Source organism: Corvus hawaiiensis, chromosome 10 (assembly GCF_020740725.1).
Source record: "Corvus hawaiiensis isolate bCorHaw1 chromosome 10, bCorHaw1.pri.cur, whole genome shotgun sequence".
NCBI classification, from domain to species: domain Eukaryota; kingdom Metazoa; phylum Chordata; class Aves; order Passeriformes; family Corvidae; genus Corvus; species Corvus hawaiiensis.
In genome coordinates this window covers 5,153,423-5,433,480 of record NC_063222.1, presented here as the reverse complement: position 1 = coordinate 5,433,480, position 280,058 = coordinate 5,153,423, and the positions used below count along the sequence as shown (strand labels likewise).

Genomic DNA, 280,058 nt, shown 5'->3' with positions numbered 1-280,058 from the left:
GAATGGCCAGGGAGGGTAATTCATATCAAACCCATAAAACCTTTATTAGCGTCCTAGGGGAGAAATCCGGATGTGGCTGCTTATTTATTTTGGATTTCAATCCTTTTTTTTTTTTTTTTCTCCTTTTCTTTTAACATTTTCTTCCAAGAGATTTTTAAAGTGACAGGGTCACCTCTCTGGGATCGGCAGTAGGGCTCAGACAGGGCTGCCTGCCTGGGGGACATGTGGTCCTGGACCGCTGGTGCTGGCTGAGGTTTACTGGCATCCCAGGAGTCAGGCTAATCTTGGGGTCCAGCTCTGGGACCACTATGAGGGGGAGCAGGTGTTGGAGTTGCCAGGGGCTTGGGGGTGCCGTGCTGCTCCAGAGCCCCCACAGCGTGCCCCTGGCTGCTGCATCCCTGCTTCCCACTTTCTGCCCTCCATCTTTCACCCCATGCCTTTGTGTCCCCCACTACAGAAATATGACACTCCCCACACCAGCAGGGCATGGGCAAGGATTTTGGGAGCATCCTCATGCTGATGGCAGAGCGGGGGCCCCAGGTGAGATAGACTTTCCATGGTTTTGTCCATGGCTTGTCCTCACTTAATCCTGCTGTTGTTCACTCTTTACAGAATTTGTTCCTTGGCCCCTTTTCAGATGTACCCCACAATCCTGACAGCAGAGGATATTTATACAATGGGGGTATGAATAACGTGGAAAACCTCTGGAGCTGGGAATAGATTCCCACATTGTCGCAGCACCAGTGGCAGGCTGGGGCTGGTCAAGGTTCTCCCTCACATTGCCTCTGGCACCTCAGATGCTCCTGCCATGGGACAAGTTGGGTACCAGGAGGTGAGAGAGGGCCCTGAGCCCCCCCAGTACAGCAGGATCCCTCACCCCTGCATCTGCCCATGGTGGTGCAGGCAGCACCCATCAGGAGCTGATAATTAATCAGGACCATTGGTGCTTTTAGTGGGGCTTAGGGGACTTTCCTGGGAGCTCAGCCCCTCCCAGTAAAACCATTTCCCGATAATAAATGTAGGGTGGGTGTGTTTGTTTTGCTTCGGGTTTTTTTTGCTCCAGTAAAGACAAAGAAGCCCTTGAGCCTGGAGCGTAACCTAAAACACGGCATTCCTGAAAAGAATTTCCTGATAATATTTTTAGCACCTGAAAAAAAAAAAAAAAGGGGGGGGGGGGCGGGGATGGGGAGCAAAAAAAGAAAAATAGCCAAAAAAAAACAGGAAAGAAAAAGGAAATGACACAGGTTTTTCTCTCATCCAGTCCTCTGCTTTAAGGGAGCGGAGGAGCCCGCTGAGCCCCGCTGGGGAGAGCGGCTGGGCACGGAGGGGGCTCGGTGGCCACGCGTGGGCTCGCCCGGGAGAGCGGGGGGGGGGCTCCGTGCGCGCGGGGGACCCCCCACCGCTCGCGCTCCTCCCGCGCGCCCCGCCCCCGGCGCGCCGCGCGCCCATTGGCTGGCCACACCCGGAATATGCAAATGAGCGGCGGGGGCGCGGCCGGCAGGGTGCGGGCGCGCGGCGGCGGCGGAGCTGAGGGGCCTCTGCTTCGCTCCGGGCGTTCGGCCCCAGCGCTCGGCTCCGGGCAGCAGCCCCGTGCCCCTCAGCGGGCGTCCTGCCCTGCCCCGCCTCGCCCCGCCTCGCCCTGCCCTGCCCCGCCCCGCCCCCGCCATGCTTCCGTGGCTGGTGCCCCCGTGAGAGGCGAGCGGCGTTGCCGGCGGCCATGCGGGTCCTGGCAGGCTGGGCCGTGCTGGTGGCACTGGGCGAGTGGCTGTGGGCCGGTGGCGAGGTGCCGCTGGGGGACTTCTACCCCTTCGGGCCGGCCCAGGGCGACGCCGCCACGCGGAAGCAGGACGACGGTGGCTCCGAGCTCCGGCCCCTCTCCATCCCCTTCCCCTTCTTTGGTGCGGGGCACACCGGCCTCTACGTGAGTAATTTCCGCTTATTTGTGCTTATTTGCTCCTATTCGCTCCCTCTTATTTCCTCTTTTTCCCTCCCTCTTATTCCCTGTTTTCTGTTTCTTTCCTCTTCTTCCCTTCCTCTTATTGCCACTTTCCTGTCCTGCTTGGATGAATCTGAGTTTCCTTGGGGGCCGTCAGGTGGTCCCCACTTAACTGGAAATGTCAGAGGAATAGCAGTGTGCTGAGGATGGTGCAGTGGGCCCCAGGCCTGGGAAGCATGTTGGACCCGTGGCTCGGTGTGGGGGTCACCAGCGAGGATCCTGACCCCACTGCCTTGGGAATGCTGGGTGAAGTGCTCACCCACGGTGGGGAGCCTGGACTTAGCCCTGGCTGGAGCCTGCAGTAGCTGCATACCCACACCTTGTGGGACTGGCCTGGTGACATGCTGGGGGATCCCAGCAGCAGGCAGTTGGATAAATCTGGTGGGCAAGAGCTCAGCGTCGGTGCTGCAGCCCTAGCATGGTGGCCTCTGGCTGGTGGCCCTTGCTGCAGGGAGCGGGGTGTTGGTGGGGCTCTGAGTGTGATGCAGAATAAAGACAGCTGCACTTTAGGCTGCCCACTCAGCACATCCGATTCACTTGCCTTTCCCTGCACCCACTGTGCTGCTGGGACTACTGGTAACACACTCCCTTGCAACCCCTAAGCCACTGGGAGGGGACTGTGGCCAGAGAAATCGGGTCATGCCTGGCCATCATGTCCCCGGTAGCTGTGGCCAAAGGGGCAACCCCGAGCGCCTGGTTGTCCATGGAGTCTTTTGGGTGGTGCTGTCTTGCATCCAGGAGTGAGATTTGGGCCCCCCGTGCCGGTTTCCACCTGGCACAGTGAATCCTTCAGCTTCCTGATCCCTTCTCCCTGGTTTGCTCTGGACGTAGTGATGACCCAGACCCAGCTGGTGGAGGAGAGGGCTGAGCATGCCACCCCGGAGCTGGGCTCATGTACCATTCCACTGCCTTGGCTCAGGGCAGAGGGTCCTTGGTCCTACCTGGTCGTGTTTTTCCCCTGATCAAAGCTCCAGCCCTGCCATTGGGTGGGAGGGATCTGGACTTGGGGCTTGAGCCACCGTGGAAGGATAGAAGAGGCTGGGAGAAGCCAGGTAATCGTCCCATAGAGGATCCACAGTGTAGCTCTAGGTCTTGGGGAGGCTGCAGGGATCAGAGGACAGTACATCCCCCTTCCCTGAGCTGAGACCCCACAGCTCTGCAGTTTGCCTGCCCCCAGCACAGAAGTCCATGTGGCAGGGGCCCTCTTCCCCAGGGAGCTGCTGTCCAGGGGGACTGGCACAGGGCTGGGTTCACCTGGAAACCTCTATTCTCAAGGGCTGCCTCCAACCACCCCCCTCCTCCTTCACAAAAACCAGCAACAACAAAAAAAGCCCTTCTTGGCTCTGGTTCTCTCCCATCTTGCTTTAATCAAGGGAAGAATGTTCCTCTGCGGACACAGTGGGGTTACGGAGGCTTTGGGAAAACAGAATCCTCTTTCCCTTAGTCACAGTAGGGACTGCCCTGTGCTCAAATGGAGGGGCTATGAACCCTCCTCAGGGACTGGGGACCTCCCCCAGGGACTGCACAAGGCCATCACAGCTCAGCCCCCATGCCTGGCTGTACTCGCAGCTGGGGTGAAGGCATTCTGGCTTCCACATGGCTCCTGGGGATGCTGGCTCCCAGCTCCTTTTTGGCACACGAGTGTGACACCACGGCCTGCCTGCGTGCCAGAGCTGCTCTCTCTAGTTGAGAGCCTCTTGCCTGCACCAGGCCCCCTTTTCCATCCTGCAGCCCAGGGGCTTGCCAGAGGGAGACATTGCACACTGGAGAGCTTGGCTGGAGGCTGTGTGTTCCTGGCTGTCCCACTGTTGCTTGTGGGCTGGGGAACAGAATGGCTTGGAGCTGACTGGACTGCCAGCTGTGGCAGTGTGGCAGACTGCTGGCAGGGTGTTCTCCTGGAAATCTGGGAGCTCAGGATGAGAACATTTCCGTTTGATCCCTGCCTCATCCAGCCTGTTCAGGCAGGCAGGGGGTTTCTTCACCTTCCTCATTCCCACTGCTTTCCCAAGTCGGGAGGCAGCATGCCAGGCAGCAATATCCACTATTTCCAGTTTCCTTCCCTGGGCTGTGGCTGCCTCTGCCATGCATCCATGAGCCAGGCATCCCAGAACCCTAATTGCCCCAATTAGTTAGTGCTGAGGAACAGCTTGAAGTATCTCACCCTGGGGGTCTGGTGTCTCCCCCCTTTAATGAGAACAGCCTGCTGAAGCACCGGGGCTTTGCATGGGGTGGTGGCACTTGGTCATCTGAGGATCAAGAGCCCGTTGGCTCACTCGGAGTGCTGTGCATGCCGGTGGATGGATTGCTGCCCAGCAAGGCTCCTCCCACCCTGGGCCAGTGCCCACATGGGCCAGTGCCCACAGCCCCCTGCCAGGAGGGTCCAGCCCCATGGGCTGCCTGTAAGCCATGAGACTAGGGAGCGAGCTCAGGCCCTCACCCCTGCCAAGAGCAGTGCCGTGAGCTGGCCCCACACACCGGGCACTGTTTGTTTTATGCGCAGGGCTCCTGCAGTTTTTGCAGCTGTTCCCCTTCCCCTGGCCCGGAGAACAGGGCTGGGTTTGTTCGGGCAGTTGCCCGCAGCCGCGCTCCAGTGAGCAGGCGGCTGGGGCAGGGGGCTGTGGGTGTTGTGGGTGCTGAGGCACGTCTCTGCTTCTAAGGACAGGAAGGGGAAGCGCTCCAATATTTGTGGAAAGGAGAGGGGGAGAGAAAGATGAAATGGAAAGCGCCTCTAAAACATGGATTCCTGCTGGCAGCAGGAGTCAACTGTGGCCACCCGTTTCTTTCCCTTCCTCTCTGCAGGTAAACAACAATGGGATCATCTCATTCCTGAAGGAGGTCTCCCAGTTCACGCCAGTGGCCTTCCCCATCTCCAAGGACCGGCGTGTGGTTGCTGCTTTCTGGGCAGATGTGGATAATCGGCGGGCGGGCGATATATATTACCGGGAGAGCACCGAGCAGCCCATCCTGGAGAGAGCAAGCAGGGACATTGCCCAGTATTTCCCTGAGTTCCCAGGGTTTTCTGCACAGTGGGTCTTCATTGCAACCTGGTACCGAGTCACCTTCTTTGGAGGCAGCTCATTTTCACCAGTGAGTAGCTGAGGCAAAGCAGCCACCCCACCTGTGTGCCTTCAGTGTGGTGCCAGACCTGCCACCTGTGGCACGGAGCTGTCAGCAGGGCTAAGTGGACCATGACAGCTCCATCACGATACCTCGCTGTGACAGAGCAGTAGTGGGCTGGCAATACCAAACCCTCCTTTTTGTGCCATGTGGAGGCTTTACATCGTCAGCCTTCTTGGGCAAAAGTGAGGCACCTTTTGCCTTCCAGATGCTCAATATCCATATTTTCCCCCATTTTTCCCATTCCTCTGGGATGAGAAGCGAGCTGTTCTAGCTCAGGATCACAACAAGTTAAGATTAAAAATAATTAAACTCTAATGCCCTTGGTCTCGGAGGAGGACTGGGGTTCAAGGAAACACCCCTTTGCTAATGTAGTTTCTGTCACTTCATTTTATGACTGGTTCATCATCCCTCACTGCTTTCCTCCCCTCCCCTGCTACAGGTGAACACTTTCCAGATTGTCCTCATCACGGATGGCAAGCTTTCCTTCACCATCTTTAACTATGAGTCCATCACCTGGACCACGGGTATGCACGCCAGCAGTGGGGGGGACTTTGCTGGGCTTGGTGGCATCGCAGCACAGGTAAGTGGTGAATGTGGCCCCTGGGGTGCCTGGGTAGCACATCCCCCTTGTCAGATCATTGCTCCTGTTTGGGTTTCTTGGAGGTGGAAAACTTCCCCCTGCTTGTTTTTTTTTTTTTCTTCTTCAGAGTTCTTAAATATCTGTGTGCGCTCTGGCTCCCAAAGCTGAGACCATACAGGGGGCTTTGTTATCCTGAAACCACAGGTCTTTGCCTTGGCTGCTGCTTCATAGTCCCTTTTCCTTCCTAACCTCAGCCTTTAAGAGCAGCTGCCACAGCTAGCACAGCTTTTGCTTGTAGTTTTATTTCATCCCTGTGTGTGTTGTTGTGTTAAAGGGAAGAAAAGCCAACACCCACACCCACAAAAACCCCAGTACCCACTCAGATGTGTGAATTTACTGACAGTTGATCCATGCTTGGCTCCCTGCTTGCCAGCCTGCAGCAGGCAGGATGCTGCAGGTGGAGAGGAAGTGAATGGGATTTGAATTCTCAGGAAGGGACTGAGCAGGCCAAGCGTCCACTTCACCCTGTTGTCCTGTCATGTGGACAGGGCCAAGCGCTGGCCTGTGGCATGTGGAAGGGGAAAGTTGGTCTGAGCGGTGCCACCAGTGGTACCACGTGACAGGAGAGATGAGTACAGATGCTCCAGCTGCCTTCCTCCATGGACTGGTGACGTCTCTGTACTCTCTGCCTTTGTCCTTCCAGGCAGGTTTTAACGCTGGTGATGGAAAGCGCTACTTCAACATTCCCGGATCCCGCACTGATGACATCGCTGACGTGGAGATGACGACAAATGTGGGTATCCCCGGGCGCTGGGTGTTCAGAATCGATGATGCCCAGGTGCAAGTGGGGGGCTGCAGCAATACAAGTAAGAGGACAGCAGTTAGGTTTACTTAACTCCCAACCCAACCCCACACTGTTCTCCAGCCCCATCTTTCCCTGCCTCAACCCCCACCTCCGCGGGGTGGAAGAGATATCTGGAAGGGCTTTGGGGAGGGAGGGGAGGCAGCTATGCGGGGACTGTCTTCAGCACCGGCTGTGGTTGGGGATGGCACCCCTGGTTGCCCTGGGGCTGGGAATGGGCTGGGAGAGCAAATGGGAAGGGGAGGAAGAGTTCTTAGTTTAAAGGAGCCTGCGGGGAGTGATGAGGGAGGCTGGGGAGGAGGTGATGTGCACAGTTGGGACCCTGCCAGCCCACTGCCAAGCAGGGCATAAAGGACCAGCACCCTTGAGGGGTGCATATGTCTGTCAGTCCCACCACATTGGGCTGAGCCATGTGGAGAGCTGCTGAGTGCCAGCCTGCCGTGTGGGGCTAGGTTGCCAGGGCTTGGTCCATGCTCCCTACTCCAGGGGTCCTGGCACATCCCCCACAGAGCTGTTCCTCATCCCCACTTCCCCCTGGCCATGTTTTCCCACTCGTGATCTGTGTGTCTTGCGTTATCGGTGGATTTTCTGTACATGGGCTCTCCTGTCTCCTTTCCCTCTGCCCTGAATGATAAGTGAGGGCACGTCCATGTCCCCCCAGCCAGTGGAGCAGACCTTCTCCCTGCAGCCAGGCTGCAGACCTGTGCAGCCTCTCCCCCTTGCACGGGAGGAGTAAAACTGCCCCCTGTCCCAGGGGAGCCTGCAAGGAGCAGACCCTGCCCCACCATCAGGCAGGCAGCCCCGTGGGCTCCCCAAGCACCCCAGGGAGCCGGGCGGGTGCAGGGAAAGACCCTAGCACTGGTGTGGCTGGAAGGTGGCAGGTGAGCCCTGCCAGGGTGGGGGCTGACAGGGGCCACTGCCTGTTCCCACAGCCTCTGTCTGCCTGACGCTGCGGCCCTGCCTGAATGGGGGGAAGTGTATCGAGGACTGCATCACAGGGAACCCCTCCTACACCTGTTCCTGCCTGGCTGGTTTTACCGGGAAGAGGTGCCATGTTGGTGAGCGCTTTGCTGCAGGGAGCAGGTCTCGCTCCCAGTGTCACTGCTGCGTGCTGGCAGTCTGTCTGTCCCTGCCCTGAGCTCCTGTCCCCACCCGGGGCTCTGTTTCAGATGTGGACGAGTGCCTCTCCCACCCGTGTCAGAACGGAGCCACCTGCCTCAACGGTGCCGGCAGCTTCACCTGCAGGTGTCCGCCAGGCTTCAGAGGCAACAACTGTGAAAGCGGTGAGCAGTACAGCACTTGAAAAGCAGAGACCCCAGGCTTGGGGGGCACTTCTGCTCTTGGGAGGGCTCTCCAGACCAGGGCTCCTGCGGTAGCTGCTGGGCTCTAGCAGTTTGTGACAGCCAACTTGGATTTCAGCTTGCTTCAGGCAAAAGAAGCTTTTCTCTGGCCATGAGCCTTTCCTGCTGCTGACTCTTCTGAGGGCTTTGCTCAGCATTGCTGCCAGCACTCTTCCACCACCACTCCCTTAGCCAGAAAAGCTGGCAGCCAGTGCTCAAACAAGCCTTGCAGGCCCTGCTTTTGCAGGTGATGCTCTGGTCCCAAGCTCTTCAAAGCCAGGGGAGACCCTCCCAGTCCCTGGCAGGGGCCATGGTTACAGGTTTCCCCCGCTTCTGGCCTCTGCCTGCCAGTGGAAGTGCCGCCAAAGCGTTTGGCTCCCAGCAAGCTGCCGCGCCAGTGGAAAAGGCGAGAAGGGAGTTGACTCGGGGGGGAGGAAGGAAGGGAAGGAGAAATGCCCAGCACAGCACACTGACATCCAGGAGGCGCAGGGGGATGAAAGAGCTGAGCTGCCTAAGGACAGGTTTTGGGCACAGTCATGACTGGGGACATGGCCACTGTCTCCTTACAGAAGGTGCATGGGTGGCTCCCATCTGTGCTCTGCCTAGGCCTGGTATCACCACGTGTAGAGGGTGCCATGTGCTGGTCCTGCACCTAGGCTGACACCCCTTCCCCTCTTTTTTTTGATATTCTTCTGCAGCAGAATCACCATGTGAGAGCAGGGTGTGCCAGAATGGTGGGAGTTGCCAGGTGGAGAACAGGACAGCGGCATGCTTGTGCCAGTCGGGGTACACGGGGGTGGACTGCCAAACAGGTGGGTGACAGAAACAGGTGTGGGGTGGAGATGGTGACATTTCATACCTTGGCAAGCTTCCTTCCCCGTCAGCTTCATTCCTGCATGTAGTTTTGGGAGGGAAATGCTTGGAATTGCCAGTGGAACCTATTTTTTCTGTCTGTCGCCTTCACCCTCCTGAGCATCATCCAGGCTGGGAGGCACCAGGTGAGCTGGCTGTGCCCACACATGACCTGACCACCTTTCCTGGCCTCCCCTTGCAGAGGTGAACGAATGTGAGTCCAGCCCGTGCCTGAATGGCGGGCACTGCATTGACCTGGTCGATAACTACACCTGTGTGTGCCTGGAGCCCTTTGTGGGACAGCGCTGCGAGACAGGTGCCTGTGCCCCAGGATGACCCACGCCAGGGACTGTGTCCCCCGTGTTCTGCTGGCCATCGTGGCCTCTCTCCCAGGCCCAGGTTTTCCTCATGCTCACTTCCTTGCTTTCCCCTTACCAGATTCATCTTCCTGCGAGGATCGGAGTTGCCAGAACCGGCAGACGTGCAATTACATCCGCCCTGGCCGCTATATCTGCACCTGCTCCCCGGGTTATTACGGCAACAACTGCCAGTATGGTGCGTGAGGTTGTGCCTTGACCAGCCTGGCATGGGAACTGCAGTCAGGGGCACTGGGCAGGATTGGGCAAATGGCTGGAAAGGGGCTGTGTCAGTCATAGACACTGCTGAAACTGGTGGGCAGCATGTGTGGAGGGGCCATGGTGCTGCCAGGAGGGAAAACCTTCCTATGGGGCTGCTTGACCGTGCTGGGACCTCCAGCAGAATCCCGAGGACAGAGGATGTTCCAGCCCCAGACTGACCCCTCCCGCTCAGGCTCCCTATTCCCCACAGGAGGGCCCCGCATGCCTGGTGCTTGCCTTTCCCACCCATGCCAGAATGCAGGCAGCTGTCTGGAGACGGAGCGGGGCTATGTCTGTGAGTGCCAGGAGGGCTACACTGGACAGGACTGTCGAGACCGTGAGTACCAACCCAGGGGACTCGCTAGTGGGGTGCAGCACCTCAAGGGGAGCATTCATGCTCATGACAGGGAGAAGCAGCAGCCCCAGAGAGCCTGTTCAGGGCTCTGAGATTGAACAGAGGGTCTGTCCTGCTGAAGGAGGCTGTGTCTGTGTGTCTGAGGGCCTCAGGGCTGCTGCCCACCTGAGCTTCCCCTGTGAGTGGCATCTGGCAAGGCTGCCTGTCTGTCCCAGCCCACAAGCAGGAAAGGTCCTGAGAAGCTCCTGTTTCCTCTCTTGCAGAGCTCTCTGAGGGCTGTGAGTGTCGTAATGGGGGCAGTTGTCTGGAGGGGAACGTCACTGTCTGCCAGTGCCTTCCTGGCTTTTTTGGTCTCCTCTGTGAATTTGGTAGGTGAAAGCTTCTTGCCTACTGTGTTCATTCCCTCTGGGGTGCTTGAGTCAGGCAGTCTGTGGGCCAGCAAGGAGACACTGCCAGTGCCTGAGGCTAGCACAATGCCAGGGGCACACACTGAATTTGAGCCTGGAAATATTGTCACCTGGCGAGATGGCAATGCTTCCATCTCCATCACGCCCCCTTTGAGCTGTGCCTATCCCAGCCTCTGCCTCAGCCCAGCTCCCATGGGTGGGGAGGGAGTAGCAGCCTTTGTGCGTTCCCTTGCTGAAGCTCACTGAGCATCCAGGCTGGGCATTGCCATTTGCACTGTCTGTGCCAGAGGGTCTGTCCTGTCTCATTGGACCCTGCAAAGTTAGGAGACTGCTGTTTCCATGTGGGTGTCCTCCTGCCGCTGGCTGAGGGACCCGGCACTGGCCGTGTGTTTGCAGAAGTCACCACGACACCGTGCAACATGAACACGCAGTGCCCGGACGGTGGGTACTGCATGGAGTATGGTGGGAGCTACCTCTGTGTCTGCCACACCAACTATGGCACCAACCACAGTAAGACTCCACGGGGATGTGGGAACAGCTCTAGGGTGGGGATGAGCAGGGGGGCACCCTCACCAGCAGGGAAGCTGCCCTTGTGCCCCTGGCCATATGTCCTCGGTGATGCCCTGTGTTTGGCTCTGCAGCGATGCCATCCCCCTGCGACTCAGAGCCCTGCTTGAATGGGGGGTCCTGCAAGGTTCATGATGACTCGTACATCTGCGAGTGTCCTCAAGACTTCCTTGGCATGCACTGCGAGAAAGGTACCTCCACAGTGCTCCCCAGCACCTGTGGCCCCAGCACCTGGCAGAGGTTGGGAGAAGGGCTTGGACCTTTTGGGGAGATGAACAGTTACTCGCAGAGCTGGAAGTTGGTGCAGGTTTTCCCATCCCATCCTACAGGGTAAAGTGAGGGATTGCATGACTCCCTTCATGACACCCACCCTGCAGCAGCAGATCCAGTTGTTTCCCGTACAACACCATCAGTGTTGGTGTTTTTTCTTTACATGCCACAGCTTCTGCCCTTGGGAGTAGCCAGCTTCCTCCCAGCATCACGCACCTGTGGGCCCCCAAGGCCCCAGCACACATCTTCAGTGTAATTTTTGTGGTGTTGCTGTGCCCAGGATGCAGTCAGCCTTCCTGCAGTGAGGGGTTTGGTGGGGTGCTGGTGGGAGGCAGCAGCTCTGGGTGACCCCGCTCTGGGCGCTCTCTCTGCAGCCAAGCCTCGGCTCTGCAGCACGGGGCCCTGCCGCAACGGGGGCACCTGCAGGGAGGCGGATGGCGAGTACCACTGCACCTGCCCCTACCGCTTCACCGGCAAGCACTGCGAGATCGGTACAGCCCCCGCCCCCACAGGGAGGACAGGTGGCAGCTGCCCCACCAGGCTCACGCCCGCCTTGTGCCCCCAGGTAAGCCGGACCCTTGTGCATCGGGGCCCTGCCAGAATGGAGGCACCTGTTTCCACTACATCGGCAAGTACAAGTGTGACTGTCCCCCAGGCTACACCGGCCGGCACTGCGAGATCGGTAGGTTTGAGGAGGGCTTACCTGGGGGATGATGGGCCTGGCTGTCAAGAGCTCGATGCTTGCTTTGAGCCCCTTTCCCTGCAACTCTTCTTGTGCCCTGCTGGAAGGGGAAAGGGGGCTGGCTCTGGTTTCATTCTTTGCTCTGCTCTTCTTCCAGTGCCCTCCCCTTGCTTTCTTAGCCCCTGCGAGAATGGGGCTACCTGCGAGGACCTCAGCGGGGGCTATGCTTGCACCTGCTCCGTGGGCTATGTGGGGAAGCATTGCCAGTTTGGTAAGGGCCTTGTGCTTCCTCTTCCAGCTGGGGACTTGGGCGCCTCTGTGGGTCCCATTCATTCCCTGTCTCTCCCCAGAGGTCGATTGTGGCATCCCCAGTGAGGTGAAGCATGCCCAGGCTTCTTTCAACTCCACCAAGGTGGGCTCACTGGCTGAATACCAGTGTGAGCTGGGCTACATCCTCAGCCAGCACAACCATCCCCGTGTCTGCCGTGTGCCAGGTGTCTGGAGCGACCCCCCCGAATGTGATGGTGAGGAGGGCTGGGGAGTGGACAAGCCCTGAGACACCATCCCGGTGGGCTGTAGTCAACGAGCATGGTTTGGTGACCCCGGGATATGTACTCCAGTTGTCTGCTGCCTTCCCCCCTGGGATCCCTGTCCCGTGCTCATGTCTCTCACTTCGTCTCTCCCTTGCTCAAATGCCTTTAGAGATCGACGAGTGCCAGTCCCAGCCCTGCCTGAACGGTGGCCAGTGCAAGGATCGTGTCTCTGCGTTCCTGTGCTTGTGTGAGCCAGGTTACACCGGCTACCACTGCGAGTTGGGTAAGAGACCATGCCAGGCATGCTCCAGGACTGTCACAATCCCTTCGTCACACTCCAGCCTTTGGAAAAGCCCAGTGGGTTGTGAACTCCATGGCCAGGAGCTAGGTTACCAGGAGTTGTGTGTGCTTGGATCAGCCTGAGGCAAGGGCTTCTCTTCTAGGACTCCCAGCCAGCTGTAGGATTTTCCAGCAGGGAGACACTGCTCCTGGCTGGGGACAATGGGCAGTGTGGGAGGTGGTGGGACTCTGGCAGGTGGCTCCAGTCCAGTTCCCTGGGATCTGGCAGAGGACAGTGGTAGGAGAAGGTGGGCTGTTGGAAGTTAGAGGAGGGGACATGACACAGGCACCCTAAGGGATGGATCGCTTGGCACAGCCCTGCACTGCCAGTTGTCCCCAGGTGTCCCTGAAGGAATGTCCCCATGTCACGTGCTTCAGGGGCAGGCATGAGGCAGTGGGCATCCAGGAGCAGGGATGTTCCTTGCCACTGGGCTTGGGGAAGCAAGTGACATGGGAGAGGGTCCGTGCCCTGTGGGAGAAGCGCTGCCTGTCCAAGCCCCTGTCCCTAGCCACCAGCTGTCTCTGTGCTGAGCTGGCGCCTTTCTTCCCGCCGGACCCCAGATGTTGACGAGTGCCAGTCGGAGCCCTGCAAGAACAGCGGGACCTGCCAGGACCTCCCTGGGTCCTTTGCTTGCTACTGTCCCGAGGGCTTCCTGGGGACCCAGTGCGAGACAGGTAGGGGCTCTCTCTTCCTGGGTCAGTGGGAAGCTGGACTGTGGGCACCAGGACACTGCCAGGGCTGGCACCATGCCAGGTGGCTGGTCACTGTCTTGGATACCTTGACCCCAAGCCATCACCTGGCTGCTCACTGTTGCACCTCCTTGCCTGTAGTTTTGGGGGCAGAGCTGAAACTGCTCTGATGGGGAGGGAACAAGGAATGAGGTGTCCAACAGTGATGGACTCCCTTTCCAAGTTGTCCACCCCTTCGAGGGGATTTGGGCACCATGGTGCACGGTGGGGGACTCAGTGTCCAGCCCAGCTGTGCCAAACCCTGGGCTACACATCTGCCCTGCTGCCCCCTCAGGGGTCTGTCACTGTCACTCGCTCATGGGAGCTGGCTGTTGGCATGCTCACCACCGGCCTTCTCCCACCTTCAGAAGTGGATGCCTGTGAGTCAGACCCTTGCCGAAACGGAGGGGAGTGTGAGAGCTACGGGGGCTCCTACCTCTGTGTGTGCCCAGAGGGCTTCTTCGGCTACCACTGTGAGACAGGTGAGGCAGGCAGGGCAGGGCAGGGTGGCCCCGGGGTCAGCGGCACTGCTGACACTGCCAAACCTGGCACCTCTCCCACAGCCAGTGACCCGTGCTTCTCCAGCCCCTGTGGGAGCAGAGGCTACTGCCTGCCCAGCAATGGCACCCACAGCTGCACCTGCAAAGTCAGCTACACAGGCAAGAACTGCGAAAAAGGTAAAGGCCCTCAGCAGCGGCACCAGGACATGATGTGGGGCTTGACACCTGCCTGGCAGTGCCCACCACCCACGAGGGGCTCAACACCATCCGGGACCAGCGGCACTCCTTGAGGCGGGCAGGGCTGGGGGCTCGCCTTGGGGGTGGCAGCCCATGCCCCACCAATGCCATGGGTGGGTGCTAGCATGCTGAGTCGCTGCCGCAGGTGCCGAGCTTGGCACCAGGACATGGGGGACTGATTTCCCCTGCAGCAATGGCAATCCCTCGGATGCCCTCAGGAGGGGAGGCAGAGGCGTCTGAGGGAAGCCTCTTGGCACTGGCCTCCCCAGGAGCCCTCGCCCCATCCCGCAGTGGCAAGTGCTTGGCCACCAGTGATACCAGGGAATGCTCCTGGCACCTTGGCTCCTCCTGTGCCCACTGAGCCAGGGTGGCTTACACCCACAGAGCCCCTGCCAGGTGTGCCAAGTGAGACAAGCGAGGACCTTGTCCTCTTATCGCCGCTGTTCTGCCGCTTGCTGACGGGGTCTGTTCTCTAAAGATTCATGGCATTACCTCTCCCCTTTGCTTTTGCACACACCCTGAAGAATTGCTGCCACCAACCTCATTAAAGGTGGAAAGGGTGGAGGACACTGGTGTGTTGATTTCTTGGCACCCACCTGAGGACGCAGCTGCCAGGCAACTCATTGACGGCTACGCCGTGACGTACGTATCCCTCGACGGCTCTTACCGCAGGACAGATTTTGTGGACCGAAGTCGTTCTGCCCACCAATTGCGGGCACTAACCTCCGGCAGAGCCTACAATATTTCTGTCTTTTCAGTCAAACGCAACGTGAACAACAAGAATGATATCAGCAGGCCCGTCATGCTTACCACGCGCACTAGTGAGTAGCGTCCCCAGGGGGATCACGGTCGTGAGCGTGCGCGGCCCCTGCAGGTGCCAGGGTTTGTGCTGCCACCTCCAGCCTGCCACCAGCTCCAGCATGGTGTCAAACCTGGCAGGTTTGCTGGTGCAGGTCCTAAAATCCAGCTGGGGGCCTCTGGAAAGTGCTTGAGAATCAGAGAATCGCTGTTTTCTTTGCTGTGAGTAAAAGGCTTGACACCCTGTGGCTCACCCTGTGCAGGGGCTGTAAGGGAGATTGCAGCGGGGACTGCTCCTGAATCCTGTTCATTGGGGCCACGCTGTTCTGCTCCTTGTCACTGTGCCCAGGAGAGTATGAGGAGCCCCCATGCAAGGCAGGCAGCGGGGCTTCTGCAATCCCATGGGCCGGTCACCCTGCCATACTGCTGGGCTTGGTGTGGGAACATGCCAGCAAGGACAGAGGCTGTCAGGCACCTCTGCTCCATGGGTGGAGGAAGGGGCACAGTGATGCCTCTGGGGCATGGACAGGCAGAGCAGCTGTGATCCCACTTTCTAGGGCAGGCAGGTGTGGAAATCAAATGCAAACAGGATGGAGGGAATTGGACATAGGAAAGAAGATGGCCTCTGAGGAGAGGAGAATGGTGGTGGTAAAGCCCATGAGCCACATCTCCCACAGTTGGCTGAGACCAAGTGAAGCCCAGGGGAGGAGATGGCAGCACAGTGCTGGGCACAGCATCTCATGGCCCCTCAAGCCATGGCTGGATGCTGGGGTCAGTATGGCCACCTGAAGTGTGTCATGGACTTAGCAGTCACTAGTGGGGATCCCCAGGGCTCAGTTTGGGGCCAGTCCTGTTAAATGTATTTACTGATGATTTGGACCCAGGGATTTTGTGTATCCTCAGTAAATTTGTAGACAATACCAAGTTGGATGGGAGTGTTGATCTGTTTGAGGGTAGAAAGGCTCTGCAGAGGGACCTTGGCACACTCAATCAAAGGGCCAAGGACAACAGCATGATGTTCAATAAGGCCAGGTGTTGGGTCCTGCACTTGGGTCACAGCAACCCCCCTGTAGCTCCAGGCTGGAGGAGGAGTGGCTTAAGAGCTCTTCAACAGAAAGAGCCTAGGGGATGCTGTTTGACAGCTGGCTGAACATGAGCCAACAGCATGCCCAAATGGCTAAGAAGGCCAATGGCATCTTGACCTGTATCAAGAGCAGTGTGGCCAGCAGGACTAGGGAAGTGATCATCCCTCTGCACTCGGCATTGTTGAGGCTGCACTGCATTCAGTTCTGGGCTCCTCACTTTAAAAAGGACATGGAGGCGTTGGAGCATGTCCAGAGAAGGGCAACAAGGCTTGTGAAGGGTCTAGAAAACATATCTTATGAGGAACAGCTGAGGGAGCTGGGTTTGTTTAGCCTTGAGAAGGCTCAGGGTCCTCATTGCTCTCCAAAACTCCCCAACAGGAGGTTGTAGTGTGGTGGAGGCTGGTTTCTTCTGTCATGCCTGCAGAGAGAGGACAAGAGGAAATGGCCTAAAGCCAAGACCGGGGAGATTCACATTAGATAGTAGTAAAAAATTTTTCTCTCTTCGGGTGGTCAAGCATTGGAATAGGATGTCCAGGGAGGTGGTAGAGTCACCATCCGTGGAGGTGTTCAGGAGGCATCTGGATCTGGTGCTGGGTGGTGTGGTTTAGGGGTTATAGTGACAGTGCTGGGAGGATGGTTGGACTGGATGATCTTCTAGGTCTCTTCCAACCTTGATGATTCTGTGGTTAGGGCCAGGCCTGGGCACTACAGCCCCTTTGGAGCTGTGGTGGGGGGCTGGAGCAGAGGGAACAGCCTCGGGGGTGCACAAGGCCCTGTGGGTGAGCAGATGGACGTGCCTCCTGCCTGCCTGGAGGCTGAGAGGACAGGAGAGCATGAGTTCAGTGGGAGAGGCGGCACTGAGCTGTTCCACTGGGGAAGGTGATCCAGAGATGCCTGCAGGACCCCCCTTGGGGGCGCATGGGGAAGGAATGGCATGACTCACAATGACCGTGGTCCTCTCTGCTTGCTCCGGCCAGGACCGCGTCCGGTGGAAGGCTTTGAGATCACGAATGTGACTGCCAGTGCCATCACGGTGCAGTGGGCTCTCCACCGACTCCAGCATTCCAGTGTCAGTAGGGTGAGGGTCTCCATCCGCCAGATGGGGGACCTGGCAGGCCGCACCGTGGAGCTGAACAGCAGTGTGGCCAAGTACACCTTCCTGTGAGTGGGGTGGTGGTGGCTGCCAGGGCACTGGCTCCCTCAGGTTGCCCCGCTTACCCCTTCCCACCCTATCTTTTCCCTCCACAGGGACCTGCAGCCAGGAGAGAGATACATCATCCATGTCACGACACTGAGCGGCCTGGGAGTGGAAGACCACCCCTCAGAGAGCCTGGCCACAGCCCCTTTTCATGTGTGGACAAGTGAGTGAGGTTGCCTTTGCCATCCCAGCTTGGCAGGTGCAGGGGCTTGGCACGAAAGCTGTGGGGAGGGAGCGGTGTGGGAGCTGCCAGACTGTCTGGCCAGCACAGCAAGTAGGAGGTGTGCAGGCAGGCCCGGGGAGGCCAGGAAAGAGACACTGGCATGTCCTCCCCTGCCAAATGTTGTTCAGTCTCTGAGACCAGCATGAGCCCAGCCCCATGCATGGGCCCAATTCATCCCCTGCTATCTGGCCGTCAGAAGGCGAGGGCTGACCTGGGTGCCAGGGTGCAGTGAGGCTTTGTCTGTCTTGGCAAGGACCTATTACTGAGCATCCCCTCGCAGTACATCTCACGGCTGGAGCAGGCTCAGGGCTGGCCTGGGCAGTGCCAGGCAAGCTGGGGCCCTGGCCCTGGCACACTTATAAGGTGGTGTGAGCAAGTAGGGCAGTGGCCATTCAAGGACACCAGCTCTGACCACTTTCCTCCCCATCCCCTGCCTGCCACAGGGCCTCTCCCCCCACAAAACCTCACCGCCTCCCACGTCACCGCCACCTCTGTGTCCATGGTGTGGGAGCAGCCACCCTTTGGCACCATGGACGGGTACATCATCAATGTCACCACTGCTCAGAGCATCAAGAGCCGCTACGTGCCTAACGGGAAACTCGTGTCCTACACGGTGCGGGATCTGCTGCCTGGGCAGCGGTACCACCTATCCTTGACAGCTGTGCAGAACACGGAGCAGGGCCAGGTGCACAGCGAGCCCATCCACCTCTACGTCAACACCTGTGAGTGCTCACGGGGCTCTGCTGCATTGCTGCAGCACAAGGGAGGCAATGGGATGACAGGGAAGCGGGGCAGGGGGCGGAAACCAGTTGGCCAACAGAGTGAGGAGCCCTTGCTGCCCCAGCACTGGGTGTCTGCAGCAGGCTGTGGGGACAAGATGCAGGTCCACTGGAAGGGGAGGTGGGGTTTGTAGGGTCAGCGAAGGGCGGATGCAGAGCTCCAGCTTGGTGATGGGCACTTACATGCCCGGTGTGTGAAGAGTGTCCTCGTGTCACCTGGCAGCCTGGGGATGATGGGACGGGATGATGGGACTGGCTGGGAGGTGGGTTACTGGCTCACACTGCCTCCCACTAAGCCTCATCCTTTGGTCTGCAGTGCCAAGGGATGGGGCTCCAGACAGGCGGTGGAGCCAAGCTGGGCACCCCCGGGTTCTGCGGAACAGGCTGCCCCCAGCTTTCCTGCCTGAGCTCCGCCTGCTAGCAGATCACGACACAGCTGAGGAGCCCTCGCCAGCCCCCAGGTAGGCACTGCTTCAGCACTCCTGGCTCTTCCACTAGCACTTGGCCCAAGCACTAGGCTGAGCCAGCCCCTTTTCCCAGTTTCCATGTCCAGGTGTGTGCAGGGTCAAGCCGTGCTCCTGCTGGGGTGCAGCCTCTTGCCCATCCACTGGGGTTCTCAGCCGGGCAGGCCCCTTACCCTGTGAGCAGGTCCCCCATGGGACTTGCACAGAGCCTGATGCCACCAGTGAATGCTTTATGCAGCTGCCATAAGCCCCAGCACACAGGGCCTGGGGAACCCGCAGTGCCCCATACCCTTATGGTTCTCCTGTCCCAGGTTCACGGAGCTGGTGGATGGCAGAGGGCGGATCAGCGCCAGGTTTGGCACTGCGCTGGGAAAAGCCATCACTGTGAAGACGCGTAAGTGCTCTTCTGCCCTCGTGTCCTGCTCCTGTCATCCAGTGCCATCTCCTGCACCTCCCTGCAAGTTGAGGTGGCAGCCCGGCAGGCTGCTGTAGGACTGGGGGAGCCACAGAGGAGGGTGGAGCCCTCTCACCTGGCCCTGGGCAGGCAAACATCTGCTCTGCTTGTTAGACCCCTGCCCGAGGAGAGGAGTGACTGGCTGGGGGAGCCCAGAGAAGGACCCTTGCTGATGGGAGGCAATGCTGACTGTGGCACTGCTGCCCTTCTTCCCTCCCAGCAGCAGCAGGAGCCTGAGCAGTGGCTCCATAACCCTCCAGTGTAGTCCCTGCCTGCCCAGCAGCCTCAGCCCCCACTGTCAAGAACAGCCTCACACCTGACGAGGGTGCCTGGGTGAGAAACCCTTCACTAGTCCAGACCTAGCCCCCATTTTCCATCCTCAGAAGACCGGGAGTACAAGTGCCAGCCCAAGATACCCTAGACCACCTGGGAACCCCACACCATGGGGTGGGGAAGGGACCTGGCACACCTGAGGGCAGTCCTTGGCCTCACTGCACATCCTGGTTCTGCCCCTGCCTCCCCAGGACTCTGTGTCCCAGACCCTTCCAGGAGGAGTGAGAGTGTCACCCCAATTCTAGGGATGCCAACTGGGAAGGGCTAAAGCCCTCCCTCAGGCCTGACCAGTGCCCCAAAGCCCTGGGCAGGCTGGATTCCCTTGGAGGGGCTGCCTTTGGGTCTGGCTCTGGCCTGGAAGGTGACATTTAATCCTCTCATTGTCCAGAGCCAGAGGCTCCAGTGAAGCTGGAGAACACAGAGGTGTCCAGCTGGGACAGTCTGGCACTGCAGCTGCGTGAGGCAAAGAGCAAGAGTAAGTCCCAGGGGAGACCCACAGCAGCAGGAGCCCAGCCCTGGCCCCACAGGCAACGTGCTCAGCACCAGCCTGCCCTCCTTGGAGGCATGGCAGGCACCCCTGCCCACCTGCTCTTCCTGGGAGCACCCTGGCAATGCCAGGGGCTTGGCAGGGCTGTGCTGTGGCCCCGGGCTCTGATGGTCGAGCGTGTTTTGCAGGAGAGGGGCAGAACTGCTCCAAGAATCCCTGCAGGAATGGAGGCACCTGTACCAGAGATGACGAGTCCTACCACTGTGCCTGCCGCCCAGGGTTCAAGGGCCGGGTCTGCCAGCTGGGTGAGTGCCAGGCTGTTCCAGAGGGCCAGACTGCCTCCTGCAGTGCCAGGCTGGTGGCTGTCCCTGTCACAGGTCCCCCAGGATGTAGGTCACCCAGCACACCCTGCCAGCACCCAGGGGCTCCCACGATGCCAGGCTTTGCTAGAGATCTGTGTCACGCCGGCAGCTGAGAGAGGGGCTGGGCTCTGCTCTTAATTTGAGGAGATATGAGTGCAGGTCTGGTCCCTGCTCCTGACTGAGCTCTCTGCCTCTGCCTGGCAAGCCAGGCCCCTGCCTTACCCAGAGAGTTACATAGGCACTGTGAAGCTGGAGGCTCTGCTTCTACTGGTGGGTCAGCTTTGTTGAGGCCAGCCCTCCAGCACGGCCAAGAAGCCAGGGGGGCCTCATCAGACCCTTGCCACAAGGCACAGGCAGGCAGGGCCAGGGATGGGCTCAGTGATAGCTCCCCTCTCCTATTCCCCAAGCAGCCTGCAAGAAGGTGCCACACTCGTGCACGCGGCTGTACTCGGAAACCAGGTCATTCCCAGTGTGGGAAGGAGGCACCTGCCACTATCTGTGAGTACTGCCTGCAGGTTATGCTTCCCCCTTCCCCCTGTGCTCTGAGCCGGGGATGTCTCCCTGCAGCTCGGCTTTGGGGAAGGGAGAGCAAGCACAAGGCCGTCTCCAACCCCAGCTGGCAGTTTCCCCCTCCCCAGCGCAGGCTGAGCAGCCTGGCATGCCCCTGTGGGTACCCCCCAGCTGTGCGTCAGGGCAGGGTGTTGCTGAAGTGACAGCTCCATACTGGTGTTGCCCACCGACGTGGCAGCAAGGTTGGATTTGGTGTGTGTGAGCCCCAGACAGCAGCAGATCCCATCCAGCTCCTGGCTGCCTCTCCATCTGCGAGCAGAGGGCTGGGGGAGCTCTGGTGCAGCGCCAGGGCATGGGGCTTTCTGCTCTGCCCCCGGCCTCCCTGCGATGGAGGCACAAAGGCCTGGCTGGGATCAGTCCTCTGGCACAGCAGGCTGTGAGCCCCATTCCTGCCAAGGCTGGCTACTGCAGCCTGGAAGGAAATAGGGGAAACACCCAGACTTCCCCTTCACACTCACCAAAGCACATCTCTCCCTTTTGTTCCCTACACTCACGTCTCCACTGTGTGTGTAGGTCCAGGAGAATCTACAAGGTACACCAGGATATCTGCTACAAGGAGAGCTGTGAGAGCACCAGTTCGGAGAGGACAAGCAGCAGGTACAGCCAGCAGCAGCACACTGCGTGTGCCAGCCTTCCTGTGACCCTGGACAGGAGCATGTGCCTGGCTGGTGTTCCCCAACATGCACGGGGACACTGAGGTGGGGGGTGGACTGGTAGAGGGGTACAGATATGACCAAGGCTTGGATCCCAGTGCCGTGTGCTTGCCTGTGAGTAATGGCCAAGGGGCTGATGGTGCTGTCCTCCTTTCTCTTCCAGAAAGCCAAGCAACAGTCACACACTGAAGAAGCCATAGAAGTAAGTACCTGCTCCACCTTGCTCAGCTGCAGGCAGGGGCAGTTCCCATGCAGGGAGTCGGGGAGATGGGTGCAGGCCAGGGTACAACCCTGGCTTACACTGCCGTGTTGAGAGGGTGTGAGGGCTTATGGCTGAGGGCTCCTGGTTGTGGCTGGGGTGGAGAAGCAGGAGGCAATGCTCTGCTTCCCCCTGCCTCTGCAGTTCCATGAACAAGAGATTCCTGCACAGAAAGGGCCAGGCAAAGGCTGGAGTCCTGGAGACAGTAGGTCCCCTTCTCTCAGCCCAAGACTAGTGCACAGGGTGGGAAGAGGCCAGCTGCGGGACATCCGACAGACTGTGTACACCAGCTCATTTTCCTCCTGCTCCTCCACAGGGTTTAAAGCAGTAGAAGCTTCGTCTTTCCACATCTTAAGGGCTTTTCGAACACCAGGAAGATCAGATCTGCTCACTGGGTTGAACACAGCAGGGGAGCCTTCCTGCCTGGTGTCAACCTCTCCCTCTCCTCCAGCCCATTAGGGACACGCAGCTGGATCAGCACACTGAGTAGTGCTCCCTTTCCCCCCCGCTGGCCCAGCACTGCCTTTGCTGGCCCTCTCTCTGCCCCTGAGGAGCTGAGCACCAGTGCCCCTTGACGGGGCCAGCCCTGCTCAGCACCCCCAGCCACCCTGCACAAGCGACGGGCTCCCCGCTTCACTCAGGGATCAGCCCAGCTCCTTGCCAACAGCATCTGCACCAATCCGTTTTCGTAATCCAAGGTTCTAAATTACCTATAACCCTCAAATAAAACAGTTTAATGCAGACCAAAAAGCCTTAGCCATCACCTGAAATCTGGCCCCCCAAAATATGCTCTGAGGAGCAGCCTCTGTAGATGAGTTAGAAATGGTGAGCAGCTCCGAGTGGTGAGGCGAGCATGGGCAGTGGAGGAGCATTCCTGTTTCCTCTGCTCTAGCAGGGGAAACTGAGGCAGCTTCTACTGCCTGCTTTTTTTCTTTGCTTTGTAAACAAGCCCTGGTTTTAACCAAATTTCCAACTCAGAAACCAATAGAGCACCTAAAAAGAATTTTAAACGTGATCTGTAGGGTGAAGTCAGTCAGCTGAGGCATTCCGGTACCACCACACTTGTAGCTGCCTCCACACCAGTGCAGGGCACAGCAGAGGCTTGGTGGGGAAGCCAGCCCCACATGCCATCCCCTTGCACTGCACCCAGAGTGTGCCTTCCCTGTGGCACCAGTGCTGCAGGGTACGTGGAGGAGAGGACCAGCACACAGCACTGCAGCAGGGCAGGCAAGGAAAGAAAAAGTGTAGCTTAGAAACGTTCCTAGTTTTTGTGAGTTTGTATGACAACACTAGTTAAACATAGATTTGTGTATTAACGTACACGGTGTATATTATAAATTAACACATACCAGAGATATATCGCAGTTATGGTATAGAGCCTCACGTCCCCAGCAGATGGGATTATTCTGGTGGGGAGGCCCTCCCCTCCTGCCAAGCATCACAGAGTTCTGTTGCTCAGCCACATCTCAAGCAGCAGCTTGGAAGATGCTCTCAGAGCAGGACAAGCCCAGGAGTTTCAGCGCTCCTGCCACCACCCCCTTCCCCCTGGGAGCAGTGTAATAGTGCTCAGCCTGGAGGCACAGCTGCAGAGGCAAGTGGCAGGGACAATGTGAAGCCACGACCAGCTGGCCAGCGTGCTGCTCCCCTCCTGCACCACCTCTAGCTTTGCCTTGTTTTCCTCCAAGGCTGCCGGGTCCTGTTCCAGCTGCCTGGCAAGCACAGCAGCCCTGCCTTCCCAGGGCAGGAGAAGAAGCCAGCCCCCACTATCAGGAAGAGCAGGGCAAGGGGAAACCCAGACAGGAGGGCTTGGAGCTGTGGTCTGAGAGTATTTGCACCCCTGCTCTGTCAGACACGAGATCAGCGCTGACATGGGCTGTGGAGGTGGAGGTGGCCCCGCCATGGGACAGTTCTGTTTCCACAGGACCTGTCCCCACAGCAGCAGGAAGCCTGGTCCCACTGCCAGCTGGCAGAGCAGCCCACCGCCTCCTGTCCCACAGCCGGCACAGTATGTAATGCAGCCGGAAGGTTTTAACCTAGACTTGGAAATAAATTAGGGGGTTTTGTTTAATTTTTTTTTTTTTAATAAAAACACTTTATGGAAACTGAGGGTTTTTTTTTTTTAAGTAGTTGATCAAAGAGGAGAAATGAGTGTTGTTGTATTTGACAGATGGGATTTATTTGTGCCCCACCCATGGGGCCCTGCACCCACCCTGGCGGGTGCTGGTGTGGGGTGGGAGCCCAAAGCACCCAGAGAGTGCACAAACAGGGGAGGGCTCGGGCACCTCGGAGCCTCACCTCCTCACTCCCGGGCTGTTTTACTTTCATCACTGTCCAGATCCTCACTGTCCTCTGTGTGTAGTGCATCCACATCCTCCTCTTCCTTCTCCTCGTCCTCTCGAGCCAGCAGCTTTTTGAAGACCTCATACTCCTCTGGGGTAGAGTGTGCCAGACTGGCCAGGAAGTCTTTCTCCGGGAGCTGAAGGATGTCCTTCAGTTTTGGGTTACTGGTTTGGGTCTGCCCTTTGTGTGGGGTCTCGTAGAGCCCCCGGCGCTCCAAGAAGACGTGCCGATTCCGGAGCTCAGCAAAGGGCATTTGGAAGAGCCGAGCCTTCACCATCTCCTTCTGCTGGACCCCCATTCTGAAGTAGGCGTACTGCAGGGCGGGACGGGGGGTGTCAGGCACAGCCCTACTCCCGCAGCCGGTTCTGGCAGGAAGGCGGGTCCCGGTCCTCACCTGGAACTGGTGATGGAGGGTGCGCGGCTCCTCCAGCAGGACGGTGGGGCAGGTTCCTAGCACTTCCCGCAGCTGCTCCGCCGTGAAAAGGCAGCGCTCCCGCAGCAGCCGCACCGCCGCCTCCAGCCTCTTCCGGGGCACGTGGAAGAGCTGGGGGCAGCGGCTCACCGCCCGCAGCAGCCGGCCTGCGGGCAGCACGTCAGCGGCAGGGCCCCGGTGTCCCCCCCGCACCCCCGCACGCTGCCCTACCTCCGTCCAGCCCCAGGCGCCGCAGCTCCTCGGCGCGCTCCCGGAGTCGCTCCGTGGGCAGCCGCAGCAGCGCCGGGCTCCGCTCCAGCAGCGCCAGGGCGGCCTCGGTGCTCAGCCCGAGCAGCAGCAGCTGCGCCGCCGCCGCCTCCCGGTGCTCAGGGCCGAGCCGGGGCTGCAGCGCCAGGAGCCGCCGGGCCTGCTCCTGGCTGAAGCCCATGGCCCGCAGCGCCGCCACCTCCCCGCAGCCGCGACGAGGGCACGGCCCGGGGGCGGCGGGGAGCGCCCGGCCCGGCAGCAGCGCCCTCCCCAGCCAGCCCGCCATGGCCGCGAGCTGGGCCCGGGACAGCCCCGCCGGGACAGCCCCGCCGCGCTCCGCCCCCGCCGCGGCCCGGCCCGAGCGGCCGCGATCCCGCCCCGGGCAGCGCCGGAGGACCGAAAGGAGGGGCGGGGTGCGAGCCAGGCCCGGCCCGATCCCTTCGGGCGCGTAGGGCGGGCTCGCTCGGGGCAGAAGCGGCCCGGTACGCGGGGGAGAGGGCGCGCAGAGCGCCTTGCTCGCTCCCATCCCCGCAGAGCCGAGCCGAGAGCGGCGCGGGCCGCGGGGCATCATCCCCACCGGGGCCAGAGCCGGGGCGCGGTGCCACCGCCGCGCTACAGAAGGCAGGTGAGGGCCGGTTGTTATGTGTTCGGATGGAGATAGCAGAGTCCAAAGTGGATTGAAAGCTAATCTTTAGTAATCAAGCCGAGTTCTGTTGCTTGTCTGCAGAGCTGGTGTCAGAAAGCAGCAGCAGCAGCCGGCAGAACCGGTGCCTTTTCCCAGCACTTCCTCCCAAGCAGCCTGACCTCGGCTGTGCTGTACCCCAAAATGTTCCTGTTACCCATGTCTCAACCGAATTCTCTTTACTGAATCTATTTTTTCTTCCCAATATGTTTGTCTCATCAAAATCGAGGAGTTTTCCTGGATACAGACAGGACTCTGATATTAAAAAAAAAGACACCACCAACCCACCCCTCCCACCCAAATCCTGCAATTACATGTCTAGTTTTGAGGCTCCTTTGTGCACGCATACTCCAGAAAACCAAAAGACATGTTATCATTCATTTATTCACTCACTTTTCAGAAAGATATATGAACTACATATAAAAAGTAAAATGAGCCAATAAAAATATATTCCAAGCTATGAACAATTTAAACAACATTAAAATCTTTGCTTCACATCTTTGAAACATGTCCTGGGTAAGAACAATAATAAACTGAGTATATGTGGGGATCAGCAGGTGACCTTCCAATGGGAACTATCCTGCTAACACAGCTCAGACTCCTCGAAGTCATCCCTGGATGAAGCTGCTGGCTCAGCAAACACCTCTTCCCAGGTATAATCAGCCAGGTTCACAGGCTGTCGCAGCCAAGGATGCTCTGCTAGCATAGCAAGAGTCATGCGCTGCTCTGGATCGGGGTGCAGGAGCCCGGCCATGAGATCCATGAGACCTGGGCAGAGACAGCAGAGGGATGGCTCAGGATGGACTTTAGGCAGGTTAGGAATGAGAGATATGGTCTATGTTCAAAGAACGACGAATCCCCCAAACTCTGCTGCATTGAGCAGCTTGTCAAATCATCACAGAACATAGTGGGGAGCACTTTTTCAGTCTTCCCCTTTATTTCTGGTGAAAAAACGCTGCTTATACTTTCCCAAGAGATCTGTTCCTTTTGAAAAGCAAATGGGAAGAGCTCACCTTCTGACACAGGGCGAGGAGGACACAGGACAGCTGCCAAGGCCTCCTCCAGCTCACAGAAAGGGTTCTCCCCAAGGACCAGGGTGTAAAGGGTGATGCCAAGCGACCACATCTCCAGCTCAGGGCCATGGTACCTGTGCAGAGATAAGCTTGCCTAAAATCAGATTGCCAGTACATATCTATATGCTAAAGGAAGTAAAAAGGGCATTGACAGCCCTTGTTTCCAATTTTTGTTTTAACATAGGAAGTTTGTGAGAATTCTAAGAAGGTTCTCATGTGCTTGAGGAGTCTGCATTGTTCTTCTCCAGAAAATAAAACCAACCAGAGAATAGCCAACCAGTTTCTGTTGATGAGTGTGTGTAACATGCACCCAACTTCCATATATGTAAGCTGCTGACAAGGACTTGCCCCTCCACCTTCTTCATCATCAGCCAAAACTATCAAGTAAACATTTAACTGGAAGAGCAAACACATCCTCCCAGCCCTTTCAAAACAAAAGTTTTTTGGAAATAACTATTAACTATCTCAATTCCATCTGAGAAAACATGCCAGTTCCTTCACACAGTACAAGGTGGAACTCCCAGGGCAGAGCTGCTTGCTTCACCTTTCATCTCATTCCCAGCAGGAATTTCCTCTCCTCCTTGCATTGCTTCTTCCCCCCACTCCATTACAAGGAGCTGCCTGAAGGACCCATGGAAACAGCTGTGAAGCAGGAGCAAGATACATCCAGGCACATAGCATTACAGCACGTGCCACCCCTGTGATGGGCAGGCTTCCTTGTGGAGCAGGTATGAGAGCACTGGCTGCCAGGTACAGAGCACTTGGAGAGGGAAAGAAGAGGGAAGAGAGCCAAGATTCAGGTAGCACAATCAAAACAGCAGCAAGAGATGCTGCAAGGGAAGAATCCTTGAGTCCCAAGGAGTACAAAAATCAGTGGGGAGATGAACAAAGATCAAACTGCAAAAATTCAAATAGAGGGAAGCATGTAGAAAAGAGGAGGACAGAGAGGATAAGAGTGGGAGGTTACAAAGCACAGACATGAAAGGAGAAGGTGCTATCAACAGCAATACTTGCTTACTCCACCTCTCTGAAGGAGCAGCTTTTGCTAGAGAAAGCCTGACAACAGATTTAGAAACAACTTTGTACATATTCAAGCTTTCACAACTTGATTTCTGTCACTACACTGCCCTACTTTGCATGCACTCAAACCTTCACAGTGACTTCTGCCACTGCAGTGCCTTAAATCTAGCTGCAGTTTCCCTGTGGTTAGATACTCTAGCAGTGTTCCAATGACACAGCAGCTTGGCTTCTCTGTTCCAGCCCTGCAAACGTGGGTTTTTTGGTGTGATGGCACAAAAATGACTTTTCAGAGGGTGACATACGGTTTGCCAGACAGCACTTCTGGTGAGCAGTATTCAATTGTCCCACAGAAGGTATAAAACAATTTCCCAGGTTCCAGGTAGGCAGCCGAACCAAAGTCCACTAATTTAATAGTGAAATCTTCAGCAATGACAATATTTTCATCCTTGATATCTCTGTGAAGGATGTTCCTACAGTGGAGATACCCAACGGCTGATACAAGCTGGAAGAGATGGAAAGAAGTTGGTGTTACTACACAGAGTGCCCTGGATAATTGATGTGGCATCACAGCTTTCCCAGAGTCACATTTTGGCTTGTTTTGACACTATCTAAACAAGATATACATCCTAATTATGGTAACTGGAAATGGCCTCAGGCCTGCCTGTCAGCATTGCTGCAGTGCTCTTGGAAGAGACACTTTAAAGAGCCTTTGCTGCTTCCCTCTCACAAATGTGCAGGAGGAGGGGATGCTGCAGTCATGATGTGATTGTGAGCATTGGAGCTCATTGCTACAATCCAGGAAGTTACTCTATTTTTACCCCAGCTTCATTTGGAGGGTTCTTTGGTTTCTCCAGGAGGATATTACTGTGTGCCTTCCATACTGCAGGATGACAAGGCATTTAAGAGCAAAGTTTGGTATTAATAATAGAATCATTCCTAAATTCCATTCTTCTTCCTGCACGACTCAGGCTTCAGTGCCATAATTAAGGATAGCATGAGAGTGATATCACCTTGGAGACGATCGTGACTCCTACCATGTTTTTAACAAGAGAAGCAGATGGCTGAGGGAGAAAAGTTTCTATTTATAATACAAATCTGCCTCTGCAGAGAAATGCAGTTCAGATCTGAGGGAACAAGACAGCCTTACCAACCTCAGGCTGAGTTAAGGAAAGGACCCATCACAAGGTTAAAGGGACACCTTTGGCTTCCATCTTCCATCAGCACCCCAGGTGAGGGCAGTGTGGGCACAGCAAGGGTGGGGGGGGGGGTTACCACGTGCACAGCAATTCCTGCATACCCTAGAGCAAGGAATTTACTCCAAAACTCATGAGGGGGAATTACTTAGGGACTGCTGCTGTGGTTAACTCACTAAACAAAGGGCAATTCAGCTCTCAGGCAAGCCCCTGACTCATGGGCAACTACCCTGAGTTCCTTTGCTTACGCCACGTTAAAATCCAAGATAATTTCTTGATTTAAAGAGCAGAGCTCTTTACTCCTGTAACCAATCTAAACTAAGCACTGAACTAAGTGAAAATGTGGCTTTTTGTAGGCTTAGGGCAGCTTCTGTGAGTTTTCCTCCTCCCTCAGAGGAAATGTGACTGCTACATGAACGGTGTCTGGGTGACAGGGGCTGTGTGCTGTCCTGATAACAGCTGAGGGGCCATGGCTCCACGGGAAACCCTCACAGGCAGTAAGGTCCTGGAAAGGCTTCTTTGTTGTTTCTAAGTAAACCTTAACAAGGTTTCTGCAGGTAGCATTTCAATCAGCCCTACAGAACAGCGAGGAAAGGTTCTGCAAGTATTGAGCACAACTCCAGTTCAGCACACCAGTTGATCAGCCAGTATTAAGTGAAACAGAGTCCTGGTTCTTACATTAACCAAGTCTTACCTGCATGCAGCAATTCTGCTCTCACCTGTCTGAATATATAACTTGCTAATGGCTCATCCAAGTTGGGCTGATTATCAATAAATGTAAAGAGGTCCAGACCAGATCCATGCTTCTCCATCACCAGTTGGAAGAAGCATTCATTTTCAAATACATCCAGCACCTATAAATAAAAGACCTGTTTAATCATGTGCTTCATCCTCAAAAACTGCCTTTTTTTTCTTTTTTTTAACGAACACTGCTCTCCTCTTGGAGATTTAACTGGCATATATTATAATCTTTAAAGTCTCATTTCACTGAGCACAAATGTTTCTTGAAAAGAGTACAGAATTAAAACTGGGAGCAGAATTAAATCCAAGAGGAATTCTCTTTCTGAAGAAAAAGAAAAAACAACTCCAAAATCAAAACCAACAACCTCAAAACAAAGAGGATGAAACAAGTGTCCAGATTATTTACTGAGCTAGTTCAGATGTGACATCACACTTCCAAGATATGCCTCTTATCTTGAAACAGCTTTTTTTCTGTTAAGAGTCACATCTTCAGAACAGTTTTGGGTAAAAGTGTGGAAGCAAGCAATAGTGTGCTGTGACACACCCTCCAAAACAAGGCAGGATAAACAGGTTATTTTCTTTCCTGAAAAGACAGACTCAATACAGGACACTTCACTCCTGAAGAGGAGCACAAGACACCCAGTATTCCAACAAACCACCTGATGCAGTGCAAACTGCACTAATTCCGAGTCACTGTACCTTAATGATATTGGGGTGCTGCAGCTTCAGCAGGATTGCAATTTCTTGAGTGACCCTTCCCAGATCAGGATCATCTACCCAGCAGTCCTCCAGCACCCTCTCCTTCCAGATGAACTTTACAACAACCTACACAGACAACAGGATTCAGCATCACCTGCCAAAGCATGGCTTTGAGTGTCAGGTAAGTGAATTTCTAGGAAATCTGTTAATGCCTCATATTACTAGAGGGATGGAAGTAACCCAGTGTGAATAGCTTATAGTATCTTCAAATGTGTTTAAACTAATTTAGTCCTAGAAGCCAAATGACACATAAATTGAATGTTTTCATTGCTGCTCTGAATTCCAAAGGCTTTGACAGGCCAGCTCTCTTATCAACCAGTTACAGCAATGGTGGCTTCTGGCACATGGGTGCAGTGGAGGGAAATGAGCACTTAACATCCATGCAAGAGAAAACACCAGAGCTTGTCTCTCAGCACCCAAAATACTTCTCCTGATAAAGAGGAGTTGCCATAATCTCAACATGTCTACTCCCCATTCCTGAGTCATGGCACAACAAAGATTTTGAGGTCTGCCATTCTCTTTCATAGAGACAGAAGACTAAAAGCTATAATTCTGTTAAGATTAATGTCTACTTCTTTCAACAGGTTCAATTAGCTACATTCATTAGTGCATTAGCTCGTTCTGCACCTGCTGTCTCAGGTAACATCCCTACACTACATCAGTGCAAATGTTCTGCTATCCTGTTTCTATTACAGATGTCTGTTTAAACAAAGCAAAACCCCAAACTACCAAAGACAAGCTTTTGACAAGTGTAGTGTTGACAGAATATGAATGCTCTAACCTTTCAGTTTTCATCCTAAATTGTTATTGCAATAGAGCTAGAAGAAATACTTCACCTCCTGGTGATCTTTCTTGCCCCTGGCACTCCAGACAAAGCCGAAAGAGCCTTTGCCAATAAGACTGAGAGTGCTGTAATTTTTTGCATATTCTCCCTCACATGCTTTCAATCCTTCAAGATCTTCAGCTCTTCGGGAATTGTTGAAAAGTGAAGCTGATCTGATGGCCTAAGTACGTATATATCAGTTACAATAGCAGGAAAAAATGAGCAAGCCACAGAATGACATTCATAAAATGAGTAAATACTGAAAAGAACATACACATCTGCAAGAACAGATAAAAGGAGAAATCTTTGGTTCTCATAGTGAGAACTGTACTCCTTGAGTATCCTGCAGTTTGGAACTGCATTGTTCAGACTGGAAAGGAACTACAGAACTACTATTTTGTAACCAGAAGTGTTACAAAATAGCAATTGAGATTTTGTTTTAATATCTATTAAAAAAGTAGGGAAACAAAGAAACAGCAACATCCACCCCACCAACTCATGTCATTAATTTGAAAAACATCTTGACTTTAGCTTCAGCTTAACAGTCAAACAAGGAGAGAAATGCTCAATATTCAAAGGTAGGATGTCTTACTTCTCCAAGACTTTTAGTAGAAAGATCAGCAACAGATTGGGCAGAGTTTGCTAGGCTGGCAAGCAAATTCTGAGTCTCTTCTACTGCTTCCTTTTGGCTCTGTGAAATGTCTTTCACCACCCAGACACAGAAAAGTACAGTGGGATCCTGCAGTTCTGCACATTTCACCTCGAAGAGGATGCCTGCAGAAACAGGTGAGGAAATTAAAATGGTAGAATGTAACTTTAGTGTTGAATAAGACCGCAGACATTTTAGGACAAAATTCTGAGCTCTTGACAAAAAGTTCAGAATTTGGGGAACACTTGCTCAGTAAAGAATCATCAGAGGGGCTGACAGCAGCACAGCTATTCTAGAGGTACCTATCAGCTACCTCCAGAGCTCCCACCTCCAGCAGAGACTTGTCAGTGTCCAACTGTGATTATTCATTTCACACTGTTATTCTAGATTACATAAAAATGGGGATTTTATTCTACAAGCCACTGAATGCAGATGAAGGAGTGAATGAAACAAATTCCATTATACAATTCTAATGCAATTTACAGTTTTACAGTGGAGTTTGTATTTTCTGTTCAGAAAAGGTTATCAGGTTCAAACTTTTTAATCATGTTTTGACAGTATTTCTGACTTTTCAGTAGGGATTAATTTCTTATCAAATTCGTATTTTATACCACCTCCTTTTCTAATATCCTCTGGGTACACTTAAATACCATTTTTTCTTCTAGATGTTTCTTCCTTCCTCTCCACTGTCAGCTTTTAACCAGAACCATCTGCATTCTGCAAAACTGTGGGTGAAAAGGAGCACCCCAATAAGAGTTTGGGAAGGGGACAAGGTTTCACTTACTGAATTGTGAACCATCTCTGTGACAGCAGTTCCCAATGTAGCTGCCTTCCAGAATCTCCCAGGTCAAAGGAGCTGCTGGGTTTAGCCTGCCTTCTTGTTTCACTGGGGTTGATGTTACTTTTATCTCCATATTTTGCTGCCTGAGCACCTGGCAGTGTTCTTCAGGCCTACGTTTGCTTTTCAGGGGATTTCTGTTGGAGTTGTCCCCCACAGTTTCTGCAAGGGTTTCAGGTTTCTCAGGAAATGCTTTGGAGGATTCCTCAGAGTTTTGTAAATGCCTTCTGGAGGCCAGCCACCCAGAATCAGCTTCTGTGGCAACACCACTCAGCTGCTGCTTTCCTTGATGAGTGCAAAAGGCACCGTTTGGCTCAATTAGCAGATTGGAGTCCACCGCATCACAGCAACACGCTCCTGCAAGAGCTGCAGGAACACCTAAAGAATTGTCTGAGTTCCCCTTGACACCATTATTCAGACCCAGTACCTCAAGACCAGAGCAAATACAGTTCAGTTCAGATTCTTGGGCACCTTCAGAGGTTGTGGCAGCTCCTGGTGCAGAAGCACTGTGACCTGTTTTATTTCCTGAGCAAACATCACAGACAGTGTTTCTTTCATGCGCAAAGAAGGTCGAAGCATCATTTAGCAGGCAGTTGTCAACAACAATGTGCTGGCGGCTGGAATGTTTTGCATCACACATCAAGTTTGTTTTTGACACCTGCCCTGGAACCATGCGGCTTTTAAGGTCTTGTCTGCAGTTCAGTGCTGTCCCAGGCCATGGCTCATCCACTGTTGGTGTTCCAGGTGAGTTACAAGTAACTTCAGAAGGCAGCTTCACTGGGTCACAGGATGATGCATTTAGATTGTCTTCTGGTCTGGAACAAACAGGCAACCAGGCAACAGTTACTGCAGGAGATACTGCACTGTGACTGCTTCTTCCTGGAGTCTCCGTGTTCTGACCTAAATCCCACTGTTCTGAGTCAGATGATGTGAGAGAGCCTTGCAGAGAGCATCTTGTGAGAATTATTTGATCCTGAAGTTTCCACTGTTCTATACTGTTCCACTGCTCTGATGGTGTCAAGCCAGCTTTTGGGATAAGGCTCTCTGGTGGGCTGACAGCCCACTGGTAGCAAGGCTGTCCTCACTGCAAAGACTCAGAGCTATCAGTGACATCATGATTACAAAAGAGTAAGAAAACTGTCCTACCCTATAATACCCACTTAAATATGGTCACTAGTTAAAACCTGGACCAATAGTTTTATTTCAAGTTCAAAAGCAAAAGGCAGAAAGCTGTTTGCACAGGCATCCAAAATCCTAACAAATTCACCAAAGAAGAGCAGGTACACTCGGATGGCACTCTTCCCCTATGGATAATTTCCTACTTTAGCCTAATTTCTGAATATAGATCATAAACCATTTACCACCACAAAAAAAACTAATACACATGGCAGGTGTTTTCCCAGTTGATGGGGGTGACTGAATGGCCACAGACACCAATGGAAAGAATGGTCTTATTTTACTGTTAATGTTGAGGCAAAACAGAGGTAAAAGGATACATCTGATAGAACAATAAGCTTATTACTTGCTCAGCTTTATCAACAAGCAAAAATAAGCAAGGTGATGCATCTAATCATTACTGCATGAGAGAGAATAAGAACAGTGACTGAGAAAGATCCATCACCAATTGCTTAAATACTTTACCATCACCCAGAGTCTGCAATTGCTGGGGAGCCCCTTTTTTCAGTGAGGACCTGGAGAAGTCTTCCCAGCAACTGGGAAAATCCTATGCTGTGTGTCCACTTTTAGGTGAGGTCCCCAAGTTTGCCCAAAAAAGGGGTCCAGCTTTTATAGGCCCAAATCAAACAGTCCAAATGACTTGTTTACCTTTTTGTGCAGAAAACATCTGGTTCTGACAGCCCACTTTCCAACCAGCCAGGGCCAGGGCCAGGGCTGGGAGGGTTTTTCCTAAAATATTCTACTAACAAGCCCCTGGGGATATCAGTTGGGAGGATTTCTGAATGTATCTTACACAAGGTTATACAAACGGCTCTACAGCAGCAGGTTTGGCATTAAGAACAACTAATAGAAATGTTTTGATCATCTATTTTTAACAAAAGAACCTTGATGGTATCGACAGCATCATGCTCAAGATACATCTTGTAAGTCAATTTGGTGCTTAGGCCTGCTGTTCAGGCCTTAACATATCAGCAGGGCACTTCCAGTCCTGAAAACAGAAGATCCCTGGTGTGTCCACAGGAGATGGATGTCTCCATCAATCAGGGTTTACTGAAGCCCATAGCACAAGGTATTTTGCAAACATTTCCATTAGTAAAAATGCAGCATAGAGAAACAATGAAGCAGAGCACTTACAATCCAAGTATGATATGAGAGATGTAAATCAGGAGAGTACAAAAAATGACATTATCAGCCACTAAAAAATGCAGCAAAAACTGTGCTGTAATAGTCTATACCTTAAAATGGATAGTAAATTTAGTAGTAAAGCTTACTGAAGGTTAGAATTGTTAACGTGGAAGGGTTAAAATTTGACTTCAGGTAGGCTGTGAGCATCATATATGTACTTCTACAGAATTTCTAACCTTGTAACAGGAAAAAGACCTGGAAATGTGCAAGAAAAAATGGCTGGGCTTCAGTAACCCAGTAGCCTGTTTTAATGGATGACCTGACAGTTGCACCAAGCACCAGAAGGAATAACACTTAGAATTCCCTCCAGGTACCCTGACTTCAGTGCAACACCAGCTGGAAGGAAATAAACATCCACTATTTATGATTAGTGAAGACAGAGCCTAATTACCTTTCCTAGTCTGGATGAAACATTTGGTTCCCTTTAGAGCTGGAATTGCTGTAACTTTACAATGGTAGGTTGTGCAGATCTAAATAAAAATCTAAGGTAGGTCCAGCTCAGCCTCTCTTGCACTCAGATTCTAAAGACAGCAAACATGGAAGGCCCTTGCTACACCTTCCCACAGACATCACACAGGTGAAAAAATCAGCTTTTGCTGGTGATTGCCAGCACAGCTCTTCATTTTCCCAAGTGAATATGCAGTCTATGAAATGCCTACCTATTAGTGGGGGTGGATGCTGCTTCAGGAGGTGAGGGAGGAGAAAAGAAACCGGTCCCATTCTTTTGCTCATTCTCATCATGTATTAATTTGTCACCTTCGTGTTGTTGTTCCAATTTCTGCTCTTCATCTCTTGACAGAAGGTGTGCTAAAGATGCAGCCAAGAAGCTGCTCTCTGTACCAAATAGGAAACAAAACCACACCAACTTAAATGTTTATGTTTAGGCTTCAGAGGCTACAGTGATTAAAAATAAACTTGGAACTGCCTTGGTCTGTCTTTTCCCTAAGGAACTGAGTATAAAAGGCTTGATTGAGGCAAAACAGTCAAAATATGAGCATTCCACTCTACTTTGAGAAATCACCACATGCAGGAATCTACATGTTTTAGGGCTGCCAAAATTTGCTTTTCTATCAAAGTTCTTTGGCAGATATTGGTATCATTCCTTAGCTACTTGAATTGAAGTTCAGAGACCTAGAAAAGTGCCAGTAATGTAAAGAGACTGAAATTAAAATGATCATACAGCAGCAGCAGCATTAAAAAAAAAAAAAGCCCAAACCACATGTATCCAGCCCATTCCAAACCTATATAATGAAAAGGTTTGGACTGGATTTATGTAACTCACTGAAGCTGTATGATAAAAAAAGAGTCTAAATGTGTTTGAAAGAAGAGGAGATGAAGTTCTGTCCTTTCCCAGTGACAAAAGATCAGAAGAAAAACATGAGTTTGGAAGATGAAGTAATCCAAGTATTGTTGCTGCAGAAGAAGATAACAAAAGAACAAATTTAGATTTGAATCTAGAACAATCCTTTAATCAGTAATGGCAGAGTGCCAACAATGCTTCCTCACAGAAGAACTGAACTACTCCTAGATTAGGGGCATCATTTCATCAAAGAATTACCTAAGAAATTGTACACTACTAACTCTTCTTTGTTCCAGTAGGGTGCATTGGTTTCAGCACAGACGTGCATTTCTAAGCAAAGACAAAAAGAAAATAGGGGGAAAAAAACAGAGACAAAACCAGCATAAAAGGTCTCTTGTGATATGGACAAAAGCATGAACTTGCTGGTGTTCTCTCTGTTGGGCAGAGCTAGCTGGAAAAGACAGATATGGAAACACGAGGCTTCTTTGCTTCTGTTTATTCATGCTGTGTTCAGAGAAGTAAAATTTTGATAAATTCTGATGCAAACTGCATCAGAAGAATGTGACGCTTCCCTGATTGAAACACAGCAACCATAACATTGAATATTAGCCAGCAGCACAAGCCTATTCAGAATATTAGATTTTTCCCTTAAAATATTAATCCTAAGTAGCTACAGCTCCACTGCAATACAGTCACAAAAGCTGTGTTTTATACATTTTAAAATACCACAGGGTCCTAGCAGGGGAGGGAGGGAGGGAGGGGAAGTGCTTGTTAAGTACAAAGCATTCTCTATTCTCACTGTAATTTCCAAATTGGATATTCGGTTCTATCTTCTTGGCAACAAAAGAGAGAAACTCAATCTTAGGTGAACGATTCTCTTTACCTGAGGTTGTAGTGGAAACCCAATTTAAAAACTGCATGGAGGGACATTGCTTTTATGAAGAATGTTTGTAGGTGAACCTCTTGTCTCTGCTCATTTCCCCTTGGTTACAGCAGCCAGAGCCAGCTGTATGGCAGGCACTGACACCTCCAAAAAGGCACTCACCTTCTGTCCCTGTGGAATTATCCAGAGGAGGTAAAGGCAAAGAACAGCCACTGCTTCTTTCCATGTTGTTATAGAAACCAGGGATCAGGAATGTAATGTTCTAAAACAAAGAACAAAACCTTATAAAGCTAAGCCAAGTCTCACAGGATGGGGGCAAATGCTAACAATCTGTGTCTGTGAACCTGATTCTCACAGATAGCCAGGAAAAAGTGATCCACATGACCAGTGGAGAACACAGAACTGTGCAGCTTGCTTTGGGCTACTTGAAATCCATAGTAGCTCCTCAGCACTGCAAGTCTTAGCAATTACAGCACGGGAATTCACGTGTCATCCTACACCTCACGCACAGAACGTGTGGAACACAGGGGTTCTGTGATGGCAAGGAGTGTAAAAGACAACTTCACAATTCCAGTGGATATGCTGCCACATGTATCAGTCTTCTGTGAGGATTTAAACTTCTTATCTTACCTTTCCCAACAGATCTTTCTTCTCATAGCCAAAGAGCATTAAAGCAAAACTATCCGAGATGCCGCAGATGATTCCATCTGACTGGACAGTAATGAGACCACTGATGGTGGAGAAAACCACAACTGTAGCAGAGTACTGATAGCGTGGGAGAGAGCCTTCTGCCTGTGGAATCTCATCTTTCTGCACTGCTGCTTGCTCCTCCTCCAGATGGCTGACTTCCAGCTTTAAACTGAGAGGAAACATGTTACCCTCTCTGGATTGGCCTGCAGCTCGCTGGATCCTGAGGTTCTAAATTAAAGCAAAACAACCAACTCAAACAGAAAACCTCTAACCAAACGTCTTGGGTTTATTTCATTATTCATATAAAATTACACAGGAATTCTCAGGAAAAGGAGCAGGAAAAGAAAAAGGAACCAATCTTGTGAATATCAAAATGAACAACATCTGGATTTTTAAGGATTTGGAATCCAGTGTTGAACCACTATATAAATATCCTGAAGATGAAGACCAGTCCATGCTGCAGCTTTTCAACAAATTAGGCATTCATAGAAGGCCTCCTTCAACTCCCTATCTGCCCATTTTCATGGCATTTGCAAGACCTGGGTATTCTTTCACTCCTCAGACAGACATAACTGAAATGAATTCTAAGAATCAAAGAATTAAAAGGAATCCTAAAGAGCTGACAGAGAGAGCATGGTGTCTTACAAAGCTAGGATTGGAGAAAATTGTCTTTCATCAGGACAGATTCCAGTGAGAGGTCAGGGCATGGTCTCATCCCTAGTTGGGAACTCTTCAGACAGCAGCTCCACAAGAAAGCAGCATACTCTTTTCCAGGGGAACCAGGCTTTCCTCTGAAATGCTTTCTTCTGTTATGTAAGGAGGGAAAACAGCATGCACATGTACTCCAAATGGGAAGGCTATGGAAGAATGAGGTTGGTGCTTACACTATACCTTTGGGATTTTTTTGCCTAGAGGAGGGATCTGCACAGAAGGAATCAGGTCCTTTATGTGGAGTCCAACTACTGTTTCCAATGTTGGGTAGCCATGGAGATGGGCATAAAGGAGATCACACGATGTAATTTTTCCCTGGGGAGGAAAATTTACAAGATTGTTAAAATTTTAACATTTTAGCCACAGTCCACTCAATACTTTGACAGTGGTTTCTGCACTTATCTAAGCAACGGCAGGAAATTTCATTCTGCAGTCCTCTGGTGGACACAACTCACTCAGTGAAAGCAGACACAACATAAACCAATATTCCCATATCACTGTGCAGGGAGCCTGCCCTTTGCCCAGGAGAGAGGCAGAGGTGTCCAGCACTCCTCACAGAACTGCTCCTCAGCAAGACGATCCTTTCACAAGGGCATCCATAACCCAGATTATCAACCCCCTGCCAAACAGACACTGTTGAAGTGTAAGATGTCCCCTGAGGAGAAAGAGTGTATTTTTATGTGGGTTGTCAAACATGTCAAGGTGAGCCCCACCAGAAATCCACGCACAGGTCCTGCATGCACAGCCCTGGTTTCAGGCCCTGCCATGGACACACTCCATGTTCACAACCAGTGACCTGTGCCTGCTGCCTTTCAGACACCTTCCACTCACACACAAACTCTCACAAACTGCAGTCTCGTCTGATTGTTAGGAAAACACTTACGTCAACAGTGAAGGAAACAGAAGCTGAAAGTCTTTCCACTGGTTCCAGCACAACCACACAACGCTGGGTGTCCTTGCTTCTTATCTGCCTCAGCCAGACTGAGACAGGGATCTTCTCGTTGAGGTGGCCAATAACATCCACCTTTCCACCAGATTCAGAAATGGAGACATGACTTACTGAGACTGTGGTTACTCCGCAAGAATTTCAAACGGGTAAAATTCTGAGCCAAGATAGCTCCCTATCATTATTAGAAAAACTTAATTTCTTGACTACTTACTAGTATTTTATGGGAAGAAACACAGTTTTAATACAGAGATGAAAAGGTCTGAAAATAAATTACTGATCATACACAAAATGTTGTTACTTTTGTATCATCTCTCCCTGCCTCTGGAAGTCTAAAGGCACAGACTTCAGAATAATAAATGTGCCACTCTAACAGCTTGCATTCAGTGAGAAGTGCCTCTCAGGGATGCCTTATTTAAGGGATGTCCCATGGTGCTAATGAACACTCCCCATTAGTAACACAGTTCTCACTTTCAGCTGCAAAGCCAGCAGTTTAATTTCTTATGGGAGGAGATTATTCTCTGATCAGAAAATGTTTCTTTATCTTACTGCCTGCAAGGCTCATATCAAGCCTTTCATGATTTTTATATGATCTTGACAGAATGGGTTTATGACTTACACAGTGACTCCTATAAAGTATATAAGTGCCTCTGTCTGACGTTTAATTTTAATCTCTGGTTTCACTGAATCAAACTTGGCCCCATCCCATATCCAGCTGAGGATTCGGGAAGATAAGGCTCTGAGATACCAACAATTTCAGTTCAAAAATAACACACCAGAAAGAATATGAGCTCGTTTTCCAAGGATTCTCTAGAGAAAACTCACAACAGCAGCAAAAGAAAATAATATGGAGATTTTGTCACACAGTTCTCTTATAAACAACCCCATTCTAGGCAAAATATCAATTCCACTCTTTTGCACCAGCTATGGTGTTTTGGCACAGACATTGCACAGTATTTCACTGGCTTGTACCTTTATAATATGCACAATCCAAATTAAGATAATTTAAAATATATTCTTAAGGACCAGACAACTGGGAACTCTTCCACAATAGAATTTTTTCCATCTTAAGCAGTTTTTAAAAATTCTAATGTCTTTTAAGTTCTGATTTCATCAAGTCACGGTGACTGTGTGTGTTGACAGCTGCGAGGTTCTCATGGGTGTCCCCTTAAATCATCTTTTGCCCACATCTGCAAACTTTTAAACCAAACAGTTCTGCAAATGACATAACTGCCAAATGCCCACAAAATTAAATATATCAGGAAATTATAGAGAAAATGTTAAAAAAAAATACATCCCAAACCAAAGCCTACAAAAGCACTTTATGTGGTGGGGAATATTTCCTTGAACATTTCACATACCACAGTTCCTGAAACCACTGATGAACACTCAGAGGTTTCCAGGTACTCCTCACCCACTGCTTCCCATGCCTCTTGACCAGATCTGGATATCAAGTGGGACAGCTTTTGACCAATGAGTTCCTGACTACTGCACCCAAGCAACTTGCAAGCTCGGTCATTGGCCACTAGGATCTAGAAAAGAACAGAAAAAACCAAACCTAAACAAAGAATAAAAGCTGGACATTTTTTAAAGAGCTCATTATCTCCTCAGGTTGTTGCTTTAATGTCTTATAATATCCCTTCCACTTGGTGGAAACGAAATGGTTCTTTAGAATTCTGAGTTCATTATAGATTCTTATTCTAGGACTTATCCCTTGCCCACACATCTTTGTGTGCTTTTGAGACATTGCTTTCCTTTTAGGTTTCCTGCTTTAACTGTAAACAATGACATCCATGGAGGCAAGACTACAAAGCTGTATTTGCAAGCAAAGCCCAGGCAAGCCACAAAACTGTATCCAAACTCAAAGGTGTGCAGGGATCACACCAGTCATTGGTAGACTGGAGGCTGTGCAATGGAGCAAGTTGGGACTCAGAGTCTTTAAAGTAGGCAAACCCGAGCTGTCAGTTCAAGCTAAAAAATGGCACAGCTCTTCAAAGTTTTCAGGACCCAATTTTAGATTCCTCTCAGGACAGAAGCAGAGAAATTCTTTCCCTCCCAATGCAAATGAAATATTTACTGGGGCAGATAACTCTTGTGCCACCACAAACACATTTCAGGGTTGGTACTTTACAGAGAGAAGGCTTGAAGCACATTCTGCTCTTCCTTTCTTCTCTCATGTCACTTCAGAGCTGTATTCTTACAGAATCATTGAATCACAGAATGGTTTAGGTTGGACAGGACCTTAACCACCATCCACTTCCACCCCCCTGCCATGGCCAGGGACACCTTCCACTAGACCAGGTTGCTCCAAGCCTTATCCAGCCTGGCCTAGAACATTTCCAGGAATGGGGAGTCCACAACCTCCCTGGCCTGTTTGAAAAAAGACTCGATACACCCTTGCTTCTGCTATTGTATTTTTTGCCAACTACTCATAAATCAACTCATCAATCTTTAGAAGACTACTGAGCTGGAGCAGACTACAAAATCCCTTCATGATACCCTGATTACCTGCAGATACACGAAAGAAAACCAGTCCTTTTAGCCTGCTATCACACAACCTGTACCAGTTATGGGGAGCTTAGTGCTGCAGGTTCTGCTGTGAATACCTCTGTTGTGCTGGCATCCACGGTGAAGATGGCTTGGTTTGGGTTGCGTGCAGCAGCCGGGAGGTGCTGGCTGGATTCCTCCACAGCTGGGGTGTGTAAAAAGGAGCAAGAAGCAGAACTTCCAATGGAAGAAGAGAGAGAGGCAGAATCCCACTGAGCCCATAAGTTACCAATTTTGTTGCTACAAATGTTACGAGCTGTCAGAGAAGACGAACAGTAAGAGCTCCCCTTCTCCCCTGTGGAAAGATAAAGGTCAGCAATGTTGCTGTAACAGTCTACTACAGGAGTATCAGAGGAACGAATTTAAAAAAAAAAGCTGTCATCTGAAGCAACTGTCAAGTAATTCCAAAATGCATGTTTCTAGATTTTTTAAGAAACTGCAAGAAAATAAAATCAGTGAAACTAAAGAATACAGAAACTATTCTAATAAATGTATCTTTCTGAATCACAGCCACTGGAACACATAAACTCAGTCCATAGGCTAAAACGACTTGCCAACATCCATAAGTTTTAACCAGACCAGTTAACTTCTATTTTTTTACTTAGCAGTTTTTAAAATGTTTTGAAATCTCTCAAATTAAAAATGCAATAGTCATTAAATAATTGCAGTAAGTGCTCAAGCCCTTATTAACAACTGCATTAGTTGGAAGCCACTTAATCAACTCTTCACAGTGTGTGACATTGAATTACCTGTGTCCACACCAGTTTTAAGCTATGCAGTGCCAAGTGATTGTACTAAAATTTTCAAAGGTTCTGCCTGTAAAAAACATTCCTCTGAGAAGAAGTGGTATCTGCAGCCCAATGCCATTGGCCCACTCCCAAATCAGTAAGCAGCTTTGAAGGTTTAGGAATACTGGAAGAAGCATTATGAACAACTCATCACAAGGACATTTATGCACTGTATGCAGCATGAATGTGCTCACCACGGGGAGACACTTATCTGGACACACTGTAAACTGCAAAGTTCTTCCCATCCTGACAGAATCCAACACAACAACATCTTTCTCCTCACTTGGAAATTTTTTGTGCTTTAGATAATTATACAAGATGGGAGAATGGTCCGGTGGCAGCCAATATAGGTTGCCCAAGGACAAGTATAAATGCAGAGCACCTATCCAGTAATGTTTTCCCTATAGGCTCTCCCAGCCTGCAGTAATCCAGGGCTCAGGTGCTTACTGAACAAGTGCATCCTGGCTGATACTTATTGCTGCTACCTCTACGTATGAGGAAGGGGAAGAGGAATATCTGAAACTGCCCAAAAGCTTCATCGGAACTCAGTCTCACAATACTGTGCTCACCAGGCAGTGATGCTCCAAGCTGACAGAGCCCAGAGAGACGATTTTTCCTGCTTTTGTTGCCCCAGGGGAAGGATCTACTTAGCTTATCAGAGTCACTCAAGCAAGTAAGGACTAAGCCTGCTGATGAAGACAGAAGGCCCCCTTCAGAGGGGCTATAAGCCTTAGCTGCCATGATCGCGCTCTGGTTGCCACGCCACACCTAGGGAGCCACCATCTGCAACAGAAACAAAGGACACTGAGTCAGACCCACAGCAGGGACTGATGCTGGCAGGTAACGATGCCTTCGAACCCAAGCCACAGCCCTGTAAGCTACGGCAAAATGCTCCTTCTTGAGCGCCCTGCTCTATGTTTGGTCTGTGTGGTTATTACCCAAAGGTGACTACTGACTTAGCATCCTGCACGGGTGAGGGCTCGAGCCCGCTACGGGATTCACTTAAGAGATGGATTCGATGATCCTTCTGGGTCCCTTCCAACTCAGACAAGTCTGCAGGACACGTGTGACCGACAGGACGCCGCCACCACATTTCTTTCTGTCAGAGCTGCTGAGCACCCGGCCAGCACCCTCTCCCCCCGCCCGCACCCCCGCCACCAGTGGCCCCCACCAGGACAGGGGGGCCGGTCCGCTCACAGCCACGGCCGCGGCTCCTCACGGCGGCCCGCCACAGCCGGAGGGCGCGAGGAAACGGCAGGCGGGACTCAGCAGCCGCGGCACCCAATAAGCAAAGGCGTTGTGAGAGCGGCACGGAGAGGAGCAAATGGGACGCCAGCGCGGGAGCAGGCAAAACAGACCGAGCGCCCGGGAATTCGTTGCTCCCGCCAGCCTCCCCTTCCCCGCCGCCGCCACACGCGGTGCCCCGCGCTCCGGGCCGTCGGCCCGAGGCAGCGCGGCCGACCTGCTCCGGGGGCGGAAGGCTGCAGGTAGAAGGCCCTTCCGCAGGACGATAGTTATCCTCCGAAGGATTTGTAGGCGGAAGGACGAGGCCGAAAGCAGCGCGTAACGCGTCCGGCCCGAGGCGCTGGTGGAGGGGGAGCAGGTCCCGGCCTCCTCGGCCCCCTCCTGCAAAGAACTACAACTCCCAGGAGGCCGCGGGGCACAGCCGGCACGCGTGCGGGCGGGGCGCTGCCCCTCCCCCTGGGCGCGCCGCCTGCGGGCGATTGGCTGCGGCGCGGCGGCACCGCTGGGCTCTGATTGGCTGCGGCGCGGCGGCAGCGCTGGGCTCTGATTGGCTGCGGCGGCGGCGGAGGCAGTTTCCGGAAGGGGCGGTGGGAGGAGGAGCGATATGGCGGCGGAGAGCGGAGCGGGGCCGCAGGAGATGATGGAGGGTGAGAGCCCGCCGGGGCTGCTGCCGAAGCTGCGGGGGTCGGGGCGGCGCGGCGGGGCCGGCTGCTCGAGCGCCGCCGCCGCCGCCGCCGCCGGGCGGTGCGGCTGCCAGCTGCGCGCCGGGGGGGGGCTCGTGGGCCGTCCGCGGTCGTGCAGCCCCCGTGTGTCCAGCCCCAGGGCCACTGCCCAGAGGGCCAGGCCCTGTCGTGTGTGTTATCGCGGCATGGCGTGATGTCCCGGGGCTCCATGTGCTAGCGGGAGAAGGAGTGGGGTTGTGGAGATGGCCGTGACGTAAAAAGTAAAGATAATAAGAAAGAAACCACCTGGATGGCGCTGGTTTTCCTTAGTCCCCTGGTGAAACGAGAGCAAATATTGAGGGGGGGCTAGCGTGGAGCTTTTTTTGGTCCAGGCCCAGGGTGGCCACCGGAGCTGTGGCTCGGTAAACGTGAAGGGACCTGGCAGGTTGTTCTGGGGAGCCGGTTGCTTTATTCTGCGAGGATTTTTTTATTGATGCCTTCACTTCTTCGTGTCATTGGTACTATTGTACATGATACTGGGGTTTTTTTCCCTAAAAGCTCTTAAAATGTAATAGTTCTAACTCCATCTCCGTAATCTTTGGAATTGCACTTCATTGATCTAAGAAATTTCCTTTTTCCTCCAGTCTTCTTCCCAGATTGTTGGTTTTAGGAAGATGTGATGGGAGGAAAAAGTGCATCCAAAATCAAAGTAGAAACAAGGGGTAAGAGGCCTTTTATTTAAGACTAAACCTTTCATTTAGTTAACTTAGGATTTCTACTAACTGCGTAGTCGTTTATGTGACTCCTGGTTATTATATCTGCTTGCTACTCCTCCCCTCTGCCCCGCTGCTGGAAATAGCCTAATTCTGCTGTTCTGTGTCTTGTGCAGTTGATAAGCGGATCGAGTCGGAGGAGTCGGGAGACGAGGAGGGGAGGAAGCAGGCGGTTCGCTTGGTGACAGAGCTCAGCCAGCAGAGCCTGAGGGATGAGCAGAACGGCGAGAACTCCGCAGGTACCGTGTCAGCCTCAACCACCACCTCCAGGAGTCCCTCGTGTGCACAGCCTGCATCAGTCCCTTGTGCTCCTTGTGGCTGCATGCTAGTTATCCACGGGAATCTGCCCCACAGCAATCTTCTTGAAGTTTCAATAAATTGTAGTGGTATTGCTGGAATAAAGTTGGCTGCTTTTTATGGAACCACTAATATTAGACCTTTGATTTTTTTTTTTTTTTTTTTTTTTTTTTTTTTTCTTATTTGTTTACCCGTCCATGTTTCCATTTGGAATATTTAATGTCAAAATGCAAACCATCTTTATTCATATTTTTCTTTTAGGGAAATTTAGAAACTTTATGTGGAAAGATGCTGGAAATTTTCATTAGAAGTAATCACGAGGAGCTTTTCGTAATTCTACCTTAGTTTATGTAGCTTTTTGCCTAAAGAATTGCCAGGTTCCTTTGGAAAGCAACAAAAACTGTTTCTAGATGGATTGAAGGAATCTGTCCATTTTATTTTTTTAAATTTAAATGTTCTAAGACGTATCAAAATTATGTCTTTGAATCCTCTCGGCTTTAAACTTTTCCTACTGATCTTACTGTTTGTATTAGGACATGGGGTAGAAGTACTGACAGACTTTTTTAAGCCTGTGAATATTTGATGGAAGGGCTTTCAGTGGCTTGCATGGAACTTGTCAGAGCAGATCCATTTCTGCAGACCCTGTGTGGTGATTTGACCCGAGCTTTTGGTGCAATCTAAAGTGTAACATCATTCTTCTGACAGAGATGTCCATGTGACTGTTATTGTTCTGGTACTGGAAGGGAAAGAATGAAACAAATTTTAGTTCTTTTTGTTGATGCATCTGTGGTGGATCCCTCCTCATCTTAACCTTGCCCATTGGGATTTGTCAAAGTATTTTTCAAACTAGTAAATTGTTACTAGAATTTCAAATCTCATCACTAAATGCGATCTATCTAGGTCTAATTTGTTGCTGATAACTGAAACTCCCTAAATATTCATAAAGAAATGCTCTTCCATAGGCAGGTCATGGCTGTGCATCCCAAGCACTATATAATTGATAAAACCATGCAGATCAGACAGAGCTTTCCTTTGCATGCCTGGAATCCTGAGTGTTTGCTCAGCTGGCGTGATCTAGCTGTGTGTTGGAGGTTATATTTTGCACATTGTTCCCCTGGGAATTCTATGAAAGGAAGTACAGAAGTGATGTACTTTTACTCAAGTGGGAGCAAGAAAAACGCATTCAGATTCGTTTGCTGAATTACATTTGTGTACTGTTTAATATAATGACTGTATTGTTACTTTTTCCAAACTGTAAGCATTCAGAAAACTAGGGCAGGAACCAAGCAGAGGAATAATTTTCGAACATTTGAGATAGCTTCCGCAGCCAGCTTTGAGTTTCTCAGCTGAAAGGAAAATGAAGAGTTTTCCACATAAGATCTTAAGTAGAAAGAGCTTGAGCAGCTGAAATTTCCAATTCATCATTTAGCTAATTCTCTGAGGAATAGAGCCTCTGGTTAGAAAGCTTATAACTGAGCTATTTATAATATTCTTCATGCATATGCACTTAAAAAGTGTAGTTAGGCTTTTTGTTGATTGAAATGCTTGTGGTACTGGGAACTTACGTAACTCGGTAATGACTGTTCCTGCTGTGGAATTTGGGTTTTCTGAATGGTGGAATTTTTTTTTTCTACCTCTGCAAAGGCATGTGGCTTGCAAGGCATAGGTTACACAAAAATTCAATTATGAAACTTCACTGCCATGGTGATGGTTTTTTCCCCTTGGGAAACATGCAGTGTTGAGAAGTGTGGAGTAAAGCAATTTGTAAGGGAAATTGCAGTCCTGGCTGTAAAGTGCTGGTAGGAGGGTCAGTTTAGAGTTTTTATATCCAGTCAGTTCATAAATAAAATTATATATAAATGCCTGTAAATTTACTAGAACTATTTTTCTCTTATTTTTCTTTTCTTTTTCTGTTCTTTGAGAAAAAATATATTTTAACATTTTCATATCGATACTGATTTACAGCTGATAGCGGATACACATCTCACTCAGGCTTCTATGTGCTTTATACACAGCACATAGACTTCATGACAGTTGGCTTTATTACACAACAGCAGTGCTTGTGTGTTCAGTTTTAAATTTCTTTTATTTTAGTGAATTTGATATGTATCCTGTGGGATTTGGTTTTGCACTGTTGGATTTGAGTGCTGTTATCCACGCTGGCTATCATGAGTGGTCTTTCAAAGCCATGTGTCAGAATTAAGAGGAGCTACCCTTTGACAGGCCCCAGAACAGAGTATTTAACACATTACCTAAATCAAATGTTTATAAATTCAAATACTCAACCTTGCTAGTCAAACAAAGAATTTTTTTTACTTGAATGGGTTTTTTTATTGAAGATTTTTTTTTTTACTAAGTGTATGATTGGCTTTCTGTTGGACAACTTTAAAATCTCAAAGAACTTGAAACTCAAAAAGTTCCTTTACTGTGAACACTAAATCACTGCCAGTATGACTCAATGCAAGGGGCATAATGCGGATTTTTTTCATGTGATGTCTCAAATAACTGTTGTTCCAAACTTGGGCACTGTTCCTGTGGGCTGTAAATTCAGCAAGACTGCTTGTTTGGCTTGGAGCACTTCCCACTGACAGTCTTTGCACCCAAGAAACAGGTCAAAGAGGTGCAGCCTTGATAGCAGCAGGGTAGGGTATCCCACTCCCTTGCTGAAGTGCATAGCTCCTGGTCTGGAACTAAAATAAGAAAATACAAGCATTGCCCACTGCTAATTGCTGACAGGCACATGTATGTGTGTCAGTTTTGGTGGCATTTCTGTTTTCTCAAGCCTACGAGCTCATTTTGCATTCCTAAAATATAATTTGTTTCCTGCTAATTTGTGCTATTTAAAAAAAAAAAAAATTAAAATATGAGATTGCTGTTTCCGTCTTAATTTCTGTGAATCAGTTTAGTGAGTCTCTTTCCTGTTTAAATGCCCAGGCAAGAGCAACAGCCCAAATGCAGGAAGGTCAGTGATGATTTGTGGACCACCAAACCCTTGGAGTTGGATGGTAGCATTAAAAATGGTGATGCTGGTACTGTTTGTGCCTATGCTACTGCTTACAAGGCCAAGCATTAGTAGGAGAAGCACTCATTAAATAGGAATACTTGGCATTTTACAGGGATGTTGTAACCTTGCTGTGCTGTGGAAATAGTCACTGCTGCTGGGTTAAGGGAGTGAGCTTGCATACATGCAGGAGTTAGTGCAAAGCCTTTGGGATGTGACTGTAATTAAAGTTGCTTGGATTTTTGGTAGTACATTCAGAAGCTCTGCACATGAAGTAAAAAAAGCTTGCATGTTGTACGTCAATTTTGCAAAGCTGAATTAGACTTTGTTTTCTTTCAGAAATTGATGCAACCAGCACACCATCTCCAACAAACGGGAATTGGCATGAATTATTCAGCATGAATTCTCCAGTAAATTTCCCTCCCTCATGTACTGTGGTAGAAGCACAGCAAATGCTGGGGTGTCTTCCAGAGCTATAAAAGCATTTCCCAAGAAAATTCATGCAGTGGGATAAGCAGTGTTGTCTGGCATAGCAGAGAGTTCAGCCAAACAAAGGAAGGGAGATCCATGCAGAAGTGTTCACATAAGGTGGCAGTGCTGATAAAAAAAAGCCTGAAGGCTGGGATTGTTGAGATGCTTGGTCATCCCTGGTCATCTCACTAGACAGTTAAGATTCCTTCTTGGCAGGGTTTTATTATGTTGTCAGAGGAGCACAGACACTTTGGATGATGTGTCTTCAGAGGGATGATGGCCCTAGGTGTGAAGGAAAGGCATCCCACCCAGTCTTGAGCCAACAGTTTTCAGCAACCACACAGGCAGGTCAGGCAAGGTGCTGGTCTGTGTGTCTTTTGCATCTGAGCATGAAATTCTGCTTTAAGAAAGTTTTTTTTTTCCGTAACTGGCTGTCACATTGAAAACCAAGTAGGTGAAGTGTGGTTTTAATGAAGCAGAATGTCTGAACTGTGCATCTCATGTGTTTCTTCTCCTGAGGAGCATTTGCTCTCCTGGTCTCCCTGGATGCCAGCTGTTACCTTGCCTTTAGCTACGTGGTACAGAAGTTCATAATGGATTTGCTTCTCCTGCAGGAGAAGCGGAGACACCAGTGGACATGGAGACTATTAGCCTGGACCCAGAAGCTGAGGTAAAGGCAGATTTTTGTCCTTACGGGCTTTATACGGCAGGAAGCAAAGGTAGGCAAAGGCAAGTATTGAAACCTGGTTAAAAGATCTAATTCTTCTGAAGGTGCTGGCTGCTGTGATCCTCCCCAGAACTGATTCAGAGCTTTTAGACTAGAAGTAGAGGTGTTTTATTCTTGATCACTAGCTGAAACATTTTGTTAGTACTTTAGAATTTTAAATCAAGCGTCGAGGCGCTGAAAGTGTGTCTGTGCTGCAAGAGGTATTGCTACAAGCTTCAGAGAGTATGTTCAATGAGCTGTTTGCTGCTGTGAGCCCTGTGATTTGGAACAGGCACGGTGACTTACCCAGCCCAGAGCCTTGGCATTGGCAACCTCATGAGCCCCTAAGGGGCACAGTGTTTGAGCTGGATGGGGAAGTGCTCTGTTTCTCTTTGACTTGCAAAACTGGAGCATCTGGGGCTGAACAGCACAGATGGGAAGTGCCTCAGCTGATTGCCAGTGCAGAATTAACGTTCACAGAACCACTGGTTGTTCAAACTGTCAGTGGTTCCTGCTCATCTGAGGCCTGGAACTGGCAACTGGTGTTCCAGTTAAGCCCTAGCAAAGTAGGTAAGAGAATTTTATGCAAAACTTTATTTATGCAAGAATTTTTCCATCTTAATACATTTCTGAAGATTTCTAATTTTGGCAATGCTCAGAGACTTGGGAAAGGGCTGTTGCCTTTTCACAGGTACTGCATTTGCAGTTGACAAGCTTAGGCCGTGTGCCTCACCTGTGGTGGTAAAATCATGTGCCAAACCTATTTTGCAAATGCTCTTTGAAGGGAAGTTTTAATGAGCTACACATTTTGTAAGACTATAATTTCCTTAGAACAAAGTACCAGTTTGATCTTTAAAGACCAAATTTGTTTTGAAACAACTGCTAAATCCCTCCATTTCTCTTTAAGGATGTTGACTTGAATCATTTCCGAATTGGGAAGATTGAAGGATTTGAGGTGCTCAAGAAAGTGAAGGTAACAGTTCTAGGGAATAGAGAATGCCTCTTGGAACTAAGGGTTTTGTGGATCTAACCTATAAGAGGACAGATACAGAGCCCCTTTTTGGCTGAGATTTAGTGAGTTCACTTCCTTTTTAGCTGAAGAAGGTAGTGTTCACCTATTTGTCAAATAGTAATAAAAATCCTGGGATTTTGCAGGTTTGTTTTGGAAATGGATGAGAGACAAAGCATCAGGGCACATCCTGAGGGACATCCTGGACTAACATAGCAGACTGAACATAGAATAATGTGGATGGGAAAGGATCTCTGGAGGTGTCCAGTAAAACCCTCAAAGCAGGCCCAGTTAGAACATGTTGCTTAAGGCCGCCTCAGTTAAGCTTTTGAGTATTTCCAAGGACAGAGATTATGTACCCTCTCTGGGCTGCTGTTAGTGTCTGACTATTGTGGTTGAAAGATTTCCTTCTGTAGAATTGGAGTAAACCAAGAAAAGATTGTATTAAAAAAAAAAAACAGACCAAAAAAACCCCAACAAACCACCAACAACCAAACAAATTCCCAGTAAAACTTCATGGGGAAACTCTCACACACACACACCTCTTTGTCTGGAAGCCAAAAGGCATTACATGCAATCCTTCATATCCATTTTCCTGTTTCTTTTTAAACTTTTCCTCAACAATTAGACCCTATGTCTTCGTCAGAATTTGATCAAGCGCATTGAAAACCTGGAGCAATTGCAGACCTTGCGGGAGCTGGATCTCTATGACAATCAAATTCGGAAGATTGAGAACTTGGAGTCTCTGGCAGAACTTGAGTGAGTCCAGGGGAATCACCAGGATTAGGTTGGGGGTGGTTTGCTACTCACTGTGTTACTCATGCTGCACTTATTCCAGTGTTTATCACCCAAGCCTCTCTCAGAATTTGTTTTGGTGCTCTGTGAAGGATAATAATGTCTATTCTCTATTGATATTTAACCTGTGCAGTAAACTGGTTTCATTATCCATAAGCTGCCCAGGAACAGGCAGCTGGAAATGAAACCTGTGCTGTGTAAGGCACTGAGAATGGCAGGTGGTTGCAGCTTGTGTGGGAGCTCTGAGGCCCCCTTTGCTGTTGCAGCCAGAGCTCTGTGTAACAGGTTTTTATTCCTGCAAAAATGACAAGAGATTTCAGGTAAGGTTATGATTTTTTTTTTAAGAGTGTTATGGAAGGAGTAAGTACCCTTCCAAGTTTCTGAGTTTCTGGCATTTGCCTGGGATCACTCTGGAGATGCATTACAAAACTGTTCCCATTGGGGCGAGGACTGGCCTACTTCCCACAATCACAACTGCTTCCTGCCCAGGGGAGGCCTTGACATGGTCCTGTCAAAAGGAGATCTTGCAGGCAAGTACCTTCAACAAGGTAAATGCAGATTGGCTTCCTCCCACAGTGGCAGTTCCATGGCTGGGCAAAATAATGCCTGTCTTCTGCATGTGGCAGATGATTTTTTTTTTTTTTTTTTTTTTTTGCTAACACACTACAGAAGTACTTTGAAAGTTGTATTTGTTGTATTTTCTGATAAAAAGACATGACACTCATGACTTTAGCTTCAAGGCCTAGCAAAGGCTTGATCTCTGCAGACAGTGAGATTCCCCACCAATTTACAAGTGCCCTTTTCAGAATCATCCATGCCTGGTGGACTGATGACACCTCTGGTTTGTTTTACCTCAGGATCCTGGACATCTCCTTTAATGTTCTGCGACACATTGAAGGACTAGATCGGCTTACCCAACTTAAAAAACTCTTCCTTGTCAACAACAAAATCAGCAAAATTGAGAATTTGAGCAACTTGCAGATGCTACAGATGTTAGAGTTGGGATCCAACCGAATTCGGGTAGGTTTGCTCTTTGAGATGTTAGCTGGAGAGTTTTGAGCTCTTTGGCGTGAGATTGGCATTTTCTGAAAGTGCCCTGCATTGATTTGATTTGCAGTTTTGTTGGTTTTTTACTGTTCCAGTCACTCACTGTGCTTATTGCTGTGCATGCTGGAGCCTTTCATTATGCATTAGTGTCTGGCTACTAAATCACCGTTTGTGAACTTCTGTCTTGAATGAACTCGTGGATCCCTTGTGTGTTTCCTTTTGCAGGTGATGGTTGCTTCCTGCTAGAGCCAAGCCTATCAAAACTAGCAATTGTTTTCTCTTACCTTTCTACAGACTGGTGCTGAGGCAATGAAACCTACTGAATGCAAAATGAGTTTGATTTGCAGGTGTAATTGGCAGCCAGCTATGGCAGTCAGTCTTGTTTAGGAAAAAGATTTTCTTGAGGCTTTGCTCTGAAATGGCTTTAAAAACTAAAACTTGGTACTGTACTGCTGATTGCTTTTGGGTTTTATTGTGCAGTTTGGGACTTTTTTCCATTTAAAATCTGTGCCATTTACAGGAGAGCAGTTCTGAGTAGTCTCTCCTGTCCCTAAGGTGTGATTCTCTGTATTTGCTCAGTTCATAAGAGAACTGGTCAGACAGATGACACAAAACATGCAAAATAACCTTTTTTTTTTTTCTTTAAGCTTTTTAAATTACATGCTCTTTAGAAAATACTCATAAAAGATGAGGGCATTTCAATCAGTGTGGTGTAAGTTGGTGAGAATTTACTTGTTATGCTGAAAGAAGAGTTTAGGAAAAGATCTGTCCTTTTTATTTCAGGACTTGTGGAAGAACACTTGTCTTTGTAGAAAAGAAGGAAACTTCAGCTATTAAAAACAGCCCTCTAAGGCAGAAATGTGTGCTGCTTTTTTTGAAGAGGAAAAATTTTGGTTTTCTCCTAAAGCTAAAGTGGACTGAATTGTTTTCCAGGAATTTCTGCTTTGGAAATGAAATTATTTGAGGGAATAAATCTAGAGTGTGAGAACATAAGCCAGGCCAGATGAGGGATTAGGAACCTTAGAGTTCACACAGGATGGGGGAACAGGAGTTATGTAGAGAGGCACTTGGCTTTTTTCAGAAGCAGGACAGGCTCAGCACACTGATCCTTACATTACAAAAGCTGGGTTAAGCAAAGCTGTACTGTATTCTGTATCTAAGCATCATTATCTTCTGGAAAAAAAAGAAATCCAGCTAGATTTCTGAGCTGATACTTAGGCAGTACATGGTCAATAATGTTGTCAAGCCAAGGAATATCTTTTTAACAATGAGGTTAGATTTATTTTGTGTGTATTTTCTCAGTGTTGAGCCTGAGCGTATTAACAGAACAAACAAAAAAACCCTGGAATTGTCACTGTGTGGGTAACACAAGCTTCTTAAATTGCTTTATTTTGAATGATTTTTTTTCTGTTTGTCTGTTAATTCTATTCTGACTTCTTCAAACAGCAGTGCTCCATGCTTCTAGTTGCTCTGCTGGAGTGAGTAACCTGTAACTTGGCTTGGCACAAAGAAATCTCATGCTGTCTGGGGGCACCTAGAACTCCTGTGCTAGCTTTTTCTTGGAGTAGGGTGGCTTGGCTGTGTGCTTTACAGGTGGGCATATCCTTAACTCTCTAGGGTACAAGCCTGTGGACTCCTCAGGCAGTGTTCTTGGCTCTGAGGTGCCTGTTTGACTGCTTCCCTGTGCATGGAAGCTGCTGCAGTAGGGCTGTTCTTGCCTACTCTGCTGCACACTCAAACCTCTCAGAGTACCCTTATCTTGGAATCCCTCATGACTTAGCACTTTCTGTTCTGTTTCTTCTGAATGAATGGTGGGGAGCAGAACTTTGTGCTTGAGCTGACATATTTAATGCTTTTTTCCTGAAGTTGGACTGAGGCAACTAAAATGTAAGCACTTCTTCGCTTGTTCCTTAAGTTTTTGTTCCCTCATGTCCATCTGTTCCGTTCCTCTCCCTGTCCTGAGTCATCAGTATTTCCTCGTCAGGGCTGGAGAAGCTGCCAATGAGCAACAAATCTATTCTTTTTCTTGCAAGGTCAAAACAGGGCTAAGTCCATAGGCTAGAAGGGGGGGTGAATGCAAATTTGAGTTGATTAACACTGTATGTTCAGTCTTTTGGCAGTTGTGGGATAGAGGCTGAAAAGATTCTTACCTTTCCTGAGTGTCCATCATCTTCTTCTTCCTCCTCATGTTATTACTTGCACAGGTAAACACACACACACAGAGTAATCCAAGTGGTGCTAGGACTCAGCAGCCTGGCTCACCAGCACTACTGCTTTGAAACTTTGGCAGGCAAGAAGCATGTGGAAAAGAAAAGTTGAGATGTCACAACCCACCTGAGCACAGATACACAGCTCTGGGTGTGCCTGTGTCCATATTATTGTTTCACTTCGAGCTGAAGTCTGGTTGTAAAATCCTTGTGGCTTTTAACAGCATCTTGGGTTTTTAATTCAGAGGCTTTTCTCCGCAAAATAAAAGTGTTTCCTTTTGTTTGCAGGAGGCTTTTGTAATCCTACCCTTTTCCCTTTTTTTTTCATTTTTTGTTCATGCTTTCTCCCTTCCTTTGTAATATCCTTGCTGCTTCACAGAGATCCTTATTTTCTCTTACTGAAGGCTCAGCTCAGACTAAACTGGTACAGTGTCTGTACTCTCCCAGCTGCATGTGTATTTAAAAAGTGCACATCACTCAGACTGGTGTGAGTGTGTTCTGCCAGACTCGTGACTGTATGGCCAGTACTTAAATCTATTAACACATACACCTGTGAGACAGTTAACTTTGCTTATGGCAGAGAAGCTGAACAACCTGCCTCTGTGCTATGCAGTCACTGATGTGCAGGATTAAATTTACAAATTGTGCTTTTTCTTCCCAGATTCTCTTTCCATTCACAAGTGACAGATTTTTCTTGCTTCACTAATGAGTATCTTCTACCCAGGATACACCACAAGGTTATAACGTGGCTACAAAATGACAGCCACAGCTGCCTGGTGCAGTTTTGCATCGCTGCAATAACACTGTCTCCTCTGGTCATTTCACAGGCAATTGAAAACATCGACACCTTGGCCAATCTTGACAGTCTGTTCCTTGGAAAGAATAAAATCACCAAGCTCCAGAACTTGGATGCGCTGACAAGCCTGACTGTGCTCAGTATACAGGTATTGGTTGTGTTCTGAAAAGCCTCGGTGACATGAACCACCCTGTGATTTAGGAGCAGCTCTTCTGAATCACCAGAATGGTTTGGGTGGGAAGGAACCTTAAGGCTCATCCCATTCCAGCCCCTGCCATGGGCAGGGACACCTTTTGCTAGCCCAGGCTGCTCCAAGCCCTGTCCAACCTTGCCTTGGACACTTCCAGGGATTCAGGAGCAGCCACAGATGCTCTGGGCACCCTGTGCCAGGGCCTCACCTCCCTCACAGGGAAGAATTTCTTCCTAACATCTGATTTAAACCTGCCTTCCTTCAGCTTAAGGCCATTCCCCCTTGTCCTACCACTACATACCCTTGTGAAAAATCCCTCTTCAGCCTTCTTGTAAGCCCCCATTAGCAGATCTGCAGTGTTAGGGTCAAACTCCTGTGCTGGAAGGAAATGTGATCTTCTTTGTGTTGGTTTTTTTTCATCCTTTCATGCTACTTGAGATTGACAGACACTGATAAAATTATAAAACATTTGATTTTCATGGAAGAAAGAACAGGAAATGGATGTTATTCCCCATTTCCTTCCTGAAACACTGTTTCCTAATGTATTACAATAACATGGAAAGTGTTACATCAGGGAGTCCCTACAATGACAGTGGCTCAGTGTCACTGCCTTCTTACTGAGGAGGCAAGAAATGTGAACAAGCCTGTGCTAAATGCAGTCTGTCCTTAATGAGCTTTTGAAAAGCTTCTTCCTTTTTAAAAGGTGGAATAAAAATTACTCAGCTGATTTCTTTCACCAAGTCTCCTTCTTATCCATATGACAATGCTTGTGCATGCTAGTATCTCTTAAAGCTGTTGGCAGGACACACTGACTACATGCTGTGGTACCTGTATGCACCATTATTCCATAGGACATAAAGAATTAGCTACAGCAGGGTGCAGTGGAATTCAGGTGCTGTAACTTCCCCTCTGACCTTCCCATTTATAAAGACCTACAGAATGAATGCTGTTCTTGCACAGGCCTGTTGTTCGTAAAGACACCAAGCAGAAAACTTTCAGGCTGCAACTTCTGATGGGAAGGTCAGAGTCTGATTCTTCCTGGAGACTGGGACTCCCATGGAACTTCCTCATGCATCAGTGGTGCAGAGATCAAACAGCTGAGTTCACAAGATCAGTGTGGGCCCAAGCAGACTATTTTCCCTTCCCAGCCATTCTTTAGAGAAATGGATTTCCCCCAGTGAGTCCCCTGGGTTTGAGTTTGTTTGGAGTGGTGCTAAACAGCCTGCTACACTTCCAGAATAACCGTCTGACCAAGATTGAGGGGCTGCAGAGCTTGGTGAATTTGCGGGAGTTGTACATCAGCCACAACGGCATCGAAGTCATCGAGGGACTGGAGAACAATGTGAGCAGGCTTTTGCTGACTCTGCTACACAATTGCTGCCCTAAGCTGCTTGTGCTGGTGGTTTTTCTAGAGGTTTTTGTTCCTCGGTTTCCCCAGTTACATGTGGGTTCCTGAGTCTCTTGAGAGACCACAAATATCCAAGTGTTTGTTAGATGTTAAAATACCTCGTGTGAGTAAAGCTCCTCCAGATATTCTGGAGTAGAATTATTTTCATGACGTGGGGAAGGGAAGCCCAAGATGTGGCTGAAGCAGTAGCCTGGCTGATGTTCAGCCAGGGGAAGACACAGCTGGCTGGCTGCTGCAGCCTTTCAGATAACCATGAGTGCTTTTCTATAGGAAAAAACTGGAGCTGGGAGTGAGAGAGGCCAGCCATGGCATGCAGCTTGCCTTCCTGTCAGTGTACATGTCCAGCTTTCTGGATGGGATGGATTTCGTGGAAGCCTGTATCATTTTCATTCTCACTCAGCAAAAGTTTTTCTAAAACTGTTGAGTTTCCTGCTGCTAAGAGTTTGTTCCACTCTGCTGCTCAAGGGGACACTTGGGATCTGATTTTTAATCCTCCTCTTAATGTACTTTGAGGAAAGCTCACTTTTTAGGAGCCCTTGGCTGGCAGTTGCCATCCAGCAGGTAACTGCCTTCATTTTTGTCACATGGCTTCTGTGGGGGTCAGTAGCCCAGCTGAATTGAAAACAATCTTCCTTGTTGGATACAGGCAGTAAGAGTTGAGCTGAATGTGGGCAGCTGGCAATAATGTGTCTGCTCCTGACAGTTTCCAACTCTGGGCCTGAAAAAAGTGGCACAGGGAAGATGAAGGGGAATCTGATCTATATTTTTGTGTTTGCTTTGTCTAGAACAAACTCACAATGCTGGACATTGCATCCAACAGAATTAAGAAGATTGAGAATATCAGCCACCTAACAGAGCTGCAGGAGTTCTGGGTAAGCACAGGCCAGAGCTGTTCCCCAAAATGTCTGTCCAACAGTGAGGGAAACCCTTCTGATGGGGAGCATGTACACCTGTGGGCCTTGGAGTGAACTCCTCTAGTTCTGCTGATCAGCTTTAAGAGCTTGACAGTCTGCATGGATAGAGTGTGTGGTGGTTTTCCCTAGGGAAAGGGCAAAGCATAAAAATGTCTTTCTGAGCTTTACTGAGCAGTAAGAAGCCCGTGTCTGCCTAGGAAATGGGCCCTGCCTTCACATTCAGGTTGGTTATGAAACAGCCCCACATGTCCTATTTCTGCAACCCCTCTTTCTGTAAGTGAGCATGACAGAGTAACAGGGGAAGCACAGAGCTTGTGCAGAGCAGAGTTGGTATGTTTATGGTGTTACAAATGCGAAGAAAACGAAGCCATCTTCTGGTTCCATTCCTATGAGGAGGATAACAGCTTAGGGTTGCTTCTGTTCCTGAATTGCTGAGCTCTTTGGCTTTCCTAAGTCAGGTCAGGAAATTCACAGAGATACCCTGTCCTGAAGCATCAGCACCATGCCGTGTTTGGGAGCTGTGTACACATCTGCTCACCTGAAAAAATGGAGGAGCAGCAGCAGGCGTTGATGAGCTGGTATGTGCTGCAGATCTTGGAGAGTTTCTGCATTCAAGGCTGAGAAAAAGAGTTGTGCTGTATAATGTCTGTCATTTGGATTTAAACTCTTGGGCAGATGCTGAGAGAAAAGGAGTGGAAAGCAGCTTCAAATGAAAGCCAGCTGGAGTCTGGAGTCCAGGCTCCTTAGATCGTTTTCCTCATCTTGCAGTGTGGCTTAGGAGACAGCTGGTGGTGTTACCTGTCCATGCCTGTCTGTAAGGAACCCTTCAAGGAGCAGGACTGAGAAGCCTGTTTAACATGACACCTTTTGGGCAGTAGAAGTGAGGCAGTGCAGTGTGGCTGCTGTGGGGCCTGTCCTGATCCTGGGCAATTTCCTCCTGTCTTCCTCTTTGCTGTTGCTCTGCTTACAGGAGGTGTCTGCACTGGTTGCACTTGTACTGAAGGGACAGGCCAGATCTGAACTTGGCTGGATTCCTTTGCAAAAACACCAGTGTGGTTAGAGTCCTTTGTCACAGCAGAACACTGGCCAAAATCTGTTTGCTGAGCACAGAAAATGCCCTCCTATATTTGTTCAACACTATGTTTAAAAAACCTCACTTGTTTGAAAAGGAGCAGGGCAGAATTTTCAGTGGAAACCAGTGTTGTATCTCCCAATTTATGGGTTTTTTCACTGACTGCACATAAAAATGTCCTTTAACTCCTTAAGTAAACAGAATTCAAAATCCTAGACACTGTGATAGTCTTCTAGCAGTTTCCCAGTGGAGGGACTGAGACATCTGAAGGTTGAGAGGCTTGCTAAAGTAACATTGTGATGAGCTGTAAGCAGAATGAGACAATCCAGTGAGGTTTTTTATCTTTTATTTGAAGGTGGCATTGCTACAGTGACTGTCTCAGGGTTGCCTTGCAGCTTTGCTTCCTTGTTGGACAGCTGAAGCACTTATTCTTCTGTGTGGAATTGCTGAGCCAACAATGAGGCAGGAGAAGAACCCAAATCAGAGAGCTTGGCATTTCCTCTGGAGCGTAGAAGGGAAATTTATGTAGAGGAGAGAGGAAAATGTTGCTTTTCTTGTCGGTTTGGGACTTTTTTTTAATGTTTCCTGGGAAGTCATAAAAGCAAAGATGGATGTCACAGTGGAAATAAATAATGATATAAAGATTTCCAGCCCATAAATGCACAGTGGAGTGGGAGATGGTGTAGAGACTGACCTGCTGCCTTGCAGGGTCTTTCCTAGCCTGGTGGTTAGACTGGATCTGCTGTCTGAAGGGTGGAGCATCTGACCAGCAGCCAGGGCAGCGTGGGGGAGCTGGGTTTAGTACGGAGGCCTGGGGTGTGAGACAGGAAAGCTCATCTCAGAGGTTCCAGGGGCAGAAGGATCTTGTAGACAAGGTGTTCATGAGCGTGAAGCCTGTGCAGCCCTGGTAGCAGTGATGCAGCACCATGACTGCTTTCCTGCCGGCCAGGCCTGGCTTGGGGCTGCCTGTGGGTGTGACCATGCCTGTGTGTGCTCTGCAGATGAATGACAACCTCGTTGAGAGCTGGAGCGACCTGGATGAGCTGAAAGGAGCCAAGAATTTGGAGACTGTATACCTGGAGCGAAACCCCTTGCAGAAGGACCCCCAGTACCGGCGCAAAATCATGCTGGCCCTCCCCACTGTCCGGCAGATCGATGCCACATTCGTTCGATTCTGAGCCTCTTGCTGCCCTCTCTCTCCTGCCCTCCTCCAAGAAATGTCCCAGCAGGGTTTTTTATCCACTCACCACTCCCCAGGTCTTCAGTACACTGACACAGACAGGGCAAATAGTCAATAAAAAGCACTGAAACCAGATCTCGTGTACAATGCACTCATTGTTTTTGAAATGTTGTTATTATTATTATTAAATCTTAACACAAGAGCCTTCACTGTGCCTGTGTTTTTTATCTTATGGGGAAGTTTTACCAGAAGGTGTTTGCAGCCACTTGCTGACCAGTGTTGACTCTGTGACACATGTTCAGAATAGGAATGTCCTTGCAAATGCCACATCCAGGCTCAAGAGTGGTTTGTAAAAATGGAAAAAGATCTGATGAAGATCCCCAGCCAGGTTAGTTTCCAGGTATTAGTCAGTGCTAAACACCTGGTGGTAGGACATGGGGCTGCAGGCAGAGTAGCCTTTTTGTACTCATGTTTTTAAACACAGCTCCAAGCTCCTGAGAGCACTGGGGACAAACTGGTATTAATATATTAATGGTGGGCAAGGTAAGGGTTTGGAAGCACTTTGTTGCAGACAGTGTTTGCCATCAGAAAGTATGAATCACGTCCTGCTTCCACTGAAGATGGCAGTGTGGCATTGCTGTCCCTCTGCACCTCTGTTTGATCTGGGCAATTGAACTGTGTCTCTCCAGCAGCTGAAAAACTCCTGGAAGCACTTGCCCTCTGCTGCTGTGTTTGTCCAACAGGCGCGTCATCAGTCCAGGGGAGCAAGGAAAACACAGGAGGGGTGCTTGCAAATTTGCTCTTGCTGGTAGTTTGATTCATTCTGAGCTGACATGGGTTTGAATCTTAGGAAGAGGGGGATGAATTCCTTCTTCAGCTGGAGACGAGGAATATTAAGCAGGACAGTGTGGCCCTTTAAAGATTTTAGTTCCCTTTTGTGGGCCGTGTTACATTTGCTCACTGGCAGCTCTGCTGTGGATTGTGCTGCTGCTGGAGGTGGGGTGGTGACTGGGCTTGACTGGGGAACCTGCACCCCACCATGCCACTGAACTGAGAATGGGGGGAGATGAGCTGCTTTGAGTGCCCAAAGGTGCCACGAGCTCTCCATGGGGACTGTAAAAGCAGGATCTCAGTCACTCTGTGGCCCTTGGTGCTGTACCCCCACACTGTTCCTGGGCTGGTGGCATGTCCCTTGACTGGCAGGCAAAACACAGCTGGGATTTTACCCAGAGCTGCAAAAACCAACACAAACTGTTTTGTTGTAGGTGTGAGGTGAACACAGTGCTTAAATCTTCCCTGGTGCCCCAAAATCCTTGTGCCTTGGCTGGGCACCAGCCCCTCCAGGGTGCAAGGGGGACCTGGTCCCCCTCACTGCCTCTCCCTGAGTCCCACTGAACCCTCTTTGCTCAGGGCCACACAGGGCTCCACCTCCAGCTCAAACAAAGGCAGGGCCTCCTCCAGGCTGCTTGGAGGAAGGTATTTCTAAATGGGGAAGATGCCTGCACACCCATCCACCCTCCTCCTCCTCCTGTCCCCAGACTCTGCCCCTCCTACACAGGGAGCCTGGCCATCAACAGGAGCAACAGGGTGGCACTTCCCACTCTCTCCCCACTGGAGGAGAAGCAGCCTTAGGGTGGGAGGACCCCTCTGCCCTGCACCTGCTGGCACTCAGATCCAGCTCTGTGGGAGGAACAAGCAGGGCAAGGGCCTGGGCAGCAGGTATGAGGGTAAAAGCTGCCGGTTTGGGGCTCGTGTTGGGAGCTGCAGGGGAGGGGCAGGATGCAACAGACCCCAGTGCCTTCATCCAGCTTCTCAAACTGTGCCTGGCCTTGTGGCTGATTCCCCACCACGCTCCCTCCCCAGCTCCGCCATGGGGCTCAGAGGTGCCTGTTGGGCTGTTGTGGGGGTTGGAGGTTTTTGTTGCTGTCTGCCAGGGGTGAGAACCAGATGTTGCCCCAAAGGAGCACCGCTGCATTGCTCTGGAGAGCTGGGGCTGCATTGCCTCCTCAGCAGAGATACGTGTCCACATGCTCCAGATGTCATAAGGACTTCTCTGTGTGATGGAGGGGTTTTTGTGGGGTAGATCATCCCGGAGCTTTTCAGGACACAGATATTTTTCCTTAGGGAGATTCTGTGCTTGGCACATGTCACCCGAGCCTTCCTGACTGGTCTGACCAGGGCTTTGGGAAGTTACAGGACCCAAATCAAGCACATCAAGTTTCTGTGGGGCTCCGATGGGGTTTGCAGCCTCCTTGCTTCCCAGGGGACCCAGCGATCCCCAGTCACCACTCTTGTCCCATGGAGAGCTCTGGGGTCCCACTTCATTTTGCTTCTGAACTTCTCCTCCAGAGCCCCATCCCTTCTTTCACTGGCTTCTGAAAAGCAGGTTCCTGGGCATTTGGGCAGGGCTAAAGGAGGGGGGATGGTGCTGCTGCCATCATGGGCAAGGAGCACTGTGGCAGGGGGACAGTCCCATGAGAGAGTGGGAGCCTTCACATGGCCACAGGACAGCTGGGGCTGAGCGCAGTGCCAACCGACTGTGGGCTAACTGGTCCCAGTCTGGGACCACCATCAGTCCTTTTGTCCCACCTAAGTAAGCAAGAAGAGGGCTCTGTGAACCAGATAAGCCCTTCTTTCCCTGGGGCTGCTCTGGATGCATTCCTGGAATCAGTGCCTGGGATCTCCACTCACAACTCTTGACGTGGCTCCTGCAGGTTTGTTGGCTACCCCAGAAACTACCTGAGCTTTCTGGGGATCTGCAATGAGGAGCTGAGTGCCGGGTGGGAGAGGCCCTATGCTGGTGTGTGCTGTGGGAATGCCTTCCCACCCTCGGGGTCTGATCTCCGTGTGCCAGCAGGCTGAGGGCCCTGCTCTCCCCACAGTGCAGCCCAAGTGGATGCTCCATGGTGCAGGAGCTGCTGGTCATCATGGTGGGGAAGCAGATCATCAACAACGTGCAGGAGGTGGCCGTCCTGTGAGTACAGCATGGCTTGCCAGGGCCATCACGCGTCCCTGAGCTCACACAGGATGCCAAGGGCACGTTCAGCAGCAGAGGACGTGGTGGCCCTTCTTTTTTTCCTCCAGGAAGCTGAAGTGCTCGTGGCGTAAGTGTAAGCTCCTCTCAGCCAAGGCAGGAGAGGAGCGGGAGTCGGCCCTGGTGGAGCAGGCACCCTGGGTTATGGGCCAGCAGCTGCTGGGGCTCAAAGGGCTGCTTGATGAGTGCCTGGAGACGGGTAGGGACTGGCCTTGGGCTGGGGAGTGCTGAGAGGCACTGGGAGAGAGAAGGCTGGTGTGGAGAGACAGGAACTGCAGGAGTTCCACAGAGGAAGGAGCTTTCACCGTGAGCAGCCTGCAGGTGCTGGAGGGAGAAGGGCTGCCCCGCTCCCCACAGGATCAGGCTGCGAGTTGCCGCAGTTGATGCTGTCATCTCAGTCTGTCCCTCCCCACTCCTCTTCCTCCTCTTTCTCCTAGTCCTGCAGTTTGGCTTCATCACCATCTTCGTGGCAGCCTGTCTCCTGGCATCCCTCTTCACCCTGCTCAACAACTGTGATCCGCCTGGACCCCCACAAGCGCATCTGTGACTACCGGCGGCCTGTGGCTGAGCAGGCACAGGGCATTGGCATCTGGTTGTCCACCCTGGAGACCACCACTCACCTGGCCATCATCAGCAACGTGCGCTGGGCGGGCGGCCAGGGGTGAGGGGGCTGCAGGTGGAGTAAGGGAACTGGGGGAACTCGTCTGGGTGTTGCAGGATGCAGCGTGACGAGGGGAGCTGCAGTGCTGGGGGTGGGTCTGCCTGTGCAGAAGATGCAGCTCCAGCCACGGGCAGTGGGCAGCTATCATGCTCTGGGCCTTGCTTGGCAGTAACTGGGAGGAGGGAACAGGGCACTGCACTGTGAGCAGCTCTGCTGTCCCAGACCAGCGTCACGTCTGGTTTGTCAGGCTGAGGGAAGGAGAGGCAGAAAGCCACCCCAGAAGCACAGGGCATGAAGGAAGGTGAGGATGGGGTGTCCCCCCAGCTGCAGGATCTGCTGCAGCACATCTTCCTGCTTCCAGGCCTTCCTCATAGCCCTCAGCTCTGATTTTCTGCCCTCTGTGTACCACAGGCATATGTACAACAGCAGCCTGCACGGCTACGTGAACTCCACCTTGGCGTACGCACCACGGGACTTTGTCCTGCACAGCAACACCCCATGCAGGTGGGAGCCCGCTCCCGCCTCGCCTGGCTCCTCCTTCCTTCAGCTTGGATTTTACCTTTCTCTGCCTCTGCCACAGCAAACATTTTATTTAGCAGAGTGACTTTGAGCCAAGTCCATGCTGCCCACCCACTTCGCTGAGGTCCTGGGGGCCCTCATTCATGCCAGGGCTGAGTGTGCGCTGGACAGGTCTGTGTGTGGGGCAGTGGGGAGGGTCACTTGCCACCATTGTGGAGGGAGGTGCTTTTGTGAAGATTAAATTCCCCCGGGGCCGGGTGACCTGTGGGACGTAGGTCCCAGCAGAAGCTGGCTGAGGGCTGGTTCTGCTGTGCTCCAGCATGCCCAGCTGGGAGCAGGAGTAACTGCCAGGAAGGTCGGTCAGTACCTGCTGCACTTTGCTCCCACAGATACAGAGCATTCAGGGACCAGGATGGCAGCCTGACTGACTCACTGGCAGCTGCTGGCTGTACGCTCAGGTTTCGTCACCTTTGAGGTACCAGCTGCTGAGCCCAGCTGGGTGGCTAAGGATGTGCTGCTGGGGCAGGGGTAAGGACTCGCCACCACAGCCAACCCACACGTCCCATCCACTTCCAGCATTTGGATTTCATTATTGGACGTGTGACTGCATGGCTGGAACCTGACATTCCTGAGGCTGAGGAGGTTAAGATGAAGCGTGAACAGTACCTGGCCAAAGAGGCTCTGGCTGAGAACAAGGTGGGCTGCAGCAGGTCATCTCCCTCCTCCTCCAAAGCCCTTTTTGCTTTATGCCCACACTGAGGCACTGGCAAGCAGGAAGGTAGCCCTGGAAGAGGCTGTGGCTGCTCCTGCTAGGACAAGTGCCAGCTCCCTGTTTCTGTGGTTCACGTCCTATTGAAGAAACAGGAGATAAGAAGCAAGGCCAGGGTCACAGATCCAGCTGCAGGCAGGAACTGGGAAACCGAGCAGCTCGCCAGCAGCTGACTATCGTGGCAGAGTACGGCCCAGGGCACAGTACTAGGACAGAGGAGCTGTGAGCAGCAGGTGTGCCATGCCCTCCATGGCTGCCTGGCACCTGGGCATTTGGGGAAGGCTGTTGCTGAAGGTGGGAAGGGACACGCCTGGCTCTGAGTGTCTGTCCCAGCTCATTGGTATTACTGCATACATGACCTGGCAGGAAGGGAATCAGAGCGCTGAGAAGGCAGACGAGAGGCTCTGGCTGCGGAGTAACTGAGCAAGAGGGACCGTGGCTGGTGCCTCCCCCTCCTCCCTTATACCAGCGGCATCCCTGGCACCAGCTGCCTGGAGGCAAGCAGGTTTGTATTTCCCTAGAAGGAGCATGCAGCCTCTGCTGCTGCTCTCACCCCCTTCCTTTGACCCACCACTTGCCATGTGAATCCCACCCCATCAAGGGCATGGCCACAGCAAAGGCTCAGGTGTGCAAACTTGAAAGTCCTCAGCCCTGGCTAAACCCAGCCCAGCATGGACTGTCTTCGATCTCACCCCATCAGCAGAAATAATATCCACCACACTCCAAGCTGTTTCAGGTTTTATTTTAGAATTTATAAAATTCCAGTGTCATCCATACTCATGAGCCTTTTTACATGTTTGCATATAGTCTCCAAATTCCAAAGTTAAGGCCAAGGGATCATTGCTATGGAAACGTACAATATGGAAGACGTCAAAGAGAAGAAATGGACACATGCCACAGTCTGCTGCGGAAGGAGGGTGGTGGGGGGACAGTACTAGGTACAATCACTTCATGACCTTCTTTAGAGTGGAAGGTTGGGCTGTGGGGCACAAGCCCAAGGCAGTGGGTGCCCTGGATGTAACTCAAGCCTTGCTGTGCAACTGGTGAGGGCACGGGGGCATAAAGAGGAGGAGGGGGTGATAGGCTTGGTGATGCAGGACAGACCTAAGCTACAGGGTATTAACCATTTCCTGACAGATGCAGATGGGAGGGTACCACCCTAGTTCCCCTTTTCCCGTGCTGGAGGCAAGGCCACGCTGGTCCTTCAGGGGCAACCAAGCACTCCACAACAGGCCATGGTCCGTTTCACTTGGTTCTCAGACTAAAGGAGAGCACTGTGAGGTTTTGGTTTGACTTCTGCATAGCAGTGTCTGCCAAGAAGAGCTGGCGCACGAAGGAAAAGCATCGGCATGTTGGGCCTGCCCCACAGAGGGAAAGGCAAGGCAGCTGGGCTCAGCCTGCCACAGCTGTGCTCTGTCAGCAGCACTAGAGAAGAGAGGCTAGGGCCTCCTGCTTGTCCAAGAGCTGAAGCAGCTGGGACAGAGGAATGGCTCAGACTACAAGCTCTGTAGGACTGATACAGAAAGTGGGGGGCACTCAAAAACCCCACGCTACACACCTCCCTCCATAAAGATGCAGTTTTCCTCTTACTGGCTGGAGGAGCTCGGACACAACCCCCTTTTGAGCAAGCTGTGGCAGGGCCCAGGTGCAAGCAGCCTCAAGTACAGATCACCCTCTACCACATAATGGAGGCCTCAGCACACACATCACCCCCCCAATGCTGTCGGAGCAGAAGCCTGGCTCACACAACCTCTGCAGCCCAGGGCTACGGCACAGCTGCACCCATGGCCCTGGGGTGAAGCCCTGTGCTAGCTCAGCATGCAGTCCCTGCAGATTATTCCCAGCCTGCCTCAGCATCTCCATGCTCTGCTTCCCTCTGGAGCAGCTCTCACAGCTGTGCAGACACAAGGCTCCTCTTGCTTCTCCTCCACACTTCTGCCATTGCTGCCCAGGTGACAGCTGGAGTAGCTGCTAAACCATAACCATCGAGAGGCCCCCATCATACTGATGTCTGAGGTAGAAAGAAGGCAACAGGAACGGTGTGACTGCTGCTCGTGCCGAGCTGCTGCAGCACTCACAGCGGGCTACAGCGTCTCCAGGCTGTGCGTCCCGCCAGCTGCTCCTGAGCCGTGTCACTGCAGCGACCTCGGCCGAGCCAAACCTGTCCCATCCGGTCACACTGCCACGTGCTGGCTTCTCCTGCCTGCTCACACTGCTGGGAAGGGGGAACAAGAGACTGCAGGGAACTAGGAGCGAGGTCTCTCATCAAGCACTGGAAGACTGGTCAAGTGAGCAGGCTGGGGCTGTGCTCGGTGCGGCGCAGGGATGCGCGCTTGCTGCGCTCACAGGTGTTTTCCTGACCAGGGTAGCCATATGGTTTTTCTGGCCCCTTCCATCTCTGTTGTCTCTACAGCCTATTGAAGGTTTTGTTTCTTTTAAAAGCAGGTTTCTGCCCTTATAGATTATTTGAAGCTCTCCCCACAGTCAGCTATCAGCATTAAATGAATTTTTGGCAGTTAAAAGGAAAAAAAGTTGATTGCACTCTACAAAGGTAAGGTAAGGCCTGGGATAAACACAAAGGAAAGAGGGCAAACGTTTTGGCTTTAGAAAGTCAAGGAAATTTATTTCCTGAGGTCATGAGACAGGAAGTAGATTCCTAGCCACAGTAAAGGAGGTCTCCTAATGAAGGCGAGAATGCCTAGTCAGACATGCTCAAGAGAGCAGATTGCTCTGCTAGCGCTTGGGAAGCTGCGAATCTTAGCCACTTGGAGTCAATTATGAAGTTTCTAACAAAAACACACACATTTAGTGTTTGAATCTGAGTGGAAGTCTTGTTCCAAAGGAGGAAAGAATATCCATCAAGAGATGAGGGTGGGTCCTATACACGGTGATAGCTGAGGGGAGCAGGATGGGATCTAGCACTCCAGACACCATTAGGAGACCTCTTGGGACAATTGATTTGTGCTCCAGCCGCTGGGTCAGATTTCAGACAGGAAGTATTTGTGGCAGGTTAGTGTCAGGTCAGCGGGCTGGAGGAGTTTCTGCTTCCAGGTCATTATCGTTTGGGTCCCCAGGGAAGAGTCTTGGGGGCCACTTGAGCCCCAAAGCTGGGGAAGTCTTCAGAACTGCTCATATCAGGGGCCTAGAGCAAACAAAAAGGGAACAAGTTAAGCTCCTGCCCTGCTGCGAACTTACATGGTGAGGCCCCGAGCTAAACACCATCGCTGATATCCCAGGAGGAGAGACAATGGGGAAGGGACAAAAAGGATCACTGTGGTCCCAGGACCGTCCAGGGTGGAGGGCCGAGCCATCTAGAGGTGACATTGAGGAGGGTGCAGATAAAGTGAAAAGGGTCCCAGCTCAGTAACTGGGCCACTGGAGTAGGGTCAGGCCAGCCCTGCAGCAGCACTGGGGCAGCTGAGAATGAGCTGCCGCATGTCCCAGCTCAGAGTTGCAAACACTGAGCCAGTTCTGTGCTGCAGCAAGAGTCTCAAATCCCAGGCCATACCCCTACCCCTAAAAGTAACAAAACCCGGCAGGACACTTCCTGTTAAGGATCCCCCATTCCCCAACAGCTCCACAGTGGTGTAGCCAGAGTGGACAAGAGGTTGGGAAAGTGCTTTGAAAGATGGACAGGTGAGCCCAGGCCTGTACTCAGGCCACAAAGAGCAGCAAAAAGCTGCTTGCTCTGTCACCAAGGAGAGTGCTCTGTGTCCCCAGCACAGACAGAAGTGTCCCCACACTCTGTGCCCCCCAGCCTGCAGCACAAGCAGCACTCACCTTCTCGTTGTTGACAGTGGCCCAGGGGGCATCTCTCACCACAAAGCCCTTGGATGGGGCCTTGGACTCTTCATGTGAGGAGGGCTTCATGTACACCTGCATTGCCTCGTTGTCCACCACATCTGCAAGCTGCAGTGACACAACCAGTGAGGGGAGGATCTGGATAGCTCCTCAAACTGGTATAAAATGTCCACCCTCCATCTCACCACACTGCAACCTGTTCAAGCTCACCAGCCTGTTCTACAATGACCAAAAACAGTGTGTCTGCACTAGTCTGAGGGCCACAACTTTTAACTGGTCCAAGCTACTACAAGGCAAGAACATGCACATCCTGGGGTGTCCAAGCATTCTCATTCACTGTCCTCTCCTGGACAGAGGGGACAGTCCAGCTGGTTTGAGGGACAGCTGCAGTGGAGACTGACAGCCACCTGCACAGGGCTCAATTTCTCTGATGCAGTGGAAGAAAATAACACATGGACATAGTTCAGACATCCAGCTCTGTGGCAGGGGAAATTCTTGCTAAGCCCTGGCACAGATTTGCTGAACACTTACATATTCCTCCTCCAAGTTCAGGATGTGATCAATAGCTTCTTCCACGTTCTCAGGAAGTCCTGTCACAGTCACACAGTTGGGGTCAGGAGCCCCACTCTGGGGAAAGCGAATATCCACCTGTAACACAAGGAACAGCACAAGACTTATGCCTGCACATCTGAAATGCCAGAGACTCCCTGCGAGCCCTGTCATTAGAATCACAGATCACTCTCACTGATGCCCTCACTGAAGCCAACAGTCTCTTTTGGACCTCCACAGCTCAGACTGAGCTGCTCACTGAGGGGTGAACAGGTATATACCTGAGGGGTGAGCAGGTATATACCTGGCCCCAAAGCTTGCCCAGTTTCCTGAGAAGGAAAGCAGAGCAGTCTGTAGTAAGGACCCAACTTCCAGCAGCCCCTGCTGCTCTCACTCCCAGAGGCTTGCTGATTTCTGGGCAGCTCCTGCAGCAGAGACAGGAGAGGGGCTGCATTTCCAGACACTGTCCTCACACTGCTGCAAGCATTTTCACCACTGAGCCATCACCATGAAGAACAATGAGCTTTCTGTGCTTGCCACAGAATAATCACTTTATAGAGCTGGCCTAGTGCACCCCATGCACAAGCACTGTGCTCTCTCACACCCTGCCTTCCAGATGGGTGCCAGAAATCTAAACAAGACAGGACCAAACCCAAAGGCTGCTCATTTGGGAAGCAAACAGTTTGTTTCAATAACTGAGCCCAGCCAAGATGCAGGTCTCCAAAATCCCATCCCTCTGTATTCACATTCACTGCTGCCCCTGCAGTAAAGCCTGCTGCTGATGCCATGTGCTATCAGGGCAGAGGTCCCTGACCTTCCCAGAGCCAGCCGGCTTTGCCACATCCACAGCCCTGAGAATATGCCATGATTCCCAAAGTCAAGGGGATCCACAGTGGCCTAGAGGAAATCCAGAGGAATTCTCTGAGTTAAGCTCAAGTAGCTGGGGGGTCTGGGGACAGCCTCCTCACAGAGCATCCCAGCAAGAGGCCTGGCTGCCCACTTCCAGAAATCAGAGTAGCTGACATACACACCTCTGCCTCTCTCTCAAGATCAACTGGGACTCTGACTGCAAGAAACCCAACCAAAGGGCTGCAGAGAAGGACAGAGCTCGTGCTGCTTGCAGGGCGAATCCAGAGCACCAAGGAAGCATTCCCAGGTTCCTCTTCTGTCTGGATTCCAGCAAAACAGGAAAAGCTCCTGGCCTGGCTCCCAGAGGAACATGACTCAGAGCTGAGGTGGTGTGGGGATGCTTCAGCTGGTGTCTGGCTGTGGTGTCCAGACACCCCAGGTGCCCTGGGCCAGGGATGCTGCTCATGTGCTGGTGGAGTTGAAGGTGAGCAAGGTAGCACTGGCTTTTTTTTCATGTCTGTTCTAGCTGAAGGTGCTCAACAAGCACAAGACACAAGAACCACAAGATGTGAGCTCATTCAGCACCAATCTCTTTACCCAGGAGAAGGTGGCTGCCCAGGCCCAGCCTGACCTGTGTGGCATCGGCCCACTGCTCACCTTGAACTCATCCATGATTTTGCGGATGGCTTTACCACGTGCACCAATGATGCGTGCGTGAACACGATGGTCCAGAGTCACGTCCTCGGAAACCATCTGCTCCAGCTCGCCCACGATCTTCATGATGGCATCCCGGGCAGCCTCGGCGTTCTTCTCATAGCCAGTGATGGTGATCTGGTCTTGGGCCTGGGGCACACGGACGTGTGAGAGACCAAGCTCATAAGCAGCTGAGCAAGCTTTCTCCCTGCTAATCCCCTTTACCATCCACCTTATCTAAAGGCAGTGGAGAGAGTTCGGAGCTCTCGAGAAGATGCTCAGAGACAGCCACTAGCTTTCTTTGCACTCTGTCTGATCTCTCACCTGGCTTTCATCATCCTTGTCGGGGAACTGGATGTTGACCTCATGCTCTGTGCGTATCTGGGTGATCACTGCTCCCTTCCGCCCAATGATTTTAGGGTGATACTTGGGATCTACAGTGACTGTCAGTTTGAAGCTTCGCAAGGCCTGGAACAGGAGAAGCAGAGTGAGAACAGGGAACACACCATGGCTGCTCCAGTGATGTCCACTTAAGCCACAGCATTTCCGTCCAGCTTCTGAGATGCGTGAAACAGATTTTGCAAGGCCATGCTTGAGCACCCAAGCCACCCATCCTTGAAAGCACAAGCTGGAGCCTTGTGCCTTCATCAAGTTCAGAGGGAAACTACAAAGAGCAAACAACCACCCAACTCATCCCTCAGCTATTATTCAGAGCTGTGGTAAGGATTCAGTGAGGATAGGTACAGGGAGACTCACAGCACAGTGAGATTCCTACCCACCAGTGTCTCAAAGGTATGTGAAGGAAGGTGTGAGAGAGATCTGGACAGTCCAAAGTTATATTCCCAAACTGTCCTGTCAGTTCACGGTAAATGAGCTACCAAATTTGAGTAACCCATTTATGAGCATTCCACACCCACAGAGCAGCTAAGGGTGCTCCTAAAAGATGAGGGGTTCCTGGAGTCTGCGCCCAGAGGCTGAAGCCATGTTTGGCTGGAAGAAAGACAGACAGGCACAGGCCTTACCCGATCCTCTTGTTCAGCTTGCAGTTCCTTCACTCTTTCCAGGAGCCCGACCTTGGCACGGTCCAGGTTGGTAGCCAGCCCAGTGATGGTGATGATATCTGACTGCAGCTCAGGAGCAGGCACCTGGATGTTCACCTGAGTAACAAGCAGCAATTATCACTTTGTATCACTGCTCATTCTGTATCACTTGTGATGCCTCTGACTGCAGGCTGGCATCTCGCTGGTCTCCCCTGACACCACGACCAGCTCCCACCCAGGCAGCCTACAAACCACAGAATGGTAGAGGTTGTAAAAGACCTCTGGAGATCCTCAAGCTGGGCCACCTGGAGTCAGTTGCCTAGGACCATTTCTAGATAGTTTTTGCATAGAACTCTGTTTCTCCAGCCCCTGTGACAGCCTAGAGAGGCCAGGAAACAAATATATGTTCAACAACACTGACTGCAGCCAACCTGCATCAGGCCCAGAGGGTCTGGAGAATTCTCCCAAATGGGTAGGCGCAACAGAGTTGTTTCCCAGGGCCCAGGAGGAAAACAACTCTCACAGTGATGAGGAATCCCTGCAGACACCAGCCAAGTCATGCAACACTCACAACATCAACACCGATCATACAGCTTCAGCACAAAACCTGCCAAGCCTTGGACCCAGGGTCCAAAACGCACAGGGATCATTTTCCTATTATGGAGCCTTGGATTCCATGGCAGACCTGAGTATGCTGTAACTGTCCAAACCTCAAACACAGTCACTTACAGATTCTCCAGGACAGAGGAGATGGAAGGAAGGGCAACAACTTACTTCAAACTCATCCATCATTTTGCGGATTCCACTTCCTTTCTGGCCTATGATGTAACGGTGAAGATCAAAGGGAACTTCCACCTCAATGGTGACAGGAACCAGAGCCTGCAGGGGATGGAGCACGGTTTACCAGTGGAAAGACTTCTCCTGTCTTCTATCTTGCCATATACTTGCCCAAAAGAACGTATTGCTGAACAGAGGTACACTCCCTTGTAGTCAGGATACAAACTTGACAGGAAGAGAGGACAGCTGGGAACACCAAAATGACCTGTTGCACGTTAAAGCACGCTTTCCAAACAAGCCGTCTGAAACCCCACCTGGGCAACAGGTTGTTTTCATATCCTTTGGAGACTTGGAAAACATCACTGCAGAAGCATGGCAAGGTCTACTGAACCTGGAATGACTCAGCCTCAATCAGACTCCTCCTCTTCCCAGCTGTGCTCCATAAAACAAGCATGTTATGCTTTTATGGCAAGTAACTTGGGGCTGCTTACAAGCTCTAGCAATTGCAAGGTCAGGCCCTACAATTCAAGGTGTCAGGCTAAGTCACAGAGCAGAGGGGCTGCCCTCGAGCAGTGCAGACCCCCTCTACAGCCAGCATCACTGACCACTTGCATTACACCTGGACTGAGTAGCTTTTACTACCCCACCAAAAATTACGTCCAAGCATCACTACTTTAACAGGGTAAGGGGCTGAGAAAGCCACACACCTGCAGTGCCTCCTTTGCTGCCTCACACTTCTCCCTGCGGCCAGAGATGATGATGATATCGCACTTCTTCGGAGAGCTGGGATCTGTGTCCTTCCCCTCCTTGCCTTCCCCACCTTCCTCACCATTCTCCTGCACAGCTGGCTCCGCAACAGGGGCTGAAAACATGGAAAGTCTTGTGTTCAATACATAGAGCCACCTCCTTGCTCATCATCTCCCTCCTCCAGATCCTCAGGCTCAGCCATCAGTGAGAACTCAGAGAGATCTCAGTAAGCCCACAGAGCCATTTTTGTCAGGCTAAGTCCTCATTCTCCCTGTACTCTGCAGTGACAACATGTTCACAACACCCAGGTCTGTGGTTTGACCTCCTGAAACTGTCCCCTTCCCAAGAGGGCAAGGCTGATGCTAGGCCCAGATTCAAGGACACTGCAGGAACACCAGGGATCAGTTCTCTCCATAAATTTTAAGTAAAACATGTCCACTGGAGCAGAGTGTAGGCTACACTACACTCATTTGATCATCCCAGCTACCATGTGAACGTGCATCCATAGGTATACCTGGATTTTCCTCCCTGTCAGGGAATTTGATCTGGACGCCAAAGTCCCGGGTGATCTGCTGGATCCGGGATCCTTTGGGGCCCATAATGGAGCGGTGGAACTTTTGTGGGATGGTGCATTCGATTGTCACTTGAGCTTCCTGTGGGAAAGCAGAGTTGCTCTATTGCAATGCAGCCTCTTTCACACCAGGAGACAGGATGTTTGTGCATGGTGAAATCCAAAACGGACAGAGAGGGGTCAAAAAAGATAACAATGGCTGACAGGGGAAGAACTGAAAATTTCCTAGAATTGTTTCTCTCTCAGAGAAGAGCAGAGGATTTAAAGAAGGCTGCCTTCAACTCAGGATGTTAAAGGCTTCCAAGAGCCAAGCTCAAACTCTTTATTACCCTGAGGAGGAGGAAGCATTAGAAGAAATGAAAAAAAATAAAGAAAGAAGGGAAGAGAACAGGTTTGACAGTTGACTGCTTCCAAAACCCAATACTAACAGTGCAGGAAACCCCTGAAAGCAACCACTGCCCAAGGCCAGACATGGAGAGGCACAAGAAGGCTCTGATCTTTTAATGTCTAGATGCACATCAAGGAGTGGTCTCCTACTTCCACCCCTAAAAACGAGGAAGATGGTCAGAGGAGGAAATTCATTCATACAGCACTGCCATTTTGGAGCCAGCTGCTACCCCCAGGCCAGGATCTAAAGTCTGCAGACCTTGTACGCTGACAGCAAAGGTTCAGATCTAAGAACTACCATGGGACTTGTTCACAAAAAGCTTGGTCATACAGCAGTTTCAAGCAGGACACTGCTGAAGGAACACAATACAGGAGAAACAGTTTTTCTACAACATACCAGGTCCTCAATGATCTCCTGGATGCGCTTCTTGGCTGCCTCCACACAGTCCTTGGCTCCCTTGAGGGTGACTTTATCGCTCTGGGTGCCGGAGCGCGGGAAGCTGACCATCACACCACCGTATTCATCTGCAATCTCACGCAGAACTTGTCCTCTACGGATGACAAAGTGGCGGTGGTGCTTGGGGTCAACCACCATGGAGTCTTCAACCACGTTATCCTGCCAACACACAACAGCTAGTCAACCCTGCCTGTCCTGGTGATAGGCATGAGCTGGCTGTACTCCACAGCAATCAGCTTACAACCTCACTCCAAGGTAAGGAAGGATCTTCCTGAGCTCCCATGAAGGGCAGGGCAGCAAGTATTTTTAGGACAAGCAGGTCCTCCACACTGACTCGTTATACCTTGCCACAGTGAAAGGCAAGAAAGTAGAAAAAGTTCATACCAAGTTCTTGATGAGAGCCTCCAGCTCCTTCTGTGCCTCTTTGACAGCCTCCTCTGTTCCCATGATAGTTATCAGTTCCTGATCTTTATCCTCAGAGGTGGGGAAGATGATGCGGGCCCCTGTGTTGTCTCGCACCTTACGGATGTTGCCACCACCCTTACCAATAAGGAATTTGTGGTACTCTGGCTTTGCACGGAGGTCCACAGTATAACTCTTTGTTTGCTGAAAAGAGCCAGAGACCCACGGAACATGTCAATATATACAAAATATCCATCAGCACCAACAGTCAGCATGTAGATATGTTATGTGCACCTACATGCAGAGCGCTGCAAAAGCAAGGTAGGTGTAGTGTGCCATTGAAAGTAAAAAAGGTATACAATGTCTTAAATTAAAAGCACTACCCCAAAGATATTCTCAGGGCCAAAAAACTAACTGTACACTCAGCATGACCAATGAGAGTAAGAACAGAGACTTCCCTAGGAGAAGGGTCTGAACAGCACAAAAGGCAATACAATCGTTTGCTAACTGACTACTGCAAGCCAGGCCCCAGAGGCAACCAACCAATTCCCAGGGAGAACATGTTCACATGCTGACCTGAGAAAGCTTGCTATTAAAATGACCAGTCAGTCAGCCAGCCACAACTCAGAGCAAAGTCTTGTAACCAAAAGCTCTCAAATCTGAATGTATGCAGTGAAATGGATGACTGGAGCCAAAATTCAGAGATTAAGAAAAAAGGAGATCTGCAGAGTAAACTGTTTCAGAGAAGTGTGGATACCCAAGAGCATTCAAACCACAGATGCAGGGAGCCTTAACTCTCATTATGTCATCAGCCTGGGCAGAGATGCATTACAGACAGTTCTACTACCCATGAGTGAAGAACTCATTGTCACAAGGATAGAAGTATAGCTTTCTTTTAATCATCCAAACTGTACCCAAATCCTCAAAAGAGGATTTGTTTGACTGATGCCAAAGGCTTCCACGCAGACAGAGGGAATCACTTCAAAAGAAACAGCTGGCCAAACCAACCTGCTCCTTCCCCCATAAGACAAGGCTCACCTTCTCCTCTGCCAGATGTAGCAGCTGTTTCTTGGCTTTCTCCACATCCTGGGCTGGGCCCCTGATGGTCACAGTGTCACTGCCAGAGCCCTCTGTGGGGAAGTGGATGTGGACTCCACCACACTCCTCCATGATGGAGCGGATGAAGCGGCCTTTGGCGCCAATGAGGGAGTTGTGGAGTTTGGAAGGAATAGAGACCTCCACTTCTGTGATGTTGGCCTAAGTGAGGACAGTACGGGATGTTAGTCAAGCTGTAGCAATGTGTTTGCACAGACTCTTCTTGCCCTCTAACTCCCATGTTGCCAGGAGCTTTGCAGAGCTGAGTGTCAGAAATGCCTGACCAGAGGGAATTGAGACTGGCCACTCCTAACTCATGAGCAGCCACAAACTTCAGTTGAAGAGTCAAGAACAGACTGACATCCACATTTGTCTCCTGCCACACCCCACTACAAGTGCTTTTATATTTATATCTCCTATAACTCCTATATTTATGTTTTCAAGTCCCTAATCCACCACAGGCCGGTTGTTTCACTTACCAGTTCCTTTTGGATAGCCAAAATCCTGTGGCGAGCAGCCTCACAGTTTGCTCTTTTGCCCGTGATAACAATTGTCTCTGAGTTGCTGTTCTCAGCTGGGAGATCTATTTTGGTGTTGCTTTCTTCACGGATCTGCCACAAAAAAAAAAACATCCCAGCAAAATCATTTGAGAGGTGTCCTGTGTCAGAAAAAAAGGCCTTGGAGGTTTTATTTTACATTACCAATGAGCAGGGGAGACCAGAGAATGAGATTTTGCTGCAGGCAGTCACCATAATGAGCAGTGAAGACAGGAAAGAGATCTCACCTTCTTGATGTTGGCACCTCCTTTCCCTATGATGTTCTTGTGGAATTGTTTGAAGATGGGAACAGAAATAGAAAAGCTGTTTTCAACCTAAGAGAGAAAGGGAGAATTGAAGATTACACCACCCTGGCAAGTGAGGCCCCATCCCAGGAACTCTATAAACAAGCTTTTGACAACAGATTTAGACCCAAGGAATTCTCTATATGGGACACTTCCAAGAATAAGCAAAGATATGCACTTTCTCCTATAGCCCTTAAATAACAGGTATTACCTGCCTGCCCCCATACAGATAGAACAATGTCCACAGTTCCCTCATCTTGAGGTGTGTCAGCCCTAGCCACTACAGGTCTGCTCTATTCCAGGGTTATCCAGGCATGGAACAGAGAAAACAGCAGACAGAAGTCTCCCTTACCAGGTCTGCCACCATCTTTTGCATGTACTTGGTGCACTTCTCCACCTCGTTTTTGGGACCTCTGAGTTGGACAATGTCACTCTTGTGTGCAGGGTCTGGGAAGTTGATGATAACCTGCAGGAAATGGTCACTTAGAGTCAACTCAAACAAATGCAAGAATTATCACGTCAGACATGTGCAAAGGTTGGAGGGATCCTGCACATCCCCTTTGCCATTCAGAAGCAGGTAACCACATCAGCAGTCTCTGGCCAGAAGAACCATCTTCTCATACACATTACATGTATGAGCAGACACATATCAATCAGTTAGATATTTCTCACACTTACAGGGACAACACATTTATGACTTAAGTGACCATACGTCTATTACCAATGTAGGAAATATGCCCTCTGAATTCCTCATCTCCTAGAAAGCCTTACCTCTGGGAATTTCTCCCGGATTTCCCGGATCCGCTCGCCCTTCTGCCCAATGATGGTCCGGTGGAATTTCTGCTCAATGATTAGGTCCTTGGTGCGTTCATTTTCCTGTGGAGAACAGAGTTTACACAGAGTGTTCAGCAGGAGAGACACGTACTTGTAATTACCAGTTTGCTGCCCAACAGCTTACTTGTCATCAGTGTTTTTCCTCCAGACATAAGTCACTCTAGGTTGACTGAGAAGGGGATCCAAGGGAATAAAGGAACTTGCACTTGTCATGAGATCCAAGTGCTCAGTGGCCAAGGGGCACACACCTCCACCAGAAGGTTACTAGGGAACACAAGAGCTCAAACCCTGTGGCCTCCCAGGCATCACATCCCACTAACCATACGGGAAGCGAGTTCCAGCAGCTCTTTCTTGGCCTGTTGGACCCCCTGTGGGTCTCCTTCAATTCTGATCAGGTTGCTCTTCTCATTGTCCGGGGGAATGCGCACAGACACCTTGTAGAGGTCCTTAATCCTGTTAACTGCAAGGAAAGGGATGTGGTGACACACTCTGCTAGGCCAAGATTTGGAAGCAAAGACACCTTTGAGGCTGTTTAAGAAGTACATCAGCCTCTGAGGAAAGGCCAGAGGGGTGGAGTTGAATCAGAGGAAAGTGCCTCTTCACTCTGGGGTTCAGCAAGAGCAGATCTGTGCTACACAGGAATCTGTACAATTAAATACTATGGCATCTAGAGCCAATAGCTCACTTGCCAGAGTGAGGCATCTGTTTCTTCCCCAAACAGCACCATATTTAGACTAGAAGATACTTATTAATTTCTACTCCTAAATTCTTTTTTGGGGAGAAACTCACCATGCAGATTTCTACCACCCCCACCTGAGTTCTAAAATGAAATTCACATAGGCCAACTTGAAAAAAAAATAAAAGACAACTCTCCAACCTCCCCAACATACAGAAGTTCTGCCAGGACATGGCAAAGTAATCTGTTCAATTTTCCCTGACATTTCCAATACATTAAAGCCATTCCAAGGCCACATTGCCCATTTATCTCCTTGTGCCAACTTCATTCCAGAAGGGCAGAGGCAATGTAATGGAGGCAGCACCCTGGTTGAGCTGCAGAGCCATGATATGAATGACTACTCACAGAGAGTCTGGGCACAGGAAGGATAAGAAAGGCACTCCACTTACTGTTAGCTCCGTTCTTGCCAATGAGGTGTCGGTGGAATTTGTGGTCAACGTTGATTTCTGCATAATCCATCCGGTTGATCTATAAAGAATTGTACAGGGCTAGGCAGGGCAGGCCCCCTCTGCTGCTGCCTGTGCCCACTGCCAGTGCAGGCACTAACTCCAGCTGAAAGCTACAAGCACTCCTCCTGCTAGTGAGCAGAGCAGAACACTCCTCTGCTTTGAGCTGAGAGCACCATGCTTGTGAAACATTTAAAGGGACTTAAATGCCTCTCCAGCTGTGACTGAAAGAGAATCTTCCCTTCTCTGCATCAAAAGACTTAAGATGTGCTGGTGATTTTTTAAGAAAAGCTTCACAACCAAGGTTTTTGTTCATCTGTCACACAACTTGCCTTCTGCAAGGTCTGTTAAGCCTGTGAAAATACTCACAGATGTGACCTACACTTTATCTCTGCTCTGTTGCCCCACCTTTCCCCGCTTTCTTCTTATATACCAGAACTAGTACCACCAACTTACCAGATCCTTGACCATGACTTCAATCTGTTCCTGAGCCACATTCACATCTTCTGTAGGTCCTTCCAAAGTGATTTTGTCTTCTCCTTCAGTGAATTCGATGTGAACCTTGAGACATAAGGCAAGGAAATCAGTAAGAATTTTCCAAGACACAAGCCAAGTCAATGCTGTCAGTCAGGCCTACACCATCAATCCCTACCACTAAGGGTACACATGGTTTCAGAAGTAGGCAAGTTACAATTTTGGCCACATCACAGTGTCTAGAGCATAAAATTTTCATGCTGTCCTGGAGTCTGCAAGGGCTTTGGAGAAGTTCCTCACCTAACCTTTCTCCAGATACCATCTAACTCACCAGGGAGAAGCCTCATTGAAGTCAGCACTTCCAGGTCTCCTACTACATCAATTCTCCAAATAGTAACACATAAAGCTTCCTTTGAAGGACTCAACCCTTGAAAGTAACACAGGATGGGAAGTGTTCGAGGCAGTAGAATTTGGTAGTTCCCCTGAATATTATAAGATCTGTGCCATTTCCTCCCTGGTTTTATCCATGCTAAAATACATTTCTCTCTCTACAAAGAGTGAGCTGGATTAAACCGTACTCTACTTTGCTAAGCTAATAGCTCATCCATACCTTTGGCATCTGCTGAGTTATTTTGGCCAGGTTTTGTCCTTTCTTTCCAATGATGAAACGATGAAGCCAAGAGGGGGCTGAGACCGAGGAGACGGTAAAACTGTTGGCCTGAGAGACAGAGAAGCTGTTGGGTGAACAGACTGAAAGAGGCCTTCACAAAAATTCACTTCCAATTCCCATGCTGCACCCTCATTATTGAGTTCTAAGCTGCATCTCTGGCAGCCTGACAGAGACCACCCCCTCCACCTGTCAGAGCCCAGGGATGTATCTTTGTGGGGCTTTCAAAGGAGGCCTGGCCCATCCAGTCAGTACCTTTGCATAGACTTCAGTCAATGCTTGCCCAAGCTTTTCAGGCTCGCCTCGCAGTATCACCGTCTCCGAGCTACTGTCAGTGGGTGGGATCTCGACAGACACTCCAGTTTTCTCCAAGATCTCCTGCAGGGAATTACCCTTGGGGCCGATGACATACTTGTGCTGGGACTTCTTCACCTCCACAGCGATGGTAGTAGTCTTCTTTTTCTGTAGGAGCAGAGGCACTGGAGCATCAATCACAAGGGAGCAGGGAAGGACAAAAGTGAAAGGAAGAGACACAAGATGCAGTGAAGCTCAGCACCCAGGAAAGATCAAAGCAAAGGTGAGCACAGGAGTTCTGCAGTACTCTAGCATCTCTGGGATCCTGCCTACAGAAAGCCCTATTCTCAAAAATTTACAGGTGAAATACAAAAATTCTGTTTAAGCTCCCTGGAACACTACATGGAAGAGACCACATACACACCCCTGCCCTTGCACAATGCCCAGCTGTCCCCAGGCAGTGCTGTAATGCAACACCACGCTGTAAGATGATTATCTGTGTTGAAATTCAGACTGGTACAAAAACAGACGTAATCATGAGGAAAAACAGACCAACAACCCACAACAAGGATATTCACAGTGATGCTGGCAGTGGAAAATAAACTGAAGTGAAATTTACTCTTCAGCAACTTCTACTCATGAAACAACTTTGATACTGTCAGTTGGCCACACTGTAGCCTTCACATTTCCCTCCTTCCTTTGCAGCACCTGTGAAAACATGCACCCAGAGAGTTCTTTGTGGTCTGCTAATTTCCATTACACAAAAAAGCAGGAGATCTGTCACCTCCTCGGCAGAATCACCCCAAGTCCCACTCTGCTGAGCAAGGAAATGACAAGACCCAGGTCCATGTACTGCAAGGGCTGCTGAGCAAGAGCTGACACGAGGAGTATGGAACTGAGGGATGCAGAGAAGTAGAAAAATAAGGGAAGAAGGGCTGTGAGCAGGTGGGGGGAAGATGGGAAGCTCTAGGGACCGTCCATACCTTCTCCTCATAGATCTTCTTAACACGAGCCACAGCCTGGGCTAGCTGTTCCTTCTCCCCTGTGAAGACTATCTCTGTCTTGTTAACGCTGGGCGGAGGAATGTTGATGCGTGTCCCTGTCTCCTGCATGAGCTCACTCACCAGCTTGTTGTAAGGGCCAGCAATGAAGGGATGGTACACTTTCTCCACATCCAGCCGCTCCACGGCACGCTTATCCTAAAAGTATCCAGAACAGTCCTCAGTGGAAACTGCTGTCAGTATTACCATCTCTGCCACATACAGCTGAATTCCCAGTGCTGTCTTGCTTGACACTCTAGCCCAAGCACCCTTTCCAGTTTGCAGGCTCCATCCCTTTCCATCTAAAAACAGTGCTGTTCCAAATTTATGATATTCACGTCTGTAATCTCCCGTCTTATCTCAGCTGGCATCTAATATGGTTCACTTCAAAGTACAAAAAGTGCTCATCTGACTTTAGAGACGGATAAAAGGGTGCACCAGAAGGTGCAGAACCTGGAAGCAGTGATCAAACAGCCAGTGGAAGGGTATACACCTCCGTTCAGACTAACAGTGTTAGCACTGGCTGTGCCCATCGTAGCTACAAACATCTAATATACCATGGAGAACCAAAATGGCCGTTCAGATAATAACATGAGAGAGATCACAGGACTGAAGTACCTGCTCAGCAGAGATAAGCAGGATCTCGTGTCGGGCCTTTTCAATCCCTTCTTTAGTGCCAGTGATCTTGATCTGGTTGCTGGGGTCATCTGGGCGGGGGATCTGGATTTTGGTTGCAGTTTTGAGCTCCAGGTCCTGCAGCTTCTCACCATTCTTTCCAATGACAAAACGATGGTGCTCCTTGGGGATGGCAACTGTCGCTGAAGCCTGCAACACAAAGGCCAAGAATCTATGAGAGCCCTTGCCTGCACAGGGAAAGTTCTTCAGATGCTGCTTAGTGGCACAACTGAGGAGGAAACACAATGCCTTCTGGCACATCCTGTCCAAAGACTGATACTACACCAGAGGAGTAGATCTATGGTGCCTGTATTCCAGGAGTCTAAAACCCACTATTCCCTCAAAAGCCTTCTGTTTGCCCAGGAGCAATACTCTGAATAAGCAAAGGCCTTCAGGCACAGATGAGGAGGTGTCTACACACCACTGTCTCACGGTCTCTCAGCACCAGAGAGCAACTGGGATGACAGCTCTGGGGTAGAGTTTATCTGAACTCTGATATCTGCTGCCAAGGCTACAGAGAAGAAGACATAGTCTGACTCCTAGGAAACCGAAATTCAACACCAGAAACTTACTCCAGCAGGCAGAGAGCTCAAATATGCTTACCACTACTGGGTGCTAAGGTGTCTTCAATGCAGCACACGCTGCTTCAGGGACTGCTTCTAGATTGCTCCTCTCGAAAAAGAGGGGTCCTCAGAGCTTCTCTCAATCTAGCATTAAAGGGCTGGTTTGTAACAGGGATTCCTGACTTCTTCCCTTCTCATTGAGTTTTTACTGACCTTACTGATAGTTTAGGATTGCTACTATGCTCTTGATCCCTGTGAATATGTAACTACTAACTAACTAGACACTTACAATTCAACCTACAATAGAAAAAGAAATAAATCAAATCAAAGCCAGATCACTTGGTGTGACTCTTCAGCTTTCTGTCCACATTAGGCCAGCCAAGCCTAAGAGAAGTTGCAACACAAGACACACCTTTCAGACCTGGGGCCAATTAGGAGGGATATTTGAGGACAGTGGGGTATGGATCTGTGGTAGTACAACCTAAACTATTTCTTAAGATGCACATTATGTAGGGTTTGTCCCTTTTTCTTCCCTCTGGCAGGGTATGACACACAGGCTGAACAGCACTGAGCAGATACAGTACTACCTACCTATTGCATTAACTACCTTGGACATTACACTTTAAAACACACCGCGACACCTGGCTGTGATATAGCTTAACAAGAACTACCATTTTGATAATGAACTCAAGAACCTGAAGGCAAGAAATCAAAATTCAGAGGACTGAAAGGAGAAGCAACTGAAACAAGGAGTCTGCAATTACTTACCAATGGGGCTCAAGTTACACAACCCAGAACCCTGATCTGAAGCTTTCAGCATTTGGCAGAACTCCCTCTTCTCTACTCTTCTTTCTCCCAACCCTCCACATTCTTCTCTGAAGGACTTCAGAGAAAGCACCATTCCATTCTCACACACCACAAATTTTGTGTGAGGGGCCTGTACCCTGCCAGCACCAGCACCTCAGCACAAAGTCACAGATTGAAGACTCCACCCTTCATGCAACACCATGGCCTGTAATTAACTTTGAACCCTATTTTAAGCCTCATTTCCATTCCAAATTGCCAATTGTGTGCTTTGAAAATACATGGCAAAGCTGAATTAGTCATCTAATAACACCTCTTTGGCTTATAAGCACACACACCCAAGGGTCTCAAAGCATTTGGGAGTCTTGGGGAAGAGCAGGGATCAAGTGAGAAACAGTTAGCTGCCCTCACCTGAGTCTGCAGTCGAGCAACAATTTCCTTCCGAGCCTTCATGACTGCTTCCAGCTTGCCAGAGACCATGATGGAAAGGCCCTGGTCCTTCGCGAGAGACAGCTCCAGGTGAGCTCCTGTCTTCTGCATGATGTCAAGGCAGATCTTGGCCTGCTCGCCTTCTCCAAACTGATTCATGTCCTTGTATTTCCTCTCCTCCAGCGGCACATGAAACACCTGCCCAGCCACAGACAGATAAAAGGGCACAACAAGCTGTCAGTGTGCTTTTGCCTGACAGTTCCTCTCTCTCTCTCATGCCCATACAGGACTTAAATGGCAAGCTGACCTCCCAGGTTTGTGCACTGCATCAACCAGCTGTGCCCAGGGAAGTGCAGGAGCACTGCAGCACGCAGTCTGTCCCACACTAGGAGTCTTCCTAAAGGGGGATTAGCACTCACTACAGGAATTCTGCAATGCTCCCTTCAGGCCTGCTTCAGCTATTTGTGGAACAGGGATACAGAGCTCTTTCTGGACAGTTTTCCAACACATCCCTCCCCTCCAGAGCAGTCCTAGCTCTCAGCTGCAGTACCAGGGTAAAACACAACAAAGAAGCTGACATAACAAGGATTTCATACTTCAGGGAATGCTTCACTTCACGTACTTTTGGGAGCAGGGAAAAGACAGGACATAAGACATCCACTCCCACCAACCTGAGTGATGACAGAAGCCTTTATTGGTCGAATTTTGCTCCAGGGACCAGCAGGTTCCTGGGCAGCTTCCAAACATGGTGCTTTCTCAGGGAGTGGAGGGAAGGCTTCCTTGTAGGTTGGAGGATCATTCTCTTCTTCAGAGTTTAAAGCTGTAACTAGAGTAAAGCAAATAGGGTAAATGAGTTACTTTGCCTGAAGAAATGCCCCTGTTCACAGGCAGTGCAATTGCAATTAGGCACCACTAACAAGGGAGAGCAAATGGCTTGTGCCCTGCTATTAATCCTATTACAGCTATGCCTATGGGGCTGCCAAGTCTGGAGCACGACTGACATCAGCATAGCACAGACTGCAGTGAATGCCACAAACCACCAGCCTTGTCTGAGCTGGCACAGTGGGTGCAGGGAGTGAACATGCAAGTGAATGGTGGCAGCAAACAGCACCTTATTGCCAACTTTGTCAAGAGGGGTTCAATTAGGGGAAAACAGGCTGAGCAGAAGGAAGTGAAAGGACCAGAGCAAGGGTGCAGGTCAGAAGGGGACAAGACAAATATAAGCCCAGGAAAAAGGCAGAGAGAAGGGCTATAGTCAGGGCAAAGTCTAGACAAAGCTTGTAGGCCTGTACATTATGTTCAACTCAGTTGTGCACTGGGCCATACCAAATGGGGCACTTTGCAGCTGGGGACAGATGCCAAAACCCATCACTGAGTCAGTTCACAGGGTTAGTGACCACCCCCAGCACCTGGCTGAGCAAAGGGTGGAAATGACAGCCCAGCACACTGATCCATGAGGTTCTCGTGTAGCTCAGTGCCCCACTCTTGCGTGTGCCCCATCCTAGGGCTGACAGCACTGCTAGCCAGAACTCTCTGAAGTGTTCAGGCCTGTCTCCTCACAGCCCTGCACTGTGCAGCATCACCACTGTGCTGTTGGAGGTGCAAAGCTAGAGTCTAGCAAAATGCTAATTTAGGAATGAAGAATGCACACTTTTGGGGAACCAGACACATGGAGTGAGCTTGTGCAAGAGCAAGGAATCTTGCCTGTGCAGTCTGGATCTAGAGGTACATCACAGGAACTCAGTTGTGTTTGCTCACCTTTCACTTGCTGCTGGGCCAGGCCGCTGCGGTGTTCAGCAAAGCTCTCCTGGGTCAAAACTGCCACAGAGCTCATTGTCGACTTCCCACCCACACACAATCCGGGTATGCCACTGGAAGAGATAGAGGCAGCAACACTATCACCAACACCACCCAGGATGCACACAGTCACTCCAGGAAGACAAAGTGTATGTTACTAAGCACTCTTCCAGTCATCCTCCTGAAAAGCACCCACAGTGCCCATCAGCTGCCCAATTTCCTTGTTGAACCAGACAGGAACTCAGGATGGATATTTCCTCCCTACAGTCGTCACCAAAACCTCCCTAAGAAGGCAGAGGATGTGTAACCTAAGAAGGTCACTGGAAAGGGGGACACCACAAATTTTTAAAGCGTATTCTAATTAATCTGAAGTACGGTCTAATTAATCTATTCATTATTAATGGCGGGCAATTTTTAAATGAGTATGTGAACGTCTGGATAGTCAGTCCAAGACCATTGTGTATCCCTGGAGAGAAAAGAGATAAGAAAAGTTGCCTCTTCCTGAGAAACTTACTGAGGTGCCTGACTGAGGGACATATTCAGAAAGCCACTCTGTCTAGCGAGCTCAGCAAGATGTTTGGCTCTACCAAAATAAGAACTTACCAGCTAAATGGTCAGTAGCCAGAGAGTCCGTCCTGTAAGCTGCCTGTTTGTCAGCCTGCCAGCTTTTGCTTTATAGAAAAAAAGAAATTAAAATAAATAAATTAGGTCCAAGACAACAGAAAACCATGACACCCCTGTTACTGTAACTTTCAACAGAGCACCACCTGTATGTTTCAAAGTTGCACCTTATCCAAAACACTCTCATACCCAGTTGCATCTCCCCATACATGACACCTGTCATGTTTTACTAGCTCTGCAGGCAGTGCCACTATCTACTCAAACTTCACAGCAGGAAGTCTGGAGTAGTTACTCTTTCATCACACTGGCTACAAGAGTAGCCATACAGTATCAGGCAAAATATTAATAACAGATGTTCAAGACATGAAATTTCAGGGTTGCAAGCAAGACCTTCTCTAGTCAGAAGAGACTAACAACCTGAAAACCTGCCAACAACACTGCCATCAGTCACAAGTTAGGAATGTAGTTCAGTGGAGCTTGGGTGAATCAACACAGACATCCTCACAAACTAAGGCAAACACTCAGGGCTCTTGACACTCATCTGCCGGGCAGCCCAGCTCTGCAGTTTTTATTGCAATAAGATCATGCACCAGGCACGAAATTCTGTCTCCACACCTAAATCTGAAAGCTAGAAGAAAATTCACACTGGTTTACATGGACTATTTTAAACATGTACACAAGACAGAAGCAGGAAGAGAAAGACACTGCTGGGAAGGACTTTCCATCTCCTGAATCCGGATCTGCAGATTTACTGAAAAAGCGTTTAGGAATACAAGTGAAAATGTAAAAGCCAGTACAGTACACACTCTGTCAGTTGTACCAAATCCACACCCAGAGTCCCCCAGAGCTGTGCTTCAGCAGAGCTTGCATTCTCCTAAAATCCAGTGCCTCTGCCTGCTCATGGGACAAGGGGCCCCTCTCCCACACACACCCTGCAGTGCTGCTTGGACCATCTTCTGTACAGCAAACTTGATCGCTTTCTCAGGAAAGTGACAGTTGCCATCTCTGACCTCTCATTGTTCTAGAAAAAGCTCCCCAAACCAGTGCCACTCCTAAAAACACAGCGTTGCTGATGGGGTGTCTCACATCATGCTAGAGCTATGATGCAGTAAGGGAAGCTGATGGTGGCAGAAGGAGGGAAGAACAGGGAGAGCAGTGATGCAAGAGTCATACAGGCCTGATCTGCACCTCAGCCAAGGCTGTTTTTTTCCCCTACTTCAACACGTCTTTTACAGGCAGAAGGCAGCACAAACTGTGCTGTCAGAGCAATAGAGCTAATGTTGCAATTAATCCTGGAATGAGGCAGCAGGTACCAGGACAGCCAGTCATGCTGCTGAAGTACAGGTGCTGCAGCAATGCAGATCTCTGCAAGGCATTTGCTGCTGTACAGAAAGGGTGGCTAGTAACCTGGAGAGCCGATTTTTTTTACTCTGGCTAGTAACCTATTTTCTTGGAGAAATCTCCTTGCTGTCCAGGGTTATGCCACAGTGTAACACGTGGTTATGTGTCCATGGCACATGCCTGCATGGCTCAAGCTGCTGCAGATCCAAGGAAAGCAAGTTAGTGCCAGGGCACCTGTTCCAGACTATCTTGGCAAGGCCTGCAGGCTCCGTGGCAGCTCCTCCAGCCTGTTGGGTCACTAACAAGGGTGCCACCACCTCATGGCAAGTTCCAAACGAGGCCAGGAGGGAGAAGCATCCTAGGCATCACAAACAGCTGTCAAGCTCTGGCTCTGCCTTGCTAATGGCACAGATGTGCTTATAACTCTCATTTCTCCAGAAAACACCACCTGGCTGATTTTGCATGTGTTCTGCTCCTTAGAGGAGGGTAAGGATAAGAAACCAGTGAACGACACCCAATATAGTGCCTACTTGAAAGCCACAACCTCAAGGCACAGCTGCTGGTTTCACTGTGTACACACCAGCTGCAGAGATCTTCCTTGCTGCCTCCACCTCAGAGAACAGCCAGACATTCAATGAGAAATCAAAGGGCAGTGTTTATCCATATGAATTTCTGCTTCGTCACCCATACAAGAAGCTAAGAACAAATACTCCTCATCTCCAGCAATCCCAAGCATCTGGTATATTGTAGGCCTCAGGGATTAATCTCTGGCCAAAATCAGAGGCAATCATTAGAATGGTATTTTAAACATAATGTCAAAACCAGCAGCTCAAGCACTGCATTTGGATCTTACACCTCCTTGGCTTCCCACTTAGGTTTTGAAACTAAGGTTACAGCTACGTCACGCCAGTGTGCAGCTGACTGGGTCAACAGGTTTCAAACTGCCTGGTTGATACACTGCCTGTGGTGCTGGCCTTGTGCACCAAAAGAAGTTACAGAAGTCTAGAGCACACTTCAGTAATGAGAACGAAATCATCCTAAAAAGAACCTCCAGCAAGGGGCAGAGCTAATCACACGGCAAACATTTGTATGAAGAGAAACAAAGGCAAAGTCATGAGTTACACTGCCAATACAATCAGCTCTTGTGGATGGAAATGTCAGCTATACGTTATTTAAAAGTATATTTAATAAAAACATGATCACTTTTTTAATCCCATGCAGCAAGAACCGCACATAGCAACAGGACTGGGCTGGTTGTGGTAGGCACTGTCCTCTGCCAAACGTTCACGCAGGACAGGGCAATCTCTTGGCTGATGAATGGACACAAATGAAAATACTTGCTTTCTGAAACCCGACGAGCTTCCTCAGAGATTGGAGGCCCAGGCCCCCCAGTTTTGGGGGAATCACGCTGACACAGCTGCTGTGTGGCAGAATGCAGTCTCCCTTCGTAGCGATTCCCGACTTAGTACACCATAGAGTGCAACACGACCGCAGCCCTGGCCGCGGGCAGCCCTGACCCATCCCCCATGTTTACTCTTCCACTAGCGCCGGCCCCGCCACCACGTCTGGCCCCGGACAGGAGGAGCCCTGTGGCGGCCCCGCCACCGAGGACGTGCACCCGGCCGCGTCCTGCTGGCCGGCCCGGCGGGGCAGGCACAGATAGTGCCTCTCAGCGGGGCTGGCAGAAGGCTTCCCGCACCGAGAGCGGCATCGGCCCGGGGGAGCCTTCCGCGCGGGGCTGTCTGCGCCCGGAGCCTACCCAGGCCCACACCGCCACCGTGACCCCCGGGGCAGCGGCACGGGGCCGCCCCTCCGCTTGGCCCCGCCGTGCCCGGCAGAGGGGCGGGGGAGCCGCCAGGCCCCGCGGGCCCGGCCGGGCGGGCGGCGCCGCCAGCGCCACCTCAGCACTGGCGGCACCGGGGGCGGGGCGGCGGGGCGGGGCGGCGCCCTTAAAGGGCCCGGCGGGCCCCGCTGTCACCGCGCCCCCCGCGGGGCCGGGCGGGAGGGGGCGGCGGGGGCGCGCCCAGCGCACCAGGACCGTGCGGGAACGGGGCCGGGGCGCGGCCAGTGCCACGGGGCAGCTACAGCCCAGCCCCGGCAGCCCCAGCCCGCCGCGGCCCTGCGGGTTGCAGGCCGGGGCGGCCGCATCAGGCGAGCGGGGAACAGGCGCTCCCGCGGGGCCCAGTGACAGCCTCGAGCGCGGTTCCGCGGCCACCGGGACGCTGCCGGTGGCGGTAGCGTGGCAGGCACGGCCAGCTCCGGGCCCGGCGGTGGCACCTCCCCCCGCCGACGGTGGCCAGGAAGCGGGGCCAGGGCGCTTGTCCTTCTATAGCCACAGCAGGAGCAGAGCGCTCGGCCCCGCGGCAGGCTGGGCTGCCCGCCGCCGGTGCTCCGCGGGCTGACCAACACTGGACGAACGCTCGCCGCCGGCTGCTTTAACTCGTATCGGAATCAAACCCTACGACCGCCGGGAACGGCGTGGAACCGCGTCGGCCTGCGCCGCTAACCGTCTGCCACCGACGACAGGAACCACGCCGCGCTCGGCCTGGCCGGGCCGCCCCCTCCCCACGCAGCCGCGGGGCTCGGCCTCCCCATCGGTCCGGCCCCATATGCCGGCGATACGCGGCAGCTGCTGCCGGCCGGCACAGCCATACCACCACCGTCCGAGGCCGCGCCGCGGGGCCAGACTTTTCCCCACCTCCCGCCGCCGGATACCCTCCCTCGTCGGACTTTGCCCTGCCCGGCCCGGCCGGCGGGAAGTTAGTGCGGAGTTTCCAGGCAGCGCCGACACGTCGGTGCCCTGGGGAGGATGCGAGGCCGCCTCGGGCCGGGCCGCCCCGCCAGCCTCCACGTCGGCGCCGCGGCCGCGGCGGAGGGGCCGCCCCCCGTCCCCCCGTGACTCACTCCGGCCGGTGCCCGCTCGCCCGCCCTTCTGGAGAAACGGAGCGCTCCTGGGAGAACGGCGCGGCGCCCGCCCCGCCGCATATATAGGCCGGGCTGCTGCCAATCCCCGGCCCACACGTCAGCGGGACATGCCCCTTCCCGGCGGGGCCGGCCCGCCACGCGTGCCCTGCGCCGCCGGGGACGCCCCGCCGCGGCCGAGCGGCCCCGGAGCCTGCGGCTCCGCTGGTGGCCTCGCTCCCGCGGGGCGCACGGCGAGGCAAGCGAGTCGCGGGTGGCTACCGCCCGCTCTGCGCGCCTCGGGACCGCGCCGCCTCCTGCTCCCCGGCTGATACCCGCGGTACAGGCCCTTTCCACCTTCCCTGCGTATCCCCCCCAGCGGCAGACGGGGCTGGGGCTGCTGTAGTCGAACCGCCCGCGGGTCCTTACCCAACCCCGCGACGGCCCCAGAGCTCAGGATTACCCACTTTGGTCAAGCCCAGTTTCACGCAGGGTTAGCGAGCAGTGGCTCATGAGGGCTCTGATCAGCCTGAAAACCACAGCTGGCACCGCAGAGAGCAAACACCTGGGGCTCCTGCCCGGTGCCGCGAGTGGAGAGGGACAGCGAGGCCCCAGCCCCAGGTGGCCCCTTGATCCGCCTCCTCCTGCACAGACTCTGACAGAGCAGCAGCTACCTGAAGTAAGGCTGCAGGCAGGCAGAAGGGGCAAGGTAAAAGTAGGAAAGAAAAAGAAAAACGAACAAAATAACATAAAATCCCCAAAACCACAACACACCCCCTCTCTCCCAGAAAAGTAAAAAAAGAGAAAAGCCCCTCTTCTTATTCCAGTCTCTAATTTGAAAATGGGGAAGAGTGAAGGGGGGGAAAAGGCAAGCCAGCAAGCACAATAACCTCCTTTCCTGCATAGAGGTTGTTTATTAGTTTGTGCAATATAGATGTTTTTAATTATTAGCTCTGCGCTCTCAGGGAACCAAGGAAAAAACCCTGTCTCATCACTGTAAAAATACATCAGATTTGAACTGATTTTTGTGTTAGCTCATTTTCCTACACAGCATTAATCTTTCTCATAATTCCTAACACACTTAGTGACTGGTTTTCTCATTCCCACCTTGAGAGAAAGCACTTCCAGGCCCTAGCAAACAAAACAAAAGACGCTGCTCTGTGGAGCTCTGACCACAAAAATTTGAGGTCTTTGGGATAACTGCTTTTGATTACATGCAGTAGATTTTAGAGATTTTGTGCACTGTATTTATAGAAACATGGATGCTATTTAGCCTTTAGTAAAATTATTACTTATTATTAAACAAGAGTATATTTCTCCATTTCTCCTCTTTTTATCTTATAGCTGGGAAGACATCATCAAAACACTTGAATTTTTTGACACAAACAATTTAGAACTATAAATAAAGATACACTTGTGGGTGAAATCAGGAAGTCTCCTGAACAGAGGAGAACAATCATCAAGAACTGACACCATGCCCAGGCACCTCCGTGATCTATCTCCCCCACCCCAGCCTCTCCTCAGAAAGTCTGGGGATGCAGGAATCCCGCTCCAAGCATGGGGTTCTCCACAGAAAGGCACTGACCGACTGCTGCCACGTCATATATGCTCCAGGAGCTGGCTCTAGCTGCTCTGCCACAAACTGCCTGGGCTGTGGGTGCCACAAGCATCCGTAAGGCACACAAGCAGGCTGGTGCCTACCAAGGCATTGATGTGCAAGAGCAGAGCTCCAGGGACCTGGGCAAACCTCAGCACCTCCAGACTTTGGGCAGCAGCTGCAGTGCAGGGTGCTGTAATTTGGGACTCAGAACCTTGCTTAAGGTGCAGGATGCTTTTCTGGTGCTTTTGCTCCCTGGTGTTTATCTCCCCAGCGCAAAGCAGGCAGGCTCCTTCCAACACCCTAACTTCCAATTAACTCTAACTTGAGTAAGTACCACGATCCCTTGTGCCAGGGAACCACAGAAGCATCGCAACCTCCAGCCTACAGCATCCTACCAAGGCACCAACATCGTGCTCCCTCAACTCCACCTCATTATCTGGTTCAGCAGGGGCCCTCTGTGGGGACATGCCACCTTGTGCCTCTGGGATAACCACATGGCCCTCTCCTGCTCTCTCTATGTAGTGCTGCTGCAGCCACGGGTTGCGAGGTCATTATGGATTTCTGGCTTCTGTCACAGCTTCCTCTCCAGGTCTGCTTAAGAGGCAATCTTCCTCTGCCTGTTGCTCTTCCTTTATTTCCAGCTGCAAGTGGTGGGAGGGAAGCCTGCCAGTCCCAGAAACTACTGGAAGGCCTCGAGCACCTCACTGTGTGCCACCCTCAAAAAATGATTTCTGCTGAAGGAAACCTGTCACAGGCTGTTCTCCTTAGAGGAAGATCATCCACAGGGAAAGAGGTGTGTGTATGGGGGGAAGAGCTCACCTTTCCTCCCACATTCAGTAAGTGCAGAAGCGTCCTGTGCATGGACAAAAGCACATTTAGAGAGTGCCAGGAGGCTTATTTCCACATCCTGCTCCCACCAGCACCAGACCATCCGTGTCCCATCCCATACCTTTTCTTCAATGAGGCTATGGAGTATGGGCAGAGAGGGGTCTGCAGGGATTGCTTCAGGCCTGCTCTGTCTACTTACTTGCCCACAAAGACAACCTCTCACTAAAAATTAAATTAAAAATACACGTGTCATGGAGATGTGTGTAAAATGGCTCTGCTATAAGCCAGGTGTAGAAATTGGTAGCTGAGGGGAATGGAGACAGAAGAAGGTACCCAACCCCATGACAAACACTAACCTACCACTCTCCCTCCAGCAACCCATATTTTGGCAGCATTACAGCAGACCCCAATTTCATGACTTGTTAGAACAACTGATTAAGAAGTCTCCCAAAGAGAACACCAAAGGGTGGCAGAAAGGGTAAAGGATTGGGCAGTGCATAGTTTCCATGGCTTATCGGACTGGCAGCTCATATCACCAGTCTGAGGGAGGACACAGAAATGGGACCAGCAAAAACATCAAACACGCACAGAGATAAAACTAACACTGAACCGGTTTGGGGCTTGTTTTTTTGGAACATGTGTTCACCCATGTGAAGGCAAGGTTGAGGAGTTAAGAAGCTTTCCATAATCGCTTCACCCCAGGACTCTTGGGGAAGGGAGAGGAAACTGCACCTTAAATGACTGGAGCAAAAAGGTTGGTCCTTCCTGGCACATCTACCCTCGGCTGAGCTGGGATTTTGCAAAGCATTTCTTCTAGCCTATTTGTATTTTTTGTTGTTATAAGAGAGTCCTATTTTTCCTGCCAGAAACCGAAAGCCTTATTTGGAAAGCAACCCAAGTATGTTCCAAAGAGTGTGTGCTGTGATTTTATTTCCTGTTAAATATAACCCCAGATTTCTAAAACTGTACAAATAAGCACCTTTTTGTACTCTGGGTGCTTATCCCACACACTCAACTCAGAGAACACCACAAAAGAGCTACCCCTGAAAGCATCCATTTCAGCACATCCCTTGCCAGTGGCATTAAGAAAAAAGGGCTGGGGGTTTACTTTGCATCACACTAGAAAAAGGAAGCAAAAGAGGATTCAGGATGCAGGGCACTTGTATGCCAGAGAGTACTGAGGTTCTCAGCCAAAGCAGGATATGTGTCTCAGCTCTACAGCTATTGCTGTGGCTCGCCAGGGGATCTTCCAACAGAACATTTGCATTTCTACAGAAAATCTCTATTAAATTGAAGCTGAGTCAAATTACATAGATCATTCTGCTAAGACAATAAAAAAAGTTTAATCATTAAAAAATGACTGAATGTGAGTCCACATTGCTTATGTCTCTGTGACTTTGAGACGAGTTTTTACTTATTTGCCATGAGGAACAAAACTTCCAGGGACGTGCAAATCAGACACCTATCTTCTGCATTCACACACCAGGGCTAGGAAGAAATTATTCCATAGGCTAAATTCTGCCCCTTGGCTGTACTTAATGCAGCCCCTCCATCTTCAGAGGCCCACTGCAAATACCTAATTAGAGAACTGAAGGCAGAAAGAGAAAAGTCTACCCAAGCCTAGACACCAATCCCAGCTCCAACCACTTAGTGATATTGAAGTGATAGTGAAGAAGGGAGGGTGGTGGAAGGAAGATGAGCGACTATGTATGTTTGTCTCACACAGGATCTGGGTGGTATAAAATACAGGGTCCCAGGTGGGTGCAACACCACCTGCCTTTCTCCTGGCAACCTACATTGTTTATTGAGGGCAATTCTCTTGCAGGAACAGAAGAGCTGACTAGATATTGAAGGAAAATGACAAACCTCAGCAGGGCTCTCAGGCCAATATGGGTCTTTAAAAGATTTATTTCCTGGGCACTCTGACAATAAAATTATGCAACCATCAGCTAGCAAAGACTATGTACACTGCCCTTCCTAGCCTGTCACAGGGGATCTATAACAAGGGGCATGCAGAATGGTAGGAAGAACAGGAGCAGCTTCCTGGTGTGGACAGAGTTCTAGGGTGAACAAGGAGCATCAGGCCTTCTGACTGCAGAGGGAGGAAAAGCTGCTGGTTTTATATAGGGACACTGTGAGAAAATGAGATTTAATGAAAAAAAAAAAAATAAAGAGACTCAAGCTCTGCTCTTAGATTTGCTGCAGATTTGGTGAACTGGCCAGCAAAATTCTCTTGGTTGCCCTGGCTGAGCACACACAGCATCTTGATTTTCTCTGTGGACTTGTTATTTCATTTCAGGTTGTTCAGAATGCTGTGATACTTGGATGTCAGGTGCTATGACAAAACAAATGCCTTTTCAGAGATGAGGAAGAAAAAAAATCAATGGACAGTTTAATAAAATCAATTCAAAAGCAAAGGAAAAGGAAGCCACAGAAGACCAGTTTGCATCTGCCCTTCTGCTTACACCGTGAGAAAAACCTGATTTAACATAAACTTGGCTTTCAAGAAGTTGCAAAGGAGTAGAATTTTTAAGGAGTAGAAGCAAATTTCAGGTTCCTGGCCTTGGGGACCCAATAAACATTTTCATGAGGAATAAATATGAGGGATAAAGTAAAATACAGTATCTTTCAGTTTCACAGTAAAGCAAAACACTGTTTTGACTCAAGAATGAAAAAAATGGTTCAGAAAAAAAAGATTCCAAATATATTGCACAGAAATAACAGAAATTCAGAATATCTGGCAACACATGGAGGTCGGAGTCTCTGGGGCCGGCTCAAAGCAGGGTCAGACCAGGGCATTCAGGGCTTTCCTCTCTCAGCTCTTGAAAACCTTCAGCTGCACAAACTTTCTGGGCAACCTATTCCAATACCTGACTATCCTTACAGTGAAAAAATGTTTTTAACTTGCAGTTAGAACCTCTAATTTCAATGTTGGCTCTTTATGCTGATCTGAACTTGCTTTTTAGTTTAAATTACCACCACACTGTGTGCTTATCACTCCCAGGTGCTTTCAGAGCGGTGCTGCAGCACTGCTTGCCATTCTACACTGCAGAAGAACAAAACTCTTTCACAATTAGTGAATGGAGAGGCACTTCCCAAAGCCTGCTAATATCCCAGTTACCCAAGAAATTAGGATTTTGGAGATACTGCAGAAGAAAGCACGCACTATTTTCTTTCTGTTCTTCAAATGGAAACTTTCACTTCTCTCTCCTTTGGCTACTGCGTTGAAGTTCTTTTGTTTACCTTTCAGTGTCTCCTGTTCTCTCTCCACTGGCCACTGCAATACAAAATGAACACGTGGCAATTTTTTTAAAGAAATGCTGCCAGCAGCTCTCATGCACTGTACATCACTTAGCTTAAAAAAGCAGGGGATTTGCAAGCCCTAAATTTACCTTTTTCCACATTAACTGTCACATACTTAGAAAATGTAGTCAGCTGTGTCCCTTAGCTCAAACCTGTCACCAAACTCACCAAGACCCTCCTCCAGGTACTCTTAGGCTGATGTTTTGCAGGACAGAATTTAAGTACTTGCTTACAGCAGTTTATAAAGATGACAACAACAACTTCTTTTCACGCTGATTAGATAAATATATACAGAAAATGAAAAAAAAAAAAAAAAAGAACAGTGGCAAACTGAGACCTCCCCAATGCCACTTTTCAGGGGAGGAGCGGAAAAATTGCAACTGAAGCAAAAATGTAAACAGGCATTTGGTTTTGTCCATTTTGTTTAGGTTACAGCTCTTTTTAATCTTGCTTAGCTACTTTGATTTGATGTATTATATAAAAAAACCTCAGCAAACTTGTACGAGGCTTCTTGAAAGATTTTAAGGATTCCTGAGTTTCTAATGTTTATTGGATAACGAAGACTCAAGAGAATGCCAGAGCTCCATTTTTATAAACTTCCTATGCGCTCTGGTATGTTTTGCTCCGAATTCCAGTTTCCCAAGTCACATGGCTTCACAAGACTCTCTTATTCTGTAAATTTTATTTTTCTTTATTTCTGTCTTTCATTTGCAATAAGCAGCTTGAAATTACAAACCAGTAAAGTCAGAGTTATTGTGACAAACAAAACACTTGAAAGAATAAAAGCCTGAAACTTGCAGAGAGGCTAGTGCTTTGTTTGGAGCAGGACAGAACTATTTAATATTGAAAAAACCCACCTTCAGTTTGGCAACAATTCCTCTGAAACAGCATTAAAGTAAATATCTGATTCCAACTGCTACTTTGGAAAAGCAATGCTCGGACCCTCACTATTTAAGCACTGCCTTTCCTTTGTCCTATTCATAGCACATGCAACAGGGGCTCAGCATATCCACAGACAAGCACTAATTCCTAATCTCTACTAGGCCAAGCAAAAGGCTCTTCATGTGTTAGACAGAATTACATCACGGTGATCTAAACTGACAGTGAAAAACCCAGACAGTCTTCCCTTCCAAATTTGCAAGGCCACTCTAAGCCTGCTATGAAAGAAGAGAAAGAGAGATAGTGAGAACTCAGAGTAAAACTATTCCCCATAATTGTTACAAATAATATTATTTTATGCTTAAAACCCCTTTTCATAACTGAATCATTCCCAGTTCTACTCTGTTCATCTTTAGGCTGAACTGGAACAGGACATGAACCATTTCGGGTACAATTTTTTTGTTTTGATACCTCATGCTGCTCAGTCCTCCACCCACTTAGTTATTGTCTTTTGGATTAATAGAACGGTGTCCTGAGCAAGATGAGTTTTCAAATAAAATAGAGGGGTTAACATCTCCTAAATTTGCAAGAACTTCTTCTGTAAATACTCACTGCTTGCTCTCATTTTACCCATAACCGTGCTGCAAGCAACAGAGCCATCAACTCAAGTATTTTAATTTCATGAAACTGCTTATAAGAGCAGGTGTAAAACTTGACTTCTAAGCTTCCTCAATGCTTAACCAGCTCTACTTTTAAGCAATAGTCATACCCACAACTTGCTATTCTCCAGACATTCCAAGGGTCCTTGTAAGACCAAACACCTAAATCCCAGCAGGCTGCACCAACTGCTGAAGCATTCACTTTGAAAACAAAGGCATATGCACTAACAGGTCAACCATAATATATTCCCATTCCCACTCTCACCCTGCCTGCTCTGAGAATTGTTCTTTTCAGCTTTCCTTTCAGTTGCTCCAGCACAGGTTTACATTCAGCTTTATCACTGGCACAGAGATAACAGCAAACTTACTTTCTCCTGAGCAATGGAAACAGCTGGGGCCTGGTGTACAAACAGCAGAACCGTGCTCTCCTCTTTCAGAAAGGCAGGAGAAGTCAGGCAGTCCACACCATCTCCAGTGCCCACTGGAGACATAAAAATGACCCCCAACTTCTGGGGCGAGCAGTAATAAGTCCACTTCAATCACTCCTGGCCTCCTAGTCCACTGTGGCTTTCTCTGGCTTTGCCTTTGTCCCTGCCAGTGGGGAAATCTTAACCCTGTCCCTTAGTCTCTTCCTTTTTCCTAACTCAACCCATGTACCCACCCCTTGCCCGAGGTCCCTGTTCCAGCCACACAGCCTGTCATAGGCTTTGTTTGTCACTCATCTTTGGCAACTATCCAGTTTATTTTGTGAAATATCCAGTTTAATTCCCAGTGCCAGAAGGGCAGGGATAGACAAAACCACAACACTACAAAAAAGCAGAAGAGAACCAGCAAGTGATGCTAAAGCAGGTGGTACCACCTGAATCAAGCACTGGCCATCAAAGCAGTCAGTGTTCCTCTGAAAAAAAGCCTTTGCAGATTTTTCAGCAACTCGCTGTAAAACCTGTGAAATACCAGTCAACCAAAACTAACAGGGGTGGGGAAAAGGGACAGGGGAGTGATGCCCATGCTATGTGCCAATACCCTGAACCAAGCCTGACATTTGAATGATGGATGTAAGAAGATTATTCCAGCTATCCAATCCCTGATGAAAAATATGCCAGAGGTTACCTTTGTGACAGTCAGCTATACTGCCTCATGGTATTTACTGCGAGATATGATACCAGTAACCTTCCTTTAAAACCAGAGTCCTGACATGTACCTGGCCTGTGACCTGGGGTCAGACAGCACTTCATGGGCTTTGACAGAGAATCTCAACGAGCAACTATCAATTCAATAACACAGAGAGAAGGCTGGGTCCTGCCTCCTCCAAACAGGATTGTAACAGTCAAAACACAACACGGTTCCAAGTCTTTCCTCCTTAAAATCCAGTTGTTTGCTGGGATGTTGCTGAATTCATAGCTACAGCACACAAGTATCAATTGTCATGATATGAGCACTCCCAGAAATTCTCCTTCACAGGTATTTCTCATGCAGGTAAAAGACGGGGCATGCACACAAGTTATATGTGCGGATACTTTTACCAGAATCACACTGACATACGTTTATAAACAAGTTCCTTATAGAATTCTTTTTCTTGGTTTTGCTTTGTTTCCTTGTTTTCATGTTTGAGTTTGTTTTGTTGTTGTTGTTTTCTTCCAGGGGGGAGGGATGGGTGTGTCTCTTTTCTTCCAATAATGCTAAATAAATTTATCTGTTCCATCCTCAAATTTCTCCCAAGTGGTTCTTTCTCATCACTGAAAAATATTCAGTAAAGACAGAAAAACTGTTGCTGGAAAACAGTTCCAGACACTGTGCTGTGGAGTGTAAGAGAATCTGGTACTACTTCCATTTTGCGTCAACAAGTAAACTCATTTTATTTTGCAATTAAATTAAATAACATCATTTAAGGGAGGTCGCATAAATATGACTGTGCTATTCAATCCTCTCAAAGGCAAAACTTTTCCTGTGAGTCACCATTTCTTTGTGCCATGCAGCTACTGAACCAATCCCTTCCCTTCTTCTAGTGCTGTTTTTCCACTGAAGTTAAACTCATTATGACTTCCTCTAGATGAACCTTTTGTGGTCCATCTTTTCTCTCAGGTTTCTCCCTGTTTTTTTCTGCCCACTGCTATGCAAGTGCCTCTTTTGTGCCTCTAGCTGGACATAACTCCTTGCTCCAACCCCTGCTCCTCACAAAAGAGTGACATGCTTCCCTTGCTGCCTCAGCAACACAGCCAGCTCCCACAGGCCAGGCAGCTGTGGCCAAGGTCAGCCCTCTGCATCCACAAGAGTACTTAAATGTACTTAAGTTACTTACATGCTAATATATCTAGCAATAATTTGCAAAATATTAGTAGGTATCTTTGAGGCTTGAAAGATCTACCAAATGCAAGATTCAACAACACAGAACCAGTTGTGAGAGACAAGTGAAGTCTACCAGCAGGATCAAAGAAAAGTATCTGTATTATATAGCCGCTGCCAGAAATGATTCCCGGACTTCTGCAAGACTGCTGGGAAAATATCAGAGCTTGTGTAGGTAGAAACACCAAAGATCATCTAAATGAAGGAAAAATTAAGTATTTCAGCTTTAACATACCTTTTTTATCAAACTCAGAACACTAATTACAGCCTGACTACTTCTCCTTGATGCAATTAAAACCTTAAACAGATAAATCCTCTAGTAACTCAGTTTTTCCCCTTGTTTTGGATGGAACTTTTCCTTCTCATTTATTGATACATCTTTTTCCAACCTGACTTTCTGATTTCCTTCCACTGAAGTCATATCATGAGAGCTAAGGGGCAACATGAGTTCACAGAAGGAAGATGTGAAAAAGATTACTAGAGTTATTAGGCGTTCAGGACTTGCTCTTTAAGATGGGAATGCAAATCACAAGATTTTAATGAGACTGCTTAGGTCCTAAAAATCTGCTTTCTTTTAAAGCTAAAGGACAAATAAATACAAATATAAATACAAATCTCTCAGGTGTAATTCCACATCCAGGATAAGCTAGTAACCCAAAACTGTTCTTCTAAACCCCGGAATTTCTAAAATGGAAAGAGCTCTTGAAACAAATCCTAGATTCTTGAAACAATACTAGATTCTTGACTTAGTGACCAGTCTAGCATAAACACCTGGAGGCCGGAGACCAGCTCCAGGTGTACTGAGTCCTCTGCAATCCCTTCCCCAAGAGGCCCTACTGAGCAGGGCCCTCCCTTCCACTCCAGATGCAGTCTCACAGGCCACAATCAACACCACAGCCTCCTGGAAGCACAGACTCTGCAGGAACAGCTTCTAGACCAAAGGCCTAGAAAAAACAATAAGTAAAATAAAAAAACATGAGCAAAGCCCAACAAGCTACACAACAGCATTCTGCTTTCAAAGGCAGGGTAACCAGGAAGAGGAACAGAGGCCTAATCCTGCAGCTGGGTTTTATTTTCCTATCTCTTCTTTATCTGTTTTCATATTTTAATACAGTAACACCTACTTAATTCTTGTGCAGACACATGTTGCAGAAATTCTACAGGCTCTGGGCCTCTCAATAAGGTGCTCCTGGACAAGTTAGACTTGTTACCTCTTGGATGAACATGCCTTTCTCAGTCTGCTTTAAAAACCCTGTTGCAACTTCTTCAACGATGCACAGAATCCCAGACTGGTTTGGGTTGGAAGGCACCTTAACCATCATCCAATTCCACCCCCGGCCACGGGCAGGGAAACCTTCCACTAGACCATGTTGCCCCAAGTCCCATCCAACCTGGCCTTAAATATTGCCAGGAATGGGGAAGCCACCGCTACTCTGTATCTTTGTCAAGACTGTAACAACATTCCCATAAGGGTTCAAAACACCCATGGGAACACTTGCCAGTCTTGCTGTTTCACTCTAAGGTTTATTTTATAAGCTCTGCACAGCACAGGTCTGAGCACTTCCTTCTGCAGAATTCTTAAATACAAAACAAAGTTGAACCATTGTTGAGCGACTTTTTTTTCAAAAAGAAACATTTTCACATAAATCTGATACTCTACAGAAATCCACCAATCAAATTGTCAAAACGCTGCCAGTTACAGTAAGTGAACCATTCATTCATAGGGGAAGTTTAGATTGGATATTGGGAAGCAGCACAGGCTACCCATCAGTCACCATTCCTGGAAGCATTCGAGTTGTATGGACACGGCACCTGGGGAATGGGTCAGTGGTGAACACAGCGGTGCTGGGTGAGTGGTTGGACTTGATGATGTTGGAGGTCTTTTCCATCCTAAATGATCCTGTGATTCTAACCACACATCGGCATTCAGTTTGAACATTCTGGACTGGACCCAGGGCCACTGCTGACTACTCTGACCCTCCAACCAGTAGTGACTGGATGAATTACCCAAATTTTCACAGCAGCACCATCCTAAGTGCATTTGTACCAGTTTAACAAGCTTCTATATACAACAAGAATACTATGCTTTGGAAAAGGCAGTATCACCCAAAATACTGTAACCAGTAAAACATGGCAATTTTCTTCAAAAAGGTGAAAACTGCACAGTTTGCCTTGTGTGGGATGGCTCCCACTCAACAGCTATGGAAAGCCCAAGGTTACTTGGGCTTTCTAACAGACCATACTATCTTCAGAGGCAGCGTAATGTCAGATGGAAAAAGACCAGCTAGGACTAAGAACAACTGCCCTTAATCTACCAAAACCAAGTTACTATTGTTACCACTATGCTGTGCAACAAACAGCAACATTATGATCCAATTCCAGTTCAAGGGGAAACCTCGTCCCTCATCATCCCAGTCTAGGTAAGTGAGGCCAATGAAAAAGTAGGGACCATAACAACCTTCAAAATCATAAGAAGATATATCAATTTTTTCACCCTGTCAAGCAGAAGTGTGGGAGAGGCAAAAAAGAAGCCAACAAAAAAAAAAATCAGCTTAACTTGCAACAAAGGAGGATACAGAAGTGTGTATCAAACTACCAGCTGTGGACACACCAGAATGATCTACATAGAACAAACATGGAGCAGTCTTTAACTGTTTCTTAGGAGCTACTTGGAAAACTGTCCTTTGAGAATGATCTGGACTTACTGTACCTTGCAGCAGTGGCAAAGCTCAGGCCGGCTGGTTACACTGCCTCTGCCACCCCGCAGTTACATACTGCCAGTTACTGTTACTTTCCTATCTAGTGAGAGCTTTTCCTAAAAGTGCCTGTCATTCTGATCCCTGTAAAATTATACCGTGGACCTTTATGAAAAAGGTTGTTTTTGTTGCGGATGGCTCTGCCTACGATTTGGGCCATGCTTTGTGAAAATCCATGTACAAGTAGGAAGACTGGTTTTTCTAACAGCTTAAATCTAAACAGGCAAAGGGATAGAGACAGAGCTTTAGCAGACACACAGCTAATCATTAGGTTACCACTTCTTTTCCTGCTTCACCTCTGATATGTTCTTTTACCAGAGAGAGGGATATCCGGCCCACCTATGAAACACCACTTCCAAACCAGGTTTGAAAAAAAAACCCACAAACCATACTACTATCTGTTGTCTTTTAACTGAAGACAGTTGTCAGAACAGAAGCAGTAGGAAAAATGGAGACTAAATTGCCAGGCAGCTTCTTCACTTACCTTACTGAACGGAAAACGTGATAAAGCAACACAGCACATATGAGTGTGCAGATTTTTCTTTGTCATTACACAACAGGATGGGAAAAAAAATTTCTCTTTTGAACTCCTTGGGACTGAATGTCACCAATCTTCCCTTCCCAGATATGGAGCTGAGAATGTTTAAATTCTAAACTTAGTGAATTCAAGGCCCTTACCTCATCTTACAAGTTAACTGATCTCTACATTACCAACATTCCCAGCACAATCTCCTCTCTTGCTTCTTGTCTATCAGTGGAAGAAATTACTCTTGCCAGGTAGGAAACTGTTCCTACCGTTTGGGGAAAGCCATCATGGGAAGTGCTACTTATCATGTGTCACTTCAGCTATAGCTCAAGAATCATCAGCGCCCTGTGCTTAACCCTCTTCAGGGCTGCTGGATTGCTGGATCATCCTGGTCTATAAATAACCCGAAATAAAACCACACTGCAGACATAGAGAGCAGGCCAGCAGAGGCTGAATTTCCTCACACATCATGCACAGAGGCGGCTGACACTACCTACAGTGCCACAGGTGAGGCCAAAACCCTCCCCCACCGCGGCCCAGGGCGCAGCCTCAGCTTTTGGGACCAGGAACAGTGGGAATGGAGACTACGGCACTTCGAGAGCCCGCAGCAGTCCGGGCCCGGGGACACAGGGCGGGCCCCACCACCAGCCGAACGAAGGGGGAAAGCGACCAGCTTCCTCAGCCGCATCCCCTCAGCGGGGGCGAGGGCCCAGCCCCGGCCGATCCGCCGCAGGGGAAGGAAGCGGGACATGACTCATGGCTTTTATCTGCTCCTGGGTGGCCCCGGAGCGCTCCCCGCCGCCAAGGCGGCGCTGGCGGCGGAGCGGGGCCTCGGGCGGCGGAGCGGGGCCCTGGGGCAGCCCCCGCGCCCCGGCCCGGTGCGGGGTGCGCCGGCGGCACGTGGCCCGCGCTGCGCCAATGGCAGCGGCCGCGACCATAGAGCGGGGCCGGGCGCTCGCTGCACATCCCGCCCGCTGCCCTTCTCGCCGCTGCCGCCATCTTGCTGCGGGCGACGGAACGCGCCCGGCCGCGGCGCCGGGCCCGCGCCTTCCCCCCGCTCACCTGAGGCGCTCCCGCCCCCGCCCTCCCGCGCCGGGCCCGGCATTACCTCTAGTCGGCCCGCAGCGAAGCCTATGCTGGGTACGAGGCCGCCGGCCCGGCCGCCATCTTGGTGCAGCAGAGGGGATGTGCGTGACCTACAGCATGCGGGCGGCCCCGCCCCGTCCCAGCGGGTTGCTATGGGGATGGGGCGCGCGCCTGCGCGCGGAGCCCGGCGCGGCCCGGGGGCGGGGCCTGGGGCGGGGCGGCCCCGCCCCCTCCTCCGGCCGTGCGCGCGCGGGAGCGGAGCTCGGAGCTGGCGGCTGAGGGAGGCGCGAGCTGAGCTGCGCTGAGGTGAGGGGGCCCTGCCCTGCCTCGGGGGAGCTCGGGGTCCCTCTGCGCGGCGGCAAAGGGAGCGGGGATGAGGGGAGGCGGCGGGGAGGAGCGCTGGAGAAGGGTCTCGCCTTTTCAGCCGCGCAGGCGAAGCCCCGAACCTGAGGGGTTTGGTTGAGGTTGGGTGATGCTGGTGAGGAGGGAGCGGGACGATGGGCGCTGCGGGCGGTGCCGGGGTCCCCGGTGAGGCACCGCCCAGCGCGGGACCTAGTGGTTGTATGGGCCGCCGTGGGACCCTCGAGCGGGGGCCGCGGAGGAGCGGAGCCTCTCCCACAGCGTGTAAGGCAGTCGCTTCTGAACACGGTCTCGTAGAAAACTCCGGCCGCGCTGTTGAAACCGGAGGGTGAAGAATGTGACTGACCATCTCCTGAGGAAAATCCAGGCTGCTTCGAGGCACCCGAACCCTAAGCCCCTAACCCCGACCTCAACCCTAAGCCCCCCGAGCTCGGGCTGCGGTCGAGCAGGGCCTTGGCCTTCGGGTTCGGGTGTGCTCCTGCCTGTGACGGAGAGCTCAGACCTGAGGGGAACGCTGTGGGAACGATCATTCGTGAAAGATTCCTGTGCTTGGTCCGTTTGTTAAAATATAGTGCAGCTGTAGCCGTCTGCATAACTCTGCTCGCTGCTTCGTTTCTTAGCAGCTGTGAGAAACTTTCCTCTGCTTTAGCCTGCCTCTGAGAAATGGTTGGGTGACAGACAAGTCTCACAAATTAAAAGAATGTTCCTCTGTGTTCCAGCAGGATCTAGTTTTGTTTGGCATTGAAAACCTCTCATGGAGAATGCTTAAGCAGGAATCAATGACATCACTGGCAGGAAACACTCTTGGAAGGAAGAGTTGCTATCAGAGCAATCTTACATGATAAAAGGCTCACGGATAACCTCTTCACTAGTTGAATACATCACAGGTCATAGATCGTTTTATGGACTGAAATGCAGATGTTGCAGATACTAGAATTTATTTTTGTCTTGAAATTTCCCTTGAGAACCATGTTATCCAGTTTTTATTTTGTGTGAGTAACCAGGGTGCCGGATTTTTGTTAGCAACTTCGGCTTCATGAGAAGGGACACCAGATTGCTTCAATGTTTAACATCTTCAGTCTGGACCTCCCATCAAACCCAAATGAGGTTGCAGTTGTGTAAACATACACCTATATGGTAGCTTTGAGAAGAAAATCCTCGAAATCGTCCCCACATTGAAACAACTTTACCTTGTGCCTGACACAAAAAGTTGGGCTTCTGCTATCTAACACTGGACAGTTTGTTTTGATTCCAAGATGTCTCTTTGCTGGGAGAAACAGACTGAAGCAGTTTGGTGTAATTTCACACGAAGCTGAACTTGCTGACAAAAATCTGCTTGGAAGATGGAAAGGAATCAATGCTAATTTCAAATCCGTAGAATTGAAGTGTGAGTGAGCTTGATAAGAGGTGAGTGTGGGCTTTGGGATTGGGAACAGATACCCTTTGGTAAGAGGGTAAGCCAGGGGAGGGACTAGAAAGGGGAATTGAGCTCTCATCGCTTGCAGATACAGCATATGCTGACATTTTTATTTTGCTACGGTAAATCACATGATCTCTTGAAATCATGCAAGTTAGTGGTTGGTGAGTCTTTGTTAAGAGACCTTTTTGCATAGAAGTGTTAGATAAGAAATCTTTACTTTTTTTGTGTGTGTGTGTCCCTGGCATGTTTTATATTTCACATGCAGCTACACGTGAAAATTTTATATTGGCGACAGAAGGTAGAATGACTGAGTTTGCAAGCATCTAGATAAAAGAGGAGGAGAAAAAGTTTCGTTTTGAAGCTGTTAGCTCTTTACAAAACACTCGAGCATGATGGAAAATGCTGAAGAGAAAGAGGATTGAAAAGAAAAATAATAACTGAGTTTGGGGGTTTTTTTAGCTTTGAAGAAACTGTTTCCTGTAAAGAGCAAGGTGTCTTTTAGCAGGGTGTTTGGTTTGGTTAGTTTCCGGAAAGGATGTGGACTTTCAAGGCTTCAGAACAGTTTGTCACACACCTGATGCCTTCAGCACCCCACATTCATGTTGCTTGAATTTATTGTCTGACTGTGTTTATAGGAGCAATGGTAGCTGAAAATTCTGCCTGTTGTTAGTACAGGAGAGTCAAATGCTTGTGCTCTGTGAAGAAGTGGACACTGTTTCAGAATCTGGACATCCAGTCAGGGATGCTTCTTTTTCAATTTAGTGTGCAACATTGGATATTACATTGGTTTGTGGGTGAGTTTTTCTCTCATACAATTTTTAAGAAGCTGAAAAACATTATTATTTTTTCAGATTTTTTCCTGCCCTTCCCTAAAAATGTCCAAGGTAAGAATAATATTTCTGTCTTCCAATGTAACAATGTGAAACCTATTTTTTGTTTTTAAATACTAATCTTCAATGACAAATTGTGCAACTTGCAGCTGTTTGATGATGAAAGGTATTCTAAATTTACTGTCTATAGGAGACATGATATTGAAAGATGAGTGATGTAAAACATATATTAAAGTAGTTTCATGCAAGTATAAATCTCTGCAGTTAACTAATACTCTTGGAAGGATTTTAGTCAGAGTTGTATGCAAGCTCCTTGGTGCATCTTCGTTGAAACTTCCTTTCTTCAACTTTATTTTGAGCAGGACTCATTTAAGAAAATGATGGTTTAGATATAATTTCTTTCTTTGCTAATAGAATCAACTGGTTTTCCAATAAAATCCTTCATTTAAAATATTGTAACCTAAAATACTATTGTCATGCTGGGATTCATCTAATTCTTGGCCCCCAGCATTTAATATGATAGGTAAAATATCCATCTTGGCTTATTAGGGTGAAATGAATGATAAAGGGTGCTTGAGTAATGTGTTTGAGGAAGGAAATAAGAGATGTAAAGATTTCTCTGCCATATCTGTAGCAGTGAGCATTCAAAACGCTACTGTGTAAATTCCCCTTCCCCACACTTTGAGAGAGCTCTCTGAAGAGCACTTCCAGCAGACGGCTGTCACTTCGCAAGTTGCTCAGGGTTTTCCTTTGGATGTGCTAAAAACGGATCAGAAACGGTCATCTTTTTATTCAAGTCCACAGAAAACTGTTTCATTTTAACTGTGTGTGAAGACTGTTCAAAAAGTGTGTGATTAGTGACCACACTTCATACTTTGTCATACTTCAATAAATAATTATTTGGGATTTTGTTTCTGTTTTATCTGTTTTACTTGAGGTGATCTTGGCTGGAGAGCTGAACAAGTGAAGTTTTTTTTTTTTTAAGCTCTAGGTCAATGTAGTTGTTTTGCACTTCTTTGTGAAACTGTTGAGTAGTAGGAACCTCTGAGTAGTTTCCTCTTTGTATGTCACGTAGCTTCAAACCTTTTGAGATAAGTGAGGAAAGCAGTTCTACAGACTCGTAAGTCTTGAGTGGTTGTTTATTACTGTCTTATTTTATTTTTTAAATTTCATTTTTAGCAACAGCCTGCTCAATTTACCAATCCAGAAACTCCCGGCTATGTTGGATTCGCAAACCTTCCCAATCAGGTTCACCGAAAGTCTGTGAAAAAGGGGTTTGAATTTACTCTTATGGTGGTTGGTAAGGAAGCGTTTTACAGTTTTTCTCACAATTAGTGCTTGTTCACAGGGAATTTGATGTTAAAATGAATGTTACTTCCACTATTGTAAGGCTCCAGCTGGCATCAGAAACTTTCCTGTACTGTAGCATTTAGCTTTCTTTTCTATTTTATTGATTCTTGCAGCAGTTGTTTACCACATTTCAAACCATGCTTGAATACATTAATAAGTTTGTGGGTGAAGAAATTTTATTGTGCACTCCATCAATCATTTCTTCCTTCCTTCTCCCCTTACAGTATTCCAGCATTCCATTTAAAATGTAGTTTTAAACTGGTTTTGCATTTGAATACAGTCTTGGTTCACTTGCATGTTTTGATTAAGAGACTAGGGTTAAGGAGACCATTCTATTTAAGATGTTGTTTATGCTTCTGTAGTTCAAAACAATCTGAACTCTAGTCTTTTCAACCCTTCCAAATACTCTCGTGAAAGAGTGAGAAAGACTGAGAATTGGACCAGTTGGTTTTGGTGTGAGCTGTTACTTTTTACATTGATCATGATTTTATGTTAGCAGTTGTAATCTAAAGTGTTGTTCTATTTGATAATTCATTGGGAATCTGCGTTGGTATCTGGAATGGAAAGAAAAATCTAGTGTCTGCAGAAGAAATACCTTGATCCTTTGAGAAATCGGTTGATGTTCTTGAAGGTTAAGTAGACTCCCAAATCAGGCTTGGGTGTCTTCTCTGTTTCTCTGTTTGTGAGCCATAACTTGTGAGTTTTGGTGTTTGAACTCTGTAATTCTTGCTTTCACAAGAAGTACCCTGATAGAATTAGGCTCTTTATTACCTGGCACCACAAGAAATAAATCCCATTTGTGTGTTGGATTTGCCCAAGAGAGATCATAGTGGGAACGAGCAGGAGAGGTGACACACAGTGCATGATAGGAGGTGTTTAACTTCTTAATTGTTTTTGATTTTAGTAGTTACAGAGAGAGTCTATCCTCAAACCTTTCATTAGTTTTGCCAAATGACAGCCCTAGCACTGCTTTTGTCCTGCTTCTGAGTTTTGTTCTTCAGTGTTGTACAGAGTTTGCCCTTATGTTTGTCTTCCTAGAATTTTATTGTAGTTGTTTACTGTATCTTTCATTAGACTTGATTTGGATGATACCATAAAGGATATCTTATAAAATCTAAGAGTCAAGCCAAACTATAAGTAGCTGCTTTAAATTATGCTATCTACTGTAACTCTTCAGAATTTACTGTTCAGTGATCCTAAAAGTGGGAATAGTTTGGAGAAAGAAGAGATGGGCTTTCTCTGCTGTAGCTAAACTTAACTTTCAGATCTCTTTGAATTCTAATTGCAAACAGTGCCATGTAAAACAGTTCTGGAAGAAAGCAGTGCAAAATTATGTAGACCAACAGTTGTTTCTAGCCTCTTGTAAAATAGAAATGGAATAGAGAGGGGAAACGACACGGTGTAAGAGTAACAGAAAGGGGTTTAATCCACCCATGTTGGAGTAAAGTGGAACTTTATGGTTGTTGCCTGCCACTGTTTTAAGGGACAAATGAAAACTGCAGGAAGAGAACTCGGAAAAAAATAATTCCATTGAAAGTTTGGAATGGTATTTTAAGATACACTAGCAGAAGGAGGCAGCTGATGTAAGATAAAATAAACCATACTTTAAATTTTTGATTATTTCAACAGTTTGGAATGTGAATTCTTTCTCTTCAAATATGCATGGAGTTTAAGTATGTTCCCTTGTGGACTGTGTCACAGTGCCTGTTTCAAACTATCATTCTTCATTAAGTTGCCATCCTTCTTCATTTGTGAGCAGGGTAATACTTTAAAAGCTGCCTGTGCTGACAGAATCCTAATCAATGATGTTGCTTTTTCACCTTGCTTTTGGTTATGTTTTTTTTCCCTGGTATTGTTTACTGTGGTATCTGAAAATATGAGCTGGAGTTTATAAGAATTTGGCTGCTTGGCTGTGTTGCTCCCAAAGAAATCCCAATCACTTGTATTTATTAACAATTTTATGTTTATTCTCATTATTTAGCTATGACTTCATCTAAATAGTTATTTCAGTTAAGAGTCACTAAACTACTGTAGCCAGTATCATTGTTGCCAGTGACTATGAAAACTGATTTTGTTTATATGTAATATTTACCCATACTGGAACTATGGAATGTGGCACTGGATGAAATCATACTTTTTTTGGTTTTGCCAAAATGACTCCATGTGACTGTTGAGTTACTCTGGGTGCGTGTCACCTTCACTGGTGAAGGCTGCACTGGCACAATCTGACCTTGAAAGCTGCATTCTATAAGGCATTAAAAACTGGCAGCCCCTACTCAAATCTTTATTTAAAAACAATTTTCATCTTTTTTTTCTTTTGTTCAGATATTTTTGTCAGATTCATATTGCAGAATAGTCTGTGTTACTCAGGGATTCTGTGGCCCATCATTTTTTAACATCTAATTTTTAAGTTTAATTCTATCAACACCTGAAATAGAACTAAAATTCTAGAAAAAGATCTCCTCAGTGAATTCAAGTACTGACCATTACAAGTTGCTGCTCTTTCTTATGCTATGAACATTTTTTCTGATTAAAATCTTGATCTTTAACTAGTTTGTTGTCCTCTGAACTTTCCTCATGGCCGTCTTTATCTCTAGAACAAAAATATATTTACAGTACAAATTGGTAATCCCCAAGTTCATCAGTATAAAAAAAATTACTCAGTGGCCATATTCCTCTTGCTTTTAGTTCTTGTTTGCCATATTGTCATAAAAAGCAGAAATAAATCCCACTTTATGATGCCTGGCTGTGCAGAAGTTCAGCAATGCATTTTTCATTGTTTAAATGGATGATGTAGCCTTGAGAGGATATAGCTTCTCACTGGGTATGATATTTCACATTCTGGAGTGATAAAAGAAAAGCATGTCTTAAAAATCAGGAGACATGAAATGGGAAATCTTAGGTCTAAATGGATCCCAACTCTGCTTGACTAGCAGAATTAATTACAAATCATCAGTGAAAGCTCTGGGAAAGTGCATTATAAAGCCAAGATGTAAAAATTGTTATTCAACCCTTTTGTGCAAACTTTGTTAATCCAAAATTATAAGTTGTAAATTTTTAATTTGAAAGAAATATGAAAAAATGTAGAGTCAGATAATACTGTCCAGATACTGTAGAAATTATTTATGTAAATATGTTGAATTTATCTTTATATTGAATCACAGGTGAATCTGGATTGGGGAAATCTACATTAATAAACAGCCTCTTCTTGACAGATCTCTACCCAGAAAGGATAATCCCAGGAGCTGCTGGTAAATACATCTTTGCTCAATGATTTTTGGAGTTGAGTGCTTTTATCTTTGAGTTTTGGTAACAGCCAGCAGTGATTTCTAGCTGTAAGAGTTTCTAATGTATTTCCTGACACTTGAGCTGTTTGATAAAACCATTTTCCTCTGCAGCTGGGATGTCTATCGGGTCTTTGTTATTTAGATCTTGGGTGTATTTGTATTAGCATCTAGAAATTTGATCCCTTCTTTTGCTTAAAAATAGTCATTGTGCCACAGTAAGAGAAACAATCAACTAAAACAATCAGAGAATTTATTTAGTTTTTAATCTGTTGCAATTGTAAACATATGAATTGTTTATACCTGCTTGCACCTTAATTCCTTTGCTTTGGATGGATATTTAGTGAATGAGGGCTTCACTTCCTGTTCTTCTTCATTCCCTTGTCCTATTTTTATTCTGTTAATCAAGGCATGCAATAATCCAACAAAAGAGGATATTGTAATAAAATAAAAGATGCAATTTTTCCCTTTTTGCTACCTGTTGAGTGACTTGCTTTAAGGGTTTTATCATGTTAGCTGATGATTACATATAACTTCCAGCCTTAGGAAAAAAATCCATTATGTATAATTTTGTATTGTTCTCCAATTACCTATGGTTTTGTGTCAGTCCCTTTTGCCTTAATTTCTACATTATTTTTAAGAAAAGTATGAAATCTCATATAGTCCTCTAATAACATCTAAAGAATTTATGTACTGAATCCTTCTGTTATCAGGCCTTAAAATGTAATCGATAGAATAATATTTATGCAGTTTTATCTGCCAATTAATCTTTGGAGCTTATCTCAAAATGACACGGTCTTACAAATTTGATTCTGAAAGATGGAGTTTGTTGTCTTTCAGATAAGATTGAACGCACTGTGCAGATTGAAGCCTCAACAGTTGAAATTGAAGAGAGGGGTGTGAAACTGCGGCTGACAGTTGTAGATACACCAGGATATGGGGATGCTATCAATTGTCGGGACTGGTACGTGCACAGAGAATGTATCTTGATCTATCTATGGAGACTGACATAGATTTCTTATCTGTCCTGGGGGGTGGAAGTGTGGTGTGTGTCTGTGAAATGCTGAATTTGAGGTGGGATTTTTCGTTTTCTTATTTTGAGGAAGCTTAATTTCAGAGTTATGAATTAATTCTGATACATGTAAAGAGGCATCAATGACTTCGACACAACTTGAAATAAATTTTGTGGCACTTTTTTTTTTTCTTTGTTAACTTTCATTTTGCTTGAAAGAGCTTTAAGTGAACTGTGACCTTGACTCTCAATAATACTGTAAGAAAGTAAATCACCTACTCTTCAGTGCAAGCAAAAATCCACCCTTAGATCTTGTCTACATTCACTTGAGCATTCTCAGATTCCGTGCCTAATTTTTTAGTGCTTTTCACCATCTTAGATTTTGATTGTTTGGTTGTTTGTTTTTTTTTTTTTTTACAAATTTACATTATAGTAAATACTGAGAAGTAATCTTGAGATCAATGGCAATCGGTTTTCAACGGTAATCCCTTTTCCCACATCTCTCAAGCCCGTGAACCTCAAGGTAACCTCTGGCTTTCCCCAGAACTTTGGAAATTAAGTGCTTCCCAATAAAGTGAAATTCTGGTTCAAGACCACATGTCCTGTCCTGGTGAGCCCAAGGGCTACTGCATGAACAATCTCCTGTTTAATTTGTTCAAAAGCTTGTTGTTGTTCAGGGCCCCACTTGAAATCATTCTTCTTCTGGGTCACATGATAGAGAGGCCTTACAGTCTGACTGTACTCTGGATATGCTGCTTACAAAAACCCACAGCACCTGGGAAAGCCTGAGCTTCCTTCTTGCTGGTCACTGGGGACAGAGCTGCTGTTTCGTTGACCACATCTGTTGGAGTCTGATGATGCCTATCTTGCCATTTTACTCCTAAAAACTGGACTTCCTGGACAGGTACCTTGACCTTACTTTGTTTTACAGCAAAACCAACCTTCAGGAAGAGCTGGATTATCTTCTCCCCTTTTTCAACAACTTCATTTGCCGTGTTTCTCCACACAGTGATGTAATCAATGTATTGCAAGTGTTCTGAAGCCTTGCACTTTTCCAGTGCAGTCTGGATCAGTCCATGTCAAATGGTAGGCTGTACTTCCACCCTGAGGCAGTCAGTTCCAGATGTACTTCAGCTTCCAGTGCAATCAGCTGTTGGGATTCCCCGTCTTCCCAGAAATAAATTCTTCCCCTTTGTATCTCAATGGCATCAGGGTACACTTGTTCTGCTCTGCCAAGCCATTGGATCAACACAGCCTAATAGGGATTGTCTCTTTCCTCCACCTGGCTGGAGGCTGGTTCTGGTTGTGGTACTCATTGCTAGCTTCTTGTAAATATGACCTGGAAGTCCCCTCATGGTAGGTCCCATCCAAGAGGATCAGAAGTAACATCAGCCCTTCTATTCTGTCTGAGGACATGCCCGCTGGAAACTGGAGCTGTGTTTATCCTTGAAGAATTTCCTGTGGTGGTTGTACTTCCTCTCAACTCCTGCACCCATGCTGCTGAGGCAGTGGTGGGTTTTCCATCCCACTTCCTCATGTCCTCTCTGTGGTCATGTGGGTAAAACCACAGGTTACATCTTGGTGCATATCGTGCCTCTTGAGGAGGGCAGTGTTTGCTCCCAGTAGCAGAGGCTCTGGCCCATACTGGTGGGGTATGGAACATTTCCTCTCTAGTTTGCTCGAGTTCTTCAAATCTGCTCTTAATCTTGGACAGTCTTTCCACAGCTGAGGTGCAGGTTGGTAGGGAAGAAAAAAGATGATATTACTGCCAGAGTTAGGTCACTTGAAGCACTGTTTGCTCTCCTTTCATTGACAACAACACAAATGAGTTGGCATACAACAATGGCGTGCTCCGTACAAACTTCTGCCATGTGGATTGTGTACAGTGGACCTCATCTGGATCTACAGGGCACTGATCATTATTTGGACCCCTATAGATTGCCTCCAGCACAGCTAATTCTCTCAGGTACTGGATACCTTCCTCCATGGCCTTCCACCTGCCTAGTCACATTATTAGATCATCCTTGATAGAATACCTTTCCCTCACACTTGACAGGAGTCGCCACCAGAGCTGTGAGTTTCTGTCCTCTTCCCAATCCCCTTGTCAATGCGCACATCCCAGGCCAGGGATCCCAGTTGCTTGGCTTCCCTACCATCTGGTTCCATAGCGTGGGCTGTGGTATCCCAGTACCGGTGCAGCTGGGTTGCCAGGGGCTCCCTCAGATGGCGGCTGAAATCTTTTCATGTATCTCACAGCTCACTAGGGATAGCAGTCGGGTGATTATCTCTGGCCCTGTCTCTTCCTCCTGCTGTGAGGGCCCTGCTTCCTCTTCATCCTTCACTAAGCAAACTGATTTGGTCTTGGATTTCTTCTTCTGTGTAGGGGCAACTGTTCGTGGCACAGGTTGTTGCAGTGGTTCAGCTGCAGCTGGAAAGGCCACAGTGCCTGTTGCTCTGCTTTCCTCCTTCTCCCCTGAGGGTGCTCTCTAGTGACAAGCAGTGTCCAGTAAATAAAAGCCAGGGCTCAGCACACTGCAATAAGTTGCTCCTCTCTGGAGTTGCCCCCTCCTGCTGATCTGGGCCAGAACCAGGACACTAGGGAACAGAAAGTTGGATATAAGCAGGCAGTCCCTGAGAGCCATTAATATCCTGGGCTGCATCAAAAGCAGTGTGGCCAGCAGGTTGAGGGAGGGAGTTCTGCCCCACTACTGTGCTCCTGTGAGACTTGCACCCAGCTCTGGGGCTCTAGCACAAGACAGACATGGACCCACTGGAGCAGGTGCAGAGGAGGACCACGAAAATGATTCAAGGGCTAGAACAGCAGTAAAGAGAGGCTGGGAGAGTTTGGGCTCCATCTGGAGAAGAGAAGACTCCAGGGAGACCTTACTGATGCCTTGAAATTTATCAAAGTGTCTCACAGGAAACATGGAGAGAGACTTAATAACAGGGCCTGTAGTAGCAGAGCAAGGGGCAATGGTTTGAAACTGACAGTGTATTTAGGTTGGATGTAGCAGAGACCTTTTTACAGTGATGGTGTTAAGACACTGGCACAGGTTGCCCAGAGCAGCTGTGGTTGTCCCATCCCTGGAAGTGTTCAAGGCCAGGTTGGACAAGGTTTACAGCACCCTGCACTAATGGAAGGTGTCCCTGCCCATGACAGTAGCTTGGAACTAGATGATCTTTAAAGGTCCCTTCCAACGCCAACCATTTATGATTTTAAATCAGTTTGGAACAAGAACCTTAAAATATCTTGAAAATGTGTGGTTAATGTTAATCAAGATATAAACACTAACCCAAGAGAAATTTGTTGTAGAACTGAGGTTGGGTTATATATATTTTATCTTACTATATATATATCTAATAGGCATAGTAGCTTTTTATTCTAGAATTCAAATAAAATTTTGAGATACATGCTCTTCTATTTTCCCTGTTCTATAGAATCAGTAAATGAATTTTTGTCCATCAGAAGATTGGTTCATCAGCAGGGTATCTTAGTGGTTTAATATTACCTTTGAAAGAGTCCTAAAGTTGTGGACCATTTGGTGATTTCTCAAATCCATGCTTGTTTTACAGTTTTAAGACCATAATCTCTTACATTGATGAGCAGTTTGAGCGATACCTGCATGATGAGAGTGGATTGAACAGAAGGCATATCATAGATAATCGAGTTCATTGCTGTTTCTATTTCATTTCACCATTTGGTCATGGGTAGGTGTTTCTCTGTCTTTTTTTTTTTTTTCATTGTTTTATTTTAGAGAGTTGGTTTGTGCCTGTTGACTTAAATTTTCAGAATCGGGTTGCCAGTACTTAAGCAAGTGCTATAACTGCTGACATTAATTGGCTGTGTTCTTTCTCTCTGTGTAAAGAGAGATATTTATGCTGGAGTGAAAATAAATTGGTAATTTACAGTAAAAATAAATAAAATTTTTCCATGTTTTAATTTTAGCCTTAAGCCTCTGGATGTTGAGTTTATGAAGGCCATACACAACAAAGTAAATATTGTACCAGTGATTGCAAAAGCTGACACACTTTCTCTGAAAGAGCGAGAGAGACTAAAGAAAAGGGTGAGTGTTCTTCTGGCTTGCAGAAATGTGTTGTGCTTTGGTTGTAGCAGTATGGTGGCTGAAGAGAGGAGTGTTCTCATTAACCTTACTCTGTCCTAGCTGAGGAAAATATAATCTCATGCACAGTGTAGCATCATTTAATATGTAGTTTGGTATCTTGTAAATTATTTTATTACGTATTTAACTGAGAAATTGTCCTTAGAATGCTGTTTGCAAAATGGCAGACTGGCTACATTTACAATTAGATTGAGTGAATTTTGAAACTTTGGAAAAATATTTAAATACATTTGCTGATGGTAATTGGTCTGTTACCTGTTTAATCAGTCCCAAAGCAGAGATAGTATCTGCATATGGAATGTGCATATGTATTATATATTTTTTTCTTTTACCCAGTCAGAATTCTGATGGTTAAAAAATGGTATTTTCAGTGATGTTTCTGATTTTGGGGTTGTTTTTCTTCCCCTATATCACTCCTTCTAAAGCATTCCAATTCTTTCTTCCAGAGGCAGGACCTCTTAACACATTCAGTCTTGCAGGACTTGATGATGTATTTGCTGAGAGGAGGTGGAATTCAGCAAACCATTACACACTAATAACAGCTATGAAGTTTAGAAAGAAGCATTAGGATTAACTTCTCAAAGGCATGCTGCAGTCTTAGCTCTTGCATTGAAAACTTTATGATTTTTTGTCAGTTATTCTGAAAATCCTTATAGCTATCTTACCCAATCTGGAATAAAAATAGAGACTTTTTATATAGTATATTCTAGTAGGTACGTTTACTGTGCTAGAATTCTGCAGAAATAAGGATTATTCTTTTTTTAAAGAGCAAAATTTGGGGTCTATGGCAAATGGATTCCTGCTGCAGATGCCGTTACTGGCAGTCATGAAGAAAAAAGTATTTGTTGTGTGTATATCTCAGTTTTTCAAACACTCCCACCCCTACCTCCCAAGTTGTAATTCAGAGGTAAGAGCAAGGAGGTTAAGCTGTAGAAAGCAACTATGACTTCTGAGTCAATGCTTTTGTTATTACAAAAAAAATTGCAGAGGTTTAACAAAACACAGTTTCCACAAAGGACTGTGGTTTTGTGAACACTGTTGTTTGTCTGAAAGTCTGTGGCAAGTAGTTGTTGAATACCATGAAGAAATATGGTATTTAAAACCAAATCCTTGTTGAGTAATTTGGATCAGTAAGATAAATCCAGATTTCTTAAGAGACTGCATATTAAGTAATTTTATGTTAAGATTTTAAAGTGCCGATTCTACATGCATATTATATAAATTTCTTTTATTGCAAATCTCAGATTCTGGATGAAATAGAAGAGCATGGCATCAAGATTTATCACCTGCCTGATGCTGAATCTGATGAGGATGAAGATTTTAAAGAGCAGACCAGACTCCTGAAGGTGTGACTGGTTTAATAGGTTATATGTGGATAATATATTGTATTTTTTCAGACTGCTCAGATGGCTTTAGAACAAGACCTGCAATGCAACCTGGAGTGAGTCACTGTGTGTCTGCCCAGGCTTCCCTAGCTTGGAAGATGGTAGCAGCAATTACTTTTATTCATTTTACACCTTTTAATTCAAAGAGTTATGAACTTTTTACCTTAATATGCAGTGCTGGGCAGAACAAGAGTTGTTCTTGGAGTTGTTTGTCCTGGTTCATTATAAGTAACTTTTGCACTTTTGGCTTTCAGGCCAGCATTCCATTTTGTGTAGTGGGGTCCAATCAACTCATCGAAGCAAAAGGTAAAAAAGTTAGAGGTCGGCTCTACCCATGGGGTGTAGTTGAAGTGGAGAATCCAGAGCATAATGACTTCCTGAAGCTGAGGACCATGTTAATGTAAGTTAGAAAATTCCAATTAAATAGTAGTTTAGAAAACAATCACCAAGATAATCAAGCACTGTATTGGGGGTTTGCTGCAGTTGTGTAATCCCTGAAGACATTCAGAATTTGTGTGGGGAAGGCCATGAGCACCCTTTACCTAGCTGAGCTAGGCCTAGTCAGGGATTGGACCACACAGGCCCCATAGGTTCTCTCCAATCTGAATTAGTGATTCAGACTAATAATGCTTTGTCTAATTCTTTTGTCCAACCTAGCGTTGTATTGCTACTCAGATCCTCAGGAACATAAAACAAGTTGTCCTTATTTCAATGTATCTTTAAGCAGATACAATTGCAAAGGAGCAGACTTGAAAAGTCCACTGCTTGGTTTTTTTCCTGGTCTTTGCTACTCTGTTTCGCCTGCTCACATTCATCAGAGGCCTCGCCCAGGAGTACAGCTTCTGTCAGGGAAGTCTCAGGGCTGAGGTGATCTCTCGGTGTCCTTTATTGCACCAATTTAACTGAAATTAGCCTTTAGATTAGTATGCTAATTGGGTGTGCATGCTGAGCCCATTGATCCAAGACAGCGCTGAATGTGAGTTACTTAAGTAAACTGATGTGGCATAAGGATGTTTTATGTTTTAATTACTTTTCTTCCTCCAGCACCCATATGCAAGACCTTCAGGAGGTGACCCAGGATCTTCACTATGAGAACTTCCGCTCTGAGAGGCTCAAACGAGGCAGCAGGTTGTCATCTCATGGTTACATGCTGCTTCTTCCTCTTCTGAATTTATATTTTGCTCCGTGTGTCTCACCTAGCATTGCATTTGGATTTGGTAGATCAAGGGCAGCTCTGTGACTCCAGTCAACATCAAGTTCTATCAACCAGCTTACAAAGAGTGTAACAAAAAATATTTGGTAAATCTGAAGTGACAGTTGTGGAGTTAGGGAATTGTGAGAATAGTTACATCTGTGCTTTGGTCTGAGACTTGAACATAGTTGGATTGGAATGTCAAAGGTACTAAGTAGGACAGATGTCTATGATAAATGTTGTCTTAAAAAACCTGCAAAATTAGATCAGAGCTGATATGTTAAAAAGAGTGTGGGTTTTTTTCAGAACTAGCAGCCGGAATATTTGGATTGGGTCTTTAGAAGAGATGATCGAATTTTTTTGAGGTGCTTTATTGAACATGACATACATAATTTTCTCTACATAGCAGCCACAGGGTAATGGCTGTCAACCCTGTTCTGAGCTGGGGTGGGTAGGGCACATCTTTCCTGGAAAGAGAACTGGGCAAAACACCCCATTTTTAAGTACAATAGCAGGGTCTGTAAAGATGAGTTGGTGAGGTCTTGTGGGAAACCACGTGTTTCCTGGTTTAGGTGTTTCAGCTGCGTCTCTTCTTACAGCCACTAGAGGGTTCCGAATTGCACATTTTGGGGGCTTTGGGGCATTTTGCACAAGTTTCCCCATCCTGCTGTTGACAGAGATTTTGTCACACGTCTGGTCAGTTTTCAGCAAAAGGAGTTTGTTTCTGCTTGTAGCACTGGCCTACAGGCAAGATGAAATGCTCTTCTCTCCTGACTTTAAATCCTGCTTTCTGAAATTCAAGGTGAAAGTCCCCAAATTTCCCAAGTTCTGGCGTCTCTTATCCAACAGGTGTGTACAAAGGCCTTAGAAGTAATGTGACCTAAGGTCATCCAATTTTTAGAGGATTTCAAGTTGCTGTTAAGTTGGGTATGTGAAGCTAAAGCATGTTTTTGTATCTTGCCTAGTTAAGTGGCCCATACACCTTTGCTTTCACATTTCTGAGGCGGTGCTAGGACATAGTCAGGTTTACTGTAAGTGAGAGTAGATTTCACGTGAGTGTATTTCAAGCTTGCACTTCTGCTCCCAGGAGTGCTTGGCAGTAGGTGCTTGTTGACTGTACTCACTAATGATCTCAGAGGCTTTGGGGCACAGCAGATTTTTTACAATCTATTTCTCTGTTAACCTTTTAACAAACACCAGTTTGTTTGCTTTGCATATTTGATGGCACTTGCTTGATTAGATCCATTAGTAGATCTTCCTGTCGTGACATGGAGTAGGAGAAAGCTTTTAACAAAGTGGTAGATAATCTTGAATAAAGCCACGTGGGAGTCAATTGCTTCTCCCGAGTAACAAGGGATGGGACAACAGGAAACGGCCTCAAGTTGCACCGGGGAGGTTTAGATTGAATATTAGGAGAAATTTCTTCATAGAAAGGGTGTTTGGGCGCTGGCACAGGCTGCCCAAGGACAGTGGTGGAGCTACCATCCCTGGAAGTGTTCAAACTGCTTGTGGATGTGGCACTTGGGGACGTGGTTTACTGGTGAACACAATGGTGGGTTAATGCTTGGACTCAGCAATCTCAGAGGGCTTTTCCAACCTTAATGATTTAATGGTTCTAACAATATTAATATTATTTTAGGAAAATAGAAGATGAAGAAGTAAATAAAGACCAGATTCTGCTTGAGAAGGAAGCAGAAGTAAGATGACAGAACTTTATATTCTTATAATGGGGGAATTTTTGTTCTTTTGTTGCTACTTTAGAGCAAATATTTATATGATCTTAATAATTCATAAAGGAAAAACTGTTATATGCCAATATAAAGTTATTTAAGCTTCACTAAGAAAACAGAATGAAAAGAGGTGAGAGGAGACTCAGGATAGGGATTTTTTGGAACAAATGGAATCTGATAAAACATGATTCCACTGTAGTGATCAGCGATGGATTAACGCACACTGCGTGGGCAAGGAGAACCATCCTCTTGGGAGTTAGGGTTCTACACTTAACAACTGCAGACTGGGACAAAGTCAGTTCAGCCCTGCAGCAAAAGAGGGAATGATGGTAGAAAGGGTCAGAAATAAAAAACAAAACAGAAATTCTCATTCTGCCTCTATGACAAATTCCTAATGCGTAGCTCTAATGCTGCTTTTGTTGTTCCTCTAACTCAAAAAGGTTGTAGATAGGCAAGACTAGAAAAAGTGCAATGAAAAGCAAAATGTGGGCAGAAAGGCTGAAGTGGAGACCTGAAGCAGGTCCTGTGATAGGGTAGATGAGATTAACAGCCTTGTTGAGAAGTAGATGACTGGAGGGAAAGGGACTAACATGATCATAGATGGCAGGATGAATGAGAATCTACTACACAAACAAGAGGTCGTTTGTGTAGTAGATTAATGGGATTAATAGATGGCTGATTTCAATTTAAAAAGATACTTCTAACATAGTCTGCAGATTGTGGTATTTGTTAGCATGGAATTTGAACATAGCAAGGTATTTTTGAGCAGGTAAGGCAAAAAATGCTGAGACAGGAGAGTTTGCTTTCTCCATGAATGTGCTCACTAAATGCAGAGGTAGAATTTTTTTGGTTTGGCAAGCTCCAAAGGGACAGATTCTAGATTTTGAGCACGTGTGGATAAGCTCTGGGAGTGGGCACCTGGCTGTCAGGCTCTTCCGTGCACTTCCTAACAGCTTGTACAGGGGAGAGAGCTGAGTTAGATGAGCTCCTTAGCCTGCCCTAGCACAAGCAGATGCTCAGACTTCTACCAGTGATCTTAGTGGGGACCCAAGTCCCAAAATATAACTGAATGAAAATGAAAAGGGTTGTTGTTTCAAGCAATATGTAAAACAAGTATAGTGTAAACATTCTACAGGTTTAACTTTATTGTTGAGCTTAACAGTTTAGTTTGAGTTTACAGTGTAAGTGCACAAAGGCACCCAAAATTATTTCCATAGTGAGGTTGACTTGCCACCTGTCAGAGCTGGATGCAACAAAAGGATTTAAGTAATGTATGTGCAACATGGTTCAATTAATCTTAGTAGATGAGTTACATACTTTCCTTGTGTTTAAATGTTTAATATGTTTAAATGCAATACTCTAAAATTGAGCTTCAACCAAGTTTAATTATGCTTTTGTCTCATTGGATGGTTTGCCTGTAATACTTGCTTCCACCTAGTCATTGCTAGCAAGGGAGTTGGGGAGTAATCTTGACAATTTTTTTTTTGATGACAGATACAGGAGTAGTTTGGAGGGACATAAACAAGCTGCTTTTTTTTCTGATAAACTTTAGTAGGTGTAAATGCTTGTTCCATGCTTCAGAACCATAATTTTTATACATTTAACGTCAGAGACTTCCATTTAGGGATGCTTAAAAATCCCATCCCACAGTACAACAATAAAGCCTATTTATTTTGGTCAGTAAATGCCAGCCTCTTCAGGGATGAAGAGCAATAAAAGAAGATGCCATAACCTGAGATCATTGCGTGTCAGATAAAGAAAATGCAGATATGTGATCCCTCTTCAATAAAAATAAGTAATAGAGTGGTGACAGTGAAAAATTATATTCTGAAGTGAGATTAGGGTACAGAATTCTTCTGTGCTGCTTTTCCAGCTCCGTCGCATGCAGGAGATGATTGCAAGAATGCAGGCACAGATGCAGATGCAGATGCAAAGTGGAGAAGGTGACAGCAGTGCAGTTCATGGGCACCATGTGTAAAGTCTTGGGTAAGATGTTCAAATAGCCACTTAAAGGGCTTCTCCTTTAGCTGCTCTCTAATGTGCTTGGTATTAAGAAGTTTTGGAAAAATGTTTGCAAGATGGGTTTCTATAGGTTTCAGTCTTACTTTTAATTTATACAGATTAACTGCTGTTTGCAAAGTTAAATGGCTTGGAGTCAAAGTAAACAGTGTGGTATTGTATGTGTGTGTGTGTATATGAAAATTTTCCAGAAAGCCAATACAATATATACTGGTCAGAATTATGGAGGAAGTCTTTGAAATAGTTTAAACAGGTTTCTCAAGCTCATGATGAAGTAACTCATTGTTTCCTTGTGACTTATAAAATATGTGCAGTTCTTTCAGGTTTCTTAATGTGAGAAGACTGCTATCTGAAATGGTATTTTCCTGTCTTGTTTTTAGATGACTTTATCCCCTGACTTACAGGAGACCTGGAGTTGGATTGCAGTGGTGGAGGCAGAAAGGATGCCTCTTGCTTCTATGTGATCTGGAGCTTGCTGTAGAGTTTAATGTGGGAATATTTTGTGGTAACACCTTGTGAGATGTATTTCGTAACATGTAGTCAGTTGGTATTTTTATATATTATACACATTTGACTTTTGTTTTCTTTAGTCCTTCTTACTTAGGGGTTATTTTAAATTTCCTATTATATTAGGGATACAAAATAGTAATTGATAGCTTTCTAGCCTGATAAGCATTAGATAATATTTTTTTAATATACCTTATTAGCTCCCTGCTTTTAACTTTGTATTCCATTTAGAAATAAACAGCTGTCAGTGATACCTTGTTCAGTGCCAGGTAACAGTCACCTCACTAAGGTTGCACCCCTGCAAGGTTACTTTTATATATACTGCAGTGTTTACATATGTGTGCGAGACCAGCAGCCCTTTCTCTGTCTCTGCTCACAGCAGAGGATTTCCTTGGCCTCTGCAAAATATCAAATGAAAATTCAAGCATGCCTTGTGTCTTAGCGAAAGAAAGAAGAGGAAATGCCTCTGTGAGAGGCACACTGTATGTTACATGACAGACGTTATTTCCTTTAGATTTAACCTTGAGGGTTATTATTTTCCTAAAATCTCTTGTTCTATTGCAGCTAATTTTGAATAGTTTCTTGTAGGCCATCACAAATCACTCCTGCTATTTTCTGGCATTACTGTAGCCAAATAAACTTGAATAAGGCTGATTTTGTTGAATGAGGTAAACTCCGAAGAGTAGTTTTCTATGCATGGGTGTTTCCTATATCCAAAGGCGTAAGAAATTCTATAATTCCTAATCAGTATTTTCATAGTGTTTTTAGGGCATTGCAAACTGTTATATGTAGTAAAAATATAAATATATAAAAATACATATTAGCACGCTTCTCTTTTTAAAAGTGATCTGTTCCTGACAGGATCAATGCAAACAGTATTCTAACTTCTTGCTCCAGGATGGAGTCAGCAGTATTACTTCAGGAGCGGCTGATATTTTTATTAGGCCACGGTCACTTAATACTGATAGCAGAGGAGACTATTCTTATCTTGGCTGGACTTGTGCTGCAGATCATGCCTCGTATTGTGTTTGCAGAAAGTAATCACACTGTAGCACACACCTGCCCTGGTGGTGGCTGACAGGGCAAGCAGTGACACACCTCGGGTTGTCTCCTGCTTCTGATAAAGCCAGCAATCAGATTTCTTCATCTGATCTGTCACAAAACATCCTTATCTGAGCAGCTAATGAACAGATAGAATTGCAACTTCTTTCAGCTCTTTGAGCTCAGGTGCAGCTGTGACTTTTATAATTTTGTTAATGTTTCTTTGAAAAAAATAATAGAATTTCTACAGCTAGTGTATAATTCCAATGGTACTTCAGTGGCTAGATTAAATATAAACCTGTTAATCAACTGAAATTTTTGCTTGCCTGAAACTACTGGTTTATGTTTGAATCTTTCTGAAAATGTGAAGTAAAACCTTGTGTCGTAGCCTTTGCTGGGGAGCTCCAGCTCTCTTTTCAAAAGTAATTACTATCAAAGTTTGACACGGCTCATTTGACCTTCCCTAACCTCGACAAAAGTGAAAATGAGAACCTTTTTGTATGCTGAGATGCACAGAAGAGTTAAGTCCCATTTTGTCAAATCTTTACATATAAAACTTGGATGGAAAAACATATGCTTCTAAATTCTTGAGTTGCTTTTTCAAAAGAAAGTATAGGACCAAAGTAATGTAGCAGCACTGTCAGAGAACACTCCACACCACCTTATTTATTTCTATTTCCATGAGCCTGTACTTGAAGAAAAACTGTGAAATGTAAAATGTCTGCACAGGGGCCTGGTTGTACTTGTCACTCTCACTGTGTATATTGGGTTGTTACTTTTTTTCCTATATTTTTAGCATGGGAACAAGAGCAGATTGTCCGTTTGTTTAGTGCTGTTTGGTGACCATCTGTGAAATTATTTCAGGCAGTGTGTGATTCTTTGGAATATTTACACATCTATTAAAATATTTGATCAGGATAAAGCATTTCATTTGATTCTTAAGCAAAAAAAGACTGATCTAAAAATTCAGCAGGAGAAATATTTTTGTACTCTGTTTTGGTATTTAATGGGAAAAAACAAGTTTATGGCACTAGCCATTTCAAGACAGGTAATTAATTGCTGCTTCTTCCCAAGCCCTTGGGGCAATTGTTCATAGTGTGCCTGATGTCTCTGAAGATCTGTTTCCCCTTCACTTTTCTTGGGATGGTCTTGAAGTTCATGGGTTTGTGCTAAGGCATGAAAAGCAAGACTGCTTTTCTCAGAAAAGCTGCTGGTAAAAGAAAGCTATGAGCAGCAGAAAGACTTGGGGACAAAAGGTAGATTCTGTTTGGTGGCTTGCTGAACTGGCCACAGTTCTTCTTCTGTTACTGTGTTGTGATGGTTTTTATTTTAGGAGTAAAACCACTTTGAATTTGGAGACCTTTATAGTTGATAGCAAAAATTACTTGTTCTTGGTACAAAAACCTGTTATATTCTATGTACTGCAATTAGCCAAAACCGTAATAAAAATTGCTAAAAAGCTATTTTGTGTTTATTATGGTTCTTTATTATAATCAATATTATTTTGTGGTGATATGTTTGAAATATTGTCCTGTTCCAACCAGGAAGGGCAGGGTTGGAGTGGCCGTGAGTGGGGTTGGCCTCCATGGTAAGGATTTTTGCATGTGAATCACTCTGTCTTTTGTACCCTTTTCTTAATTAATATGGTTGCTATTACTGTTCCTTTTCTTATCTCATTGCTGTTTCCAGTAAATTGTTCTTATAACAGTGTGTGATCTTTACATTTTGTGCTTCCAGTTCTCCTCTCCATCCGGATGCAGAAAAGAGGGAGAGAGGAAAAGGGAGCAGGTGATTGGCAGAGTGGTTTGGAGTTTCAGTGGGAACACTAAACTGGGGAATACCATTCCTAAACTACACAACCTTAACTAGGCCCCAGTGTGGGGCACAAAGGGGTGAGATAACAACAGAACTGCCCAGAATGGGTTGGAAATAGTTTTGATCCAAGCATTTTCTGTATTCGTACAGAGCCACTGGTCACAATGCTGCTCGGTCCGTTCATGTGGGTGAGGTGCCTAACTCTACATATTGCTGTAGATGCTCCTGGTGGGGAGTTTTTTCAGAGCAGAGAGAGCAATCAGGGTTGTTTTGTTGCTGTACTGTGGGATGCCAGTTCCTGACATGATAACATGAAGGGCAATGAGGGTCACTTGATGAGTGTTCAGTGTTGCTATCCAGGGAGAGCAGGGAAGGATGATTTTCCCCAGCTTTTTGCCCCTTTTTCCTCCCTCAGGCCTGTTACAACAGCTTTTGAGAGTTTTGAATTCCCTTTGTATGTTTAGGAAAGCGTGTTCTTGTTGCTAAGTCTGCCAGGTCTACTCAGTGGACTCCATACCATAGAGTCAGGGCAGAGATTTCTATGGAGGTCATTCAGACATCTGCCCCCAAGGGTGAATAGACATGCACAGCATGGGAGAATATGAGCCAGGTTTTGGGGAAATTCTCTGCTACAATGGTTTGGAAGTTCACCCCTAAAGAAGTACAGGACCCTGGTAAAGTGACAATATTTGCAAGGAGAATGCTGTGGCAACTCCAGAGAGGAGCAGCTTATTGCAGTGTGCTGAGCCCTGGCTTTTATTTACTGGATACTGCTCTTCACTGGAGAGCACCCTCAGGGGAGGAGGAGGAAAGCAGAGCAACAGGCACCGTGGCTGTCTTTAGACTCCTTCCCTTTCTTTGCTCCTTCCATTTGGGATCCAAATGTTCTCTTTTCTGAGTAGTTCAAGTTCATTCCCTGGCCATTATGGCTCTTCAGCAAGGAATGAGGAAAAAGATCATTCAGAGCTTGTGGTGTGCCCTTTTCAGGTAGTTATGAATATTAGGATGGCTGGGCTGGAGATGAATTGTCACCGCTTGCTCCCAGGCTTTCCATCTGTGTGACACCTGAGGATGAATTAGTCACACCTCTGTCTTCATACACACTCTAATGACCACAGAGTAAGCCACTGGGGAGAAAGCTGTCCTGTGATGTGACTGGGAGTGTTTGGCATTTCATTAACAAATGCTACCAATCCCAACTATATTCAGAAGGCATTTAGTAGGAAATCCTCCCAAGACTGGAAGAAATTTAAGTTCAGATTCATGGATTGTAACTTTGATGTCAGTTGAGTCCTTTGCTGTTTCTATCTCAGTAGATAGCATGAGTGCAGAGAAGTGCCTTGTTTTCAGGCAACTCTCCTGCTCCACACTGCCAAATATTGCCTGGATCTTTCTGAGTGTTTGGACAGGGCTAAGCAAACCTCGTGTGTCCATTTCATTGGCTTCTCTGTGGTGTTCTTGTTGGTTTATCTGGTTTCTGGGCCCTGAAGAAGGATTTCCGTCAGGATTTTGCTAGCTTGTTATACAGATTTAGTGGTTACAAAAAAGAGAAAGAAAATGAACAAAATATCTTTAAACTCCTGTTTTGTGACATCTGAGTTAAGAAAAATGAAAAATGTAACTTTTCCTGCATTTTTCTGGACACTTTGTAATAGATCCTGAAATGCTACATGCTTCAGGGAAGTGTCCAAACTAGAGGACAAATGAGGTGGTTAATTGCTTGGAATGTGCAAGAACACAATCTATAAAGGCTGTGGGAAGAGTTGAAACTATTGCTTGAAAGGACATTGTGCTGGACTTCAGTGCAAAGGACTCCCAGGAATTATGTGCTCTTCCCTATTTGCTGTTTTCTCTCAATGCTGTGTATGGAATAGAGCACAAAGAGCTTAACACAGGGCTCCTGCTGTCAGAGAAAGCCAGAAAGAAATGCTTAAAGGATTCCTGCAATGCAAGAAAGCTGTGATTAAAACACTTCATAACTCAGCTTGCTGTAGAGATTTTTCCCACAGCCCACGATTCCCAAGGGCGATTTCTCAGGAGAGATAACAGTTCGATTAGCAGCTTGTTGTCTTAGAGCCCTATTCCCTACCATGTCTGCCACCTCTTCCTGGGGATGCTGAACAAGGCTCTGGGCTGCTGTATGCCCTGTTCCTTTGGACAGCCCCAAAGGCATGTGGCTGGCAATGCAGGCCAGTTTAACGGTGAAGCAGGTGTTGTCCCTGTGCTGGAGCAGCCCCTGGTGCGTAGTTGTTTCCTAAAGAATCTCTTCATAACCCAAAAAATGGGAGGTGCTGCCACCTGCTCGTGTGTCCTTTTATATGAAGGGTGCTGAAACCAGGCTGTTGTCACAGAGACCAGGTGAGCCCATGTGCAGTGAAGTGACATTTGATGTCATGGGTCAAGCCCAGAAACTGGGAATGGAGGGAGTATGAGGAGGAAGAGCTTTGTCTAAGAAGTGGTGTGATGGGCAGCCACACTGCCTGTGCAGCCCAGACACGATGGGATCACCCAGGCCTGGCTCATAGCCACAGCAGGGTGTGCCCAAGTTTCAGGTGCATTGTGGAGTTTCTGCAGCATTTAGCAAGGCGAGATCTGATGTAGCTCTGTGTTTGCAAGGTTAGTTTTGGTGCTTGAAATGCAGAAGGCAAATGAATTTCACTCCCACCCACAGCAATGAGAGCCTGTCAGTCCAGCAAGGCAGAGGAGGGTGTCCAGCTACCTCAGAGAACAACATGCTTTTGGGAATCTACCCTGGCGAGAGCAGACACAGCCCCGCAGCCATCCCACCTGGCTTTATGGAGCAGTCCCACGGAGAAAGCAGTGCAGCGCTCTCATTGCCGTAGGAAACACTGAACTCCTAGTCAGGAAAAGAATGAGGAGCTCTACTCTCTCTCCCAAGCCTGGGGCTTATCCTGCTCCCTTTGAAACCCACTGTGAACAGTTCTGTAGAACTGATGGAGCTGGTTGTTTTTGCTCTATCCCAGCCCTCCCTGGCTCTCAGCTTTGCACATATCATCTGTGGTGATGTAAATGGTGTCAGGTTTAAGGCTGCGTTCCAAGAGTGATCCACGTTGCCAGATAGAAATTTCTGCTCAGCCCTGTAAGTCACATCCAGGAAGACATGGCAAAAAGTCAGGGAGATCTGAGTTATACAACATGCTTTCCATTAGCAACTTCACCATGTTGAGGCATCGTGCTTAAAGTGCCTCAGGCTGGCTGTCCTCCTGCTTTTTATTGACAAACAGTTTGAAGCTGGTGGGGCAATGAGGAGTTGCCTCATTTTTATAAGCAGAAGCCAAAAATTCATGGGAAAAAAACCCATGTAGGAAGCATAGGAGCTTACAAGTGTTGTGAAGGTAACTCAGTGCATTCTATAGAATAGGTAAATATACACACCCTGAGAGCTAATGCAAAACACTCATTTAAACAGATCCTCTGCTGCTTCAATAGCATATTTATTAAAAAATAGAAAGGCACTGACAGTAAAGGCTTTGTTCAGAACATGCTCACTCCTGTGCCTGGCAATCTCCAATTCCCCAGTTACTTTAAAGTTTTTGATTCATTTTTTACTTTTGAGAAGCTTTTCCTTAAAGGAGAGCCTAAAACCTAGGTCGAGCTGTTCCTGTAGTGGTACTTGCTCTGAGTTCAGAGCTTCTCCCCTGCAGAGAACATTCGATTTGGCTCTCCAGGAATATTTCAGTCTCTTTGAAAGTTTGTACCCAAGAAAACTGGTTTGAATCTTCCTTTCCTACCCAGCAAGTAGTCTCAGACTGCTTTGAAGCATGGAAACACAGCATGGCAGGGATGGTTGTCCATGTGTCTGACAGCTGGGCTCGGCTCAGGGGCTGCATCTTGGCAGCAGTGGGACTGCCGTGCTCTGCATCCTGGCACAAACAGCTGGAACAGTCCTTTTGGTTGGGGGCAGAGTGGGGAATCTGCCAGTTTGTTCTGCCAGCAATCTGTGTTTGGCTGCCTCATTTCTGAAAGAACTTAATGCAGCAGAGTTGGTGTCACTGACAGCCTCAACTGTGGTTTATCTGGCAGTAAAATAATTGCCAAGCTTATCCGTGGCTAGTGTTTGGAGATCCTACATTTATCACTTAATCTGAAGAGTCCTGTCCATGAAATAGAACCAGGCCTTTTTCTCCTTTATATTTAACTGGGCTTTTGTGTATTTGAGTTGACTAAAGTTGATCGGTATGTGAAGATGAGGTGATCTTCTTTCTTGTCAGAATTTCAGACTGTGGGGGAGCGGTGTTTTCTGTTTGGGGGTGTCTTGTTCCCTACCCCCTCAAACACACACAGACATTTTTCATGTAATTTTTGAGGCATGGTACAAGTCACAACTGAATTGAGCCCTTGTGCAACTTCTCTGGGGTAACAAAACCCAGGCTGATTTGATGGGCAGGGAAATGAGATGAATCTCAATGGGATTTAAAAACAAAAAACTAAAAAAAGGCAGGGTGAGCTTTCTGGCACTCCCAGTTTTATTGGGGGGTGGTTGTCAGGCCTTGCTGCTTCAGATGCTTGGTTACCCTCGCTGTGCAGACATCATTAAGTGTAAGAGAAGAAAAAAATCAATGTAATTGCAGAAAAGACTGTTTGGTAGCTGCTTAATGTTTAGACTGTTACAGCCACAGAACGAACACCTATCAAAAAACCTCAGGATTCAATTTAAAGCAAATTTAGAGGAAATTCGGGGCATATTTGTGCTTCTGTGCAATAGGATCGATGTACCACGTGGGGGCAATAAGGGACTGTCTCTCAGCTTTTACCTGTGGATAAGAACACGGGAGACACAGTTGCAGATTGGATTTCTGTTCCAGTGTTGTGGCTCAGCAGCTCTATTTTGTTGCAGTTTGTAGCTTGTCTATACTCTTGATTTTTATGCTGTGGCTTCAGAACTGCTGCTGGCTACAGACTGAACCTTCTGGGCAGAGAGGACGTGCTTGGACAAGTTCACTAGTCAGACTGAGAGGAGCTGCTGAGTGAGTGCGTCTGTGTGTGTGCAGGTACAAACATATGCTCTGCTTAATTTACTTGTTCTAATTGCCACCTTCACCATGAGAGCCAAGTTAAAATAGAGATATAATTATGAAAGTCAAAGTAGGTGATTGCAAAAAGGGATTGCAGCCTCCTGGGTTTTTTTCTCTTAGCAGAAGTTTTTCCTGTATGTAAGTACCCAGGCCTGTTCTAAAGAATTGGTTAATACTGAGGGTTTAATTCCAGGTCACGGTCTAAGGCTAGTGGACTTTGTGCTTTATAAAGGCCACTGTAATTAGTAGCTGCAGTGTGTGTAGAAGGGCTCTTCAAGAATTCTCCAAAGGGGAACAGTCTGAGAAGCTCAAAGGTTTCCTTCTGGGAGAAGTGCTAGAGCATGATTGTGGGGGGGAGAATTATTTAAGGTTGGAAGTGTAAAATCCCAGCCACAGAGTGTACAAGTATCTGTAGCATGGAAATCAGTTTGTCAAGTTGGTTTTGCAAGGTACTGCTACTGCTGAGTGCCTTTGCCATTGCATCTCTGCCAGTAGAATGAGGTGCATTCTGACTGCTTTTGAAGTATCTTCATTCATTGCTGTTGAAGAACAGTATTTCTCCTAGGCTTTCAGGTCAGTTTTAACAGTAAGTGAGCCTGGAGTAAGAGAGTAATTCTGGTGAGTGGTATGTACAAGTATGGCTGTGTTGTTCAATCTTTGTGCCCATCATGTGGATCGTATCTCTGCTTATCCAGCAATTCCTGTTCACCTTGACTTGAGTCTTTTGTCATTTGTTAATGACAGTTGGTGGAATATACAACTTTATGATTTCACTCTTTACATGTTTTTCTACCACCTGTGATACTGGTGGGCTGTTAGAACACCACCTGTTAGAACACTGGTGGGAAGAACACCACCTGAATAACAATTGCTGACATTGGCTTGATTTTGCTACTTAAGAAACAAACTAATGGTCTTTGTGACTGTTTGTGACTGTTGGGTAGAGAACTCAGTGATGAGAGAGGTTGAGGAATGATTTGTTTATCCATGCAGACTAGTCCCTACTGAGATGTCTGAGGTGATGTGGAAGGCACTCCAGAGGATGGGTCAGTAAGACAAGATAGCTGGTCTCTGTCTGGTTCTGTGGCACAGGCCATTACAGGCTGCAAAGTACTTGGCTGAACTCTTCAGGGCTGAAACACTTCCAGACCAGAAACATGGCCAGAGTGGTCACTGATTGTCATGACATTTCATCTAACATGTGAACATAGCTGTGGAAAAGTGAGTTTTTCCCTTGGTGGACCTCTGAGGTGCTCTGCAGGTGGTGTGGTGTCACCAGGTCCTCAAAAGTGATAGAAGTGTGATCATCTTGTGGAGAAAGCTCTCAGCCCTTCCAGTTAGTGCTAAGTGACACTGTGCTTAGGCTTAGGTTAATGATGCCTACAGCAAATTGTTGAGTATCTCCAGGAAGTAACAGATGGGAGAACTGTCAATTCAAAGCACTGTCTTGAACTAAAGTAGGACAATGGCAGTGAACTGTGGCAATCAAAGGTCTGTGAACTGCCCCAAAAGGGATTCTGGTGCTTTCAGTGACCCACCTGCAAGGAAATCCATACCAATCCATCTTCCTATTTTCAGCCTTGGCATGTTCATGCGTGTTGTTGTTGTAGAGTCCCAGTACAACACACTAGAGAAGTGAACTGGTGACGTGTGGCCCAGTTAGTTTGGTGTACATGGTATAAAACACTGGTTTAAATGGTTGTAACTATTTTTGCTCTCAGCTATGCTGGCTTGCTCCTGTAGACAGAAGGGAAGACATAATGTAAGCTTTTGAAACTACTTGCCTTTTTGTTATGAGATGGAGACCTCTGAGAGACAGAGCTTTGTAGTGTGTATTTGGAAAATATGTGCTGACAAAATCATCAATAGGTGTAATTTTTCAGTCTGCAGAGTTTCTCTTTGTCATGGTGAAGGCTCTGAACAAAGAGAAGCTTTCCCAGCTGTTGTTTATCTTGGCTGAATAAGAAGTCTGCATTAAAGAACTTCCTCAACCCTCATCCACAGTGTGATTAAAGAAAAAGATGATATTATAGTGTAGTGAAAAGATAATTCTAATTGTCCTGCTCAGGCCAAGAGGAGAATGTGGTGCAGATAATTTGTTATATTAGTTGAGTGAAAGAGTTGCACTTTGTTAGCAGTTTTTATCTCAAAAGGAGAAAGTTGTACTTTGTCCTGACACTGCATCCTTCCAACAGCAACAGCTGGCTTTCATGTGTAATGGCATTCTTCTTCTAGTTTTGGTCTCTAAACTTCTTCCTCCTCCTGTAAAGGCTTCAAACACTGCCTGGATGGCTGAAAAGTTTGATTTCATGCGTGTTACAGGAACTCAGAGCTCTTTGTGGATAGCTGTGAAGAACATGCTGCTGAGTCTGGCAGAGATAACCATCCACTCCCTCTTTTAGGTTTCAAAATCACCAAACACCACATCTCAAGCATGTTTTTTCTTACAGTTGCTGAGGATTTATCAAATGATTGAGTGTATAGAACAGAGGTTCAACCTGACATGGCCCTTCCTAATCGTACCCTGTTTGGTTGGGAGTAGGAATTACAGAGGGTAGAGCTGTCATCTCCTAGACTGTACAAGCGGAGTCTTGTCCCTTCTTGTCACTTCCCCTGCTTGTGGCGGCAGGTGGTGCCACGTGTCTCTTCGCAGCCTGGTTCTAAATGTGCAGGTAGGAGTGTGAAAAAGAGTGGGGACTTCTCTAACAGGGAAAAGTCAGCTCTTACAAAGGTTTGCGTGCATGATTGAGTTTTCTTATACACACACACATGCAAACATATTTATGTATCTGTACTGCATCCACCTGTGGGGGGCCCAGTACAGGAAGGACACTGACCTGTTGGAGCAGGTACACAGGAGGCCAGCAAGGTGATCAAAGAGATGGAGTACCTCTGCTGTGAGGAAAGGCTGAGAGAATGGGGGCTGTGCAGCCTGGGGAAGACAATGCTTGGGGTGAGCATATTGTGTTCTTTCAGGATCTGAAGGGGCTCCAAGAAAGCTGGAGAAGGACATTGGACAAAGCTCTGGAGTACCAGGACAAGGGGGAATGGCTTCCCAGTGCCAGAGGGCAGGGTTAGATGGGATATTGGGAAGAAATTCTTCCCTGGGAGGGAGGTGAGGCCCTGGCACAGGGTTGTCCAGAGAAGCTGTGGCTGCTCCATCCCTGGAAGTGTCTGAGGCCAGGTTGGACAGGGTTTAGAGCACCCTGGTGTAGTGGAAGCTGTCCCCATGGCAGAGGATTTGAAACTGGATGATCTTTAAGGTTCCTTCCAACACAAACTATTCTGGAATTCTCTGATATGATGGAAAATATTTTTTTTGTTTGTGAGGGTAAAAAAGTCAGAAATGAGCCGCATGTGGAAACAGAGGTGCTGGGGATGTGGACAATTAAACACACTGAACCTTTGTGCCTTTTCCTTACTGCATTGTTTTAGTTCAGTAAATGACTTGTGTTTCGGGTAAGCAATAAAGTCAGGACTCTTGAGTGAAGCAGAAAGAGCAGCAGCAGGGTGTTGACATTTCTAAAGACTCTGCCATATCCGTAATTATTGCTTCCTCTCCCGAGTGTGGTGGTATGTGGCTTTAAAGTGATCACATCAGATTTGTTCTCTGACTTAGTGGCAGCTGCTTTTTTGCACAAGAAAACTCCAGTGCTCTCTCTAGATGTTTAAGAAAGTGATTGAAATGAAGATGATTCTGAAGTGTCTGCACTTTGAAGGATGTGGAACTGTATTAGCAATTAAGTTGCAAATAAAGAGCCATGCAAATAGGATACTGAAACAGCCTGTCAGTAATGAAAGCACTTCACCCAATTGAAATCACAACTGATATTATGAATGGAGTTGTCTAAAATGTTGTGTACACTTTTGCAACTTTCATATTTATGGGGTTTTTTTCCCTGTATCCATGGGATTCTTCAGCTCCATTTCACTTTTTAAGGAGAACAAATCATAGGACATATTTTTTAAAACCTTGTGTCTTTTGTTCTTTTGAAGAGATGAGAATGCTGCTAGTCAGGAATTACTCATTAAATTTGCAAGTTGCCTTTCGGTGAGTGAGACTAATGAAGCTGCTTCTGTTTGAAAGGGCTGTTCTGCATAATTTATGTGTTTGTTATTATCAAAAGTCATATGCTATGCTAATATTTTGTTTTTCAAATTGTTGTGAAAAGGTCAAGTTCTCAGAAACAAGACAGCTCCTTGCATTTCTTATGCTATTGGCCAACAACCCCTACCTAGAGAAACCCAAGGATTTCTCTCATTCCTGTTGCTTCTTATCTTGAAGTGCAGACTCTAGTGAGCTTTGGGTGGCTCAGGGGCTGTCAAAGGTGGCCCTTTTCAGGAAGAGCTCTTTTCCTGGCTGTCCTGTTATCTGCCAGCCTTGGCCTCAGCTTTAGAGCTGATGAAATCCAGACAGTGCAAAGATCTGTTTGTCCTGTGATGAATTTCCTACAGTGTCGTGTTCTTGTCTGTGTCAGTGAGGGATGGGGTTGCTGGTTGGGGAGTGAGGAGGAGGAAGATGCTGCTGCTTTTGTGGTCTTCAGCTCCTTTGGCCAGCAACACTGCCCGATGCCTCTGCACAGCACCCACCTTTTCTCCTGTTCTGTAGCGCTGAGTCTATTTCTATCCCCACTTAAAATCTATACATGAAAAATTTAGCTAAGTGAAGACTTAAAGCGCTCGTTACTTGCCCTGGGGCTGGTTACTGGCATGGTGTCGTCCCCCAGAGCAGTGTTTCCCTGAGCAAATGAGATCTGTGGGGTGTGGGATGGGTTCGGGGGTGTGCGTGGTGGATCTCTGGGGTGTACCTTGGGGGGTTTCATGTGCCTTTTTTTGGGGTGCAGGCATTGGGCAGCAGCTTGTGAGCTGGCTGCCCTTCAGCTTCGGATGGAAATACTCTTCTAAAGCCTTCCTCGTGCTTAAAAACCACGCTTTGGGTTTCACTACGGTATAAAATAATCCTCAAAGCTCGGCGGAACCGGCCGCCCGGGCGGTGGGGCAAACAGGAGGCATTGCTATGTGACTCGCTGCGCCGCTCCCCGCGGCGAAGCTCGGTGTGCGGAGCCGCGCTCCGCCGGGCCTGCCCCAGCCCCGTTACCCGCCCGCAGGGTGGGGCCGGCCCCGCCCCGGCCCCGCTGGCCACTGGCGACGGGCGGGAGGGCCGGGGCGGGGCCGGCTCGGGGCCGGTGTGCGCGGGCGGCGGCGGCGGCACGGGCCCGGCCTGGAGGTGAGCACGGGGCGGTGGCTGCGGGGCGCGGGCCGGGGCCGGGGCGCGAACCGGGCCGGGTCCGGGGCCGAGCCGACGGCCGGAGCCCGGGGAGCGGGCGCGGGGCGGGGGCTGAGGGGCTGGAGCGGCGCCGGCGGCGAGCGGCGCCCCAGGCCGGTGGCTCGGCCCGCCCCGCCTGCGCGGCCGCGCTTCCGCCGCTGCCGGGCGGTGCGGCCCCGGGCCGGGCGCTCGCGTGGGAGCCTGGCTGGGGAAGGGAACGGGGTCTGCGGCCCGCGCTCCGCCAGCCCCGAGGGCTCCGGCTGCCGAGGTCTCCCGGCGGCTGCCGGGGCCTGGGGAGCGGCTTCCCCGGGGTGTCCGGGGCTCAGAGAGCCCCTTCGCCGGGGGCTGCCGCAGGTCTGGCCTGGCGGCTTCGCCGCTGCTCTCTCGGGCTGGGAGTGTGTGAGCGCCCCGGCACACCCCGTGCGCTGCGTCCGCCTCTGTGCTGGGGACCCGCGCTGGGAGGCGAGCTGCGTCGCCCTGCTGCTGGGTCAGAGGAGCGCTCCTGAAGCCTCGCTCACCTGGAGGGACCGGCTGCGGACGTTCCCCACTCTCCCCGCCCATCCAGCTCCTTCCAAGCCAGCGTGTTGCCGTGCAGCGCTACAGGGGAGAGCCATGAAACCCTTCGAGGCCGTGAGGAGGGACCGTGGTCATAGGGAAGCGTGAGGTCCGCGTCCCAGGGAGACATGTCGCTCCTGTCGCAACTGGGCACTCGGAATCTTCATCCCTCTTAATTGTGGTGGTGGATTCCTGCTGCATCAGTTGGTGCCAGCTCAGTGTAGCGATGCCAACGGGTGGCGATGGCTTAGTGAGAAAGTTAAAAGAGGAGAGGTTGCTTCTGATGCCTGAAGGGACCTGATCTGAGAGTACTTCCGTGTGTAGCAATCCCTTCCTATGGAAGGCAGGGACCACCCTGCTCAGACGCAGCAACTGGGAAGCTGGCCTTACTTCAGATCTGCCTTCTGCACGGGTGAGGGATGGAGCACAGACCCTGCCACTGACCGACAGGCACGGTGCTCAGAGGAGTTCCTGTGAAAGCCGTTGGTACCATCCCTGGAAGCACGCAGAGCCAGATTGAATGGAGCTTCTTGAAGTAAACTGGTCTAGTGGAAGGTGTTCCTGCCTGTGGCAAGAGGTTGGAACAAGATGGGCTTTAAGGTCCCTTCAAGTCCAAACCCCACTCTATGTTTCTGTGATCTTGCATATCCTCAGGTATAAGCTGCCTTTCCAGATTTGCTGGTAGCTGAAAACGTTGTCTTGCTTCTGAAAAAAAAGTTTATTCCATCCAAGTAGAAGATGAAACTCATTGTGACTTAAAAGCTATTTCAAAAAGTACAAAAAGTTAAAAAAAAAGATTATATACGGCTACCTAAATTTTGTAAATTTTGTTTTATTTGCTCCTTCACTTAGGGCTGAGAGCAACACTCATTCAGTCACTGTGCTTCAGGGAGCAGATTTAGCTTTGGTGCCTGGTCCTAGTTTGTAGGAAATTATCAGGATAAACACTAGGTGCAAACAAGTTCAGGGAGAGGCAATGCAAGGAAGATTTTTTTACTGTTGTGGAAATACTGCATTTCAGTTTTGCATTGTTGAGACCTTGTTGTGGCTCACCTGTGGCAGGAGGCTCTCGGTGCTGTGGGACGCTCTGCTCTGCCTGTAGAAATTCTGTGTTCTTGGAGCTTGCAGCCTGTCTCAGGCTTCACTAGTTCATTTTCCTCCTCCTCTCATGTAGTCAGCCCCTTGAACTGAAGTGTTTCCTGAACCATGACACTATGGTTTTTGTCCAGAAATGTCATATGTAGTCAGAGTGCATAAAACATGGTGTGTAACTCTGGTGGTGAAACTGGAAATAGTGCTTGGCTTGGTTAGCACTCCTCACACGTTGGGTGTTGAAGACAGTGGGAGCAGGCCAGGCTATTTGGGGATTGTTAATAGTTGTGATGGCATTAGTAGGGTGCCTTGGAACAGGATGTGGCATGGGAGAGATGCTCCCAGCTGGCACAGCAGGCCACTGCTCTTCTGGGGATCATGCTTGCTTCTGCACATCATGTGTTCTGCCTAGTTCTTGTTTGGCCTTTAAAATCTGAATATTGGCCGGTATAAATATTTTTAGGAACATGTAATCAGTAGGACACGAGGTCAAGCCCCATTGAGTTCGCTTTTCCTGTTACCACCTGTGGGGAAGGACTTTGACATCTGCAGTTTCTGTTTGATATGACTTTGGTCTCTCCTGGCTGGTGACCAAAGCTAGAGAGTGCCCAGGAGCTCCTCATTAGCCCGGCCTTGGGTGGCCTGCCTGCCTTGCCTTTGGGAAGCAGCTGGCTCCAGCTGGAGGGGAGGCTGCTGAGGTCTCTGCTGCAGGGCTGTTCCTTGTGCTGCCTCGGCTATTGCCGCTTGCATTTTTTTCCTTTTGAGTAACTGCAGTGTGTGTCTCTTCCAGGAGCTGTTTATGCAGAAGGGAATGAGTGCTCCTGGAGCGCTAATTTTAAGAGCGGGTGGCTCATAAATAGCCTTGTGAGGAGGATGACCGATCCTGGGCAGCTCCAGTTGCTCATAGGCTCCTGAATGCCAATAGCAAAAATCTTACTATGCAATTACATGATAAGGGACACAGTATCAAGAGGATTCAGATGACATCAAGCTCTGGTTTCTCTTCAGATGAGCAGTTAGAGGTGTAACCTGGGCATCTCTTTCTGCTGACTTTTGTTGTTAGGATGGTTTTAAAATTTATGACCTAAAAGTTTTTCTCCTTGGCTGTGTGGTCACACAAACCAAGAAGTTCAGCCAAAGAATATGCACAAAACACCACAAGAAAGAAACTTTCTGATTATTTGTCACCGAAAGCTGGGAGGTTGGGCAACTGGGCAATGTATGCCCACTTTAAAGCTTAAGCTCATCCTTCATGCAGGGTTCAGTTTTGGGTCCCTGGTGCATGTCCAGAGAAGGGCAGTGGAGCTGGGGAAGGGTCTGGAGAAGAGGTCAGACAGATGAGGCACAGCCTGGTGGGGCTCAGCCTGGAGAACAGGAGGCTCAGGTGGGACTTTCTCACTCTCTGTAACACCCTGACAGGAGGATGCAGCAGAGAGGCTGCGCTGGGCTCTGCTCCCAGGGAACATGGGGCAGGCAGGACAAGAGGAAATGGCCTTCCAGGGGAGGTTTAGATTCGATATCAGGGGAAATTTCTTCACTGAAAGATTTGTCAGGTATTGGAACAAGCTTCCTCGGGCAGTGGTGGAGTCCCCATCCCTGGAAGTGTTCACACATGTGTGGGTGGGGCACTTGGGGGACGTGGTTTAGTGGTGGTGTTGGCAGTGCTATGTTGATGGTTGGATGTGATGATGCCAGAGACTTTTCCCAGTTGTATTGATTCTGTGATTGTCACACTTTCTTGTTGCATGTCATCACCTGGAAGGCTGGTGGTGTCTCTGGGTGGTCTCAGCTGTGCTGCTCAGGCAGGGCTCTGCAGGGGCTCAGAGGCCACACAAGCCTTGTGGTGGGTGTGATTAGGTGGGGAGGCATCTGTTTGCCCTCCTGGGATAAGTTTATCTCTACAGGGGTCTGCAAGTATTAAAAACAAAACCCCCAAAATGTTAAAATGCACTGGGCTGCAGGCTAGGAAGACATTTGACCAGTCTCGATGTGTGTGAGAATTGAAACGTAAACCGCCCCCAACTAATTTGTTGGTAGACATGTAGGTCTGGCTTCATTCAAATCCTTGGAGCAGGTTGCCTACCTACTCTGAGCACAGAGAGACAAAGGAGTGTTTTCTTGGGCTGCCTCTCTTCTTTTCTGACAAAACACATTTATTACAAAACAACAGCCTCTCACTCCTTTGGATGTGAAGCCATGTGAAGGCTGTCCCACCGCAGTACCCACATACTCTGGATTGTTGGCACTCAGTGTGGTGTTTGGGTAATTCGCCCAAAAGGCCCAAGGAACCTCCCTGCGTGTTCCTGCTGGGTTCCTTGCACCTTGCTGCCAAATGGGGCCAGCGGTGGGCATGGGACACAGAGGCTGTGCTGCATTCTGAGCACACAGGCCTCACCTTCGTACAGACCCCACCGTGGTTCCCCGTGCAAATATCAGCACTGCTCTGGCAGCATGGGAGAGCTGGGGAGAGAGCCACACAGCCCTTTTTCCCCATGTTGAATTAAACATTTGCTCTGCACAGCTGCCACCGTGACAAGCCGTGACAGCAAGACTTGCTCTGTAGGAGTCGGCCTACTTGAACTACTGTGTGTCTCTTTTTGCCCACTGATTTAATATGGGTGTAGCACGAGTGTGCCAGTGAGGTGAGGAACTGTTACCTTGATGAAAGGTTTTGCCTGAGCCGTGGTTTTGGGGATGCAGGAAGTTAACAGTTCCTGTTATCTCAGTGAGCAGTCAATGGGATGGTTGGGTACAGGTGAGAGGCACAGTTCTGCCTTACCCTTCACTGTCCCCAGTGCTCATGCTGCTGGTGGTAGGGGGCTCATCAGCAGAAAAACTCACCAGAAACTTAAGGTGTTCATGTTGGGAGGGCAGAAGGCACAGGTTGGACTGTCCCATTTCTTAACCATGCTTCAGAATGGTTAGTTTTTCTTCCTGCTTTTTCTTCCCAGCTGTTGGATTTTAGTCATTATATAATGATTTGGGTTGGAAGGGACACTAAAGCTCATCTTGTTCCAACCTCTCCCACAGGCAGGGACACCTTCCACTAGACCAGGTTTCTCTAAGCCCTGTCCAGAGTTTCATTAACCTTATTACTGATTTTGCTAGTGGGATAAAGAGTGTTGAATAAGGATTTTGTGACAGTGCTTCAGTGGGTAATATTTTCATACAGAATGTAAGTGGAAAATCTTTCAGGTTGTAACCCTCTGTTTTCTTCCATGTTTCTGTAGACTCTGCTCGCTGTTGGAAGATGGGAGAGATAGAAGGAACATACAGAATTCTGCAGACACCAGGCTCTCGTTTGGGTGCCCAGAAGACCTCAGGAGTGAGTACCTTGGAGCCAGGACAGAACCTCTTGACTGCCATGGCATCATCGCCTGCCAAAGCGCACGAGCGCGACCTCCCCGTCAAAATAAGGATGTTGGACAACACAGTGGAAGTACTTGACATTGAGGTAAGAGATATTTAAACCTGATGTCATGTACACTGAGCCTCTGATAATTCAAAGCTCATAAGGATGGGCCTCTGTAGAGAGCTGGGACATTTTGAGGCAATATCTGAATGAAGATTCCTGTTGGGATTTTACCTGCTGAGAAGTAGTGATAGCAGTTGCATGGCTTTTTTTTAAAAATCTTTTGAGTATAACAGATGTTTTGTGTTTTTAACAGACTTTAAATACAAGCACATACTGTAAGGAGAGTCTATTTGTTGTTTGCTTTGGGGCAATACCAAACATCTCCTGCCAAACTGTTCTTGCTTCCTGAGCCACATGCAGCTTTGTCAATTTGGCAGCTGGGAGAGCAGAAGAGCTTTGCCTTAGTTACTGATTTATATTAATTATTTTAATGGTTTGTATCCTCTCTAAGTAAACTTGCTCCTATTTGAAAGTCTTTGCTTGCCAGCACACTTTAGGAGGGATGCACCAAAACCAGTTCAGTGTTTCTGAAAATGTTTATTTAAAAGTATGCTTGGGGAAATCTGCCATAAGACATAGAAGCCATGACAAATTAGGGGAGATTTTGCTTTTAAACTTTTTTTTTTCCAATTCTTGTTACATTTTCAGCACTAACCTCAGAGTTTAATTCTAGTTTGCCTTAAATGTGTTGTAGAAAACAACTGTGTTCTAGTGAACATACTCAGCTATCAGATATTCTACATTAGTATCAAACTGTAATCAGTTTTATAATTGTGTAATCTATAAATGTGTAATTTATAATTAGCACTTGGAACCTTAGTTTGTTACATAGACTCAAAAAGGGTTTTTCAAATAAAGTGAAAAAGATGTCTGTGGAACTCTGAAGAAACAGGGGATTTGGGGATGTCTTCTACAGATTCTGTCCAGCTGTTCAACTCTCAGACATGAAAACTGTTTGCTTTTTTGTTTTTTTAAGAGTGAGGCTGTGCCTGTGTCCTTCCACTTGAGCACACAGTGTCTGGTACTGCAAACCCACCCATCCCTCATGTACCACGTAGAACACAAAAGCCTCTTTTTCCCCTTTAAATTACGTTAGAATATTTTTTTAGAAAATCCGCTGACTTTGGTTCTTTTGAAGGATAATTTTATTTATTTTTCCAAGTTCATGTAGATGGTGCTTTTGTGTTTTGATTCAAAAAAGAAAAAAAAAACCCAAGCAGCACCCTCAGCTCTGTAATTTTGAAAGTCAGTGCAAGGCCAGGTTTATGGGGCTTTCAGCTAGTTGTGTTGTATGTGTTTCCCATAATTAGGAGCTATCTTAGGTTTTTTTTACCTGGAAAGCTCTCTCTGATTATGGCACTCACAGAAACACCCGAATTTGGGCACTAGCCTGCTGAGGCCATAATTAATATTGTGCTGCTCTTCTTTATGAGATCAGTTGGAACTGAAAAACTTAGAAACATCATGCCTGACTCCGTGAGTGGTGAGGAGAAGGGGTCAGCCTCGGGTCAGCTTCAGAGCACTGAGCACAAAAAGGTCCAGAGTCAGCAGCTGTGGCATTACAGTCCAGCTAACGCTGCCTCCATTGCCTTTCAGCTTTGGCTAAATAAGGTAGCAAATGATAGCAAACAGGCATGAGGTATTAAACTGTGACCCTCTGCTTGATTTCTTTGGTGAGCTGATGGGATAGGAGGAGCTGCTGACTGCTGTTTGTCATGGAAAGTGGGAATTTTTCACTTGGGATTGAGGGCAGGAATTAGGAAAAGGCAGTGACATTGCTGAATAGGTGGTGTGTGCTAGCACAGTAATTTCTCAAAAAGAAATTAGAGAAACTGGTGGCCAAGCAGCTGTCCTAGAGGAGTGGAGGTTCAGATTGCCATGCCACTTGCCCACTTCTCTTTGCTTTTGCAATTTTTGTCATCACAACAAGGTGTGATGTCATGAGGTTTTGTTTGATTCAGGTCAGCAATAGTTTGCCAGTGCAGTGGGACACAGGCCTTTCCCATGGGGTTTTGGCGCTGCCTGCTCAGGGAGATGTAAGTGATGGCAAAAGGTGGTTTGGGGTTTTTTTTCCTCCTATTCAAATTATTTTCTCTCCTGTCTGTAAGAACTATGGCAGAGGACATTTTACTGGGAAAAATGGTGTGTTAGTGAAAGGACAGACTGGGTGTAGGATCAGCTCTTGGAGAGACCCTTCCCTGTGCAGGGTGATGGGGAACCTGATGCAGTAGCTCTGTTTATTGCCTCACTGCCTAAAGTGAGCCAACAGTAGCAGTTGCCACAGTAACAACTTAATCATGCAGCCTTACTTTGTCATCCCCTCTTTTCTCCAAGATGTGTTTAAAACATCATCTGCCTGGAGAGAAGCAAGGAGTTGGTGGTTGCCCTCACTGGTAGCCCACTTGACTTTTTAACTTGCCAAAGAGCAAGAAAAGAGACTGACAGAGTGATGTAATGGATGGAGAGAAAACAAAATGGGAAAGAACAGTCTTTTCTTTGTGTTACTGGTGTACCTGGAACAGTTTGCAAAAAGTTCCATGTAGCTACATTCTACCACCTTTTGTCTGAAGTCCCTGCCTCTGTCCATTTTCCCCATCTGTTTTGTAAGGTTTGATTTCTAAGTAGGAATTTCATTAATTACTAAGAGGGAATTATTCCTTAAAGTATGTTGGGCAGAGCCCTTCTCCAGGGAATCTGATTTGAATGTTAGGGGATAGAGAAATGCTCAGTGTTTTCTAGCGTTTAAAAAAACTGAAAATGGGCTATTTATGGTTTCTCCTTTCCCTTCCAAAACAGAAGAGAGAATGAAACATATCCATTCAAAGCTAGGCTGCAATATTCATTATTTTCATGAGTTGTTTTGTTTTCCCTTTTTACAGCCAGCTTGTTTAGTCAGCTCAAATCTTGCATGTGCCATTTCATGGGGTACCTCTTCTCTCCAAACTAAGTCTGTCCAAAGGGTGGTTTTGCAGACTGAGAGATGAATGACTGGCAAATTCAGTTTCGTTCAGACTGTGGGCACACTTCAAAGTAATCAGAGTTTTACAGCAGAAGTTCTGCCAGCTTTCCAGATTTTCTGAGGAGATTAAACTTGGAGGCTTTTGATCAGCACAAAAATGTGGCAGATTCTTAAGCAGAAGGGTCTGGGCTGGGTTGAATTCACCAAAATGACATTTAGTGGAATTGCTGCCATAATATGATGTTTAATATTTGGGCTCTGTGTTGTTCCTTATGTAGGAAGTACGTGTCATTTAGGAAATTCTTTTACATGAGTTATGCTCTATGCTATGAGGAAGTGCCCCAGAAAAAGAAGTTTATATTATTACACTTCAAGTTTACCAAATTGTTTGGGGAGAACTTGGTGCTTCTTCAGTGGCATGTACTTCCTCTTCTCCTTCTGCTTGGATGTCAAATGAAATTTGGGAGTGAAAAATACTTCTACATTTTATTATAGGGTCTGCCTGCTTGCTCCACTCTAAGGGAAAATTTAAACTGGAATTTTTTTCTTTTGTGCTAATCTTTGTTGGTTCGTTTTGAGAGCAGAAGTCTGTTCTTTTTTATTTTTCTTTTCTGTAATGAAGTAATGATGTATCCCTGCAGTGCTGTCTGAGGTGTCCCTCTCCCTCTGACATTGGTGGACTCCTAGCAGGGAGATGCTCCACTCCACTGCTGTTCTTGAGAACAGGCTAGTGAGATAAGATTACACCTTCATTCCCCTTCTTATTTTATTATTAAGTATTGTCCTCTCACTGCTCCTGTCTACTTTGGTGTTCATTAATGTACTGTGCAAAATTATTACATTAATACAAAACCAAAGTGGCTTATTCTATATTAAACTGAAAATGTGTACTTGGTGGTTACTCTGATAGTGATACTGTCTTTGCTGGGCACTTCCTTGGCTTATTGAAATGTATAAATTGCATTCTTCAAAGTGCAAAGCTACTCTTCATCCTTAAGTTTAGAATGGGATAGAATAACTCTGGTTATTCTGGTTTCTGCGCAGTTTGCAGTTATCTGTGGTTGAAAAGGTGCCACGATAGTGACTTTCCCGTGGATGCCCATTGTTTTCGACCAGCCATTGGAGGCCCTGAAATCGGGAGCTGGGCTGGGTCTGCAGGAGGTTTATGGGATGGCAGAGGAAGCAATCTGGCTGCAGTATGCTTCCCATGGTTTGGAGACAGTGTTTCCCACTCATGCACAAGGCAAAACGCTGCTCTCAGTAGCAGCTTTTTGGTAGTGTTAGTGCCCCCAAGAACTTTTGTGGGGTGATGCAGAAATGATGCAACTTTTAACTGCTGTTATTGAGCAATTTTAAGTAAGAAATACGTGTAAGTTAAAAACTGGGATAAAGCTGTGGGCACTGAAAAGCATTTGCTGTGTGCCATGAGGAGCCCTGGGCACGCTGCTGGTGGGACAGGCAGCCCAGTCCCGGCTCTGGGCTCTGGCTGCCCTCCTGCCTCTGCCCTGCTCTCCCTGCGCCTGCTTAGACCTTCCTTTCATGAAGGCTTTTCCCCTCTGTGCTGTGAAAGTATTAACAGCTTAAATATGTGAGGAGTCAAGGGATAGTCTGCTGCTGAATCCTATTAAGTGCTGTGCTGGAGGAATTGAGGTGCTGTTGGTCAGCTCAGTGTTTTTCTTCCCTAGCCAGGAAGAAATAGTCAAAATTCCAGAAAGAATCATAGCCAGATGTTTGTCATTGCTTCGGTTTGAGTCTCCTAAATAAGGCAAATAAGCTGCCTTAGGACTTATTTTTATCTGACCTCAGAAAAGAAAGTTACTAATTCACTATTTTAAATTTGCAATTATTATAGGGTTTGAAAAGAAGGTAACTAAAGCTTTGCATTTTGTGTACCATTTGATTCCACTATATACTTTTTAGGCCTGTTATTTTGTGTTTGGAAGCTTGACTTTTTTGATGCTATGTAAGAATGTGGTATTGGGTGGAGAAAGGTGAAACCACAGCCATTTTATTGACAGACATTTAGAGTGTGTGTTTTGTTCATTTGAGTTTTTTGGTTTTGGGTGGTTTTTTTTAGGAAAAATGTGAACTTAAATTGTATAATAAGCCAAATTTATTATTTTACAGTTCTCTTGACATTAGGTGTCATATCATATGTAAATAAAATTGACTTATACTGCAGTAAAGAAAAAACAGTCTGAATATCCCTGTACAAAAACTTGGTTATGTGCACATCTTAAAACACAGAAACCATTTAGCAAAATGGTGATCAAGTGTTATCACAGTCCTTGAAATATTAATGTAGTGAATTGAATTCATAACAGTTTGTATGGCTAGGCAGGTGTTCATTTGTTTTCATAATCTAGTGATGCAGGATAGTGAAAGTCAGCTGAAATCAGTCTTGTGCCATTCAGCCAAAATGGCTGCAGGAAATGCTGTATTCCACAAAAAACCCAAAACTAAGAAGTCCGCTGGAAACCTTTTAAAACCTTTTTTGGGTGTGTGTGACGTTCAAGGTTGGACCCACAGATGGGTAATTCTGTAGAATATATGTGGAGCCTGAAAGGGAAAAGAAACCCCAAACCAAAGCAAGAATCAACCCATGAGTAGCTAAAGACAGCTACAGAAGTTCAGTGTGCTGAGAGGCAGATCAGAGAAATTTTAGGTTTGTGCCTACTGAAAAAAGGGGCTTGGAGTTGAGCAAGGATGGTGTGGCATGGTACTCTCAGGGTTCAGAGCAGCACAGGCTTGGGGATGTGCATTTAGCTAAACAGGGTTGCAAAAGCACACCTGTGTGTCAGCCCTTTCTCCTTGCAACCAAATTCACATCTGGAAAAGGCAGTGTTGCCTGCTTGGGTAAGAGAGAGACCGTATACATTGAATATTTAAAAAGCTGTGCTATGGTGGCAATGCCTGGTGTGAGAGATTTACTGTTCAAAGCTGGAGTGTTGGATGTAGCAGGGGGGTAGGCCCCTCTCTCTGACAGAGCAGTCATTCATTAATAAAAACAAGAATTAGAAGAGGGGGGAAAAAAAAAAGAAAAGCTTTGTAGAGACTCTGTTAGAACTGTCTGACGAGTCTTCAACTGAAGTCATGAAGGAAAAATGTCACTGTGCCCTCAAGCCCACGTCTCAGGCAGATAGCCCAAAGCCAGTGGTGTAGGAAAGACTTCTGCTGGTGAGGGGGAAATTAGAAAAGCTTGGCCTTATCTAATCTGGCCTGTAGGTATTTATTAACCCATCACCATGTTATCGAACCTCTGCTCAAAGTACAGTGGGGAGTGATGTTAGGACAGCTGGTACAATTTCAGTTTTGCACAAAACAAAAGGGAGTTTTGGCCTTTTCTGTAAAAATACCACATTTGTATTTGTCTTTTGTGTAAAGAGTCTGTCATAACTGTCCTCTTGATGTTTTAAACTATTTCCTTTGGGCAGATTTCCTCAAAGCAGGGTGTCAGCCTGGAGTAGCCTAACACCTTGCAGGGGAAGTACAGTACCTGGGTGCTGTAACACCTCTCCTGGGAGAGAAGGCTGGGAGAATTGGGATTGTGCAGCCTGGAGAAGGAAAATCTCTGGGGAGACCATATTGTAGTCTTTGAGCACCTGAAGGGGCTCCAAGAGAGCTGGAGAGGGACTTTGGACAAGGTTCTGGAGAGACAGGACAAAGGGGAATGGCTTCCCACTGCCAGAGGGCAGGGTTAGATGAGATAGTGGGAAGAAATTGTTTCCTGTGAGAATGGGGAGGCCCTGGCACAGGGTGCCCAGAGAAGCTGTGGCTGCCCCATCCCTGAAGTGTTGGACAAGGCCAGGTTGGATGGGGTCTGGAGCACCCTGGTGTAGTGGAAGGTGTCCTTGCCCATGGCAGGGGGTGGAATGAGATGGTCTTTAAAGTCACTTCCAACCCAAACCATTCTGGAATTCTGTGAAAGCCCAAATCAAATCTGGTGAATGTGGGCATGGACGATGGTTTTGAGGCAAAAGCATAATTAATGGAGAAGGACTTGCAATTTTAATGAGGTGGGTTTTTTTATGAACAGAGGAAAACAAAGTATTTTCTATGTTTAAAATGGCTTAAAAATATAGTTTTATTTATATGCATATACACACTTATGAAATGAGGCTGTGCAAGGTCCCAGGAGCACTGACAGTCTGAGTGTGTGGAGTGGCCAGGCCTGTCGGAGGGAACGGGCATAGAAAGGTTCAGGGGTTCATGCAAGTGTGTAGGGGCTTGTAACAAAGTTCAAGGGGGGAAAATTGACATCAGTCTCCTGACTTCCTAGTTCCTTCTCTTTATTAGCTTGTGTGAACAAAGTAGGTGCTTAGACTTTTTGTTATGAACCTGAATTTGGGATCAGCCACCCCAAAGCAGCTCTTCTCTGTGATAGTGTCACTGTTGTCACCTGGATGCTTAATTATTAACAAGCAGGAGCTCAGGTGCCAAATCATCCAGCAGTTACCTGTGAAACTGTCCAAGGATGTGGCCCACAGTGTTGATTTATGCAACTTCCTTCTTCCCCAAGTAGTCTACAGCAGTGTGTGAAGTAGAGGTGTGGGGGTTCATGTATCTATTTACCTCTCCAGGTAATGAAAACAACTGAGAATTTCTGCTTGGTGCCCACTTTGTGGCTCCTCCACGTTGCTGTTTGTACACCAGGGCACCGTGTGTTGGCTGAGTGCTCTCAGCCATGTCGCTGCTTGCTTTTACTCTGACCACAGTGTGTTTTATTCCAAGTAGTTTGGTGTTTCAGCACAGCACCATTTCTAAAACTTAGGACCGTTTTTTGTCTCCACGTGCTCTCTACCTAAGTATACACTTTCCAATCTCCTTCACATAATTCCCTCCCTTTTGGGAATCTTTCCCATGTCAGCCAATTGTTGTTTTCCTACTTTCAGGCATCCAGCAAGTCTAGCTGCTCTGGAAAAGCTTGTTTGTTGGGTAGAGCTGGTTCAATTGGCAGTGATGTGCTTTGACATTGCCTTAAATGATCCTTTAAATGATCATAATTTTAAAGCTCGCCTTAATTAAATGAGCCAGAGGCTTCCATTTCTAGAATAATTTGTCTGGCTGTGGATTCTGCTTAAAAAAACCCTGACAAACCCACATCAAAACCAACCACTGAAATCTTAGGACAAAAAAAAAAATCATGGGGAGAGAGTCTTAGAATGATTTTTTTTTTCCCCCCCCTAAACAAAAAATTATGCCCAATATGGCGTGTAATAATGGAACTTAAAATAGCTCTGAGATTTTTATTTGGGTTTGCAGCTTCCATATTTGAGTAAATGGTATTTCAGTGCTGTGTGGAAATACTGTAACACAATAGTTCTTCTTTCTGTAACATAATAACTTCTTTTAATAAAGGACTTTCAAGATGAAAGTGCACGCTGTCTCGTTTTGTGATAATGAAGCCACATTGTAAGACTGCTGTTGCAAGAGGGAAACCCAGTAGCTGAACTGGCTCTCTAGGGTGGAAAAAAAAGTTTTGGGGAAAAAAAAAAATCATACCAGCAACTAGGGCAGAAAGGTGGATGAAGTTCCACAAAACTCATGTGTGCTAGGTCGGCTCCTACAGGTCTTCACCTAATTCTGGAAGAATTGAGGATTGGCATCCTCACTCAGTGGCAGGATGGGACTGCAGGTCATCAGGACCTTGTATGAGAGTCATGTCTCCAGCTGGGCATCCTGTGCTCTGTAAGCTGCTAAATGCTCTGCAGACTATTCTTGGTGTGGTCTCTTAGTGAAGTAACCTGTAGTTGGGACCTGTCAATGTAGAAGAGTGAAAAAATAAATGTATTTAAATACCATTTTCTTCACAAAGAGTTAAGAGAAAAATTGAAAGAATTGACACTTACTGTTAAATGTTCAGATGATCAAAATAGAATAGTATTTAAGCAATTTGGCTGAGCACATGAAAACAGTGTTTGACAGAGTTATTACCTGGTGCTTGTTTTTGTGGGGGAGCAGGGAGTATTTTCATTGGAGTTACTAGTTCCATTCGAAATTGAGGAAATTAATAAAGTACTGAAAAGGAAAGGCGGTTGTTTCTTGCTTTTCCAGTCTGCAGATTGAATACTAGATACAGAGCTGTAAGGTCATCTTGTTTCAGCCATGAAAGCACAAACTTAATGACTGGTATTCCTTGCCATCTTAGATTATTTCCTTCTTTCTAATAAGGATTCTAATGTCCACCCTGTATTCAGAAATGCATTTTTGTTTATATGTGGCATTAATGATGGTTATTAACAGGGAGTTTTGAGGGTGTTTTTTCTGTCTCACGCTTCATTTGGACAGAGATCTAACAGATTACGGAAGGGCTGGAGATAAACAGAGCTATAAACTCACCAAAATGTTTGCATATTTCTGATTAAGAAAGGAAACAACAAGTCTATGTTTAGTTGCAAATCGTCTATTTTTTTTAATTTGCCAAAAAATGAAAAATCACTTTTTCATTAGGAAGCTCTCTAAAGTGCCCCAGAGAAGAAAAACCAATCAAAATCTGTGTCTGTTGAAGGGACTTTTATTTAAATCAGTTTAGTTTGCTTTGGCCATTCACAGGGTGTTCCACGTTGGCTCTGTGTTTCCTGCTTGTCAGTGACGATGTCAAATCTAAACTTCTGCCTCTCATGCACATCCACTATTAACTAGAGGATTTGGTCTCCTGACAGTTGCAGATTTCTGTGACACAAAAATCCAAGGTGTTTGCTGGTGCGTGGGTCCAGTGGCTCCCCTGGCTCTGGCTGCACAAGAGTTTCCATTCTATACCTCAGTTTTATAACTCTGTTTTTTTCCAAACTCTTGACTTTTGGACTGATTTTCCCTTCCATTTTATCTGCTGCCAAAAGTGGATTTCTCTTTTGGAAAGTTGGAGCAAGGGCAGCTTGCCAGTTTTGGAAGATGAGAATACTCCTTATGAAAATACTGGGGTTTTTGGTTTTTAAATTAAAATATATGGAAGCAGGAAGTTAAGATGTTCTGGAAGACAAGTTTGGGAGTTAAGAGAGGAAGAATTGATTTTGATAATATGGAGCTATGGTCTACTGAAAATCCTAGGCTATGAGTTTGTTTTTCTCTCTTCCTAAGCTCAGATGTTAGGGCAGAGGGGGAATCTGCCATGTAGGTAGTGACTTTTGAGAAAATAGCAAACAACACTTGGCTCGATTCTCCCCTCTGCTCTGCTCTGGTGAGACCCCACCAGGAAGACATGGATCTGCTGAAGTGAGTCTGGAGGAGGCCACAGAGATGCTCCAAGAGCTGAAGCCCCTCTGGTCTGGAGCCAGGCTGGGAGGGCTGGGGGTGTCCAGCCTGGAGAAGAGAAAGCTCCAGGGAGACCTCAGAGCCCCTTCCAGGGTCTAAAAGGGCTCCAGGAGAGCTGGAGGACGACTTTGGACCAGGGTCTGGAGGGACAGGACAAGGGGGAATGGCATCCCCCTGCCAAGGGCAGGGTTAGATGGGATATTGGGAAGAAACTCTTCCCTATGAGGGTGGTGAGGCCCTGGCACAGGGTGCCCAGAGAAGCTGTGGTTGCTCCATCCCTGGAAGTGTCCAAGGCCAAGTTAGACAGGACTTGGGGCAACCTGGGATAGTGGAAGGTGTCCCTGCCCCCTGGCAGGGAGCTGGAATAGGATGAGCCTTAAGGTCCCTTCCCACCCAAACCATTCTGTGATTACATGGTTCTATAAAAGTAACTGTTGTTACAACTTTAAAAAAAGTATTTATATTTTACTCCTCTGTCCTAAGCATTCCTAACATTAAATATGTTTATTTTTCTGATAAAGTGAAAAATACAGATACCTCCATGAGGCAAGAAACTTCAGCTGGGAATGCTTATTCCTGTTTGATGCTGTCTTGGCACTGAGAAGGCCCTGTCTGAAGGTGTAGTTTCTCTTGCCACACAGGGCTCTCTCTGTGCTGTTACTGCCTGTCAGGGTACCCTGCTGGCGTTTGCACAGCTCTGAGGGAACTTTTCAAGCTTGACCTCACTACAGAAATCAATTTGAAATAAATCTGTTCTGTTGAACAGTCTTCTGATGATGACTTGTTAAAATTATCTACAGTACAGTTGGAGCTGGGTCACTGAGGAAAGCTGTTGTTACCTGCCTATTTAGTTTTTTTACCCTGTTTTCTTGTTCTTCCTTTTTATGTGAAATAATTCAGTAATATCACTAGTCATTGTCTTGGCAGAAAATAAAGAGTAATTGAGAAGTTTGGAATGGAAAGTATGCCATGTTGTGAATTTGTATTGAAAGCAGGACCTTTATGAAATGCATTCATGCAGCTACTTGCCCTGATGTCAAAGTTACAGTAATTAAGGAATTACTTAAAGTATTTTGCTTTGTGCTGCTTTTATGCAAATTAAACAATAACATGGAGCTGCCCACTACATCACTTTCGTTTCTGTCTACTTCAAAATGTTCAGCTCTTTGGAAAGGATGGTTATAAATGTAATAACTTGAGGAACTAAATAGTTCTAAGAGGAGTTTTCCCAAATAATTTGAGGTGTAATAATAAAAGACTGTGTTCTGTCTCAAGCTTTTGAACCCCATTTTTATTTTAAAATAAAATTAATGCTGTTCTTTCAAAATGTGACATTTATCCTTTGAAGGATGCAAAAGGATACCGAGCTTGAACTGGGCTTTTTCTTAGCTTGTCAGTGTAAATGACACCCAAAATTACAGTTGGTAGCCCAAGCAAAATTATTTTACGCTTTTAACATTTGGATGTTAATACCTTTATAATTTAATCAGTTGCCAAGTGCTTCCAGCTCCAACCATCTTAATTTCTTCATCTCCAGTTTCTCTTGAAGGAGACAAGTTTCTCTTGACAGTGGAAGGAGAGAAGTGCCAGGGATCTGTGCCATATGGGCTCTTTTCTTGGGAGAGATGAAGGCAGCTAGATTGTCTTCAGGCACGGAACTTGATGGAGCCAAGAGATGTGACTCAGTTTAAATGGAAGAAATCTGTGCATTAGAATCTAGTTGGGATAATTTTAATGCCTGTGTATGGAACTAGCCATGCACACTGATTCCTTGATCAGTGCAGCACACATTTTGGCTGTAAAACTTGTCTGATTGCTAGCAGGTGTCCTTCACGAGTTAATCCAAGTGTATCAGTTCTAACAGAAGGTGGTTGGAACCAGAATCGCTTCTTGTTTCATGAATGAGAGAAATCAGAGATCTGGGTCACAGGACACCTCCTGTTCAGAGGCTTCTAAAGGTTTGTAGATTGTGGATAAGGTTTGTCCATGAAAAGGCAAGTGGCATGTCTCATCTTCTGCACATGAGGTTGGTCAGGGTACTGCTGCGTCCCCACAAATATTGCTGGCTGAAAAGTGTTCCCTTCTTGGATCTGAGGGGCCTGGGAGAAGGAGGTGTACAATAACAGATGTGTGTGGATGTACCTTAAAAAAAAGAAAGGGTCCTACTATATTTGAGGATATTTTCTTCTGTTACTATTTGAAGATTTATGCGCAAGTCCATCGCAAGAAATTTGTTTCAACTGGAATTAAAAAACATAGTTACCAGAATGCATTTCTCCAGGCTTGTGTGTCTCCTGTGGCAGAGTCTGTAACCTGCCTGGGAAATGTGCAGGAGACAGCAGAGAAAGAATGTCATTTACTGGAGATGTGGCTTGCCATTACCTGTATCATTCCTTATTTCATTGTCACCATTTAAAAACCAAAACCCATACCCACGGAGTCTTCTGCAAGCACAGATTTTGGCTAAAAAAGTTAGCTCTATTCTTACCAAGACAATGCCTTTTTAGACGTGACCAAACTTGTTCAGAAAAAGAGATGAGTACTCCTGCTCATGTACCGTGTCAGCACTCAGCCTGGCATCTCTGTACCCCTTGCAGTCACCGAGAACTGGATCATTTCTCCTGACTTGCAGTTTTATTTGGGGGTTTCAGCATTAGTGGCCTGAGCCAGTGTGATACCAAGGAGCTTTTTGAATGGCTTGTGTTTGCTCCAGATGAATTCACCTGACTGAAGCTGTGGTGGCTCTTACAGGTAGCGTGGCTGGTGAAAGCCTGAGTGAGAGGGACAAGCCCATCTTGTGTCGTTCTCTGCCCTGCTTCTGTGCTTTTCTCTGAGTGTTGGATTCAGTCAGCTTCGCTCACACCACTGCGGATACCAAAGCTGTTTCAGATTTGCAGCACAGCATGGCTGTCAGACTTTCTTTCTATGAAATTTCGGGGTTTTTTGAAGTGTTACAGAGGCATTTGCACAATTCTAAAAGCATTGGCAGTTTATATCTTTTTCCTGTAAGAGGCAATTACTTTTGAATTTTTTATGCACCTCAGTGATGTGAAAGTATTTCCCCAATGTTCACCTTATTTTTTACCTTTTAAGCCTAAAATAGCACATTTTTCCTCTCAGGTATTTTAATTTGCATTGTATTAAATTATTCTAATTCTAACACTAATTTGGCTTTAAAATGAAGAAGGGTAGATTTAGATTAAATGTTGGGAAGAAATTGTTCCCTATGAGGGTGGTGAGGCCCTGGCACGGGTTGCCCAGAGAAGCTGTGGCTTCTCCATCCCTGGAAGTGTTCCAGGCCAGGTTGGACAGGGTTTGGAGCAACCAGGGATAGTGGGAGGTGTCCCTGCCCATGGCAGGGGGGTGGACTGGATGGGCTTTAAGGTCCCTTCCCACCCAAACTGTCCTGTGATTCTGTGATAATTTATTATAATGCCTAATAGTTTTAAAGGAGGTACTATTCTGAGTGCATAGAGTCATTAGAGAGCTCTGTGCCTGCTTTGGTGGCAAAGTCATAGAGTCTTCCATCACTGGACTTTTCCAAATGAACAAAACCCTGGTGGCATCAACGCTGCCAGAGTGTTCTGCTGGATAACCCGGCCAACCAGAATGCTGCCACACCCTGTCACCACAGCTGGGGGACTGCTTCCATGGTCCAAGGTGTAGCTTGGTGGCCACGCAACCTCCCGCTGAACCCTGCTAGGTTTTGTGTGTTGCTGGAATGGGATGCGACAGCCTTTTTGGATCCTTTCCTGGGTGATGAAGGTGGACTGATGTGTGGGTTCATAAATGCTGTTTTTCTCCTGGTGCCTGCTACAGTCACAGGGGGAGAGATGCTGAGAGCAAGCTGGGTGATTGAACCAGCAGCCCCAAGTGTTGCTGGTTTGGGTGTGCTGTGGAAGTTTCCTGTTTGCTCCTGTGTTGCTGTAGGTGTTTGTGGCTTTGCCCCTAACTTGACTGTCAGAAACGGTTGGTGAGGGAGAGATTCATTGAAAGGATTCCCCAGCAAGCGTGGTGTGAGAGGAGGTTTGGTTGGGTTCCCGCTGTCCACAGGCATTTCCAGCCTGGTTGGTGCGAAGGCTGCGTGTGGCCCTGGGGTTCCTGGTGTGGGAAGGAGTGAGGGGTCTGTGTGGAGCAGGGATTTGGCAGCTCCTGCTTCCATGTGCTGCAGCTGAGGCAGACCGCACTACTCAGCTACACAAACAAACGTGTGGGTTTATTGAGGGAGCTGCAAATAGCCTGCAGCTGGTCTCCTCAGCTCTCTGCTGACCCTGCTGTGAGCAGGAGACTGCATGTAGGTGACCTCCAGTGGCCCCTTCCAACTTCAGTTCCTCTCGTTCTGAGAAGGATTTTTATATGGAGTCGTGTCTGTATATTAGGTGTTTGTGTGTTACAGTGGCAAGAATAATGTGAAAAATCTTTGTGGTATTTTTTTCTCCAGTTTCTAAAGATGCCGTTTGTTTTTGAATTTGCTGTAAACTCATTCTTGTTTATTCTTATTAATCTCACTGTAACTTTTTTTTATTGCTTCCTTAGTCAAAGTGTTACGGCCAGACGTTATTGACAGAAGTTTACAAGCATCTGAATTTGATTGAATCAGACTACTTTGGAATTGAGTTCCAGAATATCCAGTCATATTGGGTGCGTACAGTTCCCTGATGAATTTGGTATAATGAAAAGGTTGGGTGAATGCAGTTCCTCGAGTGACAAAAATTTCTCAGTCTGCTGAAGTCTTCTGTAGTCTCCTGTGGGATTATCTCTTGGATTCTTGTAAATCTGTTTCACTCACCAGAATGACGAGAGCTATTAAAGCAGAAGGGAGGAATCAAATTCTGCTTCTTGTTACATTTCAGAAATTATATAAAGCAGTTAAATAGCTGCTGATGTTCCTACTTGCAGGGACAAAAATAAAATCCTCCTGTCCTCTGAAAGGGGAAACATGAACTCAAAGTGTACTCTGTGGAGTGCTCATAAAATCAAATTATGATGTGTAATTTTTGTAGTGTTTGTATTTATCCTCAGTTAATTCAGTCATCAATTAATTTTCCTGAAGAGCCATTACAAACCTCTTTCTAATCAACACAAACCTCAGCAGGCACACAGGCCTGCAACCTTTTTAAATCATTGATCTAGATCAATGCTGACACCTTTAAGCCTCCTAGTCACTTATCCTGTACCTTGCAAAGAGAACAATGTGGCTTCTAAACTAGAAAAGGTTCCCCAAACTTTCTTTTTGGTTTGTTTTGGTTTGGTTTTTTTAACATTTTTACTTACTTTTTTTAGTTTTAGGACTCACATCCAGAAAATATGACTGAGAACATAGGGAATGCTAGTGGCACTAATCCATGCTGCTCTTGAGCTGAGGAAACACAGTAAAGCTTATTTAGTTTCCATTTCTTGTGCATGGTGTCCAAACTGTTTCTGCAGCTAACAAGGTTCTTAAAATCCTCAGCTGTCTTTTAAACAGAGCAGTAACTAATAAGGACCAAACATAATTGTCTTTGGAATTTTCTGTTTGGAAGAGTGGGGAAAATAAAAGGTTGAGCTTTCAGAATATTTTGCATTACCTTTATGGATGTTCCTTTTAGTAGAACAATAGTCTTAAAATGTGCTTGTCGGAAGGGAAAAAATGGGGGGAAGCTAATATTGAGTAAAAACCCTTAAGTAGGTAAAAGTGACAGAAAAAGCACAGAAGGGAAAAAAATGTTGGACCTTTTCATGTTCTACAGACTTTCTGTAATTCTGCAGCCTGGCTCCTGTCAGACTGTGGGTTTTGGCATGACTCCTGTCCTCTTGGTAGTGGGGCTCTGCTTTTGCTGACTTGGCTCCTCTTCTGTCCAGATGAGCTTTAAGCACAGATCAGTGGCTTTTCTATTGATGCATGAGAAATGTCAATTCAAATAGATAAGTACACTTTTTGCAAAGCAAAGGAATTACTGCATTGAGGAAGAAATGCTACTCATAAATTACTGTTTAATTTGAATTTACTTTTGATGTTCTCATATTATATTTAATAAGAATGTAAATTTGTAGGTTTTTTTCTCTTCAATTTCAGATTTGGCTGGAACCTATGAAACCTGTTATTAAACAAGTACGGAGTAAGTAGTTTTAAAAAAGGAAGTTTTCCTTAATTTGCGTCTTCTTTATGTGGGTTGCTTTCACAATTACTACTTGATTTACTGGTTATGCTTCCCTGCAAATTACACATGGTAGGGGTGATGGAGGTTCCTGCTGGGGCATGCCAGCCTGACATTTCAATAGGTAGTATGTGGTGGGTGGAATGGAAACTTCCTGAGGGTAGGGTTCTTTCTCTGATAAATATCTGGATAGGTTGGGCCAGCTGGTGTGACGTTGAAGTGAAATATAACACTTGCTGTGTTAGCTTTTGGAAGTTGTGTTGTCATACTGTGGGAAGAAAAAGGAACATTTTGGCTGATTCCCATGTCAGCTCTTTCCACGTGCTCAGGAGCAGCTTTGCTGGAAGAGCAGAGGTGGGGATCTCCCACCTGGGTGGTGCCTGCAATACCAGAGCCTCTGCCTTGGCTGTGAAGTGTGCTTGTGCTGCCTGGCCTGGAGGATCCTGCAGTAGTGATGCTGTCTTGTCTTTATACCACCTAAAAAGTGTTAATGTGACAGGCACTTTAAAGGCCAAAAATAGTTGAAGAATGCAGGATGCTGGGTGGTTCTTCAGATGTTGAAAGATTAGATCCAACTTTTTGTTTTTCCCCTGTACAACACAGTTAAGCTATTTGTTTGTTTTGTGGCTCTTGATTGTAGAGGCTTTGTGGAAGAACAAGATCAGGAGGGTGTGGTGGATTCCTACTCCTTTCCAAATCCTGTTGAAATATGTTGAATATGAGTACTGGGAAGTAGCTTTTACTTACCCTTCTGTTTAAAATTGATTGCCAGAAAATATGAAATCATCAATTCTAGCTAATTTTTTAACTTTAAGGTCATGATTTTGACTTTTGTCAACATTGTTTTTTAAGCAGAAGAGCCAAATCATCTATAAAATAAGGCTCCCTTAGGAGAGTACAGAATATTTTCACTCTATTTTTCCTGCCAAAAAGATGTTGGGAGTGCCATCTTTTTATATGCTCCTGGCTAGAAGGATTTATGTCCTAGTCAAAAGACCTGGTGGATCATAGGTCTGCAGTGCTGCTTGGTTACTCCTTCTGTATCCTCTCCTATACTATGTAAATTGTGGAAACTTGACCTTAGACCACAGACAGTGTTCCCTGATGATACAAATATTGTTCTAAAATGGTCTAAAAGCATGGGGATGTACTAAGATTTATGGCTGCTCTGCAGTCTACCACCCATGTTGTGTTGCCAGTGAAACAGAAAGATTTATTTAATTTTTAAAAAAAAATTAGTCTGTAAGAGATACCAGTCAGTTGTCTGGCAGATGTTCACATTCTGAAATCAATTTTAAATTGCTTGAAATGTCCTATTTTCTGTAGGTTGGGGGCTTTGTTTGGTTGGGGGCTTTTTCTGCAGAGTGTGATGATTTTGAAGTTAACCATTTAACTTTTAGTCTGACAGCAGGGGAACATAGATGTTACTGGCTTTAGGGTGGTGATCTTGCTCAGACCTGTTGGTTGATGTTGCTGGTGATGGCTGTGTACCTGCAGATAAGCACTTCTCAGTCTTTGACATCCTCTCTAAAAACAAAAGTTCTTCTCCCAGTTAGTTTTGGCTAATGACCTATCATGACATACACTGAACTTTCTCTTGTGTGATAAGGTTTGGGGGTTTTTTTATTAAATTCAGATGAATGCAATCAGTTTTACTACTGAAGCACTCCAGATGGGAAGGAGTTAGGATCCAAATTTCCAGCCTCCTAACAGGCACACAGTATCAGGTTGACATTTGGATACCTTCTCTGAGGTGTTGCCCCTTTACATAGTGTTATATTCACCATTCCTGCCTGGGTAATTTTTCCTCACATCCTTTTTGTTTCTTGCTTTTGCTCAGACTTGGCTTCTTAAAATGAATTCTGCATCTTGGTTAAGACTGGGTAAATGTTTCTTTTCCTTGTTGCACTTCTTTGAGTGCAACTCATTCATAGAGAAGAGGCAAGATTGACTAAACAAAAAGAGGAGGGTTGTGTGACAAGAGCAAATCTGCAGTATTATGTTTTCAGTTTTTTATATTTGTTAGCATTTGATGTAAGTGATGCTTGAAACACTTCCAAAACTGCTCCCACATTAATACTTCTACTTGACTGGCATCAGTAATGTGCAGGACTGTTCTTAACCTTGTGAAGGTCTTCCAGAGGCTCCGAATATTTTCAGAAATTTGATGTAAAATTTTGGTCTTTTAACTGGAATCATTAAAACTGTTTATTTTCTTCACTTGGTGTATCTCTAGAACTGTGGAATCCTTAATCTTTGCCAAATGTGAGCTTTCTGTGTCATTATAGGGTGTTATTTCCAGCCTTCCTTTATTTCTAGACACTACACTGTAATTAGGATGTGGATTTTAGTTTTTTTTTCATTCACCAAAGCTTTGGTAATTCTGGAATTGGAGGCTGGGAGCTGCTCTTGTCATAGCTGTGATAGTCTGTGAGTTCTCCCAGCTACTTGTCAAAAAGCAAAGTTTGTTATTCTCTCATTAGCAACCAAGAGGGTGAGGGAAGGAACGTTTGGCCTGTGGGAATCAGGTATTCCAGACAGAAGAAATCAGTGCACTTTGGGGCTGATGGGGTTAAACTTTGGACTTTGACAGGCTTTAAGAGAGCTTGGTGCTTAAAATAAATTAAAGCAGGCTGCTTGTGCTCCAACAAGTTTGATTTATTTTTAATTTGGCTAAGTTTACTTTGAATTAGCAGTGGCATGGGGAGTCCTGGGGGACTGTGCCTGGCTCTGGTCCAGAGGGTACTTTGGACATCAGGTGGATGCTCAGCAGGCTCCTGTAAGCAAAGGCTGGCCAGTGCTTTGCCTGCCTGTGGAATACTTGGCCTCATTTGCTTTAAGGCAGGGAAAACAATGGGAAAACAGTGGTGCCCAGTCCTGGCATGGTGAGAGACGGTCAGGCCCTGTAGTAATTCCTTCAGAAATCCAGGTGGAACAGGGATTGTGGTTCTGCAGGCTGAGTTGTGATGCTGGAACTGTTAATTCAGAGCATTACGGACTGTTCCCAAGAGTGAGCAAGGGTTCTCTTTAATTTTGACAATTAAATTAGTTTTCTTCTTGTTGTTGAGATGTACAAGAACGGTGTTGAAAACGGGAGGACATGGGTATTACCAGACGTGCTGGGAGCAGGCTGCAAACACCCTTTTATCTCCATGGCAAGCCAGCTGGGTGTGCTGGCATCAGTCCTGATGGTGGAAGTGGGTGTTGGGAGCCTGTGGGATGTGTCTCCCTCCTGCTCCCCTTCTGGGACCCTTTCCCTGGGTCACCTGTGATGGTCTTTTATGCAGCCAAGTAGTTGCTTTGGGGTATTACAGACTTCGTGTTGCATGAAACTCTTTCTCCAGCATTCAGCCTGCAGACTCACCTTGTCTGTGGTATCCAAGTTCCTCTGGAAATCAGCTGCTCTATCTCCCTTGACATGGACAATCTACACCAGAGCCTGCTGTGGTTAGCTGGGATTTGAAATCTGCCTAGACTTTCTTTGTGTTATTTTTATGCCTGTTGGCAAACAGAATATGCATGTGTTCATGAAGAACACCAGGTTTTTTTGTGAAATTACCAACTTTTCTTCTAGGACCAAAGACTACAATGCTTCGTCTGGCTGTAAAGTTTTTCCCTCCAGATCCGGGTCAGTTGCAAGAGGAATATACCAGGTAAAGTATTTTTAGAACCATTGGACTTGTATTACATACTGAATTAATAGAGTAGGAGGGCAGCACAGCTGCTTCCAAGCAAAGCTGAGATGGAAGATGAGTGAAAGAGCACTTACAGTGAATGTTACAGTTCCAGCAGACAGGTGTTGGCAGATGAATGTTATCAGGAAAAATACTTTTCAAAACAGAAAACAGCACAGTCCTTGAAAACAGAGAAGAAAGTGTAACAATCACTCTGGATGGGAGATATGATAAAATGAAATACAACGGAAAAAAAAAAAGAAAATTTGGGAATGGAGTGACTCCAACCGAATGGATTGGGATGAAATGAGGCACATTGAAAAGGACCGAAACTTGCCAAAATTGCACTTACTGAAACCCCCAAATCAGGGAACAAAGTCAAACAAATGTTACCAGAAGAAATACTTTTTCAAACCAAAGAACAGCACAGTCTCTGCTTAGGGTTAGGCTTTCCAGCATCATGGTGTCAAGGGAGTCAGAGTAACAGAAAACAATAACGTTTATAAACAATGCCTGTAGAGTAAACACAAAATAATCAGTACATATTTTAATAAGTGATTTAAACTTCCAAATCTCACACTTGCAAGCACACTTCACTGTTCACATTTTTCACCCTGCTTATCATGGGTCATTTTTGCTGATTGCTAATTGATCTATGGTCAATTAAGCAGCCCTATCCACCTGCTATCACCTGGGGATCTGGTTTGAAGTCTGTGCCTCTAACAAGGACATTACCCAGATGTTGTTATTTAAAGAGCTCATTTGGTGCTTTTCACAGTTTCACTACTTTTAATTGGAATTCCTCTTAGAGAGGTTCCTTATTATCCTTCAGATGTATTTAAGAACAAAACCAGCATAACTGTTGTGATTGTCTCTTGTAAGGAGAAATACTACCTAAATATTTCCTTTGCACCAAGTTTTCTTATATTAACTGCTGTTTCATATAGGAAATTCACTAGGAATACAGCTTTTTAGAGCAGGAACTGTATTTTGCCTATTTATTGAGTATTTATGGTCTGCACTTAAAGCAGCTGGATAGTTAATGATGCTGTTAATGATAATGTATTCTTTATTGTGAGTAAAGTACTGAAGAAACTGAGAGAGCTCATCAGACATGCTGAAAGCAGGGCATGCTTTTTGAGAAGTCTTTAATACATATTTACAGTAGTTTAAAATTTAAAAAAACCCCTACCATTCAATAACTTTTATTATCTTTTTGCTTCAGGAATAAAGTTTTAAAATAAGTTCTTTAAAAAACATTATTGCTATTTCTCAGGGTGTAATTCAGTAAAGAAAAAGGATCAGTCTATCAGTTTGAAGGTTTGTAGTAGTGAGTTGTTGCCTGTTTACTGGAGTCCTTACTGTATCTTCTTCCAAGTAAAAGGAACAGCATAGAAAGCTGTTAAACAGAAATTATTCCTCTTTAACCACTGAATGGGAAATATTTTAGTTGAACTAATATAGCAGTATAAGAAAAGTAAATTGAACTTACTGTTATTGTAGGCTGCTAATATAGTTCTGGAAAATACAACTGCTGAGTAGATTAGTTGAGTGCTAACAGAAGTGCTTATCAGTCTTCCTAACAAAATACTGGAATCTCAGTGATGTTCTTCCATCTTTTTTTCCAATAGATAAGATCACTTGAAGTGTTCTTTAAGTTTCTTTCCAGCTAAAAATGACAGCTGCTGTTACTGCACAGACAAAGCCTGTTTAAAATGTGGTTTTCCTTCTGCTTCCTTGTTCCTGTGAGTCCTTTTGTGCTGGTGAATTGCACTGGACTAGTCACAGGTTATTTTGGTTTGATTTGACACTCCTTGATAGCCAGGCTGTTGTGTTATTCTTTGGAGAGCAGAAGGATCAGGAGATGCTGCCTTTATAACCTTCTGCTCAGTTGTTCTGTTGTCCTTTCCTGTGTCAGGATGGTCTGGGTAACTGCAGCCTTGTACCTCTCCTCCAGGTACCTGTTTGCATTGCAAATCAAGAGGGACCTGGCAGAGGAGCGACTGACCTGCAGCGACAACACGGCTGCTCTGCTGGTCTCCCACCTTCTGCAGTGTGAGTATCCCAGCTGGGCTGGCACTGCTGACGGGGCCAACCCACGTTAAATCGCACACAGGAGCTTTTGGTAACTAAAAGAAGTCTCTGTCTCACAGTATTTCCTTCTCCACACACTGTAAATATGTTGATTTTCAACCCTGGGATGGTCATCAGGGCTGGTGTGGGGAGGAGCAGCTGGTGCTTATGTAGGAGGTGAATTTGGCTTCAGGGGGGTAGTACGAAACCAGCCCTTTGCTGTCTGTTTCCCTGGCTCTGCAAGCTGTGTTGCCAGCACTCCACATCTTCCAGACAGCTGTTCCCACCTGTTTCTGTGCTCCCTCAGCTTCACTTCTCACTTTCCCTGTGTCTGGGAGGAGATGGCTGTACAGGAACTGGGTGAAATACAACTAGAGCCATGCTGGAACAGGCTCTGCAGTGGGGCTGTCAGCAGCTTTCCTCCTCACTGGGACTGAAAGTGGAAATAGGAAGCAATTTTTTTGGAAGCACTCCATGCTGCTGCTGGCTCAGCCTGTACATGCTTAAAGACCTAAAATGTGGCCTTTGAGACAAGGAGGGTGGAAACCTTGAGTGAGTTCAAACACCAAATAGCTGGAGCAGCAGCTGAAGTGTTCACAGGTCTGCAACCCGACCTGCAGACAGGGCCTGTTGGTGGCTCTTTGCTGGCTGGCAGCAAAAGCTGATCAATGATGCTTCTTCACATGTGCACAGCTAAATAGTTATTGGTTGTCTAATTCTGCAATGCAATATAATAATACAGTTATGATAGTATTACTTCTGGTGATTTTATTGGAAGAGCAAGTCTGTCTTGTGTGTGTGCCATCAGTGAGTGACACCTCAAAACCTGCTCATGATTTTCCAGCACTGTGGAGCTGGTGAGCAAATCTCACCATCAGGCCTTGCTTAGCTTGATTCTGCTCTTCTGAAAGGTGCGCTGTGAGAAAGTTTATTTTCAGCAGAAATTATTTTACAAAAGCACCTTTCAGTACTTTTCACTCGTTCTTTCATGTGCTGGCTTGATTTTAAACAGGATTTGCTGTGTTCTTGTCAAGAACAAGCCCAGTTCTTTCTCTGACAGTAGCTGATGGCAGATGCAATGGGGAAGCACTAAGACATAGAGCAAGCATATGGCAACTCTGCTGCATCCATCCCATCATCCCTGCACACACAGCACCACAGATTGACTCTGCATCTGGGTTTGGTGGTCCTTGTATTTGTCTAATTTTTGAATTTGCTTATATTTTTGGCATCCTTCCACAGAAATGAGCTTCACAGCTTAGTTTTTGGGAAGATTTTAGGATAACATATATACTTTTAGCTTTAAAAACCTTTTGTGTTTGAATTTAATATTGCAACTTCATATTTTATTATTAGGAAAAAAGTAAATGGCTTTTAAAAATTTATTTGTTCAGCTTGTAATTTTTATATACATTTGCCATATGTTCTGCTTGCCTTGTGCTTCTGTATTCCAAGCCAAAGACTTCTGGTCATTTCATGTTGTATCAGATGGAAGCTGTTCTGCACTTTACAATAATGCTTCTTTTTTTCTGTAAGTCTCTTCCTAAATTCACAGCATTGCATCTGAAAGACATGGATATGTGAAGGGGAGACCAAAATTCCAGATGTAATTTGCCATCTTCCCAAGTAGCCTTGTCTATTACTATTTTACATATATTTACTAAAAAATAAATTGAAATATGATGTTTGGTATAAGGTATCTGTAAGGAAGAAATGTTCCAGACCACCTCACAGGTCTTCTACAAGTCTCACATCTTGCACCCATAAGAAGTCTAAATTTTCCAGACCATGTTCAAATACTGCTGTAATCCCCTGGAAGTCATCTTGGGATAAATATGAGTTTGGTAAAATGAAGCTGGATACAAAGCATCATGCACAAATTTGAATCATTAAAGGCTCTTGTGGTCTCTCTAATTCCTTACCAAGTACTTCTGTCATCAATCCTTTCCCATGGTTTCTTCTTACTCTAACATTGTTTTGTTCTCTGTCGTAGCTGAAATAGGGGATTTCGATGAATTGGAAGATCGAGAACACCTTAAAACAAACCAGTATTTGCCAAACCAGGAGAAACTTGAGGGAAAGATCCTGGAGTTCCACAGGAAGCATGTGTAAGTGAGGATTAATGTAAAGCACTAATGTAACCCTGGGGCAGCAGATGGGCTTGCCTGGGGGAGGTCGAGCAGCTGCGTGATAAGATGACGTTAGAGTGTGTAAATTAAACACCATTTGAGCAAGAAAAGTTGGGTGTAGCAATAGTTACATAGTCAGGATGGAGTTGTTGGGCAGTGGTTTTTCTCAAGTGATTTTTGCAGTGTATCTTTAATAGTGTGCCAAAGACAGCTGTCATGTAATAATGCGTTTATGCAAAATTATTCTTCAGAATTTCCGTTCTACAAAGTTTGTTTTGCCAGCATATGCAGAGCTCTTGCTTTTGTCTAAATAATTAGATATCAATTGCATCATATTCTTTTGCTACACATTAAGCATAAGGGAGATGGAGAAGGAGGGAGGGAGTGGGGAAGAAATAACTTCCATCAGAATTCATGTAATACCTTATCTTACAGCTGGGTATTTTTGAAATAAGGGAAGATTATTGGTGACAAACTCTGCCACTAAAATAAAATTAGTTCCAACATGGAGTCAGGAACTGCAGGAACTTACTTTTCTGTATTTTTCGAGACCTTGCATATTAGGATTTAGCAGTTCTTTTATAAATTTAGAAGTTCTTTTATAAATTGCGCATGTTCACACACACATTTTATTGTGCATGCTTGTGTGTTCTAATCCAAACTTAGATTTTCCTTTGCTCTCTGTGGGTAAACTTGTGGATTGTTGCTGACTGATTTTCTTTTAAGACTGAACAAAGGTTTTTCAGGGCAGCATCTGTGTTTAAAGACACATCCTGTAGTATTGGAAAATTAGTTCCTGAGAATTTCAGTGATTAACTATTTGCTGTTTATGATCAGTCATTTTAACTTGTACTGAAATTATTGTTAATGATGAAATTTCAGCTTTGTCGATTCTTCGTGAAATCAGGTGGTTACTTTTTTCTGCTTTTGAACCTTTGAGGTGCACGTGGAAATGATGAAGAAAAAAATAAATGTTTTAAAGTAATTTTGAAGTAAATTAAAATACGTGGAAGGATTCTTCACCTTGGGAGAAGGTAGCTGGAGGAGGGGCACCATTCATTTCATTATTTTTCTCTTGTCTAAAGAAAAGTGCTGAAAGAATTAGTAACTTCAGAGCAAATTAAAAGAGGGAAACATCCTTTTCACAGAACTTGTAGCAATACTGTAATACTGCTGCAAGGTGCTGTGGAGTCTGAAGATGCAAATGGGTCATGCAAGGTTTTGATGACGCCATGCAGTGTCGGCTGATGGCTCTCAAATTTGAGGTGAAATGTGGGATTTTTAGATCTAAGTACCCCCAGAGCATGGACAGAACAGCCCAGTGTTAGTCATGTACCAGGATTCTGCTGAGCTGATTCTGCTTGTGGGGAATTTTCCTGCTTTGCTTCTCTTGATGGAAGGGTTGTGACTGTCTTCTGAGTCAGGGACTGGTAGTTTTGTTAAATGGATTTGAGCTTTTTTTCTTCAAACAAGTTACTTCTAATCATTCGTTACAGTAAGGAAAGTTTGTATTTTTGCCTTTCAGGAAGGAGTCAGAGGAAGGTTAATAGGTAAAGATTCCTTGCTTCATAAATGTACTTTGCAAAATTAATTTCATGAGAATTGAATTTAATACAGCCATATTATTAAAATGATTGTAAATCTGATTTTAAGGCAGTGTTTTAGAGGTATATATGCAAGCCATGTTAAGATTAGCAGCTGAGGCATGTAATTAGAAATGGTTACCATGGAATGTTAGCAATACCTGGGTACCTTGAAGGCACGTTTCAAATTTCCCCTGCACCTTTGGAAACATTTTTGTTAGAGAGATGTCATTTTGCAAGCACTGCAATCTTACAATTAGCTGTGGCTTCCATGGTTTAACCCCAGCTTAGCCCCATCAGCTGCTAGCTCCCCCTTGGTGGGTTGGGGGAGAGATTTGGGAGGGTGAAAGTAGGAAAATTCACACCTTGAGATACAGACAGTTTAAATAGCTGAAGCAAAAGCCACACACTCATGCAAAGTAAAACCAGGAATTCATTCCTTACTTCCCACAGGGCAGGCAGGTGTTCAGCCATCCTCAGGAGAGCAGGATCTGTTCACGGGTAACAGTGACTTGGGAAAACAAACAAGATTACTCCAAATGTCCTCCCTTCCTCCTTCTTCCCCCAGCATTATATGCTGAGCATGAGGCCATACAGGGTGGAATATCCAGCTGGGATCAGCTGTCCCTGCTGTGCCCCCTCCTGAGTCCTTGTTCCTCTCCCAGCCCCTCCCTGGTGGAGCTGGGTGTGGAGCAAAAGAGGCCTTGGCTCTGGGCGAGCTTTGCCGGGCAATAAGGAAAACACCTCTGGGTTATCAACATTGTGTCGAGCTCAAATAGAAATCCCAGCTACTGTGAGGAAAATTAACCCCAGCCCGAACTAGCGCACACATCTCTTCCCTCTTCCCTTACTCAGGGAGGATTGACCACCCTTTCCCATCTTCAGCAGTTGAGCAGGGTTCTGTGTTTTCTCAGCGCAGACATGTTTTCCCTCATTTCTGTTCCAAGGAGCAGGCAGGAGCAGGGACCTGGGCATTTGGCTTTTTCCTGGCGACGCACAGTGCAGTTGGACAGACAAAATTGCTTCTCTATCATGTTATCCTGGTGTGTCATATTTTTACTTTTTTGGTTTAATTTTTTATGTCCTTTAATTACCTTATTATTCCCCCACTTACCTTTAGCAGACTAATATTTTTGAGGCCAGGTTGGATGGGGCTTGGAGCAGCCTGGGCTAGTGGAAGTTGTTCTTGCTCATGGCAGGGGGTGGGACTGGATGATCTTTAAGGTCCCTTCCCACCCAAACCATCCTGGGATTCTGTGATTCTTTCACTGATGATTGCTCCTGACAGAGATTTCTTGTACAAACTGGGTGTCCAGGAAGAGAAACCCATTTCTGGCAGGATGGCTCATCTCCTCCAGATTGTTTCTGTGGCACTTTCTTTCTGCCCCAGTTTTCCTTTTCTGTTTTAATTACTTCACTGTAGCTATTAGAAGTGGTAGAACATCATCACCCTCAATAAAACAGAACCTGTGTTTCCAATCCATTCTGTATATGGAGAATGTTGTAATTGGAAAGATGGCAATTGAATGCTTATTTTCTATTAAACATATATTTTTTTTTACATTTGTAAATCCTTTATTTTACTTTCAAAAATATAGCAATGTGGTTTCTATACTTTGCAAATGTAGTAATGGTAAACAAGATGAGTTATATTTTTGGTGTAGCACATTAGTTACTGCTTCAGCAAGAGCCTGAAGTAACTTATTTTATTTCTATAGTTAATTAAAAAAAAAAGATGTATATTTTGTAGATGGTGTATTGGTACTGGTGCAGTTAATTCCTGGTACCCAGGCACTCAAAATACAATGTTTTCTGCCTTCCTGTGAGTAGTAGAATACTTGCTGCAAGGTGAGTGCAGGATTCAACATGACACATTTTGCCTGTGTTCACATGTCTGTGGTTTCTTTGTCTGTACATACATAAATCAGGAAAGAATTAGAAGATTTAATAGATTTATATTTACATTTACTGTTATCCCTCATGTCCTTTCACAACGTGTTAGCTTAGTTGTCCTTGGATTTAAATTCTTTAAATTGTGTGTAAACTAGAAAAACTCTAACTTGACACTTCATCTTTAAAGTTCTATGTTAATCACTGGGTTTAAATACTCTGTAAATCACCTACCACTTGACAGCATTTATTTTGAATCCGTTGCCATGGGAATATTGTATCACAACCAGTATTTGTCTAGCTGGATGGTTGTAAGGAACCTCTACACTAACATCTATTGCACTGACAGCAGTTTTTGCTGGAAATACTGATATTAGTGTGTCGTCCATTGACCTGGGGAAGATTAAGTAGATTTATCTGCTTAATGGCTGGACAAAATTAGAGCAGATTGTTTTGGCACTGGGCTGTGCAGCTAAGCCTGCAGGCAGCATCTGAGGGCAATTTCTGAGACTGCCTCTCTTTGTACCCGTCTGTGGTACAGTCAGAGCTGCCTGGCTCTGCTCCCAGCTCCTCCACATCAGGCTCGGCCTTCTTTGGTGGGTACAGGCAGGTTGTGTGCAAGTGAACATTCTTAAAATTGGCTGGTATCTTATTTTTAATGCTCTGAGATGTGCTGTGCTTTGGATCATATGTAATGGTACACGAAATAACTGTCAGTGGTTCTACATCAGTTACACCAGACCGTTCATGAGGAATTTTTAGTACTGCAGAGCTCCAATTTTCCTCTTGCCGTTTTTTTGTTTTGCCTTCCTTCCCTTCCAACCCTCCTTCCCAACCTCAGCACCCTCTTTAAAAGACAAAGCCCTGCTTTCATTCTTAATGTCGCTGTATTCAGAAGAATTACAGCAGGAATTAGTGTGGGTGGGAGTTACACACAGTGCTCTCAGAGTGTAACTCAGGAAGCTCTGGCCAAAAGTAGGATTTATGATCTACCTCTTTTGTCTTGTATGTATTTAATAAATAGGAACCCTGGTACTCCAGCTTTTTTGATGCAGTTAAGGAATCTGTGGTGGAAATGGAAACAACACTCAAAGCCAATATTAAAAGCACTTGCTCCAGTGTTACTCATTTCAGTGAGGGGAAGAGAAATCTGCTTTGCCAGTTGAAACTCTAGACATAACTAATACATGTAGTAGTAACACTGGTAGAAATGCAGCTACAAGGCTCTCTCTGTAGTTTGGCATTTCTGTTTCCATTTGAAATCAGGTTTTTGTTCCTCTTATATTCTTCCCTTTATATTACATGGTTACGTAACAGTGACGTTTGGGTAACGGTGGATTATGGAATGAGCTTGTAAAGTCAGGAATGTCATTGAATCCCTGCCTTCTGGAGGTGCCAAAATGAATTTGTGATTTCCTGCTGTAGTGTTTTAGATTCTTTGTTTTCCCCTCCAGAATGAACAATGCAACAGAGCACTGCTGAAATCCTGTTGTCAAACTTGTGTGCAGTCAGGCTTACTTTCTCAGGGCATTTTGTGTATGTGTGTGTTTTACACTAAAGAGCACTTTAGTCAGTATCAAAGAAGCATTGCTTTTACTAACAACTTCTGTTTTTAAAACCATAGCATATAAGTTTCATAATTGTATTCTGAATTGTAGAGACAGCTCTATTTATATTAAAAAAAAAAAAAAATCTATATGGCACTAAACAATTGTTTAATCTAACACGTGACTCTAGGTGGGTTGAAGGAGGTATTTTTAAGGAGTATGACTAGAAAGGCCAGTCAAGGAAGCAGGAGAATTTATTTAATACAGATGTTGTGGTTGGCACTGCATAGTACACAAAAATAGGTAATGCTAAAAATAGTTTATCACCTGTTTTAATGAAATGAAATGCAGATTTGTGGAAGGAAGGCCATTTTCTTCTTGGAAAAAAAGGCTTGTAAAATTTGCTTAGTCTGTGTGTGCAGGAATCTAATCCGGTTTCAGCCCTGGTTGTTTGTAAATAGAATAATAATATTTGTTTAGCACCGGTGTCTTCCTTGTATCATTACATTTATCCTAGTGAACTTGCACATGGAAGTAATTTGGTATTTATTATTTCTAATTGTCAGCAGTGATGTAGGGGGGTCAGTTTATCCAGCTGTGGCTGCTACAGCCTCACTGCTCTGAATGCCCCAGCGGGTCCTGTGCTGCTGGTGTTTCATAGAATTCTAGAGTGGTTTGGGATGGAAGGGATCTTAAAGCTCATCTTGCTTTGACCTGCTGCCATGGGCAGGGACACCTTCCACTAGCCCAGGCTGCTCCAAGCCCTGTCCAACCTGGTCTTGGACACTTCCAGGGATGGGGCAGCCCCAGCTTCTCTGGGCACCCTGTGCCAGGGCCTCACCTCCCTCACAGGGAAGAATTTCTCCTAATGTAATCCTAATCTCATCTCTTTTAATTTAAAACCATTCCCCTTCTCCTATCACCTTCTGTCCATATAAAAAGTCCCTCTCCCTGTTTTTCATTAGCCCTTGTTAAGTACTGAAAGGCCACGGTGAGCTCTCCCTGGAGCCTTCTCTTCTCCAGGTGAACACCCCCAGCTCTCCCAGCCTGTCTCCAGAGCAGAGCCACTCCAGCCCTTGGAGCATCTCTGTGCCCTTCTCTAGTCTTGCTTCATTTTATGGAGTGTCCACTTATGCTGGGAGCCCCAGATCTGGAGGCAGCTCTGCAGTGGAGTTTCCTGAGGGTTAGCATAGGCAAAGGTTCTCCTGCTTTTCCTGGTTCTCCTGGACCATATTATGCCTAAAACTGGGTAATAGTGTTTTCTTGCAGGATATTTCTGGTTCAGAGACCTACTTGGGTGACATGCTTATGTTTGTGATAAAGACTTTTTTGCTTTGCAGTGTAACTGGGGCATGATCAGTAGCAGCAGTCGGACTTGATAATCTTCAAGGTCTTTTTCAGCCTTAATGATTTTATGATCCTATGATTCTAAGAATTCCTTCATTTCCACAGCACCATTTGCTCGTTCATGGAGGACCTCTAACTCCTTGTCAGGACCCATGAACTTACAGAGAGTGCTTTGACTTAGAGGGCAAAGCTCTTGTCAGTATGAGTACCAGCTGAAAATGCACTGCAATCTAACACACTCCCTCTCACTGAGAAAAACGGGGGGATTGAGGAAAAAAAGAACTGTTTTCATGCAGGAGAGCAAAGTGTTAGTGGTTTGACGTCAGCTAAGCTGGGGAGCAGTCAGTGAGGGCTGAAACTGTGACAGGTGTGTGCCAGAGTCAGGAACAGTCTCTGTGTTGTGGTTTTGGACCTTGTGCACCCTTACAGAGCAGTTGCTCCTGTCTGTGTACAGCTTCCTCCTGTTTTTAGGGTAATTTTGACAGCAAGATGAGGTTTCATTTAAAGATCCTTCTCAGGATTCCTTGGCAGAGAGAGAATTATCCAGCCAAAGACTGGAGGAATGTGTTGCACCGGGAAGTAATAGAGTAATAATCTTGTGGTCCCAAAACCTGACCTGAAAAGGGTCATTCTGTTGCAATATTTGCATTGTTTCTGTTTTGCTGGCTGTGCAACTCTACCAGCTCTCACTTCTTATCTTAGTTAATGCTAATGTGTACACAAGCAAGCAGAAGGAGGAGCACTGTGGATTGAATTTGGATTTGTTTAACTTCATAGTTTCTAAACTGAAAAAGCTCTGAGCTAATTAAAATCTCTTTCAGCACTTGTCCTGGGATGCATTTGACATTGGCCATCAGCTGTGTCACAGAATTTTCAATGTTACATGTGACTTGGAGTGAAACCACCCAACTAGATGAGACAGAAAATTTTAGTGCCAGAGTTCAGACTTAAGTGTGTTAGCAGTGTTGGCAGTATAGTAGAACCAGATTGTTCTTAAAACTTTATTTTTCTTCCTCATTACAGGGGTCAAACTCCTGCTGAATCTGACTTTCAAGTGCTTGAAATTGCCCGGAAACTGGAGATGTATGGCATCAGATTCCACCTTGCCTCTGACCGTGAGGGCACCAAAATCAATCTGGCAGTTTCACACATGGGTGTGCTGGTGTTCCAGGTACAGATGGCAAACTGTGTCTGTCTGTCCTTTAGCAAGTCTGGGAGTAAGTCTCCCATTCTACCATAAGGTATCTCTGATGTCTTGAAAATCTAATGTGTTCTATGGTCAAGGAGTGTCATTTAAGCCCCCAAAATACTGGTCGGTGCAGCTTGTTCTTGTGCAGAGTGAGGAGCATCAAAACCAAGTGACAGTAAAGTAGAGGGTCTTTGCTTGAAGTTAGGTGTGTCATCAGAGAAAATCAATTCATTTGGAACAGGCCTGGGTCACGTCTGTCATCCTGGACTTTTGGTTTGGTTTCTCTTCTTTTCATATGCCAGTGTATTTTTGCTGGGATATTGTTGCTCTTATTGTATAGGAATGCTGATTGATTGGAGTGGTTGGGCCAATTAGTGTTACTATGTTTGTTGTATTAAATAAGTGACTCTGTGCTCGGAGTCCTGTTTATGAAAGCAGTGATACTGTTTTCCTCTCCCCAAAACACAGAGGCGGCTGATCTACTGAAATATCTCTGTTTGGGTGCTCAGCTGAGTCTTACCTGTCCTTTAGTTACTGTGGGGCTGCTTCTTTTGGAGGTCCATCAGCCACTGCAGTCCTGCAATTCCTCTCAGACTGCTCAGTGGCCTTTCTTGTTTAAGGGAATATTGCTACCAGAACTAAAAATCCAGCTGAATGTGTCCACATACATATGTCTATGTACCCACAACAGAATTTTATTTGGTACTCTGCTTTTCTGACACTTTTGCTAACATTTAATCGTTCTCATTTTAATTCAGGGTAACACGAAAATCAATACCTTCAACTGGTCCAAGGTCCGTAAACTGAGCTTCAAGAGGAAAAGATTCCTTATTAAGCTCCACCCAGAGGTCTGTGTAAGTTTTACTGTACTATAGACTGGTCAGTGTTGAAAAAAATACCTATGCTTCATTTTATTATGAACGTTTCTGGAGTTTGTGATTTTATGAAACAGCCTCAGCAGGGCAGGCTTGGCTTCATCATTCACGGGTAAATCCTTCCTTTCTCACCCCACAACTTAGGGTCTTTAGGTTTTGTGTTTCAATCTCAGCTTATTCTTGACACAAGCTTACACAGGTATAAATGTAAAACAGAGAAGAATTAGTAGACCCAGGAATTTGGTGCACCCTGTCTCAGTACTTCTACTTTGAAAAAGTTACATCCACTTTATTGAATCAAATGAGAATTACCTGATACATCTCAGGTAGGAATAGGTGGCTGAAACTGTATTGTTGTAGCTTCATTTTAAGGATGGTATGATTACTCTTGCTTCATCTTTTCTATACAACTGTATAGCACAAGTGTTATTTTTCATGCTTAGCTGATTTACAGTAGACGTTTTTGATTGCAGATGTCATCAGAGTTGTTGTTGCTTCCACACTGGATGACTAGATTGCACTCAGTTTTTAATTTATATTAAAATTGAGGAAAAAACCAATTTTGGACATACTATAATTTCATGTATCAAGGACACCTGAAACAGGACACACTGTCTGCTTGTGTAGCAATGTGTCTCACAAAGAGCCCTTCAGAAATTCCATGAGATAACTGTACTCTGACATATGCAGTATTTTCCAGTTTTGTCTAAATTTCAGGGAAACAAGCATCAGAACTCTTAGAAAAAAATTAGTATTTTAAAGCAGCTACTATTTCACTTAAATATTTAAATTTTTCTTTGAGATTTCTAAAGCTGAGTTATATTGACCACGTTTCTAAAGTCTAAACACTTTTACAGTTTCAAGGTAAGCAAACATTTTTGAAAGCTATTAAATAATTTTCAGCTGCATTCAGAATCACTCCCATTAAGGCATGCAAGAAGTGATTTAGCAAAGTCCTGCCTCTCGCTGGAATTCAGCTTTTTTGTTGGCACCCATACGCGCCTTCCTTTTCTCCTTATTGTCATTTTAGGTGCTGCTGAACTTCTATGTTTTTTTTCCCAGGGCCCATATCAAGATACATTGGAGTTTCTTTTGGGAAGTAGGGATGAGTGCAAAAACTTCTGGAAAATCTGTGTGGAGTATCACACGTTCTTTAGGCTCTTCGACCAGCCAAAGCCAAAGGCTAAAGCAGTGTTCTTCACCAGAGGGTCATCGTTCAGATACAGGTAGGGAGAAACACAACAGCCTCAGTATGTCTTAGAAACTGAGATCAGAAGGAAGAAGTATTTTAAAGTCATTCCATCTCTAATGCTCATCCCCTGTGTTTGATAACCTTTGTACTTCTGTGGGTTCACAGTGGACGAACACAGAAGCAACTAGTGGATTATATTAAGGACAGTGGGATGAAGAGAACCCCATATGAAAGGTAAGATGAAATAGCTTTGTAAGGCAAAACACAGCTGAGACTTTCACAGTGCCCTCATTGCCTAAATTTCAGTGTTTTCATGCTGCTTGGAGGCAGGCTCATCCTCAGTTATCAAATTTAAGGTAGCTAAACAAAAATGTAAAGGATTTATTATTTTGTGATGATGTAAGAAGATTAGGAAAGTTTTGGTACCACATTTTGATGTCTATGGACAATGTGTGGCTTAGCTGTCTGAAAGTTCAGCACATACTCAAGATTCCATAATGTTAATGAGGACCTGTGTGTGTGCCACTGTGGCTGTGCAATCAGCCAGTGGCAGAGCACATAATGGAACTTGGGATCTGCAAGTTTGAAACTGTGACCTTAAAGACTCAATTGTTTCTAAACATGAAAATATATAAATTAAGAATATGCTTTTTCATTATAAAATTGTTTTTTACTTACTTGACTCTAAAGCTGTCCAGTCTACATGTGGGAAACTCCTCCTCCTCCAAATCCTAATCCAAACTATGTGTGGGAGACTCCTACTCCTAATCCAAAAGATTATAGGGACTTAATAGGAATTTTTTTAAGTTTGCATCAATCTACTATTAATAAGTATTTTTAGTGTCTCAGACTCCAGTTGAGCTCCTTTTCTATATGAAAATTTGATTTTCTGTTTCATTATTGACATAGAATGGACCTAACTACGAGAGTTAGGTAGGATACCACTTTTTGGAGTCTAACATACAGACTTCTATATGGTTGACTGAATTTGTAAAAATTTGAACAATTGTTGCAGGTTAGCTCATTCTGGTTCTGAAGCCATTCCTCTGTAGATGTTTATAATAATGACAGAGGATGGAGTTAAACTAAAATGTGCTGTTTAGTATCCAGTTAGTATTCAGCCCCAAGTTGTTCTTGAGTTCCCCATGAGCCAGGTGGGGGTCAGGCTCTTTTCCCAGATAGTGGGTGACAGGACAAGAGGAAACAGCTTCAAGTTGTGCCATGAGAAGTTTAGGTTGGATACTGGGAGAAATTTCTTCACTGAAAGAGTGGTCGGGCAGTGGCACAGGCTGCCCAGGGAAGTGTTGTGGAGTCACTGTCCCTGGAGGTGTTCAAAAAACGTGGAGATAAAGTGCTTGGGGACATGGGGTAGTGTTGGGGCAACAGTTGGTCTTGATGATCTTAGAGGTCTTTTCCAACCTTAATGATTCTCTAGTTCCGTGAATGATCTGGATCTTGCTTTACTCCATTTTTATACGTTTCTTACTCTTGCATCATTTAATTTACAACTCTTTTGACCTTTTAAAACTTGAACTAGTTATTAACAACACATGATAAAATAGAGCTTGAGATGTTTCTGTTGGCTACTGGAATGGTCACAAGAAGTGATGGGGGAAAGAAAGAGGCTGATGCATGTCTTGGATGCTGACAGGCTGGTCTGTTCCACAGGAGGCACAGCAAGGTCAGAGCATCCACTCGCACCTCGAACACAGATGTGCCAAAGCAGGTCAGTTCTGCAGCGCTCTCGGTGGTGTGGTCAGGGGCATTGACAAACAACTTTCTGAGGTGATAGTGAAGGAGTCAACTCACCAGGATTGCTTCCACTGTTTGCTCTTTGTCTGGCTGCACGGTTCTTTTTGTTGGTGTTACTGATCTGATAGTTGTAGCCAGTGGAGTGTAAATTGAATAATATTTTACTCAAAGTTCCACTGAACCGAAAAGGAAATGTTGGACTTTTCTAGGGTGTTGTTATTTCAGAGGATTAGTTTATCTCCAGGTACTCTCTGACTACTCTCTGGCAGTCTCAAGATGCCTTCTGCAGGACACAGCAAGAAACAATCATTTCACTGAAAGCACTTGTGTTACATGGGAGAGGTTAAGGAAGGATCACAGAATTTCATTGTCATTTTGTTATTTTTCCCTGTGGATACTTGTTCAGCTATAAAATCCATGCATTTAATTTTCCATCCAGTTATCAGAATTAAGGAAAAAAACCTTGCCTTTTACATGGGCTGCTGGATCAGGTTCTGTGCAGTGTTTGCTGTAAAGTGAGCTCCTGTGAAGCATATATTCCTTCTGCATCTGGATGTAACTGGATGTTACATTTGTTTTTTATGTATGACAAAAACCTTTTTATCTGTTGTATTTCTGCCTTTTTTTTTTTTTTCCCTTTTAGAGTGTCCCATTCAGTGAGGGCTTGAGAACTCCAGGGTCTCCAGCCTCAACAGCTGCCCCCTTCCACTCGGTTCACTCCTTGGCCGGTCCTGCTTCTATCCTGCCCATGTTTGCTGAACCCAGCCCTTCCTCCTTGGACCCCCGAGCACCGTACACAAGGATTCCAGACAAAACCACTGCAGCACCAGTGGAAGAAGCGGGGAGGAAGCTGATGCAGCAGCCTGGATCTCCCATGCTCCAAGGTGTTGGGTTTGGTAGTGTTGCAGGAAACTGTAACCCGTCTTGTCCTGTTGTTGAGAGTGGTTGTGATGTAGATGTAGAGAGGAGTAGTAAGGAGAGCAGGGTTGCTGGTTGTAAAAATGACAATGATGAGGATGACTTTACCACAGGTGTATTCATTGCTGAAAAAGAGCAGCAGCATGGCAGCCGAGGTGCCCCTCTTTTCACACTGACAAGTTCCCAGTTACAGGTGTCGGAGGAGTTTATTGATGACGACCCAGCAGAAATGTCCTTTTTTGCTGGGGGCTCTGAGGCATTTTCCTATGTGTACAGTGGGTTAGAATTAAAGGGTTCTGAGTTTTCTAAGTGTCTGTCAGAGTCAGCTGGTTTAACTGCAGATGCCCTCCAGCAAAACACAGTCTCTGCTCAGTCGAGCCCCGACAGGTACTCAACTGAGGCCGTGGATATGAATATGGAAGAGGAGTTTGAATTTGAAGAAGGGAGCGATTTCAACGGCAATGAGAGGCCATCAGACACCTCGGAGCTGTTTGAGGTGAAGGCCCAAGCAAGCAGAATGCAAAGCCTCCTGAGCCCCTCAGAAACGAGCTCCCTCATCAACAACCGCTCCGAGAGCAGCTCCCTCAACAACCTGCCGCTGAATGGGACCTCCTCCCTGCACACCTACAGCTCTGCCAACCATTCCGAGGCCAGCTCCATGCTGAACTTCCCTGCCTACTCCGTGCGCTCCGAGTCCAGCTCAGCCTTCCAGTTCACGGACATTATTGACCAGCTGGAGCAGCTGAGCTACCCACCCACCACCACAGAAGACTCCAGCAGCACGGACACCGACTCCTGGGACTCGGGAACGGCTGCGCCTCTGGATGAAAACCTTTTCTTTAGTAACCCCTTTGCTCAAACCGCCGGGGACAACTGTGCCTTTGACTTTCAGAATAATTTAAAAAATCTCACTCAAGAAGACTGGACAGAGAAGTCACAAATCAATTGATTGTCTTGATTTCTGTGGTGGATTCCTCTGTGCTGTTCAGGCTTGGAAGTCAGTAGGGTGTGATATCAGTCAATCCAGTGGCTGGATATTAAATCACATAACATAGTTGATTTTTAAAATTTTTTTAAAAATTCGTGTGCCTCTTCAGTGTCCCTCCAAGAATGCAAGTTTTGGTGCTCTGTTTCTGTGCATCACACTACATCAAGAATGGGTTATAATAGGCTACAATGTTGGAAAATACTGCATTTAGGAAAAAACACTGGTTTCAGAGAATTTTAAGTATCAACTGGCTCATGCAGACATCACAACTTACTGAACGATTTCTTCAGCTGTAAACATATCTGTAAGAGTCTCATATAATATGCTGTTCCTCCAAAATCCAAATAAAACAGTCACTTTTGCACATGCTTGTTAACCAGCAGCTGCATCCACTAAATTGCCTGTTTTCCTGTGCTGTAGCAAGATCCTCATTTTGGGTTTGTTTTTGTTCCCATAATCAAAAAAAACGAACAATTTTCAAATGATCTCTGAAGGACAGTTTTAAAATACCAACCTGTGCTACACGTCTGTGGTAGGCTTTGAAGAATAAATAGCCTATACCTACCTTTGGAAGGTAGTTTGGAAGAAGGAATGCATATACAACCAAATGGAAATAGCAGTTTCCAAACTTCTTGTGAAGACAAGCTTATTTGCTGACTTCCAGATGTCTTCAGCAGTCCAGCAGCAAACATTTTGCAGCAGTCTGGAGATACACAGAGACTATAAAAGCACTTAATCCCCATCACATTTCCCTTCTTTCTTGTTATTAATCACTCTGCATAAAAATACTTACAAATTAATTCAGAAAAGTGTCCTGTATCTGTGGAGGACAGCTGATGGTCAACCTGGTGATAGCTTTAACTTTTTCTTTAAAATATGGGCTGCATGCAGAAAAATACTGTAACTTTTCTGAGAAATGGAGTTGTCAGGAGAGGTAAATACTGGAGACAACAGGGTTTCAGGGCTTTTGTAAATTCTTTTAGACAGGTGGCTTTGATGTGAGACTTGAGCTGTAAGTTCGGAAGTGTAATCGAAAAGACAATTGAATTGTTGCTTAACTGATCACATTTAATTTAGCAACATTTATTGAGGCGAAACAACAAAAGTTGTGAAATGTCCTTCCCAACTGCCGTGGATTGTGGGGGTGAAATTCTGAGCTTCAGCTTGTTGAGAGCATTTTTTAGACTACATCCAAGCAAGAATGGGAAATCTGTTAACACCTGACCCAAATCTTGTGATGGAAAGCATCATCTTCTTCAGCCATTTGGTTTTGGGTTCCTTTCTGCCCTTTTCAGTCCTTTGTAGAGTGAGTGCAGTACTAATACAGTTGATGCCTCCAAAATAAGCAGCTTAGTTACAAACATAACTTTATGGTCAATGTTATTGGTAGCAGTTTAAATATGGTCTTGAGATATTGTTAAAGACCTTCATTGTTTACTCAGACATTTAAAAAATACTATTATTTCTCAACTGAAACTTCGATGGAATACTTTTCAACATGAGGCAGAACACGAGGAGATAAAACCTCCTTTAGTCACCCATTTCTTCCAGTTTAGTTTTACCAAGGTGTAACTATTCTGCACAGTGCTTGCTTTTATCTTGTGTTTGAGTGCAATGTGTGCTGTCCCATGAGAAACCTGTCCCCTTTGCCAGCAGCACAGAAAGACAAAGCACATTCAGAACAAAGTATTAGCCCAGACCTCCAATAATGCACAACAAGGTGCTCTTTTTTTTTTTTTTTTTTTTTTTGCTATATGTTAATTCTATTTTATTTCTTTCCTGTAAGAATGTGTGTTCTGGCTCTTTGTGGGAATTTATTCTGGCCTGTGGAGATGATGTCATGGGTGTGTGGTGTGACATTTTGAAATAGGACTTGGAGGAGGTTTGCAGTGGTGTAGAGAGCTGGTGCCTTTAAGTATGTTTCTAGGTGGTTTGTCTGACTTCTTCCCAAGATGAACTACATTGTGTAACCTAAGGAAGGAAAAGAAAATCAGCATAAAGATAGAATTCTGTCTGCAAACTCTGTAACAGGTGGTAGCTTCAGGGACAAGTATATAGATAAAGATGTAGGAAAGGCTGTTGATGCCTTTGATCTTTTAAAAAAAGAATCAGGATTCAGCTATTACATATAACTGTGTTTCATGTCCTGTGCCTCAATCACAAGCATTCCTTTAAATGTGTTAGAATAGCTTAAGATGGAAATAAATGCAATGAAATTCTAGTTTTCAAAAGATCTTGGTAAAAAGCTGCCTGTATTTTCAATGTACAGGCTTGCCAATTTGCCTTCTTGCACCACAGTTAGTTTGAAAAGGCATCTTCAATGTTTTTCTTCTTATTTTATTTTCTTCTTTTCTTATTTTGCAACTGTGCAGATCTTTTATTGGCAGTTCTAACTCTCAGGGATTTTCTTTTTTTTTTTTTTTTTTTTTTGAAAAGGAAGCAATAAGATTCTTAGTGTAGTGCCCTTTTTGTTTTCCAGAGGAATGGTAGTGACTAGGATTTCAGTCTTCTATCTTAGGGCAGGTTGTGTGGATCCACGGGTGAGGAAGGGGTGAGGGGAGCTTTGACCCTGGTACAGATCTGTTCAGATGAAGGTTTTAGGTACAGAATGAGAGTTCAGAGCTGCTGCTGTGCCCCTGTTAGTTCTGTCTGTGCTCTGGCTGACTGAGAGCATAGAGCTGTCATGGTTTCCTTCTGTGCTTCACTTGATTTCCAAAGCCATACGGCTTCTGAGGATATCTTTGCATGCTGAGCTGTGTTGTTTTGTTCAAGCTTTCCCAGACAGACACAAAAGAGCAGAACATTTGGTTCATAAGTAGAGTTTTTCTTATAGCAAGAAAGCTGTGAGCAAAGGTTCTTCATCATTTCCTTCAGAGGCATAAGTTCAGATTCACTTTCCAGTAGAGATGGAGAGAAAACCAGCTGCCCTCAAGGGAAGGTGGCAGCTCAGACCTTCTCAGGGAGCTCGAGCACCATGTATGGGTTATTTCAGTGCAGTGGAGCTGTCCTCTTCCCCCCTGGCTGTCTCCTGAGGTGGCAGGAGAAGGTGAGACAAGCAATGTCTTTCCCTACTCTGTCCCCTTCATTTACTTTTGGGGGTGAGGGGAGTGGTGAACTGGAGAAGTGTGGTGTGTCCTGAGTCCTGGCGATGCTGCTTAACTTCCAGCACTATTCCCTGTAGTTTGTTTTATTTTCTTGTTACAGTGTTGATATTAAAACTTAGTTCCTGGTACTGATTCCTGTTTATTTCCTGAGAACACAAGTTTTCCTTTCATGAAGGTGAGTGGTGAGCTGGCCAGGAGCCTTGCAGACCCTAGGCAGTAACCTCTGCTGCAGGAACCACATGGCATGGAAAACAGGGGAAATGACTTAGGAAAAAGGACAAGATCGAGAAGATCTTTGTTGAGTATCCCATGCAAGAAAGCAGCACTGGAGGAGCTGTGGTAGAGCAGATAAAACCTAGGTGTAAACTCTGTGAGTCCGTGGCCAGTGAGCAGTCGTCCCCCTGCTCCTCCCAGCAAACACCTCTGCAGGTGATGCCTTTTTCTCTGGTCCTAAAAATACGAGTCAGACACAGTTAGGGTGGTAAAAAGGGTACCTTTATATGAGGATCCTCAGGTGCACAAATCTGTCAGGTAGAAAAGGCCAAAGATGCGCGCCCCGCGTAACGTGTGTACAATTGTTATAGATTCTGCAAATTAGCATATCTGACAAGAACCCCCCAATTAGGAACCTGCCTGGTGAAGTAATTTCCCCAGTTCTAGTACCTTCTAGATTCTCCCCCCTTAGGATGAGATCCAGGCCCTGCTTACAAAAGTAAGCTGGTTTCAGCCTTGGTTTCTAAGGAGAACCAAGACAGCATAGGGGTCCTGGAATTTGTTTTGTCTTTCTGCCTAGGAAAATGTTGAAGCTAAGCTGCAATATGAAGCTACAAAGCTACAAGTATATGTGTAAAGGATACAGAGAATATATAAAAGAAAAAAAGGGTGAAACCCACAATGGCATCACAGGTACATCCTTGCACATTGGCTTTGTGCCTCCCACCCCGTGGGGGAGCTGGGGACGCACACAGGTACGAACATTTCTGGCCAGTGCACAGGTTTTAGTGCTGTGCTTTTCCAGTAGGAGAACCACAGGACTTTCCAGGTGTGTTCTCCTGCTCTACACAGTGCACCCAGCAGCTGTTGCAGCGCTGGCTTGGCAAAGGGAGGGTGCCAGGGCTCCACAGTGAAGCAGGACTGTTTCCCATCCTTCCACATCTCTCTGTTCTGTTTTAGCAAACACATGCAGCTGTAGGATGCATGCCAGTATTAGTGGCTTTTCCCAGTGAGTCAGGCTGCTGGGCTTAACTCTCTGCAGTGCTCAACTGAAGGTTGCAGTGCGACTGAAAGAAAGCAAAATGGGTGTTTCGAGTGAGCAATTTAATCCCCACCTGCACTTCTCCATGTGTGTACTTACAACCCTTCTGATGCTTAAACACATTTATTAAATGTAAAGCACTACAGCAGAGCATTTTTGATCATCATCTATGCAGTTAATGAAACTTACTTTGCACAAAACGTGGGTCATGGAATATTCTCTGACCTATCCACCACCTGGTTAAGCTTTGTTAAATTCACTAACCTGTGTTATCTATTGTGCATAGACTTTGTAATTTTAAAGTATTCATTAGTGAAGTAATACATGCTGTGTATTCCCAGGACTTGCCATATTTTATCTTAGGGTGGAATAGGGCGATATATCAATCTACTCTCAACTTTCACTTTAATTTCCAGTAAATTTCAGAGTTGCTGAATAATCTGGATAATACCAAGTATTGATCTCTTTTTTTCCTGTGCTTATTTGTATTGTGGTCATAGGTGATCTTGTTTAAGGGATTTTTGTTTTGGTTTTTTTGGTGGCTTGGTTATGGTTTGGTGTTGGGCATTTTTATTTGGGTTTTTCCTTTTTTTTTTTGTGGTGGTAGGTTTTGTCTAGTTGCAAGTCTTGGTAGGGGTAAGATTTTGTGAAGACACTAATAAAAGTTGTAATTTTATGCTTTTTTGGTGCAAACCTGTCGGTAAGTCATTCCCATTATTGTCATTTTGCAAACTGTTCTAAGCCATAATTACTCAGTACTGAATGAGTGTAATCACAGGTCTCAATACAGTCCTTTAGCTGTCATTGCCTGCCCTTTTTAGGGGCTCTTACACCTCACTTGTCACAAGGGCTGTGTGTATATGTATGGCTGTACATATACATTCTCTGTCTGAAGATGGGGAGACTTCACAGTTCCAAATGCATCATAAAACCTGCCTCATTAATTACCTGCCCATGGGCTCCTGTAGAATTACTCCAGTGGGTGAGCTGGAGGTTTGGGAGTTCATATTTGGAATGTGATTCACTGAACCTGCTCTGTGGGAAGGTGTTCCTGTGCCTTTTCCAAAGTCGTAACGTTCCGCAGTCGCTCGAAGCACGAAATTCCCATTTCTCGGTACGTACAGGGGTACGTGTGCCTTGGTTAGAGGGACTCCCCAGTTCCATAGGTGCTACTCCACTCTTGCCAGGGAAAGATTACCTTCAAACAAAGAGAGCTGGAATTTTTAAATTGATCTCTTGAACTTTATCTTTTATATGGTAAATGTTGATTGAATTATATGTTGGGGTTTTGAGTATCTTTGTGTCTGTTCAGATTGCCGATTATGAACCTACAGATTTGTACTAATTCATAATTTTAATTGTTTATGCAATAAAACAAGGAAAACTTTGATATAAATGACAACATGGGCTTTTTAGCTTTATTTTCATTACCCTTATCTTTGAAATAGAATAAATATTTGTTCTCCTAGCCAAGGCATCTTATAGTTTTATTCCCAGCTTTCTCCACACGGTTTTCCACCTGTACCACTTCGTTGAAAATAGAGCACAGTAGGCAAACACTGGTGTGTGGGTTTCAAATTCCTGGTTTGTGCAGATCTTTTGCTTGGGATACAAATGGAACTGGAAGCTCAGATTTCTTTGTAGGAATTATATTTATTGTGGAGACCTTTTCTTTTAAGCTTGGTATGTCCCTTGAACTCTCTCTCCTGCATATCTGTTTTTATTGGAAGATTGTCCTTTTTTGCAAACGTAGCATGTGAAGGCAATTGCATGTTTTCTAGTTGGCAGGTTCTCCTTCAGGTGTCTGTGACCAGTGTTTAGGTAAATCCTCTGCCCTGCAAACAGGGCTTTAACAAGTTGGACAGGTGGCAAAAGAAGGGTGGTTGTTTGGGATTGTTTCAGCTGTTTTGTGGGCATAACTATGAAACCAGGGCCAACCTTAGGATCCTGCTAGTACCACATGTAGGTGTGACTTCCCAGGTACACAGCACTGGGACACGTGCCAAGTGCTGTAAATGTGCTTTAATGTTTCACGTGACCTGTACCTGTTTGAGATCTTTGAATTTAAAGTCACTTGCGTAGGTTTTTTAGGCTCTTAGATAATTTTCAAGGTTCTCTTATCTCCCAGCTATTTCTCATCTTTTTAAAGGGAAGATTTGCAGAGGGAAAATTTGCTAGTAGCGATGTTTTGAAATAAGGAAGATAGGGAAGGTATCCAGGATTTTACTTGTAGTACATCAGCTTGCTAATGACCTCACTCTAGAAGTAACTCTCTGTACTTTCACTCTAGAAAATAATTGTTTGGTCTGTGCATGTGATGGGTTCAGCAGGGCACTGGGTGGAAGGGAGGCTCTGAGCAGGCTCCCATTGTCCTCTGGTCAGCCCCTGCAGGGTTTTAGCCTGAAAATAATCTTGCCTTTTGAAGTAGTGGTAATAGCAATGATGTAATAATAAAGTTGTGTCTTTAAATGTTTTCTGGGAAATGCAAGAGATGCTCCATTTGATAAAAAGCCATTGCTGACAGTTGACCCTCACATAGCTTTTGTCCATCCCATAATGCTCAGTATTATTGGGGTACTATTTTAGTTGTCTGTCTTTGAATTATTTTAAGCATCCAGGCATAAAGCTTACAGAACCTGTACTTTTTGTTTTGGCCAGCCTGTACACTCAAGTCTGGCTTTCTGTGTCGGAATTGAATTTAGATTGAAGAATGGAAATACCTGCTGAAAAAATAACTGGGAAATGACACCAAAAGCTTGTTATCTTATTATTCTTATCTCAGTGAAAATCAAACAGAACCTGCTTCTACATGACCAATATTACACAGTAGCTCTGGAGGATATTTTCAGCATTCTCACCACATTCTGTAGCTGTGCTTTTGCATACTACAGTGCTTTTGCAATGTTTTATTGATTAGTTTTTATTTTTTATTTCTCTTACGTGTATTCTGGTCTTTATGAAACTGTGGGTTTGTTTGCTTAAGGATACGTGTTTCTCACTACATAATGTAACTAAGAAGTGTTAGTATACTTAAAGGTCTTTGAGTATGTGGAGTATTACACCGAGCTGATGCATTTTTGGATGTTGCCTTAAGTGCATTTGTGTGTGATGTGGAGGCAGAAATATGTTGTATACAGAATGCAGCCATGTCTGACAGTCTGGGCTACAGCGTTGAATTCATTCATGTCATTGCGCGGAGGCCTGGCTTGTGCTCACAGCGTTTACAGACACCAGTTGGGGATGTTTGTGTGACTTACTTGTAGAGAACAGATTTCCACTTCATGCAGAACGTTGAAACACAGAAACATCCCTCTGGAAGAATAATCCCTTTAAAGATAACTGGAGGATGCTGCCTGTGGGGAAGGGAAGACCTCGGAGCACCAGGGTTTGATGTCAAAGGGAATTGTTCGCGTGTTTTGATCTTCACATCAATATTTCTACCTAATCATGAGTTTTCTACACTGAACAGCAGTTGAAATGGCTTCTCCCTTTACCATCTTTCTCCATGAGAATGAGGAATTGCTGTACATCCTACCTGCTTGCCTGGAGTCCTCCTGTGCTGCTCTGGTGGAGAAGACTTGGGTTATGAGAATGAAAATTTCAGTCCTCATTTGTAATATCATCTGCCAAGACACACCATCACACTGAGCTTAGATCAAACATTTAATTAAACAAATGTTTGCTAAAAAGCTAACCTGAGCTGCTCTGTGACTTCTTATAGCCTCTTCTAGAAAAAAAATATAAAATTGGGAAGTGACAGGACAAGAGGGAATGGCCTTAAGCTGAAGGAGGGTATTTTTAAATGGAGTAAATTCTTCCCTGTGAGGGTGCTGAGGCCCTGGCACAGGGTGCCCAGAGAAACTGTGGCTGCCCCTGGATCCCTGGAAGTGTCCAAGGCCAGGTTGGACAGGGCTTGGAGCAACGTGGGCTAGTGGAAGGTGTCCCTGCCTGTGGCAGGGGGTGGGACTGGGTGGTCCTTAAGGTCCCTTCCCACGCAAACCCTTCAGTGATTCTGTGAATGCCTCTCATTTCTGTCGGTCCCTCTGGCTTTGGGGAGGGGTTCTTGCTTTCGGATTCAACGTTTGAAATTAATTTACTGGCTGTCTTCTGTTGGAGGAGATAAAAGGTAGAACAACCTGACTAAAAAAGCAGGGTGGTTTATAGCAACTTATATCCCATGTGCTCCCACTGTATCCGAGCTTTCAGGCTGTCTGGAAGCAATTCAAGTTACAGATTCTGGAATTTGTCACTACTTTGTGTTAAATTCCAAGAACTTAAAGAAGCTCCTCACCCCTGCAAGCTCATTTGTTTGGAAGCTGTTTTTTCAGCGTTCCTGGCATGTAAAAGCAAACTTGAATCCGGTGCCTGGATAGGTGAAACCAACACTTTGTTCAGTGTTGCTTTTATTAAAAGCAATGTGAATGGACCAATTGCTCAGGGAGAAGCCAAAATCTGCTTCAACGTTGGTGCTGGACTAGTGTACGAATAGTTAACTCTGCAGCCTGGATGATCTGAATCTCTTCCAGGTGACCGAGTGCAGCACTGTTTAGCTTCCTGCGTTTGTCCATGTGGAATTACAGGCTGGGGCTGCCTCGCCCTGGGTGTGCTTTCCAAGCCGGAGCAGCTGGGAATCGAAAGCTCCCAACTCCTCCTGCAGCACCCATGACAGTGTGAGGAGTTACTGTATATCTGTGAGGACTGGGTTTTTTAAAGCCTTTTGTGATGATTTTCGGTCTGGGAAATGATGATTTGGCAGTTTGGGGTTGGATGTTGATTTCCCCATTTGTCTTCGGGTGGGTGGTTTAGCACTTGTGGCACAACAAATCCTGCTGGGGAGGCTTGGGAGGGTGTTAGAGCTGTAGATGTTTAAGTGCTGGTACCTGTTTCATTGCCTGATCTGAGAAAACTCATTTGTTTATCACAGGGAAGATCAGAAAAATAGTATGTGAGGTTAGGAGGAATTCTGTGTGCATAATGTGTCTGTTGCCTTCCTTTGGCCCAAAAAAGTTGATCTTGAATGGTCATTTTCACCCCTGAGGGGGGTCTACATGCTGAAAAGAGGAGGCTTGAATTCACTGTGATGGGTCAGAAATCTCTAAAGGGTCCACAAAATAATAATAATAATTTTTTAACAAAGACATTTAATAATCTAAAGCAAAGTGGTGCCTGTTGCTTCTAACAGGTTTAGCTGTGGCTTGTGTCCATCCAGTTAATACTCTGTGCTGCAAAATGGTTTTCCTTGAGATTACTCTGCTTGCATATTTAGAAAAGCCAGGAATTAAATTTTTTCCATGCTCCCTCTTTGTATAGCAATAGGCTTTCCTTTCCCTTTGGACCAGTTTTGGAGATACATTCAGAAACCAGGGTATTTCTAACATACTTTGTCTCCTGGAGTGGCAAGTCATGGAATAATGTGTCCTAGCTTTTCCCTGTGTTGAAAAGTAACTCTTATATTGAAAAGCAAAAATTAAAAGCTGTATTCTTGTCCCTGCAGTATAACCCTGTGTTGTGAACTGTGCTGCTACTCAGCAGCAATTTTTCCTTGACAATAAGCAGTTTATCCTTCCCTCAGCTGTGGTTGTGGCAGTGTCTGTCCTTACTGCACTGCCATCCAACCTCTGGGATGCAGGGAACACTCCCTTTACTTTGAGATACACGCTGAAGTCTTTGGATTTGTATGCCTTTTTGCTCTTCTACCTTTTTTAAAATAATATGAGATTGCAATTCTGGTTTGCTGTAACAGTGGATAATCACCTTATTTTCACTATCTTTGAAATAATTTTCTCTCCTTTTCCACTCCATTTCCTTGTTGTCTTCCCATCCAGGCCTCCCCGTGGACCATCCCCAGCTCTCCTCCCTTGTGCTGAAGAGTCCCCTAGGCTTGACCCCAGCGTTTCAGGTGAACTTGAATGCAGTCACTCAGGGCTCATCCCCTCTGCTGAGCCCTGTCCTCAGCGATGCTGGCGGGGCCAGGATAGAAGAGGATGACGAAATGAAAAGGAAGGTAAGGTCATGATGTAGCTGGGGAATGATGGTGCCATGTGGGAGCTGTGCTGGGCACTGAAGGTGCCAGGTGAGGAGCTCTGCTTGCTGGGTGCTGAATGCTGATTGTGTTTTATTCTGTGGTGGCTGTAGTAAAACTGCAGTGCTGAAGGCTGGTGGGATGTGTTGCGCTGTTGTGGCAGGAGTTCCCGGTGCCCTCCTGGCATTTCTTGTGTCTTCTTGGCATGGCCACTGGGACCACCTACCCCTGTTTTAGCAGGAGCAGTGTGTCAGGGAACTGTGTTCAAAATCCACTTTTTGTACCCCAGAATGGAAACGAGGTCAGATTGGACATTAGGGAAAGGCTCTTCACCCCGAGGCTGATCCCTGGAACAGGTTCCCTAGGGAAGTGATCACAACACCAAGCCTAACAAAGATCAAGGAACATCTGGATGATGCCCCTGGTCATATGGTTTATTTTCAGGTGGATCTGCAAGCAATGAGGGGCTGGACACAATGATCCTCAGAGATCCTTATTTGTTAATATATAAGCTGTGTGTTTCCTGGGTTCCTTCCTTCCCGTGCAGTCTCGTGACGGTCTCATTGGTCCATCTCACCATACATTGTTCCTCCAGGTCATGCTTTCTGACCATAACAGGACCTTTGGAGGGGTCCTGAGGTGTTCCTCTTGAACTGTGGAGGACCTGAGCTCAGTGTGAATTCTCTCACACCCATTTCATCATGGGCTTGGTCAGCAGAGCTGGCTGTGTTGTTGAAGTTGTCCTTTCCGTGGCTGACCCTTCTGTCCAGAGAGAGGTGCACAGTGCTCTGGCCTTGCAGAAGCTTGAGTCTCACTTTCTGGAAAGAGGGGCACAAAAATGCCCCTGACTTCTGCAGGTGCAGTGAGTCTCAAACTAGGAACAGCTTTGGGTCTTCAAGATGTGCTTACATCTAGGTATTGCTCTGTGCCTGGAATGCTTTCTGCCTGCCTACCAGTGAGCACTGGTTGCTTTAACCAGGGACTCCCCCACATGATGTGGGGTTTTCCTCACCCCCATGTAGGGCTCAGGATTTGCTGCATTTCTTCCAGTAGGATAGAGAAGTCCACCTAACAGTAGTGTTTTTCTGGAAGACTCTCTGCTCTCCTTGCCTTGCTTGCAGAGAGGTTTGTTGACTCTGGTGCTTGAGAAGGATCCAGGACCTTCCATTACAGTGCAAGGAAGGCTCCACTGTCCAAACTCAGTTCCATATGGAGTCAGTGGCCACACTGGGATCTACAGTTTTCCATACATCCACACAGAGGAAGAAACCACTTTCTGTGGTCTTTGCTTCTGCTCTTCTACTTACCCCATCCAGTGTTCTGGTTGTCTTACCTCTGTCAGGATCAGGATCCTCAGGCAAGAAGGTCACAGGCCCCTGCTCTTTGGTGTCTTTACCATGTTCTTGGGCACCTCCAGGCACTTCTGTGATGCTGTTGAGAAACACCCATGGTGTGGACGTGGTGTGAGTAAGTGCCTGCCAGAGAGAGAGAGGAAGGTCTAACCAGTAACTGGGAGCTGAGCTGCAGACAACCCGCCCAGCTGGCAGCTTCCCTGTCTCATTTAGACTTTTTGAGGTGGAGTTTATAGCTTTGGCTGATCTATTAGTTTCCATAGTTATTTTAAAAATAACTCCTCTCATTTATCCTTATAGCTTGGAAATAATGAGCAGAGTCTGTGTTAGCTGACTTAAACATGAAGCCCAACCCTTTCTGCTGCATTCTGCAAGGTCTGGTGTTTTGGCAGCTTGTGCTCTCCTTCAGGCTGAAACTAATTTATAAAAGTGGGACTCCTTAGAAGGGAACTTCTTTTTATTGTATTGATCTTAAGCTTGATCAGCTCCTGAGCATTCCAAGGCTTAGATGTCTATTCAGAGACATTGTTTTAAGTGAAACAGACCCAGGAGGAAACCAGTGTTAAATTGGTTCAATTTCACAGGAGCTTTACAGCTTTATTGTACAAGAAAAATGTAATCTTGCAATATCTCTCTGACTAGAGGTCTGATTTGAAGGTGATACTGCTGTAGTTCTACCTGGTTAATCAGGGCATGTTCTGCAAACTCTCCAGCCCTCACAATGTGTGCTTTCTGCTCTGTGCTGCCATGGTGCTGCTGGTCCTGTACTGAAACCTTGAGAAAGATGAGGTTTTTTCTTTCTTTTTAAATCACTGTGCTTTTCTTTCATCTTACTGGTAGATTTCTCCCTGTTCCTTTTCTAATGGAGGTTGGTTGTGGCAACCCACTTAAGAAAGGGCACCGAAGCTAGGCTTTTTGGGGGAGGTCCCCCATTCAGAGTTATTTTTAACACTTCTGAAGCCTGGTGTTTGAAGTGAAAAGTTAAACATTTTGGCCATTACAAAAATAGTGTAGAGTGGAGCTCTTCACTCCCCACAACCTGGGGGTTGCTGCATCTGGTGAGTGTTGAAGGTTTCCAGGTGGGATTGTGTGTACATGATACGGTGAAACACCAGTTTTTCCAAGTGGGAATATTTGCCTCGATGCCTGCTGTGGTTGTAAAAACATTTTCTTTGAACTCTAGAAGGAGACTGCCACCTCAGAGAGTTCTTGTGTTTGGTTTTTTGAGGCATGAGCTGATTTTCTTTCCCCTTGCAGAGCCTGAGCAGTAAAGAAGGTTTTTGGCAGGGCCTCTGCCAAAAAAAAACCGACCTTCCACTCCTCTGGTGCAGGGTCTGCCCAGCAGCTGCTGCCAGCACTCAGCACAAGGGATGCACTTAGGAGTGGTGCAAGGCTGGAAAAAAAGCAAGTTAAGGGCACTAAATTCCACCAGGGAGCAATTTGGAAAGAGCAAGAACTTCTGAGAATAAACAGAAAGGGCTGATGTGTTGGGGAGGGAGAAAGGAAGAGAAGATACCTGGGAAAAGAAAAGCATCTCTTGTGCCCTGGGTTAGCACACAGTCAGCTGGAGAATGAAGCAAAAACCTGCAGAAATGCTCAGAGGTGGTGAAAAACGTGATCCATGCAGGCTATGAGAAGTGACAAGTTATGACCATGGTGTGGTTTTAGTTTTTAAAAAGTTCCCCCTATCACTACCTGCCCGTGTAAAAGTCATGCTCCCACGTTTTCATGCACCTTCATGCTCTGTAAGATTTCAAAGAAGTGCAGTAGGATCCTGTACATAGTCCAGGAGGGGATCTACCCAGAGCTGTGTAAAAACATCCCTGATAGCAGAAATTCTCCTGTCATGTAAGGAACTGCTGAGGCTGGTAAGTGAGATGGTGAAACTGTGTCACCTCAGGCTCCAGGGAGGGCAGAAAAATGATGGCGGTTTCCTTTGGGAAGAGGCTGTTTGAGAAGGGGTTCAACAACATATGAGACTGCAGTCAGGTAAATAGCCCAAGGGAAAAAGCCAAGATTAGGTAGGACTTTGCCTGACACTGTGTACCTGAGACAGGTATGCTGAAGTTAAGAGGATGGCTATGGAGTGAGTAGAAGTATATCCTCTGGTCCCTCCAGGGAGGGGGCTGATGTGTGGAACTACAATAACTAGCATAAAATAACCTGAGAAGAGACTAGACAGTGTTTCAGAATTAATTATTTGAGGATACACACCTCCAGGGATTCTCTGTGGGCTCAACAGAGAGGTTACTGAGCAACCAGGAGAATCTCCTCCGTGGGCAACATTGAGCTGGAGGATTTGGAAAACACTCAGTAGCTATGCTGACAGCACTGGAGGCATCTCAAAGTGACTCTATAAAGAGAATTTTTAATTAACTCAGAACATACAAGGAAACAGAAGAAAGAATTTTCAAAGCATTGTTTCCCTCAGGAGGGGCAGAAATGGAGGAGACCAAATTTTGATGTAACTCAGTGGCATTTGGCAGAGAACTACAGCACAGCATAGTGAGCTAAGGAGACAGAGCAGTCCCTTACCTTGAAGAGTGACTAGTTCCTTAATATTTCATTATTTTTAGTAATCTATGTTTTCAGGCTGATTTTGTGTTGTTGCAGCTGCAGAACATCTCTTACCACCATTTCATTCCTTTGTTCTTCCATATCCATTCTGTCTTCTCTTCAAATAGCAGCCCAGAGCAATCATGCAGCCACCAACTGCTGCAGTTTAGTTTTCTGTTTTTCTTAGCTCGTTAATATGGTCTTCAAAGGAGTAAAAGCTTGAATAAAAGCTGTAAGTGGAAATAAATAGTTTTGGAAAAGGACTGTTTGCAAATCTGTTGTGCTGTGTTTGGTTGGAGAAGCGTTTAAAATCTAGGCATCTTGGAATACGTGTTTCCATATTTTTGTAAAGTGTTTCCTTGATTTGAGATGGAAGTTCATGTAATGGAAGTGTCCAAGGCCAGGTGGGACAGGTCTTGGAGCACCCTGGGCTAGTGGAAGGTGTCCCTGCCCTTAGTGGGAAGGGGGTTGGAATGAGATAAGCTTTAAGGTCCCTTCTAACCTAAACCATCTGTGGTTCTATGATAATTGGCATTATTTTTTAATACCCTTGCAATACAAAGAATGTTTTGTAGTAACGTCAGTATTTGGGAATGTGATACTTGTTGGAACCCTAGGTTTAGAGAATTTAGATTTCTGAGATATAATAATATATATATGTAACAATATGGAGGATTTTGGAAGTGGATTTGTTCTTCATCTTTTCTCCTTCTTCTTCACAAATGTGGCTGTTCTGGTATTGGGTCAAAAAACCTGCACTGCAGGTCATGAATAGATAGTTACTGGGTTATAAATAAAAACACATTACTTAGCATTGCATGATTGGTTGATTTGGACCTTTAAATGGCCTTGCAAGGTAGAACTCGGAGCCATTTTCCATTTCCATTTTCCTTGTTAACTTGGAGGCACGCTCTGTGCAGCTGTGCCATGGATACGGAAATAATAAACATCAATGAGAAGGAAAGCCTGGCGCCTGCTGCGTTTCAATCCGAACCCTGAGGAAAAGAACGCGCCATTCAGAGACGAAACGACAGCAGAGAAAATGACCAGTACTGAACAGAGAGATGTCCTGTTAGTAATGATCTGCTCCATTTGCACACAGCAAGGGCAAGTGGATGTAAGGTTTGAGCTGATGGCCAGTAGTAAACAGAGGTTTGTATTTCAGTACTGACCGGTGGCTGTGTGTCCTTTCAGCGCTACCCCACCGACAAGGCGTACTTCATAGCCAAGGAGATCCTTGCCACAGAACGCACCTATTTAAAGGACCTGGAGGTTATTACAGTGGTAAGTGGGCTTGATTTTATTTGTTTTCCCTTTTTTTAAACAGATTGGTGATTGTTAGGTTGGAAAAGCTTGGAATTTCTTCCTGTGATGTAGAGTAATCCATGAGCCAAGTTGCTGTCCCCTTCCTTGTTCCGTAGCTCCTTCTGTGGGAGAGCAGATACCTTCTCTGGGCTTCCATCGTTTGCTCCAGCAGCTACATCCTGTGCCATCCTGATGACTTAGGCAAACTTTTGGTCTGAAAACCATGAACAGGGACAGCCTCAAAATGTTTTGAGTTTAGTTTCAGTGGTAGCTGCCAGCTCTGCTTATAACCTAGCCATCTTCTCCATGGTTTTCCTTGGGAAGAGTTTAACAGCCTTGTGCCTTTGAATCTGAGAGCAGATGACAGTTGCAAAGGGCATCAAACCCATGGGGATTTGAAGAGTATTTTCTTGTTTTGTTGCTTCTGTTTCCTCCTCCTTTCACCCAGAACAGACAAGTGAGTCCCGGTTTGGAGGGCAGCATGAACTTCCAGCTGTGTTTCTAAAAGAGCTTTTTTGCTAATGAACTCCGTGTATGAGCACTGGGACTGTTGCCTTTCTGTAAGCTGTTGTTTTAATTTCATCAAAAAAAGTCCCTTAACTCTGCGTGGCCTCAGTGGAGGTGTTCTCTGCAAGCTCATTGAGCACCATCTCACTCCAATTCCTCCTACAGGCTTCCCAGCACTTCTCCTAAAAGAAGGGGGAATACCTGGTACCTCAGAGGATTTTTGTAATATCCCCATCCCTGCCAGAAAGCGGGGACCTGGAAGAGATAAAGTGTGGAATGTGACCTGCAACGAGATGTCTTCAGCTGAGTAACAGGGCTCCAGGTGTATGACAGCAGTTGTATGTGCGTGGAAGTGGCAGCAGCTGGGGCAGCCACTGGGTAACTGACTGTCACTCAGCTGTCCCCAACCATCCCATCATTGCATTCAGAAACAAGCTTGTGCCCAGAGCCAGCCATGTGCCTCATCTTCCTAATATTTGGCAAGGAAAAAAAAACCCCATCTTTTCATTTTTCACAAATTACGTCTTCCCTAAATATTTCTTCTTCCTTCCTGCTGTTTCCCTGTGCATACCTTCTCCTACCCCATCACTGCAGGAGCAGGAATTTTCATACTAGCAATGAATTTCTGAAGCAGGGAGATTGATGAGAATTTCTGGTTTTCTGGCAGTGGTTCCGCAGTGCTGTGATCAAGGAGAATGCCATGCCAGAGGGCCTGATGACACTGCTCTTCTCCAACATTGACCCCATCTATGAGTTCCATCGAGGCTTTCTGAAGGAGATTGAACAAAGGCTCTCACTCTGGTAAGCGAGGGGAGGGACCTTTTTCTGTATCCTCATGTTAAAACCAGACTACAACTGGTATTTCCACATCAAGAGAAGCAAGGAGAAATCTTTTACGAAATAAAAGTTATTTAAAAAGTGCCAACTACCTTGCACAAAGCCCATTTTTCAAGCTTTGCCTTGTATATAATATCCTGTAGTTGTATGACTTGTGCACCAGACCGAGGGTTTTGTAATCACAGAATCATTTAGGTTGGAAAACTCCCTTAAGATTGTCAAGTCCAATTGTTCATACAACCTGATAGTGTCTCTCAAGCCTTAGAAAAAAGAAGGAACACAAGATCAAAAAGACAGTGTGTGTGTTTTTTCCACACCTTCCAGTTAATGAATCTCTAGGTGAAAATCTAGGAAACATCTTTGTGATTAAGGTGAGAGTTTGGTTCTTGCAATGCAGTTTATTTCACAGATCATGTTTTTAGTCTTTTAACCTTTGTATTATTTTCTCCTGACCTGACATGTTATATATTACAGTATAACTACCTTTCAAAAGGAGGTGGTCAATGTAAACAAAGTATCGGGTAGGGTCGTGTTATGACATTTATTTGGAGGTCTGAAACATAAAACTCTTGAATAGAATTTCACACAAATTCCTTTCTGGTCCTTTCTCAGTTTTCTAAGCATGGCTTTGTGTTTGCTGTTTTGTGCAGCATCCATATTTAATATACCAAGTTTTCAATCTGAACAGTGAAATAGGAACGTCAAGTGGCTAAAGATTATGTCTTGAATTACAGGGGAAGATGGAGGGGGAAAACAGAAATGTCTTGATCCCCCATATGTATGTTGCCTTCTTCTTTCCTCCTTGTGTGTGTTCCAGGGAAGGCAGAACCAATGCCCACGTGAAAGGGGATTACCAGCGCATCGGAGATGTCATGCTCAGGAACATGCGCACTCTGAAGGTAGATACAGGATTAAAGACCTGGAATTCTGGGATTACTGAGGTTTTGTTTTGTTTTGTTTTGTCAAGGATCAGAGCTCAGGGTTAGTATTTCCATTAATCACAGAATCCCAGGATGGTTTGGGTTGGAAGGGACCTTAAAGCCCATCTCATCCCACTCCCTGCCATGGGCAGAGACACCTTGCACTAGCCTAGGTTGCTCCAAGCCCCATCCAACCTGGCCTTGGACACTTCCAGGGATCCAGGAGCAGCCACAGCTTCTCTGGGCACCCTGTGCCAGGGCCTCCCCACCTGTTATGGTCTGGTTCTTAAAATTATTAGAAATGCCTCTGCCTGAATTGAGGTGCAAACGAGACCATATGCCAAAGTCAGTAGTATGGGCTTTATTTAATAGTAAATATGAGAGAGAGAAGAGAAAGAAATAGAAAAGAGGTGGGGGGACAGAAGGAGAGTGACAGAGACAGATTAAAGAAAATATCACCACTCCATGGATCCCACCAGCATCCTGATGATCCTCTCCAGCTGGTCTTCTTGGTGGTGGGAAACATAGACCCCAAAAAGCATAGAATCCAATGGATTCATGTATGCTCAGGCCAGATGGTACCTCCCTGGGAGGGGGGACAGTTTGACACTGTCTCTTGCAGCAGACTGAATCGCTTTGCATCACGTGCAGTCCCTGTGCTGCAAGGCCACAGGAGTAAGTTTTGGGAGCACTTTGGGGGGTCTTTGATGGGTTATGACACCCCCTCAGCTGCCTCCCATGTGACTGTCCCATGGATGTGGCCTTCCTTGGGGGGATGTGGTTTAACAACTGCTCCAGTTTGTGTTCACTGCCTCTGACCAGTGGGTTTGCCATGCACCCAGAACTCTCCTCCTCTCGCCTTCGTTGCGGGGGTCTGTGCAAACCTGGCCTCTTGGGCTGTGGCCTCCCCCACCCCAAACCCAGCCAGGGATGATTTTCTGCTGGGTTTGGCTCTCTTGTGGATGCCTTCCTTTCCCTCAGCCTTGTTTATTTCTCCCTAGACCTGAGATGATGAACAACAGTGTTCCCTTTATCTTATCAAGGCATCTTAACTCACAGTCCAAAGTTCCAGTCAGGCATCTTCGGGGGGGGGCTGGGCTTCTGAGCTTTTAGCTGCTTTATACAGTTTTGCCATAACAGGCAGAAGCTTCATAATAATGTTTAAGCCATGCACTATAAGATTCCAGTATCTCACACCACCCTCACAGGGAAGAATTTCTTTCCAATATCCCATCTAAACCCATTCTGTTTTAGTCAATCTTGAGGTAACTTGCAGACAATTATTGTTGAGAAACAATTTAAAAATAAAACAGAGTAAAATAATTGCAGGAAGGCTTTGAATCACTGTTGCTTATTTAGCCACCTACATTTACCTTGAGGAAAGGTGTTTGTTGATTATTCAGCAGAAAACAAAAATTATTGATTTAGCTCCCCTATTGAGACCTTGATTCATAAGGTTATTTAATTTAAAAACATACATATTTTTCAAAAGCAGAATAGTTTCTTCTGAAATGAAGTCAACTTTATGTGGAGCACAGCGCCTTTGTGGGACAGTTACATTAGTGCTGTAGTAGTGGAGTAATTTAATTAAAACCAGTGGCTTGAATGGGAGCGCAGGAGTGTGGGACTGCCATTTCCACTACCAGCATTTGGTGCTCCCAGCAGGCACAATGCCATACAGACCCCTGTTTTAACCTTGACTGGGAGCTGCCTGCCTTCTTTAGTTATGAGAGACTTGTTTTCCTTTGATCCAAGTAACTTTTTGTCCAATTCCATAGGAGTTCACCAGTTACCTGCAGAAGCACGACGAGGTCCTGACGGAACTGGAGAAAGCAACCAAACGCCTCAAGAAGCTGGAGATGGTTTATAAGGAGTTTGAGCTGCAGAAGGTTTGCTACCTGCCCCTCAACACCTTCCTGCTCAAACCCATCCAGAGACTGATGCACTACAAGCTGATCCTGGGGAGGCTGTGCAAGCACTACACAGCAGAGCACCGGGACTTCACCGACTGCCGGAGTGAGTGAGCACCCAGCCATGTCCTGCTGGCAGCACCCCTTCCCACAGACTTCCAAAATCCTGCCCTGGGAAGACAAGAATTATAGGCTCATAGAATCTCAGAATGTTTGGGTTGAAAGGGGACCTTAAAACTCACTTCATTCCCCTTCCACCATGGACAGGGATACCCTTTTACTAGACCAGGGTGCTCAGAGCCCCGTCCAACCTCGTCTTGAGCACTTATGTTCACTTATGTCCACAAATTTCACGTAAGTGCTTCTTTTTCCTGGCATTCCAGAAACTGGTTTTCTCATGATGGATCCCAATGTTTCAGCCAAAGCTGGAAAACTAGTCCTTTTCTTGTCTCCTGTTTTAGCAGGGGACAAAAATAGTGTTTTTTTTAATGAACTTGTTGTCATTTAGATGTAAAAATATGACCGAAAAGTGCTTGTTTTGTAGCATCAAAAGCATGTGTAGTAAATTCCATTCATGACAAAGTAATCTTTGGCAGAAATAGTTGGATTTGATTTTTTTCATTTACTTTCAGCTACATGGTAAATACTTTTTTTTTAAGCAAGATCTGAGATACACAATGATCTCCAGAAGCACAGGAAATGCTGTGAAGTCACTTGCTGTCTCTATTTACCCTCCTCTAAAATACACTTAAAGTTGGCAGCTGGACTGGGTGATCATTGTAGGTCCCTTCTGACTGAACTATTCTGTTCGAAAATTGGCTATAAATTTCGGATCTAAAGTTCAGATTCAATTTTCCAGGGGTGAAATGGGTGGCCTGGGTTGCTCTGCTCTGGTCCCATTGGTGCTGTTCTCCACACAGACGCGTTGAAGGAAGTCACAGAAATGACCTCACAGCTGCAGCACAGCCTCATCCGCCTGGAAAACTTCCAGAAGCTTACAGAGCTGCAGCACGACCTGATTGGGATAGACAATCTCACAGCACCTGGCAGGGTAAGTGCCTCTGCTTAGTTTTGAGAGCTTTTATTGGTATTATTTCCAAGGAAGTGCCTTTGAAGCATGGATTTGCCATTGCTGCCCCCCATGTCTACAGGACAACTCTAAAGGCTTCATGTAACTGTCTCTTAGAGAATGCCATGGATGATGGGATCATCACCTTGGTGATATTCAGAGAGATAGATCAGAAATGCATCTGCTTAAACTGTGGCTGCAGTTTCATGTTTCCAGTACAGATACTGGGTATACTGGGGTATGGTGCTGTGTGTGTGAGTGGGAACCGGTGTGCCGTACTGGAAATCCACTCCCAGCTCTGCTTGTGTCTGCCTGGTGCAGCCTCAGAGAATGGAGGGATGGCGAGAGCCACTGCACTGGGCTAAGCTGGTGTGGGGGCCTCTATATTACAGGAGTTTGTGCAGTTCCTGCCTGGATTTTTGTGTCTTTGTTTTTGATAGATGTTCTGGGCATAAATGCAGGAGCATCGCATGTGCTTTGGGGATGCTATGGCAGTCACTGCAGTGGGATGTAAGTGTGAGAGGTGAACTGCTGGTGTCCAACAGGAATTCTGCTCTTTTCCCTTCTCTTCCTTCACTGATTTAAATGCTGGCTGCAGCAAGGAGCTGATTCACATCATAAAAAAGGAAGGAAAAGTGTCATCGGGCCTCTAAGAAATCTGTTAGTGATCATTGCTGGGCACCAATCAACATCTGTGTACTCTGGGATGAAAATAAAATTCCCTTGAGTCAGGAAAGATCAAACATTGTCTGAGTTTTTGTTTTCCACTGCAGGAGTTTATCCGGGAAGGTTGCTTGTACAAGCTCACTAAGAAGGGCTTACAGCAGCGGATGTTCTTTCTGGTGGGTGTTGCTTCTGACTTTTATAAACCCAAAGTCTTCAAGATAAAGTTGTTGGGGAAGTGTGTTTTCATGTGCTTGTGTTGAAAATCAGCACCTGAGACTGAAAACTCACTCCAAGCAATGTTTTAAGAGGGCATCACTGTGACACTACTTTCTGGTCAACTTGGTTCCTTAATGGCACAGAGTTTTAATAGAATTAAAAAATTTAATTTCCTCTCTTATGGGTAAACAAAAGAGAGATTTTAAGGGTAGTTGGCCAAAGTGACTGAGACAAACAGAGAAATGGCATTTTTCATGCATTACAGTGGCCTTTAAACAACAGATTTGTAAGGAGATGTCAAAAAATCCTTGGCCCTGCCTGCTGCTTTCAGAACATTGATTGTTCTCTTCCTGCCTTTCCAGTTCTCAGATATGTTACTGTACACAAGCAAAGGGGTCACAGGGACAAATCAGTTCAAAATCCACGGACATCTCTCTCTGCATGGCATGTTGGTAAGTGGTTCCATGTTGCATCATAGGGTTAAGGACATGGCTTTGCCTAAGGCAGGTTGAGGAATTCCTTCAGGGCACAAGGACCAAAGCCACAAACTGCTCCAAGGCCGATCTCAGCAGCAATTGGACCTTGATGTGTGTCAAGCAGAGCTTTCTTTATCTGCAGGCGATGAGTCTGTTCCTTCCACATTAGCAAAACAGCTGGAGCACACCCTCTTGTCCATTCATTTTCACACTGCTGGGAGAGGCTGATCTGGAAATAGGCATTTATTTATCCTGGTGTCTTGTCCCCCTGCACACACCTTGGCTTATAACCAATCCTCCTGCCTCCCCACACCTTTTCTAACGGGATTGTTCTTTCTGTCTTTGATTTGCAGCTGATAGTGCTCGACCCTCCGGTGAGTAATGAGCCAGATCTGCTCCAACCCCTTCCTTTCCTTGCCCTGTTGGAAGTGGTGTTGTGCTCCTGCAGTAGAAACACACCATAGATTTTCGTAGAGAGCCAAAATAGACTTGGAAGTAGGTGGTATTCTTCAAAGAGTTGCTCTTCTGCACTTCTGCAGCCGGGTTGGAATCCTGTTTGTCTCCAGTCCCAGCCAGCACAGGACAGTTTTAGTGTTTATTGGTGACTGAGCACTGATGAGAAAAATCTTTTCTTTTCCTGCAGGTGGAGGAGAGTGAGAATGAATGGTCTGTGCCACACTGCTTCACTATCTATTCTGCACAGAAAACCATCGTGGTGGCAGCCAGGTAATCCTAGTTTTCCTCAGTTGCCTGTGGCTTTGATGGATTCCTTCTCCAGAAAGTTACTGCTCAAGTGGTGCAGAGCCAGAGGGGTGTTTCATGCATCCTCTGGACTTCAAAACAAGCCCAGGACTCCTCACAACTCCTTTTTCAGTGTTGGATTTTGGGAAGGAGTACTTTATCCTGGGCTGATCCCCCAGCGTGGGCAGCAGGAACGGGGTTGGGATTCTGCCCCTCTGCCCCCTCAGGTGAGACCCCACCTGCAGAGCTGCCCCAGCCCTGGGGCCCAGCACAGGGAGGACGTGGAGCTGCTGGAGAGAGCCCAGAGGAGGCTCCAGGATGAGCAGAGGGATGGAGCAGCTCTGCTGGGAGGAAAGGCTGCGAGAGCTGGGATTGTTCAGCCTGGAGAGGAGAAGCTCTGGGGTGACCTCATTGTGGCCTTGCAGGGCCTGAAGGAGCCAACAAGGAAGCTGGAGAAGGACTTTGGACAGGGGCCTGGAGAGACAGAACAAGGGGGAATGGCTTCCCAGTGCCACAGGGTTAGATGGGATATTGGGAAGGAATTCTTCCCTATGAGGGTGGTGAGGCCCTGGCACAGGGTGCCCAGAGAAGCTGTGGCTGCCCCATCCCTGGGAGTGTCTGAGGCCAGGTTGGATGGGGCTTGGAGCACGCTGGTGTAGTGGGAGGTGTCCCTGCCCATGGCAGGGAGTGGGATGAGATGGGCTTTAAGGTCCCTTCCCACCCAAACCATGCTGGGATTCTCTGTTTCTATCTGACCCAAAGCACAAACAGCAGCAATAAGGTTGCCAATGTGTTTGTTTATTTGGGAGTTTCCAGTGTCATCCTTCAAACCACTTCAGGAGACAAAATCTAAACATAAAAATATTTTAGAGACTCAAAAGAATGAAAATTCAGAACATGTGAATTGCTGTGAGGAGGGGAGAGTTCCTGCAGGATCTCATGGAGGAAGCTGGGGAGAGGAGAAATTAAAGGCTGACTTGGTAATAAAAACAATCTCTTTTCAGCCTAAATTATCCCTGTGCAGTGAGTTTGGTGCCTTTTTGTACTTAGGATGTCTCCTACACCTGGTCTCAGAAACAGCTGTAGGAGTTTGTGTCTTTCTCCAAATCTGCTATAAAAAGGCAGCTGGAATCAGGAATGCCAATGATACAGGGTGGGAGCACTAAATCTCAGCCTTAAATCACAGGGTTTTTTACTGCTTGATGACCTGTTCTTGAAAAATAACCACTACAGTATATTTATCAATCAGGTGTGTAATGGCACATGAGCCAATATGTTTAGTATGCAGATGTATTTTTTTAATTCCAACCTAAGACCTGAAAACACAGGTTTTTTTAAGATCAGCTATTTCTCAGCAGCTGTGAGTCATAAGGTGCTTGAAAGATTTTTAAATTTGGAAAAATAAATACAAGTTTTACCTTGTCATGACTTAAAAATAGCTCAAAGGTTGCCTGTCAAAAAAAAAAAAAAATTGCTGCTGGGCTTAGACCATGTGTGGAATTTTCAGTCTAAATTAAAAACTTTCAGAAAAAAGAGATGGTTACCAAAACAAGGAAATGTTGTGGCTGTGTCTTAAAGCCAGACCTTCCACTGTTGCATCCCTGTGGGCACTGATACACCTGGAAGGGCTGTGAAGGTCTCACTCTGTAGTGGATCCTGGGAGGGGTGAAGGAAGTCTCCTCTTCCTGCGCTCTGGGTTTTACTGGCTTGAGATGTCAGGGATGTCCCAGATGCCCTTTAAAAGATGGGCTGTGCTTCAGGCTGCCATTTATCCTTCCAAAAATCATGGCTCATATCCCCCATCTCCAGAGTTCCTCTCCTGACCCCCGCCAGCTGTCAGTTCATTTTATTTGCTGTAAAGTCCAAGTGTTTAATTGTTGGTTTAGTCTTGTTTCAAGGATTGAATATAGAGGTGGAGGCTGTATGACTTCAGTTTGCTTTCTGGAAAGCTCCTGCTTTGGAGGAATTCTAATTTTGTTTTTATTTCTCTAATGGAAGGACGCTGTGCCTTGTTTTGGGCAGTGACCTGTGCCTTCAGCACACGGGCTCAGCTCTGGGCTGGTGGATCCTCATTCCCACTTCTTCCCTTGCAGTACCCGCCTGGAGATGAGCAAGTGGATGGAAGACCTCAATGTGGCAATTGAAATGGCCAAGAAATCTACTGAGAAATCCGAGATGCTTCTGGAAAACTCGGTGTGCAACCGCTCCAACAGTAAGTGCTGTTCCCTGCCTCCTTGGAAAGCAGCAGCAGTCCTGTCCTTTCTGCTTTTCCTTTTGTGAGTTTGATGACATAAAGGAAGTATTTTTATAATTCATATGATAATGGAGAGTCAATTGGGCTTTGGTTTTAATCAAAAGAGACATGCTTGTCTTCCTAGACTGATGTTCAAGGTAGCTTTAAATGCAGCAGAGATGCTCCCATTACAGAGTTGTTAATTTTATAGCAACTTAAGTCCTTAAGTGTGTCCTTAAGTCACCTTTTACAGAGATTTTTCTCAATTTAACCACATGGTGAATTTTTTTGTCCAAAATGTGGTGTCTCTGAAGGTCAGCTTTTACAGCCCAGTATTCCTGTGCCTGTCTGGTGGTGTTATGGCTGTGCTGAAACATGGAGGATTTCATCTTGGAGCCCTCTGTCCTGTTCCTTGACTCAAGATGAAGTGTGGTCATTTTTGTTCGTTTGACACAGCACTGACTCAAACCATTCTGTGATTTTATTCCATTGGAAGGTGTCCCTGCCATGGCAGGGGGTTGGAACCCGATGAGCTTTAAGGTCTCTTCCAACCCAAACTATCCTTTGATCCTGTGAGTCAGCTGCCCCAGGCAGAACTGAATAATGAAACCCAGACTGAGGTCATAGGAGCTGTGTCACCAGTTCAGCTTGACGTACTTAAAACTGGACCGTGGCAAGAGAAAACAGCCTTTCTCAGGAACCCCAGCTCCTCTTGCTTTTTTGTATTGCACGGTTTTCTTAAACCACTACCCAATTCTCCTCCCCCAGGATCCTCTGATGAGGTCTCTGTAGAACAGGAGTCCGAAGATGACATTCACTCCTCTCGTAGCTCCTTGGACAGGCAGAGCCATCACCGTGCCAACACAACCATGCACGTGTGCTGGTACCGCAACACCAGCGTCTCCATGACCGACCACAGTGTGGCCGTCGAGGTACCGAGGGCGCAGCGCTCGCCTCGCTCTGTCCCCCTGCCTTGGCCTCCATCTGCCACTGCGCCTCGGCAGCGGTTCTGTGTCCAGGGACAGCGTGGGCCACCCAACACCACTGCATGCCTGTCCCCTCTGTGCTCGGCTGCGTGTCCCTATTCACACTCTGCTCTCCGTGCAGCATGGCTTTGCTTCGGCAGCAGGATCAAAGCAGGGAAAGTTTAAAGGCAACCCAGGATATCCTGGGATTGAATTGCTCCTTTGGGTTTCATCCTGCTTGCTGGAGGACTGAGCATCCCCCTGTGCTGGGCACTGCTGATCCTGGGGTCAGTTCTGGGCCCCTCATGATAAGAAGGACGTTGAGGGGCTGGAGTGTATCCAGAGAATGACAGCGGAGCTGGGGGAGGGTTTGGAGCACCAGGAGCAGCTCGGGGAGCTCAGCCTGGAGAAAAGGAGGCTCAGGGGGGACCTTGTGGCTCTGCACAACTCCCTGACAGGAGGGGACAGTCAGGTGGGGGTCAGGCTCTGCTCCCAGGGAACAAGGGGTAGGACAAGAGGGAATGACCTCAAGCTGCACCAGTTGAGGTTCAGGTTGGGAATCAGGAAGAATTTCTCCACAGAAAGAGTGGTTAAGCATTGGAACAGGCTGCCCAGGGCAGTGGTGGGGCCACTATCCCTGGAAATGTTCAAAGAATGTGTGGATGTGGCACTTCGCTATATTGTTCAGTGGGATTTGGTCAAAGGTTGGACTTGATGATCTTGGAGGTCTTTTCCAACCTTAATGGTTCTATGATTGTAAGTTCCCTATCCGTGATATTTTCCTTTAGAGATTGACCATGCTGTACTGAGCTCTGGTTAGGTGCTGTACTGCACACAGAATTAAGAAGAGGGAATTCAGTTGGAATTCTCTGCCCTTCCCTCGTTGGCAGGACTGAGCAGTCAAGTGTCTTTTCATGGCAGCATCATTTGATGCTGAGCAGAGGTGTTTATTATGTGCCCACTGAGGTGTTCAAGGCCAGGTTGGGTGGGGGTCTGAGCAACCTGGGGTAGTGGGAGGTGTCCCTGCCCATGGCAGGGGGTGGAACCAGATGAGCTTTAAGGTCCCTTCCAACCCAAACCTTCTTGGGATTCTATGAGCCGCTGGTACCTGCGGTCTTGCTGTTACTCACAGTGCAGGGCAGCACTGGTGGCACATTTGGCCACTGAATCCTGCAGATTTCGAGACAGATCAGCTCAGCACTCCTTACACTGCTTGCACCAACTCTATGGTTTTACTTTAGGCAGCAGTTTGGCAGGGTAGAACACCTTCCTGGAGGCTGGCATGCTTGGAAGACTTCCAGAAGTGGGAAGGACCCTAAATGAAATGGAGAGATAAAGAAGGTCACTAACCTGACAAAAGCAATGGGGCAGGGGGCTGCAGCATGTGTCTGTGCCTGCCTGTCCTGCTCTGCTCTTGAGGCACTTGTTTAACTGGAGTTAAAAGTTTGGGCACTGGAGCTGCTGCATTTTTCTGATGTAGAGACCGTGTGGATTAGCTTGGTAAGGGAAGTGCTATAGATGTGACCTGGGCTTGAGGTGCAGACACTGGACACTCGAGCTGGCTTCTGTTGTGGTTTCTGTTGGAAGGGACAGGCCTTTCCCTGCTGACACCTTGGGAAAGACACCATTTCACACTTCTGTGCATGGATAACAAGCCCACCCTGCTAGAGGTTCTGGGATTGAGCGTGTGAGTTCTTGCACTCCCTCTCACTCTGATCTGTTCCGTGTTCTAATGCCGTCATTTTTTTCACAATCCATTTTCCTTTGACAGCCACCTTTCTTGCATCACTCCTCTCACCTTAACATTCTCCTTTTCTCTTTCTCTCCCCCTTTCTGTGCTCAGTTTTCTGCTCTCTTGCTGTTTCTCCAGAGCTTCCTCCTCGCTATTTGCTGGGCCAGGCCCAACGGCCCAACACAATCACCCATGTTTGTTGGTACCGGAACCAGAGCCTATCCCTGTCTGATTACTTGTGCATGATCCAGGTAAAGATGCCTCTCACATTTTGTGCTGGTGGGGAGGAGCCATGGGATGCCCAGGAAAATGTCCTGCTTCCTAACTGCTCACGTGAGGATGCTCGTCCTCAGAGGCAGACTTGTACCATTGCCTTGTTAAGGCAGGATTTCCTCCTGTTTATGCCTCAAAAAATGGTACTCTCTGTAAATCTGCCGTGTATCCTGTCTTTTTATCGAATTACAAAATCCATGCACTGTCATTCCATGCCACAGGATTCCTTATCCCGCTGGCTGACTCCAAGGCAGTGGTGCTCTCCTCCCTGCAGCCCCCCTTCCACGCTGGCTTGGCTTTGTGTAGCTGCCACATGTTATCTCCCAGCTCTGCAGTCCTCTGTTTCCTCTCCTGCTTTATTTCCCTTCTCACACAGTGTGTTCCATGTGGGTTTTCTGCATGTGAGAAAGGGTGGCTGAAAGGGATGGACCCTGGGGGCTGTCTCCATACCTGGGAGGCCTTTGACACCAGGGAACAAGCGCAGGAGCAACGTTGAGCTGTTCACCTGCAGCAGGAGGGCAACCTGGGATTTCATGGGAATCCTCTTTTCCTTCTGTGCCAGAACCAGCTCTCTGGGTATTTGCTGAGGAAGTTCAAGAACAGCAATGGCTGGCAGAAACTGTGGGTGGTCTTCACCAACTTCTGCTTGTTCTTCTACAAGACACACCAGGTGGGCAGGTGTAGGTGAGGGGATGATGGTCGGGGTGTTGGGGGGACCTGGGGATCCTTGACTTTCAGCTCCAGGGGCAAATCGCTGCTGTTTGAAGGAGAGTAACAAGTGGAAGAGGAGGTAGTTCATAATGAAGCTGCTCTCTGAAAGGCTGTGGGCACTGCTTGTGGAACTTCATCAGGATTCCCAGTTCTGATGGTACTGACCTTCTGTGGGGGAGGGGGAAGCATCTCCTCGTGCAGTGACTAAAGGATGTGAGGGATGCAGCAGCCTCTGGGCCTCCATTGCCATCTTCTCTCCCTGCTGGGCTTCAGCTCAGCCTGACGGGCTCCAGGGATTTTTCTGCCCATGGTACATTCAGCACCTGCTTGATAATGAACCATGGTGCAGCACAATCTTTTCATCTTATTAACCAAATAAACTGTGTTTATTAACTGGTTTATTATAACTGGGTTATTCTGGCTTCTTGCCTTGAGGGCACATTTCTTTTGTGAGGGTTACTTTATCTTTTTTGTCAGATCTGTGCTTGGAGTTCCATAGAAAGGGTGCAGAGAGGGAGGAGGGAGCCCAGGAGGCAGCGTCGGGCAGAGGAGCAGAAGCAAATAACTATAAAAAAAATGAAAGGAGTTGGGGGAAGGTTTCATTGTAAGCTGTTGGTGGCCTTGCAGAAGAGTCCTCCTGTTGTCTCCTGAACAAGAGTGCACAGCCCTTACCTGTGGCACAGGGGCTGCATGGCAGGGGTGCCTTGCACTGAGGGCTGGGCTCTTGGGCTCTTGCAGGATGATTATCCCCTGGCCAGCCTCCCGCTGCTCGGCTACACGGTCAGCTGCCCTGTGGAAGCGGATGGGATTCAGAAGGATTATGTCTTCAAGCTGCAGTTCAAGTCCCACGTGTATTTCTTCAGGGCTGAGAGCAAATACACCTTTGAGAGGTAATTTTCTGTTTTCTCTGTCTTGGTGTATAACCTGCTCTTAACTCAGTGGTTGGTCATCCCATCCTCTCTTTCCTCCTAGTCTGAGTGATCTTCCAGCACATTCTCAGGAGTAACATTCCCTTCCTCTCCCCACTGATGATGTTTGGAGATCCCTCCTCTGACAGAACCCTCCTCTGTGTGGGGAGAGCTGGGGATACACCTAGAGCTGTGAGCTGGGCTTTGTGCCAGGAGTCTGGGGCTTCCTTGGAGCCAGGGAGGGATGTGGGAGGAAGGGCTGTGGGGTGCTCAGCTCCACCAGCTCTTTGGGAGTCAGATTTCCAGGTTCTGTAAAGAGTTTTTTGGTTTTTATCTTCCATCTCTGGGAGCAGAAGTTATAACACAAGGCTGAGAGCAGTAAGTGCAGGGCTCCCTTTCACTTGGCTGGTTTCTCTGTAATTACATTTTATTATCCTCTATAATTACAATTAATTGCTCTTAGGGAGTTCCACAGAGTGTGAAATGCACCACATACAACACTTTGCTGCTACGTAGAGAACCCTTGCACTGGGTCCTGTCATGCAGGGCCATATTGGTTGTTTTGGAATGTGGTTTTACTGAGGTGTCACATGTCCCCCTTCCTTGGGAGAGTGTCACACACTTGTGAACAGCTTAGGTATCAGCTACCCGGGCCATAAGTTGTGCTCTTTAATGCACTGGGCTCATGTAGAGATTTCAAGGGGAAAATGTCTAATTCACAGTGCATTTGTCTTGCTTTTTTCACTGCTGCTTTGCTTTCTTCCATCTGAGCAAGGCTGTTACCTATTTCCTAATTTATTGTTAAGAAAAGCAATAATTATTGTCACCTTGCCATCCTTGATAACACTGAGGAGAGAACACAGTGAGCTCTCATGAGAGTTCTCTGGAGCTCAGAGCACTGTGGACCTGTTACTTGGACAGACAACTGTATTCTGCAGGGTATTTACCACATCTCAAGCTGTTCCTTTGAAGAGTTAATTTCCCAGAAGACCTGTAAAAGAAAGAAAATGGCTGTTTTGGGAGGTTTGGGAAAGGGGTACAGCTCATAACCAAAGGACAAGGTTATCTGTGAGTGAGGGGCAAGCTTTTCTCATGTCTATTCTTGGTAGGTGGATGGAGGTGATCAAAAGAGCCACCAGCTCTCCGGCCAGGTCGAGCCTGCTGCTTCCCAAGGAGAAGGACACTCACACAGACTGAAGGGGGGCAGAGCTGGATCTCTGCTGGCAACACCAACAAAAGAAGCAGGTGGGAACAGGAGTGTCTGGAGTTGATAAAGCAAAGACCCAGGAGGCTCATTTCCCCTGGGATGGAAAGTGGGAGTGAGGGGGCTGCAGACAGGGATCGCATCCATTCCCGATGGTGTGGAAGAGGGTCAAGTCCGTTCCAGTTGAACCTACTTAGAGAGAACCCAACAACAGCAGTGCTGCAGTGCGCACACATCGCGGAAGGGTTCTTGTTCCATTGTACCTGTACAGTAACACCTTCACCTGCCCTGAAGGCAGGTACCACCTTGTTTTTACATTTTGACTGGATGATCAGCACACATGGGAGAAAAGCAGCAGCTTCCAGTGGTGTAGTTGGCTGGCAGCAGCGGGTAGCCAGGGCTCCCAGGCCCCAGGTGCTCCGCGGGGCTGGCGGCACAACCCGTCCTGCTGCTGTCACCATCGGCCTGCTGGCACAGCTGTCTCAGACTAACAGGAGCACACGGTGCATTGGCTTACCCACAGCTCATTCTGAACAGACACTGCAGCTCTCCCAGAACAGCTCTGCTCCTCAGGAGCTGCCACAGCAGCAGTTTTCCAGGGAAGCAGGAGGACTGAGTCTCTGCTGAGCTGTTGAGGTGTTGGTGTATTGTGGATCGGTGCAGGGGGGTGCATGGTTTGTCCTCTGAACTCAATCACTGTTCTCATATCACAGCTCCAGTTTCTTTATCCTGTAGTAGGAGTTAAGTAAGGCATGGGATGGCAAACACTCTCCACTCTGGTGTGGGTGATGTTTTCAAGGCATTTAAGCACTGTAGGAGAACAAGCCTCTGAAAGTCACTGTTGCTTGTGCTTTTGTCATGCAAAGACTTCTGAAAATCCCTAATCTTCTATTTCAGTGCGGGGTGGGATCCATCTTCTGTTTCTCATGAAGGTGTAAAAGTCACTGGATTCCAGATGGAGCAGTAGTGTCTGTGGACTCTATTAAATTTCTGTATTAACTCTGAAATGTTTGCAGCTTGTTCTCTTTTGTAAAGCTGTCACCTTTGGGTGCCTCCACAAGAAGGACTGACACACGCTAAGTGCCACAAGATGCTGTTGGACGTGGCTTTGATGGGCTGAGGAGACTCTGATTTATATTAGATAGAAAAGTGTTTGTGTACTAACAGAAGGAACAATGCAGTGAAGCAGTGAAAGAAAAAGGAAAGTGTTGCATGCTGTGAGGATGGAGGAATGTGGAGATCCCATGGGACAATGGGAAGGACAGAGGCCAGCACGAATGTTCAGTTATGGTCTCAAGCAGGATGAGGACTGAAGGGATGGGGAGTCCAGAGGGATTTTCTTGCTTGGCATTTGCATCCTAGAGGAGTGACTGCAGATCCAGCCTTTGCCGCTGCTCTCACAAAGACCAGTGTCCCATCTAAGTTAAATGTACTTAATTTATTAGCGTCTTCATTTATTATTTTTTTAATTACCTGTTGTAGGTGCATCCATGTGGATTGATTAGACATGTGGCTGAATATGACTGTTCAAAGTAAATAGCATCTTGGTATAAAACTCTCTCAGCCTCTTATTCCTGGGCCCACCATTCCACGTTCAAGTTACTCAGTAGTTTTCCACAACTCTGGATCTCAGCTCACCCTGTACCAAGTGCTCTCCAGACAGAGTGGGGATGGTGTGGAGGAGGTGGCAGAGCTGCCTTTGTGGAGCTTGAGTGGCACTTGCCCCACAGTGAGCAAGGGTCTTTCCCTATGGTTTTTGGGCTGGTGAGTGAATGATCCTTTAGTTGCTCCTGTGCTGAACCTGCAGCTCAGCATCTCTCTTAAAGATGCAACTGCTGAGGTGGGGTCTCTAAACCAGGAGCCTCTGGAAGGACAGCAGGCAGCAAAAGCCTCTTCTTGGTTTGAGAATACTGAGCTCAAATGTCTGTGCATTTATAGTGCAGGAGCTCAGGCTAGAAAAGCCAAAAGCTTTGCTATTCCGAGCAAAACTGCAGCTGCCTTACCTCAGTGAACTTTAAAAGTGGTGGGGATTTCAGTGGTGTATCAGTTCTGTGAAATACTTTGTTTTTCTCTTAACTACAAGCATGAGAAGTTTCCTTAACAGGAGCATTAGGCAAGAACAGAATTAAAACAGGTCCTTATGCATTATGTTCTTGCTATGGAGCTAAGGTGTATGTGAGGGGGAAGATGCATTTGGGACTGCATGGCTTAATAGCCATGGTCTCACTATTTCAAAGACCATCCAGTTCCACCCCTCCCCTCCCCACCACAGGCATGGACACCTTCAACTAGCCCAGGGTGCTCCAAGCCCCATCCAACCTGGCCTTGGACACTGCCAGGGATGGGGCAGCCACAGCTTCTCTGGGCACCCTGTGCCAGGGCCTCCCCACCCTCACAGGGAAGAATTTCTTCCCAATATCCCATCTAACCCTGCCCCGTCAGTGTGAAGCTATGCCCGCCCTTGTCACCCTGGAGCCTTCTCTTCTCCAGGCTGAACAACCCCTGCACTACAGATTTCCCTCTTCATGCTTGGCCTTCATCCAGGATAACACCGTCCTGCTTTGTTGCTTAAGAAACCAGACTTTGTGCAGTAACTCCTGACACATTTAACCCAACAGACTGGAGCTGTTCTGGTGACTGCTCCCTTCTCCTCCCTGGTCATAGCAGTGATTCTGTTACACCAGTGCAGTCCTTCAGCCTGGCCCCAGCAGCACAGCTTTGGCTCTGCTGCAGCAGCAGCAGGCGTGGGCTCCAGGTGTTCTGTGCCTGGCAGTGCCCGCACCGCGGCTGTGCCAGGGGACAAGGGCTGGCGTGCTAGGAGCCAAGTCCTCTGCTAGGCAGGGTTAGTGCCTGATTGCTGGGGAGACATTAACTGTCAGACTTCCATTTTTATGAGGCATCAGGCACCGCTCCCATTACAAGCTGCACCCACCCACAGAGCACCTGGTGCACTGACCCTGTGCTTCCGCACTCCTGCTGCTGCTGAGGCTGGCTCATCACCACTGTCCTGGCAACAGCCTGCTGAGCTGAGCACATGGCATTTAGCAAAATTCCCCCCCCCAAAAAGCACAGTCAGAAGTACATTAATCAGTTCCGCTTCTTGGCTCCAAGGCATAAACAGATGAGGAGCGCTGCAGAGTTGGTCACAGCAGCAGCTGAGCCCTTCGCCTCTGTTGCTGCCCAGGGAAGGACAGTCACAAGGGTTTACACACAAAGTGGCATCTCCAGGGTGTTCATGCTGTCCCTGAGGTCACACAGGCTCAGGGCTGTCTGGTTCAATCCCTGCTCATGCAGGGCTGCATCTGTGCAGTGGATTATCACCAAAGATGGAGACTCCACCACCTCCCTGGGTGACCCATGCCACCACTCGGGCCCCCTCCCAGCTGCAAAGTGAGACAGAGGAAGGCAGAGATACCCTGTTGCCAGTCGAGCCTGACTCTAAAGACTGCAACTAATAAACAAACTCCAGCAAAAAACCACACTGCAGTGTGCCCCCAGTGCACAGCCATACCTCTGCCAACAGCGTGTGCTTCCTGGAGTGCCAGCAGGAAAGGCTGATATGCCTGCAGCTGTAATCCTTGCACACAAAGTACTTGGCTCTGTCTCTGGGGTCTCTGTTACAGATGCATGAGGAAAATTTAGGGGAAGACCAAGAAAAATGCAGAGAAAAGCACCTGGAACCGATGCTCTTCCCCTAATAACACAGTTACACCAGCCTCATTTGTTTTGTTACTTTATTGAAAGTGGCAGATCCCTTTCAACGTTTTTGAAAACTAAACCCATTGTTGCTTTGAGTACTGGACGAAGGGTGTGGGGATTGTTTCCTTTAAAAAGTTTCCTCGTTACACTGCAGAGCATGTGAGTGACAATACAGGTACCTTATCCACACGGTTTGCTCCCGCTGTGAACAGCAACTTCAAAAGCAGCAGGGGCCCTTTGTGCTGGCCTGCAGCCTCTGCCTTCCCCCTCTCCAAGTGTCCTGTCTCTACATTAACTTCTCCTCCTGAGGGAAAAGTGGGTTTGTTCTGTTCTTCCTAACTGCAGGCTCTGAGCTGGCTCTCACCACAGAACACTGCTGTGCAGCAGAGATCCAACAGCAGCACCTCTTCTCTACTGTACAAGTTCATAGCGTTGCTGAGCCTGGATTTGTCCATCAGGACAAATAAAGGACAGTCATAAGGTAAAGTGAGCACCATACACCAGGATGAGGGAACGTATGGTCCTCCTGAGCTACTTGCAGCCTAGCACTTAAAGTCTGCAGGTCTGAATCTAAGTACCAAAAATCAAGCCTTGTTTATAACCAAGTGGCCTGTCATTAAAAAAATGCTGAACAGCTCCAGCCTTTGTTCTCAGTGGCTCTGGGATGAGCCATATCATCCACACACAAACACTCAGACAGGAAGGTCTGGGTAACTGAGTTCTTGCTGACTTCATGGGAATCTCTTTTCAGTTAGAGAGCAGCTCTCTAAGCAACCAGCTGTCCGGGGTTATTTTCCTAAGTCTATTTTTCTAGACCTTTAAAGTGTAGATTTAAGATCTGTGTGCTTACCTGAATTAAAGATTTGCTTTATAAACTAGTATGATACAGAAAGCAAAGCTCCTGGGGATGGCTCTGCTGGAATACCTTAAGCAGCCAACACAGCAGTAGATGCTTTACCTTCTCTGCTACCAAACACCACCCCAGCTTGTCAACTGGAGCAGAGCCCTGGCTGCAGTGGAGTCTAGATCCCAGGCTGAAGAAGGAGCCAGAAAGGGAAGGTTGAGGAGAGGGAGGCCTAGAGCAGCTTTTGGGAATCCCCAGCCCCACCACACTGCTGTGAGCCATCCAGTTTATGTCTTCATGTAGAGCACAGGTTCTTGCATCAAAACCTGCTCTGTAGTGTCCCTCTGCGTTGTGGACCAAAGCCGTGCTGATGCCTGCAGCTGTTGTGTTCCCCCCATTCCCCTTTTTAACCCTTCTGCCCCACGTGGGCCTGCTCAGCTCAGACGAGCACTGCCCAGCCTGCCTGTGGAGCTGCTTCAGCTGCCAGAAGTGCCAAGGACAGGAACTCCACCAGCTCCCACAGCAAACATACCCACTTTGCCTTCTGCTCCCTGGAGATCCAAGGCAAGTTCTGCTGTTGCCTGAAGTAGATGAACTAAAGCCTAATACAAAATGATGTCCCAGAGCCAAAACCAGAACAATCAGCAAACCCATCCTCCTATGAAATGACAGGCTGGGAAAGAGCAACCGTGTATCAGCTCAGCTGCTGCAGCACTGGAAAGCATTGTTACTTGTGTGTGAAGGGCTTGAAGTGATCCTCCAGAACAACTGGAGAGTGGGTCTCACTCTCCCAGAGGCCCTAAATGCCTGGAGAGCTTCCCACCATCCCTGTACTCACACACAACTGCTCACAAATGCTTCTTTAGGAAGGGCAGGAGACTAAACCCATCAGACTTGCCTGTGAAACACATCAATGGAAGAGAATCTCCCTTTTTCCAGCAGCCAGGCATTTACCAGAAACAAGCTGTGAATCAAACCAAGCCAAAATGGACACAACCATTGTAGGAAAACAATTAAAAACTGCATTGATTACATTGTAAAAACAATTAGACCACCCATCTCGGGTTCTGCAAAAGGTCTAAATTGTACTTGCATTGCAAACCCCACCCTGGGTTATCATGGAAACACGGCTAACATGAAGGCTCTGAAATGTCCTGGAGTCCATCACAATGTCACATCCAACGGCAGATGGTGGTCTGGATTAGAGATGTAGTTCTTATGAAGCTGGAAAAAATCCTTCCCCCTCACGACAACAGCAGGGAGTGTGAGTGTCAGCGGGCAGAGGTCAGGTGGTTCCGACTGTGTGAAAACCTGCAGGGAAGAATTGACAAGGGAGAACTGGTCAGCACTGGCTGGCTGAAGCTCTCACCTGGAATGGTGCCCAGAGGCACCCACCAGCAGCTCTGTGGGGGAAGGGGTCAGGCTGCATGGGTCTGTCCCCACTGCCATTGCCACTGCCAGTTTTTACTAGATAAAGTCCTGACAGACAAAACCAGCACTTTAACAAAAAGCCAAGGTGGTTTGACACTTTTTCAGGCTTTCAAGATTCAGTTTGCACCTAACAAGAAGTTTTCAGCACTAGTGTTTTATGGTAAGAAAGCAACCGGGTCTTTGAGGTTTTGCAAGCCCCCCCCAAAAAACAAGTATCTTGTGCTTCTGCCCCATCCAGCAGTGTCATTTCTAGGCTGACAGAAGTGAATGATGCTGTAACAACTACCTGTCTGCAGTCACGCCCACACATCCATGAGCACCTCCTGCTCAGTCAGAGGCTCAGGTTTTACAGATATCACAGGACACCTTCTGTGACCTCTATGGGTCAGCCAGCAGAATGAGTGTTCTCTTCCTGGCATTAAGTGATTATTAGATGAGGGTTCTACACAGTCCCATGGTGTATTTGCTTGGAAGCTTGAATGATGTAGAAACAGAATCCCTCTAGGATGGCCATTATATTTGGTCCTTAATGTCTACAGCTCTTCTTTGCTTGACAGGACAAGCAGGGGGTCAGGCCCAGACAGCATGGGTTTAGGAAAGGCAGGTCCTGCATGACCAGTCTGATCTCCTATGACCAGGTGACCCCCTTAGTGGATGAGGGAAAGGCTCTGCAGGTAGTCCATGATCTCAGCATTCTCCTGGAGAGGCTGCAGCCCACAGCTTGGACAGGTACACACTTTGCTGGCTTAAAAACTGGCTGGATTGGCTGAGTCCAGAGAGTGGTGGGGAATGAAGTTACATCCAGCTGGGACTGATCACTAGGAAGGTTCCCCAAGGCTCAGTGTTGGGACTAGTCCAGTTTAGTGTCTTTATCCATGATCTGGACAAGGAGATTGAGGGCTCCCTTAAGCACATTCACAGATGACACCAAGTTGGGTGGGCATGAAGGCTCTGCAGAGGGATCTGGACAGGCTGGACCAAGACCAATGGGGTGAGGTTTAACAAGGTCAAGTGCCAGGTCCTGCACTGCAGTCACAACAATCCCCTGCAGTGCTACAGGTTTGGGGCAAAACAGCTGGAAAGCTGCCCGGTGGGCAAGGACTTAGGGATGCTGCTCAACAGCAGCTGAACATGAGCTGGCATGTGTGCAGGTGGCCTAGAGGGCCAGCAATTGCCCTTGTGTCAGCAATAGTGTGGCAGCAGGACCAGGGCAGTCACCATCCCCCTGTGCTGGGCACTGGTGAGGCCCCACCTTGAGTGCTGTGTACAGTTCTGGGCCCTCATGCCAAGGACATTGAGGGGCTGGAGCATGTCCAGAGAAGGGAATGGGGATGGGAAAGGGGCTGGAGCACCAGGAGCAGCTGGGGGAGCTCAGCCTGGAGAAAAGGAGGCTCAGGGGGGACCTTGTGGCTCTGCACAACTCCCTGACAGGAGGTGGCAGCCAGGTGGGGGTTGGACTCTGCTCCCAGGGAACAAGGGGCAGGACAAGAGGAATGACCTCAAGCTGCACTGGTGGAGGTTCAGGTTGGGAATAAGGAAGAATTTCTTCATGTAAAGGGTTGTCAAGCATTGGAATGTGCTGTCCAGGAGGTGGTGGAGTCACCAGCCCTTGAGACGTTCAAGAAACAGCTGGATGTGGCACTCAGTGCTCTGGTCTAGTAGACACAGTGGCTATCAGTCAAAGGCTTTTCCAACCTTACTGATTCTGTTCCATTCAATGGGTACTTGAGTTACAAGGCACAAACTTTAACCCATCAGAAAGAAAGGCTTAGAAAGCCTAAGTTCAAGGGTGTAAAGACTGTAGAGCTTGGGCTGTGTTTACAGGGGCAGCCAGAGCATAGAACAGCTTCTTCTGTCACATAAAGCACTTCCAGCCTGCTAACCAGGGAGGAGCCAAATGTTAATTTTCTCTCTTGATAAGGAAAGGGTGAGATTTAGGGAAAGGGAAAAAAGCCAAAATCATGTTAAATAAAGCCTGATAAATCTGTGACCAGGTTAGCTGTGTTAGTGCCTGCAACACATGGATTTGACTGGACCTGGTGCCACCAGTGGAGCCAAGTTTGACCCGGCAAAGAACTAAATTCTACCAGACTACACTCCTTCACTGGTTCAGTAAGTAATTGTCTCCAGGAAAAGTACACTTTCCTGTATACCTAAAGCTGGGCAAGCAGTGACTAGCTGCACATAGTGCTTTGAAGCACATTCCTTGCAATGAAACAGATATTTATTAACAGAAACTTTCTATCCCAGAAGTGATCCCAGTGAGATTTTGCATAGTCCTTGCTGCCTGGGTAATGGGACCAGCAGGATATCAGACGTATATAGATATATGTGCAGAATGAAGGTGAACAGCAGCATCTTTCTGTGCCTTGCAACATACATCACCACTACAGAAACCTGACTTCTGAGGCAGACAAACTGTTTGCATTAAATGAAAGCAATTAAAAGAAGTGCCATAGGAACTATCAGGGCAGCTGTCATGAATATTCCCTTCTGTCTGTCCTGACTGCTTGGCACTGACCTTTGCACAGCTGTGGAGCACAAGAGCCACGTGGTTCAGTGCTGGCTCCACCCCAGCTCACACACAGGACACTCACCTTTGGACCCGCTCCACCATGTGCGCTATCAGTTTGTCAGAGATGCCTGGGCAGGACTCCTCAGCCAAGCTAAAGGCGTTCTCCAGCTCCTCCATGGCTCCCACGTTGCCTCCAGTCTGCTTGTGCTTATCTTTGAGCTGCAACCCAGAAACAGGGCATTAGGTCCTTATTTTGTTGCAGAAAGCACTGGTTGAGAAGTGCAGCACTGACATTAAGGCCCTTTCCCTTTTAGTATGACTCCACCAGGGTGCAGGAGGGCACCCACATTCCACTTAAATGAACCAAAAAGAGTTCCTTTTGTTGGTCAGGAAAGTAGAAGTCCACTGTCTGGGGTTCAAATTTGCCTCCAGGTACTTATGGCAACCAAAGTCCTTACCTAACAGGATGTACTCTTGTAACTAAATGTTACAAGAAATGGACCAACAGCCCTGAAAACTCCTAAGTAGTAACAGCACGAAGAACTCCGGGTGTATCCGAGGCAGTACAATGACCTTTGCTGCTCATGACAGCCCAGCACCCAGACACACAGGCTCACAGGCAGGTTGGGCAGAATATATCCAACGCCAGGAGTTAGTCACCACCCCTTTTAATAACCATAAAAAAGTTTGAGTTGCTTCTAGTGACTGGGCAGACAACTGCCACACCAGGGATCCTGAGCACCTTCACTTCCAACATTCCTCTCTAAGGGAGCTTTACCCAGGAGGGCAGGGAAAGAAAGTCCATGCACCAAGCCCCCCACATGCAGCATCTACCTCAGTTCACATCTCTCATGGTCAGTGCACTCCGACTAGGCCTCTACTTGCACATGTTTCCAGCTGTTAATCTGAAATAGCTACACCTCTGTTGAGAAGGAATGCCTGACAGGTCACTGGTGCTGAGCCTGAAGGAGTCCCTTGTTGGAAATCCTACATTTCCACCCCCTGCAGCAGTTCCCCATCTCCTTCCCACAAGCTGCTGATATGACAGCCCCTTCCTCAGGGCACCATCACACAAGGAGCTGAACAACAATCAAGCGTCCTGTTGAACCAGCAACATCTGCCAGCTTACCACTGTCCAGTTCAATTAAGCTCTCATTAGGCCCTGCTGATTAAAGGGCTTTACACAAGCCTCGCAGTTCCTTGCCTCAGTTCCAGGATCAGCCTATCCTGTTGCTGGAGCTCACCTTTTCTCCGTGCTTCGGAAAGCAGAACAATGTGAATGCTAATCCCCAGCTGCAGTCGTTCCTGTGCACCAAGGCCCCTGCTGGGAACAAACAGTTGCCAGCCAAAAAGGGCTGCTGCCTCCTCAGTGGGGCACCTGTTCCCTACCACAAAGCTGTGGGAACAACCCATGCACACCTCTGCTCAGTCAGAAGTGGCAGGGACACGGAGGGCAACTCAGTTACACATCAAGGATACAGATTTCACAGCCAAAAATAGGTGTGATGCTAAAACCAAGAATTTGATGTCTACCTACCAAAGGCTGCCCACCTCAGAGTAAGCAAAGGGTCTGTCCTGGAGGTAAGTTGTCAGTTTATCATCAGCCTTTGATGCCAAGCCCTTAACCTTCAGCTTGCCCAGCAGCCTATGATGGGAAGGAGCAGTGTGTGCTGGACTCTCTGTTCCCACTGCAGAAGAGCTCTCTGGAGGCTTGTGGGAGTTAGAGCACTGCAATGAGCTCAGCCTTACTAGGCCCAAACATCATTTTACCTCCCTACCCCAGGATGTTTCCAGATTTGCAGTTGCCCACACCTGTTAATGACTCCTCATGGGCCATTTTCAATATTAACATCCAGTAACACACGTTCAGGGAAGGTAAAGGAAAGATTACAAAGAACATCTCAGTCAGATTTCCATTCACAAAGCCCAGCTTCAGCCCCTTTAGGGAAAGAGGGGATCAAGCCTAGCTGGTTTAAACTGCAATCACACAAGAGTGAGGAGGACAAAGTCTTCAGTTCTGGTTTCCTACCAATAGCAAATAACACATTCAACCAGCAGTGAAGCAGATTTCCAACCTGGAGAAGTTTTCTTTCAAGCCCTCTCTACTGCACACAAAAGCCAGGTTATTTCAGAGACTGCCCAGAACCTTTCCTGCTCCCAGTTTCACTCAGATCTGCAGAGCCAGCAAAAGTCTAATCAAAGGAAAGGGGGATCAACAAACTGGGGCAAGGGAGTCAAACTAGCAGAAATGAAATGTCCAAGAAGCCACTTCCTGCCTGGAACTGGTGCAGCAAAGTTAGTAAGGAGAAGCACAAAAATGCACTTAAAGTCACAGCCCTGAGCACTCTGCCCCAGGAGGCTCCTAAACTGAGCAGAGACCCAGACATCAGTGACTGTGCTGCACAAACAAACCAACATGGTTTTAATGCAGTTTCATCTCACAGCTCTAGGCCTACAAGACCCAGGTCACTGGCCTCATGCTCCGACCTCTGAAAGTCAAGCCCTGTGGAGCATAGAAGAGGCCAGTTAGATAAATTCCCAATTTCCAACTGAAGCAGTGTCAAGAGCCTGGTTTTCCAAATGACCTCTGGTTCCTGCCATGCAGCAAATCCTCCTTCCACATAGCAGTAAACCTGAGAAAAGAAAGATAAGTCCAGAAACTATCCCTGGAAAAAGCTCAGCTCTCTGCTGGGCCATGCAATCAGGATCCAGAAGAGTAACTCCTCAGGACCAGAGAAAGGGTGTCTGTCACCAGCATCTCAAGAACAAAATCCTGACATGCAGCATCTAATTGATTTCTTCCAAAGCATAATCTCCTTTCCTACCCTTCTGCTGGAAAGAGCAACCAGAGCTCACAGCCAGCAGCCCCCTTGTGATTATCTTCCTCTTCCCTGACAACATCACCCAGCTGGAAAGATGAGCTGTCACCTCTCTGCTGATACAGACACCATCCTATCGTCAATGGAAGCTCTTACTTCAACTCCACATCCCCATCCAGACCACAAGGCAGGGGAATTGAGTAGGTTTTCTGAACACATTTTCTCTGCCTGCCTTCTAGAGGCTAGGTGGCAGGGAACTCCTTGGTCTTGGCTTGCTACCAACAGCAGTCTGTACAGATCAAGAAATGGCCTAGCAACCAGCAAAGCCAATTCCTGCTCTAACCCACCTACCTTCCCCTCAGTAACTCTGCTGTGGGCAGCAGCACAGCAGAAGGGCAGGGGACATGCACAGTCACGGGCCAGCTCAAGCACCTATCTGCTCTACCAGGAGCTGCACTTCAGCCATGGACATCAGAGTCTGGAGCTGCCTAGGCATCAGCAAGCCTAAGATGCAGGCAGGAGACAGATACTTCTCTATCAGATCCTCACCAAAAGACAGATTACCAGAAGGGTAATGCCCTTCTTCCAAACACAAGTGTTTTCAGTACACGCCAGGGACACACTCACTTTCCCCACATATGGTCTTGCCCCCTCCACTGGTGCAAATGCTTCAGAGTCCCTTAGCCCTACTAGCTACCCCACCACACCTCCCTTCTCCAAATCTTTCCTTATTTACTTATCTGAAGGTATCTCTTCATCTCCAACCAGTAGAGAGCAAGAAGGTTCTACTCACCTCCCCAAAAACTGGATGAACAAGTGTGGAGAGACACTGTGACCGTGGTTGCCTCTTGATGGGCTCAGTAGGCTGGAAAGCAGCAAGAAAAGAAGTTACAAGCACAGGCAAAAGCTCCCAGGGCACATGAAGTACTAAGCCTTTGGTGAATTCACAGCCCCTCCACGGCAATCCCATCACTAGATCTTGGGAAAGCCACAAGTCACAGTACCCTGATGATGTGGAAGAGGCACCTCGGGAGCACCAGCCCTAGGTGCCAGACTGAAGTAAATTTCAGACAGAAGACAAGTGCCTGGTGGCTTCCCCAAGACATCCAAAAGCTTGTGCCAGTTCAGTCCACTTCAGAAAGACCAGACAGCACACAGACCTTCTGGGAACCATGAAGAGCCATTCCTTTGTGCAGCTTGCTCAAGGAATTGGGGCGAATGGTTGGTGGGAATGTCCAGATTGGACCCTGGTCTCCATCCTCTGCATCTCCATCACTGCAAATGAAAAGGGGAAAGTCAAGACAAAGCCTCAGTTCCATACACTGGGGGTTTGCCCACCCTTTCCCAGAGTCACAAGTTCTCCCCACCTGACTGCCATATTGCTGCAGGCCTTCAGGCTTTTCCCTATCCCAGAACAAATTATGAAGAGAAACCACTTCAGTCTCTACAGCACATATGCAGCATCAAAGAGATCTGAGCTAAGTACTATATCATGTTTCCAAACAACCACATTCACCTCTCTGATCCAGCCAGCTTGAAGAAGTTTCTAGTGCTAGTTAAATTTAGGAGAATTTCAAGACAATCCAAGCTCACAAGGTGAGGGGCCAGACTTAGATGTTATAAGCCAGTCTCCCCGAGTCCTTGGTCACTCGAGTCGCTGCCACTACAGGTGAAGAGCAGCTCTGTGACACCAGTCTGGCAATGAAGTGCCCTTTCCCCACCCAAGGCCCATAACTTGACTGTCCTGCATGGCAGCGCAAAGATTTACCCCTGACTACACAATATACACAAACACAGCTCTTGCCACAGTTACTAAAGCCTGGGGCTCTTGTAGTTCATGAAATGTGCATAAAATACAGGCAACAAGAGCCCTGTTCTACTAGTTACACACAGACTGTTTCCTGTCAGTACCCTGATTCCTCACACTCAGCAAAGAGGCTCCACAGGTGAAGACCAGAACAGAGAACGAGGTCCCACTGAACAGGAGGTAACAGCCTGGCTCTTCAGGCAGCACTCACTTGCTCCCACAAACAAAAGCTCAAAGTTGAGATCTCAGGTGGGAAAAGGACCTGAGCTGTTTGCAGTAGGCTACCCTGGGGCAAGCAGGGGCAGCAGGAGCACCCCTCCATGCAAAACATGTACGTACATATCGGAATCACCAGAACTGGAATCCTCTCCATGGCCCTCCGACTTCCAGCGCTTGAATCGATCGATGAGCTCCATTAGGAATGAGGTTTTCTTGGTGTAGCGTGTGATGAACTTGTGCTTTAGCAATTCTTTAGCTGTCGGCCTCTGGAGCAGATAAGGAAAGCATGTCACATCTAACATCTCTGCACACTAAACATGCAACTCACTGACTTCAACTGGAATCACAGAATATCCTGAGCTGCAAGGGATGCACAAGGATCACCAATTCCAACTCCTGGCCCTGCACAGAACAGCCCCCAACAATGCTACCAATCCCCAGCAAAGTGCCTGAGAGTGTTATCCAAACACTCCTTGAACTCTAGTGGCCTTGGGGCCATGACCACTGTCCTTAGGAGCCTGTTCCAGTGCCTGACTGTCCTCTGGGGGAAAAGCCTTTTCCTAATATCCAACCTAAACCTCCCCTGACACAGCCTCGTGCATTCCCTTAGGTCCCATTGCTGGCCATCAGAGAGGAGTGATCAGTGCCCGCCCCTCCACCTCCCCTCATGAGGAAATCCTGCCAGGCTCATGTGCCCACCCTGTAAGGTCAGCAAGTCTCTCACTCCAGGATTCTGGCACCTTCCTGTTGAAGGAATTTTTGACCTCTGCTGACTTTCACCCAAATTCACAGGTGGGCAGCAATACTCACAAATCTAGGATCCTTATTGAGGCAGGCTTCCACAAACTCCTTGAAGGGCTTGCTGTGGTGACCCTCAAGTGTCGGAGGGTTGTTTTTGGGGATCAAGAAGAGAACCCTCATAGGATGCAAGTCAGAATTTGGAGGCTCTCCCTTTGCTAGTTCAATGGCTGTAATCCCAAGGGACCAGATGTCTGCCTGGAAAAGAGAAGAAGAACAACACAGAACAGCAAGGAGCAATTCTACAACATGAAAGCACATTTTTAGGACAGCTAATCACATAAATCAGATGTGGCATTTCAAGTCTAATATACAAACTTCTCCAGCAGACCCTGCATCATAACAGAAAAGACTAATTCCTGCAGCAAGCAGCACTTCCAATCCCTGTTTCTGTCCAAGCACCACCACCTGTATAGTAGCCCCAAGCAGCAATCCTCCTGCTCCCAGCTCACCTTGAAGTCATAAGCAGACTGTTTGATGACCTCTGGTGCCATCCAGAATGGAGTCCCCACAAAGGTGTTTCTCTTGATTTGGGTGTCTGTCAACTGTCCAGCCACCCCAAAGTCAGCCAGTTTCACATCTCCTTGTTCCGAAAGCAGCACGTTGGCAGCTGGACACACAAATAAGTAATTAAATCTGCTGGCCTCTGAATCACCCCCAGCCCACACAGAACCGGGTATTGAGTGGAGCCTTCCCATGCCATCTTCCTTCACACCAGTGATAACCCTCAGCCTGATTTCCAGCCTCAGACCCATCCTCACGCTTTGAACTCCACTGGGTAATGTGGAACAAGCTCGTGCACTTTGTTGGATCAGAAGGGGACTATTGCTGAGGTAGGAGCAGGGAGTAGATGTGAAGGGCTACACCAAGTCAGTGTGACTCCTGGCCACACAAAGAAGGGAGGGTGACACAGCCTCTAATGCTCTTGATTTTTTTTCCAGAGTAGCATTCAGCACAGGTGAAATAGCAGATCCTTCTAAAGAGCTCTTGTACTAGTTCCCACTCACTCATAAGACTGTAACATTGTGCAGGTTTGGGAATGGGGGTTTTCTGCAGGACTTTTCATTCTGAGACCCTACCTAACAACTTTCAGCATTTCCCCACCACTGGCAGCCACCAGCCCTACACATCTTGTGCAGTGCTAGAAATGTGCAGTCTCACATACACAATGAAATCTTTTCTCCCAATCTCCCTGCATGAGGTTTCTGCTCCCTGCCTGCTCACACCCTCTCCTGCAGTGGGTCAGAGCAGCGAGCATCCAGCACTGTCCCAGCTCCACAGCACTGTCCCTCCATCCCCCTGCAGCACTTTGATGCTCTGGGCTTGCTGTGACACTGCTCTTCAGGAGGCAGATGCCAGCTCTCTCTACACAGCACGTGGCCAGTGACTATAAAAACCAGCAAGAGGATAAGCTGGCACAAGCTGCCCTGATTTTCTAGGGCTGTGAACCCTGCATGAGGACAGCTCACTTCTGCTGTGAGCTATAACCGCAATACCCAGCACACACACCCTTGGGGTCCAGCAGCAAAGCAAATATCCAGACACAAGTCAGCTAATATCTGAGCATGCCTTTCACTGACTCCTTTGCTTTAGCTCCCTGACTGTCCAAACTCCAAGTGCCAGAGGAGAGCTACAGATCCTTGCTGTTACTCTAAACCCTAAAGACATGAAAAGCATGAGTTGTGATACAGTGACAAGCATCAGATTCAGAAAACAGCAAGCCAACAAGAAAAGCAGCACTGAGAAAGTCTTTGAAACCTTGCAGATTATGGTGGAATATAACACCTCTGAGTATTATATTACTAACATCCCTTACAAGAAAGGGAGCGGAGCTCTCCAATCTTACCTTTGATGTCTCTGTGGATCTTCCTCTCTGAATGTAAGTAATCCAAGCCCTTTAGGATTTCTCTCAGGATAGTAGCAATGTAAGTCTCCTCCAGTGGTCCTGGCTTCAGCTGATTAAAGGCAGAAAGATGACTTAAAAGAGGGTGACTGATGCCTTGGACTTGTTTGTTACTTGGAAACCTTGGCCAAGCAGGTCATATTCAGCAGGAAGCACCTTCTTGCACACCTGGTGCACATTCTACAAGCAGAATGTTGGTCTTTGCACCTGGCAGTATTCAATGGAAAAACTTTGGGGGATTTTCTGCTTGTCTATCAGTTTGTTACAGGCTTCCCAAACAAACAGCAGTTCATCTCTCACTTTGGCCTGGAAATACATTGGCCAACAGAACATTTTAAGAGTTTTTCTTGTTCAGGTCTCTCTGCTAGCATACAAGTAGTGAATTTTAGCCTCTGAGACATCAACCCTCAGGCTGTGGAGTACTGTATCAAAGCTCTTCTCCTTTCCATCAGTTCTCCTCTAACCAAGACCTGCCTTCTCAGTGCAATAACTGAGGTTCTGACACTCAGGTAACTTCTGCTGATGACATCCTCCCACTACACCTTCCTCCAAGTCACTGTAGGCTCAGCAGTTTTCCCTACATGACTAGTTATTGCTCTGGAAAAATGGGCATTACTGTCCTAAAGAGAAGAGAAAAATGCTGTGACAGAATACAGTGCAGCAGATCTTTGCCTATGGATACATTCTGCATTTGTATTCTCTTAAAATTGGGGGTAACTTAATCATAGACCATGTCTTTACTGAGCTATGTGAGCACTGAGCAATACCATAACTCTGACTAGGTGAAGTACAGATTTGCACTGCTCAAAACCAACTGGCTGCTGGTCACTTTTCAGTTCACTGTGTTCATATAGCAGCACAGCATGCTGGACAACAGTGCTGGGACAGCTGAGCTCCATGAAAGCATTCCCTCTGTCCTGGGATAAGCATAACCAACATGCTTGTCCTGCACTGCTTATCCCTCCGGCACAGGGCTGACAAAAAGATGGTATGTGGCAAGTGAGTGTCTGGCTTATGAGGATTGCACAAACCAAGTCTTCGGTCAGTATTTTTTGTAGTCCAGAACTTGCCACTTACTCACCAAATCCAGGGCTGAACCTCCTCCCAGGTACTCCATGATTATCCACAGCTTAGTGCCCTGCAAGCAAGAGCACAAATCAAGAGCAAAGACAGTAATAAAAGCAGACAAAAAAGTGAAACACTCATGAAGCAGCAAGGCACAAGAGCAGTCCTGTACACAATCTAAGAGATGCTGCACACTACAGCTCTCAGGGGCTCAAGGAAGGAGCCCCCAGCTCCCTCTTTTCTGCTGACACAGCATTACAGAGGTGGACCTGCCTTCAGCACATTTCTAACTCTCAGTCTGCAGTTTCACCTGAGGAAGCACCCCTAAAGGCACCAGACTGCCCAGCCCACAGATAAGTTTATTCCCAGGTTAGAGCCCTTTAACATCTCTCCAACAGCTCATATGGCATAAGTTCTTCTTGGCAATGGCAGGGGAGCATTGCAGCCTTTGATCTCATTAACAGGGCTGTCAGCTTGAACAGTACAATCAGCAAGACACTCCTCAGAGAAGAGATTTCCATGCTGAGGTTCACAGGGAGCCAACAGAACATAAGCAGCAGGTCCATGAAACTACAGCAGAAGGCTGAGAAAATCTATTATGGCCTTTGAAAAATATGTAAGGAATATTCAGGACCCGAGGAGCTTAGGAACTGTTTGCTGCAGTCCCACTGTTACACTCATCTCCAGAAGCCAGCCTGCCTAGGCCACTTCTGATCAATACTACTCGCAGCTTCCATTAGGGATTCCTAAACCTGTTCTCGATGGAAGCAGTATTAGCACTCCTTCATAGACCCAGTTCAAATTCTTTTCACCATTTCTCATTAAGTACTTTAAACCTCCTCTTTTTTTTCAGAGGCGTAAATCCCTCAGTGGTACTGCCTTAAGACTGAGCTATTCTTAGTATTCAAAAGTATTCCATCAACTTCCTTTCCAGAATTGTCAGACCAGGGGAAGTTCAGTCTTCAACAAATAATTTTCTCTCCAGTGAAGTGCCTTCGTCTTGGTACCACACAGTACAGGGCACTTCATTTCCATGTTCTTAGCAAGTGTCTCAAAGCCCACTCTGCTATTAAGTGCACATCGATGCAGTGAGCAGAGCCACCACTGCTCCTGCTGCCATGCTGCCACTCACACATCACTTTCCAGTGCCCTGTGCCACCATCCACTGCAGCATCCACAGAGGAGCCCTCCCTGTTCCCAAACTACTGGCAAGGAATCACCATGGTTTGTCCTACCTTCAAGTAGGAGCCATAGTACCGGGTAATGTAGGGGCTGTCACACTGGCTGAGCACCGTAATCTCCTGCTGAATGTCCTCGATCTCATCTTCAGCCTCCTCCAGATCAATGATCTTGATAGCAACCACTTCCTTGGTGCGGTTGTCGATCCCTTTATACACTTCACCAAACGATCCTTTGCCGATCCGCTCCAGCTTGGTGAACAGCTCCTCAGGATCCACCCTGGAGTGCTACACCATGAAGTAGAGATGGGAAAATTCCATTAAGTTCCCGGGCTGCAGAGCACCACACATACCCATACAGCTCATCTCCATATCTGTGCACCTACTATGTAGATAAATTCACCTGCAACTCACATACCCTAAGCAGTCTTAGAAACTTAGCACAGAAATATATCCAAGGCTTTCTGACCCTGCAGACCACAGCGGGGAGGCAAAGGAGGGAAGCCCAGCATGAGAATGTCAGCAAATACCTCTATGGAAAGTGTCAGCTCCACTGGGACAGGGCTGCTCAGCTGCAGGCACTAACTGGTGCCAAAGCAGCTCCATGAGCAAGCATCTGTTCACACTTCAACAGAGACCAGCAAGGGGTACCAGAACCAGCTTTCTCTTGGAGATCCAGGTGAGAAAACAGGCACAAGCAAGAGGCCACAAAAACACTTGCTAGCCTTCCTGCACTCAAAGACTGATCTGCATCCTTCCCTACTTGTCTGGGGGATGAAATATTACAGTAATATGAATTCACATTTAGTGTCTTCTCTGCTGCAGCCTGATTTCCACACAGCACCCAGCCCAGCTCTCCTCAGACATTTCCAGATGGAGCCTCACATCTTTTGGAAGGTCAGCAGCAAGGAGCAGGCAGGAGAGCAGAATGGACACTCCATCTACCTGACCTGCTTTTCTGGACCAGCCTCTTCCCTGGCTGGCACACTCAGATGCAATGGCAAATAGCATCTCCTTCATCAGACAAGCACATCAACCAGGAAGTTACTAACAGAAATACTGACTCTTTAACAGCAGCTGCACAGTGAATTCTTTATTAAGGTGAGTATGGATAAGAAAGGGAACAAATCACAGTCACTTTCTCATGCTGCTTCATTCAGTCCACCTGCACACCAGGAGGTCCTTCATGCTACTAGTAGCTTCATGCTACTGAAACGCTCTTTGTGATTAATTTTTCTGCCTTTTTTTAATAATAGTTTGAAAAAAAACCCTGGAAAATATCGCCTGACCTTAGGAAGCAGCCAAGCCATTAGAAGGAATTTTCCACACCCAGAACTTCTCAGTCTCACCTCCAACACGTCACTCAGTGAGACTGCTCCCTCACAAGCATCTTGAGTTGGCAGATTTTATCAGAGAACAGGGAAGCTGCATTTTTCCATCTCACACCAGGTTCTAGCAGTAGGCCATCATTGAGCAGCCCAAGGTGCTGCTTAATGATTAAGCCAGTCTGTCATCACAGGTTGTTTGCCTTCTGTGCCTAGTGCATTGCTCTAAGCCAGGCCCAGGTGATTTTTACAGGCAGCTCGTTCAACAGGATTTCCACACAAACTCCAGTCCAAGATACAGAAGGATAACCAAATATCCTTTGGCATCCATAGCAACACCAAATAGGCTGTACTTTGAACAAACACACTGGAAACAGACCAGAAGGCATGTTCAGAGACAAAAAGAACTGGAGATACATAGCAGAGACTGAAGAGAGGGAGGTGGGGGAAAGAGAATTTAAGCTTGAGGAATACCAGGGAACAACATGAGAATGATGACTGCAGGCAGGGAGAACAGTCTGACTAGTCCAGGCTCACTACAGACCAGGAGCAGTTTCCATCTCTTGACCGACTTGGAGGAAGGGGCAAGAAAGTGCCCCAGACATTACTGTGCACAGTGACCTACTGCACCCTAAAAATGCCACTCAACACCTCAGCCACTTCCACAAATCAGGGAGAAGGGAGAGAAAGAGGATCATCTCCTAGAAGTACCCACTCAGCTCGGAAAAGAAACCCTATCCACATGAATACTGCAGGGAAGCAAACCTTCAAGAAAATCTTCCTCCCCTCCCACATAACTTTTACATGAGGTAAGAAACAGCAAGGTGGAAGTAAGTGCTCCCCCCTCAGCTTGGTAGGGCACATCAGAGAATCAGGACTGATTTCTCCAAATCAGGACAGCAAACGCACCGGCTATGGCAGGCAGCTTTTGGGACAACCACCACTTCATGTGGCAGGCTCTGTAATCATGGACAGCTTCATAAACAAGCTTCCAGACTTGGATGTTGGTTTATCCTGTTTTCTGTAGAACAAAGCAGTTCAGGTAGGTGCGGTGAAGGAGACAAAGCTTCCTGACAGGCAGACAGAAATTTTGCCCAAGGGACTCAGGAAAACAATGTAACTGATGGGCAGGTGAGACAGGCCCACTCCCATTAGGGTGGACACATTAGGACACTTCGTTTGTAGGTACTGCATTTACCTTCCCAGTACTGACCTGGAACTGCTGTAGAGCTCGCAGGTGACAGGGCAAGAGCCTGACTCTATGGAGGGCCTGAGGGCAAACATCCCTCAATGCAGTGGCCAAATTCATAGAAATCAGACCCAGCAACAGACAGAACCCACGGAGCCAGTATAGGGCCAGGGGGTACAGAGTCATTCCAGCCACAGTTACAGTCCCCAGACACTGCTGGAGGAGCACAGTTTGCTGATGAATTTCTTTGCTTTCTGTAACCAGGGAGGAGGAAACAGGCCCATCCCCAATTCAAGCAGGTCAATGTCTGCTCAACAGAACACCTGGTGAACTACCATTGTGGACTACCATTCGCAGAAGAAATTTCCAGGCAGCACTTTCAGCAATTCTGAATTCCCACAACAAACTAAGATGTCCTGGCTGCAGGACATTGTCCAAAAGCCCTTGTCCATTAAAAAAATCCAGTTTGAGACACCACATGGCGACATGTGCTGACAAACAAAAATGCTCAGATCCATGGGCATAAAAGCCTCAGCACTCATCAGACAGCAGCACAAACACAGTTCCACCAAGAATGGAGAGCTATGGAACTGCACTGCTCTGTCAGGAGAGAGAAGGATGCACTCCATGAGCCCAACTTTCCCCTACCCCAACACATCTGCACCTGCAAAGCAGTGTGGTAAGAGGTGTAACAAGCACCATCTGTCCCTTTCCTAAACATGAATTACCTCAGTACCAGTCATCTTGTTAGAGAATCACCCTGGCTGGAAATCTGTGCTCTGGAATTGCACTGCTACAAACACACCTGGGATACTTCATTAGTAGGAAGCAACAGAATCCAGATGAAATGTTTTGTACCAGCTTAAATGAGCACAGATAACCCAAAGCAGCTTATTAGCACCTGTCACCTCTGCAACTGCTCACCAGCTTGGGTTCTTCCCATTTTTCTTCCACATCTGCAGCACCCACCAGAGCTGAAAAATGGAGCTCCAGGTCAGCAGCAGCTGCTCCTCGTTCTACTACTACATGTAAAGCCGTTAAGGAATGGTCACTACATCGTAACTTTGTGCTTGACTGAATGCTCATTACACAGCAGTTCTGAAGCAAAAAGCCTCCTGCTGTTCCTCACCACTGAGAGCAGTCAGTCAGGCATTAGAGATGGCTCAGGCACGCCTGGGCAGGCTTTGGAGGGAGAGCACACAATGCACTATCTCAGTAAGTGCAGGAAGGGAACAAGTATGAGAGGGATGATGACAATTTCCTAGTAATGTGCTCCACTTCTGCCCTCCGGGATCTAATCTCACAGCACAGGAAAGAAGGATGCTCTGTCCTGACAGGTGTGGGAGTGTTTGCCATCCTGACTGATGATACCATGTTTTAAAACAGACCAACTCGCTGCAGCCATCAGGAATTAGGAATTGCAGTGTGTTGTGAGACGAGCCTGGCAGTAACACCAACTGCTTCATGGGGAAAGAATGGTTTTGGCAGCTCTGCCACCTCCAGCTGCAGAGACATGATACCCACAGTCTTTGAGAAGATGTGGATAAGTACTAGAGAAGAAGGGTAAGTATCTGCTCTCATTTCAAAGTTACTGCCTGGAAGGATAAGCTGCATATTGGGAACAGAAGCAAACACCATTTGAACCAGCTGCAGATCTTCTCTCTGGGCTGTGTCCAGCTGGATCTTACTCTCAAAATATTCAAGAGCAAGAATCACGCCTGCATTTGTTGCATAAAACACTGAGGGGTGCTTAAACCCTTTTGGAAATGAGCATTCCTTAATCTGGGGCAGGTTGGAATTGGAATTGCTGTTCTATATGGGAGAGGTCTGTAACAGAAGATTGTCAAGGCCACAACACTTTACAAGCTGAAGCTGACCAGGAATGTGGCAACTTCAAAGGGTTTATGTGGAACTACAGCCACATTTAGTGTTATTTCTGACTGAAGCACTTTCCCACCAGCCAAACAAACATAATATTGCTCTGCCAAACACAGTGGAAGAAGGAAGTTGGTTTTAATAGAACTTATCTGCTCTTCTCTTTCCCTCATTGCCTCCTCTGCTCCCCAGCTTCCCAGCCAGCATACTGAACACTCACCTCTGGGCTACCAACAGTCTCTCTGGTGAAACCAGCTTCCTATCTGGAACTATCTGAAAGCTTCCCTGTCTATATGAAATCTGTGCACAGCTCTCTGCAACTGCCAAAACCTGGGACAGTTTTGAATTACTGGAGTATAAAAAAGAGGGAAGTTTCTGTTCAACACTTTGAAACACATCTGTTTGTCTGAGACTCCCAACTCTTTACAGACAGTATTCTTTTGCTTCAGGTAGTGAAGCATTACTTAGCCAAAAAACCCTAAATGGCTTCTCCAAGGTCACATAAGGAACAGCAAATCTAGAAACAGAGCTCAGGTCAGAGCTTTAAACATAGTGACTAACACATCACCTGGCAGACAGAGCTTCAGACCAAGACCAGGCCTGCAGTGCTTGTATGTACACAGCACAAGGGAGCCAAGGAGAGAGAGGAAGCAACCAGCTGAGGCAGGGAAATGGAGGCACCGAGGCAGAGCAACCTGGGCATTACATTGATGGTAAGTGCCCATCAGCACTAGAACTGAGAATCAGAAACAAGTCAAGCCTCTGACATCCCAATGCAAGTCTTAGTCTCTTGATTTTCACAGCACCTCCCACTGCTCCCTAAATCTCCCCCTAAGTGAAGGGAATTTCAGGCCAGTTCCTACTGCCCTCGCAGCAAGCCTCAGTTACACAGATTACAAGGCTCCACCAGGGATTCCTGAAGAGACCGGAAAATGGACAACACAGATTGGTTTCCTATTCCAAGACCAGATAGAGTCATGGGATGGCACGATCTGAGAATGCAATGCCTAACATTTCCATAATAAATTCAGAGCTGAAACCACTAGAATGCTGATAAGCTTCATGAGTGAATGCTGTGTATAAAAAAAGCTTCAGAGCAACCTCCTCTGCAGCTACAGAACTCAGTTTTCAGCCCTAAGCAGACAGTATCCTTCCCTTTCTCCCCCTGTACAGTGACTCAGCCAGGCACTATATTTATATTTAATTCCATACGCACTTTGGGGAAGCAGTTGACGTGAAAGACAGCATGTAAACTAAGGTGCATTGCAAATCAATTTTAAATCAAAAAAGGTTCAGAGAAAGCATTATCTCAAACCACTAAAGCTCTTAGTAATTCTACACCTAGGAGCAGAACAGAATAATGCCCCAAAACTCACAGAACGTGGTTTTAGAAGACCTATGTTCAGCATTGACATGTGCCAATAATCAAACACAGCCCACAACAAAATTCAGAGGGAAGATGCAAGCCCATACTATTAATGTGGTTTAGCTTTTAGTCCCAAACCCTGGCATCATCTTTCCACATTCCTTTTATGAAAATGTCGTCACAACAGCAGCTTTTATCACATCCACAGAGGCTGAGATGTCTCGGAAGAGTTACAGCCCAGTATCAAATATCACTGCCTCTTATGCAGCAAGGTTGCAAGCACCATTTTTCTGACACTAATGCCATGAACACTTTAGGAAGATATGTCTGGCAGAGCCAGCACACACAGTTTTTCTGTTCCCATTTCTAGACTTCCCCTTCCAAAAATACTCAGAAAGCCAATGACTCCTGCCTCCCTAAAAAGAACACAGTTAATCCCAGAGAAAGGCTCCACAGTGGGTGAAGAATTCGCTTTCTGTATGGCTGGCAACACAACACTATCAGCCCAACACCAGCATAGAGTGAGACACAGGTCAATCAGCTAACAGGAGTAAGCTGAGACCTGTGCAAGAGAGATAAAGAGTAGCAAAAAGTGATTTTCTCGTTATTTGTTTGAAACCCTCATATCAAGAGCAAACACCTTTATATAGACCCTTGAAGAGGGTTTTAAAATAAATTTTTAATCACCACTTACCTGGCTAGCAAATTCTCTCAGGTGAGCCATGCCTGCAGAATGGGTTTTTTGCAAAATCAGGGAGGATTAGGATGTGGCAGCACAGCAGGAAAGTGATGATTTCTCTACTGGTCACCTGTAACAAGCAAGAACACAGAGCTCTCATGTGAGGTTCTTGGAAGTTGGCTCATTCCCCTGAAGAGTCACCTGCATCTTTTTTCCCTCCTTGATCTGAAGTTCTCCTTGAACCTGCCAAGACGTTCTAAGTATGCTAGGCCCTCCCTGCACACAGCATTTCTCAATTCTTAACAGAAATGCCTTCTAGATGTGTCAAGGAACCTCACTCTAATGTTATACACTGACCAAGTCTCAGGCTCCATTTTCCCTACCATCACCTCAGCACGCTCCCCAGTATTAGAGTTAACCCCACGGTTCTATTCCCTCACCACCACTCGCAGCACCTTCCCCAGCACAACCCACAGCATCGTCTACTTCTGCTCCTCCTCAGCCATCCTCTCACTGACAGCACTCCTCCGCTCCCACTGTCCCCGGTACAGCCACCGGCAAACCTCAGCTGCTCAGCACACACCTTTCTCTTCAGGGAGCCCCAACCCTGCACCAGCCCGCCCGCTCCCTCTCCGCTGCTCCCAGCTCTGTCCTCCTCAGCGGCCCTCCCCTCCACCCAGCAACAGCTGAGCCCCAACCCAGCCCGGCCCCCCAGCTCAGCCCCCTCGGGGCACCCGCGCTCCAGCCCTCTCCAGGGCCCCCGACCCCAGCATCCCCCGCCACGGTGCGGCCCCACACTCCCGTCACGGACACCTCGTCCCACCTCACACCTCAGAGATCTCCCCCTTCCCGTGTTCCTCTCGCCATCATGGGGTACTCAGCGCGCCCCCACCCCCACCAGCCCCGCCCGGCACCCTCAGAGTCCCTCTGTGGCGCATCGCCGCCCCGCCCAGCCCGCACAGGCCCGCCCGGCCCTGAGCACTGCCGCACCTACGGGCAGCGCTGCGCCGCCGTCGGGAGCGCCATGCCGGGCCCTGGCGCACGGAGCCGCCGCCGCCCCGGGCTGCCCCGGGACACCAGGCGCGGCGGGGGGGCGGGAGCGCCGGGCCGGGCGCAACAACACGGCGCGGCGGTGGGGGAGGCCGCGCCGCGCTGCATGCCGGGAGATGTAGTCTCCACGCCGCGCCACCCGGCAGTGCGACCGCGTTCCTGGACTGCAATACCCAGGATGCCGCGCGCGCAGCGGCGGGGCGGAGCTGCAGGGCGGGGCGGAGCTGCAGGGCGGGGCGGTGGCGCGGGGGTGGCTGGGGCGGGGAGTCCTGGGGGGCGGGCGCTGCCCGGCCCAGCGGCCCCCGCGCACTGGCGGGGAGGAGTCGCTTTTGTCCTGCCAGTCCCGCCTCACGGGGCTCTCGCCAGCCTTTACGGGACTGTGCCTTGGAGTCCCCCGGGTGACGCCATGCAGGCCCGCCTTCAGCTCTTCTCTTGCCCGGTGCCCCTCATGAGGGTGAGGGGCTGTCTCCTCCCCGCCCTCCCGGTGCCCCCACCCCGCCGCGGGACGCCCGGCTCCCGGGGGCGCCGGCAGAGCGGGAGGAGGAGAGGCGAGGGGACGGAAGCCTCGTTCCCAGCGCTGCATCTGCGGGGTTGGGTTTTCCTTCACGTGCTGTAGTGTCAGTGACTGATTAACGTTTTCAAAGGAAAGAAAAAACAAACCAAAAACCAATTTTGTCAGCCTCTTTTCAGGCAGCTTTAAAGCTGGCCCTGCATTTCTTCCGTGCATTGAACAAACCAGGCACAGCTTTTCCCGGGTGCTGACACACAACGCCTTTGTCACAACCTGGTGTGTTGGTGCTGCTCTGTAGCACAGGTGAGTTGTAGCAAGAGGAGCAGCCCTGGGAACTGTCGCTGCATGGACAGAAGGGTCTGGGCAGCAGCCAGCAGCTCCCTCACATCCCTCTTATTCCCTCTTGCATTGCCTCCCCCATCCGTCACCCTTCCCTCTGCTTCCCTGTCCCTGATCAAATCAACCAGCACTTTGAGGTACTTGAGTGAAAACATCAATTAGGTAGAGTGCAGGTATCAAGAACTCCTGCAATGAGATTCTGGTTTTGTATTTAAATCAACTGTACCTCACTGGAAGGTTTTCACAAAGATTTTGCCTGTAGGATCCTTGGGTTGCTGGAGCTTTGAGTTTATACCTGCAGGACCAGCCTTCTAGCCCAAAAACTCAGATTGTCTTGTCTCATAAACAAACCTATTCCAACATGACACCTTGACTTAGGAGAGCTATGAAGAGACAGAGAAATCAAAGCTTCATGTGAAGCAGGAAAGGAAGGAGAATGAAGTTCTGCTCTGGTTCCAGTGTAGCAAGGACCAAGGCGTGAACTGTTTGTTCCCTGTTCAAGTTCCTCTGTGTGTTACTTAATGATCCAATGCCTCAGCTCTCCACCTCTTGTCACATGGACAGTCATTAATTTAGCCACTGTTGGCATGAGGCCAGAGGGCAGAAGTCTTGCCAAAAAAAGTGCATGTTATTTAATGAGCCAAGTCTGAACATACACACAGGAGCAGCAATTAGTTTTGTCTGTTCAGGATAAGTCTTTCATAAAGGTGATTGTCATGTGGGATTAGCATGACATTTCCTTCTGAAATTGCTAAAGCTGGCTCAGGAGCACAGGAGACAGAGAGTTTCAAATGTGGGCTGGTGTTTCTCCTCATCTGTGATCCACAGGCAGCCTGCTTTATATTGCTCCATGGATGGGCAGGAGAGATTGTGTGGGGGGTTTAGGTCTGGCCAAGACCTGGAAGAAACCAGGATTTATGGATCAGTAGCTGGTCACTTTGGACACTTTGGTTTGGACAAGCTGGGAGTACAGGGCTTGGAGATGATTGCTCTGTTTTCAGGCAGGTATTTCTGGGCCTGTTTTGCAGGGGAGAGGATTATTAATGTGCTCAGAAGAATGCAGAAACAAACTCTGGGGAAGCAGGTGTCCCTGACTTCTCCATGGTTGTCCATGGCTTGTTTGTATCCATCACCACCTCCATTTGGTTCCCAGAATATATCAACTGGAGCCAAAGTCTTGCTCCCTGGTTTTCACTCAGTGCTGTATTCCTAGCAGGCTAGTTCTCTCTCTTTTTTTTTTTTTTTTCATTCATTTTAACATTAGCAATTGTGACTACAGTACAATCACACTACAAGTTGTGTATCTGTATATATGTAATTATAAATATATATACATAATTTTTACTTCAGTACCCCAAAGTTACCTGCGCTTTGCACCATCTACCTCCACTGAAAGAAACCTGGTCCCTGCCTCCAGGAGATCTATGTTTGGAAAAAGCCAGCTAAGCAAGCGCAAAAGAGAAGGTATTTCAGCTAGAGGAAAGCACCAGAGAGTTAATTACATGCTGGAGTGCCCAAGCCTACAAGACTTCAGTCGCTGAGTATTCAGGGTTACAGCTTTCACCTGGCCCTGGGAAACAGGGCTGTTGGGAAAGGGAGCTTTGGGTAGGACGGTGTTGTCTCCTGGCTCTGGTTGTCAGTGTAGGTTCCTCCTGGGTTTCTTGGGGTTGGATGGAGGATTACCTTGTTCCTGGAGCAGGTGGGCATGATAGGGAGTCCCCTGTTGCTGATGGAGCAGGCGGCTCTCAGAGCTGAGCCAGCCTTGCTGCTGTCCCTTTCTTTTATGTTAATTCTGGTGCTGCTGGTTAGCCTTTGCCTTCATGGCAGTGTTAGTAAGTTCTTAGCTGTTCTTACTTTTTGCTTCATAAAATTTTAGGATCTTCATGCTTTTGGGGTTCCTACTCTTCTTCTGATGCTTTTTTAAAATCGGTCAAGGGCTTTGAGTAGGGACAAGTCAAATACCTACGCCTGTAAGCTCACATATTTGCTGTGTGTGCTGAGTGGCTGCCTGAGCCTTGAGCTGTGGGGAAATCAGGCTGAAAACCAAGGGCATCTGTTGTATGGCATTTCTTCTGTTGTTGGGGTTTCTTCTTGCTTTTTAGATGTCTTTATTGTATGGTTTTCAAGAGGATAAGTTTAATTTTTTTCTTCTCCCTCTTCTAGTTCTTCCTGTTAAAGCAAAGGGATAAACCTGCCAAATAAACAAAAAAATTACGTTAAAAGCTGGTGACATAAAAATGTAGTATTTAAACAAGTCTTGTGCTCAACACCCAGCCCCTACACCCCAGGTCAATTATGAAAGCTGCTTACAAGTAAGCTGTGCTGCAGTCCCCATTCCCATGGCAAGTTTTGTGTACCCATGGAGTCTGCTTTGTTCCTGTCTGCAGAACTGGAGCCTTTATTCGAGATGTGTCAGTCACAATTGCTAAATATGCTCTCTGTAAAAGGTAATTATTTCAAAAAATTGATGTTTTCTGCTGACAGTGGAATAAACACTGCTTGAGATAACCCCTATAATTCTCACATAAAAGAGAAATCTTGACCCAGCTATTTACAGCTTTTGCCCAATGAGCTGACACACCTGGCTCTGTTTCTGTGAAGTCCAGAGAAGAGTGTGAATAGTTACAAGAAGCTTTGACTGATGTGTTCTTAAATGTCCCACTAAAGTAACTCCACTTTTCCTTTTTTCTAGGAAGTACAGAGTGAATAAGCTTTCTCTCCTGATGCTCCCTACCCTATACCTATGGTTTTGAGAACAAGAAACTTTTCAGCAAGATATCTCAGAGTTGTCTCCCTGCTTGAAGGTAAAATGCTGCAGCGGTATTACTGTATTCCTATCTGTTGTATACCTGCTTGGGTCAGACAGAAAAAGGGTGAGGGGGTGGGTGGGTATGAGAATGTGTGGTAGGATACAGAATCCTATAGGCTGGAAAAGCCCACTCAGACCATCGAGTTCAACTGTTCCCCCAGCACCAGCCCATGTCCCCAAGTGCCACATCTACACCATCTCTCCAGAACGGTGAGTTCACCACTGCTCTGGGCAGCTTGTGCCAGTGCCTGACCACTCTTTTGGGGAAAAAATTTTTCCTAAATATCCAATCTAAACCTCCCCTGGCACAACTTGAGGCTGTTTCCTCTTGTCCTCTCCCTTGTTCCCTAGGACCAGAGCCTGACCCCCACCTAACTCCACCCTCCTATCAGGCAGTTATAAAGAGGGAGAAGGTCCTGCTTGAGCTCCTTGAAGGCTGAGCCCCCACCAGCTCTCTCAGCTGCTCCTCATCAAAGTTGTACTCCAGATGCTGCCCCAACTCCACTGCCCCCCTTTGTACATGCTCTTCTCAAGGAATGTTAGTCTGGAGACCCCTGTAATGATAAAAGCAAAGAATGCTGGTCAGTAGACAGTGGCTGGTACCACTGCAGGCTTGCTCTGGCTATTTATGGCCAAAACAAACCAAGAGGAAAGGACGTCAAGAGCTAATGCTCTACATCCTACCTGCTCTGGATTGTGAAATCTTCCAAGAATCTTCATGGTTGGCTCAAGCACTGATAGATTTTTCTGTATGAATTACTCAGAATACCCGGATTTACGTTGTTCTGTCCCTCTTGAGAAGCTTGTCATGACACTGCTGTCGCAGAGGGTGCGCAGGCATCCCTGGGAGAGCTGGGCAGAGCAGTGTGGTACGGCCTGCTGTGAAATGCCCTTGGGGTATGGGGCAGCTGCTCCGTGTTTGAGATGAGGACACGAGCCTGGTGCTGAGTCCTGGAGCTGCTCGGGCCTTTCCACCCTGTTCCCCACTTCTCCACGTGTGCGGCAGATCTGGAGAGCCCTCCTAGCGCCCTCGACAGGTTGACCGTGCTGTCAAGGGAGCACTGATGGCTCTGGGGCAGAGAAGAGGTTTTGGAAGCCAACCTGGTTTGCTCTGTGTTGGTGCCAGCAGGTGGCAACAGCGCCTTGCAGCACCCGGCAGCCCCACTCGGTCGCTTGCCACAAACGGCTGCGCTGCTCCTGCCAAATCCCCGCTGCTCTGTCACTGCTCATCCCTTCCCTGCGTGGATCTTGCAGCCCTTCGTGCCGGTGCATGAAGCGGTGCTCAAAGCCGGGAACTCAAAGCTGTTCACTCAGCCTTAAAGCAGACATCTCATTTGCAAAAGAGAGAGCAGCAGGGTGGATGATCCAGGCTCTGTCCTGGGACTCTGAGCTTTCCTGTTGTGTGAGTGGGGCCAAATCTGGTTCAGTTTCTTCTGTCTGCCCTGGGTACCACATTAAAAATTCAGGCACGGTGAGGGTAAACCAACAGAGAGTGGAGTGTACCATGGAGGGGGACAGTAACTGTGCAGGGGGATGGGTGCAGCTGCCAAGTGACTGGGGACATGGTGGCTGGGTGATATTAGGTCTGGCACCTCAGCTTTGGAGTCACTAAAGGACATGGCAGGGGGGTCAGAACGAGATGACTTTTAAGGTCCCTTCCAACCCAAACCATTCTATGACTCTACGATTTTTTTCCGGAAGCAGCTTAGGCACCTTGAGCCTGGAGAGCCCCAAGAAGTGGTAGCTCTTTCCTAACATAAACAGAGCTGTGGAGAAGAGTGGTAGGCCTGAGAGCTGGGTGTTAAGTGCTCTCCCTAAAGGTAGAATTACTTAGCAGGATAGATGGGGGTCAAACTTTCCTGTAGAATGTGCTGCAGAACAACTGTCTTGGGTGCTGCGGTGCTTGTTTGGAGAGGAGCTATTTCTGGTTCCGTTTGGATACTGAGAGGCTGGAGTGATTTTGTGGCTGGAGTGGTGTTGTGGAGAGCAGTGATGTGGAAGAGCACTCTTGCTGCATGATGCAGTTAAGCAGTACCACTCTAGGGACAGAAAGCAGGTTATCTTCTTGACAAGAGGATCCTTTTGAATCTGTCACGTTCCCAGGGCATATGGTTTTGCCCAGCGCAAAGTGGAGCTTTCAAGCCCTAGGAAAGAATGCACTTGTACAGAAAGAAGCAAGAGCTGGACTCACTGGCAGTTTTACTCTTTGCTGTGGTTTATAGTTTGTGTCTGGACTTGGCCCCTGAGCATCTGTATAGCAGATGCTACTCAAGCTCATGCCAAAAGAGTCTCTGCCTGAGCTTACAAGCTGCATTGACAGTTTTAAATGGGAATGTTCTTAGTCACCTTTCTTTTTGGTGAAGATTTTGAAGTGAAGCAGTACCTTACCTGAATTCAGCAAAGGAAAGGAGGAGCAGAGAGCCCTCTGAATCTAAATTGCTCCTCTCTTTGGTGTAAGGCGTAGGATGTATTGGTTCTGCTCTATTTGGGTGCATCACAGCTATTGATAAGAATAAAGTGATTGCTTTGTTTTGGCAGTAACGTCCTGGCTTCAGGCCTTAAACAGTGCTCATTGTAGGAAAGCCAGGGAGAATTCAAAGAGAAATCCATACCCTTACAAGATAGATCAGTCTGAGCTGGTACTGTGGAAATCCATTGGCTCTGATGGTGACTCTTCAGATCTGTGCTTGTATGGAGACTGCAGCAGACTTTAAAGTTACATCACTCTCCTTCCTGCTTTCAGTCTGTATCACTACAAATCTTGCAATATTGGCTGCACGGGGCTGATTTTCTGCTGATATTGTGGCTCTTAAGGCTGTCTTGAGTGTTGAGCAAAGAAAAGAGCCTTTATCTCTCAATCCTGCTGGCAAAGTGGAATAAGCGAGAGTGATGCGCAGCTGTAAAGCTCAGAGTGCAGCTGAGACTCCTGTTGGCTCAGCAACCCTTTGCTTCCCACAGCCACTAATCCCTAAATTAAATGAAGGTTCTTCCAAGACGAGAGCATGGAATGCTTGTTTTTCCAAGTCGTGTTTCTGGGTAGTGGTAGCAGGCAATTCAAGAGGATTGAGCTGAATTCTGGGTTCTTGCAGGCCTCTGTGCTGTGCAGAGGCAGAAATGGATGTGGCTAATGTGATTCTGCGGAGATTTTTGCTTTCCTGCTAGTTTCTTCTGGCTGCCCTGGAAGCTGTATGCAGGTGAGTGGGGAGACCCCTTTTTAATTGAGCTGTAAGGGATAGTTGCTGACATATCCTTTATTTGGGCGATGGACCTGGCACTCACTGAGTACTTCAGGGGTAACTCCTGTCTGGTACCACGTAATACCTATGAAAATTGTTGTAAAGGCTCTTTGAAACAGAGGGAAAAATGCTCTGCTGGAACTGATAGCATGGCATTGGGCTTCAGTGGGTCAGACCTGCTTTTAAACTGGAGCTGCTAAATGTGGTTGAATCCCCTCTGAGTTATCCACCCAGAAAAATAAGGAGAAAGCTAGCACTATCCAGAACTGCTGAAGAAAATAAGCTTGTTTTGCTTATTTGGTTGCATGCCTATTGCCTGTGCAGACTGGCCAAACACCTACTTTCTCACTCCTGTCCAAGTTAGGAACAGGAATACTCAGCTGTAATTCTGGTAAAACCACAGTGTGGTCACACTTGTGTTTACAAAGATCTCTGCAATTCAAAATGATCACCTAACTCATTCTACAGTGCTTCTGACCCCCCTGTGTTCCAGCTTTCCCCTGGAAAACTTGCACTGTGCTTTCTGTACTTCCATTAGCCTTAACTGCTGCTTTGTAAGGCCGGTGCCAATATGTGCAAGCCATTTGGAGACTCTTGGGAAAAAAACTCAGGGTTTCTGTTGTGTGTGGAGAACCACAGTGAAGTAAACCCAGTGTAGTGCTGATCCCTGGGTCTGAGTTCAGCATGCAAGGTCTCGTGGACAAAAACCTAGAGAGGACTTGCCAGCTGATAGTCCCCTTTCTGACAGCATTTTTTCTTGTCAATACATGTTTTTCAAGCCATTAAACTAAAATATAACAATATAACAATAAAACCAATTATTCAGATTCAGAGGAAAGAACTGAACTAAACTGAACTGAATTCATGCTCCCATTAACTCCCAACACACCTTGTGGAAGGGAAAACTAGCAATTCATGAAAGACTCCTCTTTCATTTCATAGAACAGTTTGAGTTGGACAGGACCTTTTAAAGGTCATCTAGTCCACCCCTCCTGCAAGAGCAGGAACATCTTCAACTAGATTTGTCCAGAAATGTTTCAAAAGAGGAAGATGGAGTTACCTGGTTGAGTGAATAGTTGCTAGAATTAGGATTCTGAAGAGCTTTCTGTCCTCTTGTAAAGCAAGAAAATGCAAAGCTCCCTGCTCTTTTAGGCCTCTTTGTGTTGAGGGACTTAGTGCCAGCAGCAAACTTCTGTACATTCATGAACACTTCCTTGGCCTCTGCTGTCTGGGCCAAAGCCACCATTAACAGCTCTGTCCCATGAGATTCTGCACAGTTCAGTCATAATTTATGTAAATCGCTCCAGGCCACTGCAGTGGGAGACTGATGAACTCATGGCTGCTTCTAGAACTGAAGTCACAAGGATTATATTTCTCCTAACAAAATACTGTGTGTATGTTAATGCCAACAAGAAATTTTATCCTGCCTTGGCTTCTATCCAAAGAAACTGCTCTGTGGTTTCCAGGATATGAGAAATCAGACCTTAAGTGAAGATATGCCTCGGGAGCTGGTGAGGGACACAAACCCTGTGCAGGTCTGTATGAAGCTGATTTTGCTCTGATAACTCAGGATGACCAGCATCTACTTCTTTTATATCCAGATTGTCTATTAAATTACTCATGCTGTGCATCTACCCTGCTTTGAGGCTTCTACTAGGAGCACCACTGTACCTTAAACAGCAAACATTTGGCAGGAAGTGTACAAGAGAGCTCAGTGGCTGCTTGTCTTCCTTACGGAGAAGGGGATGTGTTTAGCTGCTTCTAGGGTCTTGGTGGCAGTGAAAAGCTACCTGGGAGTGTTCTCTCATTGCTTGCTCCTATCCAGTGCAGTAGTTCTTAAACTGGGATTTGATTGTGTGTTTTTTCTCACTGTCTTTGCCACATGTAATGATGCTGAACAACACTGACTCCCCCTTAAACCACTATCACTTCACTTGCAGCTACTGAACTAACTCCATGCTTCACCTGAGACTGGTCACTGGAATGAGATGCCTCTCTTCCCCAGAACTGTAATTTTATGAGTTTCTTCTTCATTCTTTGAAAACACTTCCCCTAATTCTATTTTACTTATTAGCCTCCTCCTTGCTGCTGAGAAACTTCAGATTTAACCTGGCTAGAGTATTGCTGGTTTCTTGCCTAAATCACCTGTGGGACACTGCACTCATTGCCAGTTGAGGCAATGAGTTCATTGCTCAGGTGAAATTTGTGGAATGCTAAAGGGATCTTTTAGTGCAATTTTTCACTTAGAGTTTATTCATGTAGGTAAGTAAATATTTCATAGAATCATTTAGGTTGGAAAAGACCCTTAAGATCATCAAGTCCAATTTAAGCCCTTTCCTTGCTCTAAAACAAAAATGTCAGAGCTGTGAGGATTTGTTGAAATTCTGAAGCGATGGAAAGCAAGGCATAAATTTGAGTGACTTGTAAAATATAAGCAACCTGCATTGCTTATGTTGAGGTGGCTCTTCAGGCTTTTTGTGGAAAGTAATTAATCTTGCCTAATACGTAGTAGATTTTTGCTTTTTCATCTACCTCTCTGGCTCCTCATTAGCTCAGTAAGAAAGACTTCTCTGAGCTTGCAGCATCTCAGAAGTCTTGAATTTGTTCCCAGAGAAGGTTTTTGGTCTCCAACTGCTTACTCATTTCAACAGTTGACTCAGTTCAGTACCTGTATAAGAACGGTTGTGTTATGTTTTTTTTTGGTCTTGAGTGCTTTTCTGCATTCCAAAACCCTTTTCAACTTCATATTTGGTAGTTTAATTTAGCACTTAAAGACATGATTTCATTTCTATTTTCCTTGCATTTAAATTGTGGGTTTTTTTAATGTTTGAGGGTGCATACACTAGCAACAGGAAGCTAAAATAGCTTAATTAGAAAACACCCTGGACACATTCAGATTTCTGATTGGTATCAGCTGTAAAATTGCTTAAACACACATCACTTTCCTCCTTTTTTGCTGAGAGAGAAACCATAGCAATGAACTGTGTTCAGAAACAAGTAAACAGGTGAGTCTGACTTGCCTTCTCGTAGAAACAAATATAAACCCAGATTAAAATTAGTGACTTCAAAACAAAACTTCCTGCTTGCTAATTCCTAAATACGATTAAGATTGATTTGAATCACTTTGACTAAAGTGGGTCCACCCTGAGCACCTTTGGCAATTTTTTTTTACCATCTGGCCAGATGTTTGCTGCTGTTGTGCCAGTGCAAAGTGATGCACAACACTAAGAGCCTCCTGGCTCTTGCTGAACTGATGGTCCAAGACCTGTAACAATTCTTTTCCAGCCAGAATGCACTAGGGAGCCTAAGAAGGGATTCCTAACGATGGTGAGGTTTTCCTTCTTCCCTGAGCATGGGTGGGCATGTGTATCACCCAATCCCAAACACTTAGAGCAGCTACTGCACCCAGCTGCCTTTCAGAGTCATGTAAATACTCCAGACCAAAGGTTTCTGGGTGAAATAAGGGAGACAATGAAATTCATGGTCAACCAATGCAAGTTAACCCTGCTTTGGACACCTGCTTGATCAAGCTCATGTTTCAGCCTGAAGGAAGGAGTTGCTTTTGTCCTGGCTATTGTATGTGCCAGACTTGGATACCTTGATGTCAGGTAACAGAATGTTGCCGTCTCTTCTTTTCTTTTTTCTTCCCCCTCCTTCTGGTTTAGTTCTCTTCCATCAGAAGCCATGAAAGCTCTCATTTTATAAATGCAGGAAAACCCAGACATGCTGGGCTCACAAGAGGATCTGTTGATTACCTTCTTTCAGCATTTCACTGTCTTCTGCAGTGGACTAGGAAGCTCCAGATCACCACAGCTGCATTTTTACATGGACAATCAACACTAGTATGATAGCTTCCTGGGCATTTTACTTGATGGAAAAGCTGAATTTGTTTCCTTCTGCTTATAACTACCTTGCTTGTACTAATACCTCTCTGCAGATGTACTCTGAATGGAAGGTTTATCACATCCAGATGGAGAATAACCAACCAGCCCCCTGAACCAGTCCACAGTGCCAGCAATCCCATAACTATCGCAGTGCAATTTGGAAGGATGATTTAGGAATTGGTATGAGCAGCTGGACATGAAGGTTGCTGTAGCTGACCCTGCTGCTGAGGAAAACATCCCTATACTGCTCCACAGAGTGAAAGGGGTCACTCTTGTTAACCAATGCAGCCTTGAAGAAAACTTTTGCCAGTGTGGAGTTCCACAAAGTCTAGAGGTGTATCAAATGTTTAGAAATGTTTTGCTGCACTCAGAGTGGAACTGCATCCTAGTGGAGGTGCTGTAAGGTATAATACTGTGTATGAAGCAACCATGCACTCTGAATTTGTTCTGTGCAGACTTAAAGAGGTAAGGCTGATGTCTCATCTCAGACCTTGAAAAGACAGCTTTTTAAAGGCCATAGCTGCTGCCCTGCCCAGAAGTAGAGGCTGAGACTGAAGAGCCTGAAGAGGCTTTCCAAAAGTCACCAAGGGTTTAATTACAAGTAGGGTTACATTCTGAATATGCAAAACTTGAGTCTAAATCCCTTGGAGCATGTTTAGGGCATGAAGATGTGTACAGGGTAGAGTCCTGCCCAGTGTTATCAGATCCAGCAATCCCTTTGCCTATGTAGGACACGTCTGTGTGCCAGCACACGTCTTGCAGCCGCAGATAAATGCGTCAGAGCTCATAAATGCTGCTGAACCAGTGCAGAAGTGCCTGTACCCACTTCAGGCTCTCTGATTCTGGGATCATTGCAAGCAGAGGCACCTGCCTGTCTTCACCTGTCCATGTGTGTGTATCCCATGTGTGAGTGTGAACTGATTCCTAAACCTTGTTGGTGGTCAGTTGCTAGACTGAGACAAAGGCTTACCCCCTGCCTTTGTTGATTAGAGCTTGAAAGGGAAGAGAACTCTGATCTCCTGGGGACAGTGACCTCAGTAGGTGTTTTCTGCTTTTTCCCTTTTGGTGGTAAATATTTTATTTGTGTTTCAAAGCAAAGCGGTAGTTGTTGAACAACCTAAAAATTTTTATTTCTTTGTGTCTGCTGCTTTCTTGGCTATGATTGATCCATTCAGTAAAATGTGTCACTTTGAAGCAAATTAGGAGACAGGAGACAAACAAAACAATTATATTTACTGAAGTAGGTTCTGAAGCAGATGATGCAGCCTCATCAAAGTCCTAGATGTAGCTAGAAGCTGCTGTCTTGCAGTGAGCAGCTGATTAACTGCTACCTGAGTAGCAACAGTTGGTTAAACTCTTCTCAGACAACATTACCAGAATAAGATTCAGTGTTGGGGAAGATGAAACAGGAAAGCCTTGGAAATATGATTGCCTGACAAAAGATTTTGGGAATATGAAAACTACAGGCAACATCGAAATGAAAGCCACTTTTGAAATACCAGGTCTTAGTTACTGAACAACTAGAAAACAATGGTATGGCCGACTGAAGTAATCCCCTCTTGATGGAACAATACCCTCTGCTTGCAAACAGGTCTAAGGGTCAGAGCAGACCCTACTAGCTCAGCAGAAGGGGTCCAAAGAGTAGTTTTTAGAAGTTAAGATGTAACACTCTATGGTAATATAAGAACTCTTATAGGCTGTATGTAAATGCTATAGGATTTGTATCTTGTATTAGATTGGTTAGTGACAATTAGAATATTCAGTACAGAAGATGATTTATTGTATTGTAACCAGGACTTCAGACATTCTCATTCTCACTCTCTCTCTTCTACTCATTCTCATTCTCTCTCTTCCACTTCTACTCTTGCTCCTACTCTCTCTCTCTCTCTCTCTCACCCGTTCACTCTCTTGCTCTCTTGGGCCTGCTCAGAGCTGAGTCTACCAGCTCTGAGCAGTGCCCCAATACCCACGCCCTTTACAATAAACCGGCTGTGTCCCAAGACCTGCCTATAGAGATCTCTCGTCTCCATCCGTCACCGTCTACGTCCGGCCGTCCCGACTGGACTCCAGAACCCCCTTAACCTACAATTCAGGAATATAGGTAGAGATGTTCTATGAAGCTAATGTTAAATTCCTGCTGCAGCTTCCCCTTTGCCCAGTTTGTACCTCAGTTCTGGAGTACACCATCTCTCTGTTCTGTCTTTGTCAAAACATATGGATAACAGAGAAGTTGTGTCTACAGTGACAGTAGGGATGGCAGTGCGTTAAGAGATGAAAGCATTGGATATCAGTGCTAAACTTGATGCATTTAAGTCACTAGATGTGTATCCTCATGAAGGAGACTTGTCTAAAGGCTGTGGAAAATAAGTTAACTGCAACACAGCCTCTTTGGTCTGGTCTGTGACATTCCAAGGTGATCCCATCAAGCAAGTGATTCCACTCACTGCATGGCTCTGAGGAGGCTTTGAATCAAGGCCTTCAGAAACAAGAAAACGGTTCAAAAAGCCTCAGTGTTTTACTTGGTCCCATTAAGCTGCTGCTTCCATGTATTCTTTTCCTATTGAAGCTGGCAAAATATTTCTATGCAAAAAGAAGTGTTTTGTCCAACCTTCCTGCCCTCCTGTACAGCTTTGCAGCACAAAGCCCAGCATTGAGTGTTTGCAGAGGTAAGGGGTAACTTCACAAACACAGACTTGATGTGTTGCTGCAAAAATCACCTAAGATTGCACATTAAAAGTGGGGGAGACGATGCAGAAGGTGGTTCAGGCTTGGTTTGGTAGAAGGAGTTGGTCTGGCTACAGTGCCAGAGTTTTGCCAGAGCATCTACCTGCTTCTTATAGCAGGTAGAGGCTAGTGGGGTTGGTTCCCAGGCTCTCTGAAGAGTGGCTATATGTCTTTGGCAACCATCTGCTTCTCAAAGTCCTTACTCTGCAGGTGTTTATAACATGGGATCTCTGTGTGTAGTTTCTGCTGGAATTGTGAAGTGGCTGGGATAAGTTCTGCAAGGTGAGACACAACAATAGCTCCAGTCAGAGCCAGGTTGTGGGAACATAATGTTACATGACCTCCTTGGCCTTTGGGGTTATTCTCTTGCAGGCATCTCTGTCATGCAGACCCTCTGCAGTGTGCTCACAATTCACTAGCTATTTTGCTTCAACTACAACTGCTGAAAGGCCTTCCCAGAGACTTCCGACTCTAGCAGTTGAACTGTTTAATATTGAGCAGAAGCTGTCCACATTTAAACTATCGCTGTGTTCTCGCTGATGTGCCTTCTCCAGGGTTTGTTCCCACTTGACATGCTTATAAAATATATATTTGTGGTCCCCTGGTTTTACTAAAGGAGTGCTCTAAGCTGTTTTGGTCACCCCACCTGAGACAGAAGCTGTGGTGTGGAGCCTGTTCCAGCCGGAACACTGTCATGCCAGGAACAGCACAGTGGAAACAGTGTTTTGGGGTGATAAAAACTGCTTTTGCACTGTTTCCTCTCATTCCTTTGCCACAGGGGTTTTCCCCATCATAGATCAAGTCCCTAAGCATAAACATTCTATGGAAAAAGGGGCTCTGATTACACCGACAGCACCTTGGATTGTAATGCCCTCTTCTTTTGTGGTCAGCTGAGCACTGTATGCTGTGGTTTCATCTGTTTTTACTTATAGAGGCATCATTCAGTGTGAAACTGTATTTTTAATGTGTAAATAATATGGGTAGAATGCCATGCACTACTGGGTGGGGGTTTTGTGATACAAAGTTTAGCTTTTTATACACAACCCTCATGCTTCTAGTTTTTGTGTCTTTGCTGCAGGGTGGAAGCTGAGGGGGTGCTGCATGCTGTGACAGTTGGGCAGGGAACACATGTGGGATGAGATTGGCACTCACGGGGAGCTGGGAAGCACTGTGGCACTGGCATATTTGCCAGATTTCTGGGGAAAATTATCGTTAGTTAAGAAATACTGATATTTAAGCATTCCTCTTCATTTCATAGCCCTACTGAATAGGGACAGTTTAGATAGGGCCCATGTGTCAAGCTGTCAGCTGCTGCAGGAAGCTAAGGCATAATTTTAATTATTTTTCAGCCATCAAGACGGCAAAGGCAAAAATACAATTTTCCAAGACACTATCAGGCCCACGCCACAGGGAATAGGTGGGTTAGGGGTGGGCAGTAGCACAGAATCTCTGGAGCCTTGATATCAGCTTCTGTGGGACAAGCCTCTGTCTGTATTTAAATTTGAATAAGGCTAGTGGATACAAACAAATTTCTCAGAGAACCTTGGAGCAAACACATCTGGTGCTGGAGATGCACAGTCACTACTGCCACCTTACTCTGATCACACTGAGCTGAGCTGGGGTCTCAGCTGGCATCACTGCATGCATGTACCTCTCCTTAACCCTGCTCCTTTCACTGAAAAAGCCAGCTCAGAAAGAAGATCTGTTGCTGAAGGGTATGAGGTACCTCACCCCTTTTCCAAGACAGCAAAGCAGGCTCCAGCAATCCAGTTAACAGCAGCCAACACGCTTTGTGTTAATCTGTGCTTGAGTTGTGTGTTGGATGCTGGCCAGAATGTTCAATACATCACATAATAAGATTTTCTCATGCAATTCATTTGTTCCTTTTTATCCCTCAGCTTGGAGACCAGCACTGGTGCAGGTTGTACTGGAGGGATTTATGTGATCAACACCTTGCAGAGGTGTACTTGCCTCTGTCTTTTCTTGAAGGCAACAAGATGTTAACAGTTACATCTCACTTCTGACCTCCTTCCAGAAAGAGTGTGTTTCGAACATGCCAAGTGCCCAGTTGCTGGTACACAAACTGTTATTTGTTGGGGAGAATTTGTGTTTGGTCTGGTAGAATTTCTTGGCCGCAGGAAAATTCTATTATTAAAACTTCTTTTGTTTCAAATCGCAGCACGGAAAGCCACCATTTGTATGTGGTTTATTGAGATGAAATGGTGTAACACATGCACATGGAAGAAAGCTGAACATTGTGGCATCAATATGATAATGTTGCAACAAGAAGTTGATGTTGAAATTAACTTATAAATATATTGGAACTCATGGAAATGTTTTTCATAACACTTTGAGATTAAGTGGGCAAGTTCCTGCAATACACTTCATTCTGGATAAACTATTTCCTATCAACAAACCCACTTCATTTTTTTAACCAGACTACTCGTAGTTTGGGGGGAGCTGCAAGCACTGCTTGCCTTAGCCCTGAGCTGTGGCTCTCTATGTTAATCACAAAATCGTCACAGAATTACAGAATGGTTTGTCTTGTAAGGGACCTTACCAATCATCTATTTCCAGCCCCCTACCGTGGGCAGGGACATAGTCCAAAATGATGGAGGTGGTTGAAATGGGAGGACTAACGCACAGCTGAATATGACAGTGTATAATTCCCCCACCTGGCTACCATATGAAAATGACTGGCCAACATCAACTCTGCAAAAGCTGCTCTGGGAATCCAGCAGGAATTACTCCTGGTTCAGCAGTGCATTCATTGCTGTCTGTTACCTGGGGTAACCTGGTCCAGAAATGATGCTCCCACCCTCACCCTGAAGTCGAGTCCTTGAACGAAGCCCAGTGAAGAACAACAGAGAGCCTCCTTAAGAGAGAGGAAAGGGGAGGAGAAAACGTCTCTCTCTGAGTATAGCAACCCCACCTCCCGGTTATTTCATCTTCCTTACAAGGCTAAAGCCAGAAGCTTTCCTCTGCGCCTGGGTCCCTTAAAAGCAGGAGAGCAAACCCCAAGGATCCCGGTGGAGTGCAGCCGGCGTGCGGGGCTGACAGAGATGGGGAAGGAGGCACTGGCATGAGCCCTGTGGAAAGCACAGCAGAGGAGGCTGGTGCTCTCCAGAGAGGTGTGACAGTAACCTATGAATCCTAAACCAGGTGTCCAGTGATGCAGATCTTCTAAAGAAACATGAAACCAAACCCAAAAAGAAATCACTGAGGGGGAAAAAGTGCAACATGAGAGGTAAATATATTTTTCCTTGGGACAAACTGAAATAACTGGCTGTATTTTGTTTGAAAATCGTCATTGTAAGTAGATGTTGGAAACTGCAGACTGAAAAAATGCATTTATTAACATCTGAATAAAGACTGGTCTGACTCTGACTTCAAAAGCAGCACTGGGTTAAAAACTCAGATCAGCAGATGAATTCAGGTGCCTCTGAAGAAATTTTGACGTTTCCCTTTAGGCATTCACAGCATAAAGCTTTTTAAAAATCTACTTTTCTGTTTTGCTCTCTCTGCTATTGCTAGATGTTCTCAAGAAGTAGTATGCACATTGCTTTGGGAAAAAGCGTGGCACAACCAAAACCTAAACTGAGAGTATGGTAAAGTGTCTCCATCAAGACATTTCAAATGCTCCCATATCCCTGTTCTTGCAACAGTGCCATTTCTTCAGAAAGATCCATAACCTACTGAGCTGGAATGTCTCTTGACATCTGGTTGAGGTTACTGTAACTGGTATTTGGGGTTCTTTTTTTTTTTTTCCAGTTTAATTGAAACAAGCTGAGATTGTCTGCACATTCTATGAAGTATTTCCATGCTCTGACTGTCTAGTCTCTCTGAGGGGTAATTCTAGAACTGCCAGATGTGAATGGGAAAAGAGGAAAAACCTTGAGAGTTCAAAACTGCAGCCCTTCTGTGGACCATGCTGCCAGGGATAGTCAGTGGCTGAAAGGCTCAAGACTTTGCCCCTTGTCTGTAAGACAGACCGAGACAAATGTTTTGCAAATCTGATACTACTGACTTTAGCATAACTGTATTTCTGAGCTTCTGATTTACATCTTTGCGATGCTAGAGGACTTACAGATGCTTTTATTTACCAGCTAAAATGAAAAACTGGCCTGTGGAGAAGAGCTGCTGGCAGTTCTGACAGACCTTGAGGACAGAGGATTACTAGACAACTCCTGCAGATTCTCATCGAAGGCATTGCCTCAGCCTTCCAGTCAGTGCATGCAGAGGTGTGGGTTCAGCAGCTGAGGATGGAAGTGCTACGTCGTTCCTCAGTCTTTGCTGCAGAGGTGATGGAGGTTTTTGACAGGTCTCCCACTGACAAAGAGCTTGTGTCCCAAGCCAAGGCTCTCTGCAGAGACTACATAAACTCAAGGCTGATTCAAGCAGGTGTCAGCTGGAGCAAACCTGAGTACAACACCCCAGTGCCTGGGGGTAAGCTGGCCGAGGTGTCCACCATACTGCTACGACTAGGTGAGTCCTGCTGGGATGGGGGAACTCAGATTGTATGGAGCAATTCGGACCAGACTAAGGTTTCTGGAAGAGGCTTTTCATGTGATGATACAGAGATTCTTCTTCTCTGCTTTTGGCATTTAGTTTTGGTTTAGGTGATCTTCCCTAAACAGTTCCTTTGCTTGAGTTTCCTCAGTCTCTTTGAGCTCAGCACAGGGTTTCTGCAAAGCTGCCCTTTTTCTGAGGACTTGCAACAGCTCAAAATCACAATGCAGTCCAAGAAAGCAGCAAACTGATTCTGTGTGCACAGGTCTCCACCTGTGTAACAATTCTCATGGTACTTAGAGCAGTTTTTCTCAGCTGGGCATTTTCACCAGTCTTGCAGTGTTTTCTCCAGATGTGACTTGATTGCCACAATGCATCTGGCATCTTTAAGGCCACTGCTACCGCTGGACTTGGGCTTCAGCAGTAGCTCACCCAGCTTTAATTTGGGGGTAGTTGCTTAGAAAATGTGTTGTTGGAGATTTTATAAAAGCTGCTTTTAAATGACAGTGTGTTTAATTGTCCTTTAACTGTCTACCTTAGTCATTCAGCAAGAGCTAAGTTTTCTTGCTTTTTGCTGGAGCAGGGAGGAGTTGGTTGATGTTGTTTGGCACACACTGCCATTCAGTGCCACCCTCACAGCACAGCAACTCTGGGGGCTTCAGGGAGAGCAATTTGAAGGTCATGCCTGGAGGCTGTGACATGAAGACATGCTCTAGAGCTTGTACCAGGAGCACCTGCTAAATGTTGACAGTTGCCTGGCCTTTTGTTTCGGGTTGTGTAGCATCCTGTGTGCTCAAGTCTAGCTGTTTGTCTTTTGGGAACACTACATCCTTGTTCTTGGAAGTTGTTTCCAACATCCCTCTTCACCTGCAGGCTGGTATATTAGTTCACATCTGGCTTGGAAACTACCACCAGCATTTGCATCTGATTTAATTACATCAGAGTTCAAACAGGTGTGGTGAAGCAACCATTAGCTGGGCCTAACAAAGTCAGGACCAGGGCTGGTGTCCCTACTTTCTCCCCTTTCTACCTGTTTGATATTATCCCAAGTTTCTTTTTAAGGCACAGCTGTATTTCTTTTAACTGACTTTTTTTTTTTTTTTTCCTAAATTCATTCTTTTTCACTTTTTCTCTTCTATGCTGACTTAACTTCTGTTTTTGTTTCCAGTGGTTGTTTGGTCTTTGGGGGAATTTTTTTGTTCTTCTGTCAATCTCACTGTCTATTTGTATTCCCTTTCTTCTCCACCTGGATTGGGGGTTGAGATTTATTTGCTTTCAACTCAGGCTTCTGTGGGCGGCCAGGAACATGTTAAAGGGCAAGCAGGTGGCGCACTGGATCTGAAGGCGTCTCCTGGATGACTCTCCTGTTACTTATCCATGTGCAGATGGAAAGATTTGGCTGATAGTCCCAGGAACTTGGTGCCTTCTCTGAGCAAATCTGTTTGGAGAGCACCATGTGGTACCCATGCAACCAGAAAGGTGAGCAGTCCTCCTGATTAAGATGAAGAGTAGTTTCTGTCCTGTTTCTTTTTTCCACTTGCCACATGGCCCATCCCTTTCTTTTCCCCTTTGATGCTCTAACCAGCACAAGGCCAGCTGCTATCCAGCCACCTGCCAGGAATGGTAATCCTTAGCCACTTCCTGAGCAGTGCAACAAGCCAGACCAGTTTTTTCCTTCATGATAGTGCTGAGAAGCCTGTGGAGATGGGAAGTTGGAGTATTTCCTAGCCCACTTGCACACAGAGAACTGCCTGGTGGGCCAGCAGAGGTCCTGGGCACAGGCAATGCAGTTGGAGGTCATAGGAAGGGAGACCCCATCAGCTCACTGAGGCTTAGCAGCTAATTAGGGCAATTAATGAGTCAGACATGGTAAAACCTAATGGTATAGCCAAATGAGGCACCCCAGGCCAACCTGCTGCGTGTGTCAGAGGCCTGGTTTATCTGAACTTGTATTTCCTCTGGCCAAGGCCCAGGGAGGTGCCCTTTGACCACTGCACTGATCTTTTCCACATGGGAACTCTCACTGCTGCCCTGCTAATTCCTCCATAATCACTGGAGGAAGGAGGAGAAGCCCCCAAATTGCTCTAAATGTTGCAAAGTTGGGTGCCAGAACAAGGGCGCTGGAGCCCAGCACCAGTGTATCATGTCGCAGGAGAGGTCCTGGGGCTGCTGGGGCAGGGAGGCTCTCTGAGCATGGGAATGCTTTCCTGTGCTTTCCTTCCCCGGATGCCCTGTGCCTTCCTGCAGAACAGGGCATATATGCCTCCAACCAAACCCTGATCTCATCTGGGGCCTCCAGGCACTGCTTGTTAGAAGCTGTAGCAGTGGCAGGCTACCAAGGGCTGATCCCAGCCTCCTGTGCCTCCCTCTCAGCTAACCAGGGCTATCCCCATTTCCTTACATTTAGCTGGAAGCCTGTGTGCTGCCTGTGAGGAGAAAACAGCTGTTGAACAGTCCAAGTAAGGTTTCCTCTTATCAGGGCTGACCATGTGTTGGCAGGTTTCCTCTTGCCATCAAAGAGGGACAATCCCACGCTCAGAAAGGGCTGGGAGAGCTCAGCTGTGGAATTCTATAGAGCTGGGTTTTGCCTGTGCTGAGTGCCTGATAAATGAATTAAGGATCAGTAGCTAATGACTCTATAACAATCTCCTGATTGCAGTGGCATCTTCCTTTTTGCCTCTCATATAAATGAAATTTTGAGGATCATCAGTTGCCCTCTGGCTGGGCCAAGTCACCTGGGTCTTGCTGTGGGATATAAAGGGGATATAAAGCTGTTGGGATAGCTCTTTCTCTTCCTGGAGCACCCTTGTGTGGGAGAAGAGCACAGTATGTCCTAAAGCTAAGCCAAAAAGGGCTCTCCATGCACAAAGGACCTTGGTGCCATGCAGTGTTTGCATTGTTTCATGCTCCTACAGCAGCTGTGCAACCGTCATTAAATATCCATGAACCTCTACAGAGAGAGAAATCCCTTGGAAACCAGGCTTTATTAATTCTACTACTCAACAACGGTTTTATTTTGCTACAAAGGAAAAGCTTTACTGTTGTTTCCCAAGCTTCATAGCTCAGTGCTTTAGGAGGAGGTTCTCTGCTTGTCCTTGGTATTTTTGTCTTGGTCTTCAAGCTGGCCTAACACCTCCAGCCATTTCCCAGCTGGGCAGAAAGCACTCTGGAGGTGAAAGCACATATCTGTGTCTCAGATATCTTACTGCTGAGCAGTCAGCCATGCAAATGAACATCTCTTTAACCATTTGGAGGAGAGAAAGAACTCCAGATTGACTCTCAAGTGCCTGTGTGAGCATAAAATAGCTGAAAGTCTCTTTGTTTAATTAATGTTGTGCAGCTCTGGGTGGATCCTTGGCTTTCATCAGCCTTCAGCATTCTTGAGTCGCTCTCATGCACTTCAGGCATTTTTGTACAAGCCCGATGGGGTGCTGAGGAAGGGTGTATCTCTCAAAAGCTCACATGGATGTACATGCCTCCTTCTCACTTCTGAAATAAAATGACATGGCTTTGCTTATCTGAGGCCTGTCTCCTGTGTTGGAGGAAAGGCAGGCAGCCAGCCTGGGAACAGCACTTATATCAGGGATTGCTGCAGCCACACCAGGGGTCCAGGGCCACTGCCTGCCTCCGCTTCCTTTAGGCGTCCCAGGCACAGGGTATATTGGGAAAGAGGGTGCAGGTGATAGGGAATTGCATCTAAACCACCCTAAGCACCTGCTGCCTGCTTAAACTCAGGTGGAGCTGGGGTTCTGCCTCTTTGGCTGAAGGCATCCCTTGAGTGACCCAACCATAACTCCTCCATGGTGAGAGCAGGACTTGGTGCTGTGTGTGCTGACTCCTGGCTGTTTGTTTCCAGGGGATGAGCTGGAGTACATTCGCCCCAATGTCTACCGGAATATCGCCCGCCAGCTGAACATCTCGCTGCACTCGGAGACGGTGGTGTCGGATGCTTTCCTGGCAGTGGCTGCACAGATTTTCACTGCAGGTACAGTGCCCAGACAGATCCACAAACAGGGCTGGGTGGGAGGAACAGGATGGAGCCACCTCTCTCGGAGAAGGCGTGTTTCTGGGATAGCCTGGAAGGTGGGGCCTGGTTTCTCAAAGGGCTGTGGGCAGTTTGGCAGTGTGCCGTGCTTTAATGATTTAATGAGAGCTCCTCTCTGCTGTCTTCTGGCTGGGAGATGTCCTGGGTTGTAATATCCTCGTGTAGGTTCTGTCTCGTTCTAGAAGGCACCTCCTGCCCTTCCTCGTTAGGAGCTGGTTGTTGCCTCATTGCATGGGGAGGTCACTCATTCCAAGCTTCTTTGCTCACCATTGGCAACTGCAGAAGATTCATTGCATGGGAGTCTCCCTTATTCCAGCTCATGCTGCTGGTGCTGGGAGCCAGAATCATAGCTCAGGGTGCTGCTGATGCTGGGAGCCAGAATCATAGTTCAGAGGAAAGAGGCTCTTATTGAGCAAAGGAAACCAGATACTCAAGTTCAGTCTGAGTTTTCATGCCAATTACCAAGTTTGTTAAGAAAACAGCTACAGTCTGACACTACAGTGCTTAGACAGCTTGGGGAGTCCCACCAGTCACTTACAATGCCTTTCCAGCAAGGAAGCAGGGGATTTTGACCCTTTTTTGCTGGAGAGGTTTTCTCCTTAATCTTTTACATGTCTGTCTTCCACATTCTGGTCTGGTTTTGAGTCTTCACACTGTACCTCTGTCTGTGCTCACTTCCTGTACACACTGTCTACAGGTCTCGACTAAGCCCAAAACTGCCGTGAGCATCCTGTTTCAATGCCTCTTCTTTCAGTGAAGAAATTTTTACTAATACCCAATCTAAACACCACCTGGTGCAATTCGGGGCCATTTCCTTTTGTCCCATGGCTGGGAGAAGAGACTGTGGTAAGGCTCAAGGTGTATTTTGTTCCCCTGTTTCCAAATGACTCATTAGTTATTCAGGGTGAGGAGAGCCCATCTGTGTGGAGACAAGCCCTGCAGAGCCCTGATCTGCTTTTGATGGTAAAGGATCTGCAACAGCATCATCTCTGTGATGTTACTGCTGGTTCTCGTGTGTGGTCCAAAGCTGCCTTTGCAGGTAGCAAGAGAGTTTCCCCTGACTTGAACAGGCTTTGATTTGGGGCCTGGCTGAGCTGACATTTACCTCAGGTGTTCAAACAAATGCCAGAAGGAAGAGGTCACTTGGTGGAGAAACAGAAGTGGAAAAGGGAGAGGTGTGTTTTCCTTCCTTAAAGGAAGCAGTTCTGTCCTGTTGGTAAGAGCTGCTAGGCATGAGGGCTTTTTGAAACCTTTCAGCCTGATTTTTACTGGGTTTGGTTTTTAATCAAGAGTGTGTGCGCTGCAGTGAACCCTGTGTAACAGGAATGTAGGGTTAATGCTTTCTGAGGAGAAAGCACTTTCCCCACAGGAGCAAATGGATGTAGATGACACCAAGCTAAGTGGTGCTGTTGACACACCTGAAGGATGTGATGACATCCAGAGGGACCTGGACAAGCTTGAGAAGTGACCCATGGGAATCTCATGAGGTTAAACAAGGCCAAGTGCTAATGCTGCATCTTGGTCAGGGCAACCACTGGGATCTATCCAGGCTCTGATGAGCAGGTCAAGAACAACCCTGGGAGAAGGACTTGGGGGTGCTGGTGGGTGAGAGCTGGACATGCCCCAGCCCTGTGTACTGGGACCCAGAAACCACCCATGTGCTGGGCTGATCCCCCAGTGTGGGCAGCAGGGGAGGGGGAGATTCTGCCCCACTTAGAGCTGCCTCCAGCCTGAGGGTACCAGCACAGGAAGGACATGGAGGTGCTGGAGCAAGTCCAGAGGAGGCACCAGGATGATCAGAGGAGGGATGGAGCAGCTTTGCTGAGAAGAAAGGCTGAGAGTTGGGGTTGTTCAGCCTGGAGAAGAGAAGCTCCAGGTGACCTAACTGTGGCCTTCAAGTCCCTGAAGGAGCCAACAAGGAAGTTGGAGAGAGACTATTTACAAGGGACTGGAGAGACAGGACAAGGGGGAATGGCTTCATACTAACAGGTAGTAGGTTTAGATTAGATATTAGGAAGAAATTCTTCCCTAGGAGGGTGAGACCCTGGCAGAGGTTGCTCAGAGAAACTGTGGCTGCCTCCTCCCTGGAAGTGTCCAAGCTCAGGTTGGATGGGGCTTGGAGCAACCTGGGATAATGGAAGGTGTCCCTGCCTGTCAGAGACTGGAAAAAGTAATCTGTTTTGAGACACCTTAGGATGCTTGTAATGCATGGGAGGGGGTGGGTCAGGCCTTGCTCTGGTGAGGTGGTGCCCTGCCCCCAGTGCCCCCCGTGCCCCCTGTGCCCCCCAACCCTGCAGTGTCTGTCAGCCACGGCACACTGAAGGCAGCCCTCCAGTGTTGCCTTCCCCAGTCCCTGAGTGGCTGAGAGACTGCAAGTCCCACTTGGGAGGAAGGCCCAGGATGGGCCAAAGCTTTAAGATGCCTGACCACGAGGCAAGCATGTTGTCCTTTAACCCTACCTTCATCTTGGAGTTTTACATCACTGGAGCCCAGGAGTTGGTAGCTATATGTCTGTTTTCCTATATCTTTCCTGTCTTTCTGTTTTTCTCCCTTTCTTCTTCTCTCTTCTCACGGAATACGATATTGAATGGGTTTAAAGGTTTTCTATGTTCGGTGGGCTAAGTCTATGCAGTGGTAAGTGATGTTATGTTGCATTTACTCTTTTGCCAATGTTCCTTAATTTTCTATAGTTTGCCAGTCAATTTTTGTGTGTTTTTTACCTCTTGAGAATATCTGGTTGGGATTTTCTCCTTTGCATCTACCCAGAGCAAAACCTGGAATTAAGTGACTGAGGTGTAACACTGCCCATGACAGGGGATTGGAATGAGATGTGCTTTGAGTTCCCTCCCAACCCAGACCATTCTGGGTTTCTCTGAAATGCTGTTAGAAATGCATCCTGCTGCTCCCTCGTCGCTTAGGCCTTATGACTTGAGCTTCCTGCCTTGTGCACACCCCCTCAGCTTTTCTCTCCACCAGAGTATATTGTGTCTGGCTGTATTCTCCCAGCTGTGGAAGTGTAGCAGTGGATCGTGTTTCTTTAAGGTCTGATTTGTGAGCGAGACTTTGATGCTGAGTGGAGCAGAGGGAAGTTTATTTGAATAACCTCGGGTGGTGTGGTGCCCTGAGACTGCACAGCCGTGTCTCATGGCTTCTTCATCTCTCCCCTGGGGCAGAAAAGCTCATATGAGCAGGAACACTTTCAAGAGCATTCCTCTCCTGCTAATTCATTTTACCCTGGGCTCAGCAATGTTTACATACCTTCAGCTCCATGGCTGGCCTAGAGAATGCAACTTGTATTTCTTATTTTTTATAATGCCTTCTAAGCAGCCCTTGTTTTTCCCTTAACTTTTTCCATATCCTTCTGTTCCATGTCTGTGAGCAGAGCTTTCTCTCTTTTGACCATTCCTTTTTGGACCAGCTTTCCATTCCCTGTTGTTGTTAGCTCCTGTGCATGTTAATCCACGCAGTGGGAAGCTGTGAATGGGTTGTCTTGCTTGGTGATGAGTGCCCATTTCACCCGGTGTGGATGACAGCCAGGCCTGTTGAGGAATTTGGAGCAAGATGTGTTTTTGCTTCTCATATGCACTGGCCAGACACGATTCCAGCTTATGCTGAGAGATGCATCACACTAGTGTCACTTTGAACCCGGCCTGGACAGCATGGGGGACAGAGGCACTGTCCTCTCAGTAGATTGTTCTCCTCTGCCCCTGCCAAGGGAGTACTTGAGAGAAAAGTTAATGGAGCTGGTCCTGGGAAAGTGCAGAGGAGGGCTGCTGGGGCATGTTCCCCTGCCCTCTCCTGCCTGGGGCTGAATGGTTGCTGGAGCCCTCCTGGGCAGGGGGCCCAGCCACAAGCACAGCCCAGGTGTTGGAGATGCCTGCTCTTCCCTTGCTTCCTGCAATGTCTAATGAGAACAAGAGCATAAGCTGTGCCCTGCTGTTGTGAGTGAGAAGCCCAGCCTGCTGTCTCCATCTTCTGCCTCCAGCAGTGGCAAGAGGACTTCAGACAAATGGAAATCAGGAAGGGATTTCCTCCTGTCCTGCCCCCATGGACCAGCTCTGCTAGTAACAGGAAAGGCAGACTGAAGGATTGGTTTGACCCTTATGGGCATGCTCTGGAAAGAGGATGTGACCCTTGAGCCCTCCACATCCATCACCATTATAAGCATTAACCAAGAGCTCGTTCTCTTTCTGCTGTCCAGTGAAAGGGAGAGGGGTTCTCTCCCTGTGCCAGGGAAGCACTTACCTCGTGCAAGTCCTGCAGCAGGTACCACTATGGAACAATCTTGGCAGGGAAGCTGGAGCTGAAGGGCTTCCTCTCCATCCTCTCTGGACTGATGTGCCATGGAGCAAACTGCTTTCCTGTGTACTGGGGAAGTCATTGGTCTCTTGAGCCTTTATTTTTCACAGGTTGTAGATACACTTTTCTTCTGTTGGAAAGAGAAACTTGGGTTCAAAACAAAGTTAACCAAGACTGGAGCTGTCTTTCTGTACCAGAGTGACTTCAGTCGTGTCAGTGTTCATTACTGCCATGTAAGTATCTCAGAGCTAATGGACTTGCTTCAGATATTTAAAGAGTGCTGTCAGTAAAAGCTTGGGAATAAGCCAGTGAACTCCTCCCTGGAATTTTGGGTAACTTTTGTTATGTAACTCAAGATGCAAGGAACCATATTTCTGCAGGGATGGAGAACTGTAAAACTGACTTATACCAAAGCTGAATATAAGCCAGCTGAGGCTCTAGTCCTGGAGATAGATACCATCAGCAAGGAGTGTAACCCTGTAAAGATTCTTTCATTAGGTAGAACTGTATTGACCTGCACTCGGACAGCCTCTTTCTTGCAGGGAGAACCCCTCTGTCTAGTCCTCTGTGGTTTCATAGACTCTTCCTGGCTCGTTCTGCTGGCTGTCATGGTGACACACAATGTGAGAAAGGCAGATAAATAGTGTGAATGCCAAACAGGCAGTGAACTTCCTGAGTGACAGCGCTGGTGTCGGGGACACCGCAGGGTCTGCTCAGCAAATAAAACCAGAAGAACAGTCACTTCAGCTGCATTAATAACTTCCTCTGATCTCGGGGATGGTTCTGCAGAAGGTCAGAGTATCACAGAGGATTTGAGCTAATGCTGTTACTGTTGCTGCAGAGCCTCACAAAGGGTTCATCTGCAGATTTTGATCTTACATTAGTCATGAAAAATGGGGCTTTTTTTGTAACACTGAATGGATTTTCTTCAGTCTAAAAAGGTATTCCTGTGGCTGACATTTGAAGAGTTCCTCTAAAGTTTAGTTCTTTTTTTTATTTAAGGAAAAGAAAAGCAAGCAATTCCTAAAAGTGTTAGTGTGAGTGTCTCTTTTGAAGCACCAAGTATAAGAATTGTGGAAATGCTCTGAAATCTGCATGTTTTCCAGAGAAATATTCTCACTGTTCTCATTCTGCTGCAGTGAGAAGAGCTGTGAGGAGGCTGGAGCTCCATCCCAGAGTTGGTTCAGGCTACCTGGGGATCTGAGAGTGCAATGAAGGAAGAAGGGGGACTCTTTACCCCATGTAAATTGTATTTTTGCTTGCTGAGCACATCCAGTTTTCTAATGGTGTGTTTAACCCCTCCTGATCCATAGATCGAGCAATTGCACAGATCTTTCCATCCTCTCACCTGTTTTCTTTCTTGCTGCGACCCTGCAAGAACAGTTTAGTGTGGTTTTTAAATATTAGAACTTCACCGGGCTTCTGGCTCTGTTTGGGAGAGACTTTGGACAGATTCCATAGAGACCTAACACGGTAAAACACTTGGCAGTGTGCTTGATAAAGATGGCTATTGCAGGTAATAAAGTACAGGGGGGATGTGCCATTGTGCAGTGGTAGTTCTGCATGGGAGCGAAAGGGTTGTGTTTCCAGGTCACTGGTCCTGATAAAAGCCTGATGAGGGGCAGCTGACTGCAATGTTTGAGCACGAAGGATTTATGCCCAGTGGTGTTGGTAAGGCTCTGGGGAGCCCCCGGGAGGTTGGCTGGTACCTAGAGCTGAGCTCCCGCGCTTCTCGCTAATGCTAACAGGAAGATGACTACTGCTGGGACAACTTCCATGGAGCTCTTGCTGCAGGCAGGTCAGCCTGGCAGGAAGGCTGTCTTCTGGGAGATTAGATAACTGTCTGACTCCACCCCTGCACTGTCTTCAGTGGGCTAGCATAGGCAATGTTAAGTAGACAGAGAGGCCAAATCCTTGAAGCTACCTGTTTTTCGGGTGGAGACTAAGGCCTGGTCCTTACATTGAAGAGGACACCTGCCCTCCTGAGTGCAAGTGGATGGGTAGGCACTTGGCACTCTGGTGAGCAGCGACAGGACCCAAGGGAACGGCAGGGAGCTGTGTCATGGGGGTTAGATTGGATATTAGGAAAAGATTCTTCCCCAGACAGTGGTTGGGCACTGAACAGGCTCCCTAGGGAATGTCATGGCCCCAGGCCTGCCAGAGCTCCAGGAGCCTTTGGACAACGCTCTCCGGCACAGGGTGGGATTGTTGGGGTGTCTGTGCAGGGCCAGGAGCTGGTCTCAATGATCCTTGTGGGTCCATCCAGCTCAGGATTCAATGACTCCTCTATTCCAACTATGATTCTATAAACCCTCTTGGCCCTGTAGCTTTGCCTCCCTTTGTTGCTTTTGTGCCATGATAGAACTGAAGATGCTTACCTTGTATGCTTTGAGTGTCACATTGGAACAGTGATTAGAAAAAACCAGGAATGCTTTGTCTAGGGGTGTTTAAGTTTTCTGTTGAAGACAAAAAAACCAGGAATGCTTTGTCTAGGGGTGTTTAAGTTTTCTGTTGAAGACAAAAACCCCAGGTTGTTCAAACTATTTGAATTTTATCACCTGGGCAGCATGTGCATGGCTGAGAGCCAATGGCAATACAAAACATGGTGGTGCACATCTTCCCAATCCCGATGGTGCCTTTGGGCTGCTTTCTCCAAAGCTGTGCAGCCAGTGCTGGGAGGCAATTAAACCATACTAAGGTCAGATTATTTCATTCCGCTTCTCTATGTGGAAAGTCTTCCCCAATTCTGCTCCTCTAGTATTTCTTTTCCCCCGTGTGGAGAACACCCAGAACTGTGGCTGTACGTGGGCAGCACAGGCACATGTAATGAAGCAGAGTCATTTCCTTTGATTATTCAAGACTGAACTGAGTGTGTGTGTAAATATGAATGACCTTTATTCTTTTCACAGGCATAACGTGGGGCAAGGTGGTGTCTCTGTATGCCGTGGCAGCCGGGCTGGCGGTGGACTGTGTGCGGCACGGGCAGCCAGCCATGGTTCACACCATCGTTGACTGCCTGGGAGAGTTTGTCCGCAAGACCTTGGTGACATGGCTGAAAAGGAGAGGAGGCTGGGTAAGAAATGCTGTCTCATCAAACTTGTTTCTGCATGTCCAGACCAGAAAATATCCCAGTTAATGCAAGTGAGAGTGCACTCCCTGAAGCTTTATGCAGAAAGAGGCTGTGTGAGATTCTCTTCCACTGTGCTGCGGCCACCTCTGTCCTACTTACACCTGTGCTAGACTTAGATAACTCTGTTACTGTCTCGTGCTCCCATCCTCAAAAACATCAGTTATTCCTGTCCTCAACTTCCTGCATAGCTGTGCCATAATAATTCAGTCCTGACCCACTAGCACCTGTTGTGTTCCTGATCTTCTCCAGAGCTAACAGCCAGTCATAGTGGGACACTGTAGGGGTAATTCCTGTGAGGCACTGGCACAGGTTGCCCAGAGAAACTGTGGTTGCCCCATCCCTGCAAGTGTTCCAGGCAGGGGATGAGACTGGATGATCTTGAAGGTCTCTTCCAGCCCAAACCATTCTTTGAGATTCTGTGATACTCTTGGCTGGCTGTTTTCTAGAAACTGGCAAAAAATGAAGCCTGCCAACTTAATTCTCATCTCACCTCTGAGCATCGGATTTCTTTGGTCTCTCTATACCCACTGTGAGCATTGGTTCCTGTGGAGGATCGTTCATAGTAAGAACTTTATTTTGGTGCTGTGGCATAGCTAGATGCCTTTCCAGTGACCTCTCCAGCAGACTGGAAGAACTGGCTGGCTGTGTTAGTGGCTGGCAGCTGGGTGATATCTGTATGTACCAGGTTCCATGTGCCTGTCTGCCGGGGGCACAGACAGTCCTTGGATCCTCTAGTGTGTTGCTGGGAAGATTCTTCTTGGGGAAAAATATTGCCCTGTGACACCACTGAATTCATGGGACATCTTGTTCCCAAGGCATGCACTCTTTCCAGACTGAGCCACAGCAGCAAATTCCCTCTTTTCCAAGAGGTGAAATTTATTCCTGAGCCATCAGGAAATGGTCAGGCTCCTCACCCACACAGATCTGGAGAGAGGGGGATGTCTTTTTCCAAATGGGCATTGCTCCTTTGTGCTGAGACTTCCCAACTGTGTCAGTAGCTGGTTCAGGCACCTGATTTCTTCGGGAGTGAAGGCACCTTTTTTGGCAAAGAGCCACTGGGAAAGTATCATTGTTCTGATTTTGGATCCCTTGCACTTACTGAGTACCAATCCTACCTTAAATCATCCCTGTCCTCTCTAAAACTGTGTCACCTCGAGGCCAGCTGACTCTGGGAACTGTTTGGTTGGGCTAAAAGTAACCTTTGATTTGAATGCCCTGATCTGTTTCATTTTGCATTCCAAAAATTAATTGTGCCGAGGCAGGTGAAGAGGATATCCTAGGATTAAGTAACACTGTTCCTGCCTGTGAATGCCAATCCCTGCCTCAGTATCATTTGAGGCTTACTTTTACTGCATACCTGTAGAGCTGCTTGAAATGTATTCTCTGAAACATTGTTGTTTTGGGTTTTTTTAAGATCTAGTTTCATTAAAACAGGAATGTTGCATAGGAACGCATCCCCTTCTGGTTTCCACGCAGTTTTTTCTTATTTTTGCTAAAACTTGTGTGCTCTGATAAGTGAGCATCTTATTTTAATTTTTATATTGCTTCATTAGAGTTCAAAACAGTGTTTGGATAGTTCCAAAAGGATACTTTTGTAAAATTTGTTGCATAGTGAACAAGCTGCAAAACCCATCCTCAGACCGGCTGTGGTTCTGTGCAGCTGAGGAGAAAAGTCCACCACTGGCTCCTTCTGCCAGCCATCCCTCTTTAGATGGGCAGCATGTTCCTATTGGAGTTGCTGAATCTATGCTGATTGCTCTTGGGATCTGGCCCTACGGAAGGGAAGCCAACTTCACTGCCCCCCATCAAGCACCAGACTGTGAAGGCTGCTGGGTTGTTCTGACACAGCCCATTTCCAACCCCCTTATCAGCAATTCTGGGCTGTGAAAAGGAAGTACTTTCCCTCTAGAAACGAGGGGATCCTTCAGTCTGGGGAAAGGCTGCTAATCCTCCTGCCATCTTGTGCTGTGCTTCCCCAAATGTTCTTCCTCTTGATCTAGGCACTGCAGCAAGGAATTTCCCAGCGTTGTTCACTCACGGGCCAGACCAAACAGCTCTTTGCTGGAACCCTCTCACCCACTGCCTGGCCTGGCTTGTGTTGGTTTGTCCTAGCATGCCATCCTTGATCACATGGCCCCCATCTCTTATGCATCACCTTAGGCTGAGGCTGCCAAGAGTAACCCCCATGCCCTGAGCTGGTCCAGAAAAGGCACCATGGAGACTTTGGAAAGGCATTTGAAATTCTCCATTCAGCAGCAGGTTCCCATGCTGCTTCCACAGGGTGGAGAAGACTGCAAAACCCAACCCAAACCTCACAGAAGGAACAAGAAAGAACCTTTGAGACATCATTTCTTCCTGGGAAGAGTTTGCAGTCTCACTAGTGGCTTTACAGTGGAACAGAAAGATTTAAACTTTTTTAGTAGCATTTGCTACAAAGCAGTGCATGTGACTTGAATTTGTTTGAAAAATTAACACAGAACATCAAACTGCCATTGCAACAATTTATCAGTGCCCGATAAGGCAAAAAGACGTAAGTAGCTTTGAAGTTTTCAATTCCACTGCCTTATCAGGTAGGCTTGATTTGGATAACAACAGCTAAGGCAATTGTTAAACAGCTGAGCAATTTTGCTTATTTAAGCAAGCCCCATACAAATTTTTAAGTGCTTCTGAGTGCAGCTCCTCTAGGTTAGAGCAGTGAGGTCATTGCCTTGGGGCAACATAGCAGGGCTTTAAGGAGTTCATGTTTTCTCATCTGGCAGTTAACCCTCTACAGCTGTAATCAACCCAGTGTGTGTATTTGGGCCTTGTACTGGCTCACGTGAGGCACTAAAGCCCATTAGAGCTTATGCTTCTCATGGGTCAGGTACCCTAATATATGTGTTCAGACAGGTACCTGCAGATCATGACTCCTCTCAACTAAAGGGACAGTTGGACACAACTGTGTTTTAAACGTGACCCCATGCAGGTCACTAGAATTTGACAAGTTGAATCAGTTCAGGCTTTTTTCAGATGCAAATAGGGTGAGTGTGCTAAGCCATCGCTGGAAGTATTCAGAGAGACCCACCTTGCTTTCCCCCACAATACAGATGAGGTACCTGTAACCACCTGTACCACATTGCAGCATCTCCTGGTAACTACCTTGGCTCTGCTTGCTATGTTTGCTTGTGTTTTTTAGCTATAGGCAGCAGTATTTCCACACCTTGGTGCTGGCTCAGCTTTCTCCTGTCATCCTGTTTCTTCCCACCATTGTGTGCCTGTGTTCCTTCTTCCTGCAGTCTCTGCTTGTCAGTTATTCATGGGCTCAGCTTCTCCTGATGCTCCCAGGAGATCAGCGCTGTGGCGAGGCACACCTTGCCAGCCCTCCAGATACGGTGAACAAGGAACTGCTGGAACGTGTGGGAGGCTGCTGTCAGCAGAGCTTTGGTCTGGAGACGATGATGGGGGTGGTTAGTGTGGCTGTACTCACTAACCAGACTCTGGGATTTGTCCCTTCAACCCCCTTTTCCTTTCTTCTAGTGATGACCAAGGTTGGCCAGGCAAGGCTCGTGCATGTCGTGAGCACAGGCAGAAGGAATAGAGAAGATTATGGGAGCATTCATCGTCTCTCGTGTCCTGCTTTGGGGAGGAACACCTCAGGGTTGAGAGTCTGCCTTGTCTGTGCTTGGTCAATGAGAGACTTAGGTCAGAAGGCGAATTTGGAAGACTACTGAGCTAAGCTTATAAAGAAAAGGCCTTTGGGGCTGTGAACATTTGCCATCCTTGTGTGATTATGTGAGATTATTGTTCTCATTTGCCACCCAAAAGCTGTTTCTGAAAACCACGTGGGGTTGATGTGCTAATGGTGCACCCCCTGTTACACAACCACAGTCCACATCTTGTGCTAGGCTGGAGTTTAACCACAACTCAGTTATATCACAGGCAAAGCTTTTAAATTCTGATTCCTGCACCAGAAAATACATTTTTCTCTCTACCTCTGTCCTGTTCACTTCACTCTCTTGATATTTTCCATTTTCTCCTTCCCATGCCAGATGAGAGCCTATCTCTATCAATTTGACGGGGGGATTTTTTGTTGCTGTTTTTGGGTTTTTTTAATCATTGCAGGCCAGCTTCTCTTCTTGTTAATACTTGAAACTGGCTGCCCAAGCGATCTTTAAATCTGGCCCACACATCTGGGAGGCATCTCTGCTGGCATATATATTTCCACAAACAAAGCTACAAAGCTTGCATTGCTTTAGGTTTAAATTGGGGGATGGCTTGCTTGAATGTCTTCCAAAGAAAGCATTCAGGCAAGAGAAAACGTACAAGCAACTTGAGCTGATATTTAACAGGACAACCTCTGGGAAGCATCTGGCTTTACAGAAGAGGATGGGAATGCTGATACTGCTAAGGCTTCCTAGAACTGTTGAACAGGGAAAGAAAGCTGTATTTAGTGATCCAAAATGGAAAGTGCTGGATAATCTTCCTATAGCATTTCTTTCCCCAGGAGTGGCTGAAAAGGAGGATACTTTGCCTCATTGTTGGGGAGTTAGGAAAAGTGTATTTTGCAGGGCTCTTGAGCCTGATTTAATAACTTTCAGTGTGTGGAAGTGTCAGAGCCAGCATCTGGTGCTGCAGCAGTGGTGGTGCGATGCCGTGGGCTGTGGGGCCGGGACAGCCTGCAGGAGTGGCTGATGTGGGCATCTCTCTCTGACCATCTCTCTTCCCTCCTCATTAGGCAGACATCACAAAATGTGTGGTGAATACCGACCCCAGCCTTCGCTCCCACTGGCTCGTGGCCGCTGTTTGCAGTTTTGGTCACTTCCTCAAGGCCATCTTCTTCGTCCTGCTGCCTGAGAGATGAGTCTGAGTTGCCAGGCACAACCCCCCTGCCCCATCTTCTCTCCCACTCCAGAAGCAACAAGAAGTAACTGGAGAAGCAATTCCAGATTGGTAATGGCAGTCTCTGAAGAGGAGGAAGAGAAGAACTGGGACAAAATAAAAGGCTTGTTCTCCTCTCCCATCAACTGGGAGCAGATGATCAACCACAGTCTCCTATTTGCAGCCACACGAGCCTCTCTCACCATTAATCCTTCCAAGAATCTTGTTTCCCTGGGTAACTTGCATGTGTGGCCTAGGTGTTGCTGGTCCCTGGGCACGCTGATGGCAGCCACATGGAGCATGGGACTGTCAGATGGCTGCTCCTTATGGCTCTGTTGCATGCTTATGCTGGCACCAGGCAGAGGGGAGGAGGAAGGGAATATTATTTGAAATGGGATAAGAAAACAGGAGAGGGGAAGAGTCCCTCCTTCACTTCATGTGATTTCCCTTTCAGTCCTCAGACTTGCCTTGTGTTGATTCTTGTTGTTACATTTGTGCTTAAACTTCATCTCCTCCTTTAGCCCTAACTCACTTGCTGGGCTCTGCCCCAGCACAGCATGGTGGGTTTTTAACGAGATAAAACCAAACATTCTGTCGACAGATGCTTCTCCCTGACACATCTTGGAGATTGGTCTGAGTAGCTGTGTGAGGGGCAGGATCAGAGGGCAATGTATGTTTTGTTGATCCCTCTTGCTGCACTCACCCCAGTCAAACAGGAGAGCAAGGGGCAATGCTTTCAAGCAACAACTTGGGAGTGGAATTTCATCATGAAGAAAAATGTTTTCTCCACGGAGATTTTGTCAGAGCTAAGCATGTAAGTAGGAAAGGCTGGGAGCCGTGGGCAGAAAGAGGGAAGCAGCAAGTGAACTGGCTGGCATTGTAAAAGCAGTGAGCTGTGCTGAAAGTAGCTGATGTTTCTCCTTTTCATCTCTTCGAAGTACAACTCGTAGTCTTCTTTGTGGCAAACAATAAAAGAAAATAAGTGGTGTTTCACTATTGCAAAGGCTATTGTATTTGTTTCCAGACCAGAGTTAACAATTCCAAAAAAGGCCAGAACAGTGCAAAGACAAACACTCTGGCCATGCTAAAAATACTTCAGCTTTTCCCCTGGTAGAGCATGTTAACATGTTAAAACTGTGACTCGCCTGGGTCATGCCTGGAATTTAACCCATGTTGTTGCCATGTCAGAAACATGCTGGTTTTGCCAACAGATGCAGGGCCTCCCTGATGTCAGCAGGAAAGGGCTGTGGAGCCTCCTCTCTGCCAAAGCCTTCTGGAGACTCCCTGCTCAGTGCCCTGCTCCCTAAAGTGTGCTGCTAGGCACAGAAAAAAAAACGTGGATTAAGAACACGTGGCACTGTAGGGGGTTTTGCTGGGTTTTTTCCCTGATTTCCCTCCCAAACATTTAGAGGGGCTTCACTCTTCCTCCAGGAGTTACAAAGGGGTCTGAGAATAAAGCAAAACCTTTACTTTTGGGTACTATCTCTGGGCCAGGTCTGTACTGGCAGTTAGTAGTGCTGTGCTCTGACCAGCAGAAACCCTAGCAGAGGATGTGTAGGAGTGAGATCCTCGCACATTTTTGCTTTTTCTGCTCTAGGCCTTTGCACTTTGATGCCTTGACATATGGGGGCCAGGCCCAGCTTTACCCCTAGTGCTACACCCCCAGTGAAGAGTGCTGTGCCACCTTGGTCTACAAGTACATTTTCAGTAGTAAAGCAATTCTTGTGGATCAAAGCCCTTCAAGAGCAACCTCCCTCATCTCCAGTCATTCAACAGAAAAACTCACTGAGAAGGAGAGAGCCTCCCATTCCACATCAAAACTGTGTGCTGCCTTGGACAGTGGCTAGAGACACTTTGGGGTGGGTTATACTGATGAAGTTCCCAGTGTGGGTACAGCTGATGGTGCCATGAGGTTGGGGCATTTTTAAGTGTGTAAAACTTGAGGCAGTTCCCCAGATAAAACCAAATTGCCAGAGGAACATTAAAAATTTTTTTAACTTTCCTGACATGATTATATTGGCATTAGGGGTTTTGCTGGCATGACTTACAGTTAGGATTTTCTTCCTTAGATTCCTGGTAGATTTGGCTATGGAAATTTAGAGCAGGTACAGAACACATGGGGAACTACACTAATCACCTTTGAGCAGCAGAGACAGGATTCCCTCCAGTCTGCAACAGAGGCACTAAAAGCTTCGTAGTCCATAGCAGGGGGGTGCAGATTTGTTGTCCTAAAGGAGCCTGTGGAAAAGGAGACTTCGGATTTCTGGAAATACCCCAGCTCTGTGCAGACTTTGACTTGGACAGCTTCACAACTCATCAAGTCCAGCTTGCCTTGTGTCTCGTGGAGTGTATGGGAGTTACTGGAGCAGCACAGTTCAACACTGGGACTGGCAAGACCTGTCTCAATTTAGATGCTGTTTTGAAATGTAGTACTTAAGGCTGCTGGGTTTTTTTTCAGTAAACAAGTGATATCAGAGGATCTATTAAGGAACACAAAGAGTTAAATGCACCGATTAAGTGGATTTAGCAAAAAGATAATGACAAGCCAAATAAAGCAGCATTGCTGGAAAGGAATGTGTGTGGGTGGGAAGGGGGTTACAGAGGCAGACAAAGGCTCGGCCTTGGAAACTGCTGATAATGAAGAGGTGGGGGAGCTCCCCTCAAGCAGGTTTCAGACTGCTCTGGCTTCTGTCTCCTTGCATTTGCTAGTCCCTGCAAAATACATACAAGAGCTGAACAGTGTGCTGCCCACCTTGCACTTGGGGTTAAAGGAGGGTCCTTTGACCCTTCTCACTCCTGTAATAACCACATCGCCACCAGCCTTGTCACCAAAATAAACAACTGAGCAAACAGAATTGCACACAGCACTGTACATTTAGGAAGTAACAGTATTGAGCATGATACAGACAGGTGTTTATGTTGTGTTCAGTCCTATCTGTAATATTTAGTCATTTTGGAGTACTTCCAGAGGTCCTTTACAATCTCAGCTGTTCTGGGGCTCTGTGATTTTTCTATTCCCTCTTCTCTTTTCGCCAGTCCTACATGATGGGAGACATCAGGGTTGGCTGTTTATCACCCTAATAAACATTTTCCTTTTAAATGATTGGTGAAGGTCCTAGGAGAAGATCTAATTTATTTAGTTGTTAAAGAAAACCAAGAGAAAAACAAGTACCAAGGTTAGTACTATTGTGCTCCTCCATACCAAAAGCCTGTCTGTTGTTCCTCTTGCAGCACCAAAAACTGAAAAGCCCCAAACTAACCATCTCACTCTTTCCCCCCAGTGTTTCCTACTGTCTGCTTGAGAAAATCTGCTTGTAGTAAAAGCTGCCTTAATTTTTTTGAGCTGTTTTCCACACACTGAGTGTTCTAAGTGAGACTTACACACCAGCTGTCTTGGGGGGCTGTTCCCTGTCCCTAGTGAACTCTCAATCCACTGCCCAGTTTCATCTCTTTTTGCTGAAGGGCAGCAGTCACAGGGGCAAGGGACAAACCTCCTCTCAGCACAGGGGGAGATGGCTACTGTTCACCCCCTTAGGGGCTTGCAGAATCCAGCCAAGCTTTAGCAGTCTCCTGCCTTTCTGTCCCACCAGAAAAACTGGGGGCTCAGGGAACAGGTGAGGCAAGGTCAGGTGGTGGCATGGGAGGTGCTTAGGGAGAAGCAGGAGGAGGAAGAAAGGGTTGGATGGAGGTGGGAAAAGGGCATCTTAAGTATTTTTGTGGCTGTGGAATGTTTTGCAGAGGAGAGTTTTGCCTGTGGTTACAGCAGAGTAGAGCCTGGGGGAACCCGAGCCTCAGCTCGCCTTTGTTCACAGTAGAACTTGCTCCAGTAAGGATTATCCCACCAGCCTCCCCCTCCAACACCAGCCTCATTCTCTGTTTCTTTGTAGTGAACCTACATTCAGTCAACAGAAATATCTGCCTTATCACAAAGGAGGGAAGCAGAAAAGCCCTCTTGGCTTGGGAGTTTCAGTGATAAGCATTTGAGAAGGGCTTATCGTGTCCTACACATGGCCTTGCCCCAGCCCCAGCCTTACTTGTACCTCTCCCATAGCAAACACCCGCAGCAGGTTCACCTTCTTCAAAGCAACTAGAGAAAGTGGTCTGCAGTCTCACAGCAGATGTCACCTGTGTTCCTGCACTGCTTTTTCTCCTGCAAATGGACAGAAAACAGTCTGTGAAGCACTTAATTTATCAGACTTGCATCTGTATTATAGACCAAAGTACAGAACAATAGCGACAGGGGGGTGAGATTGAGGTTTCCCAGGAAATTGCAACACCAAACTTCCTCATTTTCAGACTCGTTTTTTAGACCCTGAGAAAAAGCTCTGATTTTTTTTTCTTATTCTGCTTTTAATGTGCAAAGTCTGCAAGTGGGGGGTTTTTTTGTGCATGATTAAACTGAATATGAAGCAGATTGCAAGTCCCTTAGATGGCTTTCTGAAAAGATCAGACCCTGAAGGCATTCCAAGGGCTTTGCCAAGAGCCTTCTTGATGAGGCTCTCGTCAATGTGTGTCCCCTTGAATTTCTTCACTGCCATTTTTTTTTTTTAGGCCTACTATTTATAACTTTTTAGCATAAATTTGCCACAGATTAATTCTTCTCTTACGGCAATGTGAAAACAATGCATGCTACTAGATTAATGACAAGGAAACAGCAATTTAATGTACTGCCGGCTGAGTCTACAATTTTCTTCTGTGCAAGTGGTTTGACAGCTGGAGTTTAAATACTCCCTCAGAAAAGCCTGTAACCTCTTTAAACATTTTGACCCACTGGGATTATGAGCCCCCAGCTACACAGAGCAATCCTCAGTTGAACTTTACACTGTCACCAGGACCTGGAAATGCATTGCATGTTCAAGCAGAGTCTGTGGGAAATGGAGTGCCCCTGGGTCAATCACACGACATGCAGACCATGTCCAGGCAAGGTCAAATGAAAAAAAAGCTTCCCCTCTCACAGAAGGAAGAAAATAAGGAGTTGGAAAGGGAATTTCCAGCTTCCTTACAAGCATATTTCAGAGCTTTAAGTCAGGAGAAATGTCCTCTCTTTGCCCATAGGCCTGCAGACAGCATTGGAGCTTGTCTCCTCCATCACTGCAGGAAGACTTGCTTCTACTTCTCTCCTGGTGTCAAATACTGGTATCAAATACAATTCCCTGTTGTTTCAAGTTTCCACTTCTGTCCCTATCTCGTGACCTTCCCTCTTGCTTTTGTTCAGCTCTGTGTTTAAGCAAGATAAACTTTTATTCCCCATTCCCTGCTGGAGTGTGACTTGCATTGGGCTTGCTCTTGAGTCCCTTTCAGCCACCTCAAGGGCAACTGGTTTGGACTTTGGAGGACTATGGCAGCACCAAGGACCTTCAGCATCACCAATCTGATGGGAACTGAGAGGATGGGCTACTTTGTAGGACCAGCCCTCGCAGTGTCTCACCTAACTCTCATTAGGCAGGAGCTGGAGACCCTGCACTGGTCTTTGCTATGCAGATCCATTCTCCCAGTGCTCTGTGACACTGTCCAGGGAACATAAAACCACCTGAAAGTTGATCTTGAAGCCCTCTCAACGTTGTGGTGTTGCCATTTTACTCCTAATGTGGAGGTGTGAGTCGGGGGCTGTGCAGTGGCGACTGCAGGGACACTTTGTACCTGTTTCCCACCAGAGCTGAGCCGGGATTTTCTGGTAATCTAAGAAGGGGATTTAAAAAAACCCGAAAATAGCCTTTTATTTTGATCTCCTTGGCACTTCAAAAGAACAATTCAATCACCGCTAAGCTGCTAGAACATACTTTGCTCTCAGTTCCTTGGCCAGAAGTGACCAGACTGCCCTTTTTAAGCCTGGCAAGTTTCTGCCGACTAACTCTCTTGCCTTATGCTGTCAGCTTTCCCTCTCAGCTCACTGGCATTGCTCCTGGGGTAAAGGTGTCTGATCCCCATGGCCACCTGACCCAGCAGGTTGTTTTCTCCCCCAGAGAAGGCAGCCCTGTGGCTGCAGCAGAGCTGGGTGCTCCCCTCGATGGCATTGTGCCCCATTGCCTGGCGTGTTTTCCCTTTCGTTAGGACTGGCACGTGGCATTTCTACAGGGTGGGAAAAGAGAAAGCACAGCTGGCTTTTGAGAGGGAGCAAACTCCATGGATTGTGTTCAAAGCCTCTCCTGCTGCTGAAAGGCTGCTGCCTTCAAGGTTTGGGTACACGCTGCTGGCACTCACTGGCCTGTGCATGCTGTGAGCCTGTAATCTGTGGCTAATGGTAGATTACTTGAAGCTGGGAAAAGGTGCTTGGAATATGTGTGCCCTTGGGTTTTATGGCTTAACTGGAGGAGGAGAACAGCACTACTAAAAATATTAACGTGTTCAAGCTAGCACTTTGTCTCTGGGGGAGAGCGATGAATTCACACAGTCAAGGCCAGGCTGTGTATTATTACAAGCAATAAACCTACTGGAGGCTGGAACTAGCTTGAGCTAAATTATGAGGCACCCTGCCCAAACCCTGCAGCACATCAGGGGGAAGACTGGAGGAATTGCACAGCAGCTTTGCTTAAATTTAAGCAGTTTAATAAAAATAAATAGTAGAATGGCTTGTGTTGATATTGTATCCACAGCCTTGTGAGGGTTTCTGTGGGGATGAAGACTGGATGGAGCAAGAATGTGTGGGGCAGCTGAGTGGGATTTTCTGCCATCAGAGCTGGCAGAAAGGTTTTCCTGTCAGTTTTGGGCTTCAGCCCTCGCTTCAGAACTGGAGCTGGAGGAGAAGGAGCACACAGACATCCAGGGATGGATGAGGGCACAGCAGCTGGGAGAAGGCAGCCTGGCCCCCACACCAGGGCTCTGGCCCTTCAGATCACTGCTGCTTCTCATGACAAAGGGCTGTTTCTGTTTGCTGTCTCCCACGGCAAACACAGCTCCAGGGCTGAGCGAAAACAAAGTCTTGAGGACACCAGGAGCCTGAACTGTCTACATGCCAAGATTAATGTGCAGTGATTTAAATCAGCTCATTTAGGAGTTCATAAAATGTAAAGCACTGAAGGAGAGGAGAAGTGAAAGCTGTAAGGAGAGCAGTGTGGTCCGGGAGTATCCCATGGATTCTCAGTGTACTTTCCAAAACCCAGTTATCTTGTGGAGACAGCTTCCTAGCAAGAAGCATTTGTTGACTGCATATATTTCTGTCTGCAGACATAAAAATTTCACTCAGCCCTGCTTTTGAAGGGAAGAAGAGCAGCTGAGAAAACATTTGCCCTTTTTCAAAGAGCTTTATTTACTTTGGGATCAGAGTGATTCAGCATCGAGGCACCAGCCGGGGCTGGAGGCAAAGCTGCACTTCCCTTGAAGAGAGAGTTAAGGATTATATCAAAAGTGGAATTTAATCCTGCTATCTTTCCCTTGAAAGATTTAACAAAGTGCCTCCAATTTACTCCAGAAACTTCTCGAAGTGATGTCCTCAGGCTGTGAGGGAGTGAAATAATGGGTGACTTGTCTGAAGGAAGTAAGACATGTGCATGACCCTCCCTGCCCTGTTACCATGTGTGGAGCTGAACATTCCCATCCCATGACCAGAAACCAAGCAAAGAAGGAAGAGTGGAGCAACCAAGGGAGCGAACAGGGTGATTTTCCAGCCTCTTGGGATAACACAGGACAGCACAGTTGGCCTCTGCATTTGCAGGGCCTGTCACTCCCAGGCTGACTCTGTAGAGGGAGGATCTGCCTTCCCCAGGGGTTTGGTGCTCACGGTGCTGGCTTTGGGACAGGCTGGCTTTGAGGAAGGGACTCCTGGCAGTGGCAGCTCTACAGGCAGGCAGGCAGGCAGGATCCTGAGCTGCTACAGTGGCATTGACAGTGCAAGGTGGAACAACAGCCTCCAAGCACAAACCGGTTGCTTTCTCTCTCCCCCACCTTAGCAGACTTAAAGTTTAACTTACGGAACACAATCCTGGTTTTCGATGCTTGGGAAGAAATAGTGAATATCCAGCCCAGGCTCTCAGTGCCAGGCTGCATGGGTCCACCTAATTTTGTATGCCCCTTGGGTGGCCAGGAGCCTCAGACCGAGGGGTTGGACCAGGCCTGTGTTGAAGCTGCTCAGAGGAGAAGGAGAAGATGCTGGCACTCACTGGTGGCACTTTGAGATAGCAAAAGACAGCTCAGCCAAAGCCAGACCAAAACCCCATGGTTGTGCTGTGTGATGAAAATTAGATGAAGTGAGTCTGTAGTGAGTCAGTGGCAGGCACAGAGCTGCGTAGGGGGGTCAAGGTTCAGCAGTGCCCCAGCACACGAGTCTCAAAGTGCAGGGAGGGCATCACTGCATGTGGTTGCAGCAATTCTGTACAAAAGTGATAGCACAAAACAGCCTCTCTGATTAATCCTGGCTGTAAAGGCCAGGTTGGATGTGGCTTGGAGCAACCTGGTCTAGTGGAAGGCAACCCTGCCCATGGCAGCGGGGTTGGAGTGAGGTGGTCTTTAGGATCCCTTCTAACCATTCTGTGATTCTGTAAATTGGTGTAAATATGTAAATATGTGTTGGCTCTTCCATGCTGATTTATCATCCCTGCCCTCTAGAGAAGACAATCTCCCCTGGGTGCTTTGAGGGAGCTGCTTTCCCCAGCACCTGTGGCTGTGCAGAGGAGGTGTGGGGCTCACAGGAAGGTGGGACATGCTGCAGGGACATGGTTGTGTTAAACCTCTGGGTGATGCTGACAAATCACTTCTTCTGTCTTACTGGGTTGGGTTTTCCTTGGCAAACAGGACTCTCTGAGGTCGAGTGGGCACTTTGAGAATAGTCACCTCTGCAGGTAAACCAATCAAACTCATGTTGGGTGGGGTGAGACCAAACA

General features: G+C 46.9%; 9 protein-coding genes across 32 annotated transcripts; 5 read left to right on the top strand and 4 right to left on the bottom strand.

The window, feature by feature from the left end:
- The first annotated feature begins 1,533 nt into the window (after window positions 1–1,533).
- On the top strand, window positions 1,534–23,753 carry SNED1 (sushi, nidogen and EGF like domains 1). Of its 9 annotated transcripts, none has more exons than XM_048314179.1 (33): window positions 1,534–1,921; window positions 4,796–5,083; window positions 5,556–5,696; window positions 6,400–6,562; window positions 7,491–7,616; window positions 7,728–7,841; window positions 8,600–8,710; window positions 8,953–9,066; window positions 9,189–9,305; window positions 9,579–9,704; window positions 9,986–10,090; window positions 10,526–10,639; window positions 10,771–10,887; window positions 11,341–11,457; window positions 11,532–11,648; window positions 11,806–11,919; window positions 11,999–12,172; window positions 12,351–12,464; window positions 13,082–13,195; window positions 13,618–13,731; window positions 13,813–13,926; window positions 14,511–14,807; window positions 16,847–17,030; window positions 17,118–17,230; window positions 17,734–18,012; window positions 18,386–18,530; window positions 18,845–18,927; window positions 19,709–19,795; window positions 19,996–20,112; window positions 20,580–20,667; window positions 21,253–21,336; window positions 21,556–21,594; window positions 21,968–23,753. In XM_048314179.1, exons 1-32 carry the CDS (start codon window positions 1,718–1,720, stop codon window positions 21,590–21,592), a joined length of 4,332 nt encoding a protein of 1,443 aa, XP_048170136.1. In that variant the 5' UTR covers window positions 1,534–1,717; the 3' UTR covers window positions 21,593–21,594; window positions 21,968–23,753. The 9 variants fall into 9 exon arrangements, with proteins under 9 accessions (XP_048170136.1, XP_048170135.1, XP_048170141.1 ...); XM_048314178.1 differs by having other exon boundaries at window positions 8,597–8,710; XM_048314184.1 differs by lacking the exon at window positions 11,341–11,457 and having other exon boundaries at window positions 8,597–8,710.
- A 52-nt stretch (window positions 23,754–23,805) lies between these two features.
- Window positions 23,806–24,973, bottom strand: MTERF4 (mitochondrial transcription termination factor 4). The gene is made up of 3 exons (XM_048314188.1): window positions 24,635–24,973; window positions 24,386–24,570; window positions 23,806–24,304 (listed from the first exon to the last, which is right to left on the bottom strand). Exons 1-3 carry the CDS (start codon window positions 24,954–24,956, stop codon window positions 23,951–23,953), a joined length of 861 nt encoding a protein of 286 aa, XP_048170145.1. The 5' UTR covers window positions 24,957–24,973; the 3' UTR covers window positions 23,806–23,950.
- Window positions 24,974–25,716: 743 nt separating this feature from the next.
- PASK (PAS domain containing serine/threonine kinase) lies at window positions 25,717–44,348 on the bottom strand. Of its 2 annotated transcripts, none has more exons than XM_048314361.1 (17): window positions 44,137–44,348; window positions 43,244–43,457; window positions 41,946–42,181; window positions 40,701–40,871; window positions 39,277–39,417; window positions 38,574–38,708; window positions 37,623–37,910; window positions 37,155–37,254; window positions 35,469–35,643; window positions 32,395–33,263; window positions 31,554–31,735; window positions 30,975–31,142; window positions 30,079–30,204; window positions 29,358–29,492; window positions 27,748–27,947; window positions 26,366–26,499; window positions 25,717–26,120 (listed from the first exon to the last, which is right to left on the bottom strand). In XM_048314361.1, the coding sequence occupies exons 2-17, from the start codon at window positions 43,413–43,415 to the stop codon at window positions 25,936–25,938; spliced, it is 3,417 nt and encodes a 1,138-aa protein (XP_048170318.1). In that variant the 5' UTR covers window positions 43,416–43,457; window positions 44,137–44,348; the 3' UTR covers window positions 25,717–25,935. The 2 variants fall into 2 exon arrangements, with proteins under 2 accessions (XP_048170318.1, XP_048170319.1); XM_048314362.1 differs by having other exon boundaries at window positions 43,846–44,137.
- A 118-nt stretch (window positions 44,349–44,466) lies between these two features.
- PPP1R7 (protein phosphatase 1 regulatory subunit 7) lies at window positions 44,467–60,649 on the top strand. Of its 2 annotated transcripts, XM_048314363.1 has the most exons (11): window positions 44,482–44,566; window positions 45,226–45,303; window positions 45,471–45,593; window positions 49,738–49,793; window positions 50,737–50,802; window positions 51,467–51,597; window positions 52,491–52,653; window positions 55,715–55,831; window positions 57,111–57,215; window positions 58,067–58,153; window positions 60,269–60,649. In XM_048314363.1, exons 2-11 carry the CDS (start codon window positions 45,261–45,263, stop codon window positions 60,443–60,445), a joined length of 1,068 nt encoding a protein of 355 aa, XP_048170320.1. In that variant the 5' UTR covers window positions 44,482–44,566; window positions 45,226–45,260; the 3' UTR covers window positions 60,446–60,649. The 2 variants fall into 2 exon arrangements, with proteins under 2 accessions (XP_048170321.1, XP_048170320.1); XM_048314364.1 differs by lacking the exon at window positions 45,226–45,303 and having other exon boundaries at window positions 44,467–44,566.
- A 5,504-nt stretch (window positions 60,650–66,153) lies between these two features.
- LOC125331000 (high density lipoprotein binding protein) lies at window positions 66,154–105,371 on the bottom strand. 3 transcript variants are annotated; one of them, XM_048314811.1, is made up of 28 exons: window positions 105,264–105,371; window positions 87,002–87,069; window positions 86,360–86,472; window positions 85,273–85,427; window positions 84,584–84,799; window positions 82,749–82,955; window positions 82,074–82,289; window positions 81,052–81,258; window positions 80,740–80,847; window positions 80,112–80,216; window positions 79,599–79,677; window positions 78,794–78,933; window positions 78,411–78,515; window positions 77,992–78,105; window positions 77,583–77,669; window positions 77,278–77,409; window positions 76,742–76,960; window positions 75,686–75,907; window positions 75,242–75,460; window positions 74,401–74,539; window positions 73,847–74,001; window positions 73,137–73,241; window positions 72,345–72,479; window positions 71,647–71,790; window positions 71,287–71,472; window positions 69,763–69,879; window positions 69,211–69,339; window positions 66,154–68,572 (listed from the first exon to the last, which is right to left on the bottom strand). In XM_048314811.1, the coding sequence occupies exons 3-28, from the start codon at window positions 86,433–86,435 to the stop codon at window positions 68,486–68,488; spliced, it is 3,804 nt and encodes a 1,267-aa protein (XP_048170768.1). In that variant the 5' UTR covers window positions 86,436–86,472; window positions 87,002–87,069; window positions 105,264–105,371; the 3' UTR covers window positions 66,154–68,485. The 3 variants fall into 3 exon arrangements, with proteins under 3 accessions (XP_048170768.1, XP_048170769.1, XP_048170771.1); XM_048314812.1 differs by lacking the exon at window positions 105,264–105,371 and adding an exon at window positions 91,265–91,348; XM_048314814.1 differs by lacking the exon at window positions 105,264–105,371 and adding an exon at window positions 91,059–91,082.
- On the top strand, window positions 104,575–126,955 carry SEPTIN2 (septin 2). 3 transcript variants are annotated; one of them, XM_048314816.1, is made up of 13 exons: window positions 104,575–104,662; window positions 107,873–107,905; window positions 109,031–109,151; window positions 112,366–112,452; window positions 113,326–113,449; window positions 117,071–117,205; window positions 117,444–117,561; window positions 118,863–118,964; window positions 119,258–119,403; window positions 120,048–120,131; window positions 121,835–121,892; window positions 123,799–123,911; window positions 124,325–126,955. In XM_048314816.1, the coding sequence occupies exons 2-12, from the start codon at window positions 107,897–107,899 to the stop codon at window positions 123,901–123,903; spliced, it is 1,089 nt and encodes a 362-aa protein (XP_048170773.1). In that variant the 5' UTR covers window positions 104,575–104,662; window positions 107,873–107,896; the 3' UTR covers window positions 123,904–123,911; window positions 124,325–126,955. The 3 variants fall into 3 exon arrangements, with proteins under 3 accessions (XP_048170773.1, XP_048170774.1, XP_048170772.1); XM_048314815.1 differs by lacking the exon at window positions 104,575–104,662 and adding an exon at window positions 105,454–105,547; XM_048314817.1 differs by lacking the exons at window positions 104,575–104,662; window positions 117,071–117,205 and adding an exon at window positions 105,452–105,547.
- A 10,576-nt stretch (window positions 126,956–137,531) lies between these two features.
- Window positions 137,532–212,692, top strand: FARP2 (FERM, ARH/RhoGEF and pleckstrin domain protein 2). 9 transcript variants are annotated; one of them, XM_048314857.1, is made up of 29 exons: window positions 137,900–138,273; window positions 142,487–142,710; window positions 157,418–157,522; window positions 158,937–158,979; window positions 162,593–162,671; window positions 164,650–164,747; window positions 166,759–166,873; window positions 174,285–174,432; window positions 175,209–175,304; window positions 176,388–176,551; window positions 176,683–176,751; window positions 178,186–178,243; window positions 178,913–179,153; window positions 190,360–190,538; window positions 195,659–195,748; window positions 196,944–197,077; window positions 197,931–198,012; window positions 199,812–200,049; window positions 200,864–200,994; window positions 201,786–201,854; window positions 202,257–202,346; window positions 202,724–202,744; window positions 203,014–203,096; window positions 205,205–205,323; window positions 206,113–206,276; window positions 208,877–208,984; window positions 209,764–209,915; window positions 211,043–211,178; window positions 212,035–212,692. In XM_048314857.1, exons 2-28 carry the CDS (start codon window positions 142,507–142,509, stop codon window positions 211,128–211,130), a joined length of 3,168 nt encoding a protein of 1,055 aa, XP_048170814.1. In that variant the 5' UTR covers window positions 137,900–138,273; window positions 142,487–142,506; the 3' UTR covers window positions 211,131–211,178; window positions 212,035–212,692. The 9 variants fall into 9 exon arrangements, with proteins under 9 accessions (XP_048170810.1, XP_048170811.1, XP_048170819.1 ...); XM_048314856.1 differs by having other exon boundaries at window positions 211,043–212,692; XM_048314862.1 differs by lacking the exons at window positions 209,764–209,915; window positions 211,043–211,178; window positions 212,035–212,692 and adding an exon at window positions 208,180–208,292 and having other exon boundaries at window positions 137,896–138,273; window positions 208,877–208,961.
- A 2,162-nt stretch (window positions 212,693–214,854) lies between these two features.
- STK25 (serine/threonine kinase 25) lies at window positions 214,855–236,941 on the bottom strand. 2 transcript variants are annotated; one of them, XM_048314864.1, is made up of 12 exons: window positions 236,840–236,941; window positions 235,865–235,979; window positions 229,473–229,703; window positions 228,254–228,310; window positions 227,116–227,224; window positions 225,722–225,879; window positions 225,282–225,467; window positions 224,592–224,737; window positions 223,606–223,720; window positions 223,239–223,310; window positions 219,709–219,845; window positions 214,855–216,991 (listed from the first exon to the last, which is right to left on the bottom strand). In XM_048314864.1, exons 2-12 carry the CDS (start codon window positions 235,892–235,894, stop codon window positions 216,952–216,954), a joined length of 1,281 nt encoding a protein of 426 aa, XP_048170821.1. In that variant the 5' UTR covers window positions 235,895–235,979; window positions 236,840–236,941; the 3' UTR covers window positions 214,855–216,951. The 2 variants fall into 2 exon arrangements, with proteins under 2 accessions (XP_048170821.1, XP_048170822.1); XM_048314865.1 differs by having other exon boundaries at window positions 236,844–236,941.
- A 16,408-nt stretch (window positions 236,942–253,349) lies between these two features.
- BOK (BCL2 family apoptosis regulator BOK) lies at window positions 253,350–272,235 on the top strand. The gene is made up of 5 exons (XM_048314657.1): window positions 253,350–253,649; window positions 254,509–254,887; window positions 258,768–258,896; window positions 266,165–266,328; window positions 271,100–272,235. The coding sequence occupies exons 2-5, from the start codon at window positions 254,665–254,667 to the stop codon at window positions 271,223–271,225; spliced, it is 642 nt and encodes a 213-aa protein (XP_048170614.1). The 5' UTR covers window positions 253,350–253,649; window positions 254,509–254,664; the 3' UTR covers window positions 271,226–272,235.
- The last annotated feature ends 7,823 nt before the right edge of the window (window positions 272,236–280,058 follow it).

Coding starts and splice junctions, on each gene's coding strand:
- FARP2 (XM_048314853.1), top strand. CDS start 142,507: ATGGGAGAGATAGAAGGAACATACAGAATTCTGCAGACACCAGGCTCT. Junction 201,855..202,256: donor AGCAGCGGATGTTCTTTCTG/GTGGGTGTTGCT, acceptor CTGCCTTTCCAG/TTCTCAGATATGTTACTGTA. Junction 203,097..205,204: donor ACCATCGTGGTGGCAGCCAG/GTAATCCTAGTT, acceptor CTTCCCTTGCAG/TACCCGCCTGGAGATGAGCA.
- PPP1R7 (XM_048314364.1), top strand. CDS start 44,524: ATGGCGGCGGAGAGCGGAGCGGGGCCGCAGGAGATGATGGAGG. Junction 55,832..57,110: donor TGACTGTGCTCAGTATACAG/GTATTGGTTGTG, acceptor CTACACTTCCAG/AATAACCGTCTGACCAAGAT. Junction 58,154..60,268: donor CAGAGCTGCAGGAGTTCTGG/GTAAGCACAGGC, acceptor TGTGCTCTGCAG/ATGAATGACAACCTCGTTGA.
- SNED1 (XM_048314178.1), top strand. CDS start 1,718: ATGCGGGTCCTGGCAGGCTGGGCCGTGCTGGTGGCACTGGGCGAGTGG. Junction 7,617..7,727: donor CGGGAAGAGGTGCCATGTTG/GTGAGCGCTTTG, acceptor GCTCTGTTTCAG/ATGTGGACGAGTGCCTCTCC. Junction 11,458..11,531: donor CGGCAAGCACTGCGAGATCG/GTACAGCCCCCG, acceptor TTGTGCCCCCAG/GTAAGCCGGACCCTTGTGCA.
- LOC125331000 (XM_048314811.1), bottom strand. CDS start 86,435: ATGAGCTCTGTGGCAGTTTTGACCCAGGAGAGCTTTGCTGAACACCGC. Junction 84,800..85,272: donor AGGCTTCTGTCATCACTCAG/GTTGGTGGGAGT, acceptor GTGGCTGGGCAG/GTGTTTCATGTGCCGCTGGA. Junction 81,259..82,073: donor AGAAGATCTATGAGGAGAAG/GTATGGACGGTC, acceptor CTGCTCCTACAG/AAAAAGAAGACTACTACCAT.
- BOK (XM_048314657.1), top strand. CDS start 254,665: ATGGAAGTGCTACGTCGTTCCTCAGTCTTTGCTGCAGAGGTGATGGAG. Junction 258,897..266,164: donor TGCACAGATTTTCACTGCAG/GTACAGTGCCCA, acceptor TTCTTTTCACAG/GCATAACGTGGGGCAAGGTG. Junction 266,329..271,099: donor TGAAAAGGAGAGGAGGCTGG/GTAAGAAATGCT, acceptor CCTCCTCATTAG/GCAGACATCACAAAATGTGT.
- PASK (XM_048314361.1), bottom strand. CDS start 43,415: ATGGCAGCTAAGGCTTATAGCCCCTCTGAAGGGGGCCTTCTGTCTTCA. Junction 39,418..40,700: donor CAGTGGTTTCAGGAACTGTG/GTATGTGAAATG, acceptor TCTGGTGGAAAG/GTGGATGTTATTGGCCACCT. Junction 38,709..39,276: donor CTGTTTCCTTCACTGTTGAC/GTAAGTGTTTTC, acceptor TTTCCTCCCCAG/GGAAAAATTACATCGTGTGA.
- MTERF4 (XM_048314188.1), bottom strand. CDS start 24,956: ATGGCGGGCTGGCTGGGGAGGGCGCTGCTGCCGGGCCGGGCGCTCCCC. Junction 24,571..24,634: donor GCGCCTGGGGCTGGACGGAG/GTAGGGCAGCGT, acceptor TGCTGCCCGCAG/GCCGGCTGCTGCGGGCGGTG. Junction 24,305..24,385: donor CCCTCCATCACCAGTTCCAG/GTGAGGACCGGG, acceptor CCCGCCCTGCAG/TACGCCTACTTCAGAATGGG.
- STK25 (XM_048314864.1), bottom strand. CDS start 235,894: ATGGCTCACCTGAGAGAATTTGCTAGCCAG. Junction 223,721..224,591: donor AGTTCTGGTGATTCCGATAT/GTACGTACATGT, acceptor TTTCATTTGCAG/TGATGGAGATGCAGAGGATG. Junction 223,311..223,605: donor CTCTTCATGGTTCCCAGAAG/GTCTGTGTGCTG, acceptor GCTGCTTTCCAG/CCTACTGAGCCCATCAAGAG.
- SEPTIN2 (XM_048314816.1), top strand. Junction 112,453..113,325: donor GATAATCCCAGGAGCTGCTG/GTAAATACATCT, acceptor GTTGTCTTTCAG/ATAAGATTGAACGCACTGTG. Junction 117,562..118,862: donor GAGAGAGACTAAAGAAAAGG/GTGAGTGTTCTT, acceptor TGCAAATCTCAG/ATTCTGGATGAAATAGAAGA.